Source organism: Ammospiza nelsoni, chromosome 3, assembly GCF_027579445.1.
Source record: "Ammospiza nelsoni isolate bAmmNel1 chromosome 3, bAmmNel1.pri, whole genome shotgun sequence".
NCBI lineage: Eukaryota > Metazoa > Chordata > Aves > Passeriformes > Passerellidae > Ammospiza > Ammospiza nelsoni.
Window position 1 is genome coordinate 48,769,455 of NC_080635.1, and position 243,793 is coordinate 49,013,247.

At 38.1% G+C, this 243,793-nt stretch overlaps 2 protein-coding genes and 1 long non-coding RNA gene across 3 annotated transcripts; 1 reads left to right on the forward strand and 2 right to left on the reverse strand.

Moving 5' to 3' along the window:
• The first annotated feature begins 106,264 nt into the window (after positions 1-106,264).
• Positions 106,265-109,894, forward strand: LOC132071540 (uncharacterized). Its single transcript, XR_009418137.1, has 3 exons — positions 106,265-106,770; positions 106,941-107,068; positions 108,674-109,894. It is a non-coding gene; the product is annotated as an uncharacterized LOC132071540 (long non-coding RNA).
• Positions 109,895-119,107: 9,213 nt separating this feature from the next.
• Positions 119,108-204,317, reverse strand: ADGB (androglobin). Its single transcript, XM_059467664.1, has 34 exons — positions 204,247-204,317; positions 203,744-203,888; positions 200,624-200,716; positions 198,223-198,294; positions 196,774-196,962; positions 194,002-194,141; positions 192,633-192,719; positions 190,885-191,096; positions 180,798-180,892; positions 178,244-178,418; positions 177,426-177,516; positions 174,622-174,766; positions 166,674-166,719; positions 164,941-165,106; positions 163,077-163,140; positions 161,350-161,452; positions 160,106-160,238; positions 158,540-158,654; positions 156,935-157,102; positions 154,828-154,966; positions 149,361-149,555; positions 147,869-147,962; positions 146,204-146,338; positions 145,248-145,401; positions 141,904-142,091; positions 140,219-140,403; positions 135,030-135,226; positions 133,743-133,854; positions 127,035-127,144; positions 125,342-125,497; positions 123,432-123,540; positions 122,225-122,312; positions 120,891-121,074; positions 119,108-119,257 (listed from the first exon to the last, which is right to left on the reverse strand). The coding sequence occupies exons 1-34, from the start codon at positions 204,315-204,317 to the stop codon at positions 119,108-119,110; spliced, it is 4,506 nt and encodes a 1,501-aa protein (XP_059323647.1).
• Positions 204,318-223,366: 19,049 nt separating this feature from the next.
• RAB32 (RAB32, member RAS oncogene family) lies at positions 223,367-243,304 on the reverse strand. Its single transcript, XM_059469227.1, has 3 exons — positions 242,887-243,304; positions 227,070-227,347; positions 223,367-224,905 (listed from the first exon to the last, which is right to left on the reverse strand). Exons 1-3 carry the CDS (start codon positions 243,113-243,115, stop codon positions 224,756-224,758), a joined length of 657 nt encoding a protein of 218 aa, XP_059325210.1. The 5' UTR covers positions 243,116-243,304; the 3' UTR covers positions 223,367-224,755.
• Between the last annotated feature and the right edge of the window lie 489 nt (positions 243,305-243,793).

Here is a 243,793-nt window from a genome sequence, read left to right on the forward strand (position 1 = left end):
TTGAAAGTAACTAATTTACTTTATAATATGTATATATAAAAAGCATATATATTATATATATAATATATTATCCATATGTAACAATGATAAAACCATCATATAGATTTAGACAAAATTTATATTGGTTTTTTTGGGGGTAGAAAAGGTCATGAAAGATTTTGTATCAGATATTGCAGAAATAGGAATCAGATATTTTTAAATATATATCTAATATATTTTGAATATGTTATCTATACATACAAGGACACATTGGAATATTTTCCCAAGGGAATTTGCTGAAGAGGCCTTGGGCATGCAGGATCTTCTAGGAGTTCATTATGAATATCGCAAAATATAAAAAAAAACTTCATGCTTTTCTTCAAGTTTCTCAAAATTGCATCTGAATCTCTAAAGCTGTTGATGAGAGGGAGAAGGATGTAATGAGACCATGCCTATACTGCCAACAAAAAAAGACAATTTAGCTCTGAAACATCTGCGCTGATCATCTAAATTAAACATTAAAAAAATCCAAAGCTGTAACTGTCTTTAATGCCTATGGCAGAAAAAGCTTCAAGCTCTTCCACATAGACATTTCATTTTCTTATACCAAATATGCTCATGAAGACTGAAGTTTCTGGTTTTCACTGAGTTTTGAGTTGGTAAAATTGCTTTAAATATTTAAATGTAATTTATGTGTGCAGAGCCTCACCACATTGTGTTGTGATTTGGAGCTAATTTTGCAAGTCTGCTTTTTTGGTATTTTGTTTATATTAGCAGTCATGTGGGGATGACTGTAATTCATTATGTCATGAATAAATTTTTATGAAACTGGATCTTCAGTCTAGATCCAGTAAGACTGAACCAAGGGACATTTTATACCATAATGTTTTTCTTGATCTAAAACTTTCTTATGTTTTAGGACTTCTTTCTTTGCTTCTCCCTCTCTCAGAACAGTTAATCATCTGTCTTGTTTAGCTGGTAAAAAATGTAGGCTTATGTGAACACAGCAACCTCAGACACTGAGGACAAGACAAAAAAATCCTCTGGTCTGGTGATACAGCTCTATATCTGTGTCAGGCTTGTCAGTCACTCTTAATTTCGTGCTATTTATTCTGATGTAAAGCCATTCAAACACGTAGGAAGACTCCCATTCATTTTATTGGTCTTGGCATGCTTGTCCAAGTCTCAGCTGAAGCAACAATCTTCTGTTCATCTTGTATGAAATTAGACTTCATCTTATTGTACCAGAACCCCTGGGAACTAATTACAAATCTATTTTTATGGTAAAACAAGCATATTAAATGTTTGCAAATTGGGTGTATGCTTGCTTGCCATAGCTCACATACTGTGCTCTGGAGTATTATTCCCACATGTAAACAATATTGCAAATATAAATTGCCTAAGTGGCTTCCCTGTTGCCAGAAAAGTCTGCTAGTTACTCCAGCTTTTTTCAAACATAGATACTAATCCCCTAAACTAGCTCTCTCACAAGTGAGTAGCAAAGTGGGATACTGTAGGAATTATTTGCTTCACTAATTTTCTTTGTATTTTGGAGTAAGTGTCCATTCATAGAATGAATGCACTAATGTTGATTGATCAAATAAAAAATCATGGGCCTAAACTGAAGCACTCAAGTGTATGTGTCGCTTGTGTCTAATGCTAAATCTTTCAGAGCTTTAGTGCTCTGAAAATCAGAGTTCTAACACATCAGCTGTCCCTACATCCTCGTAAATGGATGAGGATAAATTTGATTCCTTCTATTCAAAGTCCATGTTTCAAACCTTGAAGTATGCTTTTGACATTCTTAGAGAAGTGGGTGGTTGGTCAGGTTTTTGGTTTTGTCTTGTTTTTTTTTCAAATGCAAGGACCAGGTATATCTTTGTTTGTTAAAATAAGAAATGTTGCACATATTATTTGGTAATACCAGCTGATTAAATTTCAGAGAAACACCAGACACCATGAGAATCATGATAAAACAGTAGATTTCCAGAAGAGGGAAAGAAAGTCACTGCTAGATTGCAGATAAGGCAACAAAGCATTTGTGTGGATGCTCATTTCTGTGTGCAAACAGGGTAAGCACAATACACCAGATACACAAATGCTAAAAGGTGCAACTTCCCTGATTTCTTTGTATCTCTCTGGCACTCTCCAAATAATAACAATTATTTTCACCTTCTTTAACATTTGAGACTATAAAGATTGCAGACAGTGCGCAAGAACCATCAGTAAACACCACCAGTAGAATTTTAAGAATTTAAGCACTCTAACACTGCACTAGTACTATCAAAAATCAACTATGGATTTCTACAAACTAATTTTGTGGTAATGGTGATTGTCTGTCTTTTTTGGGTACACTTATTTTAACCGAAGTCTCAGCAGTTACAGGAGGAGTTTTATCTAGGTGGGAATTTCAGAGATGAGACAAATGACAATGAAATGTGACACAAAGAGAAGTTTAAATGGATGTGAATGAGTGCCTATATGATGATGGCGTAGTCCAGTGAATATTTCAGCTACTGTGACACCAATACATTGTTCTGAGCAAAACAGAAAGTCTAAGCACTTTGGAAAAAAGATCATTATCATTGAATTATTAGAAGGATTAACCCCAATGGAGCTGGGCTTTACCCTTGATATGGAGGGTGTGGTATACTTGTTTAAACAGGCACTCCTTATAATTGTGCCAGTTGTGCCTGTGGTGAACAAACAGGCTTGACTCAACATATTAGTCAAACCTTAAAAAACTATGTCAATAGCAGCATGGATGGTGCATAGGACTTCATCAGAAGAAGAAAGATTTAATACCAGACAATGTTAATTTTCTCAGCTATTGCTTCCATAGACTTATAAAGATCACATTAAATCTGGTAAGAAAACTCAATTTTGAGTAACATTTGCATGGCTCCAATCACTGAAGGAAAAGGAAAAACTCTCATTTTATCAGGAATTCAAAACTTTCCTGCTGTTAAGGATTTGCACATGGGACTGCTATAGACACCTTTTGGATGATGCTTTCACAACAATTCTGGCTTACCTGGCTTGGTAGGGATTGGCCCAGAATACCTGAATTCTAACAAATAGCAGCTGATGTTGAAATTAGATACATAATATAGAAACTACTCCCCAAACTGTTAGTGGTAAAGCAAACAAGCAACTAAAAATTAAAAAAAAAAATTAAAATTCCTTTAAAAGACAGTCCTAACTAGGACTTCTTCCTTGACCCTTCCGCCTTTATCAACTAAGAATGTTGCCACAATTCAAAGAAAAAAAAGCAATCAGAATTTCAAAACTATTGAAGAGAGGATGGTTTGCAAAATTGTCTCTTTGAGTGATTTTTTAAATCTGTAGTTATTTCTGGTGACTCTCTGTATGCAGAAGATCCTAAATAGCTTCGCTAATATGAGTCTAAAGAACTAGTTTGCCTACAAAATGACAAAAATATTCAGGCAACTGTGATTAAAATTTCATTACTGCTTACTTTAATTCTAATTTTCATTCAAAATTCATGTGAGCTACCTACTCTAGGCAGAATATATGTGACCAGGTGATTTTATTAAGTATTGCTTCATATTCAGATAGCAGGTAGCATCATTAAGTAGTAATACTACAAAATAGTGTATGAAAGACAGGAGTTGGCTTCCTTATCAAATGACACTAAATGTTTTTTTCTCATTAGGCAGCAGATAATGTCAAAAGTAACTCAGCAGAAACCAAGTAGTATCTTTATCCTTTTAAAAAATCGCCCATAGTGTTTATCCATCATGTTTCAATTCATATTCTTAGCCTAATAATTCCTCAGTTACTACTCAATCTCACTTAAACTTTGGACCAGCTGTTCTGCTCCATCACCTGTTGAATGAATGCAGAACATTTACTCCAAGCTGGTAGTCTGAAGTATAGAATTAGAAATAGATCCTGCATGTTCTCATGTTCTTCTATTAAAAAAAAAAAAAAAAAAAAAAAAAAAGAACGAAAAAAATTGTTGTCAGTTGGACAGCTCTGAACTACAAATTTGAAGCATAAATAAAATGTGAACACCCCCATTTCCTCTTTATTTCAAAATCTCACACATTCACATTGTAATGACCTTACTAACTTTATGAAATACTCAGTGGTGAGCCAGGCTTACAGTGTGGGGGTTCTTTAGTGTGAAATTAATGAGCTGGATGGGATCCCTTATATTTGGGAGGCAGAAGGAAGTTTTGTGGGGAAGTGTGAAGTCTACTCATGTCAGTGGAAATGTGTTGTGTGGGCACTGAGGTGCCTTTAAGAGGAGTTCCATAACCTGACATTTTCTTGCTTTTCTCTTCATGGATGTCGTACTCACGCAGCCTTAACTGATTCAAACAAAGTTCTTCTACACATGAATCTGCACAGTCAGTGGGGAAGTACTCAAAGTGAGGCTGGTGAAGCCAGTCATAGGTTCTAACGCCACAAAAAGCTAAATTCAGCAAGCTCACAATGTACCAACCCTAACCTAGACTGAATTTGTGGCAGAAATACTCCATTAGTCACCATTCAGGCATGATACAGTCTCTGCTACCTGGCAGGGTAGTATGAGTAGGACTAGAAATATTCAGAATCCTTTGCTATCATCTGAAAGCAGGAAAGCCTTATCTGCTAAGACTGGGAGGGAGTTGGGTCTGGGATATTTAGTGTGGTTTTCTTTTTGTGTTTAACATTGGAGTCTGTTTCCTTAAAATCTTGAACACCAGCTTTACTTTGCCATAAAGTTCATAACACATCATTATAAGTGTGGGTCTGCTAAGGGCATCTGTGTGTGTATGTACATCCTACATGATGAGAAGTACATTTGTGCTCTCTGGATGGAAGTTCATGTAGAATTCTTCTAATTTGAATTAATTTAAAAATTATTAGTCTTTGATATAGACTTTTTTTCAGGTGATTTGTGAATTTGCCAAAGGACAGATCAACACAAAAGTAACTAATTAGCACCACTGGAGTCAGTACATTTTTCAGCTATCACCTCTCAACTTTCACCTCCTCTTTAACCCCCAAAAGGGAATTTCAAACACAAATGCATGTTTGAAAATAAAATACTTCTGGGTACTTATCAAGTTAATTTTGCCCTGCTAAACTTTCCACAGGAACTAAAGGAGAATTGCTGTGCTTTTATGAATTTCAGAGTGTTTGCAGAGAAGTGTTGAATAGGCAGGTAGTGCAACTTTTGGAACGTTTTGTGCAGATGTTTGCACGATGGGTAACACTCCCTGACAAGAGATTTATCAACTTTTAACACTGTGTTACAATTATACTTTGATAGCACCTTACATTTAATTCTACCCCTTTTTTAAAATGAGCACATACCTCAGCTAATCCACTTTATCATGCTAGCTTGTTATTTGATCATACTGCCAACTAAATCTTTGATTGAGGGAACAGAGTGATTTTCCTTTTTATTCAATTATTCTCAAACTCAGAAAAACGAAAAATCAGCTTTTGACAGGAATATTACTTGCTTGGTTTCCACCCAAAAGGAATGTGTGATATGTTTGATCAGAAATTTACTTCAGAATGTGAGCATGGGAAAAGTGACATTTTCCCAAATGGGATATCTCTCATGTTAAAAAAAAAGGCACTGGTGTTATTTTGAACATCTGTAATGGAGAGATGTTAGAAGCTGAAATTGAGTGAAAAATGGCTTCAATTTGCTTGAGTTACAGATTGTTAGATACAGAACCCTGCACTTGGTCAAAGCAAATTTTTCTTCACTAACATGGCATGCTGTGATGCTTCGTGGTTAATATGCCTGAGAGCCAGGGGCTGGGGAAGTATTTATGTGCATTTTCAGATACAGCTGACATAAAAACCCCCCAAAAGTTTGCAAAATGGAAAATAACTCTCAACAAAAATTATTTGCCCTTTGCTGAGAATGTTCATTGAAATAAACCAAATAAACCAAATCCAAATGTGCAATAATTCTGACCCTTAAAAAAAAAAAAAAAAAGTGATTTGATTTTGTATTACTGAGCCTGAGTGGGTTGCAGCTGGTGAGAGAGAGACGGTGAATCTTGTATCTTGATCAGAAGGCATATTTATTAAGATATTATATATAATACATTAAGACTATACTAATTAGAATATAGAGAGAGGTTTTGCAGAGCTGCTAGCTAAGCTAAGAATAGATAGAAAAGAATCCACAACAAAGTTGTGTCCAGGGACTCAGTCCCCTAGCTTGCACTGGTGATTGGCCCTTAATTATAAACATAGAAAATGAGCCAATCAAGGTGTTCCTGTTGCATTCCACAGCAGCTGATAATAATTGTTTACCTTGTCTTCGGAGGCCTCTGGCCTCCCGAAGACACAGAAATCCGAAAGAAAGGATTTCTGTGGAGAAATGTCTGCGACATGATTTTGATTTTAGTTTTTTTTTTTTTTACAGGAATCAAGGAAGTAATATTGTTACCTACAATCAATTCCTTCTGTTTGCCCAAGGTGTACAGAGTGGAATTGCTCAGTAATGCTGGATACTGTTCAGGAACCCAGTGGTACAGGAGCAGATCTGAGGTGTGTTACACACAGGCTTCCCTCTGGCAACCAAGGCATAAAAGCCACCAGAGCAGGCAATTATGCATCATCCAGCACAACTACTCCAGACTCAGGTAACTACAAGTAATGACCAAGGATGTGCTTCTAAAATCAGATGAAAATCAGATGTAGATTGTGTCATACTTATTTCTATGATATCTTTTGGTGTTTGCCTTGCAACAAAGTACACACAGAAAAACCTGGTGTAACACATATCTCCACATAAGTAAAAAAAAATTATTCTAAAGAAGGTGGAGTTGGTCAGGAAAACAGAGAAAAAGCTATGAAAATTTTGATCATGCTATATGAACTAGGTAACAGAATTGTTTTGCTACCTGAAATTTTAATGAGTCCAAAGTAGTGTTGATGTGAAAACAAATGTTTCAAGCATGTTCTATTGCTGTAACTTGAAGTCACTAATTTGTATAACCAAGGTTTAGACATTGCTAGCAGTATGCAAAATGGCTTAGATGTATATAGGACATAAATATGGGAAGCAGATGGAAGAACACAAAAAATAGCATATTTAAGAGAAATAATAACTTTGGGAAGAGTAAACTTTCTTTAGCATGATGTGTATTGAAGTTAGGTTGCACTCAGATAAAATAAATGAACTAGGTTTTGCATGGAGAAGGATATAACAAAATGCCAACAGATTGCTATGGAGAGTTTGGCAGGGAAAAGTGATGTTATTCACAATAAAAGAACATTAAACTTAGTAATAGCTCTCTGAAGTAAACCTTAAAACTTGAAACTATTTGAAAAATATCCAGAGACTGATTCACAGGAAAAAACAGGATTCTCATGAATTTCCGTGTAACATAGGGTTCAATCATGGAATGGTCTGGGTTGGAAGGAGCCTTTACAGGACTTCTAGTCGAATTGTCAGGGACATATTCAGCTAGATAAGGCTGCTCAGAGGCCTTACCTTAAAAGCTTTAAAATTTTGGTTCATTATGTTCATTACACATTACATTACTTTTCGCCCTAGCTTCTGGCCTCTGTAAAACTATGGAAAGTAACTCCTTTTCCTGCATTTCATGGGGAAAAACAACAAAAAAAAGTACTGCAGCTGGAATGGGTCTAATTACAGGATGTTGTTAGTATACCTTTTATATAATTTTCCATTTAATTTTGAGTATGTTTTACCATTTATTTTGGTTCAAATTCATGAAAATTTCCATTGATTAATAATGCTTTGTTGGAAATATACTGAAGCAAAAGAAGTTTTATGATTGAACTTCAGAAAATTTCTGGTTTTTTACAGATATATTCTTAATTTCATGATATTTCTTTCCATAATAATGTATTCACTTGTTGCAACATAATTGCCTTCTTTGCAGACACAACTGTGTCATGTTCTGTCGCTGCTATTAATATCTTATTTACTTTTAAATATAAATGACTGTCTAATAATAATAGAGTAATTTTGCCTCTCTGAATCATGGTACCTCTTACTTCAGTAATGAATTTTTTTGTGACAGATTTGAGATCACTTTCTTTATTTTAACCAAAATAGACTATTAATAATTTGTCTGAAAGACCTTTACTTCTTCAACAATATTTTTAGATACTTAATGTTCAGCACTGTAGCTCTCACTCAAGAACACCTTCCAACTCTCATCTACAAGTGCAAGGAGAAACAAAAAAGAAGAAAATCAAGGTCATAATTTTTAATTTAAATATTACATGCGAGAGGATAAAACATAATGGCTCTGCTTGTGTGTTGGTCATCTCAGGACAATCTGTAAAGTATTGCATTCTCATTTCAATATTTTGGGCTGCTTACTCCAGATTCCTAATGTTAATAATTACACCAGCTTGGAAAATTACCCTTTCATGTCTATTGCAATCAACTTAGCCTTAAGAGGTACATACCATTCCTCACCATGCATTCTTAAGAAAATCAAAAGGTTATAGATTCAGCAACTTCACAGCACGCTGATACAATAAAGAGCTATGATTTTTGAGCTTTCTGTTTCAGATGGCAGTTCTATATAACCATAAAAACCCCTTATATGAGAGGACTGTGAGCATTGTTCTTTTAAATACCTCATATTGCATATAAAGTCCTTGAAGATTAATATTCCAAATCACATGCAGAATGTGGCCATCACTGAAAGAACTATGGCTGAAGGGTCGCTAACATCATTAGATTTACAGTTATGAAATGAAATCAGGTCCCAAATCACAATTGAATGCAAGCATTCATTGAAATTTCAAAATCCCACCCTCTACTTTAGAAACACACAGATGCTTTATGAATTTTTAATTTGCTCCTTTTTATTTCAGGCTTTATTACTCTCTGACATTAGCCAAAGTACTATACAAACAGGAAGACTACTGCAATATATTCAGCTTATCTTTAATTGGTTCATTCTGGAAATGGGAGATTCTCCAGGTAAACTTTTGTCATTACAACATGATGCAGCTCATGTTTGCTGCAGTGACATACAGGAGAGGAAACCACAAACTCCCCTACACAATTTAAACAAACAAACAAACAACAACCTCCAAACCCTTATAGATATTGAACCACTACTAGGTCTGTGTCTCTTTAAAAATATGTGCTTCTGTACACCCCTGATTCTCATGGGAGCCTTTATGCTTTATATCTCTGAGGGATTCTCACTGTGAATAAAGGCTGGGTGCATTATTGCTGGGCAGCTACAAGCATGGGAGTAGCTGAGGGGCCTGTATGCCAAGGTGACCTGCAAGTTACTGGGCAAGATCAGGAGGGAGGGCTTTGTCAGTTACCAAATGCAGAGCCCAAAAATAATGGAGATCAGAGAGTTCCACAGGCCTCTCTAGGTCTTACTAGGACTGTCTGCTTTTAAGCAGAAACAACAGAAATTGATATTTCCCTCAAAAACAAACCTAAAATCATTATTATTCTATATTAAATATTATTATTCTATATTCCATATACCAGCTGGCACAAATGGCATTCCCTCATTTGAATATGCTATGCCTAGAACTGAGATCAGGCATGGTGAACCAGCTATTTCTCCATCCCTCTTATCCATTCCTCTCCACATACAGACAGTTGAAACTATAATTAAAATGAGGTTTAATGTAAACCTGTTAGTCCCATCAAAATTTGGGATCAAATATTTGGCAGATTACCAGTGAAATGATTACTCCTGCTTGTGTGGTCTGGTGATACCTAACCACAAATTCTGGAATATGATTTAGAAACTATGTGTAACAGGACACTACTTACACTCTCCAAATTTTTGCCAAGGCATCAGCAGCTTCATATAAAAACCTTTCTGATGAGAGAACACCTAAACCCGAGTAGTTTTTCTTACTGCATTACTATGGCTGGCTTGTGCCACTGCTTGTTCTTGTAAAATGGATCTGACGCTGCTGAAGAGAGGCTTTGGAATGAGTTTACAAATTATGATTAATTGTAAAGGATTCAAGGCAAGGATTCAAGTTTGCATGTATATAACACACACCGCACACAGATGAAAGGTGTGTTATTGAGCAGAGTTCCAGATCTCTTGGCATGGATCTTCACCATTGGTATGCATTCTTTGTCTCATGCCATCACATATTTAATGTCTGTCAAATATTTCCTTCCTTTTTTTGTTTTAGAGAAGAGACATGCTTCAATTAAAAGTTTGACATTTTTTAAATTAGTTAAAACAGTCATCTTTAAGGACTGACTTGTTTTTGATTAGGGGATTTTGTGTTTCTGTGAGGTTGGTTTTTTTTGATTGCCTGGAAAAGAAGCACTTAAAAAATTTAATGAGTGTAAATAATTTCTCCTACTCTGAGCTCACTCTAGAAAGACCAAGTGGAATTTTATCACATTTTATAAAACATTCACTTTTCAGCAGAGCAAAGTCAGAGAAAAAAGTGTCCCCTAAAATGATGAGACCTAATGACAGAGATTTTAATGAATACAACTCATCAACCATAATATCTTTTAATTGACTAATTGCCTCATGAACTCAGAAGCCACAGAACTCAGAAGGAGCATTGCACTTAGGAAGGGTCACTAATGATTTTACAATCCTGCAAACCTCAGGTGAAGTTATGGCTTTGGTAGAGATGACCTTTGACATTTGTAAAAAGGGTTCTCAAAAGGCAGCTTGTACAATTTGCCTCTGGGGAGAGTGATAAAGATGCTGATTAAATAAAGATTTGGTCTCTTAAAGCAGACTACAGAGAACTTTACACAGCTTCCTTTCTCTAGGAACACGCTTGTGCTGTTCACATGTTCCAGGTGGCCACAACAGAAATGTGGCCAATCAGAAATAAATTGTTTTCCCCATAAAGTATTAGATTGGAATGGCAAGCTAATAATGAAAAGGAATAAAACTGGGACTTGCAAGTAATCAGCTTATATTTGATTAAACATGACACCAATAATCATAAGCAATAGATCAAACCAATTGATTAATTAGTTGTGTCTAGGAAAAGTAGTTATTCTTTGGCAGAATAAAAACCTCATCTCCATTTGTACATATATAATGTACTAACACCAAGAAAAGGAAGAAAGTAGTATAGTTCTCTAGGAATATATGTTTATAGATCACTGAAAGGTAAAAGGAACCACAAGGAGATCCTTTTAGAAATAAAAAAATCTAGGTGTAGGTAAGAGAAGAACAGAAATAATGAGAAAAATGAGGCTGAGGAGAACACTCACACCTTATAAGAAGGCTTATGACCTTTGAAAGTGATTCATTGTCTGCAGATGAATGGTGAAGATATTTGTACTTCCTGAATGGCATTATTTCCAGAACAGATTTCCTTGCTCCTACATAAAAGAAAACCTGCTCCATCGGTTTTATGCATGCTTTACTTAATGTGCCAAGAAACATTACATTAATTTAATGTTGACCAACCTAGCCTGACAATTGGCAACTCCTTTTTGCAGATTTTCCAGCAATCCTCTAAGCTGGGGCTTGAAACATGGTAATTAAATACTTATTCAAAATACATTAAAATTAAATTTATGGCTCAGGACATTCAAATTTTGAAAGCAGTTGGCTGGCTAGGATAAACTGGTATGTTCTGAAAACTTGCATGTCATAGCCATTTGCAAAAGCCAAATATTTGGCCTTTAGAAAGGAATAAACTTGTCCCATTTATTTTGGATTGATTTATGTTGTTTTAGAAGTGATTTGGTGACGTTTTTAATTTTTTTAAATATAATTGTGTGTTCTATGAGAACAACATGGATTCTCCAGAATAGGATTTTAAAAATTTAATTCCAAAGATTTACATAAATTCTCTGAGGGTGACTGTAATTTGAAGGAAGAGCTCTACCCGGCTGTGCTTCAGGTTTTAAATAAATAAATTTTTTTTCTGGGTTGGGAAAAACCCAGCTCCCAAACAAGTTAAAGAATTAACACCACAGAACAAATACAATTTTTGACTACCTTGATAAAACCCTTGTCCTATTACTTAAGAGTGAAATCTTAAGAGTTGTAACTTAGACATGTTTGATGAAAAGCAGGAAAGACCTGCATGCTGAGTGAGAAAACTGCTGAATCTGGAGAGCTTGAGAATCATACCCCACTGTCAGCACTGAAGCAGATGTAATAAACCTCATGGTATTAAACAGGTGCATCAAACATTGCTGTAGAAAAATTAAGGTCAGGAAGAGCTAAATCCTATCAAGATCTCACTTCCAAATTTGAGTCTCCGGTGGTTTCATAGTTTATAATTAACACAGGTCATGACTCAGCAAACCCCGAGATATGTTCTTAATTATTCAAGCACTCCCTCTAAGTGGACAGTCCTTTAGTTAAAGTCAAGACTAGACTTTGTAGTATCCCTGCTTTAGCAAGAGTTCCTATTTTGCTCGTCAGCTTGTGGTAGAGTAGGGAAAAAAAAAGAAAGAAATTCTTCCATTTGCTCTTCCTTCAGAAAAAAAATCTCTATTCTTCTCCCATATTCTCTTAGCATTTGCATTCTTTTCCATACCCACAATATTAAAAACCACTCACCTGAACAGCCACACTGTGTTTCTCAGCTTTCCTTAGAGTTAATGGAGGGAAAAGTTCCTTCATGGGGCAATTTGCAGCAGGAGCTGTGTCCATGTGGGATGCCTTCTAGAACAGGGCTTTCTGCCCTCTTGCTTATCCAAGTGTGTGGGATCACCAGCTAATAAAAATGGCTACACTCGAGTAGTTTAACTGTGCTCTCAGTACAGCTTGAAAACTCAAGGAAAATTTAAACTACTAAAAAATTAAAATAAAAAAAGCAACACTCAGCAATAAGGGAATTTAACCCTTGTCTTTTTCTCAGTTACATAATCTTAGGACTTTTATGTAGTGCAAATCTTATGTGAACATAATGAGACCTTTACACTGAGTGAGTTTGTGTAGCCACTTTTATTTTTAAATCTGGTGAGATTTTCTAGATTATGTTTGCTTTTAAGTGTATTTTTTTTTTTATTTTGTGTGCGTGTGCCTGCACTGCCAGGTTGATTAATATGGAGTTTTGTACATTTGTGTAATATTTGCAGAGATCCACAAAGCATTCTCGTAATTTGCAGTTCCTGACACTGTGGATATGTCATATTCCCAAAAAGGGGGACAGACTGTGATTCTTGGATAACTTATGCTTTTGCTGTTTGCAGCAATTTTCTACCTTTGACCCTAAGGGAAGGTTTGAAGGCTTCCTTTTCCCCTGCTGAGATGTACAGCCAGGATGTGTTCCTGCATTTAGCAGTCCTCTCGATCTTTCTGCTTGCCCTCGCACTGACACCAACTTTTTCTTTCTCCCTCCTTTTGCTTCATCACTGTGAAGATACAGTGTAAGAGGGCAGTCTTCCCTGACCCTCAGTGACAAACACAGTTGAGTCCTTTCCCTTCATTTCTGGCCATGACATGAAAGGGTGACCATGACCCTCCTAGATCCCAGTGGTGCTAAACCAGATGGACAACTCACACCTTACTCGGACAGGGTAGAAGTGCATGCTTCTATCTGCCGTAATTGGCTGAAGGACTGCACCAAGCATTTAGGAACTACTTAAAAATAGAGGAGTTCCCCTTGCTGGCTTGGGCTTCTAACCACAGAAAATTTAAACATTGCTTCTCAATTGCTTCTTAATTGGGTAGACACTTCATTTTTTTTAGCTTATGCCATACTATGACAATCAGGACCTCAGCATTCCCAGCTGTTGCATTCCTAGGCAACCGAAACATCAATTCTTGGAAACTGTAGGTTGCCCTTAGGTTTTTTAGGCAATTCTCCTTGGTTTCCAATTTATCCCCACAGTAATTTTTCTGTCCTGAGTGCAGCTGGCTTTACTGCAGAAGTGAACTTCCATAGTCTTTCATCAAGCAAAAATCTTGAAAAGAGGATCAAATCAGGGAAGTGTACCCTTTAAGGTTAATGTCATCATGGATAGACACACCCCACCCCTTTCCCTTCCCTACTCTAATTCCTTCAAGTGACTTGAGGACTTAAAGCATAAGAAAATGTACTGAGAAAAGCTAAATGTTACTAGGGGTGTGTCACTGATATATGCTCTTCAAGAATCTCACACTTAATTTCTTTCCCTTTATCAACTAAACCTTTCTTTTTATTGTTTCCAGAGTCCCAGAGATCCCAGCCTGCTTGCTCAGTCTAATAACATGTACAGGGCTGGCTGAAAAAAATCTCCAAATCAATAAAATCACTATTTTAGAGAAGAATAAAGAAAGAAATTGTTCTGGGAAGGCAAGCAGTATTCGAGCTGGTTTGATTTGACTCTTTTTCAGCTGAGCTGAACCTGTTTATTGAACTGAATAATTTTCAAAGCATGTCAGACCATATCTCCTATGTCAAACACATGTATCTATGAATACTTTAGTCTGCAGGCTGATGTACAGCCTCCAGTAGACAAAGTTGAAAAATTTTTAAGTGGCAAATGACTTGGCTCTCCAAAACCAAACCTACCTTAAGTATTTGGCTCAGTTTTCCATTTTTCTGCTGATAATATGTAAAGGGTGTTTTTAGCCACCAATAGATATTAAGCTATTGGACTGGTTTTGCAAATATCCTCGATGCCAAAACAAACCTCAACGTAATTCATTTGTGAGTCAGCAAATCCAACCCGCCCGGACCTCCTCACCCTCTGTGTGTTAACCATACCCAAAACGGTGTGAATGACACAGTGCTCACAGCATATACTTGGAGCTTGATTTGCTTTCTCCTGCAAAAGAAAAAACAACAAGGGAAAAAAACCCCACTTGCTGAGTTGGTTTGTATGGCCATTCCTTACCTCCACTTCACCATGTAAAGATTATTGGAGTGACTACTTTTTCCAAAATTAAATAGTTCATGTTGCTAAAAGTTAAAGAGGCACATATTGTCTGAAATTCTTTGAAATGCTATAAAATTCATTTCCCTATAGAAAGTTTTCAAATAATGTTGTGAAATATGGATGGACATGACCTTTTCTATTAAAAGCTCACATATCTTGTGTGAGAATGGGGCATTCATTTTTAGAATTTCTTTCATGCAGTCTCTTGCCAGGCCATGGTGCTACTGAGAATCATACCAGAATGCCAAAAAGCCAGTATTTTGTTTCCACCATTCTGTAAGGTTATTTATGATGAAGTTAGAAAAGTGAAATGGAATTAAAACTGGCCAAGGATGTGAAAGGCAGCCAGAAGGGTTTCTATAAGCAGACAAAAAAGGAAAACTGGAGAAAATGTAGGCCCATTACTGAATGAGATGGGGGACCTGATTATGCAGGATATAGGACAAGGCTGAAATACTGAATGTTTTCCTTGCTAGCAAGACTGGCCCTCAGGAATCCCAGGTCCCACAGACCAGGGAGAAAGGCTGGTGGAAGAAAGTTGTGCCCTTGGTGGAAAAGGATAGGTTCAGGGAATATTTCAGCAAGCTGTATATGCATAAATCCATGGGCTCTGATAGGATGCACTCATGAACAGTGAGTGGGCTGCCAGAGTTTATTGCAAGGCAATAATCTATAATGAGATCTGGTGACCAGGAGAAGTTTCTGAAGACTGGAGGAAAGAAAATGTCATCCCTATCTTCAAAAAGGGAGAGAAGGAGAAACCAAAGAACTATAGGCCAATCAACCCCACCTCAGTCTCTTGGCAGACAATGGAGCAGCTAACTTTGGAAAGCATTTCTGGCCATATCAAGGATAGAAGTGCTTGACCAAGATGATAAGTTTCTATGAAGAAGTGGCTGGCCTGGTGGATGAGGGAAAAGCAGTGGATATTGTATACCTGGACATCAATAAGGCATTTAATCCTGTTTCCTATAAGATCCTCACAGACAACTGCTGATGTGTGGGCTGGATGAAAAACAGTGAGCTGAAAACTGACTGAATGACCAGGCTTAGAGGGAAGAGCAAGTTCTAACTATTGATGTATCCCAGGAGTCAATACCAAGTTCAGCCATGTTTAATTTTTTCCTAAGTGACCTAGATGGTGGGACAGCTTGCCCGATGACACAAAACTGGGCATAGTGGCTGATATGCCAGCAGGTTGTCCCACCATCCAGAGGAACCTTGACGGGCTGGGGAAGTGAGCCAACAGATTAAATTCAAATGCAAAATCCTGCACCTGGGGAGGAACCACTCCGTGCTGGAAGACAACCAGCTGGAAAGCAGCTTAGAAGAATATGGCCTGGGAATTCTGGTGAACACCAGGTTGAATGTGAGCAAGCAATGCACCCTTGTAGGACCAAAGTCTAAGAGTATCCTTAATTAGAGAAATTATTGCCAGCAAGAGCCAATAGCAAACTTCCCATCTACTCAGCACTGGTGAGGCCACCCCTGGAGCACTCTTTCCAGTTCTAGGCTCTCCAGTACAAGACAGATATGGACATACTGGAGGAAGTCCAGTGTACAGCCATGTAGATGATAAAGATACTCAATGATCTCACATATGAGGAACAGCTGAGAGCTCTGGGACTGTTTAGCCCAAAGAAGAGAAGGAATGGAAAGTTATTACCAGATTACATAAACACCTGAAGGAAGGATTGAAAGAGGAGCCAGGAGTTTTTCATCAGTGACAGTACTAGGGACAGTGGACATGAACTGAAATACAGGCGGTTCCCTCAGGAAACACTTTTTCACCGTGAGGGTGCCTGAGTGCTGCCACAGTCAGCAATGAGGTTGTGAAGTCTCCCTTGCTAGATCCACCAAAAAGCCATGGACATGATCCTGGGCATCTGACTCTAAGAGACGCTGCTTGAGCAGGAGGGGGGTTGAACCAAGAGAAAATTTCCGAAGTCCATTCCAGTCTCAACCATTCTGTGAGTCTGCAAAGTTAAGAGATTAGAGAATTGTATTTAAAGAAAAGTATCAATGTACTGCTCTCAGACATCCTAACAGAAGCAGCCCTGGGCAGTTTTAAACTGGGAAATTACTGCAGGTTCCTGTGTGCTTTGGGTTTCTGCCAGCTTAGAAGGGTGGAAATCTCTTAGCAGCTTCTGAAAACATGACTAATCCCAGAGGGTGCAGATCTGAGTACCACATTTGATCTTTGTTTTTGGAAAAGCTTGCTGTACTTGTATTTTGTAAAGAAGAAGGAAGAGATATTTTTATGTGAAGCTGTTTTAGAAAGAAAACACAGCTTGCCTTGGAAAACATTCTTGGGTTTGAATTATCAAAATAATTGTAAAGTTTTCCTCTCCCTGTGGTTCGTGCAGAGACAAGATTAAAAATTTGGTAAAAAATTAAAGATAAGATATTTTAAAGAGTCTTTGATATTCTGTTACAAATAAATTTTCTTAATTCAATGGTTTTTTCTTCCTCCAGAGAATGGTAAATTCGCAAATTCAGCATTACCACTAATGTCACTTATGAAACTTGAACTTAGTCGCCAAAGTTAAAGTCATCCTAAATTCAGGATATCTTTGATCCAGTCACCTATAAACTTGGATTTAATGTTCATTTGATCTCCCTTCGTATGCCCATGTGTCAGGTCATGTTGTTTGTCTTTATAGTGGCTGGACATGAAAGCAGAGACAGCTGCTTTCAACTCCTCATATTCCCATGAGTCCTTTATTCCCATGGCTCAGGCACATCCCTTTGCCTGAGAGTCCTAAGTTAGTTTATTCTCAGTGTGACAGAATGATGGGGGTGTTTAGCTGGAATCCTCATTGTGCATTGAACACACAGATTTTGAAAGACTTTTAATTTCTCTTTAGGCAGAGTTTACCCAAGGGACAGCTTCTTTCCTCCTGAGTTCGCTCCCTCATCAAAGAACCACAAGTTTATCTGAGTTGTTTAAGTAAATGCTTGAATGTGTATTTCAAAAATGGTAGAACACAATATTTTCCTTTAGTCTCTAGGTCATAAATAGTTGATCTTTATTTTTCCCTCACACTAGAAATTCATTCAAAATCAGACACCCACACTATAATATTAGAGTTTAAAGGAAAAAAAAGTGACACAACCATAAATGCTTCAAGGCACAGTCTTATTCTGGAAAGCATTGGGCAACCATCACTTGAAATTCTTGGTACCCTTATGTAGCCTTGTTTGTTGCATATATATCTATATCTATGTATATATATATAGCTATATATATACACATTCATACATACATACATACATTCATATTCATGCCAATAGCTTATTATGTAAACACATGCTTATCTCTACAGCCTGGGAACATTTTAAAAATTAAATCATAACCACAGCAGTACATATTTTAAGCTTAGTGTTCTTCATTCAGTCAAAACCAGCCAAAATAATCCTGTTAAATTACTTGCATGTTTTTCTATCTAGTTTCTGCTAGCTATCATAGTCATAATTCAATTTTTGATGGTTTTTCCTGTTGACCAAAATACTGCTGTGAAACAGCATTTCAGGGCCCTCCAGCTTTGCTACTGCATGAACAGACTAAGTGATTCACCTGGGCTGCTCACGAGTGTGAGGCTGCAGAAGGGCTGCATGCAAAACTGGATGTGCAGCTTATCTCCCTTCTCTCTACAGCTTCATGCTCCAGGGCCAGGAGGTGGAACGACTGCTGGACAGATTCTCTCATATGCAACGCCAGCATCCTCTGGTTCTTCTATAGAACTCCAAATCAAATGTCAGTAAATAATTAATACAAATAAAATAGCAATTGTGTTTTGGTCACAGCACGGGTTTTATGTGCCAAAGAGAGGCAAGAAGTCTGTAGGAAGAGAAGAATGCATCATTGCTTCACAATTGGTGGGTTTGACAGATATCAGCAGAGTTTTATTCCTTTGCTTTTGGCATAGTGGGGGGCCAGGGAGTGGCAGGGGGGGCAGAGGCCGTCCATGGAAAGGCGGCTGTGTCTGAGGAGGTGGCGGTGTTGTGTAACCACATTGACAGAGTGCGTCACAACGTGTGACATGTGGTAGCAGAGGAGCCTTAAATAGCTCTCACCATCTTTTCTCCTCCGGAGGTTTTGAGGAAAATTTGGTTTTCTGAGTAATGTTTTATCCTTCCTAAAATCACCTGATAATATGGCTCAAGCTCCTCTAGAGAACATCTCCCTGAGTTGTCAGGGAGTTTTAGGGTAGAATCGGTGAGAATCGTGGTCTTTAAAGCCCGGATGTTAAAATTGTACACCCCAGAGACTGTGGGATGAATATATGTTCATTAATCCTGGTGTTAAAATTGATCAACGTCCCTTCATGACCTCATCTGTAACAGAAGCTGGAGCTGAATTAATTCCTGCTTGCGCTGAAGCCATTATTAGAAGAGTGTCTGACAATGACTAAACTTTTTCCAATGATAGAGGATCCATTGCAAAATACAAAACTTTGTTTAACTCTTAATTATCTTTTGTACTAAAATTTCTACTTTGTTTCTGAAGGTTGGTGAACTTATCTGGATTCATCACCCACTCAGGACTTTGTCATTTTTTTGTCTGCTAGACTTCAGAGACCTTATTACCACATTTCTGTTCTTTATTCTTGTACTTACAGACTGTAACCAAGTCATTGTTTATCTCTGTAAGCTTAATACATTGAGTTCTTTCACTCTTTGTCTCCAGGAGCTGCTTCTGCATGTTGCTCATTGCTCTGATCTCTCCAATTAATCTGTGTAGTGTTTGATCTGCAACAGCAAATTTGGACTAAGCATTCTAGCAGTGCCTGTGCAAATAAGGAATACAGGGAAAGCATAAAGTCAACTGTGCTGCTCAATACTCCCCTTTTACTCCTCCCAGAACTTAGGTGACCATATCAGAATGCTGAGCCCACATGTCCAGCTCATCAGTAACCTGAGTGATCTTCAGAGTTAGTGCTTCCTTCCTGTAATTGTGGCTTTTATTTTTCATTTCTGGCTGAATAAGTTCTGTGGGACAGTACTAAAATGCAGGCTGGTACCCACACCCAGGAGTGCTGTGTCCTGCTTACAGATGCCCACTGTGCTTTACTGCACCTCAGATTGTGACATGAGCTCAGTTTCTGTAAATCACCTTGAGTCTTGTTATGCAAATTAGGAAAACCCCCCCAAGATTCTGGTGGGATGCCCCAAGACCCTGGGAATCAGCCTAAAGTCACTTTTCTGCCCTCTGAGCTTCCCTCCTCCTCTGCCAGAAGAAAAAGCCTATTTCTCCATGTGCTGCCTCTCCACAACACAGCCTGGGCCAAATTAAGTTAACAGATCAGCATTTGTTGCTGATCCTCAGCAGTAGTACATTTTACCTCAAAGTGAGATTTTGTAGCTGACTGGCCAGGCCTTCTGAGACACAGCCCAGCAAAAGATGTTTTGCTGGTGAGACCGACTCAGAGTTCATGTTTCATAAGAACAGATCTCCTTAAAATGGAATTTATTAAGCTGAGACTTAGCCTTTCTTGGGTATTTCAGCATCCATTGTCAGACTGTGGAATGCAACTTGAAATTTTCACCCATATTCAGCACTCATTGTCACCAGGCCAAGGATGGGGCATCAGCTGGGGCTGTCAGCAGTCTCTGGGGTGGGGACTGGGGTACACCAATGGTGTTTGGGATTTAGGGTGAAAGTAGGAAGGTAGGAGCCACCCAGGAGGAGTGCATTGGTTTGCAAATATGCAGGCAACAGCGTCACGTGGGATGCTGAGGCTGTGGATGGCAGCTAGGAATGTAAAGACAACTGCTGCATGGGTGATCACCAAAATGAACAAGTCTTATAAGGGTGAGAAAATCAGGAACCAGTGAGCTGAGAGCAGACACTGAGTCAGCTGCAGAGTGCAGATGAGCCTGGGATCTCTTCCCTCCTTCCTCTTCTATTATTTCCCTCCTCTTCTAAACTGGCATAAGCAACTTTTTCTCCAGGCACTCCTTGCAGACAGCATAAAAGCTGTGCATCCAGAAGGAAAAAGGACTGCTGGAAGCAGCCTGTAACTAAGCTGGCCTGGGCAAGTACATGTACTCTCCTATGTATGCTCTGGCCATTCAGATAGTGAGGGATGGTATCTGTCCTTTTCTGACTCTTTCAGTTTCTCTAAGATTGTCTTCAATGCTCTTTTATAGTGAATGAGACATATAAAATGTAATAAAGGAATAAAGAAGCCAGTGTCCCCCAGTTTGTTTCCAACCTTTCCCACCACTGCCCACCAGCTTCATTTGCCATGCAGCAGCAGACTTTTGTAAAACTTCTCTGAATACACTGCTCAGTAAAGAAGCATTAATTAAAAGAATAAGAAGATGGAGACCAATGTTGATTTACAGACAGAAGACAGAGAGCTAATCCTTAATAGATAAGTAGCTCTGAAATTGTATCTAGAAAGTGGATGGAAAGAGATGAACGAAACATCTGTCAAGTTCTTGTAGTGGAAAAGCAAGACCCAGATTCTGCTTGGCCCCAGGATTCGCATGTCTGATAGAAAAGGTAGGACTAGACAGCTTTCAGGATACCAGTGCCAGTGAGGAGTAGGATGGGGGAATACCAGAAACAGCTGGTTTCTTTTCTGGGCAAAGTTTTTTTTATTTCAGGTCTAAGAAATATTTTCACTCCCCCCCTTAGGCTGTCATGCAAAATGCTCCCAGATTCTTGAGATGTGTTCCTGCAAGAGCTTTCTTCCCACCCTTGTCCCTGTGTATTCCCCCTTTCAGTCACTGAAAGAACTATTATTTCCAAGATCATCTTCTTATCACAAAAACATAATCTAATTCCTTCCAATTTCTCCACCCATTTCTTTCTCTATCTAATCCCTCAAAGAAAATTTCAGCATATAACATATTTCCACTGTGGTATATGAATGTCATACAGAGGGCAGTGCTGCCTCTTCACAGGCTCTCCTGCTTCCAAATGTTACACTACTCCTTGTGATATTTTTTTTAGCAGGATTTGTTACTTTTTAAACCAAAGAGGAATCCACTGCAGGAATGAATTTATGCTGGCCTTGTGCCGCCTAATCTTGAGAACTGAGACACTGAGTTTAACATTTCTGAGACAAACTGTAATGTGTTACAGGCTCGGTGTAGCTTAACCTCTAAGGAGGGAAAAAAGGTGTTTGAATAGGGATGATTTAACAGAAGCAGTATTTAAAAAAATAGACCTAGGCCTGGGTCTGGAGGAAAAGAACCCCGTCTTAGAAAGCAGTAGCAAGGATTTGCTTTACGAATTTCAGGAAAGGGTTTTTCAAATGAAAAACTGTGCCAGATTCTGTTTCTCTGTCTCAAAGCTCATGATTTGCAGCATGATTTGATGCTTGGTGCATGAACATCTGTGAAATAATGACTGAGGAAGCATAGCAGTAAGTTTTTAATTCTCTTAATGCTATATAGTGCAGTTTCTCCAAGGGAAATAAGAAATTAAAGTCTAAGGGGTCCCCCAACCACTTAAAATACCTGTCCCTCAAGGTCCCATTAAACTGCCATTACAGTGAGCCTGGGGCGGTGCTGTTCTCTCCCCCAGCTCCTGTGTGTTTTGTGGCTCCTCAGCAGGTTCCCTCATTATTTTGGAGGGAAATACAGTCAATAGATTGAAGATCAAAAAGAGTTGAAAACAAGATGTGAAATACCAGCCCAGCCAGAGCTGAACAAGTGCCATTTGATTTTCTCTGCAGAGGAAGCAGTCTAGCGATGCACATACAGCTGTGCCTACTGTTTGGCACATCCTGGGAGGTGTTTGATCACTTCTGTTGCCTACTTAACCATCAGCTGTTGGATTTGTTTTCCCTGATGTGATAGGGCAGGGGGAAGGGGAGGTCAGTGTCACACCAAGCTGCCAGAGATGGACAGAGATGTTTCCCCGTTTGCTGACTGCAATTAATTTTCTCTATTCAAAGCCAGAATCACCACCCTCCTACCCTCCTTCTCCTTCCTTATATTTCCAGCTGCTATCCCATTTGTGCTTCTGTGTGCTGTTCTTTTTGGTGCTGTAAAATCGATGTAATGGCCTGCAATTGGACAAGCGGTAGAGGCAAAGCCTGCCCCAGAGTTTGAGACATAGCAGAACATCGTGGGCTCTGAGCTAGTCTTCAAGGGCTGTGCAGTGGTGGTACCCAATCCCAGTCTCCAAGCTTTTGGTCCAAGTGATACCACTGTTAGGGAAACCCTTATCTGCATTAGACAATAACCCCACCACAGAGCTGCAGTTACAGGACTAGATGAGCTCTATCCATGTCTTCCAGCCTCTGCTGTTCTGTGGTTCTGTATTCCAAAAGAGAAGCCAAATTTGGTAGTGTTTTCTCAATATCCTTGAACAGAGACCCAGCTTTGATAAGAGATTCTAGTAACCATTTTTATAGAACCAATTAAATAAAAACTAACTGCAGAATTCAACAGCCCAGGAGTTTTAACAGGCTTCCTTATTTAATATATAAGCTTTTAATTTTTCTGCTTGGCAGCTTTGTACAAACAGGTGGAGAGGAAAGATCTGGGCTGGCTTAACTTGTGTTTTTTGACACAGCCAAATGTCAACACTGAGAAGTGTGTCGTGCAAATCAAAGCTTCAGATCTGAATGGCTCCAGTCTTAAGGAAGTTTGCACAGAGATACAGATTTTACAGATGGCTTCTATCTTTTCAGTCATCTGGCAAAGGCCTCAGGACTGAACTATGGAGTAGTCTGGAGCTGCATGATGCAGACTGAATTTATCTGAGAATTTATGGATGAGAAAAGAAAATGGCATTGCTCTCCAATATAAAAATAGCCCCTCATTACACTGAAGGATGATGTTGTCCTCGTAGCCAATTGCTCCTACAATAAATTACACGTCATGATGTCAGCCAAAGCAGAAGAAAGCAAGTCAGGTGTGCCCACGACAACACACAATGAACAAAAGGGAAGTTGTCATTCCAAATTCGAGTCAATAAATATTCATTGAACACTACTGGTCGATTTTGAGGAATTTGGACAAAGTCATGAGCAGTCTAAATGAAAAGCAATTCTAGTAATAGTAAAATAATTCTCTCTGAACAGTCTCATGAGCAGCACTGAAAGCAAAACTAAGAATATCAATGACATCAGAAGTAACTCAGATGGTGAAACAAAACTGTTGTAGCCAAAATCTACTACAGTTTTCTGTGAAGTGTTCCCATTCATCTGGATGAACAATTTTTCTCAGCAGTCAATGGCAAATAAACCTTCATGGAGTTTCTTGTATCATGAGGAACAGAAGATTAACAGCAGGTTTTGCATATGTCAAAGGAAAAAAAGGTTTCTCTGTGTTACTGAACTACACTTCTGCACCAAATATTCATTCAAACACAAGGTTGGTTTCATTTCAGTTCATAGGTTTTGAAATGGAGAGAGGTAAAGTAACGCAAGCAAATGCTAGGACACAAATGCCAGAAACTTATAAAAAAGATAGTTACATACCTAGGTTGATAATCCCTTTGTATAAATTCTCTCAGGCTGGGTGGTGTACTGGCTTTACAGTCAGTAAATAACTTCATCTCCACTTCTGACAGTAAATACAGATTTCCTTACAAGGAGATTAAAAACTCAGATACAGGAAATAACCAACCAGACTAGATCTGTAAACAGGGCATGCAATAAGGTTCAGTTCTGAGCTCATTAGCCCCTTTGGTACCCACAGATAAACTGTTTCAACAAAATCTTTGAATCTACAGATACCTGTATCCTACCGATTTGGTTTGTTTTCAATGGAGCTAATTGGAATTAAGTATCTTAATATGTAGATTTTAGCCTTCCAATACATCACTTTCAGCACTAATAAATAAGAGCAGCAGCATTATATGTGCTCACAGCAGCACTAGAGAGTAATTGCAATAAAGCTGATGAGGGTCTGAGGCAGAGGTGATGGGCACTGCTCAGATATCATACACTGAAGATATAGCAGTGTATACAGCACTCACTTCCTACCCACACCCTGAGGGGACTTTTCACAGCAGCACTGAGGTGGTGTCAAATCAATCATTGCTAAAATCTGCGCAGGCAAATTAATACCTCCTGATATTTCCTCCTGGTGTCCACGAAGATTGGCACAGGAATTGTCATTCTTTAAATTTTGCACGTGAGTTTCTGCGTTCTGTGGTTTGCTGTGATTTCCATCACATCACTGAAGAGAAGGTATCTTGGCAAAATCTGAGCCCCGATGTACATTATCATTATTCTTGATGTTTTGGCAGTGGCAGGGGGAAAGGCACAATCTTCCCCCATTTCTCCAGCTTTGAAAGTCCATGTGGCTCCAAGAAAGAATTCTCTTTCCTGTCTGCTAGTCAGAAGTGGGTCATCACCAGCTTAGAGATGGCCAGTCTTTTTATTTGCAATATTTTTCAGAAGCTTAGAAGGACATAGAGTGGCTGGCTTGGCTGCATCCATTCCTGCTGGGCAATGCCCATTTAATTATTGCATTGCCCTGCCTCCAGACCATCCTGCTTCTCTCCTGAGCAAGCCAGAAAGTGAACACTCCCTTGGCATCTTGGCAGAGCTTCTGGTGTTTCATCATTTAGGATCCTGTGTCGTTGATCTGTTTGTGCATATAGATTTTGAGCAAACCAGGCCTAATATATATTTGTAACCCAAATAAAACTTTTAGAAGAGCATACATTAGCTTTTAGTCATTCTGACTACATTGGGTACAAACAATGCCAAAGGGAAAAAAATCTAGTGGTTATAAATTGTGAGGTGTGACAAGCCCTTGTATGTGTCAACAACTAAAACAATATTTTCTGAAATCAGCAAACACAGAAAGTTAAAGAAACAGGGAGGTTATCCTTCTTATCAGTTACTAACAGGAATTTCATTTTAGACAGCATATCTGATCTATCTTTTTTCTATCTCATTCACTCATTTGATTATTTCTTGAAAATTGGATTTATGAAAATAAAATCTTCATTGTAGTTAGAAGTGGAAGAGTGCTTTGAAAATTAGGGCAATGGTATAGAAAGCATAGGAAATCTTTGTTCCTAACCCATATATATCTGTGTGTCTTCTCTCATTCCTTATTGCTACATTTTATTTACAAGTAAACCACCAGGCAGACTGATTCTTGCTATGGGGAATAGATCCATTTTCTTTGTAACTAACCTACTTCCTCATCCTGTAATTTAAATGGATCACTACAGGTATGCTAGTGGCCTTACCTGAGGAGACATTTCAAGAGAAGATAGCTGAGCGTGATGTACAGTTAAAGTCCAGAGCTTCCTGTTTCCAAGCATGCACAGATTTCTATTTTTGTAAAGCAAAGGAACAACTAATGAGCTTTAGACATAAAACATTTGGTATCACCCTGCAGCTGCTGTTTGCCAGAAATGCTGACAAACCTGTTTGTAAGTCTGCAAGAACCACATGACACAATATGATTCACGTTCATGTTGACCTTTGTCCAGTTTGTGACTGAAAACAATTAAAATTACCAGAGTCAACAGAGTGAAAACTATGTGCAGTAATTGAGTTTGGTTATCTGTGCCTCTAACTCTGTTTCTGTGTTTCATCATTCTGGCTGTGCTGTGCACAGAAGCTACTGAACCATTCATGCGCACTCATGTGAAGATCTAGATTCAGCGTGTTTGACAGCTCAGGGAAGTCATAAGGCAATGTTGTCAAACAACTGCAGAGAAGATGCAAGAGGCATTAACTAAACTGTCAATAAGGTACAACATTAACATTAAATTATCAAATCAAGTTTGTCGAGTATAAACATGCATTTTTCTTAATGGAACGGCATTAGGATATTTGATTATTAAGTTCTCTCCCAAGACAGCAAAGTAGAACAACAAATTGAATTAATGTTTCTCTTAATAACAGACTGTCTTTAAATATTTAACCTCTTCAAATATTTAGTCAGGAACTATTTGATTAGGACACTTTATTTTTAAGGAACACCTTGATTACACAATGATTTCTTCCTTGCTCACATGGTACCTTTCAGTCAGGTGTTCAACACCTCCTAGTGCTGGTGGAAGGTGATGACAGCTCCTCAATGATTCAAATGGTGAAAGTTTTGCCACTGGGTAATGAGAATGTCTAGATGTACATACATCAGTGTACATGAATTAGAACATGTTGTTGACATTCAGTGGCCCCAGTCATCCTTGGTGCATTCTTTCCCTCTGTATTTGCAAGATACCCTCAGAAGATCCAGGGACCTATTCCTAGTAGGGTTCAGGAGTGACCCTGAATTAACACATTAATAAGAAAAGCATATGTCTTCAATATAAGGGAATTTATCTTTTTCTATCAAAAATTATCTTGGAGTTTGGATAATCTCTGTTTGGGTAATGTTTGCTTAAATGAGAGCTCTTAAATTTTTTTTTTAATTGTTGTTGTTACGAAAAATGCAAGAAACAGCATGTCTGAAGTCTTGTATTTCCCTGAGCAAGGCCACAGCATTTTGCTGAGGTGAGTTCAGTGCCAGAGCTTGGTGTGGTGAGTAAGTAGAGAGACAGCCCAGAACCTTGAGATACCAGACCTCTGAATGCCATCTTGCACTGTGAGGAATCTCAAAAGCAAAATATGCTGCTATCACAAGTACCTAGAACAAATAACACTGGCCACATTAATTTAATGCAGTATGAAGAAGTTCTATTACCACTTCTCCACAGAGGTTATCAGATTTTATGATACAGTCAAAGATAAGATGTTTAGTTCAGGAAGTTCCTTAGCTGGTCTTGTCTCAGTGGTGTAACGCTTCCAATTACATCATATGGGGCTAGGTTACACACATGTTAGTCAAACAAGAGAAGTAATTTAATGTTTGGAAAGCCAAAAACAAAATCAAAGAGAGGAAGATTATTGGCATGAAAAAGTTCAAGAGCTCTCAGCACTTCTGGAGGTATTGTAAAGGAAAATGGCCTAAAAATTTTCTTTCTTTTTTAAGTATTTGTTTTCATTTAAATAAAATCTTTATTCTATACAAAGATGTTTCTTCATGCTTGAGTGTTTTTCAAAATGATGTAAATTTACACCTAATTTTTTATATGTCCATAGTTTCTATTAACTGATACTACAGTGAGTGGATTAGGACAACAATGTATATTCTAGATATTATGGATAACATTCTCTTCTTGTGGAAGTGTCTTTAAATAGAGGTTTTTAGCTTTGACTTAGAATATCTTTTCACAGCAAACATGTGTCTTTTATTTGTCATTTTTCATGACCTTTTCTTTCAAGAATGTCTGCACATATGCTGACATTTTGTATTTGTCATCCCTTAGACTTAGTAATTGCTGTATTTGCCTTCTAGTGCCACAGAGTTCATTCGTACAACCATTTCTTTTTATTGCTATAGACCCTAAGACTTTTCCATCATGCTCCTCCCTGTAGCATTCCATTCACTTACAGAAAAGAAAGGTAAAATCTTCACTTTCGCGAGAGTGACTAAAGCATCGTTGCCTTGGGTACTTTTTCCTTTCCTGCACAAACTAGCAATATAGTGAACAAACTTAATATAATGAATGCATTTTATCTTTTACTTACTGGGCTTTTCCAGATTAATACTACTGTTTTTTGCTGTTACACCTGATTCTTTGATGGTAATTAATGTCCTTCTTATTTCCTAATCTCTGTCCAAAGTCAGTGAGTATTTCTGTTAGTTGTTTTTTCCTAGTGAGAGGAAACAGGAGAAAATAAAGAAATGTATGAAAAAGATGTTTCTGGGGTTTCTTTGTTTTGGTTTTTTAGGTATCCCTCCCTCTAAAATACCCAGAATTATAGCCATGCACACAATAATTGTTTTTGTTTGAGAAAATTAGTATTTTTGAACATTTGTGCTTTAGCATATAAAACAGTGATCAACTGATAGGATTAAAAAACATTCTATTATATTTTTTACATAATTTTCTTCTACATAGTTTTTCTAATCTTAGCCTGAAGCAGTCAGCAGTTTTTACAGAACAAGAAAAACTGAAGTCTGATGTGAAAGGTTTCCTTGGGCATACAAAACAGAGAAGTACAATGGGCAATCCCAGTACAAAAGTCAGTCATGCTGCTTCCTTGAGGCTTTAACATGAAAATTACCTAGAACACATTTCTTCCTAATTCAAGCTTCTAGAATCTTGTTTATATGTCTGTTTCATAGATAGTGACCTCAAGTTACTATTCAGAATATTATACCATTTAGATGCCTAATTCATGGACAAAGACTCATTGTGCTTGGCACAGTAAGGACCACAAGACATCCTCTCCCTCTGTAAAAGCTTAGGCTAAGTGAAAAGGCTAATAAATAGTATTTATTGACCAAAGTATGTTCTAAACATATTGTTGTCCAAAGTCTATAGGCATCAGAGCAAAGGAAAATTATAGGGAAGATAGAGGGAAAAAATAATGAGGTATCCTTGTGACTAATCATGGACCTTTCTTTCAGAGTATGAAGTGTGCCAGAAACACAAAGCCTTTGTGTTTGAAGGTTAACAAGAGAAGTGTAGGCTGGCATTTTCATAAGGAATGAGAATAAGTGCATATGACCTGGATGGGTATCAGCACTCTCACAGAAGGAAATCAAGCAACGTGGTTCAATTGGATAGGGAATGCAAGGCCAGGGATGGCGAGCACAGGGAAATCTCAGTGGTCAGTGTGGGTTGGATGGCAGCAAGGCTGAGACTGCATTTCTCAAAGAAATAGAGAAGGAAGTTGCAGTAGCTGGCACACGAAATAAGGGCCCTGCTTTAAGGAGGATGAGAAATGAATTTACTAAGAAATGCAATGCAATTTAAATATTTTTTTTAGCTCAATATGTGTGAAAATTTTGAGAACAGGCAAAGATGAAGGTAACATGCTCTTCAAAGGTCTAGAACATAGTAACAGGGTTTTAGTCATGCTAAAAAATTTAATAAGAAGTGACAATTTTATATCATTATCTATTAGATTAACATGTGTCTCTGTTGCTTGCTAGAGCTTATTTTATTTTCTATAATGCAAGTTATGTCAGGGTATTGCAAGCTGAAGGCAGAGAACAGACAATCCATTCTTCAAGGAACACAATTTCTAGGAAGCAGTGGTCCAGGGATTGTTAGCTATGCACAGATGTAACTGCTTTGATGCATTATAGCTGACATTAAACAGATCTTCACACCAGTGCTGCCTCATTAATTATTTTACCATCAAGTATTTTTTCATTGTTAGCTTTATATTAAATAGCTGCCCTCCTATAATAAAGATTAATCTGTACCTCTGCCAAAACTAGGAATTTGTCATATCAGCATGCACCTTAACTGCACACTGGCAATTCTATCAATAGATGTGAAAATATAAATAAATCCATTACCTATTTTGAAAAATATAGTCATATTGTTAACAGTATCCAAGCTAAAATACATAATCACTCAATTGTTAGGGATTAAAACTATCTAGAGTACATCTATACTATCATATAGTATAGATATGATTTATTGCAGTTCCTGCATTAGGTCATTAAAGTTATCAAGTTATATTCAATATTTAGCCCAGATTTATTACAAAAGTGTACCTTGAATTTTTCAGTTTGTGCAAATGCATGGGTCAATGGATTGCAAATTCTAGTGACTGTGCAGATACAGGAAAAGGATCAGGAAAGGTTTTGATTAAAGAAAAGCAGATGTCTCTTGGAAATCATGCCAGTTTCATTCTAGTGAAATTAGAAATCTCTGATGAGATGATAGAGTTTGTGATTCTACCTGTTTACTTATTTTTTAAAGAAAAATAAAGTGAGGTTCAGTTACACTATCAATTTAAAAAGGGGGGAGTGTTTTTGTAAATCTCAGAAGATCCATCTCTTCAGAGATCAAATAATGAATCAAAATACTGAATATACAGTGTTCTGCATAAAGTATTTTTTTACATGGAATATGCAGTATTTCCTCTTAAGCATTAATGGAAGACATAAAAAAACCCCAAAAAGCAAACATACAAATCAAAACAAACCAAAACACCAAATGAAAACAATCAGGGGTCTGGACAGGGAGAATTCTTGGGCAGAATTTACCAACATGACATGATTTTTGTAGACAGAAAGATGTAAAACCCAGTAAAAAGTAGAAGTTTTCAGAAGCAATGATTTGCTAAGTGTATCAGTATCTCAATCTAATTTTTCACCAGACAGGTTTTGTTTTTTCAAATATTTCATAAGTGAAGCAACAGAAAGCATTATAATTTAACTAAAAGTTGTCAAGAAATATTGAGGTCTAGAGGTCCATAGAGGAAAATTTAGATCAGAAAGATAATTTTCAGCTTTGATTCTGCTTTATTCTAAATAAAATAAAGGCTCCAAATTGCTTAAGAAAATATAACCCTAAACCTGCAAATTATTCTTTTTTTTTTTTCTAGTTTTGCAAAGTTTCAAAATCTTGCAAGGGATTGGAAGAACACTACTTAAGGTAAAGTACAGAAAGTTTAAAGCTGTACTTTAGGACTGGAGGTGTAAAGTAGACTGTAAATCCTACAAACTCTCATGTCCCCTTTTAACTCTAAAATGATGATCAATTTTAGAGAATTTGATGAGACTGTTCAGAGGAATAGCATTAAATATATGCATAACAGCAGCAGCAGGGGAGTGAAAGAGATCACAGCATTCCCTAGAACAAAATAACACAAATGTAAGAAAATTGGAATTTGACATTTTCAGTAATGTGTTCCATCAACTTTGTTTTTTGTCATGCTTTCAGAGCATGCCAGGGAAATGCAGGCTTAAAAAATTTTGATACAGTCTCTCTGCTTTACAATGCTTGGTATGCTTGTAAAGACGTATGTTTAGACATGTATTTTATCAAATTTAGGTCTTACTTCGTGAAAGATTATTTTTCTGCTGTTTCTTAAAAAAATCAAATTAATTTACCTTGAATCTCTGCTCCTGATATCACATCCAGCTGCCCATTAAAAGACCACTGTGCTTTTATTGCTGCCTATGTCTTACATCTGTTTATTGTAGAATAGTAGGCAGCTGATTCTTCCCTATCAAAAAGCATGACATACCCAAAGCTTAAACTATAAAGTACTAATAAAATAAAGATAGCAAACTAATAAAACACAATAAATAATGGTAATACAATAAAACACAAACTACCTTTATACTTGCATTAAGAAGCAAGAACTTAAGCTAATCTTTAAAAATACATGTATGAAGAAAGAGGTTTTCTGATGTACTATGCGATGAAGAATTAATAGGGTCTTCAAAATATGTATCAGCCATTTTAATTTCTCAGAGTTAATGTGTATATAAAGTCATATTTCCTACATCAGTTGCATAATTTTGTTCTGAAATTTTAAGAGGCAAAAGATTGTCTGATTTTGTTTTTCCCATGCTGTTTCTCTGACAGCACTTACGATGTTCTCAGAAAACAGGAACTCAACAAATGCTATCTTAAGAGTCCATAAAATCTTGAGAAATCCTTACTCTTTCTACAGCCCTTCATTTCCTGGAAATATAAGCCATCAGGCTGATGGAGGTGTGTGTACTGGCATGCCCTTGCTCACTTCAACAGGACAGTGAGCCTTGCACTGGGTAATGAACTGGCCATCTCTAACCCTGTTGAGTTGGAAAAAAAAAAAACAGAAAGAAAAAGAAAGAATGGAAAATAAATAAGTTTTAAAGATGATCTTGTGTGTGGAAAGAGGAGTACTTTTATGAGAAGAGGCACAGAGTCAAACCTTAAAGGTAGACGTTCCTTTTTATTCTATATCAGTCTGGTAAATCAGCATTTCCTCAGTTCCACATCCTCGTTGTGCTACCACTTTCCCTGCAGCCACTCTTTTTGTCTATTTTAACTGGATGCCCTTAGGTGCAGAGTCTTTTGGGTGCTGGAACAGCTTCCAGCTCGATGGGGCCTGGTGCTCTGCCAGAGACTCCAGGCTCTGGTCTAATCAGCCATTTGCATACTTGTTGCCATTCAAACTGAGCTTTGTACAGCCCTGCCCTGAAACAGACAGTGAATTGGACATGAGAGTTGTTATAAAACTGTAACTGAGAATTAGAGCTGACAAAACAAAGATGATTGGCCAGGTCTCTTCTCTGTCACTGGAGGATGTCAGGGGTAACTCAATTAAACATAACTGAATTCCACTGAAGCGGAGGAATGGAAAATCTGAACTGATGCATGCACGGATGAATGTGTGGCAGAGGAGCAAGAATGCAGGCTGTGTCTGAACTAGATTGCTGGCAAGGTGGCTGTAAAGTTGTTTGAGGAGGGATGTTGAGTGTGAGATGAAGATCAAGCTGGATCAGCAAATTTTTAGGGAGAACATTTGAGGACAACATACATCAGCCTGTGGAGACAACTGGTTGTGTTGTTTTATATGACTTGCAAGGGGTGTGTGTGAGATTATAACACTGGATCAGAAGAACATAAATATGGTGTTTTTTCACACTACTCAAAAACCCAATATGTCCAGGACAAATAATGTACAACTGCTGGTAGTATATTGAGTTTATAAGCTCACATTATAGACCTCATTTCTAATTAGGTCTTTCTTTAATGGCAAACACTTCTTATATAGCTATGCATATACTTTCTCCTTTCAAAATGTCTTTTGAATGGCAAGTTTTCACCTGGTTCTGAGTTCACACATTTTCATAAAAAGCTTATTTTAAAAATATATTTTGACACCTATCAATTCATGGGGATGTGAAAAGCAGCCAGTTCAGAAATCTAGAGTGTCTTATACCAGTCTGCCTCTGTTCAAAAGGAATGCACCAGCATTCCTCAGCAGTGTCAGCCAGGACAAGCAGTGCCCACAGCACAAAGTGAAGCATTTCAGACACTAAATGCAGTTCCTCACATGGACCTATTTCTTCTTAAATAACAGGGAGATGAGAAATGGGTTTCCTGAAGGACCTCAGCCTTGGTTTATTTATGTGTTCAGGGGCAAGAAGTTCTGCTGGCATAAAACCTCCATGGACAGTTCTTCAACCCCAGAAAGTACTGGGCCAGCTCAGTTTTGGGGAACCTGTTTTGGGGAGGGACTGATGATTTTCTATCTGGTCTTACAGGCTGCACCAGGCTATGGATAAAAGACTGCCTTTTCATTTAGGAAGGAGATTTTTTGAACAGCAACCATCTCCCATGTAAAGTTTGTTAATTTGATTCTCTCTTTGCCTTTCTAACTAGAAAAAATCCTTACTGCAGAGCTGCTGTCTCAAGAGTATCCATGCAGCTCCCAAACTTCTTAGATTCCTCACACTGTGTAATGCTGAACATGCTGAACACCATGAAACATTGCTTCATCAATAGCTTTCCAATGACTGTCTCCAATAGGGCTGAGCCCTCATGTCTGTGTTTGCTAGATGTTTTAATGTAAAACTGGAATTTGTTCTGGATCAGCTATTTTAATGTAAATTATGGTGGCTGTTGAAGGTGACAATTTGAATGACAAACCCATAAGTGCAGGTCTCACTTTCCACTACCTACCTACCTACCTACCTACCTACCTACCTACCTACCTACCTACCTACCTCATAGAGCAATTCAAACCTAAGTGATGTGTTAGTAATCAAAAATGCACTGAGTGAGGCGGGGGAACAGGGAGATAAGGATGACTCAATACTACTTAGCCTGAAATGAAGCAATCCCTGCTTGTCTGCTACCTGAATTTTAACAAGAACAGGTTTTTTTGTCTTTATTTGGACCAGAGATTGTTTTGAAAGAGGAGAGTTTTTGGAGGCTTCCTCTTACATGAGAGGAGAGCTGATATTGCTGGCAGAGGTGAGGAAGCAGTCAAAAGGAGAAAGGATAGTCTAGGCAGGTATTTCACAGCAAAGAAAGAGAAATGGTTTGTAGTAGATTATAGCTGAAGTGACAAGTAATGCTGCTAAAATTTCTTTTTAGATGGATAGTTCATTCTATCAGTAAATGCAACCCCTCTGCCTTCCTCAAGAAAGGACTGACAAGCCAGGAAAAGGATTGTTGCAGTAGCCTTCTGGCCATAGCATGGGAATAAGAAATCTATCTGTGAGGGTAGAGAGGAGAGGTAGCAAATTTTTTGAAAGGTTGTAGAGGAAATAAGGGGAAAACTTCATCTCTGCTGTAGCTTTAGGATCAAGGAGAGAACTATTGTAAAGAGGAAATGGGCAAAGAAGATAGAATGGTTTCTGCAAAACAAAAAATACTCCTGTCGTGCAAAGATTTGGAGATCTGTTTTGTGCCTGTGTTGACATCCATAAGGAGATTTGGACATTCAAGCCAACATTAAGACGTGATGAAATAGGAAGTAATTTAAGGTAGCCAAGGTAAGCAGAGAATATTACACTAACTACCTATTTGCCCAGTTTCAGGGCTGCAAGTGAATCAAAGTGATATAAACAAGAATATTACTTCAGTTAGCCTCTTCCATGCCTAATTTGTCAGCTGATGTCATTGCTCTCCATGGTGCCATCATCACCACAGCAAATGACTGCAGTGTGACAGACTGAGGTGTATGTGAGGAATAAGCAGTAGAAAAAGAACAGCCCATCATTAATAATTTTGTTTCTCAGAGACAAGAATTCCACTCAGATTTTTTTTTTTAATTTCTTAAGTTTTTTATTTTCATGAAAGTTAATTTTTTACAGATATTAGTAAATGTTTTATCTCCTCCTCTCAGAGATGTCTCTTTAACTGAGTTCTGTCAGTCCAGCAAGCCTAAGCTCAAGTTGAAAGCAATTTGTGTCCTCTGCAGTAATAATGACCATCAGCAGAAGTGTAACTCTTACCTGTGAATCATGGTATAGCTTTGATGATAGCTTTCCCATTATTGAATTGGTTTTACAAATGAGAATCCTAAAATAGAGCTTTTTAGGCAGAAAAAATATGCCAATAGAGAAGACTCATTCAGGAAGAATTACATATAAATAATAGCTATTTCTTTTAGGATCATAAAAATACTCCCTGCTGTACATGTGATCTGTGCAAACACAAAACAACGAGAAACTGCAAACCTTACATGGACACTGCTGCCATAAAGGTCTTCAAATGTGACACCAATTCTTCCACCTAAGCAGATACTGAAGGAAGCCTGATATTTTTCAGGAGAAATTTCATACGCCTCAGAAGTATCTTATGGGTTTTATAGGAAGTTTATTTTTTTTTGGAATTAAGTCCATGCATTTTCCATGCACTTTGGTTTTCATACAACTATCATGTTATGAAAAAAAATTATAAAAATATCTTACAGTTTGGAATAAAAAATTATTCTAAAATACATGCAAGTATTTTTTCTTCAGTATATTCTCTAGTTAATAAAAGAGACCACTTTCAAGCAGGTAAATATTTCAGAAGAAGAGTTCCTGATTAAGTTGTCTGCAGCTCTCTTACTGTAAGGCAACAATTTTTATATCCTTGAAACAAACTGGCAGCTGCTTGTGATCTAGCAAGTGGATCAGCAGAAGTGACCCATATTTCAACCTTTAGCTTTGCAACCCTCTGCTGATTGCAAAAGAAGTGAGACAAAATTCCAAGTTCCAGTTCCCCCACTTAAAGTACTAAAGCATGTGGCTGCTTCACAACTACAGGTTCTTGAGCTATCAGAAAAATAGAAAAGAGCTGAAATTTCCTAAGGACAAATGTTTGCATGGTTTCATGTACTTTTACTTTGAGGACGCTGGGTGTTTCACTTTAGTAACCTTACCTAAAGTGCAGTAGGTATCTTTTAAAGTGTATCCCCTATTTTCTTCATTCCAGAATATTTTAGGCTCCCCTGTAGTAAAGCTGTGATTTTCAAAGGGTCTCCCCATACTTCAGTGCTCAGCTCCAGCTGAAACAGGACCTGAGTGCCTAACATATATTTGATGTTGTACTGACATTTCTAATTCTAGTCCCAAAACTGACCAAAGGATATGGAGGAGATAAGGGAGTAAAGACAAAAAGCTGTATTTTACTTTTTAAAATCAAGACCAGTTTACATAGATACTTGTATATAATTCTTCAGAAGGAGATGGTATATTTTTATACTTTCTGCCCATTGGCACTCACAATATAGTTATATTGTGGTGATTAGTAGGTAACATGGCTAGTGTCACATTAAATTCCATTTCTCAGAAAGACAACAATGACAAAAGTTAACAGAGATCACATAAGAGCTACTGTTCTATTGAGTAAGATAATTCCATAGTGCTAGTTTCCTTGGGTAATTACTGTGTAATCTTTCATTTTGAAGGCTGAAGTTCTGAAAATTTTGAAACAATTCATGTTCCAAATGCTTAAAAGCCCAGTGAGAACCTCTTCATTTCTGTGTTTCTTTGCTGGTCTGTATAAGTTTTTCTTTGCAGAAGGTATTTGGACATTACATAATCTCTTCACAGAAAGTACATTCATAGCACTGCTTCCTGTCAGCAAAGTTTCCCTGGCTCATCAGGTTAGATGGTAACAGGCTGGTCTATTTCGTTTGTGTGGAAAGGCTTTGGCAAATGGGGGTTACAGGAGTGACTTCTGTGAGAAGCTGCCAGAAGCTTCCTCTGTGGCCAGAGAAGTCAATGCCAGCTGGTTCCAAGAGAGACCTGCCACCGGCCAAGGCTGAGCCCACGGTGGCAGCACTGCTGGAATAATTTATTTAAGGAGAAAGGAGTTACTGTGAAAAGCAAGTGCAGCTGGAGAAGAGAGGGGTGAGGGACTGTGAGAGGAACAGCTCTGCAGGCACTACAGTCAGTGCAGAAGGAGGTGCTGCAGCAGGAGGTGCTCCAGACACCAAAGCTGAGATTGCCCTGCAGCCAGTTGGGCAGACCATGGTCATGCAGATGTCACCCTGCAAACTGTGGAGGTCTGCCATGCAGGTGGATTCCCAAAGGAGGCTGTGGCTCCTTGGAGGCCTGTATTGGAGCAGGCTCCTGGCAGGACCTGCAGCACCATGGAGAGAGGAGACCACAGTGGAGCAGGATTTCTGACAGGACTTGTGACCCTGCAGGAGACCCACTCTGGAGCAGTTCACAAAGAACTGCAGCCTATGGTAAGGACTCATGTTGGAAAAGTTCATGGAAGACTGTATCCCTGTATCCCATGGGAGTGACTTCATACTGGAATGGGGAAGAGTGTAAGGAGTCCTCCTCATGAGGGGAAAAGAGCAGCAGAAGCAATGTGTGATGAAGTGACCATAAATCCCATTCCCCTGTGCTGCAGTGGAGGAAGGTAGAGAGAATTGGGAGTGAATTTGAGATCTGAGAAGAAGGGAGGGGTGGGAGAAAGGCGTTTTTAAGATTTGATGTTATTTTTCATTATCCTACTCTAATTTAATTGGTAATAAATTATTTTTTTCCCTAAGTCCAGTCTGCTTGCCTGTGATGGTAACTGGTGAGTGATCTCTCCTGTCCTTATTTTGACCCATGAATGTTGTTCTATTTTTTCTTTCCTCTGTCCAGCTGAGGAGGGAGAGCAATACAATGGCTTTGGCTGATGCCTGGCATATAGCCAGGGCCAGCCCAGCACAGCTGAATTTCACACAGGACCATATCGGACCAGTACTGGCACTCAGAGAACCTCATGATAGAAAACAGACCTCTGACCTGAGAAAGAAGAGTTCACTGAAGTGGTGCATCAACAATGGTACCTCACTCCATGTGACATATAAGCCCAATGCAATGAGATAACATGCTTCTCTGATATCACACCACCAGTGAAGTGGCACTTGAAGCAGTCACAATAACAGGCTGAAGTATAATTATTGTTTCTGCAGTTTTGTCAAATGTCATACTGGGACAGTGTGTGTGTTGTGCTGCCTCACTTCATGTATGGCACTCCTGGGACTACATATTATTTCTCATGCCATGAAAGGATGTGATCTTTATAACTAAATAGCAGATGATATTCTGCCAGCTCAGTGGCAAGTGTAACTTCTCCACAAACTTTGGATTCTTTCTGTGAAGGATGACATTGGATGTGACCACAAAGCTGCCCTCATAATTTATGCAAAGCTGAAAACTTACTCAGTCCCTTTGGGGTGTTTTCTACAGCAGCTAAGAGAAGCTTGATTATTTCCAGGAGATTTTATTCTCTTTTTTTTTTTTTTTTTTTAACCTGGAGCTCTTTTTCCCAGAGCATTTATGTCCTGTGGCTGCATGAGAGTACTCATTCTGCATGGATACATCTGTGACCCTATGAAAAGGTGAGTGTAAAATGGACTACTGTAAATTCTATTTAAGGATCAGTGGCAAGGAATAAAATGGAAGTAACAAAACTGGCCAGAGGGCACTGACATTAGATGGGAGTCTTAATATTCCTCCTTCCCCATTTCACTGATGTTTTAAAGCCTTGGAAATTGTCCTTCGGGGTAAGTTTAACATGCAGAAAGTAAAGGTTTATTTACATGACCCTCACTAGCACTTATGGGGAGTTGTTTTGGATTACGGTTGGGGAGCCCTGCTGCTGGAGCTTGTGAAGTATAGCAGCAGAGCACAATTTATGCATTACAAGTCCAAGCTGCTTGTTATCTTTCATAGGAAAGAATGTTGAAGGACAGGTATGCAGGAGAAAGCTTTCCTAGAATCACTGCTGAAGGGGCCATTGTAGCTCTGACTTCATTATTTTTTCTGGAGAGCAGATTACTAAGCACCTGACATTCAAAAGGCAATGGACATTTCCTGGCTACTCCTGCTGAAGATGTATCTGCAGTTCATGTAAACCCTTTTTGAGATAACTACAATAAATAAGTACTAACAATAACAATGAACATAATGCAGAACACGGAGATCTACAGGGTAAGGCCTCAGCAGTGAGGCCTGCTCTGATCTCCACTCCTTCCTTCTAGGCTGTGAGTTCAGCTTGGCCTCAGGGGCAAAGGCAGGCAGAGAAAGCTGCAAGGTCAGTCCAGGGCAAACCCTGGACAGAAAAATCAGACAAATCTACCAGAAACAGCATCTTCTAACAGGAAGGCAGAGTTGTTTGGCCTTGGAGATGTATAAAGGAAAAGCTGTCTGAGTGCAAGCCAGCTGCCCCTTTCCCCGGCAGGATCTGGGCAGGCACTGACTGCATTGCCAGCCCCACGAAGACCTGGAATGGAGAGCACAGCCCTGGCACTGCTCCACAAGGGTCATAACCTGTGCCTGTAAACAGTCCAGGGCTCTCACCCAGCACCACTGCTCTCCATACCTTTTAACTAACTTCCTGAATCCTTAAGGATTATTTTTTAAGAGCTGAGCACAGGATTAGGACTATGTGTGGACTTTGAGGTCTATGAGGTCTGATACAGAGAACTAGACTGCCTTCTTGATTTGCATTCTGCTGTAGCAACAGCCTCTCACTTTCTAGTGGATGAGAACAGAAGATCAAAAGTCTATTTTGAGACTGTCTGGAATTCACTCTACAGATGTTGCTCTTAACATGATGCTTTTAAATTAAATAAATTTCTTTTTAATTTCACACACATACTATGTTGTTTCTAGAGCTTGCAAGTCACAACTCCAGCTGAACACGCAACCTCAAATCTACATTAAGGAAAAGAAACTTTATTTAGTTTTTAAATTTAAAAAGTAGATCCTGTACAACAGACAGTTTTTCTAAACCTAAACCTAGCTACTAACACAAATGCTTACCTAATGAGAATTTCATAGGTGTTAAAGATAAGTACTGTACCTTGATTCACAATCAGTAACCAGGATAAAACTTTCCACACTGGTTCCCTGAGCTAGATAGTTCCAGATACTTTAGGAGTCTGCATGGACATCCAAAGTTATCCATGAAAACAAGTGACACTTTGAGATTTTGATTTTATATTATTTGCTGTGTTTGCATATGTAGCCCTCAGTGGATGAAGTTTAGCTTAAATGTCATGGCATTATTAGGATTTTTTTAAGAGTGTCCCTTAAAAGCCAACAAAGAGCCATCTGCTTTGCGAACTCTTAATTTTCAGTGTTCCATGTGCTTGTGACTCCTCAAAACTTCAGCAATTTTCCCCCAGGCATTTAAATATTAATTTATTTAATGCTGACTCACTCCACTTAATACACCGAATTAAGAGAGCATTGCAAAGTCACCTTCACATAAAACTCAGATAAAAAATTCCAAGAGACAGGAATATGCCTATCTAGCTGCCACTTTAGATTTGAGCAGTTTGGTAGATTGTGAATCCTTAAGATGTAATGGTTTGCCATTCTGACTGAAAGAGGAATATTTGCATTTTGGTATGAAACACTACAAGAAATGATGTGTTTCTTAGCTGCAAGGTGGCAAAGGAGGGAAACTGAGGGCTCTGCAAGCAGCTGGGCAGTGAGAGCCAGCCCCACCACTGTGGCTGGCAGGAGGACCTGCCCACACCCTCACATGGAATCAGCAGCAGCAGCTCCTCACAGGCAAAGGAGGCTCCTGGCTGGCTCACTGGCCAGACTGCCCTGGGCTACTGGGACAGCCTTCAAAGCCAGTGCTGCCGTTTTTACCAGTTGCTGCTGGGTATATGACTGGTTGGAAAATTTCTGACAGAATAATGTTTCCACTAAAGAGACAGTTCTATTAAAATTGACATATTTCAAGGAAAGAATGACAGAGTTGATTCATTTGGACTTCTCCCATTTGAAAAATGAGGTATTTCTTTTCAATTTTCTGCCATGAAAACTGTTCATCTCAACTTTTATCACTTTGTTTTACTGTGCATTTAAATAATAAATGAGCTGCTACATACACATAGTATAGATGCATAGTATCCTGACATTATAGTGACATAGTGATTGAACCTTATGAAAAAGGTTTCACAATGCAACCCTTTTGTTAGCAGATTCACTCTGCAGATTCTACATCCTATTCATAGGAAGTTTGAAAGACGAGGCTCCAAAAAACAAAAGGAGAAATCAGATTTGCCTGTGCAATGCAGCTACTCAGGATCCTGAGCATCTCTGCATGGGAGCCAAGCTGTCATGTTCTGCAGGGCAGATGCTTGGAGCAGGGTCCTAATTTCCATGGGCTTGATCACTGTCCCCAGCTAATCCAAGAGGCCAACATGACTGCTGCTTGCTTTCCTCTCCACTGGAATCTGTCAGTGTGCTCCACTCTGATGGAAAGCCAGGGCATGCAGGACTGGCCACAGCTGATCATCAACCAGCCCCCATGTCCTGCTCTCTCCACTGGCTTTCAAACTGGGATGCAGCCTTTTAGTGGGTGGCTGCCAGACACAGCTGTTGGAGATGTGATGTCACAGCAAGGCTGCAGAGCCCAGCAGTGGGGGTGTAATTGAACAATTAGGAGTGAGGTGTAGGACATTTCCCGGGGAGCTGATTAGCAGCCAGAGGATTTAATGGCCCTCATTGTACTTGGCTCATTAAATGCTAGCAGATATCAATCTCCAGAGAGCATTCCTGATGGGAGCTGGTGTTGCTGTTTGAAATGAGATGAAGCCATATTTTGTTTTCTCTATGCCTACCTGCTTGTTATCATATGTGTTATGAGTTTGATGGTGATCTCTTTTTCTTTGCCAGAATGAGCCAAAGGGGTCCTGAATCTCCTCCATAGACCCTGGTAAAAGTCCTGAAATCACCAGGTGGGACTAGATTGTTCCTGCACAGCTAATTGTGCTAATTCCTGGCTCATAGGTCAACCCCAAATTCCCTTACTGAGTTCCACACAGCACAGGAGTTTTCTCCTTTCCCATACACAGTGCAGTAGACGACTATGAGAAAAGAAGATGGAGAGAGAGCAACTTATGATAACTTCTAAACCTATCCAGGGAAACTTCAAGGAGTTCTGCAATGTATAAACTAAAATTAATTATTCTTTACAGGGAACTGTTTCTGAGGGAAAGAAAAAAAAAAAGACATAAGGCAAGCAAGCAGCTATTGTTGGAGGACATAAAAATATAGTAACAGAAGTTATTGATGGGTATACCCTTGTGAGAGAAGCTCAATAACATTATCAACTCAATCACATCCCCAGTCTTTTACAGCTTCTCAAAAGTAATGGCAACCCAATAAAAAGAGATTGCATACAGTTTATGTTACTTTTTGTACATTTTAAAGCTATTTTATTTTCTGCTCAGAGGGGAAATACTTTCTGGGAACATCATACTGAAAAATCAAAACTCCTCTTTCCAGCTTTTCTCCTAAAAAGTAACAGAGACATCTTTGGGAATCAGCAGCTTAATCAATGTAAATAGCTCCTGCAGAGCTGTCCACTGGGAATTACCTGAAAATCATTTCTTATGGAACTCCACTGACAGTGATAAAATCACATCAAAGGTGAATTTGGTCCTGCCTATAAGGAGGAAGGACAGAATCACAGCAGGTACTGTGGTATTTGCATCTGAACATACTAGTGGATTTGGAATTTTTCTCTTTGGGTTTGGGCTGAGAACATGAGGGAAAATCATTAAGGACAGAAAGAATTAAGAAGGCAGAGGCTAAGGGCAGCTATCCAGCAAGATGCAGTCGTTATGTATGTGCCCAGAGCAATTGCCATGAACTCATTAAAAAACCTTACTGTTTTATAGCTGGTGAGAAATGCTTATTGGAATTACTTTACAGCAACAGTGCATTTTAAATTAAAAGTTGGATAAACGTAGGTTCTGTTGTAGAAAAATTCCACTTAATAACTGGGCTGTCTCTGGAAGACAAGAGGTTTCAGAAGGTGGTTTTTGTTCAGTTTCCTTGTGTTGATAGTCTTGGCAAGAACAGAGAAATTAAGCAAGGCTGACCATATTCAACAAGACCAAGGTGGTTGTGGAAGGCTGAGCAGACTCAGGGCCCTGGGGCTGTGTTGGATTGGAGGGGGTGAGAGCACTCAGGTAGTGACTCCTTGTATAAGGAGAGCAAGCAGCCAGCCTGCCTGAGCCTAGCAGACTGCACAAGGGAAGCTGCAGGTGCAAAAGGAATGTTTTATTGGGTGGAGTTTTGACCATCAATAAGCCAACCAGGTGTTAAGACTTTGGACTACTCTACAGATGCAGTGGGTTTTGTACACTTTTACGTATATCACTATATTGTATACGTTCCAAATAAAGATGTTGGCAAATTCATCTTCTACAAGACTCTCGTGTGATTTTAAAACGTTGAAGGATACCTGAAAAACCATTAGGAAGGTCACAGATTTTGTCTCTGAACCATGATAACAGACACATTTTTGGACAAGGAAGATTCAAAGAAAGCCTGTGGAGAAAACTGAGTCTGTCTCTGGCAGTAACTGCTGACATCTGGCACAAAGTCACAAAATAAAAAGGGAGAGAGACTGAAACATATGACCTCAATGAAACAACAGTTCCTGTGGCATGGTGGAATAGAATGAGATAAATATATTTACAGTAAGAAAAAGGAATAGATTTCTCACTCCTCTCAGGATGCTATGGAATGTAATATAGTAGTATTCCTCTGTCTTAAACTTTGTAAGTATAATACAGGTAGAACATGGAATGAATCTGAACAAAATATTAGTTTAAGAGACAAACAATAAGAAATTGCTTGCTTTATTCTTTTTGTTATGCTTTCTCATGCCACTTTTATTGCTCCTCTTCCTAACTGCAAGAAGGCCTCAATATGTGTGTGATGCCAAAACCACTTTGGATTTAGAAACTAAATTCTACCCTTATAGCAGAACAGTCATTCAAAACTGTAATAAATTATATGCCTAATATGATAAAACAGTTCTGAGAATGGGTAAAGTGAGGGCTTGAGACTTCTCTTCTTTTATTTTATTCATTTCTTGAGTGCTTATGCCCACTGCTGCAGAATCTAAAACTCACCACTTTAAGGATTTATTCTCCTAATACTTAGATGGTGTTAGGGAGCTAAAGGAGGAATTCCATGATAGATGACTAGTCACTTCTGGACTCCTAAAGTCCTGATGGTGCTCCTCAAATTTTTTTCTTAGATCTTTGAGAAATTAAAATTATTTGTTTTTCATTCGCACTGATAAGTTCCCTGGAGTTCTGCTTTTTAACTCCAGAGGAAGTTCTTTATCTCACAGGCACAGCAAACATTTAAATCCCTAAATTTGACAGTCTCCTCAATTTAAATGCTTCTCGGCCATAGTGAACCAGACCTAGCAGCCATCCTCAGCATATTCTGCAGAAAACATATAGACAAGTAGATTTGACAACCTCCCCTCCAAAAAAAAAAAAAAAAAAATTGGAAGCTGCAGTTGTTCAAAGTTACAGAGAAAGAAAGGGGAGAATGATACTGAGTATCCCTTTCTCATCATATCAACACATATATATTCACTCCATCCAATAGCAAGGAGTGTCCTAATTACCAGTTAATTCAGATATCAGATTGGAGTTGCTGTCTCTAGCCTTGGGATACACAAAACCTACACTGGATCTCAGTTAACTTGATACTCTCAGTCCTGACTTTCAAACCTGGCCCTGCAGCATACAGAAATTCACTGGGTGGCAAGAGCACATTTAAACTTACAAAATCTCGAAGCAATAACTCATTTTTTTTTTGCCCTAAAGTCTGTTAATAATTATTTGTCATAAAAAACCGGATGAATAATACCTGCCTGGCGGAGGTTAGTTCATACTGGTAGGACTGTCTCAGACTGTCTCAGGGATGCATCTTTTAAATGAAAAAAATTATTCCTCCTGAGTCTTGTAGGCTCCCAGCTATGGGAATTGATTTGGTACTCAGGATCAGCTGGCCAAGTGGTCCAAGTAAGGCCTGGAGGGCTATATCAAATGAAGCTTTATGTGCTTCAGAACATGGCAAATATTTAAGATACAAACTTTTGTCTGAAGCATTTCCTATGTGCAGCACAATGCTGAAGCTACTGGAAACACCTCACCAGAGTGCTACCTTCCCCTTGGAAGAGAGGTGATCCAAGGTTTTTTCAGTTTAAGCACTTGAGTCAAGATTAAGCACTCTGATTTCAAATGGTCTTAAAAAACCAAAGGTGAGTCCTTTTGCTCTATATAGTCCTTTAAGCCTATATGACTTTTCAGCTATCCCAGCTGTGTAGGAAACTGAATGAAAGGCTACATGCCAGCTACTACTAAATCTACTGCTTTAAGAATGAACTTACCTGTGCACTCTAAAGAATCACCTCATTTATAGTTAGTCACATTAAAGTTAGATATCTGATCTTGCCGTGTACACATCTCCTTAGTTGGTGGGAAGAAAAAAAGGCTGAACAAATTAATTTTAAGCAGTGCCTGAATGTTCTATGGTAAGAACCTAGGTGGATGATCTGGAATAACTTTTGGATGGCTACATCTGGATTGAACAGATCCCCTTTTTTCTGTCTTTAACATTATCAAGAGGAGATGCTAAGGCAATACTGTCAAACAGCTGGTTTTCATCGGGAAGCAAACTACCCCTGACACATCAGACATATGTATGCTTATTTAGGCCAAGAGCCAAATGATGCAGCCATCCAGTCAGGGATGTCTCCTTAGCAAGAAACAACCCTTAGTTTAGAAGTGGCAATAGGTTAGATAATAGGTTTCTTTTTTTTTTCGTTACTATCAAAGTACATAAAAATGCTTATGGAGCTGAGAAATAGAGCTTGAAATGCATGGAATATACCTCTTTGAGCCTTCACCAGACAAAACAGGAGGATAGGGTGGGCTCGTGTTGAGCTTTCACACATGGTTTGCTTATAATGCGAGAGTAACTGTCAGTGACAGCGTTTAGCTGGTTGAAAGAATGTGTTTTTCCAGCATCTTCTCACAAAATTCTGTTTTCCAGCAAACTCCTTAGGTACTGAGTGTCTCAGAATAGAGCAAATGGATTGCCAAAAACCATGAAAACAAAATGACTGTCACCACTGATTAATGAAAATAATATGCATGCTAGTAGGCGCACACTCGCTAATCACATTTTCCATGTACAAGCCCTAATCTTGTATTTACATTCAAAAACACTTATTTTGCATAAAAAGGAACAACAAAAGAAGCTGAAAGTAAATACTCTGTGGGAGAACACAGTCTGCATCTCGTCTGCAACAGCCTGTGTCTGAACTGAAGATGCAACGGTAGCAGTCTCCAGCTGATAGCAGATTCCTAGTGACTGAATGGGGTTATACAGAGAAAAGATTCTGATGTTTCTTATATATCATCACAGTCTTGAATTCTCCAGACTAGGAAAATACTGCTTTGATAAAAGCGACAGATAACAAATTGATGAAAGTTAAGCATGAGAGAGCAACTCTTTCTTCAATATTTTCACAACATTAAACCCTCCAACTCTCTAAAAGAAACACAGTGAGAAGGACAGGACTGTAATTACTGAGGATGTAGTTCTTCATATCATGCATGTTTAGACACCAAAAATTGTACTCCAGACAATTGCACTCCAGAGTTCTGCTTGCAGTACCAGGTTCTCTGTCTTTCTCCTCTCCTAGCAGCTTCAGCAATTTCGAAATGCTGGGCATGTCTCCTCTGTAGCTAGGAAAACAACCAAAGCCAAGCATACATAAATAACACTGGTCATCCTCTCCTCTTCTCCATCCTTTAGTCCTGGGCCCAGTTGGCAATTGCCACCTTTCTGTGCAGATGGTGGCCTTCTCACTCCTCCTGCAGTCCTTTCTCTTCCTTGGTTCTGACTGCCAGCTTTCTGGTGAGAATCTAAATTAATTTATCTAGCAGAGTGATATTACCTCGTTAGCTCTATCATGAAGCCCTGCCGAATGGAAAATAAAAGGAAAGAAATTGAGCCTGGAGAAACATAGTGGGATTTTTCCTTCATTCTCTAATTTCTGCCACAAGACTATAGTGTTAGAACCCAGGTAAATGGTTTAGATTTAATGAGCACCCAATCTGCAGCCAAACCTATTTTGTATGGCACAGAGCCTATTTATTTTTGTTGTTTTTTCAGTAGTTGGCTGAAACTCAGCGCATATGGAAACAAGTACCATGAGTTGAACAGTCAGTGCTTCTATAGCTGGCTGGATCATTCTTAACATTCAACATTAGACTTCCTTTTCATAGTGCATCCAAACCAAAATGTCATATCTCAACTTCCTCTTGAAGTTTGCAAAGCTGAAGCCTGGTGCTGAGCTCAGCAGTTGCAGACCAAGATGAGCAAATGCTGCAAAGTCTTGGCCTGGCCTGAATGGCTGAAAACCAAGCCTTATGTTGTTCATGTAACTGCCTCCAGGGGATAGCTCTAGGTCAGGAACATGGTTTTCCTGGCCATTATAAAGACCTTTATCTCTTAATTACATCTAGATAACTGCTCTGTGAGTCAGAAAGGAACACAAACAGCCCTGATGCAGAGGACTCACAGTATCTTCCCTCCTGTGTGCCAAGGTTTCTGCCCCCACTGCACAAGCCAGTGAGACACAGACAAGAGATCAGCTGTCTGCAGCACCACCGTGATACAACACCATAACTTCAGATTAAGATGGGAATCTTCTCCTTTCCCCTACCTTTGCAGCATGATAAAGTGAACCATGAAATGTTAGCTGTCAGGATTTTCACCACCCTTCCAATAAAGCTATGTCCACATTTATTGAGATTTTTTGTCTGAGATTTTTCTTTATTTTTAGCCCCCAGACCAGTACTATAAAGACTTCAGTTTCTACAAAATCATGAACTTGACCTAAAAGAAACTGAGAGTACATTTTTGCCAGCAAGATTGCTGAACTCATCCTCTGCTTGTGGCCACAGCCAACCCAAGGGTGTCATGAAGAAAGTAGCTGGTTGGGAGAGGAGACAATGTGAGTTGTGTGTCATAAGTTGTCTTTTGGCTATAGAGATGAGGAATGTACTCTCATTTCACATAAATACACTTATATAGTCTCTGACTTTTTCCCAGCATCTAGGTTGTCGTAAATCAAGCTAGTGAGGAAGACTAGTATTTTGCTACTGTTGAAAACCTGTCATTTATAGCCACTGCAAGGAGAAAGCAAGAGCCTGCTTTTTTGTACATAATTCCCTGAGGTGTGAAGCATCAGAAGAACAAGCTCGGTTACACTGCCAGCTATTCAGCCATGCAAAGAATCAGCTTTGTGAGAAATTACAGAATTAAGTCTGCTTTAAAATTGGCATTTAGAGAAGGACTTAAAATCGCTCCAGTTTCTGTTTAAAAAGAAGAATTTTACATTTTGTACAGTGGTACTTTTTTAGTAAGAAAAAAAAAAAAGTCTTTTTCTTCCTTTTTGAAAAAAGACATGTTTTCTCAATTTATTTGAGCTCTTCTAACTTACAAGATAAATGTTCATGAATTTACATCTCAAGTGGCAATTTTTCTCTGAAATGTTTTTGACCCAGAAAAAAAGAGAAGAAATATTAAAAGTCTAAAGTTATAGCTGGAATTTTTCATAGGTGAATATCTCAGGGAAAGCCAATATCAAGTAAAGATTCTGTATTTCTAACACAGTTTGATTTTAAAGCTGGATTCCCAATATTAATAATACTGAAGAAATAGTAAGGATCTTGGAAAACACAGGCCAGAAACAAGGGAAATAATTAAATTTTGAATAGGAAGGTACTGGAAGAGCTAAGTTCATCCAGGGACATAAGGATAGAAAACCTGGGAAAGTGAAATGCCCCATAATCTGTAATTTTCTCTTTTAAATAGACAACAGTTAAGAAGACAACATTTATTTGGTTTGACCTTAGAAGAAACACTAGCTCTTCCTTTGTGAAAGATCACCACTATCCGTTCATTAAAAATCTCATCAACTCAAGTACCAGCCAGCAGGCACTGCTCTGACTTCACAACAAATTAAAACAAATACTGAAGGTCCATCTTCCTCTACCTTTTGATAGAACATTATTGTCTCAGTACTTAAGATTAATGTATTTAAATCAGAATTAGAGATGCCATATGTGTGCACACCATGAGATATAGCAGGTGGGAAAGGAGTGAAAATTGGATATGGAAGACAATTGATGGCCTGGACTATGTGTGGTCCTTACTGCTTTGAAGAAGAGTAACCAGAAGTGATGTTTACCCAGGCTGGGAATTATTTTTTGGTTCATTTTTTTTTTGGTGAGTGGTGTGTGTTTGGAAGTCATCAAGCATTACCATATGGCAAATATAGAAATTAAAATGTCACTTTTATTTGGCTACTACTTGAAAGGTTCCCCTCTTCCTGTACAAGAAGTAAGGTGTTTTTCTTTCTCTTCTTTTTTAAATCAATAATTATTTTTTAGTTTTAGATTACATAATCTTTTAAGACTTTGCTGCTCTTTTAATTAGTTTGTTATCACGATCTTTAAAATAGCATTTTTGAGCATTCCTGCATGCCCTTTAATCCTGTCTGTTCAGCATCTCTTCTGTGACTTGTTTTCTATACAAGTATTTTCCAAATGAAAACCTTTCACCATCTTTTGAGTCTTAAATTATCCCTTCTGCAGCAGAAAGAAAGCCCAAGCCAGTAAGTATGTAGATTCTAACCTTCTCAGGTTTTGCACTCTGTGAAATATTGCAAAACATCAAAAGCACTTGAGCAGATATTTTAAAAGCATGCAGAGAGCATAAGCTAATTTAAAAAATTTGCTGTTATTGGTACATCTAACAAGCAATACCCTACCATGACCTTTTAAATACGTAGTGAAAAAATACCAAATCATTTTCTTCTTGTCTTGTGTGTGGTTTCTCTTAGTGAAGGAGGGGAAAAAGAGAAGCTGTTACCTTAAAAACACTCCCTTAAGAGGCACTCAGCACCTGCAGTTGTGCCCTAATGCCTTCATCTAAATTAAACTGCAAATTTCTGCAATTAACTGAAGTGGTAAATACTGACGTTTTAGGCTTAGCTTGGTCTTCTGTAAACTACTTTTGCTTTTCTGCTTTCAGCAAGTTCTGTTTTCTCTTTAGGTGAAAAAAGGTGAATTCATTATCCTTGGCTCTAACAATGAAGCCATACTAGACCTACAGATTTTAGAGAAAAACAGATACAAGACTAAGGGTAGGATTAAGACAGGATTTTCCCCAGGAACCTGTTTCTGGTGGGTTTTTTTTTGAGACTGAGCATGTTATGTCATTTTATAGAATGACAGAATCATTGAGCTGGGATTAGACTCCTAAAATCAAGTCCAGCTGGCTACCCAGCACTTCCAAGTGACCGCATCCATGGGTGCCACTTCCACAGACTTTTTGAGCACTTCCAGGAACAGTGATTGTGCCACTTCCTTGATCATTCTTGAAGTGAAGAAAGTTTTTCTAATATCAAATCTAAACCCAGATGGGGCAACTTGAGGCCATTTCATGTGGCCCTCTCCCTTGTTACCTGGCAGGAGACTGACTCCCACCTCACTAGAAGCTCCTTTCAGGTTGCTGTAGAGAGCTACTTTGGGCTCAGTTACAACTGTTAAAAAGATCCAGACTTGCAAAAACCATTTGCACTGGACACAAATCCTGAACAAGAAGACCCATGTAGGAGGCACAAGTAAAGTAAGCACTGGCTGTGACACAGTACTCAGAGCAGCTGGGGGTGATAACTCTGTGGAGCAGTTTGCACACACATGTATAACTGTGCCACAGTTCCATCTAACCAACTCTGTGCTTTACCTGGGGAAAAGTCTCTGCTCCCCTGCACACACACACACTGAGCCCTGCAGGCCACGCTTGCCAAAGGGGATCCATAGGTATGCAGGGTACAGGGGCTGCCCTGTAGCTGTGGCTGCCAGCAAAAGGCTGAACTCTTCAGAAAAATGGCCAAATCCAGAAGAGGGCATGCAAATGGGCTGTAAGACACAGGCCTTGCTTTTATGCAAGCTGGCACCCACCCTCACCAGTAAGGGTGATTTCTTCTACCCAGCTGCACTCTGATGCAGAGGCAGCAAACTGGCTCCTCTGCAGCTGCAGAAGAGAAACCTCTTTTCTAAAAATAGTCATGGAGCTACACCGAGGTTTAAATGGGTTGTAATTTGTGTACATACATCTTTTGTTTTCATATATTTTTTAAACTTTAACACTGGAAGATTTTTCTTTTTTAAACTATTTATTGGAGTATCTTCCTGCTCTACTGGTTCTCCATTAGCTGAGCAGTCGTCAGCCCCTTTACCATGCAAGCCACACACGCAGCAGGCTCTGAATTTGTGGCTGGGAGCTAGCCTGCTTCTGATACTCTGTGGGAAGGTTCTAATAAGACTTTGACAAACTGGTGCAAAGCTCTGTGGTTTGATTTGCTCCAGGTTAGAGCATTCCACCCATTTTGAAGCCTGTAGCCTACTTGGCCTGTATTATGCATGACACGAACACCACTGGCCTCCCCTCCAGGCAGGGCATCAGCTCAGCAGGCTGCTGGCTTGCCTTACATCCTACATCACATGTTGGATTTGCTGCTTTGGGTCTGATCTGAGTTTAAAGTTCAGATCCTGTAGGTTTAAGTTTAAGGCATTTTGTTGTTGTTGTTTGTCAAGTCTGAAATATTTTTCCTCCCTGATGTTCATAAACTGACTTCTTGTTATCTCTAGTTAAAAGTCCACAATCCCTTGCTAAAACCAGTGAGAACCATTTTAAAACATTCCTTATATGTTTTGAAGAATATGGTGCATTTTAATCCACGTCTTTGTATATAAGTGAAAATTTGTGAAATAAAACAATTATCTGGCATGCCAACATTTCTGCATTGATGACTTATCACATTAAGGACTCTTGGTTTTCCTCACTGTAAACCCTCACCCCTTCTCAAGAATTCACATATCCAGAAAACCTTGAAAAACATTTTGAATATTTAAAACTTGTTTGCATTAAGATCTCACTCCTACAGTTCTGTATCAGAGCTCTCTTTAATTTTAGCAAACTTCTGATACAAAGTCTGTTTTTTCCTCTCCTCATTCCGCTTCCTGCATCTATAACAATCATAAGCTCTTTGGTACAGGACCTGTCTTTCCACACTGCCGTGCTGTCCACAGCCCAGTCTGAGTGCTGTGGCTGCTCCCAGCGTGCAGGAACAGAAGTGCAGATCTTGGCTGTGCCCATATCCAATCTTCCCTGGACCACTCCCAAAAATAGCACCCTGCTGCCAGGTTCAGTGCTGAGGACACAGCTCTGACACTGCAGGTTGTACAATGATTTTGGCAGGAGAGCTACTAGCTGGAGAAACCAAAATCTTCAAGGTGAATTATTCTTTCTCCATTGGTTTCCTGACCCTGCCCTACACAGATACGGCTGTATAGTATAATTTCTTATGTTAAACCCTGGTAAAGCTTTTGTGTGATTGCAGGTGGCTGACAACAACATCAGTGAGCAACCAGCTGGCTTTTCCATGCTGCCATTCCTTTCTCTCTTGCTGCCCCTGTGAATGTGCTTTAGTTTCACTGGACACACTGGCTCTGAGTGTGCCAGGGAATATCTAGAATATTATAGCTCTACAGTCCCCCAAACACAGAGACACCACCCCAGCTACAGAGACAAAGCTTGTGCTGTAAGAGGTGTCAAAGGGCAGAAGATAAATCAAGTTCTTGTTTAACAAGGTTGCTAAAATAGACTTTATGACATTTTCTTTGTGGGTGTGAGAGGATTGTCCCCCTCCTCTCTACCACAGATAGTTGGTGCATAAAGAGATAACGCAGGCTGGAAGGACAGCAAGGGGTCAGCTCTGGTGCCAAAAGGGCTCAGGCCCCAGCTGCGAATCGACATCTTAGTCTTGAGAGCAGATGTGGGAAGAGACAAAAGAAATAGTCCTGAGACACTGTTTTATAAATTATAAAAGAGTTGTCACATGTGTTATCACAGAGGCAGAAGCCTCCTACACACACACCCTAAAAGTATTTGAGACTTCTCCCTGGAGTTTGCATGCAAATCCATGGTTACTTCCCTGGGGACTGAGGGAAAGGATCTCAATGGGTGCCCCACCACCAATTGGATGGTAAAATACATTGAATCCTGAGTTACATTATTTCTTGGCTGGCTGTAACATTGATAGGTAACTTTAACCCTGCACTGTATGAACATACAACTAATTTCTCTTTTTACCTTTATTCTAGTGTAGTGTTAGTTTGTTTTAAGTCTAGTGACTGTTAGTTTTCTGCTTATGAAATAAAAAATTCATTCTATAACAGACTTAATCAGCCATTATTAAAGAACTTGCAGATGAGAGTTGGTTTTGAGGTGCTGTCCACCTCAATAAAGCTATTGGGCCTGGGCAAAAGGCAAGGGATCATCAAAACCCCCACATCCATTCGTAACAGTGGGATCAGCAGCCTATTTAAACTTCATTCTTTTCATAGGCATTTTGACATTGCTGACATCAAGGCTTGTTAATTTGGCATCCTGTGCTGCCTGTGCTCTGGGACATGAGGAAGGTTTCTTCTTCAGCTATGCTGCCTGTACATGTGGAGGAGCAGCAGGATCTGGAAGGCACCACATTCCCTGCCAAGTGACACAAACCAGCCCTGAGGCACCACTGCTCCCGGGGTCACTGCCGGGAGAAGCAATTTTTTCTGCAGTCAACTCAGCAAAGCAGAGGGCAGGGAGCCAGAAGTCCAGAAATATTAGAAACAATTGCTGCAAGGGAATTTTAAAAGCCATTAGAAACTTTTGAAGCTGGATCATTCAAAAAATAAGACAGAACAGCCTAGTACAGCATAGTTCCTAGGGAAGATGACTTAGAGGAACCTTATACCTCTCCAGAGATTTATCACTGATTCACATCTTATTCATTCTCTCCTCTTTCCTCAATATCTTCACAATTTCTCCTTTTGGCAGTTTTCTGGAGATAGGGCATGACCTACGAGCATGAGACAGCATAAAGCCTTTTCCCTTGCTAATATTATGCAACAAATATTGGTAAGCCTTTGCTGGATATTTGTCACTGGCCAACCCTCCTGCAAGTTCCAACTAGGGAGCAGCAGGAGACCCACAATGGTAGGGCATTAAATAAGCCAGAGCTCATCACACCACTCCTGGCATGCGCCAGAGTAGCTAATAGCACAGCAACTCTTCCCTTCAGGCACATAAATGAACTTTAGGAAGCAGCTCTTGAGGAGGGGTATGGGCATCTGACCCCCAGCTATGGGATCTGCTTGGCTGCACCACCCCATGGGCACAGCCCAGGCAGGACAGCCCTGGCCACACTGCAGGAAGGGCTCTGCTCATCCTCTGGTTCAGCAGGGCCACTCTCAGAGCTGCACTGGCATGGCATCCTTCTCTGGACAGCCAAATGCTGTTGACACCATTGGCCAAAGGAGGATCACATCCTGCTGACTCCAGAGGTTCGGCAGGGACCATGTTACTACTGGCTCCTGATCCTGGATGTGCTATAAATGGCCTCATAAGAGTTTAGGGACCAGAAGAGAAATCTCTACTATCCTTACCCCTACAAACTTTTTTTCCAGCTGTCCCTTACAATTCAGTGTCAGAGAAACCATTGTCCTTTACATCCATCACGATCTTGCACAGAGAAGCATTGCAGTTACCACCAAACCAGCAGGACACTGAAGGCATAGGAGGCACCCTGCACTTGCTGAGACTCAGATTTCCAGATATCAGCAAGGAGGAAAGATGGAACACCTGCTTGAAGAGACACTTTTATCTGAGTAAGTCACACTTTTGTTTGGTTTTTTTTTTCAGTAAGCACTTGTAGACTTAAGCCAACCCCAAAACTGAGTGGAATTTTCTCGCTGAAGCTAGGGAAAGAAATAAAACTAATTTCCTATGAGTTAATCTTATGAAAAGCACGACCCAGTATGGGATTGGAGAGGATTATTTCAGCTGAAGTACTCTTAAGAAACATTCTCTCTTTTTTATTTGTGTCAGATGCAGAGTGCAGAGGTAGAAGCTCAGAGATGTGACTGGTGGGCTGCCTCAGAAACAATCTTCTGTTATGAACAACCTGGTGAAAAAAAAAAGTTACCCAGAATGGCTTGATGACTATGGATATTTTCCCAGTTTTATTCTGATGTTGTTGTTATCTGGAAGTGTGTCCTTCTAAGAGATCAAAAAGTTTCAAGCACTCAAGATTCAAGAATTCAAGACTTTCAAGCACCAAGATTCTTTCAAGCAGTAAAGCAGAACTGAATGTGAGTCAGAGCTGGGATCTAGCTGGACTGAGAAGGACAATTGAAAAAGAACACTAGAAATTTTATGGTTTTCCTATGGAATATGCTTTTTCCAAGGGTGAGAAAATCCTTGTCAGGAAATCCAGTCTTTTCAGCAGACATTGCTTGTGATTTGTCTTGAAAATGCCTGGAATATGGCACTGGATTTGTAAGAACAGCCTCTTTTCTCCACCTCATGTGAATGATGAAGTGAGGTGAGGCAGGAGAAGCCCTCACCAGGAGCAGAGGACACAATGCTCCCAGTGTCAGGTATCTGTCACCCCCTGAGCTCTGAATGCAGAACAAATTTACATCTATGACTAAAGGCTCCTCTGAGTCACAGCTTAATGATCTTTTAAGTGATTCTGGATCCACCTCAATAATGCTTTCAGTAACCATTAACCTACCATTTATCTGTTCACACTAAAATATCAGTATTTTCCAGCTGTTTAATATACACACATGCATCTCTAAATAGGGTCCAATTTAAATTCCCAGCTTCCTTTTTTTTTTCTTTTCTATTATGTCAACACACTGAATGACTGCAGATGTCCTTAGAAAGTTTGCTAGAGAATAGTCAGTTACAGTCAAGTCTGAATATAAAATGTTTTCCCTTTTGTTTGAAATGAAAAATAACCTGAAAGCCTTTTCCTGGTAATAAACCAAATTTTGTATCATGAATTTTTAAAGGGAAAAAAAAAAGAAATTATGATTTGGAGTATTCACAACTCATCATGGTATCAAAATGAATGTGTACTCCTAAGCAAGAATATAGCTATTCTCTTTGATGAATAAGAATTGCTCCATTTTTAAGAAGGAAGTGCCTAATGAGGGAAAACAGGCTGGCAAAGCAAACTCCCAGTATATTTGCATCTGAGACTCAACTTGACAGCAGGTTTTACCCACACATTTTAGTTTAATATTCAGAAGTGACTGATAATTAAATCAAATTTCTCTCCTTGACTATCCTTTTTATTTTTGTTCTACCTTATTTTTTGCCTTAATTAGTGGATCTTTGTTTTATTCTTAGACTGGAATACTTAGTAGAGGGAGGAGAATTTTGTTTTTAACTCAATACATCAAAACAAATCTTGAGATAAAGTATGGCACCTTAAGAACATCAGTCTGCAGCCTTCTCCTGCACTTTTATGCATCCTATGTTTTCTCCTAGACTGAGAACCTAAATTTTATTTTAAAAAACCCAGAAATAAACAAACAAGCAAACAAACAAACCCCAAACCAACCTCAAAATAGAAAATACATTCTGTTGAAAAAAGGCTAAAGAAAATAACATGTTCATTTAGAAGAGATTTCACTTGAGTGGGAGGAATTCAGGACTCCACACACCTGGAAGAGGCCAGAGGTGTCTGAAAACCTGCAGATTGCTCATTTCAGCTTTACCTCTTCTTTCTTTCTGGAAAACTGTTTGTCTCCCTTAGGTGACTCAGATTGTTTTGAGGAAGGGGAAGAGAGCTTTAGGAAACAAACCTAAAAATTAAACAGCTGAAAGAAAAACCCAAACCAAACAACCTTTGCTACTTAAACATGTCTAATTTTTGCTTAGCTACCAAAACTGGCTAAAAAACCTCAATGCAAACAGACCTGATTTTATTGGATGGCAGAGTTTTAATGAAATTGGAGGGAGATAAGTTTCCAAATCAAGGCTTACTTTCCAAAAACCTTCATTTGAAGATAGGTATATTAAACATAAATGCAAAATTTTCTCTAACTACAGACCCCAAGGTATTTCTCCTCTCACACCACAAGCTCAAGTTCCTGACATAGCACAATTACACCAGATAGAAAAATCCAAAATGTAGAACATGATTCAATCAAGCACATTATTTCTATGATTCCTTATTTTTTACATTTCTTCAGTTCTCACCTGTAACTGCTTTTAAGGCTGTAGAAGTTCTGGTTCAATTTATGTGTCTTTAGAGGCTTCACTGCCACACCTTATTTATACAAATTATCTGCTCAGACCCCATGGACAGACTGGGCCACCTTGAGAGAGGGAGCTCACCAGCAAATCACTGGAGGTCTGATTCACTCTGTAAAATAAGACTTTTACTCCCAATTAGCTGAAACAACAATTAACAGCACTGACAGTTGTTTACTGGACATAAATAATTCTGTAGTTGGGTTTTTTCCTCGGGCTGTCAGGGAGCATTGATTTTAGGAGAGAGCCCATCCTCACATATGCTGAGGTCAGTTCTGCAACTAGACACACCATCAGGAGAGACTGGATTTTGTTTGGGATGCAGATGATCTTCCTTACTCTATTATGTTTTAACTATATATGCAGGTCAGCCATCTCAAGATCATAACACCACCTGAAACCAAAGGCATTTCCAAGCAAATATAATATTGGTAAAGGATGGAGACTATTACTATGCTGAAAAATCTAAGTTAGATTGAATCAGAGATACAAAAGAACAAGGCCAAAATGAAAAACTTGAGCTCAAACTTACTTATATTTGAGATAAGCTTGCAATTATTTGGATACATATCCAAGATCTTTAGGTCATGTTGAAATATGAGCCCGACAGGCCATATAAGTAAGGTAGATTAATTTCTGGACTACTGCTAAACTGCTTTTTTAAAGATTTCACCATATTTGGTTCACTGTGCACTTCTGATTTTTTCTCTCTGCTCTTACTACCAAGAAAGGTCAGAAATCTTACAGTTTCCCTGTTGTTTTAGATAGATCATGTCTTGGCTAAGGAAAATGAAGGCTTTTGGTTACTAGTTTGTTTACTTGTGGACATTAACTAGGACAGCATCTTACAACGTGTCAGTAATAAATAACAGAATTTGTTCCACCTCTTTAAATCTGCAGCTCATCACAGTAACTCTTTCAATGTACATTTTTATCAGTGTTGTTTGATTTTCAAAACCTCTGGAAAGAGGACCACCACAAAAAGTTTAAGCCAAAGTCCAGTACAAGCTCCTATCAGCTTCAAGAGCACATTGCCTTTGTCAACTTTTGGAAATGAAGGTGTGTGAAATATAGGTCAATTATTATCTGGCTTTAACAACAAAGCTACACTTTTGTTTTGCTCTGAAATGAAAAAGAGAGTTGCTACACTCTTTTGAAATCCTGATAGGGTCAAGGGGAATACTTTATTTTATGAAACTTAATATTTATGAATATGTTTTATAATGCAGCCCCAGTATTTGGAAACAGCACTACATTAGGGCAAATGCATTTTTTGCAGAAACAAACAGTTGGAGATAAAAGAGATGTCATTTTAATGCCTGGGCTATAGACATCCTAATGACACTGAGCAACTCACAAGCTCCAGAGAAAAATGACATCCCTTTTTTTAAATACAAAGTCTAATAACTAATATGTTCAAATGTGAATAACAAATCGTACCTTCCCCCTGAAGCACTCATCAGCACCCTGTATTTGCATACATTTGTATATATATGTATATTTATACATATAAATATCCTACATTTATACACACAGTGTTACACTGCCCCTGTTTATACTCACCCACCTCGCACATATGATCTGGGTTACTGCAAGCCAAGAAAACAAACACAGCCATAATTTTCCTGTGAATGTCAAGCCAGATGTTTCCACAGCTGTGAAAGTCTGCCTTTATAAGGCAGGTATAAGAAGCACTTGCATGTACATCCTTTCCCAACTAATCCTCAAACAGGGGCTCAGCCAACAAAGCAGCAGTTTGCCATGAATGACACTGCCCTGCCATCTCTACTTGCTCAGGGCTTTAAAACCCTTTTTCACATCTGCCTTCAAATGGGGCTGCTTGGGAAATATCTTACCAGAAATGTCTCCTGATCTGATTCACAGAAGCTGCTGACATAGCTTCCTTTAGTCTATCTGGAAATAACATTTTTCAATTAATTTTTAGTCGATTGCAGCACATGCTCAGTGACAGATAAAACACTGCATCTCCAAAGCTGCCTTGTCTGTGCCTGGCAGTTCCAGCAGAGCTCCACAGTTCAGCTATGATTCACCAGGAGCCACAGCTTGATGAAAAGACTGGACTAAATTTGAGTGAAGCTTGATCAAGTTTGCTGCAGTTTGTTTCTGGGAAGAGCTGTGGTTTATGACTGAGAAGAATTGCTGATGATAGCTGAGTTTTGATGCAAGTTTTTGAGTTGTGGTACTAGACTCTAAAAACAGCTTTTTAGTATAGACTAAAAAGCTCAGTGCTTCTTGAAAGCAGAGATAAAAATATTTCTACTGGAGCTGCTGTTTGTTGTAGCACATGAAAGAGACCTAATATTGGCAGGTTGCCTTCTGAGGTGCTATGGACCAAACAAGCCAAGTGCCCCTTTCATCACACAATGGAACAAACATTTTCCATGTATCTCCAACAAAATGTTTCTACCTTATTTTGTTCAGAAGAAACACTGACAACAAGGTAAAAAAAGGCCACAAAAAGAATGAGCCATGCAAAACATTAGGAGAAGAAATATTAATTAAATATATCAGACAGGGGAAAGTCAAGATGTTTGAAATTTTGAATACTGCAATATTATGATTTGAAACCAACAGTGAAGTAGCTCTGTTTTATCAAGGAAAACTTTCCTCTGGACAAGCTGGACTGTCAGTGTGCATCCTGCTCACCCCTCCTGCTCTGTACTTACATGTGCATAATTGTTGTGAGAAAAATCTTGTATTTACGCCTAAAGTCTTACCTCTGGTCGATTATTTTACTCCCACAGTCACAAAGACAAGATCTCATGGGTCAGAGTGTGGGTGAGGTTTTCTAGCTTGTTAAGGACTGATATATTAAACCCTTGCAGAAGAGGAGCAAAAAATATTTCTCTATCACATCAGAGTTCACTTTGGCCTAGAAATTTCAAGTCTACTGAATATTTTTTTCCCCCAAATTCAGAAAACCTGTAGCAATCTTATATCACTGATCACTCTTTTGCACATTTGTTATTGTGCACATGCGGGAATGCAGTCTTTTGCCACTTTCACTAAATTTTTCATTCCAGTTTTCTCCAGTGAAAGAGTGTCCAGTCTGCCCAGTCAAACAATGTAAACTCTCATAACCTCTGACAAAAAGGTCACTTTACTAGCATTTTGCTATTTAGCATCTAATTTAAATCTCGATTTTTTTAACTGAACACTAAAATAAGTCATTTTGTGTTCTGCAGGCCTCAAAGGTGGCCAAGCTGCTTTGGGAGCAATTGGAACAATTTATTTTGAAGGCGATGGCTGAGAGTCTTTCCATGCACTGAAACCACTGAATTCTTGCTATTCAGATGTCTGCTCATGTAAGAATGTAAATGCTTTCCTTTTCCTCTCATATTCTAGATCCAGGTTAAAAAAAAAATGGAAGGGGCATCTCTTATTAGTAACATCAAAACTCCTTGCAAAATCAAATTTTTCCAAACTGTAGTCTTATAAATCAGTCTCACTGTGTCAGAGAAGTAAGGTGATACCCTTCACCACTTTGGTTCACTTCCTGGAGTCTGTGCTACTGTTTGGGTTTTTTTCCATTCTGTTTTTAATTCCCTTTTTATAATAAAGTCAGTCTTCACTGCCCACCCTGAATTACATTTCAGTACTGCAATTAAGCTCTTAAACCATTGCAACATGATCCCCTCAGGCAAGGGACACAGCAGATAGACAGAGCAATCTGTGCTTATTGTCTTGTATATCATGCTACTGTGACACTGAAGCTTTTTGCTTCTGCAGAGGAGAGGTTTGCAGGAGGAGCCTAGGGGTCGTTTGGTTGTGCTTGCAGTATCATAAAAAAGAATTCACAGTGCTGATGTTTGTTTTGATTAAAAAGGAGCCGAGTCTTGCGCTCCCAGGAGGATATCAGAGAGATTTTTTGCTCCCCACATCCTTCTACCCCAAGACATTGGTCAAAAAAATCCCAACTTCTATTTATAGAGAGAAATTTACATTTACAATTTTAAGCAGATCACAAGTAGCCTAAAAGCTCAATTTATGTATCAGATTATTCCATCTGAAGTAGGTTTTGCAGCTTCTCAAGGTACCCTGCCAAATTCATATAAAGCTTTTCACCCTGAAACACTGCAGACCTTTACCCAGAACTGGGCCTGTATTAGTGATACTTCAGAAAAGATAGAGTCCCTGATGGTTATATGCTGGAACAGATTTCAGCTTTTGTTTATGTAATTGTGAAAAGAAAATGAACTGCAGACTTATTTTTACCACCCAGATACATCTACTGTCTCTCACTGACACTGGCACAAAGGCACAGTGGCATATCCCCAAACAGACACTATCTGTCCTTAAATGCTTCTCTTCTCTAAAACAAATTGACTTTCTTCTTCATCACCTTCCTATTTTTAAAGGTGGGAAAGGTCAGCACATTATCTCTTGCTGCCTACAAATGTTTGCCACAGATACACCTCTGAAAGTGGGCAAGAGCAGCAGTTGATGCCAGGTTTTGGATTCAATGCCTTCATTCAGCTTGGAGTTGAGAAAGACAACCTGCTCCACCTGTAAAGATTTCACTGAATTTTGACTGAATTCAGTTTGCTCTGGGATTCCTACCAGAGACCTGCTATTGAAACCACTAGCTGGGGTTCCTCCCTTCAGCTGCCTCAGTGCCTGCAGGGGGGAGCTGCTGTCCTGAGCCCATCCACCCTGCCCAGAAGGACATTCAGGGTGAAGGCATTTCAACTAAGAACACTAAGAACTACTTCAAATTTGCTTTAAGAAAAAGCAAGAATGGGACACTTGGTGCATACATGAAATACCCTCAAGTCAGATACAAGTTATATACTTGAGAAAGTGATGCACCTAAGATGAAGCCACAGGACAACTCACATCCCAGAGTTTTGGGAAAAGCAATGGGCAGTAGGTCTCATTTGCATGGGAAGTGAGAGTCAGCAGTGTTATCTGCCTGGAGAACAGTGCCTTTAATCTAATATAGGTGCCATAAAATATGTTGGCAGCAATTTTACTGTGCTTTTACCAAAAATGAAGTGCATTTTAAAGAAAAGAATTTTAGAAACATGGAAGTAGTTAGGCAATAGCAAACAGGACAGGACACAATGTGAATTTGCCAGTGTTAGATCAGATTAGACTGATTTTCTTCCCTGCTGAGATCATTAGTATTCACACAGGGAAAGATATGGTTGATCTAACCTCAGAAAATATTTAAATTACTAGCAGATAGGGTAGTTATTAAACTGTAGAAGTTAGGGAATACCTGTGAGAATCATAAGCTGCAGGAAATGGGCTAAAGAGAGTGGCTTGGAAAAGGGTAAGAAGCTGGAAGAAAAAAAAAATGTGCAGCTTGCCAGCAGTTGGTCTTTTGGTCTTTTGGTCTTCTTACATAATGTTCTTGTTAGTGCTTGGAGCATGCTGGTGAGGTTAGTGATCCTATGAAGTTGGGAGGCATTAGGGAGATGTAATAGGGTTAGACACTTGTATTGGCAGAAATGGATGACCTTGCAGTCTGGAGTAACAGAAATTGAACAAGTGAATGTCATTCCACAGAGAAAGCTAGCTCGTTTCAGGGTAGATAGCTAAATCTTCTGCTTTAAGGCGCGGATGTCAGCTGGAAGTGATGGGAGAAGAGAAAGATCTGATTGTTTCCAAGTGTGGGATAGTCACTTCTCACTGTGATGATCAGGAAAATCATTTCTGTAATGCTGTTGCAGTCAGCCATCTCTGCAGAGGGGCAGAATTGTCCCTACCAGGCCTTTCCCATGCACTCAGAGAAGGAGCACATTAGGAGGCTGGCATTTATAACTGACAGGGCACTGTGGTGAATGGAGCACCCATCCTTTGCAAAGCCATTCTCTCAGGTTCCCAAAATCGCCAGTGGACATAGCACCCCATTGCCACTACTATAGCAGTGACATTCAGCTTTCAGAGCCTTCTCAGTGGCCATGTCACAGACTATTTAAAATGAAAGGAATCAGATTCTTGCGAGCAAGATGTCAGTGAGAAAGAAGTGCCACTATGTCATTCTGTGTTAGGTCAGCTGAATGTGAGCCTTCAATGAAATAATATCCAAACATTTCATGCATCTGGACAGTATGTTTACCTTGGAACCAATTCTTCCTGGTCTCCTAAGATTTTTTTATTTGTTCAGCTTAAATTTAGCTTAAATAAAAGCACAGAATGTCAAAGAAAGCCAAACTGCAGGACAAATCTTCATAAATTATTAAAGATTGGGGATGTCACAGAAGAAATTCTGTCTTTGTGCCTTATAAAGCTGTCACATTAAACTGATGAAGGGCCAATCTGAAATTGGGCAACGTGTTTATTCTGAAATGAATTTACCAAAAGAATTCCAAATAAAAACAAACAAAAATAAAAACAACAACAAAACAACAACAAAACCACCACAATAACAAAAGCCAACAAAAAATCACACAAAAACCAAACTTGTTTCCAAGTCAAATAGCAGGTACATCTCAAACTTGGTCTTTTAGAGCACAATTACATGGTACATCAAGTATTAATTCAAGTAAATTTAAAATACACCCCTAAAATGTAAGAAAAATATTTCCTTTACTTCAGAGAAGAGCAGGACCCATCCTTCTGAAATAAGAAGCTTCCTAAACATATTTGTGTCTCAAGAGAGGATGTGGGAAAAAAAAGCAGACACTCAATAGGGAAGATCACATTGCATAATACATTATTAAAAGGGTCTTCAAAGTGAAAGTTATGGAATACAAAATCTTCAGAACCCAAGCAGAGAAAGTATTGTCACCTAAAAGAATATGAAAAAATTGATAAAATTTACTAAATTATCTTTTAAAGATTAGCGAGGAAAAGCTCTTAATTTCCTAACAGAAGAAAAAACCTGAATTACTAATGAAGCTGAGTTCTGACTGCTGCTGGAATTGAAAGTAGGCCTGCAGACTCAGACATCTGGCCCTGGGCATGGCTCCACTCCAAGTCTGGGAGAAGACAAGAGAGAGAAGCTTTGGCAAACAGGCAAATACACAGTTCATTGGAAACACTTCCACCACAGAGGAGGAGCAAAAGTTCTCCAGTTCTGTGTACCCCAGGGACACCCTATGACAAATGTCCTGTGAATCCTTCATATTTCAAAACACATCTGCTAAAGGGACAGGATCTGCTGAACTGATCAATCAACAAAAAAATCAATCTGGTTTGTAAGAAATACTCTTAAAAAAAAAAAAACAGCTGGAGAGTAACACAGTGCTTAACTAAAAATGTGTATCTTATTTTTCTGAGATGGAGGTTCAAATTTTGCAACATTAGCAGATCTGAGCAGATCAGGCATGGCTGGAGCTGAGCTCTGCTTCCTCTGCTGCACAGTGGCTCTGTCCACAGTGAGACATCACATCTCTGAGTATCAGATGAGGGCAGCTCTCCAGACAACAGGCTGTTGGAGTGGCAAAGCAGCCTACCATTCACTGCCATTTCAATAGGTGCAAGGGCTGGCATCCCCCCCATTGCCAAGGAAAGCTCAGGGCTTGTGCAACACTGGGCTGCTGCTGGGGTCCGTAGCAGCAGTAAACTCCCCTTCCCACATCCTTTCCTCATTCAGCCTTGGAAGAAGAAGTAGAACTAGATTTCCCAGGACCTCTCACAGCCACCTTCCATCCCAGCCATGCTCCTCTCTAAGCCCTTGCCTCTCCATTCTTTTCCTACATCAGCAGCAGAGTGATCACTGTCTCATATACTTGTGAAAGCAAAATTTAATTTTTTCTTCTCTATCTAAATGTCCAAACTAACACTGAACTCTGCAGACCCTACAGGGTTCGGTATTGAGAACTAGTGTTGGTGCAGTTTAATGACCTTTTGTATTTCAAAGGGAAGGACATGACCTTCTGAACATACTTGGCAGCAGAGACAGATTGAGTCTTAGTCAAAGAGTGAAGGACAAGTAATGGCCAGTTGTGAGTATCCCAGGTATTCCTGGAAGTGCACTTTGGGTCAGAAAATGTTTCAGAGCTCTAACCATTGCTTCTCTCTGTAGGGCTACAGGGCAGGAAGGGTAAGTTTCCCCAGGTGCCATGTAGGGTGGAAAAATCCTTTGTATTTTTAGGATTGAAAATAAGAGAACTTGACTTATAGCAAGATAGCAAGACCACAAAGCATTCTTTGAAGGACTGGAAAGGCTGGGGGCAATTGACACGACTTCAGTTTCCAGTGGGGAAGCTTCTCCTCTTCGAGCCTGGTGGCAGTGCTCAGTGCCAGAAGCAGAGACACTCCTCTGGAGCCCAAGCCACTGTTGTTAAGGCTTCCCAGGGTGGAGAATCAGCATGGGCAATACTACAAAGTTGCAGTCGTAGAGGAATTAAGTTATTTAGCAGTAGTCCTGTGATAGATTATGTATATCTAAGCTCTGAACCACTTCTGATTTGAGCAGGACTGTTATTACTATTTTTAATGCATTGAGGCAATTTAAATAGAGAAAGAAAATACAATCAATCCCTAAGGTCACTGGAAGGTCACATGCCCAAGTTGTGGTGCTCCTTCTGCTTTTTGGTTATTCATGGTACATGGTATATACCATACCTTGCAAGCTTAGGGAAAATTGATATCTGGAAGGCTTGAGGTTTATAAAAATAATTTTTAAAAAATTGCAAGCTATCAATAGTCCTGCAATTATGAGAGAGTAGCTGGTCATTACACAGAGTCATCAGGAGAAAAAGCCAGTGAACAGTGCTGCAGGGGTAAAACATAAGAGTTGAGCATCAACCAGAATAAGGGATAATATAGAATTTCTGCCTCTAGCCCTCTTCAAGGTAAACTTGCTGAATAGATACATTTGTCATGCATGCTTTACTAAGCTGTCATTAAACTGAGCAACTAATGTCAAGGTTGGGTCCTGGAACCAACAGTTTCAGCCTCATGGCCTGGCACATGGCTGTGCAAGGCAGTACAGGTTGTACAAACGACCAGTTGTAAAGGGTAGTGCAGAATAAAACTGAAATGGGCCAGCTCCGAGTCAAACTTCCAATCAGAAAGATGCTAAAAACATAATTAAAGGCAAGTTAAATCGGTGCTTAAATCGCAGGGAGCACATTGAAAACGAAAACATACTGTAAAGCCCTGGTCCTCACTTGGTGAATTTATTTAATAGAGGCTACTTTTCTCTGGGGTGATTCAAAAGTTCCCAAGAGGTTAAAACCCAAACTTTACTGGCAAAATAGAAGGTTAGCAACTCGGGAAAATTTAAAGCAAACATTCAATCAAAAGAAAGCATTTAACAAAGAATTGACTTGCAAACTACTACCCATCCAACTTTAAATTACCCAGATTTCAAGAGGAGGAAATTAGGAGAAGAAAAAGAGAGAAAGACAGAAAAAAGAGAGAGAGAGTGAAGAAAGATACAGCTATTGCCTTGGATCCAGCTTCCTGTCAGCCGCCATAAAATCCAAGGACAACAGGGACATGTGATGTGTGTCTCAGGGCAAAGGGTTTTATCTTCTCTGGTCTCCTGTGTCCATTGCCAGCCCCCTCCTCCCAGGTGAGGCTTCCAGCCATCTGGCCACTCTGAAGCTGGACTGGTTCCAGGGTGGGCTGTGTGACATTGCTGTCCCCGTGCCAGTGACTGACAGCCCTTCTGGAGGCTCCTGTGGGGTGGGGAGCAAGCAGTGCATCATCCCCCCTTCACAGAACTTGCTCTGGCCCACTCCCCCTCACACACACTTCAGTTGTTTTGAGCCAATAATAATTTTCTCCAGTCTCACAGATATCGAAAGAGCTCCTTTATACACAGAACACAGACAAGTTGTACTGATTTCATATACAGACATATAAATTATCATCAGCACACATGTAGAACAAAACAACATAGTCAACATGAGTAAACATTAATTTTAGGAAGCCAGACTTCTCAGAAATGTCTGAAAATCACCAAGTAGCATCTGCTTTCCAGTCTACACGCATCATGACTGAAAATTCTGACCCCTGCCTCTCATGTGGAACTCAAGTAGTTTGCCTCTCAGCAGCACTTATCAAATTCAGACTTTTCTTCTAATCCCATTGTTACAAGTTTCACAAAAATCCTGGTATCACTGCCATTTATGATCACATCTGATCATAAATGAACTGAACATAAGTTTGAACTGAGCTTTTGATTTTCCCCGTAGCCTAGCAGCAGAGCTCAAGCAGCAGAACAAGGACTGCAAAGTTGATAGATATGAATGGATGTTTTAAGGAAAGGATAAGAATACTTTACAATTCAATAGCACACTCACCTGGATCTGGGGCTTTGATTATACTGAGATGCCAAGTGATGCAAAACACAATTTATTTCTGTTCTTTTCCCTCAGAGACCTATACTGTATGAGTGAGGGTATAACTCCAAGGTTGGCGTGTAAATAACTTATTTGAAGGATATCATTAGCAACTTGCTGTGTTCTCAGTTGCCCTCCTCTTTCTATCCACCTCAGTATTTGTTAAGGATTGTATATTGGTCTCATTTTAGAATACTCCTTTGTGTAGATGTCTATAGGAATCAAATTTGCAGTGCATAGCAGCCAGATTCTTTAGCATTAACATACATTAGTTGAAACTTTTCTAAGTGGAGTGTGAAAACAGTAATTTCTTCTCCTCCACACTCATGGAGGGGGTGGGAGGTCTAGACAGCTCCTCAGTTTAACTGGAAGTAATCTGTGCTTTATGGAAATTCTAATGTGCAAGGAAGGCTGCATACCATGCACAGCAACTAACAGGACTTTTCTCAGCATTGATATTGCTGTTGTAAGACAGTGGTAATATCCAAACTCTTTTTGGGTTAGTTCAAACATAAACCAGTTATTTTTAAAACCAGGATGCCAACCCCTTCTTTTACTCTTCTTGAATAGATGCAGAGTCCTACCACATTCAAATTTTGTTGCAAATTCATGGATAAGGCCTTGTTAGTACCTGAATATAATACATAGAAAATGGATAGCAACTCTTCCAACAGATTGCAATTATTTTGCCCTGTTCTTTTAATCTTTTTTTCCCAATGTTAAACAGAAACCATAAAATATAAGACAAAATCAGTGTACAAGGGTAGCAGGACCTTGCATATTTGTATAGTGTTCTTTTCTGGGTGTATCACTACAGTGAGAACTGTAACAAAAATATCACCATAAACCCTAAAAAAAGGTTTTATTAAAAAGGCGTATGTCTACATCATATTAGCACCCAGCTCTCTTAAGGCAGGGCACTTTTCAGAATCAGAAAAAGATCATGAAAATCTCTACATCCTGAATATACAGCTGCTTTGAAGCTACACCAGCCATTTAGGCTTCTATTACTGACACAGCTATACACCCCTACGTGGAGAGTTTACAACCAGCACACCTTAGTAATAATAAATGGCAGGAGAGATGGCAAAGGGGTTTAGGTAAGCACAATTGAAATTCTGCTGGGAATCTCACCCTACCAGGGAGCACAGTAGTAAAACAGCCTGGACTACTTCCTAGGAATGTCTGGGAGTACTGCAAAAGTTTCTCTCTGCTGGAGAAAGTCAAACTTGTGTACAGGTATTTATGTAGCCCTTTGAATACTTGCAATACATCTACATAGAGGTGTAACTTTATTGCATACTAAGACCTAGTTGAGTGTATGACAGATATCTTAGGTGGTCTTGTACAGGTGCAAATAGTCTAAGAAAGAAAATGGTTTCTGCACACACGTCAGTTTCATGAATAGCAAAGGAATTTAGCTTGTAGGAGTGACTAACGTGATAACATCATACTGCTGTTCTTCTAGTATCACCTCTATTACAATGCACACATTCCCAAAACAACATATATATTACATTATTATGTCTAACCATCTTCTTTAAGAATATTTTTCTTCTGTTTATGAAGAAAAGTGGGAGGAGAATGGGTACTTCAGAGGAAGAGAAATACAGATTTTCTGGAAATGCTTATGAAAGATTTTATAGCTCAATATGTTCTCTGTAATGTTATGAGTAACAGAGGACACACTTCACATACTTCCTGACTGAAAAAGCAGTTGCTTATCTTTAAACAAGTCTCTCTCTCTCAAAAAAAAGGATTTAATTTTTTTAGCTATAACATTAGCTTTTAGGAACTTATGATTTTCCTCAATTGTTATTGAATTGGACAAAAGGAAACCAAGTAGATGTGCCACATAGTACAGGAAGAATGAAATCTCATTCTAGAGGCCTCAATTCAAGAGTCCTGGCTTTGTTTTTGAACTTCTGAAGAAGGAAGCAAGAAGTGCTTGTGCAGAAAAGCACTGCTGCAGACACCCTCTCCATCAGCCTGATGTCAGTGCACTGCCTCTGAGAGAAGGGAGCATTAAAGATCAGTCTATCTCACAAAAACCTTTCTGTGGTGGGCAATTGAACATCTGTTTCTGTTGCACAGTGGACTAGACAGAAGTTGAAGCTCTTCAGTTGCTTTTACTTTTTAGACTGAAGGACCAAGCCTGAAAATTTCTGGGAAATACAGAGAAACAGCCCTGTATGTTTATATGGCCCTGCAAATGAGCTGTGGATCATTCATCACTGCCTCAGTTTAATACAGCATTAGAACCACCAAAGCTTTAAATGAATTAATTTTGTCTGTAATTGGCTTAACAAGAAAAATAAAGTGGAGACACTCAAAAATGAGGACTGGTGAGCCAGCTGTATGTACCAACTGAAGCAAAATTAGTGAAGAATTAGACTGGTTATATAAACCTAAAAACTCCTAAAAAAAGAAAATCCAACTCCCCTTAACCCCCTTTCTCTCTAGATAGAGAGGACAGTTGTTAGTATTGGCTGTTGGGCTGATTATATTGCTTACTTCCAGCAGATAGCACATCTCAGCACATTTATCTGTATTCTGTCCCTTACACAGATATCCCTTCCTGTGCTAAAGCCTGGTGAAAGAAAATGTTGTCTGTTGATGTCAACAGCAAAACATCCATTATCTTCATCTGGGTCAGGATTTCACCAGCTGTCCACCTCTTGACTGTAACTAGGCAAGACAAAGTCAACTCTCAACTTCAGCTAGCCTTTGGAGAAATAAATTTATGTCTGGCATTTTGCATAGAGTAAGAGTTACAAAAAAATAATGAGTAAGTGAAGGGGGAACAGAAATCCAGCCCAGGCAGACACCTTGCACAGACTCTCCAATCTTCCCTGCACGGGCTAACACAAAAACTGAAGCTGTGCTGAACCTGAGGTCCAAAACTCAGCTTGGGGACTCACAGTCCTAGTGCTAATCCCAGAAAACTCCCAGATTGCTTCCAATTAGGAAAAAAATATTTTAGTGTGAGAACACAGGATCTAGAAGGCTAAAATATGAGAAGAGCTAAACATTGCTTCTCTTTAATTGATTAAAATCAAGGCCTTGCCAGCTGAAAAACGTCTGATTCTGTACATACTGAGCCACCCAGGAAAAAACTTAAGCTACAAAAGCAGCTTTGTAGAGTTCCACATTAAAATGTTCTAATTCATCTCCACATTTCACTATTTTTTTTCATATTGAGAACACATTGTTATCTACTTCAATTTTTAATTAATTTGAAATAAATTTGCATAAATACTTGAAAAGATTTTTTAAAATATATATATATTAAATGGTGCCTAATTTAATAAGTACACCCAGAAACACAACAGGGTGTTTTCACTACTTGCTTTCCTGAAGAGAAACTCAAGGATATTCAGTACCCTGACACAGTACCACAGTTATATATGCTATATTTATATTGCACCAACAAAGGAAAAATCAGAGTTCAATATCACAAAAAAAGAAAGTCGGTCCCTTCCCTAAAAGTGAGAAAGGTCGTATGCATTGTGTAATTATGGTTAGTGTAAATGAGCCAACTTCAAAACATTACTAAAAAAACTTACTTGATAATTTTTTTTCCTGTGCATTTCTTAAAACCAATTATTTTGGCTTGAGGTCATCACACCCTCTAAACTGGGTAACAGAATTTGTCTGTGGCCACTTCTGAAAGTTTTTGGAGACAAAAAAGAAAAATCAAAGAGAAGGCTGTTGCATTAGGCAACACAGAAACTGTTGCTTGAAGTCAATAAGGTGCATTCCACCAGATCACAACTATAGCTGATGACAGAAAGAACATCTATGTGTCTCTGTACAGAGTTATTTTATGGCTTTCAGATCCTCTTGCCTTTGTCAGAGAGCAGCTGTGCCAGGGCCTTCCAGGACCACAGATAGATGTTATTTAACAGTGACTCCAAGCTGGTCAAAAGATGAAGACAAGTGCAATGAGTTACAAGTTGGAATCTACAATTCCCTGAAAGGAGGTTGTAGTGAGGTGGAGTTTGGTCTCTTCTGCCAGATACCAAGCAACTGGACAAGAAGAAAGGGCCTCAAGTGGCACCAGACAAGGTTTAGATTGGACATTATAAGAAACTTCTTCACAGAAGCAGTAGAAAAGCAGTGCACTGCCCAGGGAAGGGGTAGATTCACCATCCCTGAAATGTTCAAATGTTGTGAGGATGTGGATGTGGTTTAGTGATGGACTTGGCAATGTGGAGTTAAGGACTAGACTAGGTGATGTTGGAGGTCTTTTCCGACTTTAATGGGTTTATGATTATAAGTTTTCCAAGAAAAGCTTTTCCTAGTAAGTGAAGATTCCTGGTAGCAATCAGATTCTTTGTACAACTTCATGACATTGCCTTGGTATCAATGGCTTTGGAGCTGCTTCTACAGGCCAGGAGCAGTTTGACTGGAGGCACTGCTGCACTGCCATGCATCACAGTGGCAACAATGCATCACAGGAGTGGTCAGCCCTGGTTTCAATGCAGCAATGTAATATATTAAGTCTGTGGCAAGAAATCTCCTCATTGAGGCAAACATAGGAAACACACTCGTGTGCCAGGCTGCTTCAGTAGGTAACTGTAGGCAGAAGGAGGCTGTTTTAGTTACTAATTTAAGAGTTTTCCTTCTGGGGCAAGGAAAAGTACCTGGCTGATGGGGATATATTTGTTCTACCCCAAAACTGAGAATGTTCCCATTAGACTCCTCCAGAAAACTGTCTGTTTCTTGTTTCATTAAAGTGATCGAGGAGCCCAAAACTCTAAAAGTGCATTGCTTCCCTGCCTCTTAATTTCCCTCAGACTGCAAATTTCCAGTGTACATATTAAATACAATGTGGTTCTAGATGCTGATGTAAAAGTTGTTTTGTGGCTGGGTGTTCTGTGAAGTTAATTAGCTGTATATTGTATCTGGACTCAGACCAGCAAATCTTGGCCACCCTTTTCAAGCAAGACCCTCCAAATAACTTGTTAAAAGTTACTAAATGGGTGAAATTTTATTCCTATCTAATATATCAATCAGTTTATGGAAAATTAAAGGTCTTTACTACAAAACATCTTCTGTCTTCTCAACTGTGTTGCACCTGTGACACTAATTATTTGGTTAAAATTGAAATTTTGAAATAAAATTCAGAATTTTAGTGTTGGTTTATAAAGTCTATTCTCTTATCAGATCTGCTTTATTCATCACATTTAGTCATAATCTTAAAAGAGTCACTTGGGTTGCAGCTGAAATACGATTTAGTTTACATGTAACTTATATTAAGTATAATTATGTTTTATAATTACCACTTGCAACTGCCTCTTTCAGAAACTCAATAGTAATAATTTGTCAGCCATATTTTCTTTGTAATTAAGAGCGACTTGGTTAAAAAAAAATTATCCTACTAACTATACGTGCCTTGCAGACAATACTTGTGCACAAAATTACATCATCTGCTGCACAGTAATTTAACTCACAGCATTTTATACTGACCTTTCTGCTTTTGAGGTTTCTCACCATTTAATTTGCCAAATTTCTGAGACAGCTGTGTACAAAAGCAGACTATGGACAGTGTGTCCTGGATTTTGGTGGTGATGGTTTTAACCTCAGTGTCAGCTCACTCAGACATTCCAGCCCTAACCCGACAGAACTACTTGGAAACGATCACTTGTTCCATAGCTGGGGTGATTGAAATGAAGGAGGGGGAAACAAACAACAAACCCAAAGTAGCAAGCATTTTCTGCTAATGATTCCTTTCTTCTGTTGCCACTTCAAGCCCCAGCTAGCAATAAACTCCAAAGCTGGCAGGTGCTGGAGAATACTTTCTTCATCTTTCAGATGTTCACAGGCCTTCTTAAAGGACATATTAGTGCCAAATCAAGAGGGAAGCAGCAATCACTTTGAGTACTGAAACCCCTGCTGGGAAGAGGCTGAAAATATTTTCACATTTCTGCTTAAAGGGATGTAAGAGACAAAAAACTTTGGATATATTCTGTCTCCTTCTCTTTAACCTCAAAGCTTATTTGCTGCAATTTAACTTCAGCAACAGTCATGAAGCAATGATTTAACTATTAAATAACTTGAGAACTATAGGGAGAGGAGAAAAAAATATAATTGTTAAAGTAAACTATCAAGTACTAGCATTGCAGTTTCATTCAATACCAGAATGTGTTTGTTTGGGAAGCTTATATGGCAGACAAGATGAGACTGTGACTCCCTAAGATGCCTTTAATTTTTCTCTCTAGAGTGCCTCCAAAAAGATACGAAGTGCCTTTGACTTCTTTTCTGAGAAGCAGCCTCCACATTTTGAGAGATTGTTCCAGTTTATACAAGGTTTGGAGTGTCTCTCATATTTTCAATTTGTCTCTGAACACTTTCAGTCCTTTGCTTTGTAAGGGGGAAATGTTTTTCTTAGGAATCCAAGTAAATAAATACTCAAACTGTAAGTTATTGCTTCAGAAATACCATTCATTTGGAGAGAAGAACCTTCTTTCAAAAGCAGTTTAGCAGTTTAGAAAAAGGGTACAGTCGTGATTCAGGAAAGCTCAGACTTGTTTAAAGAAGCTAGGCATATTAACAAGGGGAGACATCTTATAATCAGCAAATAATAATTGTTTGCTAGTTGGTAGGGCTGACACAACAAGATGCAGCCTTTGAGAGCAGTGGGTAACACTGGTTTTGCACAGATCAAAGGTAAAAAGACATAGCATTGCCCCACACCTGAGCAAATAGTTTTGCTTGGCTAGCAAATGAAAGTAGAGTATATACCTGCATAGATTAATCCTATCAGAGGATTGCTGAAGTCCTAATCTTTCAGCTACATTTCTGATTTTATGCACCCATCAAAAAGCCATTTATGAGCTGGATATGTAGTCAACGAAAAAACAAAGCCTGCTCCACAGGACAATCTGTCACATCCAAAGGAGGTAGACTCTGCGCATGGGAGGCTCATGAGTCGTAAGAACTTCCCTCTCTGCATCAGCTACAAATGTCCAAGGCAACTTGCCTAGACCTGTTTCAGAGAACAAAGTTCAGGCAAAATAAATCCTATTTCACCATATGTAGGGCTTCTTTTAAATAAGCAGGCAAATTTAACCTCACTAAAGTCTTACTCAAGAGGCTGAAAATGCTCTATTGCAGTTTCCCACTGGTCTATCAACAGCTGCAAGCCATTAAGGCTTGCAACACAAAATTAAACAACCTCACTAAAAAATAAACTATTACTTGCAATAGCATTTATGCTGGTATTAAAATTAGAACCCAAAAGAAATGTTAAGTTACAATTCTACCACTACTGGAAAAGATCAGAAAGACCTTGTAAATCAACATCTGATCAAGGAAAAGAAAATATTACAACGATGGCAAAGTTTCCTAGGAATGTCTACACACAGTATTATATAATACAGTGTATGCACATGGAAGTGCTGGTCATATTGTGTCAAGACGCATTTACAGGGAACAATCATATTCCTTCTTCTTGGATGACAGCAGTAGCTGGAGGGACGGAGGCATATTTGCTTTGGTTTGGCACTGCTCTCAGAGGGGTGCCCGCAGCGGGTGTCCTCTGTGTGACACCCTGCCTGCTATTCTGGTCACGGCACAACACGGCATTAGAGCCTGATCAAACGCTGAAATAGAACTTTTAACTTGCAGTGTAAGAGACGAGATTGCTAGATAAAATTGAGCTAAAATGCCTCAACCTTATCACAACCAAATTGTCTTTTGACCTTCCTCAGCTTAAGCCTTTCAACACAATCTGGATTTACAAAAAAAGAAAAAAAGTGGGTTTTGGCAGGTGAGCCTTTTTCGATTTGTTTTGTGATGCATTCTGAGCACTTTCAGTGCACAGACAGGGCTCAAAGCTCACTGCAGTGGGCCAGTAGGATCAAAGCATTAGATGTAAAACTTCTCATCTCTAGGAAGGTAGCAGCATGTCTTCCTTTAGCCATCTCATTACTAAGCATTTTTCTCATCTTTCCCAGGAAGACTAGGGTAAACGTATAGTACACAAGGTTGTTCCCACAAATCAATAGGACTCAGAGCATCAAGAAGGCAGATATACAATGAGAAGGTTTGAATTGCTTTTATTAATAACATTTAAAACTAATATGCAACTCTCCTAGTGTTTTAATCAGCCTTAAAAATGTAATTGCAGAGAACCCTTATGGTTCAAATGATGTCAATATTTCAGGATGCCCACATGCAGAGAGCTGCTACCAACAGATAATATTGCTTGTGTTTCTTAGTAACTGATAAAAATTGTTAATTTACAAGAAGGAAGCCTCTCTGAGTCACCTTAGCTTTAAGATCCCTGTAAAGATATGCTCCAAGACATGCCATATGCAACTAAAGGAAATAAAGGGCAGGTTAAGAATGACAAACTCATATCATTCCAAAGCAAATAATGCAGTTAGGGATCAATACAATTTCTTGTGTATATTTAAATTTGCACACTTATCTTTTCCCTTCCACTGAAGGCCAGCTTGGTGCTTAGCAACTATGAGCTATCTGAACTGTTCATTACAGTCACTGCAACCCAGTGAGAGAGATTCACAGAAAAAAAATATAAAAGGTTATGGAATAAGCACATTGGGACCTCTACTACATAAAAATCATAAAAATGATCCAGAATTAGCCAGTTCATTTCATATGCTGCTACAGATTCAGAGCACAACACAACTTCCCTTTCATTCTTGTGTATGTATATTTCATATATACATAAAATTCATGTATATACATATATGGGTATGTATATATGTGTTGGTTTTTTGGTTCTGGATTTGGGGTTTTTTTCTGGGGTTGTTTTCTTTTTTTTACAATGTTCAATGAGCACATGGAGGTGTGCACCTCTAAGGCACATCTAAGTGGGTGCATAGCTGTAGCTGATATTTGAAATGAGCTTCCAGGTAAATAAACAAGGAATCCATGACCCAGTCGCTCAGAGCTGAAAAAAAGAAAAAAAACTATTCTTCCTTATGGCAGAAAAATGACTTGCAAAAAGCCAAAACTCTGTGTAAAATTAAAGAAAAACTTGTTAAAGACAAGAATCACATCCACACACTCAAAGCTATGTAAAGCCACAATATTGAAAGCATGGGGGTATTGAAATATCATCTCAGATGATATTGAAATATCATCTACAGAGAAATCCTTGAGAAAGGGAGCAAAAAGAGTTTCATATTTCTACCTGATACTTTAACAGAGGCAGCCCTTAGAAAGTGGAAGATATGAATGAACAGAATAAAAGACCATGAACCCCCACAGACTAAAACCTAAACCCACAGCGAGGCAGTCATAAATGTTTCAAAGCACAATTGATAAAAGTAATACATCCACAGAGATACAGATTGATTGCAAAGTCAATTGATAATAGTGTAAGAGCAGAAATGTATGAAGAGAAGATGTAATTTCTTGCACAGCTTTTCACTCTGGGAGAAGCTGGGAAGATTCCCATGTTCCCAGAACAACACGAAAAAAAAGATGGGGGTCTTTTGAGGGAGTTTGTTTTTAAATGAATGACTCAGAAGAGCTGTCTGAAATTGAAGTAACTGTATAATAAGTTATGAAACAAATTCAGAAAATGAACTTAACAAATTGCCAAGTCCAGATGGTATTCACCCAGGAGCTTTAAAGGAACTCAAGGATGAAATAACTGAATTACTGAGGATAGTGTGCAGCCTCTCATTGCATCAGTATGAGAGGACCATGAAAAATGTGATGTCATTTTTTAACAAACAGATTCAAGGGAACTTCAGGCTGCTTGACCTGAAGTGGGCAAGTAAATGGCATATAAATAAAGATATATATTATATATATAAATGGCATATATATAAATTTTAAAAATGCAGAAATAATAGTCATCTGAATTATCAACTTCAGGAGTCAATAAGGATTTGGAGAAAAATGATGCCTTGCAAAACTATTTTAAAGGGGCAAGAAATTCTGTAGAAAAGTCTCATAAAGGAGAAAATAACTACTTCAATTTCCAAAAGGATATCTACCTGAAGTGGTAAAAACAAGCAAGTACAGCATAAAGGATGAATGTGCCAGCATAGACGGATAATCAGTTCAAAGTAGAAACTGAAGTTGGAAGTAAATGGCCATTTCTTGCTGACTAATGATTCTACCTGAATTTGTGCTAATTTCCTTCCTGGTGAAGTATCTGAGAGAGCGTGAGAAATGGAATGAGAAAGTTTTCTTATTTTGTTAATATTAAGTTATTAAGAATGAGGTCCAACAGAGAAACAGTAGGGCCAAAGAGCTGAGTGGACAATAAAGGAGCAGAGGAAATTCAGTGTAGGTGATAACAAAGGATGCACAGTAGACAAAGCACAATTCCAGCTTCATATATAAATGATAGTCCTTACCATTTTTCTGACCATTACCACTCACACGTGGTATCTTGAGACTATGACAGAAATAGAAGCATAGGATTTATGTATATAAATGTAATAGGAAGCTCCATGAACACACCAGCTCGATTCTTTGTAGTGCTTAAAATCTTAAAGTTTAGGCACTATTGGGTGATAAACAGAGAAAAAAAATATGACAGCCATGATACCATGGCTCATTTGGTTCAAGAGTATTATGAGATCACAAGAGCAATCTCCATATCTCTTGTGGGAGCCTGGAACAGATTCAGAGATGGAAAGCAACGAAGATCATGAACATGAGGACTGGACAGCTCAGCCACAAAAAAAAAAAAGATGACAAAAGCAGGTTATGGTGAAGGTGTACAAAATCATGATGTTCATGAACGGGTAAAAAATGCATCACGAGTTTGCCCTCTTTGCTAATAAAACAAATGAAGCATTAAAGAAAGCAGTTTGGAGGCAGGTTGCAAGCAAACAAAAGGATACAGGTTCATTTTACAACATTCCTTAAGACAATAATAGCTGTACCTGGGAGAATATTCAGGATTACCTGTGTTCCTACTCTTTTCACTTTCCCACGTGCCTCCATTTTTGACTGCTATAGTAGCTAGGATAGTTAGCCAATCCCCTACTCTGACCTGCAGCCTTTTTTTCTATTGTCATATTAAGATGCATGGCACCTCACTTCCAAATTAATTCAGATACATCTGAACTACAGATTTAGAGTAGCAGTTTATCTGGACTTGAGAATAAATACTGTTTATGACTATCAACAGCTTTGCAAGGTGGAGGTATCATGAATTTGAATACCATCTCTACAAAACCAAGCATGTAACAGATGAAGAGATTGAATCTCTTGTAATTCTTTCACTGCAGTTTCCTTTTGGCAATTGACAATCAAATTTTCTGTTGCTAAATATCAGTAGAGCTTCTGTCATTTCACTGCAGTTCCCCAGGAACACCCAGCAAAGAATCTTAGAAAGTAAATACCAGTGCTCTCTGTCCTTGTTAATTAGATAATTCTTCGGACTATTCCTGGGAACAGGGATGTGATGGTTTATACTGTTGTTACCACTGTCCTACCAAATAGCCCCATACAAAACCTCACAGAGCACAATTCTAAACCAAAGATGTTCCAGGGACCCTTGCCAGGCCAGTGTGCACATGGATATCCTAGTCTGAGATCAAAGGAGAAGAAAGGACTTTTCCACAAAGAAAAGAGTGAGCGGAGGGGGGAGGAAGGAAATAGCTGTGGGAAGGAGATGGTTAATATTCTTTCATGCCATAAATCTGTACTCAGATTTCATTACACTGTTGCAATTTCCATCCCACAGATTTTTCTCTTAGCTTCCTGCCTTAGTATCCTGACAAGCCCTGTTGCTCAAACACTTTGGTCTTTCTCTTCAACTGGTTTAAGGGCAGAGGCCCTTCCCACATGCAACACTCCTCTTGAAATCCTCCTTTTTTCCACATTACTTCATCATCTGCAGCCCCCAGAGGAGAAGAAGCTACAGGTATATGAAACAAGACCAAATTTTTTTCATTGTATGTGTTACCTGTGCAAATGCTAGAAAAGCTGGAAAATTTCAGGAATATTCCAGTCTTTATAGACATGAAGTACACTGAAGGCATGTTTCTAGGATATCAATTCAAAACTATGTTTTCAGTTTCCTACTGCCCCTTGCACTTGAGGTAGCATGTATAGAACTTGACAGTAACCTATATAGATGTATGCAGCCTACTCCCCTATGCTAATAATGAGTGCATTTTTGTCTTGCCCTTGTCCATAATTTACAAAGGGGAAAAGGTTTTAACTGAGACTATGTGCTGCACAGCACATGTGCTGTGTGTCCAAAGCTTGTGTGTCCAGGGAGAGGCTGAATGCACAGATCCCAGCCCCCTCAGGAAACAGCTGTGAACAGAAAGTGACTGGTATGTAGTAAAAAGACAAGAGATCACCAGTCTCAGCACTCTGAAGTGTATTTCCTCTGGTTACAGCTGAACATTACGGGATCTAATGATTCAGAGGAGCTGTCTAGTATCCCTGTCACCCTCCTATAGAAATCCCATTCGCAAAATGTGGGACTCCTTCAAGGCCAGTGAGAAGATGGGGATGAGTGAAGGTGTATTTCTCTGATGTACATTCTCCAGTGGTTCTGGTAACAGATTTGGCCCAACTAACCCTGACTGTGATGGAGACAGAAGTCTTTATGCTATTAATATTTCTGTTGGCTACTTTGCAATGAAACAATAACATGGGTACTTTGATAAATAGAAGAAAGTGCAGCAAGATGGGTTCAGTCCAAGCTAATCAAGTATCTTCAGGAATAACATCACACACCACCAACTCAACGCTAAACTGCTGAAGGAAAGAAGTATATATGTTCTCCAGATACAAACTGAGACAAAAACCATCCCAATAAAACTTTATTTCTCCTGAAAAAATACCCAGCTTAGATTCTGTGTGAAGATTACACAGTTTTTCTTATCTCATTAGCAGATGCTAGAAATCTTTCCCTTGCTTCTGACACTGTTATATCAGTGCCTATTCAAGCCACTTGGGCATTGACTCAATACTAGCTCAGCTGAGATTCTTTCCAGCTCTCATGTTCTCTCCTCTTAGGAAACTCCATCCAATTAATATAACTCAGTTTACGAGCATATGAGGCCATTATGAGCATTGAACTTTCTGTAATTCTTACATGATTTAGTCTGGCATTTACTTGTTCATGATGAAAGGCCCTCTTACACAGCACTTGAATACAAATATTCTAACTAAGTCACAGAAAATCCACACTTTTTGAGGTAGCTCAGAAATAGTACAGTAATATTAGTGTCTCGCTTCTAAATGATAGCATTGTAGGCACTTGTACAAGTGACACTAGCCCAAAAGTGGGAAAAGTGGTTTATCCTTTTCCAACATATGTTCGACCTGTAGGCAAGACCTCACTGCAGCTGCTTGCTCCAATACCACGAGCAACCTGCTCTGAGCAAATCCATTCCCTCCCTCTTCCCTCCAGCAAAGAAGAGCACCAAGAGCTGTCAGTGGCTGGGGGTCCATACCTAAAGTAGAGTTCAGGGACTCACATCAAGATAGCAAGACAGCTCCACAAAGCCTCTTCCTAACCTTGTGAGCACAGAATGCAAGAGAATTTTTTTTTCTGCCAGAAAAAAAAAAAGATTATATCTATCATCTCAAGCATCAAATAAATAATTTTTCTGTCAGTTTGGTTATATTAAGTAGAAATGCTGAAATGGAACTGATTCACATAGATTTGACTACATTTTATTAGATTTGAAAATCTGCTAGTTCTGCTGAAAGAATTAGAACGTTTTTATGTACCTTTGGAGGTTTTATTTCTTTTGCAAATTAAACAACAGTTGGGTAATATAATTTCAAAGGAACTGGCATTTGTTGTTAAGGGGATTTTTAAAGTGCATTCCTGCAACAAACGGAAATTTAAAGTCGACATTTTCTTCCTGGCAAAACAGCCCTGGATAAAGATGAATAAAACCTGAGATAAAAATAAAATTGAGATATAAATGGAAAAAAATAATAACATTTCCTCTCAAAGAGTCTAAAGACTCCCAAATCAGAGGTAGTTGGTATGTAAATAAAGACTTAGATAGGAGGGCCAAATATCTACTCTGTTCTGGGAAAGAACTATAAATCTCTCTTAGCCAAAGTCTTGATGCCAGGAAAAAGCATTGTCAGTGGTGAAGCTGAGGACAGAGAAGGGATGTAAGAAATTGCTTTAAGTGGAGACTAGGTCTTTTCAAAATACACTCCTAAAGCAAAACAACTCGCCTCCATATCAGTTGAATGAGTCTTGAAATGATTGAATGTCCCCTTTCTTTTGAGAGCAATATGGTTTGTTTTGTGGTTCTGAATATGTTTTTTTAAATAAAAAAAATGTTGAGACATTCTGGCACAATGTCATTTTATCATATTAACTTTACCGTAAACTTAATGTGAAGAGACTATAAAACCACAGAAGTATGCTGAACATTAAGACAGGTCAGGGAAACCATAATTTTGGAAAAAGCAGCCCCTTCAGTAAACAAAACATAAACAGGAAATAAAACCCTACTAACTTGGAGTCCTCTGTGATAAATGACATTCAGTAGATCCAAACCCTTCCTTTTCACTTGTGGAGGAAGTGTCTTAGGGTAGCATGACTTAGACCTCTGAACAATATTATAAATATAAAGAGCTTCCTCATTGCATCACAATTTTTGCAGCAGTGCACCACTTTTCTTCTCGTACATGTCAAGATTTTTTTCCTTCTAACCTCTTCTCAGCACTTCCCAAGTATTTAAAACCCAGAAACCTACTGGTGGCTGGTCCATTCCCCACAGCCTGCAGCACCAGTGGGGCAATTACTGACAACCCACCTGAATCACAAGGATTTTCACAAGGTTTCCAGATGATAATTATGGGCACAGAAAAAAGCTTGAGAAACACTTAGGAGGAAGGTTAAGAATTAACCCCACTACAATGCCTTGTTAGCAAGGTGATACAATTGGGAGTGATATTCACCGATTCAAGCAAAACGACTCCATCCCCAGTCTCAAATCTGCAATTATATCCAAGTTGCTTATCTGTGTTAGAGAGACTGGGCTTTATCTTCCAAAAGTTTTCTGGGCACTGCAGCAGACATTTAGGTGCCTTTTCATTAAAGCAGCAAAGGTCTGTTGGTATATCTACTGAGATTTATTTTTTTTTTGCCAGAGAACAATTACATCCCATATCTCTGACCTGTCATCCAGCCTTACTAAAACAGCCTCCTGCATGTGTCCCACAGCATTTTCTCAGGGAACAACTCAGAATAGGGAGGTCAGGCCATCACTTCAGTAGAAGATCAATCCAGTAGCATAATTATTTCCAGACAAAGCATACAGTTCATATTCATGTCAGACAAAATCATTGTCAGTATTACAAAGCTCCTCCTAAGATTAGCAGTCCCACTCTATGGGATGAGGTACAAAACAAGCAATTCAGGAAGAACACAGCAAAAATGGGTTACCTGTAAGGTGTAAGAAGCAAGGAACTGAAAATTAAGAGGGCATTTTTATTTCTGCCATCTAGGAACTAACTCTAAGTTACATCTGTTAATGAGGTATGTGATTTTGAAATGTCATATTATTGGGGCTATACTCACTAAAACAGAAAGCAAGAAGATTCTAATGAGAGAGGTCACCTGCCTACACAAACAGGAATTCTGCCTGGTTTGGCCCAGTGCTATTAATGAAATCAAGACAGGAAAGACTGGAATGGCATATGGCTGACAGATGCAAGCATGTAATTTGATGGTGCAGTGGAAAGAATGACTCAGTACATCATTATCAATTTAGCATTTTTCAATTCCTTAGGAGAAAAAAACCTCACTTCTGGTTCAGCCATTTAGAAGTTAACCTTTCCATGAAGGCAGTATGTGTGGGGTACTTTTCAAATGTAAGCTTTATTTGAAGTTATAGCACAATACAAGGGATGGTTAGAAAGGACTCTATGAAGTGGCACAGTGTGTGCCCAGGTTCAGCTTCGGTCTTGTCATTTCTGATTAATGTTTGTCCAATCTGTTCTTAAAGAGACCTTCTCAGCTTCTGAGGTCTAAGAATATATCTCATTACCTTTACTTTTAGGTTGTTGTTTTGAGCTAGGGTTTTTTCCTAGCACCCAATCTCTACCTCTGTTTCTGCAGTTAAAGCTCACTGTGCAAAATGCTCCATGAACTCAGAGGTTTTTGCTCTATTTTGGAAGTGTTGAGATCACATTTTTTCCTTTGTGCTATGTAAAAACCAAATCAACAAAACAAGAAAACATTCTTTCATAAAAGGATCCACCTTGTATCTCCTTCAATTTTGAAGCTGTTAGATTGATAACCACATCCAGAGAGCAGCTTATCTGGAGAAAATTAATTTTTCATCCAACCCAGTTTCTTAAAGACCACATTTCCCAGCTGATTCACAAGAATTTTATGTGAAATAATGTCAAAAAAACTGTTTCCTTTCAGAGCATCATCATGCTGTCCAGGCAGAAATCTAAAGTTCACAGATAAATACTTAATGTTCTACCTAAGTTAACTGCAGGCTATGGAAGATGGATAGTAGACCATTCAAACAATTTTTCATTATTAAAAACTGTAGGCAGTGACCCTGTATGCCTTTTCTCTTGCTCTATCTTTGTTTCACAGTATGTATCTCTTGAAAGAAAGCTCAGAAAGGTTATGGGATGGTCATGTACAACTAAACAAGTTCACCTCTGGTTTTTTGCCAAGATATTTCAGTTCAGTCCAGTCCAGTCTACACTTTCACATCAGTGAGGCTGGTACTTGACTTTCACTTGGCATTGCAAAGTGAGCAGCAGCTTGAATTCTGAGTCATCTGGCAGGAATACTCACTCCAAAACAGTAACCTCAAAGTTTTATCCTCTCTACTTTTCCTATCTATTTTTCCATAATTTTAAACATGGATGGTTATGGAAGAGTGAAAAAAGTATTCTTCTGTTCACAAGTGAATATACTGCATACATTTTGTTTTCAGAAGAGTATGAACTGTACCCTACATTGACAGTTAAGATATTAATAAAAGGCATAGGTGTTCTTGCCTGGTAAATCACATACACCCTGGAGGATTAAATTAAAACAACCTAAAAGCACAGGGAAAAGGGATTTGATACCTGGAGCCAAGGTCCACTCTTAGGTTGCTTAAGTTTAAATTACTCTAATCGATTATTTTCCAAAGACAGATTTATCACAATTAGCTGAAAGTACTTGCTTCACTGGTAGCTAATATATACACCTAGCAATTAGAAGAAGAGCACTCTATTAGATGTTAATTACTTGGGAGTTTTTTCTCTTCTCCAAAATGTTGTTTTTAATCAAATACTTTGCTGTGTTTAGACTAAGCATTTGGTGCTTCCATCCAGAAGCTCACCTGTAGGAAGCCAAGAGGTGACTCTGCAAGATCTCTCTGCACTTGCAAATATCTAAAGTTCTAAACTCTGTACCCTTCCCATCCCTGAGGGAAGCAGCTGAGTCCCTATGCATTGTTCTAGAGTGCACTGAAATTCAAATAAAATCAAAGGGACACTTCTAAGGATTTTCTTTACTCTTAGCTGAACCTTTCCTAATGCAAGCTACCCACACACATGTGCACATGCACTAGCTCAGATATCCATTCTCTAAGGCAATTTACCAATCCCATGCTTTTACTGCACCCTACACCTGTTTTTTAACTGGTTTCAGAAACAGTTTCAGTACCATAATCTCCTGTGTGACTAGAGAATCCCATGTTACTGTGTATGTCAACCCCAGGGATGAGAGACTCTTTCCTCAGCGAGCACCCAGCCCTTTTCAGCCCGGGTGTACAGCTGTGTGACCTGTAATGAACTCCCCCTGCATGACTCACAGGCTTGATTTCCAGCCCCCCACACCCTCCCTACTCACCCTCCCTCCCCCCAGCATTAACAAGCTGCCCCAGAGGGGAAATGTGCTGAGGAAGAAGTGGCGATATTTCTGCCTCACTGAATTCTGCACATGCCTCAACTCAAAAGCAATAATGGAGGAGGAGAGAGGACTGGCAAGCGCTCTGGCACTATCCTTGTGCACTGGTTTAGACCGTGGAGGGATGGGCCAGGCATTGCTCCTGTGAGCTGTTACACTCCCCATGCTGAAGCACAATTATTTTCTGACCACCACTGACAATAGCTCCAGAAGGGGGCTCTGACTGGAGTCTGAATTGGAGGAACAGCCTTGAAGGAATTTGCTTGTTTTGCCTTCCATGAAGCAAATCAGATTAACTCTAGCTTAAGTCTGATGATTTACATTAACATGTCATTTGTCTACATACCATTAAAAAAATGTTCCTCAGGTTAGAAAAGGGCTGTGTTTGGGGTCACTAGCTTCAAAGCCTGGAAATGAATCAGCAATTCTGAAATTAGACAGACAGGATCACCAAGCAAGCACTGCAGCAAAATATGACCTGGGACAGCTTTCCTGCTTGCCTTGCCTACAAAACACACTATAAACTAAGGCTCTTGTTTAAAATAATCCTTAAATATTTCAGTAGAAAAGAAGGGATTTAGGACCACCTGCCTTTAGGCTGAAATTTTCAAGAATCTGATAATACAAGGTTGTGCCAAACAGAATGGCTGAGGCCAAACCTTCCCTGGGAAGGGAAAGGGTTTGTTTCCCTTCTGAAATGGGGGCGAAGCCCTGCGCCTTTATCCTAAATTTACAGAATAACTCTGGGAGAGATCTGGCTGATTCATTCAGAAAGGCTGTTCCTGAGCCATCTCCTTGGATGAGCTAGCCCTCTACTTTGCTTGGTTCCAAATAATGATATCTTTGAAATCCCAATCAGAGGTGCTGACAGAAGACAAATCCCATGCCAGCCCTGTAAAAAGGGCTACCACTACTTAAACAGATGTCTCTGTCAGCACATCTTTGATGAAAATAGTCTCTCTGGAAGCCATAAAGGGCCCACTTTGCCCCAGCTTTTACATATCCTAGACCAAGGTCTCCACACTTCACATAGGGGGCTGCATTCTTCATTTTCTGTGGTGTCCCAGAGCCTTGCCAGAAACTATTCCCTGGCCAGGAGACAACAGACATCCTGGCAATATGTGACACTTCCACTCCTGCCAGCTGCAGTGTGCTATCCAGGGACATTAATGGAGAACAGTAAAACCAAGTTCCAAATCACCAGCCCTATTCAACCTGCTAACTGAGACTGCTCAGGCAAGCAGGCATTGCTCAGTGCAGAGGCAAGCCTTGCAGCTGAAGGACTGGATTCACATCTGTATCTTCTTGCATCAGAAAGATTTGTCTTGAGGTCTTAAATAATGATTTTTATACATATTATGTCTCTTCTCCCAGCTAACAAGCAATAGGACAGGAGTAAATTGCATCGAGTTGCACCAGGGGGAGTTTAGATTGGATATTATGAAAAATTTCTTTACCAAAGGGTTGCCAAGCACTGGAAAAGGCTGCCCAGGGCAGTGGTTGAGTCACCCTGGAGGTGTTTAAAGGATGTGGTGCTAAGGAATATGGCTTAGTGGTAAACTTGGCAGTGATGAGTTAATGGTTGGACTTGATAGTCTTAGAGGCTTTTTCCAACCCAAACAATTCTATAATTCCCTTTTTAAATGTGGGGAGGGAGAAGAAGGCAAGATGGTTTAAGAACTCCTCTTTAAATTGCAAGTTGGCTTTCACCATGAACAATTCACATTAACACAGAAATAATCTGGTAGACACCCAGACAAAGCCTTGCTGATAACTTGTCCCAACTCTTTATTGCCCAGCAAACAATTCAGAAATGAGTACTTTTTTCCATTGAAGTAATCCATCCATTCCTCCTGTCCTGAAAGCAGATATTCCCCAAGATACTGCTCCATAAACAGCAGCAATAGTAAAAGGCCAAGTAACTACTTGAGCTGGGTCCTATCAATGAAACCCTTCCAAAGCCTAAACAATAAAGTCCAAGAAACAAACATAACAAGAAAAGTGGTCTCCAAATTCATAATACACCACGTGACATCAAATAGCTGCTAGATAACAAGGTGATGCCTTTTCTTTTTTAAACTGGTTCCAAAACATAGACTGAAAGGTTTGAACATCATTACCTTGCAATTTTCATCCAAATGATTACAACACAAGAATCATTATCTATAACAATACTTCACTATAAAAATGTCTGTTTTCACCCTACCTCTACAGCCTCTTCTTTTATGCACTGGAGGACTGCGTTTCTTTCAACCAAAGTTATTGAACCTACCAAAATTCGATAGGAATAAAAACCCAGAACTGGACATTGACTGAATAAGATTTTAAAAGGATTTCTTTTGTGGCCCTTCGCTCATTGAAATAGAAGATAGAGATGCTGAGAGTTTAAATACATAATTGCCTAAAGGCCTATGAAGGAAGCCATGCAAGTGACTTGTTTCCAAATGATTTTAGCAGGTCTTCAATCTTACAGCTCTTATTGAACATATGCTCAGCATGTTGTTCAGCAGTGTTCCCCATATAATTTAGTAATCTGTAAATAGGGAGCTCCCTAGAATCCAGTTCCCACTCCTTCATCACCTGGATGGAGCTTTCACTTATTAATTCAGCCAGTAGTTAAAGGAAATTTTACAGAGAAGGTAAGGTAAGAAAATATTAATTTGGATGCAAAACCTCATGAACAGAAATAGAAGCCTGTTACACACTCGTGTTTTTCATTCCTTTTGTGTATTGCAACTCAGTCCATGTTACCAGTTTTTCCTACTGTCCATGGCTGCCCTAATCAATGGTGGTGCAAATATTGATCAGAGCAGGCAAATCCAGGACAGATGACACAAACAAGCAACAGATTTTTACAAGCAGATTGAGAATCATCCTCTGCTCTTCCTGCAGTTTGAAAAGTAATTTTTAATACTTTTGATTTCATAAATTTTATATCTGAAAAACAATTTGGCTGCAGAATCTAAGAAAATCAAGAGCCTAAAGCATAATATTAATCCAGTCAACCATTACAGAAGTCCTTATTAACTCTTTTTTTTTTTTTTAAGACCAAAAAACCCCTGTAATATGTCTTGCAAACTAGAGAAAACTAGGACCACTATGGTAGCAACACAATAGCTTATAAACAGACTATAAATAGGCTGTTATTTTTAGAACACTGTGTTTCTTAATTGCCTATAAACTTACGCAGTTGTGAGCACTTTGTGAAGACTGATGAAAGAATCCATTCTCCAAATTTCCACAGGGCATAGTGACTCTGTATTGTATCTTGTGGATGGGATGTTGACATTAACTGACAGAAGCAGGAATACAGCAAGACAGATATTTTTAAATGAGGAAGGAGAGGAAGAAGGAGCCCTGTTAATTCTCCTTCTGCCTCCACCTGGACTTCCCTGCACCTGGCACAGCTGTGGCTGCATTTCAAATGGTCTCCAGTGGGACCTGGATCACTGTGGATTTGCATGTAAAAAGAATTGAAGCCAGATGGGAACATCCCAGTGAGATTCCTATAATCCAGTTTTTGTCCTCACCAGGTACAGACCCTGCTGATGATTTATGCATCATGCTGTCTCAGTCAAATAGTAAAATCCTTTTTACCTGAGGAACAGCCATTCTGAGATGTGTCTCTGTGTCTGTATCTGTCTGCTCATCATTAACAGTGACTGATGTCACAATTTTAATAACAGAAGCCAGAAACACCAGTGAAATATTGACAAGTGGAATTTGTTCACAGAGATTTTACAAGACTCATAGGAGAAAAAAGCAACCTTAATGAAGACAGATGCAATTATAGAGAAAATTACTGAGTGTTATGCACTGTTTCTTTCCATCCATAGCTTCAGCGTGATAAATAGTTCAGACTGGACCAGAAACCTCCTGAGAGGTGCTGAGTCTTCCCAGGGAATGAATAATCATCACTGAGTCCCCCATGGCTTTACCTTTGGGTACACTTCCAGTCTTGCTGCCCCTGCAATGCTCCCTACCTGTGTTTCTACCTCAGGTTTTCCGGTGCTTCCACAGTTTTCTTGTTGGTGAATCTCATTTCCAAAGCCTTCTTGCTGTCCTTTAAAGTGGCTGAGCTCTACCACAACTAATCCCCTTCACCATCTCCATTAGTGCTCCTGGCCTCCAAGAATGACTCCATGTGGCTCATGCAGCAGCATCCTAGAAACCATCAACTTCCCAGCAGACAAGTCCTGACAAGGATCACTATTCCCTTTACTCAATCCTTGTTTTCAGCAGAGGTACTCAGAGGGCATGCAAACAACCTCCTTTCTTGGGAATCTGAACACTTCTCTAAGGCCAGATCCATCTCAAGTATTTTCTTTGGTTTGATAAGGTGAGGTGGGGAGTCAGTGCCTAGTTTTTGGCCAAGGACATTTTATTAGAAAATGAGCAGCAATGCAGAACTTCTCAATAGTGTAGCAAGTTTTGCACAGCTGTAAAAAGAAGTTTTATCACTATGAGTAACAGTGCCATCTGCTGACTCCCACTATAACCATATTGGGAAGATTCCATATTAGATAATTAAGCAATAAATTTTACCAAAATCCAATATCTTTTCATAGAAAACAGCTGCTGTTAGAGGGTTTTTTAGTCATTTTATAGCATTCTGGGGTAAAAATAATTTTCAGGATGACTTCTGAAGTCAGGGAATCTCAGCTGTTTTCCTATGGACCTGAGAGACAGCAGTGCTTTATTAAATATTGCTCTGACGTCTTTGGGATATTTGGATTACTTTAAAATATTACACAAAGCATCAGAAAGCTTTGCATATCTCTCCCTGATTTGCCTCGTCTTTAAGTTATTTTCTGGGCCTGGTGAACTGAAAGCCTAACTTTCCAGATGGAAGCAGTACCGTTGAGGGTTACAGAAAAACTCAAAGCTGTAGTGTCTGAGCTCCAGCTATTAGGAATAGAAGCTGCTGACTTTTAGGAAAAAAAAAAAAAAAAAGAAAAGTAAAAAATCCTAGTTGTTACGTACACTGAGTCTGCTGAGTCTGCTAGTCTCAGGAGCCTAAATCCCAAAAAATGGCTCCAAGGGATCCATATCAGTGACTAATGCCAATGGACCCATTTTAGGTACCAGTCTCCAAAATCCTGGTCATAGCCTTCTTCACATACTAGCTGCTATTATTATGATTTTTAAGATAGTGGTCAAATTTTTTTCAATCAAAAGGCACTTGATAGAGCATTCCTTTCAAAATAAGGAAAATTACTTCCATACCTGCATCATCCTTGAGCTTTTCAAGGGAAAGCTTTTTGTCTACCACTCTCTTCACTACAGTGCTTTTCATACAAAAGATGTTAAAAATGAATGCCTAAGTAAAAAACAAGGTAAGGGGGCAAAAAAAATAAAAAGATCCTAGTGTGGGGAAACAGTAAAACAGTATAGCTACAAGACCTGGTGAGTCAACCTAAAACCTCCTGCAAATTATGTTTTATTACATATTTTTTAGCAGTCCAGAACTTGCTTTTCAGCTGGCTATTGCTAAGCTGAAGTGAGCAGGTTGGAAACAACAGATGAGATTTGCTTCTTCCCAGATGTTCCTTTTCTGCCACCCCAGATGACTGAGTCTACAGTTTTTACACTACGAAGACCTTTGCTGTGGGGCTGACGTCACTATATAATGCCATAGCCAACTCTAAAATATTATCATAACATCATATTATTTACTGACCCAAACTGGCAGAAAATGCAATAAAGGCAGGTTTACTTATGTAATTATTTTTTGTGTTAATATGACAAAGCTTGGATCGGCTAAGCACATGTAAATTAAAATGCTGAGAAAAAAATGCAGAAAATAAGAAGTAAAAACTGCATACAAAGTCTACCACTGAGATTAAGAAGTTTTGGGCTTGTGCAGTGTTGGTTTTGCGTGATAAGTCAAATTCTGAGAGTATAAGAACCATAGCAATGCTAGAGGTCAGTGTGGGAAGGTAAATGAAACCAAATTTCTGACACCTATGTCTGCCAAGGAGGAATTTCACTGAAGGCTTTGGCAGAGGTTTTTGGAGCCCTGACTGAGATGCTGTTAGAGAATTTATATGAACTAATTAAATAAAAGAAGACTGAAATTAATGCTCCCATTGAAGAGAAGTCTTTGTAGCTGTGCACAATATCTTGCAAATATGCTGGAGAGGATTTATGCAGTAATGTCTTCTTCTGGGTCTGCTCCACTCAAGTCAATGAGAGGTCGCGAATTTTCTTCAAGCAGGCACAGGACAAAACTGTGGGCAAAGGACAAAATCAGGCCAACATTCATACGTGTATATTGCTGCTTCCATCTGGAAACAGGAAAGGAGTATTTTTAGACTGGAAAAGTGAATCTTTTCCTTTTAGACTGGAAAAGTGAATCTGGGAGGTAGATTGAACTGTCATAATAATTTTGCTGTTAAACGAGTCCATAGCACGATCTTTGGCTTCCCTTAGTCTCTTTTTGGTACTGTTTGCTGTTCACAGAATTCATCCAAATTTACCAGTTTTACTCAGCATCTGTCTTGCTCTTTCAAACAGAAGAGGAAGGAGGGTTTTGATGCTTGAAGAGGCCCAGTTGAGTAAATCTTACTTGAATGTCCACTTCCAGTCCAGTCAAGAGTTACTTTTAATGTGCCTTCCAGGCTGTGCTCCAATGTACACCCCACCCTGCAATATGCTATTTTCTTTTCAGTGTGATCTTTCTGACTGCTGGTCAACTTGTTACCTTCTGAAATTGCAACCAGAATTCATCCCTGGAAAGCTGCTATTCATGCAATTCAGATACATCCCTGTGTTTCTGCATTCGTCCAACTTACTCTTCCATATCCTATGTCATTTTGAAGGAGGTCTTCAATTCACCACATTTTTCAAATTAATTTTGATTTATAATTCTGTTCTCCAGCATATCCACAGTTCTTCCTAGTCTGGTGCAACCTGTGAATTTAATGCAGTTACAATTATGTCGCCTGTGACAAGATGCTGCTCAAGATGTCTTTTGTGCTGGCACTTCAAAGATCCAGGCTGGACTGCCAGGCCGGGAAATGAGTTCTGTTCAGCAGGAAGTAGTGGGTAGGATCCAGTTCTGCCCACACGGCCATATGATAGATACTGGTCATGCTGGGAACTGTGGCAGGGCATCTCAGCTGATCTGTGATACATCCAGGAGAATGGTGCTGGAGCTCCTCCCAGGAATGCAGGACTTTGCTAAAATTCAGTCCAGACTTACTCATGAGACACATATACATCATTCTGCTCTTTATTATTCAGCAGCGACCCTGGGAGCATGTAGGAGTGTGTGTGGGCCAGGTGTGGGGTGGCTCTTACAGCTATATTTGTACATGTAAGGTTCAGTGTGTGCCCCAGAGGCTGGCCACATACCCACAGAGGCTTCCGAGGGCTTTGTCAGTGCATGGAGCCTATTGCAACATCATTTTTGTGATGAATATGATGCCTCTCATTCCTTATTGTATTTTCTATATATTTTGAGAGGATGAAAAACAGAGTTAAACACTTGTTATTTTAACTACCCTCTTTTAATTCCTGGCAGAAAACTCTTTCCTGCTAGAGGTTCTTTTATGTCAAGGAGCTTCAATGCTCTCTTAAGCACAACATTTGAGTCCTTGCAAAACCTCTTTTCTATGGTAATTTCCATAGTGGTCCACTTACTTGCTTATAGTAAGATGTTCATGTCTCCTGTTAATTAACCTGGTTCAAAGTTGGCTTGCAGGACATCATTGAATACTATTTATATGAGCAAGAAATTGGTGAGCACTCACAATGACTTTAGGTAATGGTAATAATTTCTACTTGCTGAAATATTTTTTTTCTTTGAATGAATTATAGATGGGATTTTATCATGATGAAAACTAATAATCACTTGAAAACTAATAATCCTTTTTTAACCAGAAATAGAACCCTGTGGGCCTCCTGTTAACAGGACAGCTACTGGCTGCTGTGCTCAGGGAGTGAAATCAATGTAGTTGTGGTTCAATGCCATATGAAACAGGCTCTTGTACAGATACTTATCTGCTATTAGAGTGGCAATACTCAGTACTGTCTCTGCGAAAGGAGAATTTTTCTGTGGAACCTGTATAGCAGAATAACATCTATGCCAATCCATTTCTCCATGTGGAGGCAAAAAAGTGCTTAGTGAACAAGTCAGCCCTAATATCTGTATAAAGGATTTGGATCTTCAAATAATACGTACAATCCTCGCCTGAAAAGCCTCACCTGTGGATCTTGGAATTTCCTTCCAAAGTTGTGGTCACTTCACACACACTACATAAGAACACTAATGGGTTCTGGAGAAGTCTGGAGAGGCTTAGATGTGGGGTTCCAGTTCCATCACACATTAGTACTTTGATGCTCGATCATAGTTTTGCCCATCTAGAGAAAAGGAAATTTAGGACTAGGTCTACAGTCTATGTTCATTATTTTTATTTTGATGACTGACTGAAATCTAGATTTATCAGCCTGAGAGGACCACAGTAACGGGAATTACTATAGAATTATGGAATATCCTGAGTTGGAAGGGACCCACAAGGGTCGTCGAGTCCAGCTCCTGGCCTTGTACTGGACAGCACAAAAAGTCACACCATGTGCCTGAGAGTTTTGTCCAAACACTTCTTAAATTTTGTTAGGCTTGGTGCCATGACCACTTCTCTGGGGAGCCTGTTCCAGTGCCCACCCATCCTCTGGGTGAAAAACATTTTCCTAACGTCCAATCTAAAACTCCCCTGGCACAGCTTCAGGCCATTTCTCCTGGCCCTGTCCTTGGCCAGCACAGAGAACAGATCTGAACCTGCCCTTTCACTTCCCCTTGTGAGGAAACTGCAACGAAGTCTCCCCTCAGTCTCCTCTTGTCCAGGCTGGGCAGACCAAGCAACCTCAGCTGTTCCTCATACAGCTTCCCCTACGGACCCTTCATTCTTCTTGCCCTCCTCTCAATGATCTCTGATAGCTTTATTTCCTTCTTATATTGTGGCACCCAAAATTTGTCTATTTTTAAACAGAATATGACAGTGGAGAGATTACAAAAGACACATCTGCAGTCAATATGCTGCAGAGGTGCTATTGTTCTGGCACAAGTTTTTTTATTTTTGGCTGTTTGCTGGATTCATCCTTTTGCACTTCACATTACACAATACAAAACATTGCCAAACTGACATTCTTTGCTAATATCTCTGTGTGAATTTAATCTCCAAATTTCTATTTGTGAAACGGAGCACAATTTAGTGAAGGAGGAAAAATATGCATCTCCAATGATTAATAAATTGTGAAAAGCTATTTCAGCTACTTTGACTAAGAAACTTCTCACTATTCAAGATTAATCCAATGAATTTACTGCATGTAAAAACTCAAGACTATAAAAACAAACTGCTTATTGCGGAGATAAAAAAAAAAAACAAAAAGAGAAAGTGAGTCACAAACATTTTCAACCCTCTGTTGGCTCATTGCAACCCACAAGTTTGGGGGTTTTTGTTTGTTCTTGTTTCTTCATGGCATCTTCTTTAGCAAAGCTTGGTTTCCCTTAAGGCAGCATGCGGTGTTTTGCAGCACTTCCCCCAGGTACAGGAGCACCACATCCCCACATCCCATGTGGCTCCATCTATTTGCCATTATAGTGACCATCCATGGAGCTAGCAATGCTCCTTTATATGTTGAACTTTCCAGCTGAGAATGGTAGGCAAGATAGAAGACAATGATGGGAAGATGTGGAGGCAACCTCCATAGCTACCAAAGTGATCCTGTTCTTTCAGCACTCTTCCTGCTCTGAAGGTCAGAATTGTCCATGTGGGGCTGTTGTCCAGCTGTTCAGGTCCAGTGCTGCATGCAGAGGGGCTCATCCTTGGAGCATAGCTGCATCTGAAGTTGTCTGTAGCAAGGAACTAGCAAGAACAGCTCCTGGCTACAGGTGCCTTCAGATAGAGGTGTGCTCCAAGGGAGCTTGGGCCTCTATTTTTGTCCCTTTTCATTTGCTAGCAAAGTCATGGATACAAGATTATTTTTTCAGATGTCAGCAATACCCAGTGATTATTTGCCTGCTCTCTTACAACTGTTTAGTGGCTGAATCACTTCCCAGCCAGCAATTGTGAGCTCAGAGATGGAGGCATCTGTTCACACAAACTGAGGTGTGGGAACAAATTAACTCTAGGTTTGGAAAGGGGCAAGGGGGAAGGGAGAAACATTTTAAATACAAGCCTCTCAGGCCCTATGGCAGGCAAGACAGTCCAGGAAAATGCCCCACACCACCCTGCAATGTTGTTTGAAATGGACCTTTCCAGCTTGCACAGAAGAGGTTTTGAACTCACTAATAAAAAAATAATGAACAGCAGTAAAGCTCCAGGGTTGCACATTATTATTGTCTGTTGCCAGTCTGTTTCAGATTAGTTTTAGTAGATAGGCTGAAATAGTTTACCAGTTTTATGTTGCTGTGCATGGCACTAGGATTTGATATTTGTTCTGATGCAAAAAAGCTTTCATCTGTGTGCAATGATTAAGGAATCATCAGTCTGGAATTGCCTGGTATTGCTGGGTGAGGTGCCCTTAAGTTTTTGAGCCATTATACAGAGAGCCCTGTGGGGTTTCTTCCATTTCTTTTGCTCCCCTATAAGGCTGTTTGCTGTATTTCCTAAATGAAACAGACTGCCTCTCAGCACCCGAGCTGGCTTCCCACCCCGCCTTTTCTGATGGAAGCCTACTCAGCAGTAGAACAGTCTTCACAAGCTTCCCCCAAAGCTGTTATGTGGTTTGCTAACAGCTTCATGGACAAACACACAGTCAGCCACTTAAAAGCAACTTTTCCAGAAGAATACTCTGCATTCCTGATGGCAATATTCCCGAGGTTAATTAGAATACACCCAATTTTCATTGTACTTCCATCATCACAGCTTCTCTGAGAGCTGCTCTAAAGCTGCACAGTCCTTTAGAGCTCTTACCTCATACAGTGACAGCTCTATTCTTGGCAAGGAATGAGCAGGGAGAAGGGAGGAGGGAAGCGGAGAAAGGAGAATGGTCACTCCTGGCAGAAACAACAGTAAGATTTTGTAACCTAGCAGAATCCACCCTGGAATCTTGCCCCTGCAGCCTTTCACACAAAACCACCTAGCTATTGTCCATACAGTATCCAGAATTAGATAACAAAAAAGACCAAATCTCTAAAAACCAAAATCCCTGAGGTCCAGCATGACTTCAAAATAAAAGAATAGTGCCTCAAAAACAGATTTGGCAATCAATTTCTTGTAACATGGCTGATCTGGACAGCTTTGAGCTCTTTTGGAAAGAACTGCCACATACATATATCTTCAGCATGTGATTGCCCTCACCAGTGAACACATATCAGCACTCCGGCAATCTTTTATATCCGTGTCCATTAGCCTGGAGCTGTGAGAGATGGTTAATGATTTCTTGCCTCCAAATCCACAGGAACAATAAACACAGATGTTGTGCAGTGTGGTTTGGGCTTAGGTTTGCAATTGTGGTGCCTTGAATCTGGTTTGATTAGGTTTGGTGGTCCCAGGACACCTGGAGTCAGAGCAAACTGTGCTCACCAGCAGAAGCGTGCTGTGATGCAATTAACAGTTACCACCTTTCCCCTTTGAGGTTAAGAAGAAGAAGCTGCAAATTAAATGTTGCTCCTCTGCTTCTGTTTCTAAAACCACAGGAAGACTTGCAGATGCAGCTGACTGAAGCAATATTCATAGCAGCTCAAGAAAAAGGGGGAAAAAGTCTGATGGCTGTTTGTCCTGATAAAGGCAAAGGAAACACAAAAGTTAAGCAAAGGCATCAGGCCCTACACTGCTGCACTTTCTGCCACTTGGGTTCAAGGGAAATACATAAATGGCAATGCAGTGAACCTCTGTATGCTGAAACCTCTGCAGAAGCCTCATTTTTAGCCTGTGCTTCAAAGCAAGATGGGAGAGCTGTAGGATTTGACTTTGGAGTGACACCCATGTGAAGGACAGGCATGTGGCATGCAATAGGACTTGAGATGAAAAGTTACTGTGACTTAAAGTCTTCCTTCTTAATTAATTGGCTTATGAGTAGAATGAACTAATACAAAAGAAAACTAAACCCATTTTCCCTTGCCAGAACATAGTACTGCTTACTACAGTAAGCAGTTCAAATGACTCCCTGACTGACAATCCTTGAAATCATAGGACAACAATAATTTTGTGCCCTTCATGGTTCCAGAAAATTTGGCCAAAATTTGCCAGACAATGAGAAAGTGATGGCCAACCTGCAGGTCTTATTCTCCACAGAAAACAAGAAATGTTCTCCCCAGTGCAAGTATTTGGATAAGCTCCAAAATTGAGTCTGAGCACTTGTGAGTTCACAACACTTTGGTTGAATACTGCAGACAGACAGACACCCAGCCATAGGATGACTCAGGAGTTTTGTGAACTAGGTGGACTTGAAATTACATCCCACAAGAAAAGGATTTTGCAAAAAAGGATTAGGCAGCTCTAAATTCCCATCAGCTGTTGTGTGTCTGCTCAAAGGTCAGGCACCAGGGAAAATTTAAGGGAGAAAGATAAAACTCTTAAGGTTAAAAAACTGAAGTAGGGATTCATATAGGATTTGCAGTATTATGAGTAAAAATCATTATCTTACTGGCACCTGGACACTAAGGCATTTACTCATCTTTCAGTCTTGATAAAGTTACTTAACAGATCTTAAGATAAATGGTTTATTTATGAAAGAGCCAGTTATTTATGTGATAATCACCCCTACCACTCCTGTTTAGTTGGTTAATCTCTAGAATAATCTGAGGTCCTGTGTGAATTGATGATAGTGGGCACTCATGTTGGGTGGGGTGCTTGTCATCCCAAAATGTCAGCTACTCTCAACCCTGCCAGCAATCACCAGGTAAAAAAGTTAAAAAAATGAAAACCACCAGAAAACAAGGTTTAGAGAATGAGAAAGTCAGCACTCTGGTAGCCCTCACAAATCTTTTCCATCAGGAAAAGAAAAACTACCGTCTCCCCTTGATACTGCAGGAAAGGTTAGCTGTTAATGAAGGTTGTGCCGATCAGCCGAGCTGGAACAGCACAGCACCACTGCTATCAAAAGAGCAAGAAAAATGTTATCAGTTTTCAGGAAGCCTGTTTTTTGCTAGATTGCTTTAAAACAAAATTATATCAGAGAAGAGAATGGGAGAATTTAGAAGTTAATGCTAGAACAGACTATAAGACAACTTCCTGGCACATGCTTGCTCTGCAAAAATGCTGTGGTTTCCTCTGTCCAGATATAGCACAACTGCTTCAGTTGCACCTAAACCACCACCACCACCATTAGCAACAAAGGCACACAGGAAAAGGCAGATCTGAAATGTCCTGACATTTTGAGCGTGCAGTTGGAGTTGCAGGAGATGATCACTGGGCACATTCCACTGTTTCTGGAGGAGCTGTTTAAAGGGCATTCCTCACCCAGCATCTTGGCTGTGCAGAGCTGGGCTGCAAAGATTAATGCTGAAATATTCCAGGAGAAAGAAAAATCTCAAATGATAACATGCTGGCAATTAAATTTCTATTGATGAAGTTCATATTGGATCCCATATACACTGCATACTGGTCTTCAGAGAAGAATAGAGATGAAATTACTTAAGTCAAATTTGTCAATTTATTTTAGCTCTTAATTTAACAACATTGTATATTTCAGTACAATGAACAAAAATATAAATGCATACCAGGAAAATTCATCAATTAAGACTTTATTTTAGTTACTTTTTACTGTCTTCACACCCTCTGGTTACTATACAGTGGAACAGAGCAGTCACCATGCCAGCAATCTTTGCTAGAATGAGGAATTCCACCAGTATGAAACTAAGAAAATTTAGGTTCCCACAGACTTGTGTCAGGTAGCCCCTGACTGCTCTGGCCATAATAATTCTTGCTTTCTGTATCTTTTATATATTTCCTATATTCATATTTATTTTCCCACTGTTCTCATGCTTGGAGATAAATGTTTGCATTTGCCCATGAGACAACCCTTTCTGCTGACTTGGCATTAGATATCACTAGCTCTCAAAACTGCTCCAAGAGGAGACAGTACTCTCCTGTCCCCACTAAACCAAAAATACAAGCTGCACAGGAGCTACTGCAAGTTCACCTTATCGTGGAATCACCACAGGCTGAAAAGCATCTCTTAACTTAGTCTGAGATCGCCTTTCACTCTTACCAACAAAGAAAATTATGCCAATTAGTCCAGTGTATGTTATCAAAGCAAATGGTTACATGGTTGAATAAAGGATTGAAAATTGAGATCATTTAAAATGTAGACACCTATTCTTTTCTTGGTTTTGAGCCTTAAATATTTCCCCTTTTCCTCCCTCATTTCTCTTAAAATATATTTCCATTGCACTCACTAGAAACAACTGTTTATGTGAAACATAAATTATGAAGCATCTAGTTAAATTAACTGCTTTTAATTCACTCCAAGTTCTAACAGAAAAAAAAAAAAGATGAGTTAATATCATAAGCAAAGCTTTTTCTCTGGATTCCCTCATCTTTTCATCAACTTTAGGAGCTGTACTCACACAGCCCAGTTCTCAGTTCCACTTCTACCCCTGCTGCAGGGCTCTACCTCCTGCACCCAGCACCCCTGTAATCCCTCCATGCCCTTCCTGTGTCCCACTCCATCCCATTGGCAACACCGGTGGTTGGCCTCTCAATTGGGCAAAGAGCAGAAAATCATTGGACAAAAAGCAGCAAATGACTGAAGCACCTGGGAGCTGTGTATGGAATGACAGGCTGCTCCCCCAGCGTGGGCTCAAACAGGGTCTCTTTCTGATTCTGGCAAAAATTGAAGGAAGTCAGTATTTCTGAGATAATATCCCTCGCTTCCTTTGCCAAATTTCACTGAGGTGATGCTGCTGATGGAAAAGGAGAAGGGCAAGTGGAAGAAAGGAAGGAGAAATTTGGGCAAAGACTGACAGGCAGAGCTGTCACATCATCTTTGTTTTGACAGAACAACAGACTAACACTGCCAGCTAACTCTGAAAACATTATGTCCTCAGATGCTGTTTGTCTTCTCTTGGTTTGTCTTCTCCTTTCCAAGTCTTACTGAAAATAAAATTAATACCTGGAGGAGAGACAGATCCCTCAGCCCCACCACAGGATGAGAAGCCTCTCTGAAATAGCATGTATCCATGCTCCTCCATCCACCCAACATCCATCCTAAAAGTGTTTGAACATGATGCAAAAACAAGTGGGTCTTAAAATATCATTCATACATACAAATTATCACAGCCCAATTCCATTCACCACACAACTGTTGTATAATTTGGAAACAAGCTATTTGGGGGCATGACAAATGCAAGACATCAAATTCTGATTGCACAGACATTCATTGTTCTGTTGCCATTAATACTCCTTATCTATGCCAGTGGAAATGATGTGCTTGTATTAACAACACATGAAGCAGACAGCTGTGAGGATTACTTCTAGCCGGGCACCTGCTCCCCAGCCCTAGTGAGACTTCTGGGAAAGACGTGCTCCCAGAAGTGTCCTTCAGGTGTGTGTGGAGGAGGAGATTTAACTGTAAGGCAATCTGAGGCAGAGAGAGTGCTTGGAAACATGAACGATCCCAGTATCCAACCACATTACTCTGGGTTTTCTTTTCTTTATGGCAAGAATAGGTGAAGATGAAGAGAGTCAGTGAAGTTCTTCACAGGCACATGGGAATGAAGGCTCTCACTGCCCTTGCCTGTTACTGCTCTAAGGGCATGGCAAGACAATCCTTGTGTGGCTTTCCTCTCCTGTTATGGCTGTTTCTCTTTGCTTGTCCTCGGAACTTCTTCCTGTCACCCCTGCTCTGGTTCTCACTGAAATGAATCATCCACTGTGTACACTGCACATCCTTAGGCAAAATATCTCATAGAAATGCAACCACAGTTTAGTCACAGTTTGAATTATATCCACTCAGGCACACACTATGGGGGGATGTTGATTTGTTTGTTGCATATATACTGGCTGTTAATTTTTATTGCTTGTAAACTTTCTCTCTATAAAATCTGTGTGAAAGCTAGACTACCATGGTAAAGGAAAGTTACCATATGGAGAAAATATGGTTGATTAAAGTGGCTGTTTCCATGTTTGCTCAGTGTTGTGACACATCTTCACATTGGGTAAGGTGATTGGCAGAGAAACAACAGCAATGAGCACTGATGAGTGTATGCATCATGTGTAAATGCCTGGAGCTGAGTAGGGCTTGGTTTTGCAAACTTCCCAGAGCTTCCAAGCATGATTTACTGAAGATTTTTCTGCAATAATGAAGAAATTTTAAAAAATAAAATCAAATAAGTGTCATGCTTCCTGCTTTAGACTACTGAATGCAAAATGAAGAAAAAGCAAGGGAGACTGTCTCATGCAGGGAATTAAGTTATTTTAACACTAAAAATACTCTACAGAAGATACAATCCCATCTTCCCTGTGTGTATTAGCTCCCTTCTTTCTATTCCAGGAAGGAAGGAAGGAAGGATGGTCTTCTTCTTAAACCTGAGTTTCCTGATCTATCACAGACAATAAGTATGATCTGAAACTCATGTCATTTCCTCTTCCTTCAGCCTCCCATCTATAAAATGTGGATAACACTTATTTTCCCTTAGTCTTCAACCTTGTATATTTTCAATGCAGTTTATTCTAAGTGTGTAAGTAGATATATACTCAGAAATACACAGACACTGATTTTCCTGGCCTCCAGCTGGTAGTATAAAATGAGAATAAATAGCTTTCAGTAAGGAGCAAATATGGTGGACAATCCATTAACTTTTCCACTTGTCTAAAAGTGAACACCAGTTAGACCTGTAAGCACTGATTCTCATGAGATGCCACAGGTAGCAGAGAAGTAATGCTCAGGATATTTAAGCATTTGAAGTTTCCTTAGAGAGGGGCAAGACTATTAGCTGTCCCTAGTCACTGGGATGGACAACCCAAACACAACCCAGCCTAATCCATTCCCCGTGTGCAGAAGCCCCTGTGCCGCCTGCTGTCGGACATCTTCATTCTGTGACACGGAGAATGTGACGTAGTCCATCATCACTGCATTATTTTTGGTAGGCTTTGCTTCAGTCCTTGTGGATGTGATACCAGCTGCTTCATGTCTCATCTCACATCCATCCTAAAAAAGCATGGGGTTTTTTTCAGACTTTCAGCCTGTAGCCAGTCATTTTCTTCCTTCGTCAATTGTCTCTCATCATTCAACTCTAGCCTCAATCCCTTTATTCACAGAAGCTAACCTAGAGCTATTTTTTAAACTCAGCTCAAAATATACCCTGATGTCAAGGCAGAAGCTTCTGAGATCCACTTTGTATTTCCTGCTGGCCTGAGGCTAGTCTTACTCTCATGTGTTCTCTTCACCAGGCCTCACTTACTTTCTCCATTCAGCTTTCCCCTGCTAAGGCACAGATTCCATGGAATGCCCTAACTTGTTCAAGAACTAAGCTTTTCTGAGGTAAGGTGAGGGCAGAGGTCCTAGAGGGGTTCTCCCTCCTGGCTGGTACATCATTGCATGGGGCAGAGCAGGGATGAAGCATTTGAGAACCAGAGCAGGGGCAGAACAGGGAACTAAGGAAGCATTTAGAGAAGGGTTCCTTCTAAGCCAAAGGGTTTGTATTGTATTGAGCTTTGTATTGAGGAGGGGTAAGGTCACCATAAAGCCTCAACTAACTCCTGGGATTTGGACCAGCCTGCCATGAAATCCTCCCCTGCAGCACCACAACCTGCTTCATCTGTGAGCTGCTGGTTACAGCTTCTCTGGAAGCATCTGCATGTGCTGAATTCATGGAAGGGAATTAATCTGTTATATGGTGAATTAAGTCTCTGGTTAACCCTGTGGGGTCTGACTGAAAAGAAAGGGCTTTACTCCTTGGTCCTGCATTTGCATCCAGTTACTCCAACTGCAGAGAGCAAAGCCCTTGGGGAAAGAACTCAGCTTCAATGAAAGAAGAAAAGTATTGGTAATTCTTGCAGGGAATACCTGCAAAGAGGGAAGATGCTCAATTGCATCAAAAGCCATGCTGCACATGTATGCACCATGCTGCAAAAAGCTCTTCCTTTGGGCAGAATGGAGAAACAAGATAAATCTGGGTGGGGATGAAATTAGGATGCATTTCAGAAGACTCTCCACAATGTAGTAATAAAGTGAAGCTCAGCTGACAGATTATAGTAGGACTGGCTTTTGATTTTCCAAACAAAAATTGAAGTGGAAGTGTTAAGCATGTTAGTGCTAAATTGATGGGATTATTTGTAGATCTCACTGTATAATTTGAGAGACTTTTATTGTTCAAGGAGGATGGTTATCCTGGTGACAGTCTCCTGCTCCCAGATCCCAGAGGCAGCAGAAACGCCAGACAGCAGGAGTCCAAAAGCAGGAGCTGAGAATGGCACTAGTGCAAAGTGTGTTTCTGATGAACATTCTTTCCATTTTTGACACCAATGACTTTGTTCCATAAACTCTGCCTGACAACCCAAGAGCAACCCTGCATGGTGAAAAGTTTTTCAGTGCATAATCAACTACAGAGGACTAACAAACAATATAAAAACCATAATAATTAATTTTGCTTTTAATATTTTCACAAATGGAATGGGGACTTGCTCTGATCTGGTGATTTATGAGCCAGCTGACAGGTGAGAGCTTATGATTTTCACTCAGGGGCCATAAAGTGTTTTCTGTCAAAACTATCAGCCATTCACATATTTTTTAAACTTGTGTCATCTAGGTTTTTCCTCTTGGGCTTGTTAGCAATCAATGCCTGCCTAGGCTAGGTGTGTTTCAAAAGGGAAGACACAATATGGAATAACTTTTGTGTTAAATGCAATTTAACTAGGGTGTCAAGCAAAAAAAAAAATTTTTTTGAGGGAGACTTTGCCATCACAGCAATTGAACTTCCAAATGTAACCACTGGCCAAGAATTTAATCACCAAGATGTCTCCTTTTGGGGCTTACCTTTTGAGACCAGATATGCAGACACCTTTCCCTTGACAATTCTCCCTCAGTCACTGAAAATCTTAGCTAAAGTTTTTTATTCCAGCATCACCTTAATGGTGTTTCTCCTGGAGGCCAGTTAGCCAGAAGAAAAAGGAAAAAAAATATTTGAGAAAGCAATTTTTTGATCATTAAATAATAATTTACCACTGAACTTTGCAGAACCTTTGGAGATATGGAAAAATGTATGTCCAAAATTAATCGCATTCACACAAAAGTTAAGCAACACATGGGCATAAATTATTACAGTATTTTATTCTGGATGTGCTAGTCATGACGTAATACTCATTTGAAAAAAATAAACCTCACTCTGCACTGTGATGTTTGTTTCTTCTCTGGTGCCCATGAAAGGCATCTTTCTAAGCTGAGAATTCTGGTCTGTGGCTCTGTGGTCAGCCCAGACTGGTGCTCTGGATACATGACTTTCAAGGGTCACTTCGTGGCTTTTGGGAGAACCAAATAGCTACATGGTACACAAAACCAGAGAAGCTAGGGACTGTAACTCCAGATGCCATGCAGCATTTGGAGAAGGACAGTCACCCCGAATTTACTGCCATATACAAAGAGCAGAACTGATGGAGATGAAATATTTCACCTTTTTCCCCAAGTTCAGAGCACAAACTGTTCTGTTGCCAGGTCCATTTAGGTTACATAGATAAAGATTGTGCAAAACATCCTTGACCTTGCCACAGTGTTTTCAAAATGTTTACTGAATTTCAGTGGAAAGAGATACATTCTGTAGAGAAATATCCAGAAGGAATATAACACTGCTTTACTGCCAGCAGTGGTTAAAATGCCACAGTGTATTTTAAAAATCAAATTAAATTTGAGTTTTACGGTACCATAGGAACTGATTAAACACATGCCTTCTTTTGACAGAGCACTCTGCTCTGTCTGCTGTCGAGGGAGATATTGGGAACTGGACTCCAGCTGGCCCAGGACCTCCCTGGGTTTCACCAGACTGCGGCAGGTTGTATTGCACTGATCCCCCACGAGGCGAACACCGACAGCGGCACGGCCTCTTCTTATTAGCACTGTTTTCATGGGGAAAGGCTGCTCCAAATCTCAGGCAGAGGCTGGGTGAGCAAAGCCCTTTCGCTTTTCTCTGAAGAGGGAAATCCTGCACAGCGCCCGTGCAGAAGTGGCAGCATCTGTGAGCCCTCCCCAGCCTCCTCCCACATCTCATCTGAGGACAAGGGGACAACCCAGCCTCTCAGCCCACCCCTTTAGCTTTTCTGCAACTCAGCTGAACGCCAAGTGCCCTGTGGCAGCTTCCTTATTTCAGCCTTGAAGCAAACCCTGCTGAAATCCCAGGGACACCTCCTGCTATCCCGTGGCTCCCACATCTAGGGCTGAAGCAGCCCCATGTCCTAAAAATACACTCCCTTCTAGCCTGAGAATAGCCTGCTTGAGGGTTGTTTTTTTCTGATCTCATTTATTTCCCATCGCTGTGCCTGTGATTACTCTCCCTCAAGCCCTGTCTCTCCCTCCTACTAGCATGCCTTGCCTAATTCCTCCCGCGACGTTATCAGCTGGGATGATGAGCAGCTGAGCTCGGTATTAGCGCTGACGCAGGCGGGCTGACAAAGGAGAGCGGGAGCGCCGCCGGCTGCGCTTTCCCGGGCAGCGGGAGGTGGGAGCTGACGGGCTGGTAAGGAGCGAGAGCTGGCGGCTCTCGGGCCCCTTCCCTCGGCGGCTCCGGGCGCAGAGACCCAGGGAAAAGTCCCATATGCTTCGCTGCCCTCGGCGTGCCAAGAGCCCCTGACTGCCTGGCTGATCCGGGCCCTGCCCAGTGCCGTGTCGCACAGCCAGCCGGCAGCTCTGCAAAGGGATTCGCTGCTTTTTTTAGGCATTTGCTCGGCTGGTTAGTTTTTTTCCCATGCGTTCCCCCTTAGGATCACAAAACCTGTGTGGCATGACTGCCCAAGGCCTACACTAGCAGGAACTGGTGGAAGATGAAGCACCCTCTGAAAAACAAGGCATGCCCTTAGTTAGCCTCACAAAAAGAGGGACCAGATCCTCAGGTTTTCACTGCTCCAAGGCTGGGTGGCTCCACATCCTCCGTCCACAACCCCCTTATCAACTGGGAAGCACTGGGGATTTTTCTTAAGCCTCAGTCCTTGGCATCAACTGTAAAAATGGTGAGTCCTCCCTTGTTCCAAAAAGAGGTGGGTTTGCAGTTCTGCACTTGAAAATGCGTACTGAGCAATGACTGGTAGAATTTTACATAAGTTCTTGCTGACGAGATTCAAAGTCTGCTTTCCCTCAGAAGACCTGCACAGCACCTTGAGCTGGGTTTGTTCCATTACAGTTACTGCGATGAACAGCCAGGAAGTCACATCAGGAAAATTGTACATAACCAGCCAAGTATTTCTCCTCTTCCTTTGTTAGCAGCTCAGACACCTGTCCCTGCATGTTCCTCTGCTAGTGATGCTTCTGGTGAGAAGATGTTTCTTCTTTCTTATTTTACTAACTACAAGACAATTACAATGTTTATGCTCTGCTTTGCTAATAAATATGGATTTATGTGTGAAAGAAGACAAAAGATTTTGGGGGAAAAAAAATCTACTCTAAAACACAAATGCCCATTTCTTCAGTGGACGTATCACATAATACAAGTAAATAAAGCTGTAAAATTCTCAATTCCTGGGGCGCTGGTGGTCACTGTTCCCAAGGAGAAAGGCTCTTGCTGTATCCCATCCCAGGGACAGAAGAACCTCAGTTGGAGAGACATTAGTGTCTGCTGCCTGGGCTCTCACTATTTTCCATTAGCCTGCATAACAGAAATCCCACAAGGATGAAAGCTAAAGGAAGCATTCCTCCATACATTCTGCATTAGGCTGTTAAAGTGTGGCAGAAACAAAATGTATCACCCAGTGCTCTGTATGGAAGGTGGTGGCCCTTGGGGTGTGCTCCAGTGGGTTTGTTTCACCACTAGATGACACTCCTGTCTCTTAAAAAGGCTCCTGCCACCCCTATTGTGACTGCAGGTCACATAAATTTTGACTGCAGATTAACCTGGCTCCAGGTGGGAGCCCCCTGAGCACCTCTCAGACACAGTCACTGCCTGATGAATTGCAAGTGGTTGCACACTAGGAAGTCTCACCTTATTATTCTGCAAAAGTAAGGTAGAGAAAAAATGATGACTCGACTTGAAATTTCGGTTTCCCTCCCAACAGAAACAAGCTAACAAGTGCTCAGTGAGAGGGCTTCTCCTGCTGCCTCGTGGAGCATGGCTGTGCATTAGCAAGGGAACGCATTGAGCTGGCTGTCAGAAGTATGGTGGGCTCAGGGCCCAGGTACTGGAACCCAAACTGGCTATGAAACCAGGGCCAGGGTGTGCCACACTCCCAACACCACTTTAGAAAAGCCACAGGGCTTATGTGGTGTTATGGCCAATACCCAAATTATATTCTGTGCAAAACCAGGACAGCTCCTTTTGCCCCAGGCCTCTCAGGAGACAGAAATCATTCCTGTATAAAAGTGCTCAAATACCACAGAATAACATGCTGTAGCCACTGAGATGATGGAGAACTTTCTGAGTGATACTCTTCATTCTGCATCAGCAATTGATTTTAAGTATTTGATAATGCAAATTTTGGAAAGGCAAGAGAATAAAAAAAAAAAAAGCCTGAGATTAAAAGAGCCAGTAATAAAAAGTCCAAGACTAAAATGCTAATATGGCTTTAGGTAACACAGCCTTCATGTAGCAGCTTTGCAAAGGGATTCAGTGCTTTTTATTAGGCTTTTTGTCTGTTGGTTGTTTTTTTTCCTGTGCATTCACCCTTAGAATACAAAACCTGAGTGGCATGACTGCCCAATGCCTGCTCTAGCAGGAAATGGTGGGAGATGAAGCACCATTTGAAAAACAAGGCATGCCCTTAGTTAGTCTCCCTAGAAGACGGACTAAATCCTCAGATTTTTGCTGTACAGGACATGGGGAAATGTAGAACATTGTGTTTAAAGACAGCTGTAATCACATTTCTGAAAACTCTCCATGAAGAAATGTCCATAAAGTTCTGACACATGCTCTTTGATTCCCAGACAAATACCAAAGGGGTGAAGCTCCTATTCCTCCCAGAAATAAGAAAATGGAAGAACATTCAAACACAGCCTGAGATGGCAGCCCTACATCACCCTCTGATGAACTTCAACAGGCTGGAAGTGCCATGCAGAATCCCATGGGATTGTACGTCCACAGACCTGCTTGCAAGATGGGACACGTATGGGTTTTTATTGCTTAGAAAGTGATTATCAAGATAATGGGGGCAATTTGTCTGCAAGCTAACCTTTATAGAAACTTCCTAACATGAAGCTCTTCTTCTCACATTGTGCATCTTAACATGAACAATTATAGTCTTATGAATTTTGCTGTCTTGTTTTCCCCAGTTTATGGTCTTTGCTTCCTCTTTTTCTACAAAAATGGAACTCTGTTTCCCAAGTACCTTTCCTCGCTTGCAGTGCTGGCCAGGCAATTAACAACTTCACCCACAATCAATACGTAGAGTTTTCCTGAGTGTGTAATAAGGTAGGAGATGAAGATAGATTTTTTCCCTGTAAGCTTACCACATTAAACCTGAGTATTTACTCCTCTTGCATAAATCCACTTACCTCCTTTTAATCATGATGATGAAATCAATTAAATACATTTTACTTGTCTGCACAAAAACTAATGAGAATAAGATTTACAGGCAAGCAGGGTATTCTTGATAATGAATTACTGGATGGAGACTCAAGCTAGCCTGTAAGATTTATAAAAGTTAAGACTTTTACAGTGCTGGACAAGTCTGAAGACACACCAGACTGCCAGCGCCCAAGACTTGACTTTGCTCCTGTGTCAGAACAAAGCAAAAGCTGTGTGCCTGATTAGAGCTATGACCACAGATAGGAGAAAGCAGTCCATTTTGGGGAAGCAATTTACAGGAACAGCTTGTTTACTTTCGGACAAACAGTGCTGCCTGTGAAAGCCCCATCTCAAGCACAGCTCCTGCTGACTTCAGTGGGAATCTGCTATGAGTCAAAAGTGGAGGCTCAGTGGTGCTCTGTGGAGAAGTATAATCATAATTATAGCACGGATTGTAATTGGAGACTTGCACAGTCAATCAGCCTGCTTCTGGTAATATCAACTGCAGTCTGGTGGCTAAATTGCCTAGACTAATTCTTTTTTAACACCTCAGCCATAAGACTCATCATTAGACAAATGCCATATCCTAATATATACTGCAGCTTAAACACAATGAGAGCTTCAATCTGTTTTTTAATTTCTGTGATATTCTGTCTTTTTGCCCACATACAGGGAAAAAAAGTTTATTGTAGGCAGAAGACTGCACGGACTGTTCCCCTTCAGAAGGTTCTTGCAGTCTTCTTGTCCCTGGGAAGTGATGAGCTCCTGCAGACCTCTGGTGCATGATGACATTTGAAAAATAAGCAATAAACAAAACAAAAATTTGCTGAAAGAAATTATCAAACTAATAAGTATCAGATTCATAAATGGGAGAAAAAGGCCAATCAGCTGTTAAAAAATCTAAGCAGCCCCCGTTATAATCCAGCTTACTTGTACAGTTGGACCTACTCAGTCCATGCAAGAACACTTGGAGGGGAAAAACCCAACCCTTGCTTGTCCCATCCCACATTTTCCTCTCGTACAACAAGTAGAGTGTGGATTTGGTTCCAGCTGAAGAACCTGTCCAGAGTCAAGCATTTGCATATCCAGCAGTGATGGTACTTGTACTGTGTCAGGCCCCTTAGTGGAGCAGGCAGGGTCAGTACCACCGAACAGCACCCTGAAGTTGTCTGAATGAACAAGTTATGCTTCTTCATTCTCTGGATCTGTTTCTAAAGGCAAGCATTGTACTTGGTGACAGCAGCCCGTGTTTTTAGAGCTAGGCTCCACCAGCAGTTAATTCAAACCGGCCTGATTTTCAGTGCTCCAATTTGAAGCAATTTCCTCAGCTCCTCACTCAAGTAATTTTTAGTTAGAGACCTACCTTTGGGTAACTGACTGGGAACATTATGACCTGCCTTTAAATGTAATGTGTTACAAAATTAGAGGGACAATTTATGGGACAGCAGATACTTCCCTTCGCAAGTTTCCAACTTTTCAATGCATTATATCCTTATAATGAGTCAATAAAACAAGTCACAGCTGCAGCACAATGAATGTCAAGAGGCACAATGGACAGCGGGTATTTTTGATGATTTACTCTATCAGCCTCCTGAACAAGCACTTTTACTTTCTGAAATTTCACTGTGCTACACTGTAGGAGGTGAGTGCCGCTCGCTGCTTTGGCTGCACCTCCCGCACCGCAGTGAGATCGATACCGCACCGCCGTCCGCCTCGCTGCGGGAGGAAGGTCAGCCGAGTTAAGCCGTCAGCTGCCCCGCGGACAAACCCTGAAAACAAAAAGGGGAAAAGCCTTCAGGGGCTCTAAGGCTTAAGGCCACTCAGGCTGGACACGGCCAGCGCCTGCATTCCCGGGGCCCGGCAGCAGCCGGGGTTCGGCCGCGGGTCAGCGAGCCGGGCTCACGTTTGCCGTGGGGCGGGGACACACCCGGTGCTGGAACGGGCAGAGAGAGGGGCTCAGAGACACACAGTCCTTCCAGGCCACCCAGCTGCCTTCTCTTTCATGCGGAACAGGGGCAGAATTCCCACTTCTTCCTGGTCAAACCAGCACAACGGGACACAGCTTTGCAGGGCCCAGAGGAAAGCACGGGGCTTTGTTACTCCGCAGACCAAGTGCCTCCCAGTTATTGTTTTTTACTTTATTTATAGCGCTACTTAAAACTGAGTACATATTTTGCTATGGGGGAAATTAAAAAAAAACCAGCTATCCTTGCCTTCAGCCTCTCGGAAACTAGCCCGGGTCAGCGAGAATTCAGCACTTCTCTCTATAGCCGAAAGCTGCTGAGGGACTGTGTTTGGTGCCAGGGCAGAGCCGGAGCAGGCGCTCCCCGCGGGCCGCCCGGGCCGTGTCCCGTCCCCGATGGCGGCGGGGGCTGCGCTGCGGGGGCAGCGCTGGAAGCGGCCCGCGAGGGCAGGAGCGGCCCAGCGGTGCCGCCATCGCGGTGGGGTGTAGGGGCAGGGCTGGCCGCCCAGCGGTGCCGCCATCGCGGTGGGGTGTAGGGGCAGGGCTGGCCGCCCAGCGGTGCCGCCATCGCGGTGGGGTGTAGGGGCAGGGCTGGCCGCCCAGCGGTGCCGCCATCGCGGTGGGGTGTAGGGGCAGCGCTGGAAGCGGCCCGTGAGGGAAGGAGCAGCCCTTAAGGGCAGGAGCGGCCCAGCAGCGCCGCGATCCCGGCGGGAGCAGGCACGGGCGCAGCGCCCCCTGGCGGGCCCGGCCGGAAGGGAATGGTGGGACCGGGACATCACGGGGAAAATCGCAACTCCTTTCGTAAGATATTCGCAGTGTGTATTACCTGTTCTCACCGACACGATTCACAGCGAGTTTTAAAAATTCCTCCAGGATACAATCATAATTATGAATTTTTCAAAGTGTCTGAATGACTACCGAATGACTCAGCCTCCAGATTTAGATGTTCTGGAGTTAGGCGTCCCCTCTATACTTATACTATCTACACTATTTTTGATTAAATAAATAAATTTTTAAAACATTTTAAAAAAGAAAAAAATACTGCGGCACAACATTTCTGTAGGTTTCTATTTAAATTAATTTCCATATTATTCCTCATACAACTACACTGCTACCAAGGTGACAGTATGAAAGCAGCAATGAATACAGTGGAACCTGTTAAAAAGGAGGGAACAAGGAGACTGCATCTTGTTGAGTCTTAAAGCAAAGTACATAACTGGACTGTCAAGAGTGCTATCTGTGTTATCTCACAATATTCTGCTCTGTGCATCCCGCTGGTGAACTCCTGGCCTCTTGCAAATCTCCAGCTGAATGTCACTGAGCAGGGACTTCGTCTGATAAAATGTCTCACACTTGATTTGCAATTGTTCTGTACTGCACGCCAACTCTGTTGTCCAGTGCTGGCTGTGTGTTGAATTACAGCAGTGATATACTCAGCACACATGTGCTGATAGATGGGTGGGGGACAACAATAGACCTCCAGCTCATGCTAAGTTTAGTGAGAAGACTGAAAAGAGAACGATACTTGATATGGACTTGTTTGTCTCTGCATCTAGTTTGTAAATGGTACCATGGGGATCTACATTCTTCTCATCTTAGCCATGTTTCCAGATTTTTTGTCGTTGTTTTGTGGTAAACAAATCAGTGTCTTTAGGAGAAAGCAGATATGGACATAGACAGACAAACACACTAAACAGAACTTAAATATCTCAGCATATGCATATGGTACTTCAGAGCACCAATTATCAAAACAGTTTCCATCTGCTACATCACAGCTGCAATGTGCTAAGCCAATAATATATATAGGAGAAAAAAAGAAACTACTTGAAAAACCTAAGTTACCAATGAAGTCTTTTAAAATCATAACACTGAATAGTTCAGGTGAAGGCCATTTAAGCAAGTCTGAGAAATGTGCTTTTAGGAAACCCACCTTTTGCACTAGAACAATAGAAAAGCATTTCCTTGCTTTTCCTAATGCTTTTGGTGAAATGCTGTGAGAGTCATTCTACCAAGAATAAGGACAAGTAAGAGGAAGTTTCTCATTCCTGCAATGGCTGAACCTCACATTCTCTCATGCCACATTTTTGTGGTGTAAGAAAGAGGAGTACAAACATAGCTTTAGGCACTTGTGGATAATATTTAGTCCCTTATCTTTCTCCAGTTCCCAAGAGTGAAATATTTATGGGGTATGTAAAGTCCTGTGATATACAGGTGTTCATTCCTTTGTCTGCTCTGGTGGAGTAGTTTTAGTCTTTCCTGGGTTTTTGGACCTATGATTCTAACCTCTGCTAACAATAGTCTCCAGAGCCAAGTCAAAGCTTCTCTGTAGTAAAAAAACCAATCAACCAACCAACCAAACAAACCCATAATAATTGTGGCCTTAAAGATGAAGGACTGGAGTATAGAAGAGGAAGAACAGACTTTTTTCACTGCCTCTTTGTGCCCCTTTAGGCACTTTCTGCTTTCTGCAGTTCTGGTTGCTACAGTTATGCCACTGCTGAGTGCTTGGACTGCCTCTGTACCTGTCTGTAGCTGACATCTACTGGATTTTACCATGAGTAGAATGTTCAGACGTTGGATGGAAATCAAATCTAGCACACTGCAGGCTGCAAAACAGTAACTTCCTTTTACAAATACACTTCACTTTATTTATAACTTATTAGCAAGTCAAACCTTACAGAAGTCCATGGACATGCAGCTGCCCTATCCCTCCATGTATGTTCCACCTTTACAACGAGCTGGCTTATACACCAAGCCCTATGCTTGGTCTTGTGAGCATGGCTCTGGTGAGAATGGGTCCCCCATGGTGTGTGGGCCCATGGAATGCAGCTTTCTCAGGCTGAGAGTAGACAAGCCTGAGTATTCTTTTCCATGGATTGTGCTGTGCCCACAGGACTGCCATGTGCAAGGAAGCACCTCACACGTACCCATGGAAGAGTGAGCATTTTGGGGCTTGCCCTTTGAGGGAAAGCCATGTGTTGGGCAGGGAAGCTCAGGTTTCAGAGAGAAGTGTGCAGTGAGATCTGACCCAAAGTAACATGTCCTGGCTACACTTGGGCCTGTACATTATCTCATTTTCAGAATAGCCTGGCAGTCCCTGAACCACTGACCCTAACTGCATTCTTGATGCCACACAGATCAAAGTTCCTGAGTCCTATCTAACAATGTCTCCACACTCCCCCCACCAATATAAGAAAATATTTTTTCTTATTGTGTCTACTGACATCTTCACTGCACCTTCCTATCGTGCTGTTGTCTCATTTCATACAATGCAAATTGTTTCCTCTCTTTTCCTGGCTTCCTACTTCTCTACTTTGTCCTCTTCTGAGATGGAGGACAACATCTTATTTTTCTGCAAACAAGAATATTTAAATCTGAATCTATTAGGACTGATTCAAAAAATGAATGAGAATTAAAAAGGGCTCTGAGAGTGAGATTTCTTCATTCTGCAAACTGCCATGTGGTTATGCAAAGCTGTTCTCTTATGTTTTCTGCCAGACAAAATATGTAGACACTTTTCTTGCCTTTTGGAGGGGAAATGGTATGTATGTGCATAATTTCTGTCTTCCTTAAATTAAAATGAGACCTTACAGAGTGGGTAAATTGCACTTTGCTGGGGTGAGCAGACTGGCAGCTCAGAACTGAGCCTGGTTTCACAGCACATTGCTTGTCTCAGTAGCGAGGCAACATGGAACAGGCTTGGTCTGCTTTTTGGTCCGTAACTCACTGTGTAAATGCCAGCCAAATTAAAGCAAAGCAGATGGGACAAGTAATATGAAGATTAATGAAGATACTTGCATTTAAAAGTAACTGTAGATACATATTTTAATGGAAAATATCCTTTCTAATTCAGAATGGCTGGTCAAAAGAAAAGGATCAAGCAGTGAAAACTGCTAAAGCTTAGCAGAACACACCTACAAAGAATTATTACAAGTGAATAAGTCTTTATGGACTTAATCCCTGTTAAATTGAATTATCGGGTCAAAGACTTATTTTCTTTCTCAGCTACCTGCACCACACTGTGAATCTACCATTTCTCCTAAAATGTAGAAGAAATCCAATTCTGATAAATTCTTTAGGGATTATTCACAATGAAATCTGACATGTTTTCATTCTCCTGTGGCTTTTGCAGTTTCCATCCAAACTTTTACAAATTTCTACTGAATAAGGACATTTTTCCTTTGTATAACTGGCTATACTTCAGTTGAAAGAGAAATGAGTGTCAGGGAAGAGTACAATAAAGAACTTCTTTTAGTCTTACCACACAAAAAATGCAGCTCAACCATAATGATATGCTGAAAGATGCCCTCTGCTCTAATAAAGTTCTAAATCAATATTCAGAATTCCAGCCAATCACCAAGGATATTTGTAAAACATTCCAGTATTACTCTAAACTCCGGGCTCACTAGGTATTTCCAGCTGCATAGCTGATTCACAGGAAGGAAAGCAGGCTTGTCCCTCACATGCCACTGTGCTGCTTCTTGAAGTTGTCTCTTCTTGATGTTTAGATACTAACAGATACTTCAACAGTGTTTTAAGTGTAGAGAGTGGAATCAGCTTTGTATTTTATTCATGAGTTGAAGGTACTTAAAAATGCGGGGGAATCACAAAAAAATAAAAATAAAATCTTACCATTATATTGGAGACTGTCTCTAAGAAGCACACAATCTTCTACCAGACAGGGTTCAGGATTTTTGAACTGAGTAACCAAATTATCTTTATCTATGTAAAGAAATGGCTGCCAGACTCTTCAGGAGTCAGACTTGAAATTTCAGGGGAGAAGTATTACAGTTAAACTGCAACTTTTTGAGATCAACATAGATATATGTACTGTTTTTCATACACAGAGTCTTTCCATGAAGAAAAAAATGAGAGGCTGTGTAAGTGACAAATTGTGCCAACATTCGCATAGAGGATTTTCTGTAAGAAACAGTAGAAGGTCCCCACTACCACTCCCTCAAACCTCTTCTGTGGGTGTGATGCCACCAGATATCTGGTAGAGTAGGCTTTGACACAGCCATTCTGCTATTGCACCTCCAAAATGAGTGCCATCTTGAAAGATCAGCCAATCAGGTCTTGATCCAGAAAAGCTTGCCCTATCTGTTCTGTTCTGTAAAGGGCTTGACTCCATTTGTGAGTCCTTTGCTGAAGTTCTTCACTGAGTAAGAATGCACATAATTTCAGGGCTGTCCTTATGCCCTTACTGAATCTGGCCCAGAATGGCTGAGCTCAGTATAAGCAGGACTCATGACTCTCCAAATTCTAGTACTTTCATTACAGTAAATGCTATAAAGTTATGGTGCTTAAAAGTTGTGTTACTACTACAGGGCAAAAGAATAAATATGTTTAACCCATGTGAACACATAATTTGACTATTGAGCAACCCGGTTTACAAAACTGAGGCAAAAATCCTATCAATTAAAACACAGCATACCATTCCTGTTTTCCTTATAGTAAAGTGCTACACACAATAGCTCTTTAACTTACTGCAGATGCTGTTTTGAAATAGCTTTGGTTTAGTTTTTGTACATCTTTCCCTACTAACTTAGCTTGCAATATAGTGCACCATGTAAAAAAGTTGTTTTGTTAGTGTAAAACTGATGCATATAAAATGTCATCAGTCATCTGTTTCTGGTCCAATGTATGTAAATTCTTTGACACAATCTAAACAAGGCATTTTCTCTTCCAGGCTCCATTGAGGTAAGTGAATATTTTGTTCTTCTGGAACATACACAGGGATTTAGTAAAACTGTTACTGTGCTTCTCTTAAAACATTACACACTCCAAAGTACATGCAATTAAACAGTGTGACAGTTATTCACACCCTCATCATATCTGCGTTGTTGAAATGATAAAAGAGCCAATGAAGACATTCACAAATCACACAGCAGATTTCCATGATGCCACATTATCCATCAAAATGAGAAAATTATGAAACTTAGAATTATGTTTAACATCAGAGCAAGATTTGATAATGTAGATCTGACTATTCTGTGCCTGAGTTTAAGTCAGTTGACAGCAGATTACACATGGGGACAGGTTGTGATCATGAGAGTTATTAGCTGAATTTCTGACATTTAGATATTGATAATGCTGGCTTTTGGAGCTGGATTGATTTTTACAACAGAATGTCATTATAGCACTTGCAGTGACATGAAGAACAGAACTTCAACTTGATCTTCCTCTACAGAAGCTCATTAGAGATTCACATAAGAAGACAACCAACACGTGCTATTGCCATGGAAACAAGATGGAATATTATGAAGCAGTATATCTGATACTCCAAAATAGAGAGGACAAAGACCAATTATAGCAAAAGACTGACAGGCTTTTTATATGCAGCCTGTATGGGGCAAAGCAAAACTTAGCTCCTGCTCTTTGAAATAAAAATCACCAGTGCAGTTTTAGGCCTCTGGTTTCAATTCTTCCTTTTCAAAGACAAAACCTTAAGCTAGTTAGTTTAGTTTAGTTTATGATGTAGGGGAGGAAGGAGGCTGAATGGAGGCATTGGCATGGCAGCAGGTGGGTGGGTGTGATGAGGTACAAAGCACACAGGTCATACAACTGTCAGAAGACTGAGCCAAGTTCAAGCCAAATAGTGAGGCATGGATAAAACAGAGGTGAGCAAAAGCACCAAAAGATGAACATTAGGTGGTCATTAAGACACAGAGGAGGGTAGTTTCAAAGACAATGTCTGGCCAGTACCAGTGGCCAGAAATGCAAAGGATAAAATTTCTTGTGATTGACATTAAATTGGTGAGTCTCATAGTTTCTTACTTTGCCTAGATAATGAAAATGCTTCTGGACATCCTCAACCTAATTCAGGTATACAAGACATACTTAGTCTAACTTACTAGGCTTCTGCTTATGACTACATACATGGAAAATACTTGAAGTTATTTAAAACACCTGTCTGTTCTAGAGAGTTTTCACAATTGTATCAGTCTAGATCATTGTATTCAAGTAATGGTGATAACTTCTGAGTGATTTTTTTTTTTTTTTGGGAAAGAAAGATGGATAGGGAAGCAGCATTGTGTCATTGATGACACAATGACAAACACAGGAATTCTGTGATAATGGAAACAAGAGCTTAGAGGAAATATTTTGCCCCTTGAATAAAAAGCCTGTGATTGCTACTTCATTCACACATTGGTTTACTTTTAAGAAATATTTTTAAATTCCAGCTGGGAGTCTATTGTAATTAGTCATTTGAACAAAGTCAGCATGGGCAAAATACATCTTAGAAAAGAGAAATTAAGATAATAATAGGGCTTTAAGGAGTGTTTAACAAGCCTTGGAAGGTTGTTTCATGAGTTTGTCACTACAGAGTTACTGTGAGATTCCAAAACACTTTAAGAGAACGATGGAAGGAAAAAATATTACAGTACATAGAAAGCTTGTGAGCCTACTCAGTCAGGATTTGGTAAGCCTCCCAATGTTAGCATACGAAAAGTGTGGTTTGCCACTATTTAATTATGATAAACTCCACAAATTGTCATCCATTTAAGGAGCCAGGTCAAATGACTTTCAAATCTGTCAGGTTGCATTCACTGTTTCAACTCTGATTCATTCTTGACTGGTTCTGTTTTGATTGAAAAAAAAAGACAAAAGACACTGGGATTTTGGGAGAAGAGTCTGAATGGAATATGAATTTTATTGCAAAGTTATTCAGCAAAGCATAAAAACTTAAATAGTAGCAAGTAGCTTTATAGAATACTAGATAAATTTTTCCACTAGCAACAGGCAAAGATAAAACGAGATATAGTTGCCAAAAGTACTTGAAAATAAGAAACAATTTTTCTCATCTTTGTATATGAACTTTAACTGTTAAATAACAAACTGTTAATTACAATTCACAAGTGCCAGCAACTACACTTTTTTCACTGAACCTTTACCGTTTTCTGTTTTTCTTTCGCTCTGCTTTCAGGGCTGCTTCCAGGGCTGCCAGTTCTTCTTCTTTTCTGCGCTCGGCCTCCAGCAGCTCATTTCTGTATGCTTCCCGAATGCTGTAAACTCTGCCTCGTGCTTCATCCAAGGATGCCTGGCCAAAAACAAACAGCAATACTGCCCTGCTCAACACATCAGTCTTGGTTTCACCATAAGCAGCTGCATCCCTCTGTTCTGTTTCACTTTGTGACTCTCTAAGTACAAGGAGAGCATCTCTCCTTTTCTTTTTACATGGATGTTTATTGACTTCTCAAAGGAAACAGCTATGTCAGTCTTTTCACCATGAAGAAGAGAAAGTTCAGGAAAATCCTTTTTAAACTGCTGGCATAATAAGATAGTTGTGTGAAAGAAGAATAGGACAACAAAGTAGTTACCTATCTGGACCTAGTCCCTTTTCAGTTACTGATTTGCTTTGCAGTCTTAAACAAATCTATTAAAATCTAGGTGTTAAAAATGCTGGAATGGCTTAGGAGTTGTGGCCTTTTAAGAGGCTAAAGGAGCATAAATCATAATGACCTTCAATGAGACTTGGGGCAAATGGAACTGAGACACCTCTGAAAAAGGTGCCACCTTTTCCCTTTCCATTTCCATCCTGAAAAATGGGGATACCTGGAAATCTGTATATAGTTCTTTGTGGTCTACAGATGAAAGTACTGCAAAAGTGTCTATCAGCACAGTGTGCATATTCACAAATAATCTCATCTTAAATTCATACTGTGAAACATTTTAAACGGAAATAGTTTCTAGAAAGAGTTGAGGTTCTACTCTTGTGAAAAATTTGCCCTTCTAATATACAATATGTTAGGCATCCAAAATCATAGCAACATCTGAACACCTGGACTGGCATCCGTATTAGGGTCAGCCACTGTTGGAGAACTGCGGCTCCTTGCTGACCTGTAGTTGAGTAATATAAATCAGGCTGTCTGGGAACTAGCTAAGATGTTTTCAAGTAAGATTTCTGTAAATAGGTTGATTTGATGTAAAATTATTTTTACTGTCCCTTATCCACTTTTAAGAGCTCTGAATTGAGCAGCTGATTGATACTGGCTATTGTATCACCACTATAACAAACAATTTTTTTCCTGTTGATGCTCAACAGTTAAGCCAATTTGGTAAGATACTTGTGCAATTTCATGTGCAGTGCATTGGCTGAGTTAATCCTCACAATGGATCCTACACTAATGCTACCACATTTATTATTTATATACATGCTTTTTTGAGGTTTAATAATATAAATTCTTCATTTGCTGGCATCGTGCATATTCCAAGGAAACTGCATTCTCTAAATTTTCTGAGACACATTAAGAACTTATCACTCTGTATAATTGTTTTTTTAATTACTTTTCAAAAAGCTGTATACAAGTCCATAACCAAAAAATAGTCAGACTGGAGATGCTTTACTTAATAAGCATCTGGTCATGTATGTCAGTTTTCAGTCAGTTTTTTTCTGACTTATAACCATCCTTTTATGGTGATATAAAAGTGTTTTTGCTGAGAGTGTATCAAGAAAGTATCAAGAATATCATATTAAAGATATAATGCAGTACTATTTTTTTTACTTTAGAACTTTTAGTTTTAACCTTTGCCCAAGTGAAATTTCAAGTTTGTTTGTTGCTTCTAATCTGTAGTACTGAATACAAAAGCTTTGATAATGGTTGACCAGGATATTCAGACTAGTGGTGGACATCCCAGCAGCAGTTAACTGGAAAGTAATCTTGAAAACATACCTGCAGGTTCTCATACATTTCAAGTATATTTTGCTTCAATAAAATTCTCTCATTTTCTTCTTTTTGTCTTTGTTCCATAACCAGCATGCAAAGTTGTCTAAAATGATTGAAGTTTTCTTCTTTACGTATCTGTTGCTGTTGAATGATAGACTCATTTATCAGCACAGGTTCAGACATTGTTTTTCTGAAAGAAATACAAAACAGATATTTGTCTCATATCAAATGCAGTTTTGGCTGATGTCTATTTTGCTTAACATCTATAAGCAGGTATTTGGGTTATATTTGGCAACATCACAATTATATGCTTAGATATGGTTAAGGAGTCACTTTTCCTCTGCTTCTAGATAACACCAATAAGAAAATACATTCCTGAGACCAGATCTTCTTATACTTGAGTGTCTATTTTAAATCTATTTGTAAAATCATGCTCATCTTCGAGCATATGAAAAACTCCTACATGTGACACCTTTAATTTGCAAGAAATATGTTTTCAGAAGTTTTTGATACTTCTGAAAATTGAGACAAATGCAATTTATTTTTTAGGGTTCTTTTTTTTGCTTTCGACATAATAGCAGGTAAGTGGATAATACACTTTTATATTTTTGTCCTAAATGACTAGTGTAAAAGTCAAGGAGGTGAAGACAAATGAAATGCTTACAAGATTTAAGCTCATGGAAGATATTTTGTCATATTTTTGCCATACTGTTTTAATGCTATTTGCTTCAATATAATGCCAATTTCCTTCTCAATTTAAAATTAAATTTGAGCATATTTTTCAGCATTTTGGAAGTCTTCTGAAGATCAATGAAATGCAAAAATGCCACGTTGAATACAAATGGACTTAAGCATGAAGTGGGTTATAGCTGCAGCACAGCAAACAAGGAGGTGCATTTAAATTAGCTCAATAAGTTCATGTCAACACTTATAATAAAAAATATAGTTCTTTTGTATAATAAATGTAACCAGTACAATTATTTCAGCTATTAACTATTATTAACTGCATTTATTAAATATGTTATTTTAAAACTGCATAACATCCTGACAAATTTTTTATGACCCTGGGATTGGCTCAGTTGGTTGGAGTGTGGTGCTGATAACACCAAGCTTGTGGGATCAATCCCTGTATGGGCCATTTACTGAAGAGCAGGACTGGATGATCCTTGTGGGTCCCTTCCAACTCAGAATATCTGCTGATCTGGATGCTCCTTTCAAGAAGATTGAAATAAGCATATTTGCCCAAACACTCATTTTCTTCAAATGTTTATGTCAGATACTCATTACATGCAGTGCAGTGATTCAACCCCTTTGACATTTATTATGTTAGGGCAGTTTACCTTGTGTAAGGACTAAGGTCTATAAGCTCCCATTTTTTTTCCTGTGTTTCTAATCTTGAGTCAATAGCTCTTTGTGGTGATTGCTTTCCTGTGGTAACAAAATAAAAAACAAAACAGATTAAACTGGTTATGTGGTTATGCTAGGGAGCTCCACCTAAATTCTTTTACCAATTTTTCTTCCTTTGGCTCCGCAAAATACTTTATTAAATGAGAATATAGGCTGGAGAGGTATAATGTTTCTTCCCTTTTATTTCCAACACTTAGGATAGAATCAAAGATGCTATCAAAAACCTACATATACTAGAGGGAAATTAATATGTGTATTTTAGCTAAAACCCCTCTACTTACCAAAGTTAGTAAATCTAAGCAAGAACATTGACTTTGCAGTCAATGTTGACTTTGCCTAAAAGATATAAAAACAATTTCTGGGTATCATATTCTTTTGCTTAAAAAAATCAATAAAAATCTGATTCTGCAGTCCTGGCTGTAGTTTAAAAAAGTTATATTCCCTCTTGGGAAGAAGATTTAATTTAAGAAATGCCTGTTTAAAGAAAAATCATAACATAATAAAACTGGTATTCTGAAATCTTAGACTATATTTTTTAACCACATGGATAATGTGGTTAAAACATGCTGTGTTTTATTGTAGCATTCTTGCAGTACAATGACACATCTGATATTAAGCATGGCAATGGGCTGAACTGCTTTGTCATTATTTCAATGCTTCCTTCTTTTAATTTGTCTCACTTTTTGACACCTCATTTCCAGACCACTCTCCATGAACAGCTTCCATGAACTTTACTTTAGGTGTATTAGTCTCTTACTGGCATTCTATTTTAGCTGCTAAACACCTTTTTAGCATTTCTACACTAAAGAACTTTGGTACTTGGAATTGAGGGAGAAGGGATTTTCCACTAAACTTCCAAAAATTTCAGATTAATTAATTTAGAATTGTACTACAGAGGGGCTACCTGAAGCTTGCTTAAGGGTAACTTGGCAGCCTCCAAGAGCAGTGAGGCTGTATCTGTCTGGAAATAGAGCAATGAAACAATTAAAATAAAGAGGGGATAGGGAGCAAGCCTGCCACTGCACATTTGGACACCTTAATTGGGGCTGACCTATCCAGCTACTACCAGTATTTAATGCAGAACCCTTTCCTAAGGAGTGGAACATGCTGAACAGAAGACACAGAAAGCTGTACTCTTACCTTCTTCTTCTGAACTAGGTGTTAAGGTGTCAGTCTCAGCCTCAGCTATGGGTTCCTCTGAATCTCTCACAGCATACTTATTAATAAAACGCATACGTTCCTGAAAAGCCTACAGATCAAAGTTTTACAATCCAGATGACAAAAAATTTACTGCATATTTCAAATCTCAAAGAATTTTCAAAAGTAGGATTCTATAAGTCTTCAATAAGACCTAACATCAGAGTGCAGTGTGCAAGTCTGCCTAGTGCTGGAATCAGAAAAGATGCCAGGATCCCACTGAATCAGTCATGAGACATTGCACACTTACACTAAAGATCTCTGTCCAATGAAATGCTGGGAAATCACTGATCTCTGGGTAGTTTAAAATATTATTGGGATTAAAAATAAAATAAAAACTGTATAGCTGGATGTATGGCTAATGCATCTCCTAGAAGCTCCTATAGCCTGATGATTTAGACTTCGTCTTGAAAAATGGGACCTTTGGGTGCAAACCCTTTCAGACTCAATTATCTTTGATGCCAAAACCAGACATCAGCACTTCTGTCTTTTCAGAAGGAGACTTTGACTCACTCTTAAGGGCTGTCATTGCCAGAATGGACAGAGAAGCCCTTTGGCTTCTGGTCAGCCTGGAGTCAGGAACTCAATTTCCTGAGTCAGAGGGTCTGTGACCCCTGGAATAGGCAGACATTGGGCCAGGGTTGTCAAGAAGAAAGGAGAGGAGAAGCTACTTAATCTGGATAGCATAGCCCAAATTTACACCTTTTTTAAAGCATATTCTGTTGTTGCTGCAGTTTTCTTAATGCCAGCTGTTTTAAAAAAAAGTCACAAACCTAAGGGGATTCAAAAGTGGAACCCTGTAGTTGCAATTCAGTTGATTTTCTGATTAAAAGAGATAATGGTGATAGAACCAGATTCTGAAGAGTCTTCACACATCAAAGGGGATTCATTTCTAGCTAACCTTTAGGAGGCTGTACTTGCATTTTCAATCTCAGCACAACTAATCAAAGCTGCAGAGCAGCATTTCTCCTTAGTTCAGAATTTAACAGAGTAGTGTCAGGAAAAGTTTTGAGCTTTGAACACACTGAAAAGAACTGAGAAAATCTGAGACTGTAACTGGGAAGGCTCATGTTTCAGGTTCATTTCTGAAAGTTAATACTAAAACCCCAAAATTTCTAAGCTGGGGATTCTAGCTGAACATACCTTAATGGTATTGGTGGTGATAGGGAATGACTGTCAGATGAGTTTGAAGACTGCAATTTGTTATTGCTAATGATGCTTCCAATTCTGAATCAGCACTGCACTTTTTGCTTTGCTAGAAAGAACATGTATTATTTTTCTATCTCAAGCATATGTCACTTCAAAAGCACCCAGATGCACCTGGCAACTAGATCAGTATTGCTTCTCCAAAACTGTGAATTCATACTGAGCGTGTTACAGGCTCTTGGGTAACCTGCAATGCAGACTGAATTTGGAATCCTGGCTGCAAGGAACAATTTTGGTACTGATATGACCAGGTGCCAGTTCTTCAGGAGAAATAATTTTTGGCATGTTTATAGCTGTGTATTTCTCGACGGAATCTGTTCATGATAAACATTAAACTTGTCACAAGTAGCAGCTTTGCAAATGTGTAGAGTTAGTGGGCTTTCTAAGGAGAAACTTATCTATGTTTTTTAAAGTAGAATCTAAAGTCTCAGTGATCTACAGAAGCCTGATGTAGATATCTGGATTCCTACCCAGAATTCAGGCACATAATCCCTTTTAATTCTCTCAAAAGTAAAATCTCCTGTCTTCCAGAGGGGCAAAGAGAACAGCCCTATGAAGGCAGGTTTCTGTTGGGGCAAGTGCTCTAACATTACAAGTCCTGGAACTTGTGAAGAAACATCACTGCAGAGATAGCACTTTGATATTACCTTGACAGCTCTCCCTGGCTCTGCAGACTCCCAAGCTTCTTTCATGGCTCTGATGGCATCTACTCGCCGGGTGTCCTTCTTCACCTCCAGAAACTCTGCCTCTTTCTGGTCACTTACTATGCGTAAAATACAGTAGGGGGCATTTGACTGTCCTGGCTGAAAGCATCATAAACATAATGTAGTCACTGGTATACATCTGCTACCACTCTTTAGGATGAAGTTATGGTTTTGTGTACTGGTAATTTTGCTGACTGATATACATTGTACATTGACAGACTTTGATGTGCATTATGACACAAACAGAGGCTGGCAAAGGAAAGAAAGATTACTTTGCAATGCCTGGAAGCTCTTTGAGGTGTTTTGTTCACATGTTTTCCCCCACCCCCATGCAGCATGCTCCACACTCCCAGTTCTTCTGAACAGTTTGTCTGAACAAGAGTATTTTGTGTGATTTTTCATGCAATTGTTTTATCTCTCCTCTCCTCTCCTCTCCTCTCCTCTCCTCTCCTCTCCTCTCCTCTCCTCTCCTCTCCTCTCCTCTCCTCTCCTCTCCTCTCCTCTCACAAGCTTCTTTACTAGTAGCCTTATTATATTCAAGTGGGATTTTTGTATAGAAATAAACCTTGCTCTGTCTTGTAAGGTTCTTTTCCAAGCACTTCCCAGTCTCTCCAACACCTTAATGCATGGCTTCTCCAGAATCACAGGGCAAGTAGGGCCTGAAGTCTATTAGACTATTCTGATGCCTGACCAAGTAATGAGATACTGTGCTGCATATGTTTCAGGAAAACATATCATTTAGAGAAGCTTTAAGTCCAAGACTTAGATCTAGGGTTAGGAGTTAAGCTCTTGTTTGAGACTACAGGTGGACATCTCTTTCTGCAAGGGCTCCATCTCAAGATTTGCATCTGTTTTTGTGGTGGATTCTCAAGAACCATCATCACAGCACCTCTAGTGTAAGGCAGAATCACAGGGAAGTCTGCTGTGCAGCAAGGTTAATTGACTAAAAAAAATCAGTAGATATTTCTTAATGAAAACCTCTATGGTTCTTTGATTAAACTACACACCATGAGGCAGCAAAATTCCCAGCAAAAGCAATGCCATTAAACAAGAAGCTGTCAGTTCCTTCATTGCTTTCCATTAATCTGTTTGCAACCAGTAATGTCAATTATTCCTTTTAAGGCATAAAGGCTGGCAATAGCTTTTCAGACAGCCACAGAACATTCAGATGATCCACCCCAGGGGATAAGAACTTCCAAGTAAGCAAGTACACACCAATTTTTCTGCCACTGTATGTCTGCATGCTACTGACAATTGTGATATATGAGACAGGAGCTGACTACAGTGGAAAAACCTATTTCATCTCCCTAGGAACCCATGGAAGCCACTACAATGAGGGATTAATGTGACACAAATATGGTGAATTCTTGGAATTTGGTAAGCCTTCAGCAGAGACAGAAACTACAGCAACAAAAGAAACAACCACTTTTTCCTTTATACATAAACAAAGAAATGAGCAAATTGTGTATCTAAATCCAGGACGCACATCTTTTACTTTCAAATTTTTTAATTCAACATTTCTCAAGTGTTAAGCTAAAAAGGTGGCAAAGGGACATTAGAAGTCCTAACAGCACTGATCTGCAGACCTGAAAATATCTCAACATTCAACAAATTCAGGCTTTGGCCTTGTCCTCACCTGAGATTGAAGTGGTGCACCTTCTTTCCAGGACTCCTCTTTTTCTGTCTTCACAGATACTGTATCTTTCGATCCTCTGGTTGATTTAGGACTATTTGCAATCTTTTTAACTTGGAAAGAAGTGAGAATTAGGGGAAAACTGTGCATACTTTCTTCTTTGTTTTACTCAAATGTAGTTATAATGCATTAGGATTTAGAGAATGTCATTGTTATCCATAAATATAGCTCCCCATATAAAACCCAGGGTGGAATAACAGCACAAAACAAAGGAAAACCAGTTAATTAGTTGACACTTTCAAGTACTATCAAGAAAGAATATGAAGACCAAACAAGTTTTAAAAACATACTTACAAGGTGAATACATTGTGACAGCCTTATCTGTCCTAAATAAAACTTTACCCAGGGCTTAACTGAGAGTTTTCCATGGTGCCTGCCAGCAGTCACTGCATTGCTGCTTCGTGTGTGGATCAGTACAAAGACTGCAATGCACAAAATCACAGCCTGACTCTTACTTCCCTTCTACATACAATCTCTGTCAGTGTTTGTTATGCTTGTTATGCATCAGGAAAGTATGAAGCTCAAAACAGGTAAAGTAAATGTTCTCATTATCGCCCATCCTAAGACTACTATCTAGAACAAATAATGTAGGTACACCCTATAAAATGCAAGGAAGTTAAAGCAAAGAAACATGTTTGAGACTCAACGCATATTTAAGAAATGCAAATTTGTCATTGTCAGAACTATCTGGGCATATTTTAAATTAATTATATTATCAGTGCATATGTATACTATATGTTTGAATTAATGATACTGTTAATTGATATTTGCAACAGTTATTTTGCAAGGTCTTAGCTGATGAGAGCTGTAAACAAGACTTCATGAGTGTCATATTGTTTTTAAAATAAATTAATGAATAAAGCATGTAATAGCATATAACTTTATTATTTATAAAGAATGTGTCAGTTGAAACAACCAGGGATGAATCCAAAACACTATGACAAAGATTAAAAACCTGAGTCTGAAATCTCCATTTCCCTCCACCTTCGTACTGTCTGAAAAATTGAGAGAAGAGCTGAAAACCTATATTTAGCCAATACAGTAAAACAGGGGACTTCTCTCAGAAAAAAAAGTTTATATGAGTGACTGTTTCACAGTCTGATGATAATAATAAGATATCTATCTTTCATTTAATACTTTTAAGGTAGATATCTTTCACTTAGTGCTTTTCCAATTTCTTTCCACTGAGGACAAATCATTGTACTGCACAATTAATGAGCTTTGGATGGGACCTGTATTGTCATGGCTGAGGTTATATGGATACATAAATATTAAAGACATAGAAACATATTTGTTGCTCACATATAGGTCCACATACAAATATATATTATATGGTATATAAATGTGTTACATCATACATCGTACTCGTGTTCATCTAGAAATAGTATTATTCTTATCTCCTCATGCTACTTAAAAAAAGTCCAGTGACATTTTACACCAAATTGTAAAGTTTAAATTGGTTCAGTGCTACTAAGGCATATATTAATGAATAAAAGCAAAAAATTAAAGTGGTCTCCACAAATATTGAATATAGTAAAACAACTCCACAGGAAATGAAAATATAAAACAGTGATGACATAATTAAAAGTTATAAAGTTGTTACATAAATGGCTCTCTCTTTAACTTCACATTATCATTACATAGTAGCACCATAAATCAGTCTGGTGTACATACATTATTCAAGGTATTAATAAATTTTAGAGATAAATTATTTATTGTTTGCACAAACACATTCAGTGTACTTATCTAAATGATCCCAGACAAAGATTTTCTATGTCATGGGATACTACAAGCTTTGTCTGGTTTCTAGAAATATTTTGTGACTCTGAATTATAACATTTTGATGCTCTGAACTTATAGCATACCCTGATAAGTTAGTAAAGAACAAACAAGCATAAGAAATTACAGGGGCTAGAATGAGTAAACCTACTTTAACTCCAGATATGTAGGCTTAGGGCAGGATTAAGCTGAGATCTCCAAGCTCTCCCATGTACTGCACTGTCCAGGTTCCCCCAGCCCTTCCCACTTCCTCAGCAGAGCAAGCAGTATCCCAGTTAAGGGATGAACCTCCAGAAATGCCTGGAGGGGGCAATGACTGCATTTTGGCATGCTGCCCACTCTTAATCAAAGGGAGATGTGAGCAGCAGCTTGGGGCTCTTCTAAGGGCAAAGCCAGGCAAACGCTTTGTATGGGAAATGATAAGAAAGGCAGGCAGATGATAAAGAAAGTAAAAGGCCATTCCAGCTCAGCTTGTGCATCAATCATCACAAACTCTCAGTGGCAGTTTTTTATATCTGTGTGGCACCAAGAAAAGCTTGGTCACCACACGGGCTGACAGTGATGACAAACAGCTGACAGCAACTTTAAAATTAGCTTCTCTACTTCTTTTCAATTATTTATACAAAAGTTCATTTAGTCTAATGCCAAATGGGACCAAAGTGATCATCCAGTCTGATGTCCTGTCTATGACAAGTTAAACAATTGCACCAAATGATTCCTAGCTGAAACTCAGTTTCAGATTGAGATACATAAATTCTCATTTTTAGATAGGCAGCTACTCCTGGTTTATGAGATTTAAATTACAGAGAATCTATCTTATTCATAGGTATAACACAGAGGAGTCTTTTGTAGCTTTCTTTGAGAAGATATCATGCTACTGCTATCTGAAATAGGCTCTGAGCATTTAGTGGGACTACCCAGTACCTGGTAGCAATGACTGTTAGTTGCCCAATGAGGGACTTTCAGATTTCATTAAGAAAAGATTGAGAAGTTCAGATGTCACTTATCCTGTCTTTGACTGGACCCTCAGAAGGATCCTTGACAGATGGCAATGTCAAAAGTCTTTCCAAAGCTGGGCTCACCCAGACACTAAAGTTACAGAAAAAATGCACAGGACAGAAGCAAACCAATAATCTGGTTGCAGTACTGGTGTGGGGTTACGGCATGGCTAACAGATCTACAGCACCATCATGTACCCTCTGTGAACTATTTGTTCACTGAACACCAGGCAAGTGATTAATTACTACTGACAAGCAAGCTGGGAAAGAGAAAGAGAGAGAGAGAGAGATCTGAACATCCTGTTAAACATCCCATGGAATCCTCTCCTTGGCATGAGCCAGCAAGTTCTCCTGTGGGAAAATAACACCTGTGGGAGAAACTTTGACCGCTCTGGAGCATAAAAGGGAATATTCCAAAGCATATTGTCTGTCCTGCCTTTTCAAACCTACCTTTACTACCTGGGCTGGGCACTCCATCTTCTCCTGCTTTCCCAGTTGCATAGACAGCCCTCATCAACAGATTACACTCCTAAGTTAATTTAAGGCAATATGTAAAATACGTGCTGCAGTTAGCATTCAGCACACAGTGATAATTCAGCTCGGGGTTGTGACAGTTGCACAATAAAAGTGATGATCTTGCTACAAGAAAAATAAAACCAAAGAACCCAGAAATGTAATAGCTAAAAATCCTAAATACAAAATGAACCTTAAAATGATGTTGTTCACACAGTCACGCAACTGAAAATGGTGCTAGCAGTTGCAAGATTGCCTGCTTATTGTTCCCCTTTTATACAAGAATCTTGAGCTTACATTTTAAAAACTCTTTTTTCCATTGAAAGCTTGCTCCATAACAGTGCTCAGAAGAAAGAGGCAAAAAAACCCAAAGACCAAACCAAACCAAAACAAAAAACGAATAAACAAAAAAGGGAGGAAGAAAGGGGGAAGAATAAAGACACTATAAATAAACTGCATGGAACTTCCTAATTTCTGTGTACTTAGGTTTTCCTGCCTAATGCCTTTTTAATGTTTTGTTTGTACAGTGGGTTCTTTAATGAAACATTTAGTGGGCTTATATATAAAATAAATATGACTAAGTATTATTCACAAAGTAACTTTTGCTAACACAGTGCTTTTTACAAGTACAAACATCAAGAAATACAAAATTATCATAGCATCTGTGTATCAGAGAATTTACTTTCTTCAAAAATGTTCTAAATAAGTATTTATAATATTGGTGAATAGGAAGAGTATAATAGCATGGGTCTTATTTTAAAGGGAGACTATTTTAAAAGATTTTAGTAGCTCTTAATACAGAGTTCAAATATGCTTTTGTCATGATAAATTAGCTTTAATACAAAATTAACTCTAGATGGCAGTCTTGGCTTACATGAAAAAAGGGTACTTGGGAAAACGTTTTGCACAAATTTTTCACCTGGCTCACTGCAGCATTCTTAAAAATCATGTGGTGAAATAATACCTTTATGATTACATTCCAACATTATTATTATATGAATTTCATGTTTGACAACTTGTGTTGGCAATTTTAAATGGTAAAGGTCAGTTTTCAAACTGATTTAAGACTAGCTCACAATCAGAGAAAGGAATAAACTTTTGGGCTTTCCCCCAAAATACTGAACTAAAGTAAGCACTTCAGATAAATATTTTGGTCAATAGGGGTACGAAAGATAAACACTAAATATCAAGTGAGTATTGGTGTTTCAACTTTTTGATATAAGTTGTCTTTAAACTCTGTTGGCGGCCTAGGCAATCTGTTGGTATCCTTGTATAAACACAGACACTCAGTTAATAAGAACTGTGAAATGGATTTGGTTACTTTGAAAGGCAGCATTTATGAGAGGGCACAAAAATTAAACCATTTAAAAATTATTATATTTACACCATTTAAAAATAATCCCAAGAAAAAAAGTGCTTGTGTTCACTAACTGCAATGAGCATCAATTAGCATGGAGAAGGGGAGTTATGAACTGGAGTAGTGTTACCTTGAATTCAATGAGAGAACACTCATGACATTGCCAAGGTTTAGTGATATGAGCTGAGAATTAATGAAGAAATTTTGGAGATTAAATCACCTCCTTTGACTTGCAGTTTTACAGACCTGCAGTTTTACAGACCATGGTGAAACTGTATAAAAGGAAATCGTCAAGTGCCAGCTGTCACTATGTAGCCAACTCAGAAGGGTAAGAGGATGTAATAGAATGTCTATTGTGAGAAGGAGTCTAACAGGGAAAACTAACGGAATGAATTGAATAATCTAGGAAGAAAATATGATATTGTGAAGAACACAACAAAATACAAGCAGGTGAAATCACTAAAAGAGCTGTGTACAAGTCTGTAAGCCCACATGACATGGCTCCTCAAATGCTAATAAAACTGACTACAGTAAACCAAGAAGATACATATTTTTAAAGTTGTGTAATAATAACTGAAGAAATAATGAAAAAAATCTCAAATACTGCATATGTCCCAAACCCAAGAAATTAAATAATATCTATCAGCAATCCCTGCTGCTGAATCTAAGTTCAGTCCAGAGTACGAGAAATTACTGAAAAAAGACCGGACCAGACATTTAAAAAGAAAGATCTAAATAGAATAAAAAGTGAGACATACCAGTAGTAAATAAAAACCAAACCATCCTAAATAATTTTTTTGAGTATTAGCAAGTGTATTTATATGAGGAAGAAAATAATTTTTTCTTATTTCTTTTAAAAATTGAGTTATAGAACTTTAATATTAATGATGCAGAAAATCTTCTGAATTATGGGAAGTAATATTTTAGGTTCTGCAGGAACATAAGGGTGAGAACCCAGGAGAATCAGCTACATGTGTGTGTGATGTTCTGCACCAGCAGCTGGAGTAGGGCTGCAGCCTCAGAGTCTGTAGGGGATGCAGAGGCAAGCTATGGGGTACATTAGGTGCAGCTGGTGGAAGAATCTGCCTTTTCAGAAATACACAGTCTATCTAGGGGACTTCCATTCTTTCCAGTCTAAGAGGGAAAATCAAGATAAGGCAGCTGGTGCTGTTTGTGTTTGTGCTGAGTGTCTGTCTGAGATCTCTGTAGCTGGCAATGTGTGTTTCTGTGTATATATACACCCTTACATACACATACACATCATGTGTGTCTGTGTCTATGTGCACGTGCTTGGTGGGATTTCATCTTCAGCCTCACAAACAGTTGGATCTGGGAATGTGCAGTGGCAGAGCCTTGCCTCTCTCAGGCTCTTGGGTCCAGAGTGACAAACTTTAACGTAATAAAGATCTAAATAATCTTGTTTCAACCTGGCTGATAAAAGAATAAGAAAATATGAGACACTTATGAAATTTACAGAATAATGACTAGGATTCTAAGTGCTTTTAATATGTCTTGGGATTAGTTTTTACTGTCCCTTAAAAATAAATGCTACAATAATCTGTAAAAAACCCAAAACCTTCTGTAATTTCTCTGTCCCCTTCATGACTTAGACATACAGACTGTACTTGGGAACTTTCCTAGCCTTTTCTCTGGCTAAATTCTTCTCCCACCAGTAAAGAAGAATTACATTTCCCAAACTAAGCCTTTCCCCACATCTTGTTCAGTGCATTTTGTTAAATTATCAGTAGGCACTCTTCTGATCCAGATCTCTACCTAAAGCTGGGCCCTAAGAAGGTGTCTTGCAGTCTAGTCTCTGATTTCCTTATATTTTCTGAAGATGTAGATTCATGCAATCAAACTTTGTTTCTAAGAAGTACAGAAGAAAAATTTTTCTTGCCTAGTTATTTCACTCAAACAGTGAAAAAATGTTGCTTGGAGTAATAGATATTTTTTAAAATCAGTGACATGATACATTTGACTAAATATGTACTTAGATTAACCTACCTTTGATATCATCTTTCTGTTTTTCTTTCAGTTCCTGAACAAGCAAAGACTCACTCTCAGTAAGTGGCCAACTATCATGCAACACCAATGCCTCTATTGAATACTGGTGAAACTGTGAAAGAAAATGCAACATGCTGAAGTCATAGCAATTGCAACAAGCATTCAAGCCCTGCAGGTTAATGAAGTGCCAGCTATTGAATTCAGCAAATAAAACAAATAATTAATTTACAAGCTTGCACACAGCAGTATTCACAAGAAGCTTAAAAAATTAATGTTAATTCCACAGATCTCATTTTAATTCCTGTGAAGTTAAACAATTACTCATGTGTTTATCAAGTAAAACTAAACTGGGCTATACAATAAGGAGCTACATTCCTGTAAGATTTCCATGTAACTTCCCTATGTATGCCATGTACTACAACAAAGACTTTTGTCTTTGATTTTAAGACTTACTACAGGGCTTTGAACCCTTGTACTAGCACTCAATAATGCCTTAATTTGAGGCAGAGGTGACAGGGTCCATGGGCTGTTTCAAGCATTGTCTAAACTGAATTGGAAGTGATTATATTTAGAAACTGTTTTCCAAAATTCTAATGCCAGTTCTGAGTCAAAGGAACAACTTTGGAGTCTATTTCTCAATATTTTTTGTTTTCTTTCTTTATTTTGTTGTAATTTAATTCAACTATCAAGAAAAAAAATCACAGCAGAAAATCATGTGGAGATGTAAAACAAGAATTGTTTTAGAAAGTATACTTAATTTCTCTAAAATAGACAATACTAAATGGCATCAAGAAAAACCCATGGTTTGACATTGGCCTCTGAAAAACCTGACTTGAGAAGCAGATATTATCTGTCTGTTACTAAAACTTGCAGCTGAGTGGAAATAGTTGTTTCTCTATGCAAACTATTACAGATGATCTTCTATAACGTCATATTTCAAAGAAAGCTCATATTGAAGGATCAAAACTTTAGTTTTATTTCTGGAAATTTTTGATCTTTATGTGAAAGTTATGCTGTACTTGTATTTGATTTGCCAAATGAAGAACACTTAAAGATAGAGTAAATCACCTTGATATGAAACCCCCTACTTATTTAGTCATTCATACATGTACATTAACCTTTTTTTACCACCTCATTCAAAAGCTACCGACAATCTTAATTTTAGATTCTCATTTTTACTCCAGGACAGAAGATCTCTCCACATGTACCAAAAGAATTAGCAATAATACTTCACTGTTTGTTTGCTTTTTTTTTCTTCCCAAATCCCAGTGATTAACAAACTCTTACTTGTTCTGGGCTTCCAACATTATTTTCAAAGTTTTCTGAGGCTGAAGATTCATCTGTTAATATCACTGAGCATTCCTGTACAAGGTCTGCCTTGGAAGAAGCTTTGCTGTCCTTTGATGAATTACGACTTCTTTTTTTTAATTGTCCAGTTTCCAATCCCTTCACTGTATTACTTTGAATAACTTGTAACTTTTTTACTGCAGGAGGACAAAAAAAGAAGTCCTGAAATTCTCTGAATTACTGGTATTAGGTAAACAGATGCTCCCAGAAAGTATCAGAAAGAATTAACATGGTCCATTTTCTCATACTGGATTATACTCACAAGCTTCCAATTAAAATTATGCTTATTCCAAATACTACCCTGATTCCATTTTCCATGCAAATCACAAATATCTTCAAAGTAAATAATGAGAAATTGAAGTCTGTTTATATATGACTGTTGTTAGTGTATAAAGCATATTATTTTTCCCCTGAAAGCCCATGCTTCTTTCCTGCACTAACCATCACAGCATCATGCTATACATTACAAAATGTAGAGAGCCCTGTGCTCTCTATGATTGGATCCCTTTGTGGCTAACATAATTTAGTAAATAATGTAAAACCGGATAAAGGGAAGAGGTGCATTGGCCACAGTTCTGGCACTGCATACCCTTCCAGAAGTCTCTTATCTCTTTGTGCCAGCCTGAAACAAAATCATAGCTAACTTGAGCTACAAAAGAGCCAGTCTTGAAAGGATCACTTGATTTGTGATCCATCCTTTATCCATGTATATAATTCTCAACTAAGGAAGATGTTATGTGGAAAAACTGTGAAAACTAGACTATTCTAAAGAAGGTCTGGCACAGAAATGTTAAGTCAGAAAACATAAATTTGTTTTCATTTCTAATACCATTGTGATGGGGTCTTATGCCTGCATGTCTACAGAGAAAGTAAAAAAGAATTCTAAAAGTGAACATCTCATAGAAAATTGAATAAGGACAGAGAATAACACCTCTGGGCAAGCAGCTTCACCTGTGTTACACTGGACCATCAGCTGGGAAAGAGATATCATTCTGACTTCATTGAGACAAGAGGCTTTACTCCTCTCAGGGTTCATTGCATAAAAAAAGGATGATACTGCATTCTTGCAACACTTTGAAAGAAAAATGCACACTTTCATGCATGTTAATGAAACATCCAGGGAAATTCACAGGAGGTGGCAGGACTATTAGACACCAGATAGAACAAAATTTAATGCTGGTGTGTCAAAGAATAAATGCCCAATTAGAGGTTAAGTTTGCCCCTAGAAACTCAATTGGAGCCAGGAAATATTGTTTCTTATGAAAGCCAAATGCCATGGATTCCTTCCTACTGCATCTTTCCTCTACACAAGCCAATGCTTCCTTGTTCCTAAGAAAAGCAGTAGGAGTCAGGAAATCAAAATAAGACCTTGTAGAGATGGTCTCTTAAAGAGGTCTCAAACCCCTAATCACAAGTTCTAAGTTGCTCATCTGCATTGCATTCAGAACCTTTAGTACCAGAGCCATCCCTCTTGCTGTCCCTGTGGCAAGGACGCCTGTGAGAGAAAACCACAAACCATTTTTTAAGGTGCTGCAACTCCATGGCTGCTGTTTTGTAAAAGGTATGACTAAGCAAGCCTGTAACTATGGAATAGTTTCTCACTCAGCTGCTGCTGAGCTTTCTAGGTATCAGTTAACATCCCATGCTGTGAAGGTGAGAGTAGATGTAATTCACAGTGGTTAGATTATTAGGTCTTTCATCAGAAGGAACAAAAATCATGAGGCTTTCATTATATAGAAGTGCATTTGGATGAATAAGAAACAATATCCACAGACCTGAATCGTGAATATTCTACATCTGCAAGAAAACCTGTTTCAAAGAAATAACCTGTATTCCAGATGGAAGAATAGCTATATAAAGACATTTTCTAACTGCATAAATTGCCTTTAGTTTACCATTTGCAATATTTGCATAAAGGTTTCAAGTCAGGAATGATCTTCAGTGCCTGTCTGAGCACTGTTAGCAAGGGCCAGTGGATGTAATTTATAAAAGGGTAGCTTTAAAGCAGTGAGGCTACTTAGATGTACTGCCTTGGAGTCAGCAGAGGGGTGAGCTCCACTCCAGGACGTGTGTTGGGGCTTTAGCAGATGTGCGCTGCCCTCTGCAGGACCTTACCTCCACCGAGCAAGACAGGTAGAGCTCAAGGCAGGTTGTATTCTTTGGGCTACAACTGGTTTTCATGAATGCCTCGCTATTCGCCTCTTCTATCTCTCCTAAACCTGAAGAGCTTGAGTATTGATAAATTCTATAAAGATTTTACCAGAGGAAGATCCTGCCATGAAAATAATTCCTCTCAGAATGGTGGAATCCCCCATAAGAGTCAATCTACTTCCTTTACAGGAAAGATCACTTGGAAAAGCCCCCAAAAATACATACACAGCCACTAAATCTCGCAATGGTCACCAGGTGGTGCTGTAACACCAATTTTTTTTTCTTTTTTTTTTTTTTTTTTTAAACTATATACAAAAATATGTGTGTCACTCTTGGTTTTCCTAAGTTCTGGCTAGAAGAAACTTCCACCTACCTTACTTCCATATTCAAACAAATATCTGAAAGATATTTTTATACTTTTTAACAGGATTGTATCAGACTGTTACTGTGGAAAATAAAAGGATTGTGAGCATTCACTTGCCTATCTGTTCTCAGGCAACTGCTGTGCTTGTATCAACAAAACAAATTGTGCTTGCAATGTGTGTGTCAATAAGTAAGTCCTTTATTGTCAAGCAAATGTTCAAGGTCCAAGTCATCTGCTACATGTCAGAAGAGGTAAATGTATTCAAAATCAGTTGGTTTAATGTAGTTTTTGAGCTGTAAAAGACATTAATAGAACAGCTGTTACTGGAGATGAATTAACAGGCTGTGGGTGGGCAGGGAGATAATGTTTTATTGGTGATGGTTGTGCAATAATGTCACTTAAGAGAACTTCTGGCAACACAGTGTTCAATTCTATGAGAGGCAGAAGATGTGTGGTAGTGAATAAGCGACAAATTTAGGGATTGTATGTGGCTTAACTAACAAGATTGGTGCCAATAGTATAGCAGTGCTCTCTGATTATTCTTACTCTGAGAAAACACACTTTTTAGAGAACAAAGAAATACTGACAGAACGAATCTTATTGTATTGAGTGCCATTTGTATAATCTTCACCTGAACTTGGAATTAGTGTTTCTGAGAGTTTGTATATTGTTATAGTACAGGCCATAAAAACACTTTTGACAATACCAAAGAAACATGCTTTTACAATGCCATAGAGTGAACCCCTACTGAACCTAGAGACACTCAGTAGATTGTGTAATACAGTACTCTTATATTGGTTATACTGAGTCCATTTCACAATATTTTCATTTAATTTGGATGCTATGAAAGATTCTACACAAACTATCTTCTTTGTGTTATACAGGATGTATATTAACAGGAGAAGAACTTCAGTGTTAAGGCCAGTTGGTCTAGCATTGTAAAATTATAACTATTGTAAAAATATAAATAATAGTAAAACAAAAGAACAAACAGTGATCAAACATCTTCACAGTCATTCATTCCAAATGGCAACTCTCTATATACTCACACACACCTAATGAGCATCAGAATATTAATTTCTTCAAACATAGCCTAAAATCGTAACAGGATTTTATGTCCACCACTGCTAAATAGACCCTGACTAAAAAACCTTCCTATTTTCAATCAGGCTAATGTAACAGATATTTCATCAAATAATTCAAAGTGGATTAAAGTAATTTTAAAGTAACAGAAATTATTCTTATGATTGCATATTAGAGCTAGAATGTTTGTATCTGATTTCTGAACATATTTTGCAAAGTTCTCACGTGTGTCCTGGTAGATTGGCAAAAGCAAAACACCACTTCCAGTTATTTTGCCCCATCCTCTCCCTTTCAGCCTCTGCTGGAATCCATTTCTCTTCTCTGTCACTTGATTGTGCTTTTTAACTTATTTCAGTCTTCAGACTATCACCTTTGCAAGGACACATTCTCCCGAAGCAAAGTTTCTCCTTTACTTTACTGAGGGTATCTTGGCAACTTCCTGACACTACTGTGATGCTGAACCTAAGCTGACCTATTTTATACATTCCCCTTTCTATTTCCACCAGTCTACCATTAAGTTTACTAGTCCATTTCCACATTCCTAAAACATTAACCCAAAATAGCAACTGATTATCTTGGTAACTCAGAGAGAATCATGACAGGTTCTCCATGACTTCTTTTAAAAACCTAATGCTTTCATCTGATGAATGACATTTCAAGAGCATGGTCTCCATAGGACTAATTTTTTTTTTTACATTTCTGGTAATAACAAGGTGCTGTTGAGAGAGAAATCAAGATGTTTCACAAATATGATGAATTATTTTTTCCCATAAAGCACTGGAATTTCATATTGCACATTATGCTAAAGGATCATGTTTGAAAACTTCACAGTTCAAAATAGTGGAGGTGAGCAGAAGAAATATAATGCTCTTCTGGGCTTTAGCAAAGCAATAATCCAGTATTTGAACAATTTGTCTTTGTCTCAAGTTCTCAATATGCTCAAATAGGCAAACTCAGATTTATAGAAGATTTATTGTTTAGAAGTCTTCATTGAAGGACTGAAGACTTTCATATCTTACATATCTTATGTATAGTAGTGTCACTGGAGAGTACAGTAGCAGACTTGGCTTAAAACATTTGCTTTATTTAAGAAAACTTGTATTTCTTATGAAGAATTAATTTTAAAATTGAAACACAACTATAATGAGTAATTCAAAATAGCACACAAATGAAATTGAAATAATTTGATTTAGAAGTGAGGTGTATAGAAAACAGGAAAACAAATGTAGACTATCAGAGGAGATGGCATGGCAGTAGTCTCTAAAATCTATTATGTATAAGAAGTATAATGGAGGCAGGCAGATGGTACTTAATTTTTGTCTAAAATTACCTGAGCACTACAGGGTCCATTGTTGAAAATATGTCTAAGAATTATTTACCTCATTCAATTGTACTTCTTGGTTTTGAACTGTAAAATTAAAGGCTAATGAAAAGAACAGGGAAATAGTATTTTCCATGATTATCTACAGTTACTGAAAGAATGTATATCCTGCAGTGAATAAAATTATTAAATATGGCATAAAATACTTACACTGGGAGCTCAGAAGTGATTGATTACTCCTGAAATTAAAAACTGGGATGACTGCATTGCCCTTTCCAATGACACTTGTAATTTCCTTCTCATTATCTAGGACTTGTAGTTTAATGAGCACATCTGAATTAGAGGTTTGTACCTGCAATGTAGCAGTATGTGGTGCTGTGACCTTTACAAAATACCTAAAGAGGAAAAAAAAAATTATAGCAATATAACTGACTAATACCTGATCATTCTTTTTAGGAAAGTACCTAAATGTGCTGAACCGGAAGCAAACACTTAAAATTGAGTTACAAATAAACTGTTTTCCTGGAATCTGATGGGCTAAGCTTCCTGTAGTGAAGTTTAATGCAGCGAATCAACAAATAAAGCAAGTGCTGCTCCTGAAAAATTGGGTGGTCTAGCTATTTATTTTTTTTTCATTGTCTTATCTAATGTCCAAATAGACATTTGAATGCCTACTGTACTTTTATTTGTTGAATATCATTAGCCAGATTAGGGAACTGTACCATTATAAAAGTACCTGAGGGAAAAAAAAAAAAAAAAAAAGATCATTTGCTTTCAAAAGGGTAGGGATATCTCCTTTGATGGCAATAGCTACTTTGGTCAGCTTAAAAGACCATGGCATTAAAAACCTGTTGAATTAGAATCTGAGGAAAAAAATCAAATAATTGTTATGTTGTTCAAATAGTTGTTTATGTTGTAACCCATTGCTTTATGTATTATATGCTTTTTGTGCATAAATTCAAATTGTTATGACTAATCTCACCAAACAAGCAAAGAAACAAAAACACACAAAAACTCCATCACCCTGACTTCAGCACGTTTGGAGCTAAAAATATATCATTATTTTTAAGGTTGGTGACATCAGAAGGGTGAAAGAATGAAAGCCATCAAGAAAGAGAGTGCTTACAAAATTTTAGTGCATTTTGGTTTTTTTCATTACATGCTTTCTTCAATTATGTTGAAACTGATTCCTTCTCTTAAAGAGACCTCTATCCCAATAATAATAATTTGTTGGTTTGAAATATTGAAAATGCTTCCAGGAATTAGGGTAAAATGTTTTAGAATTAATCTTCAAAATACACACATTTAATCAACTCTAAGCACAGGGCCTGTTGTAGTGCAATGCAAAGTTCTTTGTGTAAAATCTTAAGTATAGCAATTTAGGAATGGTTAGTTCTTAATTCAGAATGGATTTTAATGAACTTTAATTAATTTTAAAAACTATTAATAAAAACTGAATCTCATGTTTGTTAAATATATTCTCCTAAAAGAATCAGAACACAAAAATAAAAAAAATGAATTTTTCTGTCAATACTGCAAGATAGAAACTGGTCTGATATATTGGGAAAAGAGTGTTTCAATACATGTTTATTTCCCAAAAGTACTATGGAATTTCAGTAATTGGCATATGGATAAGACAGAGCTTACAGAAATGCAAAACACTGAATTTTGATTTTAAAGTTATAGTCTGTGCACTTCACACCTGTTCTTCATTAAGTAGTGACACTATTTCACAAAAAACATTTTCACTAATCAAATGTTAATTTGATAGCCCATAACATTCAGATATTTGCATCAATATTCTCCCCTTCTAAGAACGAGGAAAGAACACACTTTTCTGCTAGGGATGACTGATATAAACCCCGGAATTTATTCATCTTTCCCTCAATATTTACCTAAACAGTAGGAACTCCTTGTTGGGTATGTAATACTCCTTAAATTGTAGAGTAGAAAAGGTATCATTGACAGCCTCACGAGAGAGAAATGGAAGGGCACTCTGGGAGGTGCAGAAGCGCAGCTTCCATTTGCCACCTGGCACAGGCTGCTCACCAGTGTGTGCTTCAGCCACAAAAGTGTATCCTTTCTGAAAGGGGAGAACAAGTCATTTTTACATTTTACAACATTTTTGACAATAACACTACCCAAAAGGTACTCTGTGACTACATGCAACATACTTCTTGTCCATTACACTTATTATTATAATAAGATGAGCTTCATCAGCAAGAATCTTATAACTCCAGTCTACTCAAACCTATGGAGCATCTCTTATTTTAGCAATTCATATTTGGCAAAAAGGTACATGGCAAGTTAAATCCAATTTCATCTACCTGGAAAGCTGGCAGGTGTTTTTAGGGGCAGATACTACCAAAGTCCTGAAGTCACTTTCTAACAAAATTATTTGATGATTTAAAATGCTCCTTCATGCTTAGGGAGTGTGAAAGTAGGGGTGGATGAATTTGCTACATGGAAATTTAGAGATCAGGTTACTTCAGTCTTCAAATCTGAGTCTTTCAGACTCAGATTATTTCAGTCTTCAAATTAACATTTACCCTAATTTAATAATGCCACTGCAGATATAGCACGAAATGACAAGATTTTTATCTTATTTTTATTACTATATTAAGAAAAAATATTTCTAGTACTACAAAATTAAAAAAATAATAAAAAATGCAACACACAATTAATAAGGCTGATTCAGATTTAGGTGCTCTTTATGAATCCTGAGAATAGGAATATGAGGAGCCAGGATACAACATAAAAAGATTCAAACCTTGATTAATTTGTATTTGTGAAAATGAAGGCAATGTGAATGTGATTACTTGAAAGGCAGGGGCAGGAAAAAAGGATATAAGGAGTGAAATGGCCACTTGTAATGTTGCAGGGGAACTCAGCATTAAATCCCTTTTTCATGTAGTGTGACTAGCCCTATATCCCCATATTTCAATTATTAAAATTTCAAGTTCCACTCAAGAAATGGTCCAAATGAAAAAACTTTGAAAGGCTCTGTTTCTTTCAGCCCTCCTCGAAATTCCATTTAAAGAAATCACCATTTACCAGCAAAAAGCTTTGTTGAAAAATCCTTATAATAAATAGGGCTGTAATTTCAGAACTATCCAATAATTCAGGGCTGTGGCTCCATGAATACTGAACACTTAGAATGAAATTAAAATCAATTATTCATTATTCCAATTTGTGCAGTTGTAGCAGTAAGGTGCTTTACAACCTTTAATCACCACAAGGTAACAGCAACCACTCAGAGTAACCATTCAGGAGAACTCACTTATTTAAACATCTAGTCAAGCACAGAGTCACAGACCCCTCTGTTCTTACCAAGTACACCTGCAAACGGAGAAGGATTTATCCAGATATTCAATTGCTTTCTGAAGCACAGCATGCATGAGAAGAAAAAATTCTCACAATTTCTCTTGTATACCTATCTATAAAGCTAATGTTATACAATCCTAATGTTCACTAAAAATATTCAGAAAATTCAGACTTAGGACCAAAATTTTGTTTGAGTGGGCACTTTGTGAACACTACAAGCAATTAGAAAGCACAATAACTGAATTTTGTGTCTGGTAGGAAGACCAAGTCACTACTGAGAAATAAGAAAATATATGTCAACAACCCCATTAAATGTATGTCTCTTTTGTAAATAACCTTCAAGAGGTTTTACTACTTACTTGGATACCTTGTTACAATTTACTATCTCTAGAATCAGAAAGGATTGTTTGCTAATATACCACCCAAATTAACTTTATGGCAAAGTAAGATGAATCCTTTATATCCCTCTATGTCTAGTCAACAGAAATATCTGAGCAGTGTCCTTGCTCAAATAGACTTCTATTTTCTAGACTAAATATGGTGGTAGTGATGATTTCTTAAACTCTTATCTATGTAGGTCAGCTGAAGCTTGAGTGCTTATCTCTATCCTTTTCTACAAGTTCAAAAGACTTGTGAATAATAGAGTATAATTAAAAAAAAAAAAAAAGCACACCAAGAACTAAAACAAATTAAACTGTATCCAGCAGTAGGGAAAAAAACCACCAAATAAACTTTAATGCAACCCAAAAAATCAAAATAATGCTAAGCAAGTACCCAGTTTCCATCTAGGTTGTAAAGTCTGCAAAAAGAAGACACACTTTATTGCTAGTGTGCAGATTTTATCTTCATTGTCAATCATTCTGAAATGAACTTTAATGTGTTCCAGAAGTGTCTCTGCAGCAGAGTAGCAGTATCTGTTGACAGGATTCCTTTTTACCACTGTTGTAAATTGCTGAGTCATAGTTTGGAAGCAGAACTGGTGAGTGTATTATTTTCAAAAATTACTTTTTATTTAATAATACTGACATTTAAGAATTCAGGCATACTGAATAATTTCTTGCTTGATGTACTACATTGTTGACTATTTTTTACAAAATACTGTTACAAAAAAATATAACAGATTAAAGTAGTACCATCGTATTCTGTGTTTACCAACAGCAAAATGTCTTGTCAAAGCATCAACAGAACTTTCCAAAGCATGTGCTGCTCCACTGAAACAATAATCAACTATTTGGAAATAGGAAGAAGCAAGCTAAATTGGAGAGCATAGGGTGATATCCATACTGAGGAACTCAAGAGCTCAGTGATTGAGAAATGTAATAAGAACAATTAAAAAAATACAGTATGCCTGCACAATTCTGTTTTAATACTCTAAAAATCACTCTACTGTTTTTAACCACATTTAATATTACTAAATATTAACCATTAGTTTAGCAAACAATACAAAACTGTGGGCTCAAGAGGGTTTAAAAGAGGACTTTTTAAATAGGGAGGAGCAGGAATCCAATGAAAAGGGCCATTTTCATCAGTAGTTGACACAATCACTAGGGCTACTGTGCTGTACCCATGGGAAGAAAATATGTACCCTTATCATTTCTTATTCAAACTTTTTATGGCCACAAGTTAAACATTGGCACCAAATTTACTGTGCTCAGTTATGCATGATAAACAGGAAAACCTCCAAAACAACAGCAGCTGGAAGGAGTATATAGGAGAAATAATCAAAAGTTTACTAATAAATATTTAGCACGGAAGCAGATCAGGGGTGGTCTCTGTTCAAACTTGCTAATAAATAAGGGTGTGCTTTTAAGTAGAACACTACTAACACTATGACATAGCTAAAAATCTCCACAGAATTTGGGCATTGTTTATTATTTTTAAAATTATACTTTTCACAACGAGTTCTTGTGTTTACCTTATTTTTGGGATAAACATGAGGTGCCACATTGAAAAAGGCATGTGGCATTTCCTCCTGTGTGTCATTATCAAGAACATGAAGTCTGCAGAAAGGGATAGTGGTAAACACCTTTGTCAATATAAACATGTCTTCTGGGACAATAAATATTTCTCTAAAAAAGAAAAATTAAATTATATCAAAAAACATTTTCCCAAATAAAAGGATATGTGCAATACAAAGCAAAAAATATTGCCATGATTTAACCGCAGCCAGCAATTAAGTACGATGCAGCTGCTCACACACTCCCCACCCTCAACATACCTGAGGGAAAGAATCGGAAAGAAAATACAAATCTCATGTGTTAAGAACAATTTAACAATACAAAAAATATATACTAATAAATATTCTAATAATATGAATATTTTTAATGATGAGGAGAGGGAGAGAGAGTAACAGAACCCACAAGAAATGAATGATGCTCGATACAATTGGTCGCCACTCACTGACCAATGGCCAGCCTGTTCCTGAGCAGTGATCAGCCCCCTTCCAGGTAATCCTCCCCCAGTTTAGATACTAAACAAGGCATTCTCTGGTATGGAGCATCCCTTTGGCCACTTCAGGGCAGCTGTCCTGGCTGTGCTTCCTCCCAGATTTTTGTGCACCCCCTCACTGGCAGAGCGTGAGACATCGAAAAGTCCTTGATTTGGGGTATGCACTCAACAACCAAAACATCAGTGTGTTATCAATATTGTTATGACACTAAATCCAAATATGCCACACTCTACCAGCTACTAGGAAGAAAATGAAGAAATTAAGAAGAAAATGAACTTTGTTCCACCCACAGCCAGAACAAGTACATGCCAGAATTTAAGGAAAGCAGACAGATAAGTAAGTTTTTAAGCAGGTTAGTGAAAAACCAGAGTATATCAATACTACTTCCCCATAAGAGTTGTATAGGACTCTGTGAAACTCACCTGAAAACCAGAAACCAGGCATTTGGTGGTTGATCAGCATATGTTACTGCATAGTCAGTGAAAAACATCTTACATGATTCATCTTCATAACAAGGAAACTTTTCAACTGAATTAAAGTTTCTTTTAAATAGTTCTCTGGAAAGGAGAAAACAAGATAAAGACTTCAATCTAATCAGGATGGCATATATATATACACTGACTTTTACTTAATACTGATCATGAAGAACACTACTTTGTGCATGAATGTAAAACAACAACATAAAATGTGTTGCTAATGTTTCTCTAGTAGTTGTTCACTCTTAAATAAAAAAATCATGGAGGGATCAGTTCTTTCAGACCTCATGGCAAATATATACACATATTTCTATCCATCAGTCTACCTGTGACTATAGCTGCTACTAATATCCCAAGATGTTATGGTTTCTACAAAACTTTACCTTTTTTTCTTTTTAATAAATATCAGTTAGCATAACTTCATTTTCTTTATATTAAGTTGTCATCTTAAAGCTGTAGAATCATTAGGATATTAAAATACCTTTATTTAGTTTTAAAACATTTTGGAACAATAAAGTAATAAAACTTATTGGCCAAGGTGCTAGATTGTTATGTTAAATAGAAATCTGTCAGCTGTTAAAAAAAATTACGCACAAGCACATTAGCATGATTTCAACACTCAAATGTTGAAATCCCTCAGGACAATGGCTATGAACCCCATAAGTTTTATAGGTTGGAAGGCAGGCTAAAAACTGCATCTCATCTTTGCTGATGCTACAAATCTAAAATGGAAGGCTAATATTTGGAACAAGGTTGTGCTTGCAAAGTCCTGCTCCCATCAATGTACACAGGTTTTACAAAATTAGAAACACTAAAAGGTGATATGAAATTATACCTGGTGTGAGTGTTGCTCAAATTGCTGGTTATAAGGAGTGAGGATTTATATCCACAGGCAGTAATTATTGCCAGTTTTCACTCCTCACCCCTGGAAGAACTGATTTACTGCTAGATCAGTTGTGTGAACACTTGCAGAGAGATTTTTGGAGGGCTTAATGGAAATATGTGATCCCCAGAGAGTGTTAGGCTTGCAAATGACTCAATGAACACTGTTGAAATTAGAATAGCCATCTTTCCAAAAGCTGTAATAAAATAGCAGGAAAAGCATAGTAATACACCTACTACATTTCTACTACCTACAAATACATCTACTTCAAGCAAGTGAGACAAAAATGACCCCTGTTGAGACAATAAACTGTGTACAATTACATAGTAAAGCTATCTTCTTTCTACTGTCAATCATGATTGCTTAACAGATAGCACAAATTAAAAAAAAATCCTTAAATCAACTGGTTAACTGCTTAACTAAGGAATCAGTATCAGATCTATACTTATGGATCAGCCTACCAAATACTAAAAAAATTAAACACATGCAAAAGGTAATATTTTAGATCCAAAAAATCAGGAAAAATCAGTAACATACCTAAAAATTAGATTTTACTCATGTAGGGTACACAGAATAAAATATAGCATATATTTAGTAAAAACATTTCATCCCCTCCATCAGGGTTTTGTAATTTTGACACTAATAATGCTCTTACTATGCTTATTTTATGAAAAAACAGTTTATGACAACTGCCTACGATAAAATAGTTTGATTTATTGCGTGATTACCTTAACAACGTTACAGCACACTCTTCAAAATTTAACTCAATCATAGTCCACAGGTTTTTCAAAGTTTCTTCAACATCAGTGTTTTCTTTAGTACCTAGAGATAATCAAATAAGTTAGAAAATATAACATTATGCTATTGTTCTAAATTTACCCCTGCCAAATACTTCTGAAAAATATGACTTATACAAGTAAACTGCCTTATTTATTTGGAGTTTTACAGAAGTCTGAGCTCAAAACTATTTTTTTCCTTTGACAGAGTATTTTCCATTCATCACCATCTTTGTACTTTTAGGCACACCTACAAGTGCAGAAATTATATGATCAATATTTTGTCCAATTTACAGTTTTTTCACTGTAATATGTTGTATTGATATTTGGCAATCTCTGTCCTCAGAGAATATGCTATTTAACTACTGCTATTTCCCAGCAACTTTCATCTGCAGATACCAGGAAGGGGTAGGGATGCACCTAAACTAATTGTGTAGCTAACAGGAAAAGAATTGGGCAGCTCTAATGGGTAATTCACCCCATCTGTGTTGGATAACTCACATAACAGGATGTGATGTCACCTCAAGGTGTCTGCTTCTAGACATGGAATACATGTATATGAAGACAAGACTGATTTGAAAGTTTTCAGTAGTACAATACAAATTTTGGTTTATTTCAATAAATACCTTATCTTTTTAAAAATAAATATCACTTTTTCTAACTTGAATGTGTCCAGATTCAAGCCACAAACTTTGAATCTCAGACTAAAGATCTTCTTGTTAACCTTTGGATATCAGCCTAAAGAGACTGTTACTATGAAATTCCTTTCCTCCTGTGGGTACTTAAAAATTATAGCCAAGTCTTTTCTTATCTGGTCTTTCTGAAATGACAAACTAACAACCTGTAAGTACAAGGCCTATATTCAATCCTGATCCTTACAACTCTACTCAGAATTTTGTGGTTGTTATCTTTCTTTCTTCCTAGACTGTGGATAATGTACCTGGACACAGTATTCCAGCTGAGATAACAGAATTGCTGAATAGGAAATATGCTATGAGTCCTGAACTGCTATGCAAGATTCCTCTATCTATATGCACAAGAATGAAGGATAGTATCAGTACAGTATCCTTGGAGGACAGCATCAGGCTTTGATACTGTGTGTGTTCCACTGACTGCTCATTATGATTAGGTTCTTGTATGATTTCCTTTACATTTCCACAAAAAAAAACTTAACATTTATCCCAGCTCTGACCTAAATCTACATTAATATAAATTCTGGTTTAGTATCTATGCAAATCTAGGGGGGGGCGTGTATCTTTCATGAACTTTTTAGTATCATATGTACCAACTGAGTGGTTAGGAATACTTAAGAAAACTACAAGTTCTATTTCATTAGCTTCAGTTAATTTTACCTAGATACTAATTAGTAAAAAACTCTTTACAGTGAAGATTTTAATAAGATGAAGCATGAAACATTTTTGAAAGGCATTTTTAAATGGCACACCTGGTTCTCTGCTCTTCAGTATTTTCCTAATATAAGTCCCTCGCCAGATGGCTTGAATTTTGAGAGCTGCTGCTTCTTCTTCAGATGTGGGAGTTTGATTCTCACAACTACTAAGGGATTTCTCCTCACTGATCTCTGAAGGATTGGAAGAATGAGTAGCATCAACTAAGCTGGAAGTCTCGTTCCTGTTGCTTTCTGCAACAAATTTAAAAAATTAAAAACAAACAAACACAAAACAGCAAGGGAGTGATTTCAAGCATAAATCTTCTATGATGGAAATATCACTCTTGCAATTGTTTTTATCATAAGTTGGAGAAAATATACTGTACAATTACACGAAGTCAAAATGTCAGCTAATTTGCTAGTTACAAACATCAAATAATTTAATTTTTCTCTTCATGGATAGCCATTGCAGGGCATTTTTTAAAATCACATCTCTTACTGTAGTTTCAAAATGTTCTTCCAATCATGATCCCAGAGGATACGCTGAAGCCTGACTCTGTACACAGCTTAAAAGAGCTTCACTAGATTTTAATTACTTTTGCCTCTCAATCTGATAATTTTATTAAGTAATAATTTCAACACTAGTGTTGTTCAAAACATTTTTTTTAACCTTCACAAATGAGCCACGGAATAAGGGTAAGATCTATGATAAAGGGAGAGCTCATATATCGAACTGACTTTATGTTATCAAGGAGTTTCAAAGTGCAGCAGAAATTAGTGGGTACTGACAGGTTAGCAATGAGGTCTTTGAAGGCATCCTTGCCTAGGAATTAGCAACTTGGGAGCCATCAGAACCAGGACTTAGGGGAGGGTGTGGAGAGCAACACTCCAAGGGGCCAGTACCAGAGCGGTAGTTTGGAACTGTACACATGTGGAAAAAAGGGAGCAAGACAGTGTGATAGGAAGGAAACAGTGTACAAACAAAGAAAAAGGAGAAGTGGAATCTGCTTGAAAAATGTAGACAACATTGCAGGCAAACAAGCTGTCTTAAGATATTCCTTTCATCAGCCAGATCACACATTTCAATCTAATCACTTTTACTCAATATCGCTAAATCTGGCTGAGTTCTCAAACCATAATTTCTCGTCAGTACTGCGACTCCAACCCTAAAAAGCCTCTTTAATGCTTGGGGACTGGAAGATTACACAACCCCACTTCAGTAGAAACCTAATTAGAAGTCAACAGTATGAATGACAAAACCACTTCTATAAAACAGAAACATATAATCAATCACAGAATATAGACTTGAGTGAACCACTGAAGGCCATCTGGTCCAATCCCATATCCAAAGCCAGATGAATTTAGACCAGGTTGCTCCTGTTCTTGAATAAATGTCCAGTCCATTTTTTAATACTTCCATAACAATGGAGATGCCATAATTTAAATAGGCATTCTTTTCCAGCTTTTGACTACTCTCATGGTGAAAAATGCTACTCTAATATTCAGCTGGAATTTAACATGTTCTAAGATGTGTCCTGTTTGTGCATCTCCAGAAAGGTTTTGGCTCTTCCATTCATTCATCCCTGTAACACACTTCAAAGTGAATTTATTCAATCTCCAAACTCGTCTATTTTACAATTAAATAACCCAGTGGCAAGATGACTTCTGACCTCACTAATCATTGTCTTCATGGAAGGGAAATAGACTTCGATTTTCAGCTTGTGCTTTGGCTCAGAAAAATGAGTTCTGCTGCAGAGCCAACATTCCTCATATAAGGCAAAAAAATGTATTATAAAGTAACAGTTGTATATATATGAACACACATATACACAGATTGACCTAATAGGTAAGAATATTCTAACATGGAGCAGGAATCAACAACATAGAAAAGTAAATACAACAAGTATTGGTGCGGTGTTGCCCTGTGAACTAGCTAAAAACTTCATCCACTGAAGATGCCAAGTAGATCCCATAACTAGAAGTAAATACCTATAACACACAAAAAACAATTCTATTTATAGAAACTTTCAGAAGTTACCACAGATCAGGCCAAAACCCCAAAATTATGAGTATATATTCATAAGGAGATTCTTTTTGTTCTAATTTTTTAAACAATCTCATAAGAACAAAATTTTTTTTGCAACATTTAAGGCAAAATAATGAGGTTTTAATTAAATATTGTGAACTTTCAAGGCTTTTTTAACTTAATATTTCTTAATATTTTTTCTTGTAAGCAGAGAACTATATATTGTGAAATGCTTTTTAATCAATCAATCTTGAGCTAGTGAATGCTTTAAGTTCATCAGTATTGAACTAATGGATGTTTCAAATTTGACATTATGATTGAAAACAGATTTGTCAAAATTCTCTGACACACCTTATCTGTTAATCAGAAGACACTGTGCTAGTAATAAAACTGAAGCTTTGAAAGCAGCCTAGCAAGACACTGTTCACCATAAAATCACTGCAGTTCCTGGAGGCAATGTAGAAATGAGTTTTTGAAAAAGGAGTATTTTGCATGTATTCAAGAGGCCTTTTACATATTCAACCAAATAATGCCAAACTTGCCCTCACCCCTTACTAGAACTCCAGTTCAAATCCAAAGTGCAAGAAGAAACAAATGTTCAGAATTCTCTTTTCATTCGCACAATGCAACACAACACAACCATACAATCAATCATCTTAACCTATGTTTCTGGGGGAGAGAAAAGCTTGTTCTGAAAAAGAACTGAGCAGGACTTTCCAAATACAGTTTCACAGTCAAGATAAGCTTATAGATAACAGCTTGACTTCTAGATAAAGTTTTAGACTAGAAGGTTTTAAGAGAACTGTACACAAAGGGCACTCCACTTCCAACTTGAAAGTTGGAATTTATCCATGAGAAGGAAATGTAGCCCCTGAAATGTGCCTAAATTACTGTTAAGTGTTTGAGACTCTTGAAAATCAGTGCCACGGACCTCCACTGACTCCACTGGCTCACCATTGGGCCCAATGAAACCAGGACAAGGTAAAAAAAGGAAATGTGCAACAGAGAGCAGGCAGCCATCTTGATACAGTTCCTTTCCCAGGAAACATCACATACCTCTGTAAATTCACTACCTTATGATTGCCCAAAGTTCTGCAGGGCCCTTTTATTCGCTCTCCTCCCAGAATATGACAGAAGAGCCATGCCATGGGGAAGCACTCAGCTTCGGACACTCCCATCTTTTTTTCATATGTTCATATGGCATGGTCTTCCACTTGTTTCCTGTGGCTCTTCTGCTAATTGCTCCTTAGGGAGGGATGATACTTGGCAGTCAAACAGATTTGACTGGATCATTTTCAGGATCGCTTCTCAGAAACCTTTGCAGCCATGACCACTAACTGCAGTAGATCATAGTATCCTTGCCCTTGATAAATCTTGAGATTAATTCAGCACACAGTGAAAAATGAATATGCCAATATAAAATGGAGGTGCTGTTTTAGAAAAATCTCAGATTTGACCTGATATACTTGCAGACTCAGATGACAAAAATATTTTATTCATCTGTTATGGTAGTTTACACTGATGTCTGTTACGTTCCAAAAGGTTACAGCCTCAGGTCTTGACAAGATTTGAGCAACCAACCTGACAACACAGCAGAGCTAATGTGGGGGCAGGGCATTCAGCTGATGCCAATCCTTCTAGGCCTTTCTACCATGTCGTTTGCAACTGGTATTTCCTGCCATCTACCTCTTTTCCCTGACAGTTCACTTGGTTTATGCTTTATTTCTTTAGGTTTCTGGATGGAACCTGAACAGAAGCATGCATTTACTCCAAAGCAACCTTTATTAAGCAGGGCAAAATGTCAATAAAGGTCAAAAAATATCCAATATCAATAAAACCAAAAGGAAACAATTATCCTTCCAGTCCAATAGGGATCTCTTGTAATTTTATTTTAGAAAAGCAAATAGTTTCAAAGGATATATTGGACACTGGAAGAATTAAAACTGAAACAGAACTTTCTTTCTCCATATATTTTTCCACTTTTTTGATTCACTGCACAACTTCTAAATAATATTCTGTCACGGTGGATCTCATCCTTTAGTAATTTATATGAGATCTTTGCTACAACCTGTCAACTGTGCTAATTATTCAAATCTATTTTAAAAATGTCTTCTAATGCTGACAAGTGTTTAAGGGTTTTTTTTTGGAATGCAGGAATCAGTAGCACAGTAATCTTTAAAAAATGTGACAGGTGTTGTTTACTTTAAGTGGTTTGATAAATGTCAATATGCTGACCCTTGCAACATACTCTTGTCATGGGATGCAATTCTTTGAAAAATACCTGATGTCTCACAGTAAGAATAACCTTCAGAAGAGAGGAGATTCAGATGAAAGTTCCCAGTAAAGAGAGACAAATATATGCACTTATAAGTGCTTTATTATAGGGACAAAAGTAACTATTACAACATTGTGTCAGTAAAGCTATTTGTGTAAATTTCAATTTAGTTTTTATACTATTTTTCCAGAATAAACTGACTAATCAAAAGGAAGTTAGTATAATTTTGTTTGATCAAGTAGAAACACTTTTATTCAGTAAGTTCACAATAGACAAAGAAAAAGCTAAGTACCCATAAAGAGCCTTCAAATGGTGATTGTGTCTCTTCCCCCGATCAGATAAATTATTTTTCTGTTGTGATATGAAACCAAATACATAAGGCTTTTATTGGTAAACTATATGCTAACATTAATAGATTAAAAAGTTATAGAGACTAAAAAATAAATCCTTAAATGGAAAAGAGCCAAATATTTGGTTGCCAGGCAAACTTAATTCTAACTGCACAAAACTCCAGCCTGCATAAAAAATGAAGCAAAGAAACAGTAGGAAAAGAATTATTAATAAATATGTTGTCCTTCCGATGGCTTCTCTCAGAGTGTACACAGCACTCCCTGACACAGGCTGTAGCAGAGGCAGTTGGTGCTGTAGCCAGTACTATGCTACATGGGTATGACTAGCCAGCCGACTAGCCAGCCAACACAGTCATTTCCCAAATAACAAGCTTAAAAAACAAGCAAGCAAGCAAGACAACAAAAAATTAAATACCCCTCCCCCCCAAAAAAAAACACAAACAAAAACCTCTCAACCCAACACTAAGAAATAGCTGAACTTTCAATGAAGGTACTAACGTGAGTCTTCCTTCACTCTCATTTTGTGAACAATACAAGCATTTAAGGTGTTTTCGGCTGATGATTTGAACATAAATGGTGAGGTGCAGTGCAACAGGTTTGCTCATGTTTGTTAATACTGACAAATGCTACTCAAAGAAGACCAAGGGCAGTTTTATAAATTAACAAAGGGTAAACAGACTTTCTGGAGCAAAGAAAAGGATAGTTTCTAATCTGAGATGAGCCTCGGATGTCCTTTCAACAGTAAAAGTCTTAGGTTTAAAAATTAATTGTGCCTACTTAAGCAAGAAAAAACAAGAAGACAGAAGAGTTGGCTTCCCTGAAAATAAGAATGAGCAGACATATTTGAAGTGATTAGCAATATCAATACATTACCTGAAAACACAATGTCACCTCCAGAAATATCAGTGATTTCAAAATCCAAAGTAAAGGACCTGAAGGCAAATTTATATCTGTAAAGATCCTTCTTTTCTGATACATATTCAATCAAATACCAAAATGCATTATGGAAAATCTAAAATCAGAAAGAAGAAAAGAATTATTCATTTATAAAGATTAATTTACATTGCTTCTCATTATTGTTTCAAAACTTGTTTCCCTCTTCTCTTACAATGTATAAATTAAACTTTTAACTTCCACTAACAAATACTGTATCTGAAAATTAATCCCAACTGTAGGACCATAATGCTTCAAGACAACAACAGAAATAAAACCTGTTTCATGCCTGGCTTATAAAAAAAATAAAATAGGACTTATTATACAGTGTGTTTATCACCCAGAAACATCCTAGTTTATGTGCAGAGGGTTGGTGGCCTCATACTAGAGGACAGAAGAACATATAATTGCTATAATGACAAAGGGAGTTGTAAACTTGAGGTTTCAGAATGGACACAGGTAACTTAATGGGAATGCTTTCGGGATTAGGAAATGCCATAGCATGGGAAGATTTGGCTCTATTTTTATGCTTTGACATATTTTTTCTCTTTAAAGAGCAGAAATCCAGTCTTTTCCTCCCCCACTCCTAGTAGATGGGAATTTTAGAGTGTGTTTTACAGAACTAGTTTCATAATCTGAGTTTAAGAACATAGTAACAACTTACTGGAAAAGACAATATTTTTATGTTTCATTGTCCTTAGTTTCAGATTTTTCTGCTTTCTGAAAACATATTTTATGTATTTTAATACTGATAAATATGTCCTTTATTTTTAAATTTGTAAAACTAGGAAAGAAAGAATACAGTATATCCTTTCTTGTATTCAGAACAATTTTTCACTGTTTGTATTAAAGACAGGTAATTTCCATATTTTCATCCTAGAATCACTGTTAGCTCAGTGCCTTTCATTTACCTAATTTTGTTGGGTTTTTTTTTTCACCTATATATTGGTCTTCTTAGAGGAGGAGAAATTAAGGGATATATGTATTTATGACTACGGAATTTTTCTTAGGGTCTCAAAGTTTTGCACATATTTCACATGAACATCTGCATTTAAAATTTGTTTATTCCATTCCTGAGTTCAAAGCAATTTTTCTTCCTGGTGGACTTGGCATGTAAATTACCGCTTTCATGAGTAGCGCACCTGTAATCATTCCTTATTAATTCTGTTATTGTGCTGCATTTCAGCTGGTGTCCAGCCCATGTATAAAAGTGCTAGTGTTCTAATTTTTAATAGCAGTAATTATAAAAAATATTAAACCATTTTTATATTCAATCTTCTAAAATATGCATTCTAAAACAGTCTAAACTGCATAAATATTCTAGTACTTCGACGAAAATAAATGAATCCGGAATATATAAAATACTGACTTTAGAAAAATCAAGTTAAAGCAATATGATCAACATTTGCATACACATAAAAACTAGCGTATCTTCTACAAAAATTTTTTGTTGCAATCTTTCTTATAATATTGGAAAGTTATAGCATAGAGATCTACAGAAAAGTGTAATGTTTTCATCATGTATCTTTAATTTATTGTGCATAGAGAGCAGAAAAGTTGAATAAGAATGATGTAGTTTCAAGAAACAGAGAAAACCAACTTGGAATAATGTGAATGAAAGAACTCATTACTGCCTTCAGAAATATAAGCTGTAATAATGTTTTCCTGTTCCATCAACATTAGGCACAGAAAGCCGACATTAGACTTTTCTGCATTTCAGGTAGTATCTTTCAAATTCAACATGAAGTTTTAATATAAACACAGCTAATGTTTTCTGCCCCAAAGTATGCTAAACTAGATCAACAAAAATAGACTCTATTTAGAATGTGCTACTCTGTGCACATTAAATTTTCTCTTCTTAAAAGAAGATAATTATCATACAGTTGCAAGTTATGTAATTTGGGCTTACTTTATAATGAATGCCACATTCACAGTGTGCAGGTGGTCCTTGTTAACTGCACAGGCATTGTTGTGAAGAGGGTAATGACAACATTAAGCAGTTATCCAGCTTCTGTAGCTTTTAGATATGCACTAACTATTTGCTTACCTTGATGTTTTCTTCAGCTCTTTTAGTATCCTGGAGGCCAGGAGGACAATAAGCTACTTCCAATTCCTTCAAGGCTTTAGGAAGCTCATCCTCACTGCTGTAATTATTTATCACATTTCCAACAGCTCTCAGGATAACTGTAGCCTGTTCTATAAATCGAGAGCTCTCCTGAGGAAAGAGAATAAACCAACCATTGTTAGAAACATTGCTTTAAGATTTTCTTTGGTTTTCTTTCTGGCTATGACAGAATACAAGCATTTTTTGGTGATGAATTATAAAACTTGTGGAATTCATTCAGTTGTTCTTAATATTATGAACTGTAAAACCAATTATGTCTCTGATACTTAAAAGCATATCAATTTCTCACTGATTTTAGCCAGTGAAATAAATAACAGGCACCATAAGATATATCTATTCATTGCTTTATTTTTCCTATATCATTAGTCCTAGGGAACTTAATCAAAAATAAGATCTATATAGAGACTTTCTACTGCAGTGATAATGGAGCTGAAGTGCTCAGCATCTTCCCCTTATGGAAGGACAAATTATCATTAGTATCCTGCTGAAAGCAATGATCAAATGCATGCTGCCTAAAGCATCAATAATCTTCATCAGGATTTCTGTGCAAGAATGTGAACACTCTCCTTCAAATGACAGCCTGCAAAGAAGTTGCTTCAAACAGAAGTACAGGAAAAACCCAAGGATAAAGTTCTGCTTTATTTTCTTGATGAGATATACCTTTTAATCCAAAAAAGGTATGCAAGGCAAGGAGATAATACAGCCACAAGATATTTTTAATGATCCAGCTTCTTATATTTCAACATTTTTGTCACAATAAATGTGATAAATTTGTACAAGCTGTTTTAGTGCTCTATTATTAGAACCCAGAATCTACACTGCTATGTAAATTTGCTGTTACACTCACCTTTTAAAATAATTTTGCACAAATGTTCTCTAGAAAATATATTCCCTCCTCTCAGGGACTTCAACAAATATTTGGACCTACTGCTTGCAAGAGAAACCTTGAAAATATGGATGACAGTGGTGTCTGGATTATGGACAATGAAGAGCAAAAGCTGTGGTAATTTCTCCCCTGAGCCTCTTATCTCAGCTATGAAAAGTTGTTTGATTAAATTGCTCATTTTACATACAAAAGCTGCTTTCAGACCTGGTGAGTAATATGTGATCTCATGGGACCAAACATACTTCACTGATGCGAGGTTTTATTTAAATAGGCAGGTATTTTTTAATATTAATTAATATTTATACATGTATTTTATGACATGCCTCAAAGAGTGAGTTATGCCCTACCCTCACATATATATTTCAACAAAAGCAGTTTTCACATTTTATGCTGAACTCCTATGTAAACCACAACACTATCCAATTTTAACTTACATATTTATGTAAGATAATTTTTGCACTATGCCTCCAGTACCTGTTGTGCTGCAAAACACATATCTTTTATGCCCTTAACATTTTCATTTTAAAATTAGTACTATACCATTGAATATAACAACTCTAAATGGAAATCCAATACTACTTTACTTTAATTAGTAGTCAGAAAAACTATTATCACAATGTTTGATTAGCCATGATGCACACCTTCTGAAGAGCTGGCATCACAGCATCCTCTTCTCCAAAGACACATGGCACCGTGGTACACAGCTGAATGTGGTGCCCCATGGGACAAGTTACTGCGAAGAGCAGGATGTGTCGCCTAAAATCAAGAAAAAACCCAAACAAACAACTTTTGTTTTTAAATTGCAATAATTCTTAAGCTTTTCCTTTCATGCATTTGATAATATCAGTTGCAGAATTGTATTTAGGTGAAAAAGCTTATCCAGGCTACAGCTTCAATGTGTTAACCAGAGATTCAGCAGTGAGAGTAAGAAAGGAGAGTTCATGCCCCCCAGACACACTGGCAGTTTTTAATTCATCTTCTTTTGACTGAAATTTGAAGGCTCCTCAGCCACTCACAGACAGTGGGAAGAGAAGGCTTTCCATTCTTACCAAGTGACTTCTCTTTTAGAATGAAATGGGGGAGTGGTCAATAAGTCCATTTGTCTCCCACACCTTTTTAAAATTAAACCTGACTCTCGTCTCTGACTGAACTAAAGAGAATCAAAGGTGGGAAGCTTATAAATTTGAGCTGATGGTATCTCTGTTAGCTTTGAAATTTACAGGTGCAAAAAGATATACATTTTTGGCCCCCTTACAGCACAGAGAGATATAGCTTTTAGAAACTACACTGAGAAAATACATGTGAATCCAGAACTAGATGTGAATGTAGTCTATAAACATAATAATAACTATTCCAGTTTTAGTATGAATCAAATCAAATAAAGAGCACTAATAAAGATCTTTTACTTAATTTCAGTATGCTCGAGTTTTGGTATTTTCTTTCTATGCCTATTTATTTGACATCTAACTTAATTTTAAAAAATACATTTTGTTTCATCTCTTTGAATTTTAACTGATGATTTTCTCTTTTTGGGAAAGTAGAAGGCCTCAGTTAGTTAGGCAGGAATATTATGCTTATGACAGGACATGAAGATGTCATTTTCCTGGTTTCCCTGGAAGGGTTTTCAGAAAATAACATATCAAAGGCTCTTGCTTTTTATCTATTTCTTTATTTAAATAATCAGGCAATGTCCCACACTGAATATTTACAGTTACATGCAAAAAGAAAAAATCATATTAAGCAATATGGGAATAGGAAGTAAGATATGCAAGACTTCATGAATTGTTTCCCCTGTCATGTTTCCTAAATCCTTTTTCAAGAAAAGCATTGAAACCTCCTATGGTAGCACCATGCTTTTACAGTTCCACTAAGAATGCTAATTCTTACATTTTTCTTGCTACTCCGGGGAATATTCTAGTTAGAAACACTTTCAAGAAAGAATTTGTAGGAATTTAAATATATTTTTTAGCAAGTCAGTGTGATTTTTCTTGTTAAATGGTCCTAAATAAGAGTAAAGAACTCAGAATTGTTATAAAAATATTGGTAAATTCACAGTAATTTAGCAGTCTTACCAAATCCTAGCTATCAACTAGTCTGATACTCCCAAAACTTACATTTTAGGAAATAAACTCTTACTGAGTTACTGTGTAAACAATCATTTCAAGCCTTAACTAAAGAGTCAGGACAGAAATGAATCTCATACATACCCAACAGGAAGATTTACTATAGTAGCTTTGGTTGCAGATGTATGCATTTTTAACACAAGTTCTCCAGGAGCCACAGATTGCCAAGAGAAATATTCAATCCTCAGCACACCTGTTGAACATTCTTGTTGAGTACCTAGGTTAAGAAAACAAAATAAAACAAAACACAACCCACATAATATGGGGAGGGTGAATGACATTCAGACACGCCTATGCAGAACCTGCAGCTACTACACAATCATTAAAACATTCATTTAGGTTTTGCTAACACAGAAAAAACCAGTCACTTAAAAGGCATTGGTGGTACAAAGCACGGCTTATTTGTACTATTTGCTAGAAAAGAATGGTTATAAAATGTGTTACTAAGATGTTTACATCTGATGCCTTGAGAGGCTACGTAGAACAGAGCCTAGATGGTGTTAAAGAAATAAAGTAGGTATTTATTAAAAACTTAGGGTATCACATCAGACATCTTCCAAATCACTTAAGGCTGCTGTAAAAGTAAAAAAAAACCCTTTATGTCCACAAGAAAATTAGATAAATAGCCATAAAAATATATTTTATTTACATTCATAGCTTACAGCTTAATTATTTTAACAGAATGGTCAGTTTGGTTTTTTAAGCATTGTTTAATTCTCTCTACTCCACTCTAGATGCATTAAATCACATCCATGTCAAGTGTTTAAATACATGATTAACCTAAGCCAACTACCATAAAATGCCATCACTCTACTGAATTCCATTCTAGGTTTTTAATTAAATAAAAGGAATTATTATTTAAATCTTTCAAGTTGTTAGGTTTTGAAAAAGTCAACTTAAAGTTACTTGAGAGCTTATTGTGTACCGCTTTAAAAGTAATTTCAGAAAATTACTTTTGTTATATTGCTGGTTTTGCTGCATTGTGATCCGCTAAGGCATAAAGTAGTTTGCAAGAGTGGAATTTGTAGAAAAGAAACCACAAGAAACACAAGGAAATCCATTCCAGAAATATACAGATGAAAAGCTTCAGAAAATCATAATAAACAGAAAAGGGAGAGATTCTTTCATGAAAATGCTCATCATCAATGAAATAATGATGAAGCATTGCTTGAATAATAGTGTATTCCTTAAAACCAATTTGACTATTTCAAACTATTGCTAAACTCTCAAACTGTGCCCAGGTAAACAACAGACAAACACAACAGTACAAACATATTCAAGAACGGGAAAACACAACACTGACATGTACTTCTGTGTGTTGGCCTTACCTTCAGTAACATACCAGTGCACTAATGCAGAAAAGCTAACCAGCATTTCAATGGGCATCAGACTGTCCACAATTAAATAATAGAAGACTTCCTCATCAGAAGACTGTATAGAAAAATGGACATTTGTTCATTCACTTGCACTAAATACTGTCCAACTGGCCTTATACGAAGTAGGTGTAAGATTTTGGATATGGTGACTTAAGGTATGGTATGGGAAGTAAGCAATTAATTGTCACTACTTCTTCCAAATTTCAGAACAAGCCATTTAAGCCCAGAGCCTCATGCTGCATGTAAAATAGTGTTCACTTGAGAAATAAAAGGAAACAGAGCTAATTTTTTTTTGCATGAGAATATATCTACTTCTATATTATACTGTCATATGTACCAAAATGCAGTACTTTTAATTGCCAAACAATAATTAACAGAAGACCAAAAATTTTGGATTTTGCTGCAACATTCTGATTCTAATTAATTACAGAAAACTTAAAAGAAATAAGTACTCTTTGCATTTGTAGATATGAGGGATCCTCCCTTACAAAGGGGTTTTTCTCCTACAAATCTCTATGAGGACAAAATCTTTCTCTCTTAACTTTAATACATTATTCCTATGCCAATATTAGAAACTATAGAATGATTCTATTGTTCCTAGTAATTCTTCAAAAACTTATGGTGAATGAGCTTCTTTCTTCAGAACTATTACAGTACAGGTCTTCCTGGATATTCCAGAGCTATATAAATCCATTTTTTGGGTATATATATCTTCCTATCACAATATGAAAATGTTCTTTTATAAGCATGATACAGAATTTACCTAATACTGTAAACATATCATCTCTTTCAATGTTAGTAATTGAAATGGTTTTACAGCAAAGGGTTAGGGGTTTTTTGGCACAAGAGCACACAGGCTTACACAGTCTTAATGCTGATTATGGCTTACAAAAGTATATGGTGCAGTCATTAGGAAAATTTCTTGTGATGTGATTACTGAGAGGTGGGAAATTGCAGGTGTACTGCAATTATGGAGCATTAATCCATGTAGTTAACCTTCTCAGTGCAGGATTTTATATGAACTTCACACCTGGAGTTTACATTTCAGTACTCTACAATTACACTTCAGATACACTATAAAATAGGAGCTGGGACAGGATATTCAAGCATGTTGAATAACCTCCTGATAATATGAACTAATGGGAGGTTTAGAGAAATTCTATTATTTGAATGTAACGAGACAGTATTTCTAAATCCCTGCAGCAGGGTGCTGTAAATAACAAAAGGATTTAGCATTTGCAGAGAAAATGGAGTGTTATCCTAAACATACTCACAGTTTGGATTTTAGGTAACAGGGGAAGATGAAGGAGAATTGAAGAGCAGATTCTGTAGCCGGATCATCATTACATTCAATTTAGGCACCAAATTGTTAAAAGGTAGTTTTAAATCAAAATAAAGAGTGGTTGGAGATCTGATTCACTATAATTTTTCTTTACATAAGTCATTTTTTGTTATTGTGCAGTAGCATTCCACAGCATTTCTCCTTTTCTTAAACACATATATATAATGCTACGTATTTGCTTGCAAACATACATTTGTATTGACTACAACAACCTTAATGCATTATTATTTTTCAGTAATAGCAGTTCTATATGCTCAACCAGTTTCCTTTAAGAGGATTATATGTATTATCTAATTATATAAGACTTTGAAAAAAAAAGCACAATACAGTCATTTACCTTAAAACTTGTCTTCTGATAGTTATAAGCATATGTATCTGGCTTGTGGAAAACATACAGCCTCCTAAGAATATAAAATTGAAATATAAGATATATATGACTTTAAGAAAATCAGCAGAAATTACATAGTTTAGGCAAATGCCTATTTCATAGCACAAGACATTAATTTTACTTTCACAAGTCAGACTCACAGCTATTTCTCAAAAATGGTTCAACATTATTGGTTATAATAAAGGTGAATAAAATTAATCTCCAGGGAAAGCAGCTGAAATGCCCACTAATTTTTTTATTTTCAACCTGTAAATGGTAACATGCTAATATTAATTTAATACTTCCATACCCACATAAAAATTACTGGAATGAAGTTTTATACAAAGTATAACTGAAAGATGGACTGTTTTATATATTTTATTAATGTGGTTTTTAGCCCTGTGCTGTTTGCAGACCTTCAGAAAGTTACATAGCTCCTGATTACAATTTTTTTTAATTTTGATTTCACCAAGGGAGACATAAATGGCTTCAGCTTTAATTGAGGATGGAATCAGATTTGAATCAATGCTTTGGTTACTCAGAAATTTCACAGGAATCCTGATCTAGTTCTGGCATGTCAATTCCTACAATGACTGAAATATTCCTCACTTCTATGAACATTCTTCTTATTTTCATTCTATCTAAGAGGTAGGCATGACAGAGAAGGAAAAGCTTTCAACTGAACAGACATGTAAAATCAAAATCTTAGGTGCCTAATTTCTTCTGAGGGATAAATTCTTCAAAGGTCAATGAAGATGCTCTGTTAACAGCTACTTTATCAGTTGACTGTGAAAATAAACTCTCACTTAGAGATAAGAAACTGACAAATGCTTTTTGCCTTAATTAATATTAATATAGGTCTACAAAAGGTCAACAGTACTTTAACATTTGGCTGATAAGGTAGAAAGTTCATATTTCGTATCCTCTGTATGTGACCAAGATTTTCAAGGAAATTAAATTTCTTGTGATGCCTTTTTTTTTTTTTTTTCTGAATGTCCTATCTTCCAGGACCTAGGACTACCTAAAACTAGCATGGAAACCTTAACAAGGCCTAAAGTGATCTATGACTTCTTATTCCTAAAGTTCTTGTACTGCTGACTGGTATAAAAGTCATACATTCTACTTTAGAGAGTGAGTAGAGTTTAAACAATTTTGAAAATAGAAGCTTCGCAAAGAAATCTCAGTTACACGTTCAAACAAGAAAATAACTAGATTAATTTTCTCTGATAAAATTACTTCCCTCAGCAATCTTATATTCTCTAAAGGATATGTACTGTACCAGGCTCTTTAAATCTGAAAGACAGAAGCTGAAAATATGATGCTACAAGTAGTTTTTCAGAGGCATAAATGCCTTGGAATTGAATATTGAAAAGAGAGTGAGACAAAACATCTAGTTGATCAAGCAAAGCTATGCTGATGGCAACAGATTTCAACAACTTTTATTTTTCTTTAGAATTGTGTTGTCTTGATGCAGACTGTGCCTGCCCAGTGCCTCATGGTCGGTAAAAGCATCTAATGGCCACAACACTCCATGACCCACAATCTTCCACCCCAGCTGCAGTCTGACAGCTGCTTTATGGAGCCGGTGTTGTGTTCTCCACTGTATTCTGGAGGACACACCCAAGGCACAGAGCAGGGCTGCAGCCACAGACCCTCTGTCACAGGGACAGTGTGTCTGGTCTGAAGAGTGGCCTTGAAGCCACCCTGAAAGGCAGGATAGCTATACAAAGAAGATCTGTCATGAAGATGCAGTTTTTATATAGCCATGTTTTGAATTTTATCATTGTTATACAGTATATTGTATGGAATAAACCCCAAACGCTCTATTCCTTACTGGAAACAAATGCAGAAGTCTTCAAAGGTAATCCAGGTTTCCCTGGAAACCGAAATCTTTTCTGATGCCGTTTCATCCTTTGATTTAGTCCCTGTCTGGCTCCTCATATCCGTATCAGCTTTTTCTGGCGTTTGTTTTGAATCTAAACTGATATTGTCATGTTCTTCTGCAAAGATAAAAAGACTCACAAGAGCCAATACAGTGACCATATGCAATTTAAAGTAGTATCATTCTAAAAAATTACCCTAAAATTATCCATACATCAGTTATTATGCGTACAGTTTAAAACTAAAAGCTATCCCACTAACCTAAATAACTCAAATGGTGACTGAAGTAACTCTATACAGAAATTTAGTGTTTGAATCTGCAGCAGCTTAAGTAGTTTGCCTCAATAAACTACCACATATTGAACTGTGCCCTAGAATCTTCAAAATTAGCTTGTTAGGTATGCATACATATGATTTCTGCAAACTCATCTACATAAAGAAAAATACATCCCCTTGTCCAAAGCTTCTATTCAGGGAAGGCTAATGTGGAAGTATTTGACAACCCACAGAAAAAAATAAAGAGAAATTTGGAGGACACAAAGGCCTAGCCTTGCCTCCGGTACTTAGTACCCTTATGATGCTCCTCCCTTTACCTAGGTCTCCCTTTACCCTCACACAAGTCAGTCTAGCTACTTCTAAACAGAAACAGATTTGTACTAAATCACATCAGAAAATCAGAATTTATGTCAGATTCATACCAAAATATAAACACATAACCAGGTTTTGCAATCACTCAATAACTTTTTGTGTTGTAATGTAACTTTCCCTACATTTATTCCCTGAGATTCATATAAGTAGTTACTGAAAATCTTTGACATGGCCCAAAAAGAAGTTTTGAGATAGCTCAACAACTGAGAACAGAAGAACTGAACACCTATTAATTTAGAATGCTTGCTGAGGAAAAAAGATGAGATAATATTCAAACATAAGGTATAACAAGTGAGAAAACTATTAGAAACATACATAATTTATATTTAAATGTGCTTTGCAATATTTCATTATCACCAATACACACATAGCTAATGTGTGGCTCTAAATTAGTTTGCACCTATTTTTCAAGAACTGAAAGAAATGCAATATAAGGAAAGGCACCAAAGGCCTTTTTCCTTTCCTTCAACTATGGAAAAACTACCTGAAAGCTGAAAAATCTAGACTTCCTTTTCAATTTAACTTAGCATGGGTGTTAGGCTTCTAGTAAAACAACAATAGTACTCTTATTTTTAAGAGCTTCTTACTTTTTTGACCAAATCCTTCAAACATTCAAAGTAACTTTAAAAATGCGGTATTAGTTTTGAAAAAAATTTGAATACTCTTCAAATAGTGATGTAAAACACATTCCAAAGGAACACACATTAAAATGAAAGCTGGGTTTTGGGTCTTTTTTTGCCATTTTTAAGGAAAAAAAGAGAAAATGCTATAATTCATAGTTCTTAAAAAAGAGCTCTCTGTACAAAATCTACCATATGTTCCTGGAGAGTAACTTATGAGAAGTGTTTGAATTTTTTTGAACACCAAACTGAAGATTTTACGTAATTATATATACTATTAGCAGTTCTTTGAAATCTTTTTCTGTAAAACCAACACCCATAAATAGGGAAGACTGCTGATATATGTACATGAGGATTAACAGACACCAAACAACATGAGAATGGTAAAACTCTGACTATAAACTTTGCACACACTTACCTTTACTGAGTACCTCTGCATTTTGTTGCAACGAGGGACTGGTCTTCTATACAGTGAAAAAACAAAACAAGGAAAAAGTAATGATGATGATTATAATCTTGCATTATTTTTTGAGAGAAAATACCTGATTTGGGGCAGTCCTTCCAGAGACAGAAACAAAGTGGTAAGTTATCATCATGGATTTGGGCTGGGTTTTTAAATGAAAAATAAAGGTAGCAAATTTCATCATAATAACTACATACATATCAGCAAAAGACTGATGTTTTTCTAGAGAAGTACATGTCACCTGCAATGTGAGATAAAAGCTTTTTCATACACCACTTCACTATTAAAACAATGTTCTTTGATATTACTGGTTTTTGACAATAAAGTAAGTTTTATTCTAGGAACTGATATTCATATTCTACAACTGATTCAATTTTTTTCTGTTTCCATTCTTGAAAAAAATACTTGAAAGAGGAACTCCTTTTCCAACAAGCATTTCTTTCTGTGCAAGTGACAGTACACAAATGTAATTAGCAACAGCATCCTTGATTACAATAGCATCTTTTGTTTTCTATCACTGTATAAATAAAAAGTAGCGTGTTCACTTAATGCTTTTGGCAAAGGACTTTATCCTGGTCAACCCCAGCTCCAAGCTAGGTTTGCCCAACTAATATGAATGCAATATGGCTGCTGACACTTGAAGTTCAAATGCAGTTAGCCAGCCTTTCAGAAAGTCCACTCATTAAATTTACAAATACAGGGTCCTAGTCTTTGAGAGATTAAAATCTTAGACTTAAAAACATGTGCCTAGTCATCCTTCCTTCTGACTGCCCCCTTGTCTGCAATATGACATACACTGAAATATTCACTTCTACCTCTTTCATTTTCTTTTGTGAAGTTGGGCAGGAGCAGAAGATTGCACAAAAAAACCAAATTTCCAAGCTTCTTTTCATCCCAGGTCTCCTTTTACCCAGATTTGCCACCCAAACTCCTCATATATTCCCTCATGTATCTTCACATGTGTTAAAGGTGCTGAGGCTGAAGCTGGTAGCACTGACCTGGCCAGCAGCTGGACATACATAGTGATTTTCTGTTCTGCACTTCAAAGAAGAGCTGTGGGAGCTGTGCTGACTTAGAGGTTTCATGCTTTTTCAGTACAATCACGAAATATATTTTGAGGGGCAGACAGACATAATTTAAACAGTCTGAGTCAGACTAGATGGCAAGTCACAACAGTACCTAAACCTTGCACAAGGTGATTGTGCTGGACATCCAGGTCTGCCTCAACCCTCCTATTACAGACTACCCTGCATGCACTATGTGAAGGGACCCGTGAATGCTTCCTTAGAGGAAAACCTCATGGCTTCATACTTTAATTGCTAGCCCCAGTAAAAGGCTTCCTGCAGCATTTTACAAAATCTCTATGGGCTCAGAATGTGGGAACAGGCTCAGGAATCTTACCTCTGGCAAAATTTTAGGTGTTTCATATTCTCTGAATTAACAAAGGAAAGAGCTGAGCAAATAAACTACAGATTTAAGAGTCTCTATCCCAAAGCTGGAAGTGGCAAATAATTTAATACACATAATTTAACTGTAATATTGTTTATTATGGAAATTTGGAAGTCCCATTTTTGCACAGCACAAATCTGAAATTCTATTCTGAGTCTGTTATGGGCTTTTGTGTTTTTTTGATGTTCATGAGTCAAAGCTGGGGACAGACCTAAAATTAAGAGCAAATAAGAGAAAAATTAAGACACTGCTGAAATTGTTAACACTTGGGTTAAGAATTTAGTAATGGAAATATATTGTGTTTTACTGTTATTTTTAAAGATTAAGTTTTTGTTTTTCTATGAGCTGAAAAGGACACATCTTGCAAATATCAATGTACTTCAGCTCCTGTTTGCAGAACTCAGTACACACAACTGTTCAGAACAAATGAAGCTGTGATCACTTGTCATGTCCCATTGAGAGTCATGTCTCAGCATATAGGTCTGAAAAATCACATGGACTATCTCTTCCCTTGAAAATGTGACTTCAGAAGTACACATGCACTGAGCTGTCATATTTCTCCATGTGAGCCTACAACTTTCAAAATTCCAATGTTGCCAAATTTCTTGTGGGAATCACAAGACCTACCACACAGATGCATGTCAGCTGTACAATTTATTGAGTTTCTAATCAGAAATTCTGGGCATGTCCAAAGTATAAAAGGTATGAGATCTACTGTATAAACCTTGGAGACTGCAACATCTGTCCAACAAGTCTAGCACTTTCTGCACAATATACTGCTCATGGAAAGTACACATGATCCACACTTCTAGTATGGACATGAGGTAGCTTAATATAGAGCTACTTTGTCAGTGCTAACAGTTGGCAGCAGGAAAGCCTGGAAAGATACAGAAAATCCTCAAAAACGGCCTCAACAGAATTTCCAGTAAAGAAGGAGAAGGTGCCCTGGAAAATCTGGATTCTTAGTAGCTTCATGCAGTCTGAGCTGTGAAACCAGTCTAACCACAGCTGTGTAGAGACTCCCTAGACTCATTTACTCAGTTTTTGGAGCACAAGCATAACACAGTCAAAAGCTGCCTGCTTTTTCAATGGTACACGATGTGTTCATCTACCTAATCCTCACTGACTTGGAGACAACTGGAGTGTCAAGAAAGTTCTCATTCTTTTATACTATTGCTTCATGTACTGTGCCTAAGACATTGGCACAGAAATAGAAAATAAAGTAATTTTTCCTCCTTAATGAACACACATTGTCTGAAAAGTCAGCTCTGCTGCCACAGTATCTTATAAAGAAATATATCAGAAAATACTTGGATCCAGCTGTGAACACGGAACGATGCACACAGATTCTGGAAGAAATAATTATTCTTCTTCCTTCAATGAATGGAAAATCTGAATGAAAATTCTGCAGATTACTTAAAAAACTAATTTATCATCTCTGAAATTTCATAATCATTAATGCATATTTGTAAAAAATAATGGTAATTCATAAATTTATAGCTATCTTGTTATGTTCAAGGTTTCAATTAATATTTTTCAGCCTCCTAACATTAGTTATATTTTTATTTTATTCAAATCTAACACAAAATAAGTTTTAAAATTTATCTGATATTCTTATAAAAACAGTTGCCATTTCTATTGTACAAATTATGCATGGCAAAACAACACACAAGTTATTCTGTGAAAAACAGCAGTCTTCTTAAAAAAATAAACTCTCTGACTATAAGCACAGGTGAAGGAATAAAATTTTAGGTACACTTTTTTAAGATAAAAAATCCCTTTCAATTCCTTCAAAATTACAAAGATGACCAAAAATATTTCTTAAGATCTAAACCTGTATTAAATTTCAAGGTTTGATGTTGACCTGGGAGTTATATCGTCAAAGGGTTTTGCATCTACAGTCATTTGAGGAGTCTTTTTTTTTATTTCTCAGTCACTATGCTCACTTAATGGAATATCAGTTTTCATTTTACCTGTAATGAGAGAGCAGGTAACAGAGGTGGGTTTTGAAAAAAGGAAATGTTACAAAAGAACAAACATCTGCAAAGCTGTACACAAACTGAGGTATAGAAATAGCTTAAAATACTGGATTATGGATTTGTCACCTCTTTTACTCAGCCTCTAATGTTGAAGCTGCCCAATATGCATGTGCAAGTAGATAATTGTGGGCCCATTAAAGTGTCTCTATACTACAAATGTCTAAATTCCTCTTCTCAAGTCTCTCTTTTCATTTATGTGCCTTATATGTCATGTGTAATTTTTCCCTGAAAATAATAAGCAGGGAATTTCCATTTTATGCAGGAGGAAGTAATTTTCAAAATGATAACATTTGTGAGGAAAATAGATTTGTTTTATTTCCTACCTAGCTCTCCTGGTGACTCTATACCAATACAACACAAGAAGGATTGGAGAGAAAAGAATTAAAAGCTTGTTATGACACATCAGTCAGTAACGTTTATGGGGAACACAAAAAAAGCACACATGAGCATGCAAATTAAATAAAATGGTATCAGTTGCACACAAGAAGATAATGGACTGAATTAAAAAACATGAAAAAAACATTAACATTGAAGAACAAGTTTTTTGTATTGTATCACTGGGAGAGTTTGGAGACTAACACTTTTGTGCTAGAAATTGGCATTGCCAGGGAGCTTGACACTGAAGAGGCCACAAAGAGAAATATGAGTGTTCTGCTTAAGATGTATGAACATAGCAATCAGTTCAGTATATTAAAATATCTACTAGCCTTTGCACATACTGATTGTAAACATATTCTGGTTTTCTTGCTTTGCATATCCTCAAACAGAACACATAGAGCTTTATTCTCAATGGAATTTGAGATAACTTCTACCAAAAAATTCATCTCAATGAAGAATATTCAAGTATGCTTTTGAATGGCAGATCTACAAGGAAACATCTATCTACTCCAGGATAATCTTTCTCGGAAGTGTTTGACAAAATTACTGTTGCAGAAATCTGCAAGACTGTGCAATTTATATATGATGACAGTTTTGGTTTTTTCCTGGCCACAAAATACTTTCACATGGATTTCAGTGTGTGCTACACTTATAAATTACTTACCTTTCTATTGAACAAGCATAAAAGAGAGTCTCTCCATATAAGAATTTGGCTCTAAATTATGGAGTTTTTTAAAAAAATGTACAAAATGCATTTTCTTAAGAACAGCGATTCAAGATCAATTTAACTGCCAAAATTAGCTATTTTAAAATATTTTTCCCTAGTGCAAATCCAAATGCTACCAGGACCATAAAATCAATGAATGGGAAAGTCATAGCAAAAAAGAAAATTTGAAAAATTAAATAATGAAGCATTTCTATATTTCAACATGAATACTTTGAGGACATGAGGGATAATAGCATGTCTTTCAACTTCATATTTTTCAAAGAAGGTACATCTAGCTCCTAGAATTTTGTCTTTCATGTATTACTTGTCTCTGTTTCTGTGACAACAGACCTTAGGAACAGTGAATCAGATATTCAGTAAAGTTACTTCATGCAGTTTACACTAGAGTGAATTAAAATATGCCAATTTAAACTTGTTGAGCATCTAGCACAGCAGCTGACTGAATTTCAGTCAGCTTAAAGCATAGAACTGCTGTATCCCAAAAATTTACCAAATCTGTATCAAAGGTTTTAAAGCTGATGTCTCCTGACTAGTAATCACACAGTTTAAAATGGAAACAAAGTTATTCACATTCAGTATGTTGCAATACAAAATTCTAAAAATTAGCAATAATAAAGTGAATTCAGGATATCAAAGTTTCTCTTTCAGTGTTTGCTTTTTTAATTATTAATTGATTTGTTTTTAAAAAGTATATATTACTATCTCAAGTTTAAAAACTACAGAAAGCAAGCTCGTCCTTTATGAATTTGCGAGAGGTATCCACATAATTTTGTTAATGAAAAGATTTAATATATGAAAAAAAGAGGATTGTCCTCCAAGTTAAAAACCATTTTCTTTTCTAATCTGTAAAAATGAAGTTCTCCTTGCATACTCTAGCTATTAACAGACATAGAATTTTCAACTGAGGTTTAAATTGAGGCAAAAGTAAAGTTCATGTGCAAGTCAATTAGTTGTTAATAACTTCTTACATTCCATGTCTGAATCAGATTACCCTGCCTACATCACATTCATGTCTTCTTCCAACCATTCCAGTTTTATCATGTCTTTTCATACTTGCTCTTGTGTCTCCTTGATTGCATGTCCTACTGTAACAGATCATCCTTTAAATCACTCTTGGACTAGGGGAGAAAATCTAAGCGACGTTTCACACTCCTTCAATGCTTCCAGCACATAAACTTCTATTAATTTGTAACTAGCCAAATCTATATTTGTACACATAGAGACTGAGTTAAATGAAAACAATAATTATTATTTGCTATAAGATGCTACTTTGCTTTATGTGATTTTATGATACTTTTATTTCTAATCATCTGTCCTGTTCATGTTGGATATTAAGTTTTGCACTTTAAAGATTGGTTCTAAGAGTGACGAGGGGGGAGAAGAAGCACAGAATTTGCAGAAATTGCACTTGTTGGTTCGCATTCATTCTTTCAGTGCGTTTGTAGCATGAACAGTGAGAAAGAACTTTATTTTGCTTTTAGTTAGTTTTTTTGCTAGCTGAAACAGAGAGTTTTTGCACTGCAGCATGGTTTTGTTTTGTTTTGTTTTTTTTTTTGGAACTGTCCAAACTGGTTTCGGATTGAAAAATTAGAAAAAATATTGGAAGCTCACACTGTGTCCCACTGAGGCCTGGGCTGCAGCATGTTCCAGAGCAGGAGAGACTGAAAAGGGACTGAGCAAGCTGAGCTACAGCCAGCAAAAAGGATTTTCTGAATTTTCCATCTCTTCAGAACAGCAAGTGGTTCCATTGTTCAATATTATTCATTTTTTTCATATTTGTGAATACTTTGCTTGTTAAAATAAACAGGTTTTTCCACTTTTCTCTGAGGAAATATTTCCCAAACTGGTGGGGAGGAGAGGCCGCTTGAATTTGTTTCTAGAAATACCTAATTTCAGAGGTTTTATTCCAAATTTGTCCCAAACCAAGACATACTTACCTTTTTACCCTGCTGCTTTTTGTAAGGATTTTTATATTATGCCATTATTAAAAACATTTTTAAAGGTAAAGTACTATTGAAGTACTAATTAGGCTATTTTTTATAAAATGCACACAAAATACTGAAGAGCTAAATATATCACAGAATCACAGGTCATAGATATATTCTATTGTAAAGCATTCTTCTTCACTGCAGAATTGCCTTATTTTAAAATCATTAAATCCACTAATGATAACCACACATGTACCTTATCTAAACACACAGCATACATATAGATCTGAAATATAAAAATGGCATGAGGGTACTCTGCAGAGGAAATAAAAATACACACTGCAAAAATTACATAGAAAATTACCTCCCATTAATTTAAAAATTTAAAGCCAAAAGAGAAATGGTATCAAATGGTCTTCTGAGTAGTGTTTGCTGCAGTCAGAATGAAATTGAAGAGATGCTGGCTCTGCCATATTAAGTTTCTTTGTACGTATTGAGCAAATGAAATAACTTCAGAGGAGCTCTGTTTGCTTCTTTTTAAGTGAGTATTTAAGTCTTTATTTCTCTATGTTGCCCACTATTTCCCTATATGAGATATTTTTTCATGAAATGTATTGTTCAGAAAGTCCTTGAAAGTATCATTTTTTCTCTGCTAAGCATGTAAAATTTAAATATTAGAAGGAGCATTTTGTTAAAGATTTATCTAAAAGCAGACTATGGTAGCATATACACATTCCATTTAAAAACAGAAATAACAAAAAACAATTACAAAAATCAGTAATTACAACTTTCCAAAGTCATCCTGGTAATGACTCATTAAATTTATGTAAGATTAATGTTATCTATCTTGGAAAATGTCATTCCCTCACAGAGTTGCACAGGAAGCCTAAGCTTCTGGCTTATCCAGAAGTCCTTCCATTTGGTCTTAAATGAGGATGCCATTTTAGGGCATGTGTTAATAAAGTTTACATTTTTCTAGTCACATGCAAAGGTACATCTTCCTCTGCAGTCAAAATCAACTACTCATAATATAAAGCAATATTTATTTAAAACACTGCAGACTATCTTCTTAAGATACTCCCATCAAAAGGATTTTAAAGAGCGAAACCAAGACAGTGTTAGCAATAGAACTTTTATAATGTGAGGCAAAATCATAAAAAAGAAAGTTGAAGAAAAGGCACTAAGAAAGATTTCCCAATCAGTATACATCAATATAACTATAAAGTGGAAATGGTAAGGAAGTTAGTTAAATAGCAAAGGAAAAAGCTTTCCAAAATGTCTTTGAAAACATATATTTCAGTATTAAGTAGTTTTATTTTAACTTTCCCTCTCCTTTGTAATATAAAACTAGGTCAAGTTTAAAAAAATAGAAATACTATTACCTGAGAATAATCTTCTGCATTTGAGTGTCTCCCATTTTGATTCATATCCCCATTACTGTCACTTTCATTTTCATCAGTTTCAGTAACAGAAGTGAGATGGGACATAGACTGAAATCCTTTTTTGAGGATGGACTTTGAAACATGGCTATATAATAAAAGACAACACACACACTTTAATCCATACATTTTCTTTCAAATGACAGTCTTCACAACTATTCTTAACAGAATTTTGTCAAAATAATTTGTGTTTCCTTTATTTTGAAAGATTCCTAGGGCAGCACAGAACCCATATCTTCATATATTTCTTGTCGTTAATGCTTGGCACTACATACAAACCTATGATAGAAAGACCTCTTAACTAACCATCAAAAAAGCAAAATCCAAGCCAGCTGAAAACTAGATGATAATGTCAGAAGTGAATAAATTACTATAGCCCCTAAACAAGAAAAAATACTGCTTTAATGGATGTAAGAAAAAAAGTAAAATGTTTTGTGTCAGAATACTTTTTTTCTTTTCCCTCAAAATGGGTCTCCATAGCTACCAGACCCCTAAACACAGGATAACCAAGGAAAACTATGCAGGCCTATTCTGGTACTAGCAAAAGAAAGCTCCGTTGCTGACTTCACTGGAGGCAGGAGTAAAAACTGAAGGAAATGTAAGTAACTCTTTGCTTTTTAAGTGAAGAACGAGAAGAACAAGACCAAAACAATTTTGCATTCATGCTAATTAGACTTCAGTGTGTAATTGTGCTATTACAGCAATAAAGAACAAATTAAAATTCAAGCATGTATTATCTAGCCCCCTTTCTAAGGACTGAGATAATGAAAGATCAAGATCTTTTGCAGTAACAGTCAAAATTATTTCCCCTTTAAGTATTTCAAAATAATTTATTAGAAGAAAAGGAAAAGATTAAAAAATTTCAGTCCCAACTGTGTATCTAAGTCCCTTATCTTATTTAAACAGCTATTTTGCTTGAATGAAATATTAATACCTGCTATATATTTTTTGGCTACTACCTGTTAAATAAATCACAAAGATTAGAGAATTGTCATGGAAACTTAACACATTAAATAAACTATCCTTCCCCAAATGGGGTAAGTTGACCATGAAGCAATCTATCAAATACAAAAGAACAATATAAAATCTGTTAAAGTGCAAATACTTCAACATCTTCAGTATCAAATCTCTCATTACATTGATAGTCTGTTAATTGCTTAGAGCAATTATATTTCTACTCCTGCTGTTTGAAAACAAGCAGTAATTTAAGTACTTTAAAGTAACAAAATGCAACTGTACCAGCAAAACAATTACATTCCCAGAATATTCCAAGGTCATGTCATCCATGGGAAAATGCTGATGTTCAATGAAAATTACAAATATCTAACTGGTTTATTATTAGTCTGTCATATTATGATAATCAAAATGCAGAACTTGCCACATATTAGTAATTTAGTCAGTTTATTTAGAGATGTACTCAACAAAAGGTGTACACACCCTAAGAAAATACACAGATGTCCAACAATTTACAACCTATTGTTAGACTCAAGTCTCAAGAAAAGGCATATCCTCCAAAACAACATAAACCTTTCAGTGTACACTGGGTATAAGACACATTTAATTCTTCATGACAGAAGCTCAATCAGAATCAGAGAGACAGGATGAATAATTCTAGACCTTGTCTGAACGTTCACATCATAAGCTGAAGCTTGACAGAAGTGCATTATACAGTGTGTCCCAGGGAACAACCCACAGCTCTGATACATTTTATGGTAATCTTTCTTTTCTTGTCAGGGAGCAAGTACTATTCTGAGCATGGAATATTAAGAAGAAGTCATGTATACAACAATTTCTGAAACTTCTCTAAGACACCCTGTACAAAGACTTTAGTTTTCAAGGGTTTATAGGACTTCCAAACAGTCTTCCAAACAAGGCATTTATACAAAGCTTTGTTTTGACCATGAGCATTTTCACTTGCACTCTCAGGCCTATTGTAACAATCATGAACAGAGAACAGCCTCTTTTATTCATAAACATTGTGTTCCATATCAAACTTGTGATGCCTATGAAAATACTGACTGGCTAGCCAATTATTTCCTTGTAATATGTTAGAATTAAAAAAGACGAGTAGTTTGAAGAAAAATTTGAAATACTTCAAAGAATATTCTTATTTCTGGTAGAAGTAATCTAGCAAAAATTCTACATCCTTGGGCCCACTGGGTAGAGAATCTGGCAATGTGTCTTTGCCTGACAGCATTCCCTGTCCTCCAATGTCAGAAGCCCTGAGAAGTGTACATCTACCTAGGGGACTGTCTGTCCTGGATGTGACAAGTGTGCATGTCCACTCCCTGGGACACTTTCTCAGCAGTGCAGACATGAGCAGATTGTAAGGACAAAAGCTAAGCCCAGAGATTCACATCTCCAACAGAAGTGTGTGCTGCACTCCCAAAACAGGAGTTGTTTGTAAGCCTCAAAGACTGGAGGGTGAACACAATTGTGTATGTATGCACCTGTGTGCCTGATTAGACCATCTTGGGATTAGCTAGAGGAAGCTGTTCAGAAGTTTTTAGGTGTTTATTAGCATTTTGTAAGCGTCTAGTATACAACTTAGCTGTTGTATTGCCAATATGGATCCTAAATGTACAGTTCACTGATAGGTCCTTAATTACACGACACCAATACATCAACAGAGTGCTTTGTCCTGATGTGCTTCAGACATGATCTGAGCAGTTTATCCCTGTGACACAAGTAAAGAGCCATTGCACTTTCACAGTAATGCTAATGCTGAAACTACATTATATACTTACGTGTTCGTTGGTATTTTGATAATATCCAATTTGTATTTAAAAAATAGGCTAGCAATCTCAACAAATTTTTCATGTTTCTCTACCACAGGCTCTGGGAAAAAAGCAACTTGTTAAATATTTACATTCATAAAAGTAATTAATACTATTAATGTTGAGAAATAATTTCCAATGGGGACTTGTCACCCCTAAACAATTTTCAAAGTATCATCCCATGCACTTGAATGGAACAGAAAACACAGGGGTGGTTCTAGCTGACATATAATGAAAAAATAAATGCATTACACTCAGTTCTTCAGCCTGCAAAGTATTAAATTATGCCAACTTATATGCAAAGTTGTCCAGGGTAGCTCAAAACAACTATGGCAGCACTTTTTGCCTTTGCCAATTTCCTCTTCCTTATCCCAGTATACTTTGCTAGCCTGCCTGCAACACTTTCATGCTCAAGCTATCATCTCATATCATGCATCTAACTCCATTTTGCAGTACAGACAACCCTAGAAAAAAATTACTCTAAACCCGTGAGTTGATGTAGCAGGACTAGTCACACACTTTAAATTTTTAAAAGGTGTTCAGAAGCTTTCATGGCTCTGCTTCAGAGAGCTTCTGTGTTATTTTGATAACATCCTCTCTTAATTTGCTCCACTAGAGTGCTTTTTTCAACATAAATTAAGACACTTCTTAAAGCATGTAGGAAATATGGCTAAGAGGAAGTAATACAAAATTGAGTTCAACTGAAATTAAGCTAACAGATGATAAGTATGGTCCTGAAATAATTAAAACGTAATTACAAATTTATTTTGGAGTTTTAGTAGACAGACCTGGGGGTTCACATTTCAGAACAACTTCCTTTTTTGGACGGAAAAGCTTCCAAGCAGGAAGTGCCGGTGGTACTGGAGGTGCTACCAGAGGACAGGACCTTGTTCTAGTTATCAGGACAGGATGGCTATGTATATGGCAAAGCCCATATTGCCTCATCTTCTCTGAAGAATCAGCCTACAAAACATGGAAGGACAACCTGACTGGCTCAGATCTTCTTTCTCCTCATATCGGTGTAACAAACAAGAACAGTATGCACACAAAGGAATGTAATAGCTTGTATAACAAATAAAATTAATATAGTCAATCTGGCAAGACTATCCAAAAACATGCTGATTGGAATTTGATATTCAGCACCAAAAGTATACTTAGAAGTGTTTACATGCATTTTACTTTTTATAATAGATTCACCACTTCTTTAACTTATTTATATAACCATAACATACAAGTGAAGAGAACGAATATGTAAGAAAACAATAGGCACAATATTTTATTTTGAATAATAATCCTTAAAAACACTTTCTGGGAGAAAAAGTCCTTACTCCATGCTGAGTTTATAGAGTGTTAAAATTCTAAAATCAATTGTTCTTTAGATAATTTGTAAAAACTCCGTAACGTATTGCTTTGAACCAACACAACACTAAAGCTAGGCTTTTTATTTGATGGCCCATTTATAAAACACAATAAAGACACTTCAGTTGACCTATATACCAATGCCCTTAGGAACAGACTTAAGAGCAATTTTAGATGTGGACATCGAGTGGTGCTCTTCCCACTAAAATAATAATGGTCTAGTACTTAACATCACACCTGAAAGCTTCGTTAGAAGACTTTATACATAATTTTAATTTTAAAAGCACACTTTCTTTTACATTCTAAATAAATCACTGATAACTTATTTCTTCAAAATACTAATCAGCAAGTCTCTGATTGCATCTACTAATTTTAAAATGTTCGTTTGGTTCTGTATTTATGAGCTCTGTAGAGAAGAATGTTGTGGTTGTCAGTTAGCTGAAGAGTGGGGAACAATTTAAAATAAAAATGCCAGTTAAAACATCCACAGTATCTTATAAAGATTGAAATGTATTTTGAAGATAACCAGTTAGGCATCATAAAGGAGAATTTATCTGTTGAGTACACTACAGACTTGTATGACTCAATTACTAATTTTTTTTTTCATTTTATTTGAGCAAACTAAGACAAATTCAAGACATAACAATCCAAGGAAAACCACACTAGAAAGTAAAGCTAAAAGGGGTACTGCAAAAATTCATGAGGGAAATTCTGGCACAACTGCAGTCAATGACAAAATTTTTTCCAAGTTTAGGGAGCAAATCTTATCCCAGTGAATTAATTTTCTAGACTTTGTTGCAATCAGTGTAGTTTTTGTCTGCCCTTGAATATGGTGGGGTTTTTATCCATAAGAAATCTTCTACACTTCTATATTGAATTTCTGTCCACTTCCATTTTTCTGTCAAGTCTTCACTAAAAAACTAGTTTAGACATATAGATTCATCTGTCTCATCCTATTTGGTCTGCCATACCTCTTTTTCAGTAATCTCTATATCCCAACAGACTGTAGTCGAGTTTGAGACTCAGGATGTTAAGTTGGCAGGAAAGATACAGGCCCATGTCCCTGCTTCCACTTTGCTTTTTGACGACTAGCATTACTTATTATTAGCAAAGAGACAATATTGACTGAGACCTTATATTAAAATATTGACTGAGACCTTATATTAAAATAAAACAATATCACAGATAACAAGTTAATCTACAAAGTTGCCTAAAATACACAGCACAATTAAAAAAAAATAGTGCAAGAATTAAGTGCACTAAAGCATTTCTGGAAATTTGTTTACTTTATGAAGCTTACCAGTTTCCTGAGAAGGCAGCTTAAAATGTAATGCTCTAATTATGCTAGATGTAATTTAAATGTGCAAAAAAAAAAAAATAAAAGGAAGCCTAGTTAATAATCAACTTACGAAAGCCTGTTCTGGCATTATAAAAAGCTTTCTAAGGAGTGTGAGTTACTAAGTGGTAATTTACCCCAGCTGCATTAAGGGCTTCACTTTTTCCAGCTGCTTTTTACCAGTTACAACACTAATGACAGAAATTGATATAAACATGGTATTTCTACAACATGCTATAACAACAAGCAACATACTGGAAAATGCATATCAGGGAATCTTAACTGCAGTCTTCAAAAAATTAAAATTCATGTTTTTCAAGTAGCCCTTAAAATAATTAGACTTTCCATTCAAAAGTATCTCATCATGATACATATTCTAGTCCACATCTAGTCTCTCCCAGGAGACTTCAGCTTCTGGGATCCTGAGGAAAGTGAAGGAAAGCTGAGTAAAATCAGCAAGCTTTGGCAGGAAAACGCATGTTCAGAACACAGAAGTACCAAAATATAAATTTACCTGACAGTCATCATCTAGCGGCTGTTTCACTGTGCTAATTGTATTCTTTTAGTTACAACATTGTTGCAACAAAATGAAACACTCTGATAACAAAATAACTAATGCTTTCCTGTCCTGAGAGCACAGATCTCACCATTCGTGTTAATGAAAAAATGTCCTCTTCAAACAAGTACAGCGGTGTGCAGGCTGCGTACGCCACCACTTCTGGCTCCGGTGGTGGGGGTGTTTCTACACAGAAAACATCAACATGCTTTAGAACAAGGCAAACAGTAAAAAATGTAGCTGTAGCTCACACTAAATTATTGTGCTTTCTCTGCCTTTTTTTTATTACTATTTTCTTTATCTGACTGTTATTTTATTCAAAAGAAGAGCTCATTGTAATGCACTTTGAATAGAAACCATGGACAGAAAAAACACGTCATTTAAACTGTCAACAGCATTTGCATATTTTACTTATTTTTCATAAAATAGTAACATAAAATACAATTTAAAAATATGACAGGTCAGAGGTAGCTTTCAACATTTTTTTGTTTTATTTCAAATTTTAAAAATGGTAGATACTAGCATAAAGAAAACAATACACGCAATCCACGTAGATGAAGCAAAAACATTTTGATTGGTCAGTACTAGTTAAATGCTTCTCACCAGTGAAGGCAAAATTTGATCTTGCCAACAAAAGGATCCAATGGCCAGAGCTCTGGCCATTGCTGCCAAGGGATATGGAGATAGAGATAAGTAATTTTAGAAACATAGTGCCTGTAAACCTGGGTAGCTGCTCTCACTTCTGTCAAGCAGACGAAAAAATGGAGGTAATGATGGCTGCCTCAGAAAGTATGAAGCTCTTATCCCAGATACCTTATAGAATTGTGTGCCTGTAATTCTGTTATAGGCAAGGAATAGCAACAGGGGCACATTCACTTTGTTAACCCCAGAAATCTGTTGCACTAGGCAACCACACGATCATCTCCTACTCTTACCTGTGAAAGAAGCCACTGCTAACTCCCAAATCATGAAGAGAAGACAAAGATGTCTGGTAGTCAGTTCATTCATGCAGAAGGGAAATTAAAAGTCTAAAACATAATACTTGAAATATACATTTCTGGTTTTAACAAAAAGACATCTCAAAAAGGTAGGTATCTATTTCCCTCTACTTTTCCTTAGTCATCTCAGAAAGTTTGGAGACAAGGTTGGGACACCTGTTTTTCAGCAGAATGTTTTTTAGGAAAAAATTTCTTCACAGAAGGAGTTGTTAATCATTGGAGCAGGCTATCCAAGGAAGTGCTTGAGCAATCATTCCAGGAGGTATTAAAACTATATGTATATGTAGCACTGAGGAACATGGTTTAGTGGTGGGCTTGCAGTACAGGTTAACAGCTAGATTCAATGAACTTAGAGGTCCTTTCAAACCTAAATGAGTCTCTGATTCTATTCTCATCTAACACTCCAGTAAAATTATCTGTATTTGTCATTGTTCCCTTCAGCTTAACCTCAAATACAGGATAATTGCTGCCTATATTTAATAAATATTCAACTGGAAGTTGCACTTAGAATAGGTATTTTCTGTGAAATTAAATCAAACAAAGCAATCTGCATATAAATGGGCAAATATCAGGAAAATATGATTTATCAGACCTAAAATCTATTTATTTAGAGGGTATGCATAATTTTATTCTGAAAGTATAATATCATTGCATCTTAAATATTCTTCCAGGAATTCAATTATCCAATTAAATATAAGCTAAAGGCAAGCAAGTGTTATTTTCCAATTGATTCTTAGTTTTTCTCACTGCATGCTTGTGATTCCCATGTTAATCACAGCTCTTGTGTGAGTTGTGGGTTTCAACTTATTCAAAAGCAAAGCTATAATTAACATTAATATCAGTCCTTACCAATATATCTGATATGTTACAAACACAGCAATATTAGCTATGATGTCCTGCACATTTACAGAACACTATGTGCCACAAGGCATACCAATCTCATTGCATGTGAGAAGTATTTCTGAAATAAAAGTATTTAATCAAATACCAGGTGGAATGTAAAGCTGTCATATTTAGTCCAGATGGGTTATGAAATAAAATGTTGTCAGGGCAGACAATAAAGAGCAATTAACAAATTATTAGAGCATGCAAAGGATTAACCAGACACATCATATCTACTTTAAAAATACTATTACAATACTAGCACATTATGCCAGTAGACTTAAAAATTGCATATTATTTGATCTTTTTTCACTGTACAAAAAATGAGGATGAGGTATGCAAATTATTTGGCACCAAGTGTAATGATGGTTAGTGTGGATTCAGTATTTGGGGAAACTAGTTAAAACTGATAGCTTGATAAAATTGCATTATTAGATGAAAAATTTTATAATACACAGTACAACAAAACAGATTCAGCAAAGCCTATTATTTCTATCCATCAGTGTGGATATAGGAATTCTGCAGTGCTTTGTTAAAAAATTCTGATTTTATACTTATAAAATATAAGTATGTAAGAATACTTATGTTTTGCACTTGCAGCTTTGCAAATTCTCTTACAGAGAATGAGTCCTAAACAACCCAAAAAAATTCTTCAGTCCCTTTGTGAAGGGAAAGTAAGATTTTAATTGACTGATGTAAAATACACATCCAGTCACTTAAAAAGAAAGGTCAGGAATTAAAACTGTTGATTTTAATAGATCTTAACAATTTTAATTTGTTTATCATATGTTTTACATATGACTTGCAAAGAATTTTCTCACTTTTAATGTTTCTTTTAAATATTTATCTATCAAACAAGAGTTGATGATGTAGTATAACTTTCCAAGGACTAATGATGGCAGATGAAGACCGCAAAGGTGGGTCTGGATCTGAGGGCTGGAGAATCTCTCCTATGAAGAAGGGTTAAAAAAGTTTTTGTTGCTCAGCCTGGATTAGAGAAGGCTCCATGGAGATCTTACAGTAGCCTTCCAGTATCTAAAGAGGAGCTTACAAGAAAGCTGAAGAGAGATTCTTCAGGCCATGGAGTGATAGAACAAGGGGCAATTGTTTTAACTGACCCCTCTGAAAGAGGGCAGGCTTAGATGAAGAAAGAAAATTCTTTACTGTGAGGATGTTGAAGCACCAGAATAGGTTGCTCAGAGAAACTGTGGATGCCTCATCCCTGGATTTGTTCCAGGCCAAGTTGCATGGGGGGGCTCTGAGAACTCTGGCTTAGTGGAAGGTATCCCCTGCCCATGGCAAAGGCCTGAAACTAGATGATCTTTAAGGTTGCTTCCAACCCAGACCATTCTATGAAAACACAACAGTTGGCTTTCATTATCCGACCATCAGGTCTGCAGCTCAGATGTTAACTCTGCATATTGGATTAGCTTTGCATATTGGAAGTTTTGAGTTTTCAGAAAAACAAACTGTGTGCTCTTCAGAATTGACATAAATATCATAGAATGATGATATGCACTTGAAAACCAAAACATTAGGCTTCAATCCATCTTGTAAATGAAAACTCTTGAATAGGTAAAAGAAAAATTATAAGAATGTTACAGTTATGTGATGTTTATCTCAAATGTTACAGTTATGTGATGTTTATCTCATTGACTCTGATGATTGCAGACCTACTTGAGTTCAGAAACTTCTAAGTATAATAATAATCTCAACACTTCTGTGACATAGAAGATATTGTCTTTAATTACAGAATTTGTATCAAGGTACAATGAGATTAGCAAAATACATGGCTAATTTGTAGAAGAAACTCCCAAATTCCCAGCTAATGACCTTTCAAATGGAATAGCATTCCCTTTCCAGCAGCTCAGAAATTATTAAGAAACTCAGTAGTTTGGAAACCTAAATACAAGCAAAGTGGTGATTCTTTATAGGAACAAGGTGATTGAGCACCTTTTTGCATATAGGTAAAACCTTACAAAGGGAAGGCCTGGTAAAATCATGGCTCAGGCCTGGTACTTAAGCTAAGCAGAAAAGGACTATGGAAAAGAGACTCAGCTGAATTAGAAGCAGAAAAACAAGGTATGTCACCACCACATGTTCACACCATGGTGTGTGGTGGTTGGTTGAATTATGTCTGTTATGATTTAAAAGTATGTAACTGATAAAGGCCTGACTGCACAAATTTCCTGTTTTTTACCATAAAGCAGCTCTCCTTCGCACCTGCCTGGGGACCCTGTGTCACTTCAGACTCTCACCTCACAGTACCTTATCTCATATCATATCTATCATATCATATCATATCATATCATATCATATCATATCATATCATATCAATCATCATTTCTTATAATTTCAGTGTAAAAATTGCTCATAAAACAGGGGGATACCCTACACATGAAAGCGTTGCTACCAGAAGAAAAAGCTGCTGAGTGGAAAAGTACAGATTTTTATACTAAAATGGATGAGTAGGAATACATGAATTGTCTGCCAGAACTTCCCAAAGACTGATTGATAAAGTCAGATCAAAGTGATTCAGATAAGTCCTTTACCAAAGACTAAGTTGGTTGCTCTCAGGAAGAGTTCAGACTGACCATATCAAGGGCTTGTTATTCAGCTGGATCCAAGTTCAGTGCTTCAATGATCACACTGTGTTTGTGGGGTGCAGCAGGCATTGGTCTGACTGTGCAATTGATTCAGAACTGCATATGTTTGTACTGGATCTGGCTGGGATTGAGCTTTCATCAGGGCAGCCCTTGTGGTGCTGTTTTAGGTACATCACCCAAGTGCTGGGGGAAACACATAGTATGTCAGTGATTGCTGAGCTCAGCTCACACACCAATAAATCCTCTGTTTCTCACTCCACCACCCCAGCAAGAACACTGAAGGTGGGCAAAGGGTTCAGTCCTCATTCTCTGCCCCACTGTGGGGAGTGACCAGGTGGATGGGTGGTGGCTTAGCTGCCAGACAGCATCAATCCATGACAACATTATAGTCCACACAAAATCAAAAGCCTGCAAGAGAAGTTTCCAAGTAATTAGCAGTAACTGGTACTTCACTGTGTCATGAATAAAATACAATGAATATACAATGCAATGAATACAGAAGGTTTTGCCATTTTAAAAGTCAAATATAAATAATATCTGGAGCAGTTGAATATCTCTTTAGAAATAGTCCATATTTATCACAAAGAAGTTTCCTTGAAATCAACAGTCAACGGGTAGAGTGAAAGCTTGCAGCTGGGAAATAAGCACTTTTATCATGATGGGAGTGAACCACTTTTCAAATCACTTAAAATGATTAAAAAAAGAAAAAAAAGAAAAGAAAAAAATTTTGCTATATTAAGTTAAGTCCTTATTACAAAACTCTACCAGAACAATTCAGGAACTTTTCACAACTGCTGCCTCTGGAGTCCGACTGAATCAAGACCTAGTTTGAGATGTTATTTTATGCACGGCAATAGTTCTACTGTCCTGGGACACTCTGCAGGCCACGTGTCTCATAAAGCCTGCAAGATTTCCCTCTTTTGGCTACACTCTCACAACAAAAATGCATCATAATTCAGTATTATTTCAAACTTTAATTCCTTTTTTCTTTCCTTTCAGTCTAATAATTTTAAATTTGCTCTGTTACTGTAAAGATACCTAGCACTTACTCTTCTCCAAAAGTCATTTTTGATTCAAACTTAGGATAAAAGATTTCTCTTACCTGTGTACTTGAGACCTGAATTAATGTTTCTAAATAACCTCTTCACAGGACACTATCTGTCTTTCACAAAAAAGCATAAACTGTGCTTTAAGTGGCAGGATAAAGATCTAAATATCATGTTGCTTTTCACATGGAAGCACTGCCTCTTTTTTTTAAATGCTCTTTCACTCCTTTTGCACACTTTCTAGAATACATATCTTAGATCCTTTTACTTCCCTTTTGCTTTCTTTTCTCCATCACATGCTTGAGTACTACTTAGTCACTGCACTTATATTCACATGAAACACCTCATTTTCCTATTCCACACCTGCTGCACTACAACAAACTACATTCCTGCAATATATTTTAAAATTTACTGCTGTTTAACTCATTTAGTGGTATATAAGGCAGGAGTTTAAATAAATCTATTTGCTGAAGACAAACCATAATCTTGGTTTGCTGCAGTTTAAAATTATTTAAATCACTAATTTTAATCAGGATTCAAATCAAGAAGCAGGAGTACCATTTATGTAGTAAATTTCATTTTTACTTTGCAGTTATTTCCCTTAGGAAGATGTTATACCTATTCTCACCTACTGATTTGCAACTGCAAATCATTCTAGTTAAAGAATGGTTTTTGCTGCTAGTCACATGGAAATGCCACATGTATCCAAACATACGCAAAGTCAAGAGCATATAAGCATAATGTACATTTGTAAAAATCTTCTATAGTTTAAGCTAATAAATTTGAAATTTCTTGGTTGATTGTTTAGCTGTCTGATTAGTATTTACTTGTGATTTAAAATGCATTTCCTTGAGGTTTTTTGTTTGTTTTTTTGCTTCAGCATTAAATATAAATGCACAAAGCAAGAATTTACTTAATTTTTATGCTCTTACGAATATATCAATACAGAAATCAAATTCACCACTATGTATTTCCTGGACAAAGATTTAAAAAAATTTATATTTACATCATGGAATGAATTTTAACAAACATTTCTTCCACCCCTCCCGCCTGGGCTCCCCTGCCCTTTGACAAAGAAGCATTCCTGCTTTTTCCAATTGCAATTTTGTGTATAAAGTGGATATTGAACAAATAAATTACAAAAGAGGAAGGATTGCTGTTTTTTAAACACAGAAGAACTGTAAGACAGTTTGCCACTAAAACAAAGTACTGCAATATATTATTTTTAATCTATGTTGCAGAATAGATTAGAATGACTTCAGTGTGTAATGTGAGCTATAAATAACTACAATTTAAATAAAACCAAAAGTAAATACAACCTCCCCCCAGTTAAGTTCAAAACAAAATTAAAGCAAATACTTTTGCTTTACATATAACTCCTGTCTGTATTTTTATCTTCAAAACAATAGGACTTACTTTCAGTTAAGTCCTGAAGGCCTTGGGCTTTTGCCAACTTTCCTGTAGACTTGCCTTTTTCTTTCTCTCCTCCTTTTATTTTCTTTCCTACTTTTTTTTGCTCTGCTTTTTCTATTAAGCAAAATAAAGATTAAATATTTTTCTTTCTAAGATAAAAACTTTCAGTCATCAAATGTAGTACAGTGCAAATGCTTCAATAAGATTTTAGATAAATTTTAAAAACAATCAATCACAAACTCTTTGAAGTCAAGAGTTTAGATACAATAAAAAAACTAATGTAATTTAATTAAAATAAATAAAAATAAAAAGTAGTCTTTAAGATGTAAATGAAGATTTATTGAGAAGGAGCCAGAATGGCTTCAGTCCCATCTTTTAGTTATTGCACAATTTTTATGTCCTTACTGCAATATAAGAAATCATTGTATTTCTGGCACTGTGCCAAATATTTTCTTCCTATCCTTGCTCTCATGCATTAGTAATTACAAAAAAAAACCCAAAGTCATATAGACAATGCATAGATTCCCAATGGGCATGGAAGAAGAAAGTCTCCCACAGACCAAACATTCTCTGAAGTCTTAGAACTTACAGGAAAAGACTTCTTAAATGCATTAAAAAAAAATCATAGAATCATGGAATGGCTTGGGTTGGAAAGGACCTTAAAGTTCCAACCCCCCTGCTGTGGTCAGGGACACCTTCCATTAGAGCAAGTTGCTCAAAGTCCCATCCTGGCCTAGACCTCTTCCATGTACTGGGCAACCAGATCTTGCTTGGGTATTCTTCTAACACTCAATCTAAACCTGCTCTCTGTGAGTTTAAAGCCATTCACTCTTGTTGTACCACTACATGCCCTTGTAAAAAGTCCTGCTGCAGCTCTCTGGTAGGACCCTCTAAGTACTGGAAGGTGCTATAAGGCGTTCTCCCCGAAGCTTTCTCTTCTCTAGGCTGAACAATCCCAGCTCTCTGACTGCCTTCATAGGAAAGGTTCTCCAGCCCTCTGATCATCTTAGTAGCCCTCCTTTGGACTCATTCCAACAGGATCACGTCTTTCTTGTGCTGGGACCCCAGAGCTGGATGCTGCACTCCAGGTTGGGGTCTCACAAGAGCAGAGTAGAGGGGGAGACTCACCTTCCTTATACTGCTGGCCACACTGCTTTGGATGCAGCCTAGGATAAACTGCCTTTCTGGGCTGTGAGCACACACTCTTGGCTCATGTACTGCCTCTTGTCCACCAGATCCCTCATGTCCTTCTCCACAGGCCTGCTCTCAGTTCTTCTTCCAATCTGCACTCATGCCTCAGATTGTCTCAATCCAGGTGCAGCACCTTGCACTTGGACTTTCTGAACCTCATTAGATTCTCATGGGTCCAATTCTCAAGTTTGTCCAAGTCCTTTTGGACGGCATTCCTTCCTTCCTTTGTGTCAGCTGCACAATACAGCTTCACAGAATCACAGAATGCTTCAGGAGGAAAAGGATCACAGTGGGGCATCTGGTCTAATCTCCCTGTTCCACCAGGGTCATACTAGAGCACATGGCACAGGACTGCATCCAGACAGTTCTTGAATATCTCCAGTTTAAAGCCATTCCCAGAGAGGGAAAATCTACAACCTCTCCAGGCAATGTGTTCCACTGCTCAGTCACTCACACAGTAAAGAAGTACTTCCTCATGCTCAGGTGGAGCTTCTTGTGCGCCAGTTTCCACCTATTGCCTCTCTTGATATTGTTCAGCACCATGGAGCAGGGCCTGGTTTCATCTTCTTGGAACGCTTCTTTTAGATACTTATACACATTGATGAGGTCCCCTCTCAGCTGTCTCTTCACAAAGCTGAATAGGCCCAGCTTCCCCAGGCTTGCCTCGTCAGGGTGTTCCAGTCTCCCAGTGATCTTCATTGCCCTCTCTGCTGGACTCACTCAGGAGCTTCATGTGTGTAATGTGCTGAACAGCCCAGGACTGGACACAGCATTCCAGATACAGACTGAGGGAAGGGGCAGGATCAGCTCCCTTGCTCTTTTTAATGTATCCCAGGACATCATTGGTCTTCTTGACCCTCAGGGAACACTGCTGACTCAGGGACAGTTTGTTGTCCACCAGGATCCCCAGGTTCTTATCTCTCATGGTGACATGGATGGCTTTGTGTCATCCAAAAATTAATCTCAAACATCAACAGAACATCTCAACAAAGCTTTTAGCCTCAGAGTTGGAGATTACAGAGCTGTATCAGACACAATGGCTCCCTGATTCTTAGCTATTTCAGTTACTAATGAATTTTTAAGTCTTAGGCATGATTACATTTACTTAGTTTTAAGGGAAAAAAATGACAGCACCCTGTTGGACGAACAACAGTGCTATTGCTACTGACATGTCCATTCCAAACTCTGAAATATCTACCCCACTGATGGCTGGGTGAAAATTATAGCAGGATTTCCTAAGAAGAGAGAATACTACCTCAGCCAGGTAACTTCTAAGACTTTTATAACACTTTAGACATTGGGACATAGTATTTAGATTCAAAGCGAGGAAGTCAGTGATTTTTCTGAAAATCTAGGAAGAAATAGAAATTTTAGCATGTGATTTGTACTCTCCAAAAGCATGAGAAGTGTTGTGAAATCGCACCCATGACTTCAAGTTAAAAACAGCAACTAAGAAAATTCATTCTCAAATAAAAAAAAGAAGAATAATATACTGGAACAAACTGGTTTATAAATCTAAATTTTTAAATTTAAATGTAAATAGAATTAACTGTTCTTAAAGAAAATTATTGCATATACATAACAGAATAAAATAAAAATTGCAATAAATAAAAATGCAGGTAGATGTTAGAACATATTTGTCATAACTCCATAGATAATCACACTTTACAACACCCATTATGAAATATATAATCAATTGATGGTCAGAGCAGTGTTGCCTTTGGAGAAGCTGTGACCTCTCTGATTGGTATCTCTCTGCAAGGAACTCGATTTTAGAGAAATGCCTGTAACATGAAGCTGAAAAAATCTCTGCCAGAAGGGGAAACTAGTTTTATAAAATAAAAGACTAGTACTGCTTTTCATGACATCTATAGCTAAATAAAAGTATTTTGAATATACATCATTGCAACCTGTTTGGCGAAACAACAAACCCACAGAGTTGTATGTGGCAATATATGCAAAATACACTTATTTGAAACAGAGATAATGTTAACCTTATTTAAGCTTGGCCTACAAAGATTAGACTATGTAAAATTACAGACCTTTGCTAATGTTACCGGCTGTCTCTGCTCTCTCAGTTGAATCTGGCAGCTTATTCACAGATGACTGTTCACTTTTTAACTCTGAGTCTCTGGTTTCTTCAGTTTTTGTATCATCCTGAGTAATCTCAAGTTCTGGAGACTTTCTCTCTGGCAACGTGAATTCTGGCACAATCTCTTTCAAAAAGCCCCAAACTTTGTCCAAGTATTCAGGCCTTTAAGAGAAAACACAAATGCATATGTCAATGGTAGGGATATTTCCAAAAAAGAGAAGAAATTTAGACAGCACTATACCACAACTGACAGTCCAACTCTAAAAAATGCTACTGAGTTATTTTAGAAGATACAACACCCTCTGTATCAGAAATATTTGTTGAGACAGCTTATGAAAGGCCCATAAAAAAAGAGATGGTGGTTAGAGATGCATGCAAATAAAACATCCTTTCTCAAGATTTTTGGTAGATACAAGTTGTGACAGAGAAATTTGCAGACTACTTTACAACTACACCATATAATAGTGTGATTCTATTTCTGTATATTAAAAAGCGTCCCAAAGGTACTTCCAAACTGGAAAGTTTTTGATATGATGTAACAGTTGCAGTCATGTTAATCTTCCACAGAAAGTCATTCCAGAAATAATCTCAAACAGGGTCATGCAGAGTCTCATTCAAGCTAACTGCATTCAACTTTTGTTTAAAAAATAAAATAAGTGATTGTAAAATGAGATAAAGTAATCTTAGACTACAATTCCAAAGACTGTAGTATTCACATTCTCATATTCCATGATATAATGTATTTGTAGTAAGTGAATACTATTTTTTGCTTTTAAAGTTGTAAAACTAACTATAGAAAGAAATAAAATTTAGGCTACTTAGATTTTTAAGTCCATGAGCTACATACACACTACTGTAGGACACAAATATATCAAAAACCGAAATTGCAAGCGTAGCTTGAGACATAAAAATTACTGAAAAATTGAATAAAATATTCTTTGACTGGAATTATTTATTAGCAAAATATGGTTATAAATAAACAAGTATCTCTAAGTAAATTATATATAAACCACAACTATTTGTTATCTAGATTTTCATCTGAATTTATATATCAAAAGGCAAAAAAAAGTGTAACTCAAAAGAAAAAATCTAAAACTTTAGTATCAGTATCTGGGTAATTAAGTTAGTAAAAAGAATATCAACCTGAAAATCAGAATGTCTTTCTTTAAAAATAAAAAATGAACATAAAACACACAGGAAACAAGAAAAATGTTATTGTAGGTAGGTAGGAAACACTATTTTTGGTTGAAACTAGAAGTCTGTCAACTGTTACAATTTGAAGGGTGGAAACACCATACTAGCTGACACTGATTACTTCCTATTCATGATATATACTTTCTATGGTATATTCAGATATAAAATTATTATTATCAGCAGACATTTTAATACTGCATACTAAATTCAACAGATTTCTCTAACCTTGTTTTCCTTATGCTGCTTAATATCAGTTAAATTAATTTATAAAGAATAGGCATCAGCATGATAAATAGCTTTACAAAAAACTGTATGACTTACAAAGAAAAACACAATAAAATTGCATTTCTCAAAGGTACATTACCCAAGTGTCTGAACTATAAACCATTCACTTTTCAAAATTGATGGTGAAGAACTTTTAGGGCTCAGCTTTATTTTTCATAATGCCTTACAGAATTAAATATTAAAAAACTGACACATAAATTGTTTAACAAAAGAACTTACTGGATAGGAATAACTTCTGGTATCCATCCAGTCAGTGTCTGCAGAACTGTAAATTCCTCCATCTCTCTTTTTCCAGTTGCATATATACTATAAGACAAAAGCAGACTTTTTACAATTATAATGTTACCAACTACAGTAAACTCTGTAGTCTACATTGCTTTCTGTAGTAAGACCATGTAATAAGGAATAAGATCATACACAGAATAGTTTGATGAAAAACAAGTAATTACTTGCAATTTTAGGAGTTTTCCAAACCACTGCTGACTACTCCCCTACAAAGTCAAAGCCTTCACATCAGGTCCATTATTTTAGTGCTCCCTCTGGAACAATGGCACTCTTTTCACCTTTGTTAGCAAGCATACAATGTATACTTGCACACAGTTGCAGGGTTGGAGATGTGGGTTTGAAATTCTTTGTGCTAAAACCGGGTTATGATTCTATAACTTCCATTTGCTAGCAGCTTCTCTAGCTCCCAGGTTATTCTGAACAAGCTGGTTCACTCTGGCTGGTTCCCTTCCACTCCAGCAAAGTTCACTCTTTCAAACTGACACCCTGCTACTCTCTGGAGAGGTTTCCTGAGAGGACCAAGGCCAAAGATGCCAGCACTTGTATGGCTAACCCTTGTGCTCTGGAGAAATGCAGTATGTCAACCACATTCCTGCAAACAGAGTTTCCTAACAGGCACCTCTTGGCAACTCCTTAGCCTGTGTCAACATACTTTAGATGAGTCTTCTGACAAACACAACTTGATATGACAAAAACAGGGAAGCTTCACTACCCAGATGTGTGTTTTGAATTATTTTCTCAAACTTATTCATTTAAACTATTGATCTTCATTCATCATTTCATAGGAACCCATAGCCATAATTGTCAATTACTGCATCATAGGCCACCTTCTACTTTTCCAGTCAGTTCTAGGGAAGTAGATCACTGTACACAACAGCACAACTGTAGCAAAGGTATCAAAAGAAGCTCACAAAACTCTGCTTTCAACATCAGTTGAGTCAATACTGGTCAAGGCTCACATTAACAATTTCATTAACAGTTCACAGGTACTTCTGTTTGGCAGGGAGCCACATGTGAAGTTGTCAGGAATATAGTCAAACAAATGAAGAAAATAATGAGAGTACTCCAGTTTCTTTGTAAGTTTTCTGTGAATAAATTTACAAACACATCTAAAAATGAAATCCTGTGCCTTCTGTAGCTGTAGAGGATTTTGTTTTACCAATTTGCAGTGTCAGCTTTTGGAAGTGCATAACTGTCATTACAAAACGTAGCAAAATACATTTCCTAGTATACTAAATCCACTTTTTGCTGTTACCATGTGACTTCACAAAAAACAAACAAAAAGTGAAATGACAAAACTTACCTAGTATTTGCTAACTTAATTATAGCTTTGGACAGCAACATTGGCCAAAGTTCATTTTGGCTGGTTGTAGCTGGCAATAATAAATTCTCCTCTTCACTGAAAGGCATAGTGTCATCCACAATGATCTTTCTCCAGCACCCCTGTGATAGGGGAAGGGGAGAAAAGCATAAAGAAAATAATTAGTTTGTGGTCTGGCAAGTAAAGAGTATGCAAGAGAACTTTTAATGCTTTCCCAAGATACCAATTCTACTGTAACTTGATTTACATCACAGATGGCTTTAAAAAAAGTTCTCACATAATTTATAAGAAACATGGAAACAGCATTCATAGCATTTTATTACTGCTCTGACTTATTTGTTCCAGAGATTAATCTAATTGCTGCTATTTCCAAATATATTTCATCTCATATGTGTAGTACATCATGTGCATGCCTTCAGTACTGTTTCTTCAGCTGCCATCACAGATGCCTGAGAAACACTAATGATTAAAAAAAGGCTTAATTAAGATAGCAGTTTTTTAAATGTCTCTTTAGATATCAGTCTGGAAAATACTTGTGACATAAGCAGTCCCCCATGCTTCCCAAAAACTACCTGGGAATACTGACTGCAGTTAGTCTCCTGTTACACACTACAACAGTATTTTGTAGAACACTATACTAAACAACACAAAATGATCAAATGTAAAAAAAATAGAAAAATATAGATATGTATATTTAAAAAAAAAAATCTGTATTTCCAGGATAAGAAACAAAGAGGTAAGACAAAGTACTGCTATCTCCAGTACCAGGTACTTCATTAGTAAACTGAGCTAATTTTCCACAAAATAATCTTGTCTACCATTCTTCAAATAAAATTCTCAGTCCTAGTGATAAAGATATAATAGAAAATAGGTGGGCCAATAGCAAATACTTCTCTTAATTTACCCAAAAAATAATGAAGAATGACCAAATCACTAAAGTGTTCACCATGCGTTATCAGAGGGTGCAAAACTATTGTCCTCTGCTTGTAACTAAGCTATGGATTCAAGCTGAAATGACAGCTGATTAATGCTATGAATTCTACAGGTCTAAGGAGAAAAAAAAATTAGTCCAGAGGTCAAAGATATTCAAAAATCATAAAAGAAGCTAATATTTTTAAGGATAAGAACCATTTTGTGCCAACCAAAACAAAATATCTAAACTTCCCTAGTTTGAAAAGGACCTAGTCAGGGATATGATAACATATTCATCTCCTCTTCCAATAATTGCTGAAGTTTACTAGGGAGAACAGAACAAGTTGATAAGTAAAGGAAAAGAAATAAAAAAAATAATAAAAAACGTGGGGCAGGTCTACAGATGAAAAAAGTGAGAAAAAAATAACTACAAGTTCAATAAACCTCAGGAAGGCAAAGTGAAAGTAGAATGTGGGATGGAATTTATGTATTTTGTCAATATGTGAAAAAAAATTATTATCCACAGGTTTTATGTTGTGTACAACAATATCTTCAGGACTCAGTGCAGAACATTAGTGAAATCAGTTCATTATTCTTCCATCTTTTGCACTCTTTTTCATTTATTTTTCTACTTTCTCCTATGAAATTTATTTCTCCTCTGTCTCTTCTGATATTTGTCTTTCCTCATTTGCACATTTTTTTTAAACTTCCAACAGGTGACCCTCTTTTTTCCTGTTTTTCTTTCTGTAAAATACAGCTGTATACCCAGAGGAAAAAAAAAATTGAATAAAAACACAGGCCCAAACAAAAAAAAAAGACAAAGAGTGTACCAAAAAGTGACAAAAGTGACAAGGAGAATGAAGCGCTGGTAACTCTTGGATATGCTTTAAAACGCAGTCTTTTACCACATGACTTCATAATACCTGCAGCATTAAATTCACACACAGAATAAAGTCTTCTGCTGAGGAACTTGGACAATACAATTTGTGCCCTCTCAAACTCATGGAACTCATTTCTATATGAAATATAAGTTATTCCACAAGTGAAGGCAGTAGTAAGGGGTGAGGAAAGCACAGGCATATAAATCAGGTAAGTGTTCCCCTTACAGAGAAGGTCACTTTCAAGTTTTTGTTTCCAACTGTCTCAGAAATATTTTCAGCTTTGGGCAACTGGAAGTTTAGTAGGGTTAGTTATAGGTCTTAGCATGCTGTGACATTTTCTGTTTCCAAAAGGCAAATGTAACTGAAATAACTCCAACAACATAGGCAACTTTTAGATGTCAGTTCTTTTACATGTTACTATTTCTCTATTAAAATGAGGCTCAATATGCAATTAAGTGTTCCCTGTTGACTGCCAAAAGTGTTAAGAAATTATTATCTATTATCTTTAGAAACCCTTGGGATGTTTTAATTTTACCAGTACCTCTTCAGAAAATGGTCTTCACACTGGAAGTATCTATCTTTAAACACATTTAGAGACAAATAGCTCTGTAAAGTCAGGCAACTGAATTACTTAAATATAAAAAGAAAAAAATTCAGCCTAATACAGCAGAGGTGTGGGCCACATGTTTGACTCTATAAGCATTTGCATCAAACCTACAAAACTACAAAAATAAAATATTGCCTTTGCAAGTAATAATACTTTTATCAGGCCACAAGTTGTGCAACAATCACATGAACTGTAAGAGACATTTTAATTAACAAGCATTCAAATCAACAACTTGTCAGTTTTTCTACTCCTAAAAATCTATGTATTTTCAATAATAAAATGTATGCCCAGGAACCATTAAATTTGCCATGCTAGCTGCATCACATTTTTATATTGTTGGAGGAAACCACTCACCATCCAATAAAGTTTCAATGCATATTTTCCAAATTTATTGTACACTATTATGGGTTCCTTGGCAGATTTACATAAGCCATAAATGTGTTCCCAAGGTTTCCAAACAACTGTGGGTGTTTCACTATTTAAGGAATTTTCATTATATATCCTCCAGAGAGCATAGATTTCACTTACAATCCATCTCATCAGCTAAAACAAGAGAAAAATAGAAAAAAAAGATTTTTCAAGTAACAGATTTTGAAAAAAATACAAAGTTATATGATCAAAGAATAAACCAGATCCTGTTGTAAATGAAAAAGTGACATAAAAATATAGCTGTAGTTTAATGAAAAAATTAATTTCGCTGTTACAACTTCTCTTAAAATCATTACAATACCTATCTACAACACAAGACTTCATACAACTAAGTAAAGGCACAATATAAATAAAGGTATTCATCTTTAACAAAGACAAACTAAGAAATATGATCTTAAAATAAATTATGTTACAGCGCTTGTGAGTTTTCACTTGTTTAATTGCTTTTTAAAAGCCAGTGCTAAAATAGTCATTATTTGTACTCAGTTAAGGAAATCCTAAATTATTAAATATACTTAGAATTCTTTAATTCTTAAAATAAGAACATAAACTAATCATGTTTTATACATGAGTTTTTATGATATGCATATTTATGATGTATACACTACTTTCACAATAAAAGGATATATGTATATATCCTTTTATTGTGAAAGTAGTGTATACACCATAAAAGGACTATAAAAGGATTTATGTATACTGGAATGAAAAAGACCTTTTTACTACAAGAAATGTGCCCTAAAATTAATAATTGATTCTATGGACATTCTAAGAAACTTGTCCTAGAATAAATTAGTGGTTTTTCAGACTTGAAAATTGACATGACCTGTCTTCTGGTGTTTCTTCCCTTATATCTCTGGTGCTGAATTTTGAATTTGCATTAACGTACGGAATGAAATAGAAATTATTAAGTAATATTACATTCAGTAAGGCACTCAGATGACTTGGTTCCATCTGGTTTACATTTTTCCATGACCTGCAGGAATTCAGTAAACCTTTATTCAGCTCTGGAGAGACAGAAAAACTGGATCACAGACATTTGCACACACATGCAGGCCCACTAGGACTTCCAGAAAGTTTGAGTAAAAATTAGAAATCCTTTATAACATAGCCTTTATTTACTCTTTTCTTTAGACAACATTATCCAGCTGGAAAACCTCTCACCATCACTGATTTTTCAACTTCTAAAAAAGATAAACACTAATTATAATAATCTAGATAATTTCTTGCGACTTAATCCCCTTCATTAATTTTCCACTTAAAAAACTTCTCACAACATATTTCTTTTTTGTAGGAATTTGGAGAGAAATTCAAAAAGTCAAAGAAAGATAAAAAGGAAATAATTTTTTTAAGGGACCTTAATGAATTTTCACCTACCTCACAACAAAATATGTGCTCATTTGCTGAAACAAGGTCAAATGAGGTTTCATTTTGGACTATCACAGGAACCTAGTAGAAAGTAAATCAGTTAGGTCCATAACTAAATTATCTGGAGAAAATTAAATTAACATTAGCATTTAACAGCAGTGGACATGAAAATGTTGGACATCTGGCAAGCATTCATTACACATTTGAAAACTAGAAGTGATCATCTTGTAGATGGTTTGGTATTTCTTTATAAAACTTCCTTAAATGTAGGTTCAGATTTTTAATAAATTATTATTATTATTATTATTTTTACCAGGAGATTTAAAGAGTATCAAAATTGAATAATCACATAAGTAAATTGAGATGCCCTCAACTTCTTAAGTTATTTGCAGTTCTGCATTTAAATCATGATCATAACACTGTCTCATACTTTGAGATTCCCTTAGCCACCCACCAGGGTTCACTGGGATTTATTTGCTCTTGGTCAGTTAGTGGTAATGTCTGAACAGCAACTTTATCATATCTTTGGCTGCATTATGTTCTGTTCATGAATATTTTCTTCTTGTACAGCCCATGTCCTTTTTGTAAGCAGTTTAGTAATAACAGACTGGGATTGCAGTTTATTGAACTAAATGTATCTGTGCCTCTCATCACATATTGGTGTTCATTGCTTGATTCTTTGATTAACAGAATATTGGCTTGTTTATGCTTACTTTTAGAGTTAAAAATATATCAGGTAATAAATAATTCTTAATAGCCTTTCATCGCTTGACATTTATATTAATTTTTATATAAAATCTCTTGTAATCATTGCTTGTTGATTCAAAATATATTGGACCAAAAGACGCATCAAAGTTTTAAGTGGGTCCTAAAGAAAACAAATGCTTTCTTCATCATACTCCAGAGATAGATTTTAAAAGCTATTTTTTATACAGATACATGTTTCCATGACTTTCTGGGCTGCCAGCTCTCTTGCCCTCATCTTTCAGATACCTCCACTCAGTTTATGCATTTTGGCAGTGTTTCCTATCCAATCTTTTGGTCTTGTCAATTACTCCTCTGACCTCTCCCCCTCTCTCCGTTAAAAATTAAACTTAGATCTGTTTAGTGTCTAGTTAATAAAAAATGGAACTGACAAGCTGACAAAAGGAAAACTGAAAAGCCTGAAAAAGTTGGAAGGGTTGTCCAAGTGTTTTAAAACTTCAATATATGATCTGAAGTAAATCACATAAACCCTTAGATTGGTAACAGCATTGGAGAACACTTACCTCTGAAATACGAGGTTGTTCATTTTCTCTGTAATTAGTTTTAAAGTTCTGCACAATTTTAAAATGCTATGGTTACCTTGCAGACAAGTACTGTCAAAGACGTACTCTGTGTAGCCCAGAAAAATATGATAGTTGAAGTGAAAAAAAGTAATGTAGTTCTGGTAAAGCTAGTTCATGGTTTCATGACACATATGAGTACTTCAGACACCTGCTCAGGTGGAACATATAGAAATTTTTCTGCCATGAGAGTAATTCTGAACTGAGAATAGAGAAATAGAAGGCATCTATAAAAACAGAAAGGCATCTCTCTGTCCAGTTGTCTTCCAAATGAACATGGGAGTCAAAAAGTGAAGCAGATGTGGGGGCATACACAACCATGATGTTTTGTACCAGGAAGTGCTGATCCATGGTGGTCTTATCCCATTAATAAATTTAATTAATAATTAAATCTCAGATTCTGTACAGTATAATTGAGAATGCTAATTATTATGCTAACTGTAAAGAATGGAATTAGTATAGGTAGTCTTATGTCCTTTTAGACACAGAGAAACCGGTGTTGTGTGGCATCCAGCAGGCCTCTGAGTCATCTATGCAGCATTCTGTGCAGATCCCATTCATTTTGGTTTTGCTGACCTATGATACAATTTGAGCTACGAAAGAATATTCTTACAAGAAAATAACCCTGCTCTCAATTTCTGCTGTAAAATGAAAGGAAGAACTTGCTGCTGTGGTTAGATAAAGTAAAAGAGATGCAGGTGATGTAATTGCCAGTAAGGAGCTGGAGCTGCCTGCAGGCTCCTCCATCACCATCAGCAGTGTGAGCTCACCCTGGGCTCAGGGTTTCCAGTACCAGGGCCCAGCAGAGGAAGTTTGTTCAACAGGTAAAAGCCACTTGACCATGCAGTCAGTCCTGTCCTGGAGACCAGCACTAGTGCACCTTCATCTTTCATGACCATGCAAGCAGCACAGCTGAGCTGTCACACAGGTCACTGAGCCCTTGTGTACACCGGTCTCCAGGACAGGACTGAACACATGGTCAAGGGGCTTTTACCTGTTGAACAAACTTCCTCTGCTAATTTCACTCTACTTTTCACAAGTTAGGCAATTGGGATTTTTTCATCATGACCTTGCTTGTTTCTTACCTCTTTTGTTAAAAACTCTTGTGGACGTTTCCATGAATGCACTTTTAAGGATGCTGGCAACTTTATTTTCCCTTCGGGATCATCAAATGCAGGCTGCACAAAATATGCATGAACAAAAATGGACCACCTTTAAAAATTATAGTATTGTATCTTCCATGAGATTTAAAATAATATATTGTTCACAGGATAATTCACTTAAGGAACAAAATAGCATAAAAAAGAACTAATAGTATATACAACTAAAAAAAAAGCCCAAAGCCCAAGATGAAAATGCAGCACAAAAAATGCACCACCTCTAGTATTCAGAGAAGCTTATATGGTCTGCACTTTCCAAGATGTCTACATGAAATTATTCTTTTTCTTTTCCCCTTTCAGAAAGATCTCCAAAAAAAGCTTAAATTTTTAAGTCAGTTAGTCTTCTGTAACCAAGCTATTCCTATGTACTTTTTCAAACTCACTTATTTCTATAGCTTTTAAGTTGAACACTGAAAGTAAATATCTAAAGTGATTATGAAGAAACAAAAAACTCATGTTCCATGCATTTAGCACTGCCGTAGAAACCAAAGAGAGCTATAATTATGCAGCATGAATGAGCCCATTAAAAAGAGAGGCTCATACAGTTTTCAAAGTTGCATTTTTAAGTGATGCTTATCCTCCCTGTGCACAGAAGGCGTGAGGATATACGCTGTCTGTTTACTTACTGGCACAACGTGGGATGAGAACATGCCTCTGATACAGGTTGTGCTGACTGAGAAGCTAAACAGTTACATGGATAATGCTTTTTATTTGTGCCTGGATTTTCAACAGTTTTTAGGCATATTATGTATTTGTGAGTGTTTCATAGTCTATGGTGCACTCTGTCTTCTGCAGACCAGAGAAAGAGTTGCCGGGAACAAAAACCTGTGATACTCTGAGTCCTTAATGATTAAAGGAAGACAAAACAAAGTGCATCAGAAGAGCATAAAAACCAAACACAAACCAAAGACCCCCAAATAACCTTTTCCTCACTTTTTTTTTCATTGTGTAAATTCCTTCAACATGATAATCTGCAACAACCTATTTCAGTACCTGAAGGAAAAAAGAGAACCTGGGGAGGAGGGGAGGGATTGAATGTTTTAGGAATACTTTCTTTTTTTTTTCTGAAAGCTTAAAAAAATTCTTGGAGCCTGGACAATACAAAACTGTATTAACAGTGTTTATAGTCTGCTTTCAGAGACATCCAACCCTGACTTCATGGCATAACAGGAAAGTTTAGCTCTTAAACACTAGATAAACCAGAGAAAGGAGGCAGATGCGAATGACATGACGCTATGCAAAGTTAAAAAACAAAACCAAAACAAAACCAAAAAACTCCAAACAAACAAAAACAAACAAAGAAACAAACAAACCCCCGCACCTGGAAAGATACAACCTTTCTTTAGATAACTAGTGCAAATTTTGAATTTTTTGAAGCAGAATATTATAGGTCCAGGCTGAAAAAATCAAGCTTTAACTTATCAAGTTTAAACTTTAAGGTGGCTATAAGAGGCAAGTGCCAAGTCTCAGGGGTTCATGCTCTAAGGACAGGAGTCTCCACCACAAGTTCTCCAGGAAGGACATGGAAGAAATGAGAACAAAAGACAAAGACAAGATCAAATGCATAATCTCAGGAGCACAGTGCACAGCTCTAAGAGAGAGCATTGTGTTTAGGTGGTTGGTAAAAGACTTTCAGTGTTACATGGAAAGAGATCACTTCAGGTTGACTTCTTTACCCACACAAGAAAATAGGACTGTTTATATTCATGTTCCAAGTGTACTTAAAGGTTCTGGTTGACATTACTAATTTTGTTTCCAACTGAAATAACCTATTTGATGTTGAATTCTGGCTATCTGCTTGGATCAAAAGAGGTCATGTTACAAAATACTTTACATCTGTAAATTCATTTGCTGTGACTGGTATATAATTCCTTTAAACATGTAAAACAAGCAATGTGTCATACAGCTTGTAGCTGAAGAACTGAAGAGTCCAGTAAACAATTCAGAAGATCTCTTGTGCTAAAATAGAAGAAAGGTTTTAATATATAGTTCATTTGAAGTTTATGTATGATAATTTTCTGGTAGACCTGAAAATTAGTGCTAGAGAAATGTTTAGTACAGCTGAAAGACACCAAAAGTGGTAAAGGAACAGGAGAAGGACACAAAAGAAAATTATTTGCTTGACAAGTTAAGACAGTCTTCAGTACAGAATGTATATCTTCTCTCAAAACAATACCTTGGCCTCACAGGAATATAATATATTCAACCTTAGGATAAGAAAAAAAAATAATCTAGAAATATAAATGGAAACATAAACATAGTACACAAGGGGACATTCAGAAGAAATATATTAACAGTGCAGAATGTGCATATGAAATAGGTGATGAATCATTGTATTTATTGCATTTTAAATTTAAATTTAAGGTGCTGAGTTTAAAAAGTTTTTAAAAAATAAGTTTACTACTACTCTGTATAGAAGACCCATACACTCTGCAATGATAACCAGTGTGAAGGAGTAAAAATCAATGAGATTTTTAATTCATTCCAAAGTTGGAAAACAGGAATTTTTCAACATCTGGCAGGTGTTAATTTTCTGCAAAATGACAATATTCCCTCAAATCATTCTGCACATTCTAGAACTGCAGACAGTGTTTCACATGTCCAGAAACTGCAGCGTACAAAAGAAAGTACTTCAGCATCCATTTCTGCCATAGAAAAGACCAATGCATGAAACCTTTTGAGCCCACAGAAACTGCAGTGCCCTGAGGAGTGTGTCAGTGCCCTGACATACTACAACAGTTCAGCTGTTCCCACATCCCCAGTTTTAGTTATGCTATGAAATAGATTTGAGGGTTGTATTTTTTTATACCATTAATATGCACACAGATATGTTAAGAGATCATTTTAAAAGCAGCAAATAAATAATGCACAATTGTTTCTAGTTTATTACTGTAGTTTAGAAAGGAACTACTTAAACATATTGAAAACATATGATTGAAAATAAATATATTTATCAGTAACACATTATTTAGAAGTTGTGGCAAATACTCTATTAAATAAAAGTATAAAAAATGAAGTAGAAATAATATGTATCACACAACTTACTGAAATTTGACCTTTTCCAGGTTTTTCTTTTCCAGCTTTTCCAGTATCCCATTTTTCTGCACTGATATCTGCATCACTCCATTCTGGCCAAATAGGAAATCTCCACTTCTCATTGGAAGCAGCTTCCTTGGAAAGCATAGATGGCCTGGAAAACACACAAAAGCATAAATAAAAATGAACAGCATTATTAGATAAGGGTAGTAGAAAGTATTTTATCTTATAAAATATTTTTTAATGTAATAGGAATTTTAGTGCTTTTAACTATGTTAAATTTTGTCACTAAGATAAACAAACATCTTAGAAAATGCTTGATATTGTTATTATGTATAAACCAACAAAATATTTAACGCATTTATACTTCTGCTGAAGTAAATTGGGTAGCTGAAGCACAAAACCAGAATTTGAAGACAGTTTCTTCTCTCCTCTTTTCCCCTACTTCAAGCCACATGGTTCTCCTTTCTCTCCTGTGCCAGTCCTAGCATTCATCACTCAGTTCAACTCACTCACCTATCTGAAGGTGTTCCTTTATTTCTTCTGACTTATTTTCTTCAGATAACCAGAAGGAGCTTGCCATGGATCCAGGATGCCCTGGGGAAAGGATTCCCACTTCCAGGCATCTGGGAGCTGCTAGACCAGCCAGCACTGTCTGCAGGCACTTTCATTCTCAGGGCTCTTGTGCTACCAGCACTCTCACTACTTTCTTTTGGCTTTCACAATCCTGGCAATAATTTTGCTGAGGCTGAAAGGATTTTCACAAGACTAATACACAATGTGTTCATAGCCACGAAGTAGCACTAGTGCACCTTCATCTTTCAGTGCATACAAAGGGTTGAAAAACTGAATTAGCTAGAATATTCATTCATTGTTCCTATATATAAATGCAACAAAATGTGTAACCATGTTCCAAAGTCAAACACAGACTACTTAAATGACTAAGGAAACTACTTAAATGACTAAGTCTGACTAAGGAAAATGTTGTCTATGAAGTGACACCTGAAAATCCTATTAAGCTGCATCACCCAGAAGGTGGAAGTGTCTTGGGGGAACAGAGGCATTGCTCATGTGTAGAGCAGTGAAACTACAAAAGCAAAAGCTCAGCTGGAGTAGAAATAATCAAAGGATGTTAAGGACAAGGAAAAAAGCTCCTGTAAGTACACTGGTAGCAAAGGACATATAAAGAAGCACATTGCTGCTCAGTGGGGTGGGGAACAGCTTAGTGACAAAGAACATGGGAAAGGCCAAGATACTCAATGTCTTTTTGTGTCTTGGGTTTTGTTGGAAAACTTGTCTCTCCCCAGTCCAAGAGTCTATTTACAAAGTCTGTGGGAGTGGAACTTTACCCACAGTAGAGGAAGGAGTTGGGCAGCACTTGAGGCAACTGGATGCACACAGCTCCATGGGACTAGCTGCAATGGGAGCAAAGGTACTGAGGGAGTTGACTGGAGTCTGATTTGGATTTTGGTAAATGCAGTGCTTGGAGACACTTTAAATTCAAATAGACATGGATCTAAGCAATCTGGTGTAAACTGGTCCTGCTTGAGTAGAAGTTTGACTAAACAGATCCCAGATGCACCATTCAATCAATGTTTTTCTATAATTCCATAATACTTTATCAATAGTAAGGACAAAGACAAGGGTAAAAATAAAGATTTCTCACTGTCTAGACATTAACTACATTGATCCACACTACCAGTAACTCTTAATGGAAGACAGCTGTTAAAATTCAATACCATCTGTGCCTTCTGCTGTGCAAAACCCACCCAAACATAGCTTCTACTTCTCTAACTGGAAGGAAGATGAATTCTGTAGAGTGATACTTAGCTTTATTTTTTTTCACCTCAGTCATCTGCAAATCGACTCTATTAGGTTTGATCTTACATTAATGGCATCATATTTTCTCCAGTGTTTTCTTGAAGACTCAAATGATACTTCATTCTGTATTCAATAATATTTAACCAGCAATTGAAAAACCCTGAGGTGTTTATCAGTTTCTCTGTATAATTTCCAGTTGTTTCAAAGAATCTATTGCATCTGTGCTAACCACATGCATGAAGAACAATGAAAAACTAAGTGCTGGCTCTATCAACAGATTGTGATAAAATATCAACATTTGTGATACTTTAAAACCTGAACACTTCTAACACGGATTTAAATATTACTCCTGGCAGTTTCTTACACATAGTAAAAAATTTGTATGTTAAAATTCTCATTTTTTGTACTTTTTTTTGAATGGCATACTTATCAATTTTAAACATTTCAGGACTACTCCTAATTCTTTTGTATCTTTTTTCTACTTCTACATCTGCATCTCCTCTTCTACATATTTTATAGAGAGGCATGGAAATTTCACTTACTGATACCAATAATAAAGATATTCTGACACCATTCACAAATAAAATTAATGATAATTGCAATAATTTATAGAACCATAGAACGGTTTGGGTTCGAAAGGACCTTAGAGATCATCTAGTTCCACCCCTCCTGCCATGAGTAGGGACACCTTACCCTAGACCATGGTACTCAGAGCCTGTCCTCATTTCTTGCTATAAGTTTTCTGAGTGCTTTGGGACAATAATGGAATAATAAAAAAGCATAATTTTTAAATGCAACAATGAGATATGGAAGACTTACTTAGCTTACTATCATACTAAGACAGAAAATCACTTTCTACCACACTTTGACATGACAGAATATCCTCAGCATTAACAATCTGGAATACATGGAAACAATGCTACCTATGATTGAGATGCTTAAACTAAGTTGTAGAAGTCAAATGCTACTGTATCTCAGAAATAATAATTCAATAAGACCTGGAAAATTCACAAATAACAGCAATTTAATTGGTCTACAAATATAAGTAATAAATGAAAAAAGACTTCTGAATTAATTAAAATACTGCATTTGAGTGATGCTATTAAGAAGTTCCTCTATTACTAGAATTGAATAATATAATGGTGAGACTTCTTTGAAATGAACTGTAAGATACGAGGACAATGCAAATTACTGCTATTTTATGCTCAGGCTGGATGGGTTCATTGTGCAACAGTATTTTTAAAACCAAATTACTGGCAGACTTCCTTTTAATCCTGTGCTAAACCCTAAAGCAGAAAAAGGAAGAATAAATTGCCTAATGAAATACCATGAAGTTGGCACTAATTCACCTGTGACCCTTAAAGCATCTTCTCCAAGAACACTGGTAGAATTGATACAGTGCCAACAGAGGAAAGAGGGGATGGCAGGACAGACAAGCACAACAGGGAAAATGCAGACAGATTGCAACCTAAGTTTTTCAGAGACTTCAGATTTATTACAGAGACAGGAAACAAGCCCACTGGAAATGTCCTTTCAAGTAATACAGCCTGTAGACATGTGCACTACCATATTCTGCAAGCAAGATCTTGTCAGCTTGGTTAATAGAGTCTAGGAAGCTAGGAAGCAAATATTTTCTTCCTAAAACAGATAAATCTACCTGCAAATTTTCTATGGCCATTCCTTAGAGAGGGAACCCAGCAACACTGATGGGATTATTCTCAAGAATTACAGAAGCATTGGTAGGTACTTTCAAACAGCATGGCTACTCCCATCTTCCTTTCCTAATAATCATGTCATTCTGGATCATCAAACAATTTCATGATTTTTTTAGAAATCATGAAGACACCAAGAGGCAGTAAAAAAAAAGTGTCCCTTTCTGTGAATTGTCTGAACAGTCATAAAAAAAACTACTTCTGTCCTCAGTAAAGCTTTTATACTAGTAAAAAGAGGGCAGAGAACAGAAGCTTCAACTTTTTTTCCAAATCTGCCCTGCAGGGAAGCTACTTAAGTATTTCTTTAATCTCTTCCAACCTCAAAGACAAAAGACTCCTTTGAAGACCTTATTTATAGCAGAAAGTTCTTTTAAACTATAATCACTGAAATGATTTTTTAAAAGTAGCATCTGAATATCTTAGAAACCCAGAGCAGAAACCATGGTAACACTCAAGTTCATAAGAATCTCTAAAGGATACAGGAAAGTTTGGCCAAGTATCAGTAACTCTGTGGCAAAATGATTTGCTCTTTTTCTTCATACCTAGTATCATTCTTCAGAAGAGGAATGAACAGAATGAGTCACAACCAGACAATTTAATCAGCAGCTAATAAAGAAATACAGTTTTCTCCTTATTATTAGCATAGTCAGCAGCAATTACAAAATAAAACCAAAATATGAATGAGTGGTTTACAATACCTTGCCATTAGTCTTACCTTGGATACTGGAGCCAAAACATACAGGATTCTCTGCAGAAGCAAAATAGTCTACGTGCTCAGAGCTCTCATGTTTGGGGAGACCCAAGCCATGGATGCAGCTCAGGTATGATGAGCAGAACAAATAATTGTAAACCATCTATGCTGCAATCACAGTTGCTTACAAAAGCCTCTGACAATAGGTTTTATTGTCATTTTACTTTTGTGTACTGGGGCAGGACTTCTTCCCCAAAAAGCACAGAGTACTTTCTATGTGAAGCAAGTTCAAACTGGAAAATTAAAGTGATGATAGAAAGATGAACACCAACTGATTATTCTTTATAGACATATCATTTTTAAAGGGATCTGTCATTTAGATCACTGCTTCCAAGTGTGATGTTCTCATTTCTAAACATAGCTGATGTCTTTGTAGGTGTCAGACAAACTGCTAATAGACCTCAGTAACTTGTGAAGGATGAGCCTCTTTTGAAGGCACACACACACATTTGCTGAGACGGTCACCTAGCCTCACATTTAGCTTTGCCAGATAGAAGTCCACATATTTTCTTACTTATATTTGCCTTCACATTAATGGAAAGCAAGCTATTCCTTCTTTGTTTGCTTTCCAGATTCTGGGAGGCGGAAGAAAAACCCTAAATGCCAAATCCTTTATGCAAATTTTACACAGTAGCATGCTTGATCGTTACTTAAAAGAAAAATTATTAGAAAATAGAAATTTAGAGGCCCTGTAGGTTTAAAACTTTAATTTTTTTGTTTGTTCTCCTTGTTTTCAGCCTGATTCTACTTGTTGCCCTAAAAATATTGTCTGAATTCTGATCCTTGTAATTTTAGAATTCCAGCTAAAATTGAGTATCTTCTACTGTTTTGATCCATTTATCCCAACTAAACCTTTTTGCTATATAAAAACTTGAACTCAGAAATTGAATATAAAGCACAAAATCAAGTAATAGACTTTTTCCATGTGTTAGGGGAAAAATATGAAGATGTATTCAAAAAACTGGTGACAAATAGACTGATAAGCAACTGCATATTTAATATAGATCACAAAGGATTGTTTTATCCTGTGTGAAAAAATATATGTAAAGCAAAAAAACCCAAAAAATTTCTTTTTTTGGAGGAATTCCTGTAAAATTCAACCTTCATGCTCATAGCTAGCTCATGTAAAATGTTAGAATTTTGGATCCTGATCCTTCAATTTTTGCATTCCAGGAAGAACAGTTTCTATTCCACAAACTACTATTTGTAAACTGCTCAAAGACAGAAGTAAAATCAGGTGGCATTATATACTTGAGAAACAATATCATGTATGTGCTGCTTTCAAATGGCAAACCAAGACCCTGTAGCCTGCGAGAGCAATGCCAGAAAACAGCTTACCATTTTCTGTGCTGAGAGGCAGCTGTAGTGAAATTCTCTGCTCCTGATTCTACGGATCCAAAGATCTGCTATAAAAAAGCTTTGAATACAGAATGGAGAAAAATACTTTTTACTTATCTGAAAAACATTTTTCACATTGGAAGTTATCAGATTGCCTGGATGCCATTCATTGGACAGCCTTTCACATTCTACCACACTGGAGGTCACTTAAACCTTTGAAAGACATCCTTCAAATTTATTTGTTTTTTTTTTTAATTACATTCTCAAGAGTGGAACATTGAAAATTAATTCCAAGAGATGCCTGCCAAGGCAGAAGCACTATATTATCTAGCTCTTAAATGAGCCCTTGTAACATACAGAAACAAACACAGTCTGCACAGGTGGACTTTCTATCCAATGTTAGAGGTGGAAATATGATATACCAATACCTAGATAATGTCATAGCAAGAGCTGGAAAGAGGAATGTCTTTTCCAGTCATTTTCAGGTGCCAATCTCAGCCAAAAGAAGTGATCTCTGATGGATTCTTCCGAGATGGTTACGGCTGACTCTGAGTTGTGCTCCAGGTGGGATTGTGAGCTGTCCAAACCCGTTGAGGTTAACTGGTTTCAAAAGATGGTACAGGTGGCAGGCCAAGTGAACAGGCTGCCACAGACAACAAGGGCTTCAAGCTGGATCTTGCAGTTTTCCACCAAGTCACAGATTTGAAAGCAAGTAACATCTACATCCAATTTGCAGATCAAATTTCTGTCTGATCAATGTGCTCTTCTTCCAACTAGCAGCGAATGAATAGGCATCATAAGGCTGTAAGCTGACCTTAGACCAGATGTAAGAATGCTATGGCTGTTTCTGACACTAAAGTTTGATACTCAAGTATCAAGTAGAAGAATATGAACTGCACAGCGCTGCTTCTTTAAAACCTCTTGTGCCTTCTGTAGGGCACCTGAACAATTAACCAAGAGCTAAAAGTCTCTGCATGGCAGAGCATGCCAGTACTTCTGAGGATTTAGGCCAACTCATTTAAAAAGCACTTTGCATGCATTGTTAAGAAAATCAGGAAATCCCATTTCTTCCATGGTGGTTACAGAGAATTCACAGAAGATAAATACCATTCTGCTTAAATAGATGAATAATTCCTGGCAAATAGAGTCTCTAACATTATATTTTTAGATTGCTTTCTAGTTTCAAAGCACAGTTATTAGTATTTTTCTTTTGACAGTACATTTTCTGCTATGCAGTTATGCTGAAAGCTGCTTTTTTCCAGCACACTATTCTTTACACTGTTCACTGCAATAGAAGTCAAAGCTCCTCTTGCACACTCTGATTGTGCAGTCTCCAACCCAGGGCTCATGGAGTGTTTGCCTGTAAGATTCTCTGACAGTGCTTTGAGTTTCATAGAAAGAAAAACCTAAAACTAAAATCAGTAGGGAGTACAGCATTTAGTGTGATATTGCCACTAGTAAATTACTTAATATTTTCATGCCCGTGAGTCCGTGAAGTTTGAAATCTACAGATCAAATAAGCTGAGCTCTCAGGGATTCCTTTTTTTAATTAGAATTAACTAGGAAAATTAATTTGAATACATAATTTTCTAATTAACATGTAATCTAGTTAATAAAAAATTAAACTTATTGGTCAGCTTATATGCTATTCTAGTATGCTTCTCATAATTACCTGGGGAAAAAAACATTATCTAACCACAAAACATGAAACTAAAAAGAAAGTTAAAAGCAGAAGAGAGTAAAAAGTACCAAAAAATTGACTATGGAAAGTTGTACTGTGTTTACACACTGAAAAATTTTGATTAATGAAGCACAGGTACTGAAAGCAAGAGCTTCATTTTTCTGCTCAGAAATTCTAGATCTAATTTAGAATTATTTTTTTTTTGTGATACTAACAAAATTACTACCCTCAGAAATATGAGTTGCTTACAAAACAAATAGACAATAAAAAAATAAATGAAAAGTGGTTCTTTCAAGCTTAAAAAAGACAATGCAAAATCTTCAGGAACATCTCTAGCTTTAGTCAGGTTAGAATTTAGGTATTAATACAATAGTACAGTAGTAGAGCTTGCAGGTGGTCAGTGATGCAATAAATAACTTCTGAAGAACAATCATGAACCTAAGATCACAACACATTTATTCACTAACACTGCTGTGTCTGGGGAAAGTACATAAGTGCAGGATGGTACCATTTGCTCAGCATTTCAGATGGTTAAATTTTAAGGTACATAGATACTTTTCCCTTCAGTTATGCAGCTGGATGTCCTGGAATCCTGGGCCATCACAGATTTATGTTGTGCCTAAATTATTTGAGAGATCAGGAAATGCTTTCCAAAAGCCTGTAGACAAGCATTCAATCCAAAACAATTGTTTATCTTTGGATTGCAATTAACAGTGTGCTGAAGGAGACCATGATCTCAAAACATCCTCAATTTTGTCAGGACAGTAGCTGCAAACTGGAGATGAACAACTGCTGTAGCTCAAGAGACACCACTCACAGGGTCTCATGAAGCCTTAACTGGCTTTGGTTAGAAAGGATCTGAACTGAACTGTTTGAGACAGAAGAGCCCTACAAGTTATCAAAAATCAGCCTTGTACTAAGAGTATAAAATTTTGTAGTATATTACCAGTTACTATTGTAAAGCAGATTATGAATACAGTGAAGGTTTAAAATTTTTCATTCAAATATTTTCCCTGTGAAGAAGTCTAGTGAGTAGCTGTACTGAGTTTGGCTAGGTTTGAAGTACATTTCCTCAGAACAGCTTATAGGGGAGATATGTTTTAGTTTTGTGATGGAAACAGAGACAATAACATGGTGATATTTCAGTTATTGCTGAGTAGTGACTACACAGAGTCAATGCCTTTTCTGCTTCTCACACAGTTCTGCCTGCACATTGGCTGGGCGTGCACAAGAAGGACCAGAGGGGACTCAGCCCAGACACCTGACCCCAACCAACCAAAGAGACTTTCCTTACCATACGTTCTCATGCTGAGCAATAAACCTGGGGGAAGAAGAAGGAAGCAGATGTTTGGAGTGATGACATTTGTCTTCCTAAGTCAGCAGTACATGTGATGAAGCCCTGCTTTCATGAGGGATGGCTGTACACTTGCCTGTTCATGGGAAGCAGTGAATGAATTCCTGTTCTTGCTCTGATGTTTACCTATTAAGCTGTCTTTATCTGCAGCAAGTTTTTGCATTTTTACCCAGATTCCTGCCCTCATCCTGCTAGGGTTAAGCTAGCAAGCAGTGTGAGTCAGAGATGCCATATGGGGTTAAACCATGACACTTGAAACTAATTATATTTTTAAAACCAGCCCAATTACCAATAAATTGGGCAGAATTAATCATAAAATGAGTATACCTAATTAAAAAAAAATTCAAAATCTGGGCTAGTATCATCAATGTCTTTTGTCCAAAATGTTCAGTCTGTTTCAAGCCTCCAGCAAAAGTTATAACCTCCAAGCCACACTCAACTCTGACTTTAGCTCATGCACAGTCAAAAACAAGCATAAGCAGCTCCATAGGAATGTAACCAGATTTTACCCTAATACAGCAACCCCTTCTCTCAAATAAAACATGCTGCAACACATGTTGCAAGTCGAAGATGTACCACTTGGCTGCCCCCTTGGACCACAAACAGGAGAACAGGAGTGCTGAGTGGGAGAATGAGTGAACTGTAGCCCAGCACCTTGTCTCAAACAATACTGCATCAGAAAACCTTTTTGCAAAGAGCATAAAGGCATATCTAGTATATCTATCAAATAATTTCATAGACTCTAAGTATTTTTAAGAATAATGCTCAAGCACTTCCCACGCTTGATGTAGTTGCTATGTATTCATATAATCTTCAACGGGTTTCTTTTCTGCAGGCTTGTTCACTGATTCCAGGTAAATTTTTAGTGCCCATTAAAACTTACATTAACCAATATGAGAGGTCCACTAAAAGCTTAAAGTTCAATTACCATGCTCTCACCCACAAATCATGAGTTCTTACCATTCTCAATTTTCAGCCAATCTAAAAAACTCAAAACATCAAAAAATTAATCTGGTCAGTCTATATTCTCCAAACTACCAAACCTAAAGAACAGATGCTGGCAGTGGATAAAACCTCAATCACAAGCCATGGCAGAAACCTTATTCTAGGCCTATGGGAACTGAAGAATGAACTAGCAATTCCGCTATTTTTTCTGCTCTTATTCTCCTATCCTTTAATCTTAATAACAAACATTAGGTAATCCTAGGCACTGGCACAGCAACCTGCTACTGATTGCAATCAACCAAGCATACAGCTAAAATATAATTTCTTCCACCCAGTACAGGCTTCTGCCTGTCTCTGCTAGTCCTTGAGGATACATCAGCAGTACATATTAGTTAGTGAACTCTTTAAAAAGTACTCCAGCATTGCTCTGACCTTCCCCTATGTACACTGGTGACCTCTATCTGTGCCACAATTACCTCTAAATGACTTGCTTCTCTTGGCTCTGACCATTAGCTCTTCATTTTTATCCCTAATAGCCCAAATCCTAATTGTGATAGCTGCTGATGGCTTAATTCAGAAGATTGGGCTTGATGGCATAGAGCTTCATCAAATTAATTTAAAAGCATTTTAATTCATTATCCATTCTTACTAGCCAGAATCTCTTCCAGTGCCACCAAAGACATCAATTCTTATCCACCATAGCTATTGAAACCTGGGAAAGATCAGATTCTCAGTAGCCTCTAATGGTGCAATTCAGAAATAGCCTAGCTCCTGAGGGAATTGCTTTCTAATTAGAAGGCAGTAATGAAGAGAGACCCAATGGAGTATCCTGCAGAGACCCAGGGGAAGTCTGGCTAGCAAGTCCAGAGGAATTTTCCTGCCTTCTCCATTTGTTTCTGAGGTCCCACTCTAACAATGCAATATATCCACCCATAATCCTGATTGATTTTCCACAGTGCAGATGCACTGTCCTGACTGTTCTAAACACTTGTGGGTGGGGGGAAAAAGAAGGCTGATTTCACTAGAAATTGAGAAAAGTGCTTTTAAGGTGATCAAAATATATTGCACAGATGTTTGTACACATTATTCTCAGAGAATTTCTGCATTAATTTTATCCAAAACAGATGAAATTTTATAACACTAATTCTGTTTGGTAAGCACTAACAGATTTCAGGATTTTTTTACAAATTGTTAAAAGAAAAATTAGTATTTTTCTTTTTTCTATTATTTATTCCTATTTAGTATTTTGATTATTAGAGACATATAAAAAACAAGTCATGTTTACTATCAGGGGGACAGTATTAATCAAAAGACCAAGTATTTTTAACATTTTTGTCCTTGCAACTGCAAGCTTTGTTCTAAAATAAACCAGAAAATCTATCTTGCAATTACAACAGAATACTAAACTTACAAGGCAACTCTCAGGCAGGCTGCAAATATCCATTTCTCTTTCAAACACAGGAATAGTTACATTACTTATGTTTTCATAGATTTAGACAAAATTTTTACAGTAATTGTCTCTGCCTCATAAACATCCTGAACAAGCTGGGTAATAGAATGAACAGAATGAATGAATATCAAAGGGAATCAGAGAATATTCTGAGTTGGATTCCACTAGGATCATCAAAGTCCAACTCCTGGCCCTGCACAGGACATCCCAAGAGTCACTCCTTGTGCCCAAGAATGGTGTCCAAATACTTCTTGAACTCTCAGGCTTGGTGCTGTGACCACTTCCCTGGCCAAAACAACAACAGAGTTACTAAGCAAAGGCTGCAATGGGGAGAAGGAACTAGATACTAGCAGCTTGCAACAGAAAAGTTGGCAAAATGGGAATCAAGGTGTGAAATATAAAGTAGAAACATGAAAATATAAGAAAGGCTGTAGTAAAGGCTGTGTAACTACATATGAAATAAGCACAAAGGAGCATTTGAGATTGACTTCAGGAGAGAAGTAAGTGATACAACTGAAACCTTCATGTATGGCAGGAGAAAAAAGAGGCAAAGGCCAGAAGCACATACATGAGATACTTTTTTCATTTGAATCCCAACAGCACCATGAATTCAGGCTTACATTAGGATGAGAAAGCTGCTAACACCATAGAAACAGAACTCGCAAGTCAAAACAGTGACAGTGAATGTCAACGTTCTCTATTTATTGTATTTTCAGGAAGAAATAGGCATTTACACAGAAATATACAAGTTCATACAAAACACCCAGCAAATAGCAAATAATTTAAAAATTACTCAAGGGATGCTACTTACACAGAAATATTTAAGAAATTAATGGGAAGAATTCTTTTCTTTGTCATACTTGCTTTCCTCGGATTCTTTATAACATAAAGCAAACTTTCCAGACACTGGGAATTGTCTTTCCTTTCTGTAAGGGAAACTGATGTGCTATAACCATCATTAATCATTTCGCCTCTAAAACTGCAGCTAGTTTGGTTCCTCTCCCTGATGAAAGTAGCGCGCACCCATTCCCAAAATTATTGTCCCTGGTTGATAAGTTTGAGGTTCTTTTAACCTAAAATCATTTCAGTGAGCTCTTAACTTGTGATGGCTCCCGAGCAGAGGCTGAAGGCCTCGTTCCCCTAGCTGTGCACAAGGTCCGAGGTCTGCGTGCCCACCAGGGATGCTCCAGGACACGAACGGCTCTGGCGGGGCAGGACGGCCCCCCAAGGACCGCAGAGGGAGGGAGCACAACTTCCACACGAGCCGGGCTCCCGGTTTGAACAAACAAACCAAACCCCTCCTCGGCTTTAGGAACCACTTTTACTGAAGCACCCACGCCAGCAAGTGAACTTTCTCAGCACAAGTTGTTTGCCCGCACGGCGCTTACGGGCACGCACCCGTGTCCGGCCGGTGACACGGCGACAGGGCCGCCTGGCACAGGTGCCCACCTGGCTCAGGTGCCCGCCGGCCTCGACGGCCGCCCGGGCCGGGCCGAGGCAGCGGAGCCTCGGGGAAGCTCCCGGCCGGCCGCAGCAGCCCAGGCCGGGCACGGCGGTGTCTCCATCCCGTCTTCCCGCGCCCACTCTCCCTCTCTCCCGGGGCTCTCACCTTCTGGAGGAGGTGCCGGCGCCGCTGGAGATCTTCTTCTTGCCCGCCTTGGAGGCCATGGCCGCGGGTCGGAGCCGCCGCGTCCGCCGCGTTGCCGGGCGACCCCGCCGGAGGGGCCGCGGGCGGCTCAGGGCGAGGGGCCGGGCCCAGCCCGACCAGGACACGGCCCCGCCGCCGCTGCGCGCCCGAGGAGCCCAGGGAACGGCGCGGAATGGCTCTGCGGGAAAAGGCTTGGCTTGGAGGGTAACAGATACCGCTTTCTGCGGCAGCCTCAGGAATCCGTCCCAAGAACGGAGTTTGTCTGCTGCCCCGTGATAATCAGCTGTGAGAAACTGCCGAAGACGGAGAGGCCCTGCAGAGAGACCTGGACAAGTGAGGGGACTGGGCAATCACCACTTGTATGAAGTCTGGGCAAGACCAGTGCTGGATTCTGCACCTGGGACAGAGCAACCCTGGGTGTATGGACAAACTGGGAAACAGGCTGGACAGCAGCACTGCAGGAAGGGACCTGGGGGCATTGGTCCATGGCAACCTGACTGTGAGTCAGCTCTGCCCTGGCAGCCTGGAGAAATTTTAGAGCTAGATTATGTAAGTCTTTCTTTTTAATTTCAGATTGAGGCAATTAATTAACTCCTGCTATGAAGCTCATGATTACCGAAGTGAATGCTATTCCACCAAGGTCAGATAAAATTAGCATTAATCTGCTGGTTTTGAATTCGGCAGATAGTTTACTACAACTTCATTTATAAGAAGACTTTTTCAGATACATTCCAGAGACTGCACTATTGTTAATAAGCTCCTATTTCTAACACCATATTTGCTGTTTCCCAATCTGTAGTGAATGATAAAAAATTCTTGATAAAATAGAATATACTTTGCTTATTCTAATTCAAGATTTTTCAAATATAAAAATCAATGAAAATCTGTTTGTCAAATTGCACAGGGCACAAGTAGGTTAAAAGTAGGAGGAAAAATAGGCAGATGTTGCTACATCTAGAGGCTTATTTTAGACAAATTTCAGATCTTGATTTATATCAAAATGACAGGTAGCCAGATAGACACTCATAAATTTCAAAGTGCAGAATTCTTCCACAGCTTGGCATTTCCTTTGGCATTATGTCCAACAGCATCCATTTTAAGCAAGGTACTTTGGGACACTTCTCACTTGAGAGACAAGTAAACATTTCAATTTTATTTCTTCTCAAACTGAACAGCTGGTCTTCTTTTCATGCAATTATGCTATCAAATATTGATTAGGGCAATAAATAAAATAAAAAAAGGAGAGAAAGAGGTGAGTTCAAACATCTGGATACACCTCTTCAGTACCAGCGCAGGGCTGTTCACCTCCACACCTTGCTGGATGCTGATGCAAACTTGTAGATGGGGGGCAGGATTCAGTTTGTGTCCTAGAATGCAGATAAAAACACCATGGAAATTACAGACTTTCTATTCCTCTGAATCCCCTTTCCTATACTTACTGGACAGAGAAAATACTATGGAAGAGTATCTATGAAATATACATAAAAACGCAAGAGGCAATTATGAAAGTTCTCATAGTAGGAAAACTACTTTATTGAAAGAAGGAAAATGTTTCCTTCTTGAGGAAGAAAAACTTCCTTCTCCTTTTCCTTCTTGAGAATTTCCATCTTGAGGTGACCAATGAAATTTGCAGCATCCCAGCAAATAAAACTTTCATATTAAACTTCTGTGAAAGACAACATAAAAGTAACTGAAGTTTGAGTGCCTGGGATGGTGGAGGAGGAAGAGCACAAATCAGAAAAGCATAATCAAGTACAGAGGCTTTAATTCTTTGCTCTGTTAAATGATAATTACTACACAGGAAGTTCAGAATGGACCTGATCTTTACCATAAAACCCTACAGTAAGTTTGTTTGCTGAGTGATGGCATTAAAAGAATGTATCTGTGTGCTTTGTGAAGGAAAAACAAGACCTCAAGTGTAACATCCATCAAGTTACATCTCTTTATTTATGCAAGAAGTTCATTTAGAATTCCATAACCTAACAGCAATGACAAGGACAGCTTGTTTGGAAAGAGAAATTAATCTGAATTTCAAACAAGCTAGTTTTCTAACTGGCAAAGAATCTCTAAGGTCACATAGGCTGTTTCACTGCCCTAATGTCTCAAGCCATGAAGTATATCTGACAGACACTCCCTGAAGGGAAGAAATTGTTAGGATTGAGGCAGCTGGCAGAAAATGTGGAATAAATGCACAAGACAACAAAACAAGTGTTAGGAACTCATTGAGATGTCACTAAACAAATACTAAGGCAGCACGTACTGATTAGCAATGGATGGATGATCTTCTGGTCATCATTCTTCTAAGGTACCATTCAAAACACCAGCTTCTTTGTTCTTCCCTGAAAGCATCACAGCAACAACTAGAGCACACGCAGATCACTTACAGAAAAGCAGCCTTTCAATCTTAACTATGTTGTATTTTTTTATCACAACACATAGTAGCTGGAGAGAGTAGAAAGAGAGTAACTATGAACAGCAACACTACCAAAAGCCCTCAGGGGTTTTGTGGAGCTCAGACTTAAGTCTCCTCTGATTTTACAGAAGGCACAAGGACTTCAGAACAAGACAGTAAAAGTTTTTGCCTTAAGGAGTGTGGGACTGGGGCAAAGCACAATGTGTAGAATAAGTGATGAGTAGGCTAAAGACACTCATTCTTCTCAGAGATGCCAAGTGACAGGATTAGAATCAATGTGAGAATTTAAATATGAGAAATTCCTCTTTAAAATAAAATTTTATTTTATTTTTAATTACTGTCAAGCTGGTCTAACACCAGAACAGGTTTTCCAGCAAGACTGTGGAGCTTTTTTATCAAATTGGGCATGACCATGAGCAACCTGCTCAAGGTCTGAGCCAAGGTGTAGGACTACACCATCTTTCACGGTCACTTCTAACCTTACCCATTCTGTGATTCTGGGAAGTCTTATGTGAAAAAATGGGTTAAGGTCAAAAGCACCTAGAGGCTTCTGTAAAAGAGATGCTTCATTTTCAAGCATGAGGTTGCAACAGTCACAAGATGAAAGGATTTTTGTGATATGTTTTTGAGACTTTTTTCCCATGTATTTTTATCAAATGACAGGAAAATCTAGGTTCTGAAATTAATGCTTTTAACAGATTAAAAAAAAACATTGCCCTTTAACTTCCAATACTTTTATCTGTTTGCTAAGTGAAAGAGTGGGTGGAAGAGATGTAAGGAAGTTACAGGTCAGTGGGAAATAATGAACAGAGGAGGACAGCAGTGCAGGCAGTAAAGGATCAGGAAAAGAGTGAAGGGTGATCAAGAAAAGAGCAATTGTGAGTGGAGAACGGTAAGCCTGAGAAAATGAAAACACTGCACTATGTGATAAAGCCTGGGAGAAGCAGGCTGTGCACTGTGTCAGGAACAGTCAGTCACAGGTGACATAGGCCAGGAAACAGAATTTGAGCAAAAGCATCCTCAAACAGATGGACTGAAACTATGCACAGGCAGCCCTAGTCTGTTAACTCTTTAAGTGAGGCTAGGGAGTAAAGGGGATTATGAGAGCTTTCCTGGGTAAACTGATGGAATAAGACAAGATAGGGGGAAAAATCAGCCAGTTGCATAATAGAAAATAGTGTTTGCCTAAGCACAGGACTTCACTGCCATTTCAAAAATATCTTATGGTAAAACACATCTCATCTGATTTTGTCAGGGACATGATTTTTCCAATATTCCAGCCTCTCTTGAATTTGACAAACTGCCAGAAAGGTGGGGTCCATCAGAGTCCTATGTCACTATTTCCAATTACCCTTTTTTTTTTTCTTTATTTGCTAGAGCACATTCTATCACATTCTCATGCTATAATCTCATTGTGGAGAAAACACAGACCCAAAATATTCTGTGTCAGCTGTTCATGTCCAATTTAAATACAGCAATACCATCAAATCCCATGGGAATTCTCAGGGTACTTATTTATGTAAAAGTGTAAACTGAGGCCCACCACAACTTTGATCATCTCTCCACTCTAATATAGGGATAAAACATTATCTCTATGTATTATCCCTGTGTATGCCCCAAGAGCCGGCAGCAGAAGAAAATCAAAGTAGCTCACAGAATCACAAATTTACATTTCATGATACAGGAATATCATTCTATGTCAAAAGAGAAGGCTTTCTGCGTTTGATACAGTGTAAAAACCCTATCTGAAATCTGAAGTTAAACAAGACATCTGTGATTCTCTAACTATTGGAACTGTTAAAAAATTCAGATATGGACAGAAGAAGTAGTATTACTTCTTTAAAAAATTCTAGATATTTGACTAAAAAGATACAATGAAATTGTGACATTAGCCTGAAGGACAGAAGGGTATTTTTTTAAATTGAAAATACAGAGTCTTAATGTAGTGTAAACTACAGAACTGCAGAACCTATTAAATCTCTTAGTACACTGCTTTACTTTAGTATTTTTGTTTTAACTTTTTTTTTATAATTAAGAATATAACCTTTTTGCAGGGGATTTAAAAAGTTAAGTCTTCTTGTTCTAAGTAAAGGCATACAGCAGATCACAGCAAATCCTTTTGAACAGTGATTAACTTTAGTGTGTTTTAATTGTGGCTGCAGTTGTATATGCAGGCTAAAAGCAAAAAGCTGTACTATCTGAAAAATGCAAAATGTAAGATTGCTGCATAAATTTAATAGAAATGTGATTAACATTCTTCATAAAAAGCTAGAAACAAGACCACAAGCTGATATAAGATGTCTTCTAACTTGTTTTAACCAAATAAAAATGCATTTTCTTCTCTAAATAATAAAAAAAATCTACAACAGTTTACATTCTCTGACTTCTGCAACTCATAAAAATTACATAAATTATTGTCACACTTATGCCATCATACATATGCCATGTGCCACAGCCCTAGCCATTTGAGTTGTACATTTTCTGATATAATTGTGCTTAAAACACATAGTAGCTGGAATGTAACCCAATGAAATGAAAGAGCAGCCTGGTGGACAATCTGACAGAAAGTTCTTGCTCCTTAAGATATTAAATAAAAGAAAGCAGTGATTTTGGGGATCTTGTGGCAAAGTACCATTGAAAACAACAATTCTTTAAGTTTCAAGCAAAGTAGTTTCCCTGTGTGGTGGGTTGACCCTGACTGGACAGCAGGTGCCAGCCAAAGCCACTGTATCACTCCCCTCTCAGCTGGATGGAAGATAAGAAATACAACAAAAGTCTCAGGGGTTGAGGTAAGAGGTGGTGATCATTCACAATTGCTCTCATGGTAAACAGATTTGACTGAAGTAAATTAGTTTAGTTTACCACAAATCAAATTAGATAAGGATAATGTGAAATAAAACTAAATCTTAAAAACACCTTTTCCATCCCCTCCCTTTTTCTTGAGCTTAACTTCACTCACAGTTTTCTCTACCTCCTCCACCCAGTGGTGCAGGGGGATGGGAAATGGGGTCTGCAGGCAGTTCATCACATATTGTCTCTGCTGCTCCTTCCTTCTCATGGAAGGACTCCTCACATTTCTCCTGCTTCAGCATGGGGCCCTTCCCATAGGAGACAATCCTCCAGAAACTTCTTCAATGTGAGTTCTTCCCCTGGCCTCCATGAACTGCTACCATGTAGGTTCCTTCCATGGGGTGCAGTCCTTCAGAACTGACTTCAGCTCCAGCATGGACTCCCCCCAGGGTCCCAAGACCTGTCAGAAAACCTGCTCCAGCATGGGCTTTCCACAGGGTCACAGACTACTTTGGGCATCCACCTGTTCCATGGTGACATCAAGTACTGGGTCTCTAGGAATGACTTCAACTATTGCCCACAGATTAATTATTGCAGAGGAACAAAGATTTGTTCAATCTAAGGAGTTAGTACAACTCAACAAACCTGACACAGTTTAAACAAAACTCTGGAGCTTGGAATAGCTCATGTTTTTCTAGTACTGAAGTTAAGATAAATCAGAAAATCCTATACTGAAAAGGTCACTGTTTGTGTCTGTTTTCCACATATTTTTCCAAATCAAAGGTTTTGGGTTAATGAGAATAGGGTTTCATGACTTGTTTAACTAATCTATACACTTTTGCATGAACTGCAGTCCCATTTCCCTCTACCAGGGAGACACTACCATTTCCTTCCTCAGGCCAGTCTTTTGTCAGTTTTCTTGTTCTGCCTGGATCAGCTTTCCCAATTCACCTGCTCAGTTTTAAATATCACAATACTCTCTCTTCACAGAGGGATAGTGAAAATGCAGTTTGTAGCACAAAGCAAGACTAGCATTCTATTGAAGTGCAAGTTCTTTTCCTCAGACAAGTGACAGAAGATTAAAAAAAAGACTACATCCTGCAGGTAGTTTTATACTACTGGCCTCAGTAGTAACAACCTGTATCTAAACCAGTACCATCCTACCAGTTTTAGAGTCATGTTCTTCCTACATTCATGCAGATGTTTAGAAGATGTTATGTGCAAAATAAGGAAAGTGCTTAAATATAGCAACAGTAACTCTTCAAGTAAAAGTTTAGATATTCTTGAAAATAACCTGCATAGGATTATATTATCAGTGACAGGACCCAGATGAGATTTGTGATTGAATAGGAAGATTGTGATAGTTTCAACTCTCAAGGAAAGTCAGGCATTGAAGCAACTTTCCCAGGGCCATACAGTCTCCATGGCTTGAGGTTAAGACCACACCACATGAACACCTAAGCACTGTGCTGTAACCTTGCTTGGAGAAAGACACTGGCTTAGAAGACATCCTAAGATTCCTTTCATCTGAATTATCTTAGGATTCTAAGCTTAATAAACTCAGTTTTGGTTTATGCCAAACCTTGCTGTGGCAACTTTAAATAATTCTTTAGCATAGCACACACTAGAAGATAAAGTTGTTTTCAAATGTCAATGGAAGTATTTGAGTATAGTGTGGAACATATGAGAGGATTCATGTCCTCAAAAGCATACACCAACACACAAAAGATGCCCAAATATATTTATTTACTCTTAAAAAGTATGTTACTCTTTAGAAAAAAAGACAGCCTAAGAAATCTCAATACAGATTAAAGTATGTCAAATCCTGCATATACCTAGTTCTGATGTTTACCTAAACATCAGCACCATCAAACCTAGCAAGGTAAGACTTCTGAAGTAATGAGGTACCGAGACAGAAGAAACCCTTAAAATAAAGAGGAGCTTCAAAGCCTTTGAGCCAATCAGAGCCAGAGTTCCAGAACACATCCAAGAACCATGAAATATCTCTAATCCTTTTGAACTTCATTTGCTGCCAAAAATACATGAGTGTTATAACAAAGAAACATAAGTATCTCAGTATACAGTTACAAACTGGTAAGCCAGTTTCTTAGTTGAAAGCAGTCAAAAGAGTTCTAAAACTGACAAAGATAGAGCTTGGGGCAGAAAGGTTGACAGACTAGCATGAACCAATTAAGCTATTTCCCTCAAGACCTCTCTTCTTGCTCATGGTATTCTGAACCATCTCCAGACAGAAGAAAAAGTTCATCATCACAGGACAGTAAGATACTTACTTTTTGTACTCTTGGTAAAGTTTTCAGTGTTAGTGCATGAAGAAGCTACTAGATGCTTATTTCTGGATGTGCATAGGGGTGAGGTTACTACAACTATGTGCCAGCAGTACAACTGTATTCATTAATGTGTTTCATATGTAAAGTATTAGCTGAAAATATTCAGCCTTAAATTGCTGGAGATGCATTTTTATTAGTATCTCTATAACAATATCTTTCCCTTGTTAAACACAATAACAACCATGTTGCTTTTACTCAGTGGTAAAAGCCATCTACTTCACTCAATCTTAGTGACCACACTAGGAAAGATACCTCCCATCTGTCATTGGCCCCATCAAGATTTCTGGGAGGTGTTGATCCAGGAGAACTAGCAAAGAGACAGATCCTCATGGTGGGCATAATAAATAGGGACAATCGTGCTGGTGAGAAGGCTCACGTGGGACATAAGTGGTGACAAAGGAATAGTTTACTTTAAAGGTGCAAGAGTCTAGTCACCTAAAAGTGAGTCCTATTTGGAATGTAGCATATGTCCTAGAAACAAACTAGACACTGAATGTTGTCTTTGTTCCTTTCAGGAGTGTAAACACTACCTTATGTTCTCAAGTAAGAAGACACTAATCAGACTTAGATGCAGACACTCAAGCAAGTAGAATGATAACTCACAAGATACTCAGTTTCATGCTAAACAAGAATATGTAAACACCCAAATGAGTCACCAATTCAGATAGTACCAGACACCCCATATGGATTGTCACATCGCAGCACCATAGCAGCATTTTGATTTAAAGCAAAGTCCTGCTGCTTATCCCATCTACTGAACGGTGGTTGCATTAGCAGCACTGTGATTTACTCTCTGCTTTCAATGGGTCTAGGTCCAGTTTTGGTTTCCCCACATCATTCTCTTCATTAGGAAAGGTCTTGTAATTGGCAAGGATGTTTTCCACCAAGAATCGAGCAGCTTCGTCTATGTTGATATTGTCCTAAAAATGTTGAAAACAAGGAAGTCAATGATCTTTTTGAAACAGTCACACATTCCTATTAACAGCCACACTTTCCTAAAGCTATCCAAAAAGAAAATAATTTTTCAGTCTCATCAGTAGAACACAAAGAGTCTAGATGCAAGAAGTCATTGCTCACCCTTTTTTTTCTGAAAAAGTTAGCAGAAAGATTGCACACAAAATTATTCATCCATATTACAAGCTGAAATCTGATTTGAACCTAGTAGGAAGTCAGGGGAATAAGTGTCACCTGCATTTGGAAGACTGACAAATGCCTAAGTGCATTTCTGCATCAGGAAAGATCCTAGGCAACTACATCATCTGCAGTATTGTCCTACCTTTTGGACCCTTTTTCTGTTTCTGATGGAATTTGGATGCACTCATCTTTTCCATGAACCTCAAAATCACAACGATTTCCTCGTGCCCTATCTAGCTACTCCACATATTCTTGTGCATTCTTTGAAAAGTCCCTTCCCATACACCCCAAAGAATGTATGTGTGCAGGATACTTAGAGATGTACTTTGCTGGAGTATCCCAGTTTCTGAGGGTCCAAGCTGGCCTAGTGCCAAGGAGTCTCCAGCCACAGGTTTGGGCCATCCGGTAGCACAGGGCTGCCATGTTTGGAATTGCTCATCTTCGCTTCCAAAGGAAATACCAGCCCAGTATATTATTTATGACTGAAGATCCAATTATCAGTTCCAACAGAAAGGCAAAAGCAGATTAATAGGATATCCAAGTGGGCAGGACTTAAAGCCATAAGCTGTTTTGGTATACTTAGAAAACAAGATACTTGTCCTAAATTTTTGCTATTTCAACTACAATTCTTCAGAGTTCTAAACAAGTCAATTAATATCTAAGCCAGAACTAATTGCCTGGATTTTTCTCTGCAGCAAAACCTTGTTTTACACTGTCCCATCTAAAATGCCACTTAAAATACAAGTAATACAAGTTGCCACTAGAATTTAACATTAGATTTTTCCCCAATGTTACTGGCATTTATTTTTAAGCCTTAATGCAGTTTATACATAGCAGTATTACAGGCAGGTAAAGGTTTGGGGAAGACTTTTACCAAAGCAAAAACTTGATATTCTTTTTGAGTATAAAGAGCCTTAAAAACAGAGCTTTTAGTAGCAGACGGATGAGTTTGGAAATACCTTTTCAAACACAAACAAATTGCTAGCTAATTTAACTAATTCCTTTAATTGTGTATCCTTCTCTTAAAGTAAACAAAGAACAACTTGTTACTTTGTTTCTTAAAGTCTCCTTAGAGATTCTTTGCTTTTTAAGAGTTGTCTAAACATCACTGTGTAGCACTTCAGCAGCAGCAGCTGAAGGAAGTAGGCAAGACAAGGGAAAAGCAGGACCTTGAGGCCTATCTTGCTTTATAAAGGATTTATCAGCCAGACCAGTAAACTGGTCTGTCAGCCACACGGTCCTCATCTAGACGAGTCCTTCATTTTAAGAATCAGTTGGGCTTTAAGGAAATATTGGATGTCACTTCTAGCTAAGCTGCAGCCAGTTTAATCTGTGCATTGACAAAACATCTGTAGACTAAAACTGCATAACACATTAAATTACTCAAAGTTAACTGACTAAAGCAGGTTTCTTTCTTAACTTAAATTACTATACAGAATAATTTTTTTTTCTCCAGTTCAGTCTTGACATTGCCTGATAAAATAGAAAAGCACTTTAGCAACACTGTGGGTAGGTAATAATGAGTAAACAAACAGCTTCTTCACTTCAAATCTTGCTGTTTCTTACATAAAACAGTGACAAAAGAAAATGCAATTTAAAAGCCTGCACCTAAAGATGACCTGAATTTTTTGGGGAGCTTGATCAGCATTTAGTAGTGTTAACATATAAAGAATGACTGATCCTCACACATGCAAGATGAAAAAACTTATCAAACTCAAATAATCATGGTTTCCAGATAGTTTCAAGATGCTCTGAATTGGAGATATCTTTTCATCTAAATCAAATGTGCCTTATCTTCTTCAGGAATGAAGCTAGCCAAGACAAGTGTTCAAATTTTGCTGAATTTCACTGTCACTTCCTATACTTGATAACTTTATTTCCTACATGATTATATTCACCCTTCTTACGCCAGTATTCAAGAGACTAAAAATATTTTTCTATTAAGCTTACCTTGGCAGATGTTTCAAACCATCCAACAAAGCCACCTTCTCTGCAGAACTGGTCCATTTGAGAGGGATTCTGGCTGCCATCTTTCTTCTGGTCACACTTGTTTGCAAGAAGAACAGCAGGGATGGGGCTGCCATTGGGAAGTAGTACTTTACTGTCCAAATCATGCTTCCATTTTGAAACAGCCTCAAAAGTGGAGCCTCTTGTGACATCAAAGACCACAAAAGCACCCACTGCCTCTTTGTAGTATACTCTGGTCATATTTCCAAAGCGCTCCTGGCCTGAAAGAGAGGACAGTCACAGAGTACATTTCTATTGCAGCACAAACTATATTCAGTGTAAACAGCTTAGTGTATCAGCTTAATCCATAGAAGTTTGGCATTTGGGTCTAGTCACCTAGGGCATAAAACATTGCCTTCTCTATCTCACCTAAGTTCATTGTAACAGCTATTATTTACACCATACATGACAAGTCAGATGCTTAAACTAGTTTGCAGTCCCAACCACGACTTCAAGTTTTGCTTAAAAAACCCCTCAAGTTCTACACTTATATAGTCAACTTATTTGTTGAATAGAGTTGTTTGACAAGTAATGCCTGAAAACACTACCAACACAGCTATACACAAATCATTATTTCATCAAAGAATACTTGTATTTTAATCTAGTTGCTTCAGCTAAAGACTTAAACTCAGCCTTTTGCTAAATGGTGAGCAACAAGGGGTTTTGCAAGCTCCTAGGCTAACCATCTTCAAAGTATCTTCTGAGGAAGTCACCTATATTATAGATTTTTCCTTAGGGACAAGTTCAAAAGAAGCTGCTAGCTTAACAGTTCTGGCTAGATCTGTTAACTTGGACTTCATTTTTTCAAGTCTAAGATTTACTCTGGATTAATTTTCAACTATAGAAGTTCTACAGCAATCCTAGGATTTAAAGCAAGAACAGTTAAAGTACAATTATTCACAACAAAAATCCAAGGGGAAAAAAATATCAATTGCCCATAAGCAGAGAAAACTCAAAAAAGCCTTTTCTTATTAAGTACAACTACTTTAGCCAGAATACTTGAAATACAGAATTAGAGTGTGCCAGTTCACTTTTTCTTCTGTTTGAAAGGCCAGACTATCATGGTGTGTTAACATTTGAGTGTGTCTAGCAGTATCAAGTCCTAGCACATTGTTTGAAAAGTCTGGGCTACTAAAATAGCTTTCTGCTTGCTTTGGAAATCTTCACTGGGAAAAGCAGTCCCTGAACTCTATGATTTAGTTTTACAGTGTGTCTTCACTTGAGCTTTTATCTCAGCAGCTAAAGGAAGAGCTGTATTTGGAAATCTAGTTGTCCTCTGTTTATAAACATTCAAGTCCTCCTTTGATTAGCAAGGACAAACAGATACAAAGAGAATTGGGTGTGTTATCACCTTCTCAGAAAGACCAAAATTCAGTAAATGAAGTTGTCAAGAGATCCTGTCCAGCAGTGTTCTTTTCCAGCTCATTTGCCTCATTTTAATGTCAGTAATTCAGAGTATGATTAGCTCATTCCCTACAGACAGTTTCAGAAAAGGTTGCCTAAGCAGCTACTATAATGACCAAAAAACAGCAACAGCCACATTAAAGATCCAAAGAACTATAAAGAAGCTGACTTTATTTCTGGCTGTTCACTTTAAACTATGATGCTGCAGAAAGCAGCATCACTACCCAGCATATTCTTCAGAACAGAGCTTACACATTATTTTTTTCCACTACATCTTGTGTAAGAACAAGCATGATCCAAGAAGAAATCTCTTAACTCCATACTCAAAAGTCAAGTTTTAAAGCAACATTAATGCCACGGACTTTAACACAATGCAACAAGCTAGGCACCAAGCCTGCCTCTCTGTGACTGTGCCTCTGGAAAAGCCACACTGCTAATAGAATTCTCCTAAGCAGAGTACACAAATAATTCACATTGTCTCCCTAGGCTGGGCTTTTATGCCTGAAAGAGGTTTTTAGAATAGCCTTACTAGAAACCATACCACTGACCACTGTTTCCACCAATCAAGTACCATTGAGGAAGAGTTAGATCAGAAGGCCTTTACTACTCCTGTACATCAGTGATGTCACATTTAAAAAAACTCCACCTGTAGAATGTAGAGATTTTGGTTTTGGAAGTTTTGGTTGAGTTTTTTTAATGGAGTTTCACAGTGTCAAATTTAGTTACATTAAGCCAATCACTGCACAGAGCACCACACAAGTTTTGAGGAGCTCCTTCTCAGCTTCCTCATTTGTTGAGCTGCCAGTTTCACCACCAATTCCTGCCACATGGGAATACCTTGGACTATGCTAAAGCACTGACCCAGCATCCAACACAGGGAGATATCCCTTCACACTAAAGGAAGTCCCACAAAACAAACAGTGTAATCTCAAGATCTACAATGCTCTGCACCAGCCTCAGTCTTCTACAGAAAGTTTTTCAATTCAGCCCTGAAATGGTCCAGAATTGAGCACCACTTGCTGTTATTGACATGAGACTGAACACGAATTTGAAGCAGCAAGGAAAATGGTCCCATGAGTCCTCGCTATTCACTTGCTGGAGAGCTGGGAGGCTTCCAGGCTTTTCTTAAGGCTGTTTTTCCAAATATTTGATGAACACTTACGTAAGAAAATTAAGCTGTACTCATTAGTTGCAGGAAGAGTTACTAGATTGTTACCAGAAGGAATAGACAGAGTATGATCACTACATAGGAAAGCTAAGTTATTTAGGAATGGCAGAAAAGATCATCAGGCAGTTACCATTTCTCAGATAGCTGTGCATGCTGCACATAAACAAGGCTGCAATCACTGAGCACAGTGCAGGACATTACTATTGACTGAATCCCTTCCTGCCTATTGCTCTTCCATCCCAAACAGCTGTAAAGACAGAAACAGTTCACAAGGTGGCCAGATGAGCCTCATATAGCAATAACCATTCCTGAAACATGCACAACAGCACATTTAAGGTGTACAAAAAGGTGAAATTAGTACAGTGCTACATATAGCTTCCAAAGCAACAAAGTTACAAAGCACAGCTCAGAACCAAACCTGAGGAGTCCACCAAAAGTAGCCTTGTACAGTGGCTGCTCACAGTGTAAGAAGACAGCAGTCCTGCTAGGAATGGAAGTCAGCATGGAACTGTATGTTGCTTAGTATTCTATAGCAGCCACAGTATAAACCACAGGCTTTGCCTGTCCACAACCAGCATTTAATGCTTATTTCCAAGAACTCTTACCTCTCTTGTAGTATGAGTTTTAGAGAAACATCAATATATATGGTTCCACAGTTTTAATTTGGGTGAAAGTAGAAAACTGATGTGCCTATCAGCAAGAAAGCTTCTATTTTTACTTACTAGATTAAAGCTTTATATTAGGAAGATTCGCTCTTACCCTTAAACACTACAAGCTCAACAGCCTTGGATTCTTACAGATTAATGCCTTTTAATATGTCAAATACCACCCAATATGAGTACTTCCCTATTCTAGAGTAACCCAAACCAGGTTGTTACAGAGCTGTTTTCACCTCTAGAATTCACATCCACTAACAATAAACCTGACCTGAACACTACCTTGCCAACTGCTCTTTCATCCTGTCTGGAGCCTAATGAAGATGGATATACTGTATTTCATACAAAGACAGAAGCAATAAAACAGGGCCTGCCCAGGAGGTAAGAGTTTTGTTTGGTAAAAGATATACAGCATGAGGCAGGAAAATAATTCAGTTTAAACTGAGTGGACTTTCTTTATAATCATGTCATTACTGAGAAAGCACATGATGACCTTCTTGTCTAGGATGCAGAGCATTCTAGACAGTTGTTTGAAAATTGAACAGGAATTTCAGACAGAGCTTTTGCAAGGCAAAAACAACAACCAGAAAAAAAAACACAAAAGAACTCCAACCAAACCCACAAACCCTCAAACAGAAAAATCAAACTACAAAACACTAATCCTCCAAATTCAAGGCTGAACATAATTCTCTTTGTTCTTAAAACTAAATGTCTCAGCTTCTGCCATGCACAGTTCAGAGATCCGTCATGCCCCTTCCTCTGTCCAGCAAGATATTTGCTAGTCATTTCTCCATATGTGACAATTGAGCTGTACAGAAAGTGGATCATACCCCCAGAGAAGAAAAAGGCTAAAAGTGAACAGATTAAACTAGACTTAAAATCCCCAGTGTGTACAACGTTAGAAGAGAGCAGGAAGATAACTAATTGCTTAGTACAGCAGTAAAGAAAGGACATCCCAAGATCAATCATTCTGTTATGTCCAGTGACTAGGCATAAATCTGATGCCACTAAAGTACAGTTTTTAGTATTTCAGGTATAAATGAGGAGCTAAGATACAGGACAGTCACAGGGATCAGAAGTTTAATTTGGAAGTATGGCAGTGATTTCATGTAATGCAAACTTCTGCATTCTCTAACCACAGTTTCCACATCAAAATGACTCAGCACCTATCATCACTGTATTTTCCAGTAATTGCAACAACCTTACGTGAAGTATTTGCACAATGACACACATCAGGAATTAATTCACCTCCCTACAGCAGCACCACAGGAATAAAGTTGACTTTAAAACTGCATTAGAACTTGGGAGCTATTGTCACTGCCCAGTTTATATTGTAATGGGGGTGGAATGCAAGTTAAAAACTACAGGAAAGAAATTGTGGGCTGTAATTTAAGATTAAGCATTAGAAGCTTTATAGTTGTCCTTTACTGCAAAAGGTAAGTTACCATTGCAGCCTTGCCTTGAAGTACATTTTAAAGTGTTTCTAGAGCAGTCTCAGTGTAAGGGAGAAACAGTAGTGTCCTGTTTATTACAGCAGTGTGACCTACTATTGTAGCAGTTCTTGTGGATATTTAGCAAAAAAGATACCCTAGACTCCTATTATTTCACTCACATTTTCAACTTTTAACTCCTCCTACACGATGGGAATTGGAGGCAGAAAAAACAATTTAAATGTACAAATGACTGCTGGATATGCACAATAATGAGTCTGTCAAGCTTCCTTCCCCCAGACTATTTATTATATTAATGAGTTGATAGGCAGTTTATATCAACTAATAAGTGAAAGCTTTTTTTTTTTTCCAGAAACACCTGAGTGACAATTTCAACTCTCAGTAAAGTTACTGTCACCCAGTGTGACAGATTTAATCTAAATCCCCATCCAAAATGGCTGGGAACATAGAACTACTGTCACTTTCAAAACAAGCCCTTCAAGAGCCACAGGCAGGAAAAGACCAGACTCTGGATGCCAGCTGGATGTTTGGCAAAATATAGCAAATACCCAGAACTGCCCTGAGGATTAATCTCCCAGTTCTCCAGACATCTAATGTACATTTTAGCATTACCAGGGTCAGGTGTGAGTTGACTGAAGTTCCTTTTTAGAGAGGTATACAAACATGTTACTGGCAAGTTACCACTGCTGACAGCTATCCCCCATCTCCCCAAACCAGCACATCTTGTCCCAGAACTGTCCTACCTAATTAGATTGGATCTGTTATTGTGCAAGAAGTAGGTTAACCAAACCACTATCAATATTACAGCTCACATGCAAGTGTGTCTGCCTGTTGTTTCCCACAGATAGTAGCCATAGATTGAGAGTAGACAGACTACAAGACTGTTAATACCAGATGGCTCCCCACTCCTCGGTCTTATCCATTTAAGCTAAAATTGTAAAGTTGCCACAAGTGAAAACCATGGAGGTGTTGAACAATGCATTTATTTAATGACAGACAAATTTGCAGATGACATCAATCTGAGTGGTGCAGCTAACATATCTGAAAGATGGGATGCCATCCAGAGGGACCTGGACTTCAGAAGTGAGCCCATGGGAATCTCATGAGGTTTAACAAGACCAAGTGCAAGGTGCTGCAGCTGTGTTGGAGTCCCAGCACAGGCAGAGCAGCTGGGCCAAGAAGGAATTAGGGGTGCTGATAGATGAGAGGCTGGACATGAGCCAGCAATGTGCACTTGCAGCCCAGGAAAATCCCTTGCATCCTGGGCTACATCCAAAGCAGCATGGCCAGCAAGGCAATGGAGGTTGATTCTCCCCCTCTGCTCTGCCTTTGTGAGATCCCAACTGGAGTGTGGTATCCAGCTCTGGGATCCCCAACATAAAGATATGGACCTGTTGGAGTGAGTCCAGAGGCAGGCCATGAAGATCATCAGAGGGCTGGAGCACCTCTCCTAGGAACACAGGCTGAGAAAACTGGGATTGTTCAGCCTGAAGAAGAACAGGCTTCAGGGTGACTTGAGGCCTTGCAGCACCTACCTAAAGGCAGCCCTACAAGAAAGACAGAGGGGCTATTTACAAGAGCATGTACTGACAGAACACAGGGAAATTGTTTTAAATTAAAAGTAAGTTTGGATAAGATATTAGGAAGAAATTCTCCACTGTCATGGTGGTGAGGCCAGAACAGGTTGTCCAGAGAATGCCCCATCCCTGGAAATGCTCCAAGTCCCGGTTGGGTGGAGCAACCTATGGTCAAGTCCCATGGCAGCAGAGCTGGAACTAGATGATCTTTAAGGCTCCTTACAGCCCAAGCCATTCTGTGATTTTATGACATTAGCATCTCTAGCAGATGTTAGAAACCTGTAAATGTTAAAGAACATCCAGGTTGACTTTTACTTTCCACCACAGAGAAAAAGTGTTATTTGTGGTTCTGGTGACAAACACAGGCTAGGAAGTGAGAATTACTAGAATGTTATATCTTCCTGTATGAGACAAGTACTAGAAAAAACCTCACTGACTGCAGTACTTAATTTCTAACAGCCAAAAGCAGCCTCAGACAATTACAACTGCTAGTGCCCTTTCTTACTATAGGTGGTATGGGTAAGTTAAGTGACCACTGGATGGACCTCTTCCCAACATTAACCCTCTCCCAAATGCTTCAGAACAGTCTTCAGGGCAAAAGCCAGTTAATCCCTGTTCAACTGACTCACACTTTATTGTAAGAGATAACCTTTGATCCCCTGGTTACGTCTATTTTAGAAAGCTGCAGGGTGCAGTTGGAGCAGTTCTGTTGCACAATGCAGTGTCAGAGGCATGACACTGACAATATATACTGTACACACACTGTATGTCTGAGACCCTGTAGCCATTGAAAAGTTACTGATGAATATCAGCTCAAGTGCAGCAGTATTTTGATTATTTAGATCATATCACAAAGTATTTCCACATATTCACAGAAGTCACTATTTCATTCTGAAATACTAGGAAGCAGTTTGCTTTGAAGTTCCATTTCCCAACACAGCTAGTTTCTAAACTAACAATTTGTTAGCTATATGAAACTTCAAAATCAATGACTAGTCCTTCCATTCACTGCTTTAACACAGGACAGTTCTGTTCACTACCTGTGAAATAGGAAGAGCACAGAGATGGCAAGTGTTGGAAGAGATTTGCACCAGGAGCTAGGATCACTTCTGCCCACCTAACAGAAAAGGCATGCCATTCTCTCCCACAAAGACAAAGTTTTCCCTCAAATAATTACACAGCTCTCCCTGGGAATTTTATAGCAACACTGTAACTTTTCATTATTGCCTGTAGTCTTGCACTAATCTAATTACTTAATTGTCCAAACTGACTTCAACAGCTGAGTGTTGTGCCTTTAAGAAGTTGAGAGGCAACACCCTGCACTAAGAGTTCAATGGGTTTTGTCCAACATCGTATGTATTCTATGCAGCAGTATGACAGTCATGTTTGTATAAGAACCCACTTGGGGTTTTTTGCATCTTTGCTCCACAGCAAGTGAGAGACAGTCCCTGTTTAAGCACTAGATTTCAATCCCCAGAAAATCAGAGTGCAACCAAGCTAAACAATTTCTAACTAGCTGTCAAATTCAGCATGTATAGAACAATTCCCCTGCATAAGTACTCAAAGAGGTTGACATAGTCCAATTAGTGCCAGCAACAGCATGAATTGGTACTGCCTACCTTGCTTTAACAAGACTTACCCAAACAAGTAATCTGCCAGAGTTAAGCTATTTCATGCCTGCCACCCTCTGATCCATATTCCTTGGTGTGGTGCCCTGCAGCCAGAACTGCACTGTGTGCTTCACAGTGATGCTGCATGGCACTACAGCATTTCACAGCACACAGCAGAACAATTCTAAAGTCAGTTTGTCTCCAGAACAACTTTATCACGAGACTGAAAAAATGTTAATCTCTAAAATGGTCAATGTGTCATAGCACATTGTGTGTGATTGGAATTTTGTATCAAATTGCTGCCACTTTGCTCTACCCAGCACTCTTAGCCTGGGAGCACTTAAAGAACAAGTTCCCATAAGCTGTTTGCAGTGACATTCAGAGACTACCTCTCAACCTATTATTTGAAAAGCTGCTAAAATCCATACAATAAGGAATATTTGTTTTCATTACCTGCTAATGTAGAAGCCACCGCTGCTCAGAGCTTGCCAGCCTTCTCTAGACAGTTAAGACATTCCTAAGCAAGCTCTATTAAGCCCTAAAATCCCTCCATTTCTCAAAGCATAATCACACTCCATTTATCCTCTTTTTGTGTCTCTATAGCCAGAAGAAATCTTTGAATATTGAATACTGTACCACAGTAGCTTGAGAAGCATGCTGTGCTTTGTAGTCACTGCTTACTGCTGGTCACACTAGCTTTAACATCTGCAGGAATTTCACAAGAGGTATCCCTTTATTTCCATGCAAAAATATAAATAGACATTCCCTTCCTGCAAACTGCTTCTTTCTAAGGGTGGTGTATCACACTTCTGAACCTCTGAAGCAAGTATTTGGAGGGAACCATTTACAGCAGACTACAAAAGCAAAGCAATGGTTACCACTGGAATTCATGGAAGCTATGTCTGACAGCTGTGAGACTGAATCCAGTGGTCTCACTCACCACTGAGAGGAAGAATCTTATTTTTTACAGCATGCTAATACCTTTTCTGGAACCAGTCAGCTAAGATTATTCTCTTTGCTTTATGTCATAAGTTGAGAATTACCCCTTTACAGCACTTGCCAACTCAAACTGTACTTGTGGATATGCACTTTGGTAACACCCTGTCCTAATGCGCACCTAAAGCAAACCAAACTGGTAAGAGGCAAAGTGGCAATGTAAATAAGGTTAAGCACCAAGACTCTGAAGCTGCAAGTTCTGAAGATGAAAGGACAGTTGATAAAGCTTGATTTACATTCATGTGAATGCCATACATTAAGAGAAAAGTGTATATTCAACATTGCTTGACTTCCGAGACAAACTGGTGCAGACAATGTGCTTGACTTGTCAAACCAGCTTAATTTCTGACTACTTGAGTCAGTATTATATGAAGGGCAGGAATTTAATACTTGCCTTCAGAAAAGTGGGCAACCCACATGAGATTATTATTTCTGCAAAGAACTCCAGTTTTATGAACTAATCCAAAAGTTAGTTATGTTGAGCTCTATGTACTATTTTTCCTCCTGTCTACTCTATTGCACTTAAGAATTTAGGTATTGTTTGCCTTTAAGGTAGATTTCCCCTGTCTATTTGATGTATACCCACTCAGCCATCCCTGACTCTCTGTATCAGAGTACTAGGAAAGAGTTTTTATTGTGATCTTGTAGGAAGCACAAAACTTCTGAGCAACTGCTGTGCAACATCTGAAAAGAAGGCTGAAGAACCATCTATTCCATAGAGAATAGATGCTCAAGCACAAAGTGCATTTCCATTGCTGACAGAAGTAGAAGTATCTCTAAAATAAATACACTGAACTCTATTTTAAGCCTGTACTGGATCAGGTGGTCTTTTAGGATCACATCTTTAACCCCATTTCTCATAGAATACCTTGAAATGCCTAATGAGGAAATTCTAAGCTAATTTCCAAGACAATCAAAGAACATCTGCCTCAATTCTCTCATTTAACTGAACTGTCCTGCCTTGCATAATCAAAATTACCACACTAGACTATCTTACAACACCAACGTCAATACAGTAGCATTTCCCATATACTTATGGAATTTAATCAGCATAATGGTTATAGGCTTAGTTCAAAATAACATATGCAATACCTGGAGTGGCTACATAACATAGTACTAAGCAAAAGAACCTTTGCCATTATGAATGCTTTGGTACCCGACTGATAAGATGTGGAAATTCCTTCATTAGACCAACAAACACACCTCATATCTTGATAACATTTGATTAAAAGTGTATTTAAACAGGACTCCCAAAAAAGAAAACATGCAGAATCTGTTTGCATTCAGAGATATCTAAAAGTTGTAAAATTACCAAAACCCCAAATTTGACACATCCAGAACTTATTTTGACATTTAGCTGTAGAGCTCCAAGCACAGAAAGTCATTCTGAAGTGAAAACTCATAATCCAAATCCAGCTATTCCAGAAAAGTCATAAGAAAGGACGCCCACACAAGATTTCCCACAGAGGGATGGTTTCTAGAAGGAAACAAAGTACCTTCAGTGCTGTTTCTTGCCTCTGTGTTCAAAATCTATGTGAGCAGGCCTTCTACTTCCCATCCCCAAACTTAATCTGCTAGTCTTGCATGTTTCCAGTAAGCATAACCCTTAAGCAAGTTTTCTCTCATGAGATTTATATTTAAACATGTGTGAGCAGGAAGCAGTCAGAAATGAAGTCTTTCACATCTCCATGAGTCTAAAGACATAATCACATAGAAGATTCCCCAGCCCTGACTGGGAGCTTTCTGACCTCAACTATAAGGAAAATGATAGCACTCCTAATCTCCACCTGAAGGCTGCTCCTGGAACCTCCAACACTCTATAAATCAGGAAACAACCTCAGAAAACTTACAAGTTTCTGAAAAACTCTGAGCTCCAAGTTCTGTATCCATTTCTGACATGGTTATTTATGCTCACTCATTAAGACTATTTATAGTGGTGAGAAAAAAATCTCCACATTTGAGGGAAGGTTACACTTGGATTGTCTTGCCTCCACCTTATGCTCACTTGTACCAGGCACATAGCTAAGCAATTTTTTCATTTTTTTTTCTGCAAGAGTTGCCATTTTAATCCCTTTAACATGCATTGTGGCTAAGGACAAGTTGTAACAAGAATACCTCAACTACTTTTAGAGACAGCTGCCTCCAAGTTCTCCACACTTAGGAGAGACTTCCCCGCAAAGCAACTGAAGCATACGTGCCTCTGGCACAGAGCCAGGTATGGATGCAGAACAGCAGAAGTTTTCTGCTTGTTTTCCTATAGACTTTCAGGGATGCATTAATATCACTTAACACTTGCTTCAGACCTTTTTTAAAAAAAATAAAGTCAGTCCATAATTCAAGACAAGCTAATGCCCCAGTACACAAAATCAACTTGGCAGTCTCTATGACATGCCAATGGCACAAGTGCAGAGCAGCTGGAATAGAGAGCTGCTTGAAACCAGGGTTTTCACATGGAAGTAAGCTATCTCACATACTGTAACTGCCTAGATGCCTTTGAAAGTCAACCATATCCATGGTTTCCTGTACTCTCTCCCATTTCTCATGGCTTCCTATAGAAAAGTCTAGCAGTTACTTAAAAAGTTAACTTGCTCTTAACATCCACTCACACATCTTAACACTTACTTGTCTTCATACAAGAGATGGGTTATTCCCACCCTTCCTCAATTTAGTATTTAACCAAAATATTTGGTCTAATATCTCCATCCTTTTGGGATCCTGTATATAGTTATAACAATTTACAGTTCAGTTCCTCTCAAGGAGGCATGCAAGATTTTAGTAACAAATTTATATGCTACATGCTGCTTATCATTCAGCTCTTGAAAGCCTGTAGAGCATGTTTGTAGTACCAAAGTACAATGATTTCTCTTCTGTTTGGCCAACTTCATAGCCATACTCTGCCAATTAAAGCATTACTTCAGTTTCAATAAATATTTATACAAAGAAATTTTAATAAAATCCTGGAAGTAGAATGCTATTACATAAAAGTTAATTTAGAATTCCTCAAAAAAACCTTTAAAATCATCTAAAAGTTGCCATTAGTGACATTCTTCATGAGAAGCCAACCTCAAGCCACTATCTATGCTCTTTACCACTCCTGCTCCCCAGCAAACTGCGCTTCACACAGGCTGATGTGAGTGACAGTGATAGTCAACATGAGCACAAAAGCAGCAACTAACATAGTTGCTGGTTTTACTAGATTAGCTCAAAATTTTCCATGAAACTGAAAATCCTTTAAGTGCTCTTTCAATATCACCTGACAGCTTCATCAATATGCCACACACACCTCCTGAGCACGCTGTGGTCAGTGCAGTACTCACTAAAACAGCACGTCCTTCAAGTAGGAATCTCTACTGTTTTGAAAGACCATCAAAACACTTCCCTATCATTAAGATTTCTTTGGTTTGCATCTCTGTACTACAATGACTCATTCCTACATCCTATTTATGTTGCCAATCATTTATGCTCTTTGATCAATGTTTTAACACTTTCAGAATTTCTCCAGAAAGATAATTTTTCATTACTACACACATCAAAACAAAAAAAAAGGCAACAAAAACCAAAAGACAACCAAAACAAAAAAGCCAAGAATAATGCCTAAAGGCAGCTAAACACACGTATAATATATTTTTCTGCATAAACACACGTATAATCTGTTCATCTCCTTTCAGAATGCTTCTTTCTTTATGCTGCAACCAAGATAATTTGACAGTGACCAATCAGTCTTACTCTCAAGCTTTTTCATCACCTTTATTTAAGAAGTTACAACCCGTGTCTAAAAACTAAAACACCTGACTATCTCTAAAATACAAATGTCTAGGTACAACAGTAACCTTCCTCCCTCTTCATTATTTTACATTCCTTCTCCTTTGATACTGCTGCAAGAATTTGTACTACTTTGTACCTTACAAGAGAGCTATTTTCAGAAGAAAAAAAAGCATAAGTAGTGCAACGTGGTCATGCTCTATTTGACAGAATTATCTAATCACAAAAAAAAAAGACCCAAAACCAAAACAACCTCAGCAAGCACAAGAATTTGAAGTCATCCAGTAACCTACTGCATCGCAATAAACTGCACAACATTGATAATTTTTCCTACAATCAAATCAGAAGCCAGCATAGTATCTGCATTATGATCTTTAGCTGATGCATGAACTACAGGGTCAGTTCTTATCATTGACTGAGGTACAAAACCTTAGCTTCCATCACCCAGCTCTTTAAAGAAAGCTTCTTACGATGAACTGTTACGCACAAGCTTTGATCTAGTGAAAATAACATCCCTTTCTATCCTTAAGGGTTAGACTTTAATTCAGCCTTTTTAAATGCATCAAAATAAATTCAGAATGCCAGCCCTATATTGCTTGCAGGGAAGTCACATGTAACATTACTTACCATAAGATTCAGATCTCTTCAAGAGATCTAAAGCCGTTTGTCTGCACACACCAGCAGGCAAAATTATCTACGAGCTGTTGAAAGCCAGAAGACAGCTGGGCTGATGAGTTAAAAAGGAATGACTATCACATGCTCAGACACTGCTACACTTCAATAAAGCACTTTAGAGAATGGTGTCTATGATTATAGAAGCCATCTTCAACCTGGTTCTTTAACTAATAACTTCAATATAAATCTGTTAACATCCACAAGTATTTAGAACTATTCCTGATTGTACACATAAAGAGCTGCAGAACACACTCCCAAGTTGAGGACTTCAACAGCTTTAAGACCATCAAATACCCTTACAGACACTAAAACACTCTATTTTACTAATTAACTCTCAGATATCAAGGGCTATAGGAGTCCAAATTGTTGCTGTCACACTTGCTCAGCACAACCCAATCAAAAATCACCAAGATTACTTCTCTTCTTTGTATTTTTTCTTCTTTTTTTTCCATTGGGCAAGCTTCCCCCAGCCTTTGGAAACAGAATACTCCAAACTAGTAGATTAGACTAAGAGTTTGGAGTGCAAATTGCAGAACAGTTGCAGCTTCCTTTGTAATTTCTGCTAGGGAAAGACTAGTCAGGGGGTTCATACAAAAGTCTTATAAAACAGGAAAAATATTTCAGTGACAGGAGAAATTTTAATTCCTCAATCATTTTAATTCTTCAACCAATTTACCACAAGCTTCTAGGGATTTATCAGCAGCTCTAAACTTAGTCTTAGCTATCGGTGTCAAAAATACTCCAAGGGCAATAATCAAGAATGAAAAACTCTGTCTTCTGGATCAGGACACTAATGCATGGACGCATTGATAGAACTTGCCAAGCTGTAAATAGGTTCTGTCCAAACTTTGTGACAAGTTCAAGCTAAGTTTCTGCCTATCCTGTTGAAACAGATTGCTTTGGCAAAGCACACAGCCTACCCAAGTCTGAGCAATGAAGGGCTGAGAAGTCAAATACAAGGATGGCAGCCTGCCAAACCCCAGCATGCCAAGAGCCTCCCCTCTTCAATCTTTGGAACCCCAGGCTCACTAAATATACCCAGGGGACTGCAGTAGCTTGTACTGATACTGATAATTGAGTCACAGAAAGTTAAAACTGATCCACAAGAGGAACACATCAGAAGAGAAAGCTTGCCAACATCTTACTTGCTCTTCAAAACAGCAATTAGAAAATATTTTCATTTGCCCTGCAGGCCAGCAACAGAAAGATCCATGGTGTATTTCAGCATATGGCAGTATGAAGGCTTTTTAGTCTGAGGAATCACATTTGAAGCGTTTTAGAGCAAAAAGACCAGGAGCTGAGGTACAGCTGGTCTGTCACAGGGTTACAGCAGCCACATGCCACACTTCCTCATTTCTGAGCTTCCACTGATAAGCATAAAGTTCATGGAAACAGTAACTACCAGCTTTTTTCCCTTGTGTCTTCCAGCAGTGTAAGTTTAAACACTAGCATTTGAAATCAAGTCTGCTTTGTCAGATACAAGGAGATATTCTGAGGGTGGTAGACAGAGATGAGGGGAGCTGCAGGGTAACACCTGGGCTGCACACAAAGCTAGAAATGCAATACCAACCAAGGTGATTACAGAGCTAAGAGATAGACTTTTTATGAGACCACGGCAAAACAGAGATTGTTCTGTGGCATTTGACTCCACAGCATAAGCAAAGTTAACCATGGCAGGTATACAGTCCGAGTCTTGGAAACAAGAGATGCTGAAGAACAGGTTTGAATCATATATAGGAAAGGAATAGTGCATTGTTTGGACAAGTAGATGGGACTTTTCTTCCATGTGCTCAAACTATGTTTCTGATTCACAAATTTGTGATTTGAATATTGAACTAAGCGTAACAGAAGCTCCACCCCCTCACTCAATGCAGCAGGGATGAAAACTACTTTTAAATTAACCAGGTGACTCCAAGCATACAAAGTTTAAGCATTCTTCCTTTGAGAACAATTTTAGCTGTTTGAGTTACCTTTAACCTGTAAAGCATGGTGCATTAGATGCATTACAGAGCCACAACCCTGAATTTATTTCAGCAGCAGCCATAACCAAGGATAACCAAGGCCCCCACCACGCAGACAAGCAGGTCAGGCAGAGCAGTATGAGCAGGAACAGTCCGGGAGCCCTGGATCCAGCAGCGAGAAGAAAGCAGCTGTTCGAGGACTGCTGTAAAACTCCGGGCCAAGCCAAGAGCCCCACAGTCTGCTAACGAGAGAGGGCAAAGCCCGTAAAAAATGAAAAACTTCACTACCACGTCAAGACCTCCTTCTACTTACAGCTCAAACGCAAGAATGAGAAGTTGCTTATAAGGGGTAAGACAAAAAACAAAAACCCAAGAAGAGACATTTCCCAGCCAAAGCACACTTTTCTCCGCAGAGGCCGTGCGCCAGGCCCCCGGCAGCCGGGCTCCCAGCGCCGCCCGGCGCACCCTGCGGGGAGCAGCCCGCCCGTCCCGCCCCGTACCTGCGATATCCCAGAGCTGCAGCCGCACCAGGGTCTTGCTGTCCCAGTTGATGACTTTGAGCGCGAAATCCACGCCGATGGTGGCCCGGTAGTGCTGGGAGAAGAGCTGGTGCACGTAGCGCTTGATAATGCTGGTTTTGCCCACGCCTAGCTCCCCGATCACCAGCACCTTGAAGAGGTGCTCCCGGCACTCCGGCACGCCGCTGCCCGCTCCTTCCCCGCCGGCCATCCCTCCCTCCCTCCCGTGGAGTGCGGCGGAGAGGCCGGGCTGCGGGGGCCGCGGCTCTCCCGCTTCTAAACTTTCCCAGGCAGCAACTTTCCTGCAACTTTCCCCAGCCGGCTCCCCGCAGGGCCGGCCCTCGCCGGGCGGGGGAACACGAAGCGGGACAGAGAGCGGGAGGGAGCGGGGAGCGCCAGCCACCACCTGACTGCAGTCACAGGACGCGGAAACTCCGCGGGCTTATAGCGGCCCGGGGGAGGGCGGTGGGAGGGGCGGGGAGAGGGAGCGGCCGCCCGCCCCGCCGCTCCGGGACACCGGGCGGGAGGTGGGAACGGGAAAGGCCGGGGCCGGGAGGAGTTCCTCGCAGCCGCCTCGGGCGGGCCGGGCTGGGAGCGGCAGGGCAGGGCAGCGCGGGGTGAGCCTCAGAAGCGGGCTCGGGTTGGGGAAGTGTCAGCTCTCTGTTCGTACCATTCTTCGGTACTTGGCTTCCAGTGGTGGTGGCGGCAGGGAAGTTTTCTCCCGGTGAACTCTCTGAAAGCACCCGGGTTCTCTCCCCGCCGTCCGGCAAAGAGTGTTTTACGGCACAGAGGTCCATGGGACAGAGAGCCTTGTGGCGATGCGTGGCGATGGCAGCATTGGCCGTGCTCGCTCCCAGCCTGCATTCCCAGGAGCCAGCTTGGGGAGCTG

What these genes read in the sequence shown, in the direction of transcription:
- ADGB (XM_059467664.1), bottom strand. Translation starts at nt 204,317, where the DNA reads ATGGCAAGCTCCTTCTGGTTATCTGAAGAAAATAAGTCAGAAGAAATA. An exon ending in TTTTTTCATTAACACGAATG is followed by an intron (nt 178,419 to 180,797) that starts GTGAGATCTGTG and finishes CATGTTTTGTAG; the next exon opens with GCTGATTCTTCAGAGAAGAT. An exon ending in GACCTTAGTCCTTACACAAG is followed by an intron (nt 121,075 to 122,224) that starts GTAAACTGCCCT and finishes TATTTCTTTCAG; the next exon opens with AAAAACAATGTCTGAACCTG.
- RAB32 (XM_059469227.1), bottom strand. Translation starts at nt 243,115, where the DNA reads ATGGCCGGCGGGGAAGGAGCGGGCAGCGGCGTGCCGGAGTGCCGGGAG. An exon ending in GCAGCTCTGGGATATCGCAG is followed by an intron (nt 227,348 to 242,886) that starts GTACGGGGCGGG and finishes CCTCTCTTTCAG; the next exon opens with GCCAGGAGCGCTTTGGAAAT. An exon ending in GGTTTGAAACATCTGCCAAG is followed by an intron (nt 224,906 to 227,069) that starts GTAAGCTTAATA and finishes CAACATTTTTAG; the next exon opens with GACAATATCAACATAGACGA.